The sequence below is a fragment of the Apodemus sylvaticus genome, chromosome 5, assembly GCF_947179515.1.
Source record: "Apodemus sylvaticus chromosome 5, mApoSyl1.1, whole genome shotgun sequence".
NCBI classification, from domain to species: domain Eukaryota; kingdom Metazoa; phylum Chordata; class Mammalia; order Rodentia; family Muridae; genus Apodemus; species Apodemus sylvaticus.
Genome location: NC_067476.1, coordinates 109,152,757 through 109,441,114, shown reverse-complemented (window position 1 = coordinate 109,441,114; position 288,358 = coordinate 109,152,757). Strand labels below are relative to the sequence as shown.

Genomic DNA, 288,358 nt, shown 5'->3' with positions numbered 1-288,358 from the left:
TGCCTCCATGAGATCTAGCTGTAAGACATTTTCTCAAATAGTGATCAATAGGGGAGGGCTCATCCCATTGTGGGTGGTGGCACCTCAGGAAGGTGATCCTGGGTTCTATAAGAAAGCAGGCTAAGGGGCTGGAGAGATGGCTCAACAGTTGAGAGCACTGACTGCTCTTCCAGAGGTTCTGCGTTCAATTCCCAGCAACCACAAGGTAGCTCACAACCATCTGTAATGGGCATCTGATGCCACCTTCTGGTGTCTGAAGACAGCGACAGTCATACATGAGATAAATAAAAATTTAATATCATATATATATATATATATATATATATATATATATATATATATATATATATGTAAAAGAAAGCAGGCTGAGCAAGCCATGAGGGCCAAGCGAGTACACAGCATCCTTCCATGGCCTCCGCATCAGCTTCTGCCTTCAGGATCCTACCCTGTTTGAATTTCTGTCCTGACTACTTTAGATGATGAACAACATTATGGAAGTGTAAGCCGAATAAACCCTTTCCCGCTCAGCTTGCTTGGTCATGGTGTTTTGTCACAGCAGTAGAAATGCTCAGACAGGAGGATGATGAAATTAAGGATGACTGGGCTACACAGGGAGACCCGGCCTCAAACTCAGCCTGTATTTTGTTTTCTGAATAACTTAAAAGAGCTCATCAGAATCTGATCGGAATTTCTGTATGACAGAGCAGTGGCTGTCCCCATTGATGTCCCTTTCATTGTGAAGTTTCTTTTTCTGTGGCTTCTGTAGTAGGTTGGCCTAATACAACTTGTATTAAGCCCGAAGGCTGGTTGCCCCAGAGGTGAGAGTCCGCTAAGACTCTACACGACTCAGCTTGGGCTCAGAGAGGAAGCAGGAGGGGAGAGTGTGAGAAGAGGAAGGAGAAGCCACAGTGGGTTAGGATTCAAGCGAACGTGACCCTGAGGGATGCGTAGCTGGAGTTAAGAGCAGCCCAGGTCAAACGTAGTAAGTAATAACTCGGGGCTATTGATTGGAAAGTAGATTCTAACAGTATAGAGAGTAGTATCTGCCCAACTCTGGGGTTGTTTAAGGTTTATTGCAAATATAAAGGCTGTGTGTGTCTTTCATCTGGGAACTTAAATAGGCGGGGTAGAAAACTGGGGCCAGGATTTGATACACTCTACAATAGCTTCTCTATAAATCCCGAGGGCAAATGTTCTTGTAACCCTTGACGTAGCTAAAAAAGAAACACTGAGCATCGTTTCAGTGTAGAGTTAGGATACCAGACTTAACTATCTGTGGTGGTTTGAATAAGAATGACAGCCACCCGTTCCCATGGGCTCATACTTTTGTATACCTGGTCCCAGCTGGTCCAACTGCTTGGGAAGGATTAAGAGGTGTGGCCTTGTTGCAGGAGGCTTGTCACTGCCGCTCCTGGTTAGCTCTCTGCCTCGTGCTTATAGATGGGACGTGAGCTCTCAGCTGCTGCTCCAGCACCATGCCTACATGGCCTGCTGCCGTGTTCTCACCACAGTGGTCATGGGCTTTAACCCTCTGGAACTGTGAGCCCCCAAATTAAATGTTTTCTAAGTTGTCTTGGTCATGGTGTTTTGTTACAGCCACAGGAAAGTAACTAAGGCGGTACATTTAAGGACTATGCTGACATTCCTAGCTATGGTTAATGTCTGTCTGCACCATGGCTAGGATGATCACAGGAAGGGAAGGTGGACCCTTGCTCTCACTGTGTTGTCTGTTGCTGCCCCACCCTCCCTCTTCTTTGTGGCTGCTGATGCTCTCTATCTTGGACTTACTTAGAATAGAGAGAAAACATGAGAGACACAACACCTCATATGTCAGTGTTAATATAGTTTATTATGTCTTTAAAAAAATAAGGCCCTCTCTCCAAGAAGCTTAGTTTGCAAGGAAAACTGGCAGGTGCACATTGAAAAATAATTGTCTCTAACTCTTTTTACTTGTAAAGGTTCAGGTGTAATTAAAAAACAAAACAAAACTGTCTTTTTAATGAATAATTTCCTAAAAAAAAAATCCGCACCTTATGGTCTTCAATCAAGTTAAAGTTGGATTATACATGTGAAGTGGCTATGTTAGGTCTACTGGGTTTCTTTCCGGAAATGTTATGAGCTAGCCACTGGGGAATATTCAGAGCTTCAGAGTTTTATCAACTATGGCATTATAAATGTCCTCAGTCATGGGCACATATGTTTTTTCTGCGTCATCCATGAAATACAACGTATCTTTGATGACTGCGGGATTAAAGCCCTCTTCCATCAGGGTCACTTTGCGGTGTTTAAAAGTCCCAGTGATCTCAATGGTATCCTGAAAAAGACCACACAATCTCCGTGTTAGTTGTGCTTTCAGGAAGTTAGGGTGCAGGGTGAGGGTGGAGATGGGGGGGAGGGGCTGGCAGCATGCCAGATTCCTTTCTTCCTGTGAGAGCTGGTGAGTACGTATCCACACTGCCCATTTGTGGAGGCGCCACACTGTGTGAGGGATTTGTTTCATTTCCTTAGAGCAGCAGTTTCTCAAAGGGGTTGAGACCCCTTTGGGGGTTAAATGACCCTTTCACAGGGGTCACATATCAGATAGCCTGCTTGTCAGATATTTACATTATGATTCATAGTAGTAGCAAAATTACAGCTATGAAGTAGCAATGGAACAATTTTATGGTTGGGGGTCACCACAGCATGAGGAACGTACAGGGTCCCAGCCTTAGGAAGGTCAAGATCTGCTTTAGCCTTAGACCCCTGTGCAGAGAGCACAGCTGCCAACAGTGTGCGGACTCTGAGCAAAGAGGCCCAGTAAGGCTTCAGATGGGACACCCTGGCTGTGGTGGAAGGAGGCAAAGGGGTCACTTATACACAAGGAATTCTGCTTTCCCGGCCTGTCATCTGTTAGGCTAGAGACACCCTTCAATGCTATCAGAAATGTCTGAAAATATGTCATGTTTCTGCCTTTACTGCCTGTGTGCAAAGTCAAAGCCAGCCCTTTATGAGCATCAACAGAAATAGCCTAACACACTCAGTACTTCTTGGGACCCTAAGACTTTGTCACATCTTTGGTTACATAATCACAAGATTCAAAGTCCTCAAAGGGCTGAACTGACCCCAGTGACAGTTTGACAGTTCTGAGTTACTGATGTTGCTCAACTAAAATTTCCCTTATTTGAGACTCCCCTTGGGCTGGAGAGATGGCTCAGCGTTAAGAGCACTGGCTGTTCTTCCAGAGCTCCTGAGTTCAATCCCCAGCAACCACATGGTGGCTTACAACCATCTGTAGTGGGATCTGACGCCCTCTTCTGGCATGCAAGTGTACATGCAGACAGAGAACTCATACACATAAAATAAAGCTTAAGCAAGGTCCTAGGTGTTATCCCTAGCACAGAAAACAAGAAAAGTTAACCAAAAACAGGAGGGGCAGGTAATTTCTCTTTGAAGTGTCGTTGACAGCTCATCAAACACTGACTTTGTTATTTTCTAAGGCTACATGTGAATAAATTGTTCTGTCATTTTAGGGAGGGAAAGATTGCAATGGGATTTCTGTTTGCTCTATCTCTGGTATTTTCCTGTCTTTACTGAGCTACAGCACTTCTTCCTGAACTGTCCTGGGAATATGGTAACAATTGGGCATATGTGGTCACCACGGATGACGGGGGAAGTTCCCTAAGAAAGCGCCTGGGAAAGACTGAAACTTGGAAAGTCTCCTCACCTGTATCCGAAGGAACCGAGGCCTTGCGTAACCGGGCAGATACTCCGCAATGTGCTTAAAGAGTTTCTTTCCATTGAACTCATAGTTTTCTTTCATCTTGATCGAGGCCATCCCAATTCGACCCTCATGACCTGGAAACACAGTGAGAAACCGTTAGCTGGTGATTCCATTTCTGCCAGGTCAAAGAACTAGGGACCTTGACAACAACAAACATTAGGTTTCTTTTGAATAGTTCCAATTTTTATTTCTAGTATATGTCCACATTATTCTACAGTGAATACTCTATTACTGGGAATATTAACTAATAACTAATAAAGCCAATAATAGATCTACATTGACTCTTTAATCTTTGCCATGGCTTAGAATATTCTCATTTAACTACACTAACAACCTTATAAAGAGGTGCAGGCATTCATTTTAAGGATAAAGAAACTTGAGATTTAAAAGCATTCAACAGTGTGTCCAAGGTCATGCAGCAAGGACCGGGCAGCATCGGAGACTGATGCTGGCAGGCTTCGATTTCTTTGCTTGCAGCTGCCTTTATTCTTGGTGACCTAAACAAAGCTATCTGTGTAGGATGCTGACTGACTGGTGGCTAACGGGGAATTTTTGTTTGCAAAACGTCCTCGCTCCACTGCCGTGAATAACTGAGCTGGGTTTGTCAATTAGATCACAGCGTTGGGTCTGCTGTGCTGTGGGCACAAACACCGCCTTTGAAAATTAAACATTCAGTCAAAGTTCCTACACTTGATCTTAGCTAAAAGGGATCAGTCAAAGTTCCTAAGGGTCTTCTTGCTCTGTGCTCCACAGGGGCTGCAGGGCAGGGGAGGAAGACCAGTGCACCTTTGAGTGAGCTGTGTGAGTCCTGTACCTTTGAGTGACTGTGTGAGTCCTTCCGTTCACGCCCAGTACTCTCAAGGGAGTGTACAGTGCAGAGAAAACTGATCTGCAGCAGGGCTGTTAGTGAAGGTGATTAGAACAATTACCATTGTTTTCTTGTGAGGACAGTGGTAATTAGGTATTAATATATTTTCTGCCTGATCCAGCAGACCCAGTGGGAGTCCGGGTCCACTTCCCTGAACTACTTAGCTGTAATCAGATAGGAAGAAGGAGCTGTCCTTGGTCACCTGGGCCCCAGCGTTTGAAATCTCTCCCATGGTGATTGTATGTTTACCCATTGCTCTAAAGAAGGCAAAAAACAAAAGGACATTAACAAAAAAGTGCCTCCTCATTCATTTTCCCTCTGACCTGCAGGAGGAATGCAGTGTGCCTGACTTTTTCTTAAGGGGTCCCTTGCATCTATCTCAGGAACCCCAAACATCTCCAGTGAGCTGCTCTGGGAATAACAGTGGGAGCTGGCACAACAGAATGATCTGCCCTGGTTGGCTCTTACTCCATGCTCTGGTGGTGACAGTGCCTGGCCCGGTGGGAGGTGGGCCTGTTAGGATCCAGGCACTGACTCTTACAGGTTGTCTTTTACTAATTCAGCTCCAGGAAGAAGAGTCAGGTTAGGGCTAAAGAGTTCCATCCCTGGGAGCTGTGTTGTCTAACACGACAGCCACGGCCAACATACAGTTTCTAAAACTAAAATCAATTACAATTAAGTGAAAGAAAAAATTCAAATGTTCAGTTGTTCTACCTGTATTTTAAGTACTCAGTGGACACACTGTGACTATTGGCTACTGCCCTGGATATTTTCATCACCACCAAAAGTTTTATTGAGGACCAGAAGTTCTAGAGCGTATTTAGACGCTTCTTGTCTGTCGCCTCCATGCTAGATCCCAAACTAGAAGTTCTTCCCTGGTGTAAAAGTGAGAACTGAGGTTCACGGTCACTGCCGGAGCATGGGCACCTGGATCCAGAGGGCATGCAACATTTCCAGGGTTAGGTTAGCTGTTTGCTGTGGCTAGAATCCCGGATGGCAGTCATGAGGACAGACACAGAGAATCTGAGCTGGGCAGGACTTCAGAGTTCACGTCTAACCTGTCTTTCAGGCTTCTTAGACAGCAGGGGTCCAGCATCTCTTTACGTACTCAGCTGGTGGCCACGGACTCTGGAAAGGAGCCCATTTGACTGTTGGCCCCTCTGGCTTGGGGGAGGGGGTGTGCGGTCCAGGCTTCTAGAGCATTTCAAACTGTTTCAGTTATGTTACAGAGGAACACTGAGCACAGCTGCCCCTTGCTCTAGAAGACTGTGCAGAACTCCAGCACCCCTTTCCCCGTTCTACAAAGTGACTGTCAACCCTAGCTCACAGGCTCACTTGGAAGAATCTGGAGCCCAAGTTCTAGAAGTTCTGATGCATTAGCTCTGGGCTTTACAGGTTTTCCCAGGTGACTGCAAGATTGGCTACATTTTGATTTTGAGAAAGGCTTCAGTGTCCAGGCTAGCCTGGAACTCATACGTGGCTTGGGCTGACCTTGAAGTGATTTACACTTTAGTCCTACTGAGTGCTGAGATCACTACTGTGTACCATCATGCCTGCCTGCATTTTAAAAATTGTGTAAAATATGAAGTTTATCATTTTCACACTTCGGTGGTGTTTGGTATAATCACAATGCTGTCCAATGACCATATATTGTAGGGCATTTTCATTGGGTCTAAATAAGATTTTCATGCTATGTGTATGTTGTATGTAGGGAACTGGGAATCAAACCCAGAGCATGTGAATACACACTGGGCAAGGACTCTGCCACTGAGCCACACCCCTAGACTAGTGTTTTTAAGAATCATTACAGCACTTCTTAAGTTGTGGGTGGTGACCCCTTGGGATGTGTGTGTAAGGAATAAATGTAAGCAATATAAAAGAAATCATAAATATAACCCAGCCTAGAGTGTGTGAGTGTGAAATGTGATAATGCCCTGACTCAGTGAACCCCTCAATTTTAATTGACTAAAAAGATACCACGAAGACTAAGTCTGGAGAGAGAGAGAGAGAGAGAGAGAGAGAGAGAGAGAGAGAGAGAGAGAGAGAGGAGCGAGTAGATGATAAAGCCTAGTGTCAGATAAAGTGGTGCTAAAGGCCTGAGCTGAAAAGTGACTTAAAAACCCTGGTCTGACAGCTAAGGCTTGGCTCATTCCTGGGAGCTCCAGTGGAGATTCTTCACTGAGACTGAGCCAGCCCACTGATTCCAGACACCCCAACTCTGGACCGAGACTCCAGTGGGGATCCAAAGCACAGTGAGGAAACGCTATACTTCTATCGGAACCAGGCTACCAACCACACTTACCAGACCAGAGGTGTGTATGTGTGTGTGTGTGTGTGTGTGTGTGAGCGAATTGATCCCTTTTCATTTTATATTTGTTCATTGTTGTTTATGAATAAATACTAGTGTACCTGATCCTCTGAGTCACAGGTACTTTCTTTCTCTCACTCTTGGCTCCATCCCTAAACCTGACTTGAGGCAGGGAGGGTGGGGGGTTGGGTGGTGGGGTAGTGGTGGGTGGTGGTGGTGGTGGTAGTGGGGTGGTGGGGGGTTGAAAAAAACCTTTCATGGAGGGGGTCTCATATCAGGAAGATATCCTACATATCAGATATTCACATCATGATTCATAACAGTAGCAAAATTAGTTATGAAGTAGCAATGAAATCATTTTATGGCTGGGGTCACTACAACATGAAGAACTGCATTAAAAGCTTGCAACATTAGGAAGGTTGAGAATAGAGGTGTGTGGTGTGTGTGTGGGGGGGACTTAGAAGCACTGTTTCCTGGGCCCAGCAGGTCTGGGTGGGTTGTAGCAAGTTCTCAGGTATGGCGATGTTCCTGACTGAGACACCGCTTTGAGGAATACTGGGCTTTCAATACACATTCCTCAGGTACTTAAGAAAAGTTTTAAGACTTAGCACTTAGAATCTTAGCCACTGCTTTAAAAGGGGGCTAGAAGAGCCTAGGGAGTCATGGTGGCCGATGCCATGACTTGGACACTTGTGTTCCCGTAGCTGAGCGTCTGCTGCATTTTTCTCCAGACAGACCGAGGAATATTTTATGCCCTGTCAAGACTCGGTGACCTGAGATGTGGCTCTGCTCTCCATCGCTGTCATCAGATCATAGGGACACAGGTAGGAAAGATACCCACCCTGCAGCTGACGGGAATGTAAATCAGTCCAGCTACTATGGAAATCTAGATGGTGGTTTCTTGAGCCAAACTAAAAGCAGATCTAATGTGGGACTCAGCTATCCACTCCTGGGATTTACCCAAAGGACTCCAACTCATCCCAGAGACATCTGCACATCAGTGAGATTACAGCACAGGTCACAACAGCTAAGTTATGGAAACAGCCCAAGTGAATAAGAAAATGTGGTGTCCAACCACAACAAAGACCGAAGTTAGGTCATTTGCAGAAAGATGAAGAAAACCAGAGATAATTATACCAAGTGAATTAATTCAGTTTCAAAAAGGGAACTATCACGTATTTTCTCTCATTTGTGACCTCTGGGTTTTATTGATATATACTAAACTATACATGCATATATCACATGGAAGTAGAAATCTGGTGGAGAAGGGATGGGAAAAGGGAGAATACGCAACATATTATTGAATGGATATGAAAAAAAACCTTTACAAAAATAAGTATGCAGATGTAGCAAGGTAAACAATTTAAAATAGTTCCAGGAAGTCCCAGAAACTTATCAGATTCGGCAGGCCCTGCCCTGCCAGAGTAAGCAAGAAAGACTTCTGAGAGTCCCTCTCAGACAAGCCAAACTGCAAAGGAGACGCTCAGACCAGACAAGCTGCCCAGAAGGAGCAGAAAGCAGTAGAATCACCTGGATGAGGTGTAGACCAACCAGGGCAGCTGGAAAGGAAACTCCCCAGCCTGTTGAGTTGCCTGAGGCTGTGCAGTGTGCTCCAGGTTCCCAGCTCTGTGAGCTGTCACCCATGCTGGGGTGGCCTTTGGTGATGCAGCTGTCTTTGAGTCATTTCTGCTCCTGTAAGTAATCCCTCACCCATAAGCAACTCCAATAAAACTCATTGGTTCACTGATGGGACGGACTTTGGTGGCATCTCATTTTGGTCTGTCACGGGTTCCCTATGTGGGGTGACTACTTACTTGCACGTGTTGTGTTTCCTCAGCCTTTGTTATACAACCTAGGGCACTGTCAGTGTGCAGGAAAAGGGTCCTTTGATTGCTACTTTGAATAAAGGGTGAGAATCCCCAAAACTCAGTTTTTGAGACAATAATTGCCTGACACCTTATACTTGGGCATTGACTTGAGTAATTTAATCCTCTCTAATATCTACAATTAAAATGGCTAATACGTATGACAACCCTAGTATACTTTGATAAATATACTTGATATTTATGAAACTAAATTAATTCTGACAGTTTCCATGGCAAGGCCAGTGCTATCCCTACTTTGGGTGACTGGTGAAAGCCAACAGTGTCGGAGTCAGGCTTCTTCTCACTCTGCTGGCAGAGTCAGACCTGTGGACACCCCAGGCTCCTTGTCACGGTGATTCTGAAACTCAGAATCTGGTCTGGTCTTAGAAACCTGCTCTCCAAGAAGAGGCTGAACAAAATTTGCCCCTTCCCAGTGTCTTTCCAGAGACGGTGTCTGTTCCTGCTTGCACCTCCTGTTGCACACAACACTTTGCACACAGCCTCTAAGCTTTCTAGGTAAGCCAAACAGAGACCTCAAAACTGGGAGACTTCCCTTGCTGGAGAACCCTAAATTAAGCAACAGCTAACGCATGGAGGCAGGCCAACATCAGACGCATGAGTTTCTCTGACAATGGTGCCCGGAGCAGAGAGAACCCTCTAGCCCCCAGTGGCTGACTGCCTCTTCATTGTCTGGGTGGCAGGAGACAGAGAGACCAACTTTGGCCTGCTGTTACGACTCTGTTCAGTGTCTTCTACATACCTGGCACAGGCACGCCATAAACATTCACTTCTTGAACAAAGTCTACCAATCCTACGATGTCGGCGACTTCTGTGGTAGCTACGTTCTCTCCTTTCCACCTGTGAGAAAAGGCAGGGTTAGCTGAGGCCACGCTTGCATTCTGGCCAGTTCCTTTCAGATCTCAGAGAGGTGGTTGGTCTTCCCATTCTGACTCCCAAACCCCTCTTCTCACTTGTAGCATTCTGTTGGAAGCAGAAAGGTGTAGACCTAGACAGTAAACATTTCATATAGACCTAGACAGTAAACATTCCATATAGACCTAGACAGTAAACATTCCATATAGACCTAGACAGTAAAAGGTGGGATCTCAATCTTGTTACAGAAACCATGTAAAATCTAGGTCTGGCTAAGAAAGCCACTATCAGAAATAAATCTCAACTTCTTTTGGCTTTGTTTAGGCCTCTCATGTTTCTTCTTTAATAGCTAATTTTATTCAGTGAGCGAACTTCTATTTAGCAGAATTTCATAGTTATATTTCAAATTTTCTCAACAATAAAGCTTTTCGTTAAAAAGAAAAAATTACACAGAGATTGTAATGTTAAGGCTTATCCAGGTGCAATTTTTCATTTAATTAAGAATTAGAGGATTTATGAAAATACCTTTTAGACGTGTGTGTGTCTGCGCGCGGGCGCATACGTGTTTGCACATGCACAGTCATGCATGCATTTGTGTATGCTTCATAATGTGTACATGGAGGCCAGAGGAAAACCTTGAGTATTTGTCCTCAGGCATTGTCTACTCTTAAAAAAACAAACAAACAAACAAACAAAAAAAACCCCAAAACAAAAATCTGTCACTAGCATGGAACTCAACAAGTTGATGAGGGTGACTTACAGACCAGCAGACCCAGGGGTCTGTTTCTGTCTCTTCAGGGTTAGATTACAAACATGTGCCATCAACCCCAGCTTTTTAAATGTGGGATCTGGGGACTGAACTTTGGGTATTTGTGCTTGCAAGGCAAAAACTGTATTGGCTATCTCCTCAGCTTCCTGAAGTAATCTCTTAACCAAGGTGGCATAAAATCCCTGGGACAGAGAATTTTAGGGACGGAGTAAGCACTGAAGATCCTGACACCCAGACTCTCAGGAACTGGGTGAAAGAATGATTAACTTGTGGATTTTTTCCCCCAAACAAAATCTGTTGCTTTTACAAAAGCAAATTAAAAAAAAAAGTTGTAATACAGGAGGCCAGGGCCATGGTGAGTCTGGGGGCGTGGTTCTCGTTTAACCTTGATCTGTCTACCGTAGCCGGCCAAGTTCCACGGTTTCTCCACTTAGTTGCTCAAGGGTAGTGAGCCATGCAGTGAGACACTGTAGCAGGCCCTGTCTGGGGCTTTCCTGTCTCAGGGAATTCACACAGGAAGGAGCCTCTGCCTCGAGCTGGAGGACTGAGCGAGATAAGGTTGGAAACTCAGGTCACCATTTACTAAAATGACTTCCAGACTTCCGTCTGCTAGCCTGGGGGTTTGTGGGAAACTATTTGAGTGGAGATGGAGGACAGAAGGGAGGCTCTGAACCTCTCACCTCCTCAACCAGATCAACTTCACAGTAATCTGCACTCATTTTAATCTAAAAGAAAAAAGCTGTCTGATTAGAAATATGTGAAAATTGCTGGCTATTCTAAGAGTGTTCACTAAACATGCAGGAGACAGAAGGGCAGGTGGTGGTGGGGGGCTAGAGATGGCTCAGTGGTTAAGAGCACTGACTGTTTTCCCAGAGGTCCTGAGTTCAATTCCCAGCAACCACGTGGTGGCTCACAACTATTTGTAATGGGATCCAATGTCCTCTTCTGGTGTGTTTGAAAACAGTAACAGTGTACTCATATACATTAAATAAATAAATCTTAAAAAAAAAAGAGCATCTGGGTGGACTTCAGGCTCCAGAAACAAGGAAGAGATGCCCTGCCTTTATTTTGATTTCTGTTGTAGAGAAAGATTTCGTATTCACTTCTTATTCTCTGGGAATATAGGAGACTAAATGTCACATAAGCAACAGGAAAAACTGAAGCATCTTGGGAAAATGGCATCTGATTCTGATTTAGAAATAGAGCAAAGTGTGCATGTATTTGTTTTGGGTTCAATAGTTCAGAGGAACCAACCGGAATGTATCTCCAACTCTGTCATGAAAATATACGAAATTTTCACGATCAATCATTAGGAGATCTCCACTGTTGAAGTAGATGTCTCCTTTCTTAAAAACATCTCTGAGTTTTTTCTTCTCTGTCTGGGTCTTTCCTCCAGCATAGCCAAAAAATGGTGTGAGCTCTGTGATTTTGCAAATCAAGAGTCCAACCTCACCTGAGACAGAAGAGAGCAAATTGTTATTTATTTATTTATTTATTTATTTATTTATTTTTGACGAGATAAGCAAATCTTATCATCATTTTATCTTAAAATTGATGGCCTATTGAGGGCTCACTGGCAATAACTGGCCATAGGTGGGTCACTCCTGATATCTTTATTTATGTATCCGGTGCTGCGGTTGAAATGTGAAGTGTCTCCCATAGGTTTGCGTGTTTGAACTTGTCCCCAGCTGCTGACACTTCTCTGGAAGGCTGTGGCCCCTTTCTGAAGCAGAGCCTCACAGTAGGGTTCCACTTTCATCTGTGCTCTGCTTCCTCACTGCAGTCTCCACCTTTATAGCCCTGTCACTGCAGTCTCCACCTTTATAGCCCTGTCACTGCAGTCTCCACCTTTATAGCCCTGTCACTGCAGTCTCCACCTTTATAGCCCTGTCACTGCAGTCTCCACCTTTATAGCCCTGTCACTGCAGTCTCCACCTTTATAGCCCTGTCACTGCAGTCTCCACCTTTATAGCCCTGTCACTGCAGTCTCCACCTTTATAGCCCTGTCACTGCAGTCTCCACCTTTATAGCCCTGTCACTGCAGTCTCTCTCCACCTTTATAGCCCTGTCACTGCAGTCTCCACCTTTATAGCCCTGTCACTGCAGTCTCCACCTTTATAGCCCTGTCACTGCAGTCTCCACCTTTATAGCCCTGTCACTGCAGTCTCCACCTTTATAGCCCTGTCACTGCAGTCTCCACCTTTATAGCCCTGTCACTGCAGTCTCCACCTTTATAGCCCTGTCACTGCAGTCTCCACCTTTATAGCCCTGTCACTGCAGTCTCTCTCCACCTTTATAGCCCTGTCACTGCAGTCTCCACCTTTATAGCCCTGTCACTGCAGTCTCCACCTTTATAGCCCTGTCACTGCAGTCTCCACCTTTATAGCCCTGTCACTGCAGTCTCCACCTTTATAGCCCTGTCACTGCAGTCTCCACCTTTATAGCCCTGTCACTGCAGTCTCCACCTTTATAGCCCTGTCACTGCAGTCTCCACCTTTATAGCCCTGTCACTGCAGTCTCTCTCCACCTTTATAGCCCTGTCACTGCAGTCTCCACCTTTATAGCCCTGTCACTGCAGTCTCCACCTTTATAGCCCTGTCACTGCAGTCTCCACCTTTATAGCCCTGTCCTTTCACCTGAAAAGGACTGTGTGTCTTTTCAACTGTGAGCGGGGACAAGGCCTCCTTCCCCTATGCTGCTTCCTGTCTGGTGTCTGACCATAGCAGTAAGAAAGCAAACAGATGCACATCATGTCTGTGTGCGTGTGTATCGCAGACACACATATCAAACCTTATTTGGCATGGTCACTTAGTTGTAATCATCTTATTGCTAATCTTTTACTCAATAACCACATATCTAGACAAACGTGTAGTGGGTAAAAGCAGAAACATAGCGTCCATCTCAAGCTTTGTAGCCGTAGCTGCCTAGACTTTTCCCACAAAGTACCTTACAAGCAAGGTGCTCAACTAATTTAAAAGTATAATTATATATTAAGGTAAGCGAGTGCCTTCTGTAATTTATACATTTTTGAGAATGCTTGAATAAATATTGTTTCCCTGCTATTTTTTTATTTTTTCCCCTGCTATTTTTAATAAAATTTACCATCTGGTAATATTCTATGTTAGTCCTTAAGTGCTGCTTAGTCAGGATAATTCCGTGCACAGTTAATTTTGCAGGGTCCATAGTACCTTTGGGGACTTTGATGCAGTATCCATTTGCGTCACGGACCGGCTCGTCCTTCTCCACGTCATACTTGATCAGCTCATACCTTACAACTTTCTACCGAAATTAAAAATATCAATTGAGCATATAAACTGAGTTTTGCAGTTTTTATATGTTTACTGTATCAGCAAAAGCACAGAAAGGACACACATCACACATGTCTTCAGTGCACAGCACGTGTGAGATTTTGCATCTGTAATTACCACCCAGATCCAGATATAAGACACTTTCAATTTACTGAGCAAGTTGCCTTCTGATCCCCTTCAGTGTGGCTAACCACCATTTTGACTTTTATTACCACCAATTAATCAAAAACCTAATAAGGAAGTGTGGACCTGTATGTCTTATTTTAGTCACTGTGTCTGTGGACATTAGCACATGTTGCTGCTCTTCTTGGTGTTGTTGGTGTGGATGGTGCTAGAGACAGAGCCCAGACCTTGCACAAGTCATACAAATGCTCCACCTTCGGGTTTATCTTTAGCCCCCCCCCCATTTTTTATTGACATTCAATTTTCCCTTGTATAAATATACTATACTTATTCTGTTAATGGATATTTTTAAATGAGTAATTGGATTATTTCTAATTTTGTCTATTATAAATAAAACTATCAGGAGCATTCTCTTTTGGTGGACCGATTACAAATAGATTTATAGTCTTGTTTACTCATATATTAATATGTTACCATCAGATGACTGGTCCCCTCATCCCAGGGGGACACACTATTCAATATATAGTTCAATATTCACACTATTCAATTTAAGAATCAAAGCAAAAATTACTTCAGGTTCATGACTATAAAGTTATTGAAAGGCTATCACAATTAGGTGTGGTGGTACATACATATGTATTTAGTGTATGTGTGTGTGTGTGTGTGAATAGGAGTGCTGGAATACGGGAAACTTAGTAAGAGTTTATCCTGAGATAGAACTTTTAAAAACTTTTGGTTGTGGCTTAGGTAAATGCTTGTCTATCATGTTCAAGACCTTGGGATCAATCCCTGTACTAAAAAACTAAAACAAACATTAAAGCACAAACAACTTAATTCTATCTTAACATACATTTTCATGGCATAAGAATGTATACCATCTTAATACTAAACATATTAGTTTTCCGTACTCAAGAAAATCAGCAAGTGTGACAGTATTCATATATAACTTCTAGGCATGTTTACTGTGCAAACTTCAAATTCAACCTCATTAAAACAAAGTGGCACTGGTGGCACACGCCTTTAGTCCTAGGACTTAGGAGGCAGAGGCAGGCGGATCTCTGAGTTTAAGGTCAGCCTAATCTAAAGAGTGAGTTCCAGGATGGCCAGGGATACACAGAGAAACCCTGTTTAGAAAAACAAAACAAACAAAACAAGAATCCAAGCCATTACCACCAAACACCAAGTGGCTTTTACAGACAAAAATGTACGCTGATTTAATTTATAGGAACATCCAAAATCTTGCAGTTTTCATTAATATTTCTTTCCACTTTAACTGCTGGGATACCTGCATACTTTTTAAAAATTCTTTTTCTCCCCTTTTCCTTTTTATTAGTTTTTGTTTTTGTTTTGTTGGTTTTTTCAAGACAGGGTTTCTGGGTGTAGCTCCGGCTGTCCTGGAACTCACTCTGTAGACCAGGCTGGCCTCGAACTCAGAAATCCGCCTGCCTCTGCCTCCCAAGTGCTGGGATTAAAGGCATGCTCCACCACCACCCAGCCCCCTTTCCTTTTTAAAGGAGTTTGTTTCCTGTAAAGAAGCTGACAAGGGCATAAGAACCAATGGATGAGAAAGAAAAGAGCTAGGTGTGCATATGTACATGTGTAAGGAGAAGTTTGGGCGACAACTAATTTCTGTAAAAATCCTCTCTGAGGTCAACGGTAGCAACGCTGCCAGCTTGCTTGTTGGTGGTCAGCCTTGGTCTCCACAGAGAGGCTAGTTAGCACTGGCCTGACACTGGCATCCCAGCCTATAGCAGCATGGGGCCACCGACATGTGCCCACCGGACACTTGCAAGGCAGCTGTTACTGTGAATGACAAACTGAATTCAAAAATTTACTTTATTGACATTTAAATATTTACACACAGCTAGAGGCTACCTTACTGGAGAGCAGAGGCTCTCCAGAGGGGGTCAGGGACTGAGTTGTACTGTGGGTTTGGTGCTGTTCTTGGACAGGGTTCTTGGACTTGGGAATGGCTTGTGTCCCATCAGAGTAAAAGACATGGAAGGCTTTATCCCAAGGTGGTTACACAACAGGGATTTTGGATAAATAACTCAGCGAGTCTTCCCTGTAGTAACTCTGAGCTCCTGCTAGGCCGTGGGCTCCATCTTTTCCTTTTGTCTCTGTTTCATGAAACTGAGGCCTAAGGAACATCAATAACTTTCCATGGTGACTTGGGCAGCAAGTGGTGCACTCAGATCTGCCCTTCAGAGTCACAGTGTTTAGCATATGGACTACTATTCTCATTACTTTATTGGTCAGTCCCTGGGGACTAAGGCTATCTCAGAGTTCTGCTGTGGCTGTTTTCCTAGTCAGAGACGAGGTAATGCTGACTGCACAGGCCGAGGAATGACCATTAACCACGGTTATCCTTGGAATGACTGACTGACTACCAAGAGAACAGACTTCAGGGTCCCCCAGGTCATAAAACAACTGAGAGAGGAAAGAGAAACAAGGCACACCTTTCTGGTAAACCTGTGAGGAGAACAGCATGTTGACCAGAATATCTCAGTTCTCTTGAAGGTCTGGGCTGCTGCTCTTAACCCTACATAGCTTTTAAAAAACATCAGGGCCTTATCTTAGAACAACCGAACCCAAAGGCAGGAGGCTGGGAACCTAAACCCATATGTATAAGGAATTCCCTGTGTGATTTTCATGCACACCTCAGTTAAAGGGGGATACTGCATTTCACAGTGTATAATCAGCTTATGACAAGGGTAACCTTCAAGTGTTTCTCCCACGCACAAGCATGAATGGACAAAAGCTTCACATGGATTCCAAATGCTAAAGTAAGGAGTTGCTGGCCACGAGATGAACCCAAGAAGGCCATCATCATATAGAGCGGGTGCGTTTCTCTTGCTGATTCTGATGGGGCACGGTTCTGATGCAGCATCAGGATACAGCTGTAAGGGAACCGATTCTGAAAGCTAGCTACACATTTGCTCATCTTTCAGGTCACTTAACTCTTTGTAGGTAGTTTGCTCTTCCAACAGCGCCGATTTTTCTTGGATAGTTCATAAACCCAATGTTGCCCTCAGTGGAGGCGTAGAACTCATAAACGTGAATATCCCCAAACCTCCTGATGAACTCTCTCCACACATCTCCTCGTAAGCCATTTCCCAGTGCTATTTTCACTTTGTGGTCCCGGTCATTTGGTTTCTATGGTAACAGAGAGGGGGTAGGCAACATTAACCCTTAGAGAGCTTGTATTTATGTATTCATTGTATTCAGATTCTATATGTTTACTTTATGGCAATAGTTGGCCTTATTTTATTTCATATTTGTGTCAGTTACAAATTTATCTCAGTGTATGGCTTGTCTATCACTCACAGACATAATCTTCTCCTGCAACACGACTGCCATCGACTGACAACACCACTACCATAGACTGACAGCTGGAATGTCGGTTTAATGATAAAACATGCATTTTCCACTTTGATTTGAGGCGAGATGAAACAAGCAGGTGAACCAGATAATGCCAACATTTAACTCGAATCCTGTGTGAAATGCTAACAGTGTTCTGACAGGGCCAGTAAGTGCCCACGCATCCAGAAGGTATGTGCTCATGGGAAATTGTCAGAAATGGACACAGTCTTCTACCAGTGGGACTTTGGGTGTTTCTGTTGGTAAAGCAAGCTTTTATGTGGCATCAAAGAAAACCGGGCACCCAACTGAGATGGGGGCAGAGATGGGGGCAGAGATGGGGGCAGAGATGGGGGCAGAGATGGGGGCAGAGATGGGGGCAGAGATGGGGGAATTTTCTGTAAACCACTGAAGAGCAACAGTTAGAGACAGAGAGGAGCCCAGACCACATCTACCAGCTGGTTCTAGGGTCACCAGGCCTGTTGCAGTTCAGCCAACGTAGCAAACCATCTGGAAAGGATAAGAAGGGAAAGAGAAGGAGTTAGCTGGCATCCAGCTGCTCAGGTGGCCTGAGAGAAAGAGGCTTTGCCAGAAATGAAAATCAGGAAGCAAAAGCTGTTCTGAGTATAAAAACCCAAAGGGGACCTAGTGACGTCAGAGGTCATGAGGGGGCCTAGTGATGTCAGAGGTCATGAGGGGACCTAGTGATGTCAGAGGTCATGAGGGGACCTCCCTGCATCCTTCATTTACCTGCACCCACTTGTTTAGATACCTACAGAGGTGACAGCTTATCTTCTCTAGGAGACCACAGCTTGGTGGAAAAGGCAGATAGATAAAAGTATAACTTATTATTTGTGAATTGTGCCTTTATTTGAACAGGAAATGACCTGGGACAGTGTAGATGTGCCAGATAACAAGACTTCTCCTCTCCTATCAAATGGTAATTAATTTGCTTAAGTCGGCATGGGCGGTGGCTGCGGTGCTGCTGGTGGCCCTGCTGCTGCTGCTCTTCCTCCTGACCCCTCTCCTCCCCTTCCCACCTTCTTTACTTTTCTTTGACACAGAGTCTCACTCTGCAGTCCAGACTGGTCTTCAACTTGTAGCAATCCACCTGCCTCAGCTTCCTCTAATATGTAAGCTACCTTGTCCAGGTCTTTCAATCTTTCATTAATTCCAGAGAAGGGACTTTGGTATATAGTGTATGCTACACACACACACACACACACACACACACACACACACACACACACACACAGAGAGAGAGAGAGAGAGAGAGAGAGAGAGAGAGAGAGAGAGAGAGAGAGAAAGAGAGAGAGATCCTCAAGGGGGGGAAGCCTGTGGCAACTAGAAGGAAACGTTGAATTGGTTCCATGGAGGACCTAGAAGTGGCAAGTATAGATGTGATTTTTAAGTAGCTTGATTGGCCAAATTAGGTGGTGAAGCTCACTGTGGCTTTCTAGCTAGAGAGATGGGCAGAGATTGTTCCCGAAGAAAATGGGTCCCTTGGGCAGTCTTTCTGTGGAGAATGTATAGAGAAGGGCCAGAGTCTCAAGTCACAGTGGTTTGAGGGGTTTTGCTCACCCTGTGTATATCCCGGGTGTTCTGGCTGTTTAGAAATAGAATCTCTTTATCAGCTCTACAGGTCTACAGGTTACTGTGTTCTCTTTCACCAAGTACCTGTCAGGCGGTAGACAAGTTTGTCTGTTTGCTATGGCAGCTCTGGCTTATGCTGGCTGCTATCCTGGAATGCTGATTACCAGTCACTCCCTGATATTACCACTAATTGTAGGGTTCCACTGCCCATAAAAATGTTATTCTCCTCAGAAAGGACTGCCAGATTTTCAGCCCGTTCCCTTCCTGCTCTCTTCCATGAGCACTCTGAGACTAAAACATTCCAATATTTAAAAAGTACTTCTTTTCACATAACAAGAACGGCCTGACCTTGGTGCTCACCCAGGCCTGTGTGCCACAGCGAGGAGCCTTTCTTCCTGTAAGTTCAAGACCTTGCTAGTCCCATGTCCAGCATGTGCTTCTCCCCCCACACATGTAGCTCATTTCCTTGTCTGAGAGCCTGTCCCTGTCTCTCTTTCATTAGACGTATCTTCCTTGAAGACCAAACATATCTCTAAATCCTCTGGGCCTGTGTTTACATACAGCATAATCTCTGTGTTTAAATCAGTAACACCCCCTCCCCTCACCAGGGAATGCTCAGCAGCCCATGGTTGGGGCACCCACACAAGGGCAGAGTTAAGGGTGCAGATGCTTAGGTGTGTGGGCAGCTGGCCAGCATCACAGGTGCAGCAAGGCACCTGTGGGTGGCAGGTAGCTGGGCTTACAATCACAATGCCATGGGCTCAGTTTTCACAGTACAGCCCAGGGATCCTATTACATTAGCAGAACAGATTAAGGTTCCTAGGCTGGAAATGTTCCCAATGCAAATGAGATCTGAGAACTTCTAAAAGTTTTTACTTTTGTCTTTTGTTTGCCAGTAGCTGAGGGTGGCGTGTGACTCATGTATGCTCTTCCTTCCCTTGGGGACGGGGTACATCTTTACCATACATACCACTTCCCTAAGGAGTGGATTTGTGGGTCATTTTCTCTACTTTGTCGTCTACACTGGGGCTGAGACGAGACACACAAACACACCTGGGGCTTAGGTTCCCACTGGGATTTAGTGACTAGTCAAAGGTAAGAGAGGTCAGGGTGTCCTGGGAAGAATGCAGAGAACCAGAAAATTAAAGTAATTAAAACATTTTCAACAAGGGCTTGTCTATATGTCAGCCTTTGGCATGTATTGTCTTACTGAAGTTTCTAAAACACACCAGGCAAGACAGATCATAAAGTATTTATCACATATTTCAAATGAAGAAAACAGAGCCTTGGAAAGCTTACAGTGAAGAGCCCAGGGTCACAAAGATAGCAAAAGAGTTGTTCCAAAAATCAAATATACATAATTTGGCTTTGGACATCACTCTTTTCAGAGGCACAGGGATAAGAAGTTTAAGGTCATCCCTGAACTTGCTGGTTTGAGGCCAGATACATGAGGCTCTGTCTAAAGAAAAGAAAGAGGAAGGAAGGAAGGAAGGAAAAAAAAGAAGAATAAAATAAAAGTGAGAGAGAAAAAGAGTATACAGCATAAAAATCAGCACTGAAATGAATAAGTTGAACGAAGAATACTGTATTCATTCCCTTTCTCTGACCCAACCCTTTGTCCTTAGCTTACAGCTTTGAGAAAGATATTCTAATTCTTAGAGTTTTTCTTATCTCTACCTTTCTAACTTAAATGTTTAGATTTTTATCTCTTGATTCATTAAACTTTACTCCCAAGTAGCTTAGATTTCAGGACTGTGCAACAAGACTCAGTTTGAAAATATTCTTATTGCAAAACAGATTGATAATACAGCTAGGTATAGAATTCTAGATGGGCAATAACTCTGGAGGCATCATAGCATTGACTCCTTGTTTTCAGGGCAGCTGTCAGAATTCAAGCATTCTTAGAGAATGAATGCCCCCCTAAATTTTATCCTGTTACCTGCCTCTTGGGTTTTACCTTCCTTGGATCTACCATGTTCGTTCCCTCTACTTTTCAGATTTCTATTCTATGCAGTTCAAGGTTGCAATATCTTTTAGCTGTAAAGTAATATTTAATTTATTTGATATGTGTGAGTGCTCTGCCTGCATGTAGTATATGCAACACATGTATTCCTGGTACCAGAGGAGGATAGAAAAGGGTGTCAGAACTCCTGGAACTTGAGTTATGGATAGTTGTGCGCCATCCTGTGGATGCTGGGTATCGAACTCAAATGATCTTAACTGCTGAATCATTGGTCTCTCTTAGTTCTTTAGATAATGCAGCTTGTGTTCTTTCCTCCCTTGGCATCCTCATTTCTGTGCAACTTTAAGAGGTAAAAGGTACAGCAGAAGAACATAAACATGCCACACAAACAAGCACATGTGTGCACCGGAAGAGCATAAACATGCCATACAAACAAGCACATGTGTGCACCAGAAGAGCATAAACATGCCACATAAACAAGCACATGTGTGCACCAGAAGAGCATAAACCTGCCACACAAACAAGCACATGTGTGCACCGGAAGAACATAAACATGCCACACAAACAAGCACATGTGTGCACCGGAAGAACATAAACATGCCACACAAACAAGCACATGTGTGCACCGGAAGAACATAAACATGCCACACAAACAAGCACATGTGTGCACCGGAAGAGCATAAACCTGCCACACAAGCACATGTGTGCACCAGAAGAGCATAAACATGCCACACAAACACATGTGTGCACCGGAAGAACATAAACACGCCACACAAACAAGCACATGTGTGCACCAGAAGAGCATAAACCTGCCACACAAGCACATGTGTGCACCAGAAGAGCATAAACATGCCACACAAACAAGCACATGTGCTCACCGGAAGAGCATAAACATGCCACACAAACAAGCACATGTGTGCACCGGAAGAGCATAAACCTGCCATACAAGCACATGTGTGCACCCGAAGAGCATAAACATGCCACACAAACAAGCACATGTGTGCACCGGAAGAACATAAACATGCCACACAAACAAGCACATGTGTGCACCAGAAGAGCATAAACATGCCACACAAACAAGCACATGTGTGCACCGGAAGAACATAAACATGCCACACAAACAAGCACATGTGTGCACCAGAAGAGCATAAACCTGCCACACAAGCACATGTGTGCACCGGAAGAACATAAACATGCCACACAAACAAGCACATGTGTGCACCAGAAGAGCATAAACCTGCCACACAAGCACATGTGTGCACCGGAAGAGCATAAACATGCCACACAAACAAGCACATGTGTGCACCGGAAGAGCATAAACCTGCCACACAAGCACATGTGTGTACCAGAAGAGCATAAACATGCCACACAAACAAGCACATGTGTGCACCGGAAGAACATAAACATGCCACACAAACAAGCACATGTGTGCACCAGAAGAGCATAAACCTGCCACACAAGCACATGTGTGCACCGGAAGAACATAAACATGCCACACAAACAAGCACATGTGTGCACCGGAAGAGCATAAACCTGCCACACAAGCACATGTGTGCACCAGAAGAGCATAAACATGCCACACAAACAAGCACATGTGTGCACCAGAAGAGCATAAACATGCCACACAAACAAGCACATGTGTGCACCGGAAGAGCATAAACTTGCCACACAAGCACATGTGTGCACCCGAAGAGCATAAACATGCCACACAAGCACATGTGTGCACCGGAAGAGCATAAACCTGCCACATAAGCACATGTGTGCACCGGAAGAACATAAACCTGCCACACAAACAAGCACATGTGTGCACCAGAAGAGCATAAACATGCCACACAAGCACATGTGTGCACCAGAAGAGCATAAACATGCCACACAAGCACATGTGTGCACCAGAAGAGCATAAACATGCCACACAAACACATGTGTGCACCAGAAGAGCATAAACATGCCACACAGCATGTTTATTTCCTCCAGACCAAAGTGGACTCCTTTTAAAACCAATAGAAGAACACACATTTCCCCCAGTGACATCTAATTGATAAGGGCGTGTTTTACAGCAGAGAAGAAAGGTCCAGGTGAAGGACCCATGCATATTTCTGGGTTCTAATAGATGGCTTTGTAGTCTGGAGGACCAGGTGAAACACTAATGTGGAAAATGCTCTTACGGAAACGTCCTGCTTTAGTAAGCCATAGATAATTATGACCTTTATACGGCTGTTAAATTAAAAAAAAATTACAGCAAGGATGCTACACCTGAACATTTTGGGAAAAAAAAGGCTTCCCTCAAGTCAAGTAAACGTTTATTTATTTTTTTTCTCCCAGAGCAAAAACAGAATATGTTGGTGCCTGGGCTGCTGGCTTCTAATCTCCACACGGGGAGGAAAGCCTTTGCATGGAATCTCACCAGTGGGAAGGGATGACAGGCAACAATCCTCCAGGGACGAAGGTGTGGTGGGAGCCAAGAGCCGGAGCTAAGGATGAACAAGTCTGAGGGGCAGGCTTGGTTACGGGTAGGCGGGGCTCCCAGTGAGGGGGGCAGGTATCTGGGCAGAGGTGGACTGAGGGAGGAGAGGAAGCTTGGTGGGGGAAGGGGAAGAGGGAAGGAGGGGGAGGGGAGGCCCGTTTCATCTTTTTTTTTTTTCATTGTTTGTTGCCACATTGACTCAAATGGGTATGTAAACTGAATGTAGCAGACATTTACCAATGGTCCTTGATCAATTCCAGGGTCCTTTGAGTTTGATTTTGGTTGACTGAATAGCTTAAGGGAACAAAATCTGGTGGATGTACTACAACCATTTAGTCAAGTGGCTCTCAACAAGGATGGGACATTTGGCAATATCTGCAGATACTGTAATTATCACGGACTAGCACAAGGGGAGGGAATGAAGGTCGGAGATGCCCCTAAACATCCTGCATGGGACAGAATAAGTCCACGAAGCCAAACCGTAGCAGGTCCCCAACAACAGCAGCAGCAGCAGCAGCAATGTTAAGAAATCCTGATTGGGACCCAAGGCAGCTACCGGTGGCAGTGCAGGGGGAGTTCCTGTGAATACCTGACACCCTGTCAAGGTATCCAGATGGCTCCAAGGTGGGTGGACATAAGACCCTTTGAGTTACCTTGAACAGATTTGATTTGTTTGTTTCAAAGCTGGAGGCAGATTTATTCATTAAATAGCATCGAGTTCAGTTTTCTAAATGGCTTTGGTGGGCAGGAGGGTAAGGGATGTTGAGGAGATAAGACTATTAAAAAGTCACAGAGTCCAGAGAGGGTGGGAAAAATACATGCAGCACAAGAGGCAGACACAGACAGGAGAGGAGTGCCTGACTCAAAAGGGGGCTGGCAGTGGCTTTTCACAAGCAGGAAGGAAATAGGACCAGGGAAAGAAAGGTGCAAAACCATGTAACAAGACAGGGAAGAAAAATTGCAATAAAATTAACAGTCGCTGTTCTCCATCAAGGTCCATCTCTAAGCTAAGTGTGTTATCAGGCGTGTTACTATGACAACAACCATCATCTAAACAGAGAACTGAGACAGATGCAGCAGAGGCCTGGTGCGATCCCAGGAGGCTTGAACATCTTACTGACTTTGAAAGGACACTGAAGCAGGGGGTGTGTTACCTCGGGTGTGTTGCAGAGATACCGAAGCAGCTCACCAATGTACTGGATGACAGTGGCGTTGTATTTCCTGCAGTCATCCCAAAACTGGCTGGCTGAAAATTTGCTTCGCAAAGCAAAAGTAGCCCCTGTGGAAAAAGGCACAGAAAATACCTCTCCAATTAGGAAATTAAAAAATGAGCTAACTCAGACACAACATGCTGAGTACCTATTATATTTAATGCAAAGCATAAAGGAGACAGGATCACCTGCGTGAACCTCCAATATATGGAAGAAGAGAAGATGCATGGGGAATCGCTCTAATATCATCTGGTGCTCAATGAGATTTATGAGATGGAGGAGAGGAGGAGGGATCCTGGGAAGGGGGAGGGGGAGGGGAAGGGAGAAGGGAGGAATAGAAGAAAGAGTGAATTGCCACCAGGGCCATGACGATATGACCTTGTGGAGCGAGGCATGTGGTTCTGTGATTAAGCCAAGGGCCAGGAGGTGGTCAGAGTTTCCCAGACTATCATCTTCTTACCCAATTGTAAGGGGCTTTAAAGAGGAGAAAAAGTAAACAGGGGAGTTGGAGGGCATACTCTGAAGATGTGAGAAGGGACCATGAGCCAAGGGATTCAGGCAGCCTCTAAAAGTGGAGAAGACCAGGACGCAGGTCTTCAGCGCCCAGAGGGATGCAGCCTGGCTGGAATTCTCGCAATTTGTTACAGTAGCGGCAAGAAGCCCACACGCATTTTCCATGTCATTCGCTTATTTTTACTCCTAAATATACGAAAAGACTAGTGTTGAGAAGAGACTTTCAAAACTACTTTCTCCCCTGGCCTATGTCTGTGGTGCTGAAGATCCTGTTGGCCTGCGCTGGAGGCCCCCAAACCACTCTCTTCTTGAAGATTCGGTAGTATGCCTCACACACAGCAGCTTAGCTCCCAAAGGGCGGCTGTTGCCAGGCAAAGGACTTAAGAATTGATGAGAGTAGATTCAGGAGAGAAATAGATGCTTGGACCAAGAGTTTTAGTTTAAGCTGCTATTAAAAAAAAATCACAGTCAGGCTAACTTAAAGATAATTTTTCCCAGTTTTGGAAGTTCAAAAGCAAGGCATCAGCAAACCCAGGGTCTAGCAAGGATGCTGCTCTTGGCCTGACACTTCTAAATGCCCTGCCTTTAACACTATCCCACCAGGGCTCAGATGCACGCACACGCACACACACACACACACACACACACACACACACACAATTATGTGTGCTATATATTGCTATATATTTTATTTCAAATAAACCTGTCTATTTCCAAGGCTTATTTAAAATGAAGTGTCACGGGGGAGGAAAGTCAAGCTAATTTACTTCAGTGAAAGAATAAGGATTAGTTTTCTCAAAGAGGGGGATATGGGGCTGAACTTTTCCCATGAGGAAAAGTAATGTAAGTTCTCCTGAAGGGACGGACACTATGCTGCCAACTCCTACTTGGAAGGTGATGTTTGAGAAGGGAAGAGGAGCTGACAGCAGGGCATCTATGCAGCCCACTAGCACCAGGAAGCTATGGAAGTAAGGATGAATAAAGAAAGGACAGTGGTGAGAGAAGCTTCTGTCAGATGCTGACGGAGAGTGACAGGCAAGATTCTGACGGGAGAGTTACTTACAGAATCTACCTGGGTAAAGGCATACATTCTTTTACAGGAAAGGCTTCCTAGATATAGTGAACAATTCAGGCATAGGACGATAGAAATTATTTTAGGTGCTTGCTCATTACATATGACCCGGAAGGCCTTGTAGATAAAGTGGAAATACTGTCTTCGACAGACAGGAAAATAGCTTGCTTTGTCTTTCCCTTTGAGCAGACATGTGTGTGTCAACTGCTGATACTCGTAGAGAAATTGAACTTACCAACCACGATGCATCCATGAAGGCCAATCATGAGCGCTGCACTGTGGTACAGGGGCATTGTGGTGTAGATGGTATCGTGGGCCTTAATTCCACTCCCCACAGCAAGGCCGGTCCCATACCACAGGCGATGGTGATTAATGGTCGCAGCTTTTGGAAGACCTTTGCAAAGACACAAGAGAAGGCACTGGTGAGCCAGGTTGGCCATTTATAGCATGGGAGGGAGATCTGGGGTATAAAATTCCCTCACGCCATGCTGGGAGAATTGCATGAAGGTGGGTGGTGGGGATGAGCAGCCAGACACGGTGTGTATGTTTTTTAATTGCTGAAAAACACCAGAGAGGAAATATTTTAGGTATTGTGGGGTCATATGTTCATTGCTCTGCTGACCCATCTCTGCTAGCATGCTGAAAGCAACTGTGCACAGACACACAGCCTTAATGGTGGCTGAGGACATGTGGAAGCTGTCTATATGCTTGCTTGGTTCTCAAGGCATAGTCTGCTGAGTTCCGAGGCAGCCAGGTGACGGTGACATAGTACTGATCTGAAGAGACTGGATTCTTCCTCTGGGCTCACTACTTTGTGAGGCATTTTCAAAGATTTCAATTTAAGAGATAAAACAAATGACATTGGCCAATCCACAGATGAGAAAGCTAGTTTTCAGGAACTCAACAGTGCGGCCAACTAATCCATTTCATTTGCAATGATATGTGTTTACCAACTCCATTCAAAAGGCAAGTGTGTCACACTTTTGGGGGGGAAGATCTGCTCACATTTACAGACCCCCCTCTCATGGGTCCAGCCATTCTTCTCCCCGCTGCCTCATTTCTGTTATATGAGAATGTTATGATTTGTTTATATAATTTTGCTAATTCAGGTGATGCCATCGTGCATTACCTTGTTCACATGGCAATTCACACCATGTATGATGCCATAGAACACAAAAACCACGTCTTTGTAATCTGAGAACATAAACAGTACATTGCCAGCTTGGGGGGGGTGAAATCCCCACTCACCCTCTGCCTATAAAACACGAGGATGCTTCCTCATAGGCTTGCCAGTGAAAACACAAACACTGGGCTTTTTGCCAATCTGAGAAGTGTAAACGGTGTCCACTGTAGCTTTAGTGAGCTAAACTAAGCACACTTGCATTTTCTTAACAATAATTTGTGCAATTAAAACGAGTTCTTTTAAAAGTATGATTTCAATACTTCTCGTGGACGATTTCCTACTTAGGGGCTGAGCTCCAGCTTAAGGTCCAAGTAGGCGACTCTCTTTTGTGAGGAGGAAGGCAGGTCTCTGAGGCGCATAGCCACACACTGCCTCATAGTGAACACAATTCCATGTTTATCACCTCTATCGGCGCTACAGGGCACTGGGCCAATGGTGACTTCCCACTCTATACTAGCATTAGGAAATAGAAGAAACCATCAATAGATCAATTGTATTCACCGTAGAAAAGACTCATTTGATTAGTAAAATTTTTGTGTTGCTTTGAGTACTTTCAGAACTTTTCTAATTTAAGATTTTAACACTGATCAATCAAGAATATTTTGTGACGATTACATAATTATGCGCTACTGGTTTCCTTTGAGGGATAAGGAAAACATTTTGTCCTTTAGGTGCTTAAATGGATGTGTTTACCTTACATAAGAGTAATATGAAAATATTTCATCCACAAGTAATCAACATTAGCCTCACTGTTTTCCTGCTAATATCAAGGCTAAATTATGGGATTAACCTTTGGAGTGTTAGAAAACACTCCTGAACATGAGCCTTCTACTTCCTTGCTAAAACATGCACCATGGAGAAGTTCCACACTGCCCAGTGTTAGGATCGGCTTTCCCTTTCACCAACCAAAAGCTCATTTCATCTCAGTTATAATGAACTTTTACACATCGTCTAAACATCCTCTTATTCTTATGAAGTGAATGTAGACATCCCATGTATTAAGGCAGTGTCTGTGTGCACTGGACATCCACCTTTCTGTTAGCATGTTGAACTTTTGATAAATAAAAAATTACACACAGCACGTTACTGACAAGGGCTTTACACTCCAAGCTTCTTATCCTTATCTGTTTAAGACAGAGATGCCCACATTCTTGTTAAACCAAGGCTTAGCCACTGCAATCTGTCCAATGGCTACTGAGGACCTGCTGGAACAAAGGACAGAGATTCTGCAGGCTGGGGTTGAGATACGGGTTCAATAGAACCTTCAGTCTTCACCATCACTTAATTAACAAGGAGAATGCATACCTGACTCATAATTTAATTTCCTCAGCAGAATGACAAGGCTCATCCCTATCAGCACATGGGTCCGGCTTCCTGCCTTCTTTCTCACATATCTCGTAGGCTTCAGCTTATTACACTTTAGCGACAGTTTCCCTGACTTTTGATAGGGAGACTCTGAGTATTTATTACACAAATTAGGAAGTGGGGGGTGTTATCACCTTAATCAAATGAGTTTGGAGTTAGCCCAGAAGGTAAGTCTTGTCCTGGGTAATCCTTACTCTCTTTATAAGTCTTTGAACCTATGAAAGGGTCAGATTCAAGGGCAGGAGAGAGCTGAATGAGTGATGTCTTTGAGCCCCTTGAAGAGCCTGGACTATGGTGACACAAACATTGCTTGTTTCAAGTAGCAGACACTACAATGTTTCCCGATAGTCCATACCACGCTAGTGTGCCACTGACAACATACAGTGTTTTAGGCCCTGTGACAGGCTCACTCCACATCAATATTGCATGGGAAAAATCAGCCTAAACATTCACGTATACACCCCATAGTTGTACTCTAGTGTCTCCCATTTATATTGATCACATATTATAGATGGACTTTGGATGTAAAAGGAACAAAATACAATAAGCATTGCATTTTGTAACATTTTTTAATAGCCCATTCAGGACCTTATCTCAACATTTTTCCAGTTATTAGTTAACCGTTTATGTGTTTTAGAGCAACTGACTGGATATGTGTGGAGCTAAGAAAAGGCCAATGGGAAGAAATAAGATCACATGTGATGAAGATTTCACGGGTGAGATCTGAATTCCCTGAAGTATTGGTTATCTGTTAAGTTTTTCAAGAGCAACAATATTTAAAGGGTTAGGCCAGTGGTTAGATCCTTCAGGGCAGGCCTGAACCTTGGAAATCCTCTCTTATTTACCTGTGGTACCCGAAGTATAAATGTATACTGCGGGTGTGGTAAAAGTGACTTCAGACCTCCAGGACTCCGGGATGGGTTCCGCCGACACTCCATCTATTTTGTCCAGTATCGTGTCCACGCCATTTGTATTAGAAGTTCTGCTTACGTAAAAGACAGACACGCCATCCTTTTTCAGGGTTGGAAGAACCTCCTCAACAGCTTCTTGTAGCTCTTAGGTTAGTGAGAAAAATCCAAGTATACTCCATTAGTGGATTAGGCATGTGCAGAGTCCCATAAACTTCATGATGCTTTGTATCAACCTATATTTTTCTAAAAATGTATGATACAAGTGATATTTATAGTTATGAATTTTTTGACAGTGTTCCACTATGTAGTCCTGGCTGTTCTGCAACTCAATATGTAGGCCAGGCTGGCCTCATACTCTCAGAGATCCACCTGTTTCTGTCTCTCCAGTGGTAGGATTAAAGGCATGTGCCACCATGCCTCCTTAGTTCTGCATTTTAGTATGGAACTTGATATGTTTGAAAGCATATACACAGACACACAAACACATACAAATACATACACCCAGATACCGCCCCCACACACAAACACCCTCACAGACACACACATACACAGACACCTCCCCCCCAGATACACCCCCCAGATACACAAACACACTCACAGATATACAAACATTGACATACACACAAACACACACACATACACACAGACACACACACACACAGACACCCACAGACACATAAACACACACAAATACATCCAGACACACAAGCACACACTCAGACACCTACAGACAAACAAACACACACAGACATGCAAATACACCCACAGACATACAAACACAGACACACACCCACAGACACCCCCCCCACAAACACCCACCCACACAACCCCCCCAGACACTCATACCCTGCCCTCTCCACGATTCCAATATCTGAAAGAATTAAAGTTGAGTTCTGATGGCTTCATGAGCTCAGCTGATGGTTTGTAGAAGACATCACAGAAGTGAGCATTAGGCAAAACCCAAACAGTTTCAGTGCATATCACTGAAGCACCAATAGGCATTTCCAGAACATACCACACATTAAAGGTCATATTGTTGTAAATGAAATCTCCTTTGAGCTTACCTGTCTTGAATTGTAATAACTGAAGTAAATATACATATTATTTAAAAAGACTCATTTATCATTATTTTATGTGTGTGGATGTTTTGCTTGCACGCATGCCTGCTGTCTATCGAGGCTGGAAGAGGGTATTGGACTCCCTGGGACAGAGTCAACAAGGAATTGCTTCTTAACCTGTCTCCTCGCTGTCAACCCCTCTCTGATTCCAGTGTATCTGCCTAACTACAGCTCACTGTCCAGTGCCCTCCCCAAGTCACTGTTCTTCAGTGATCTCGCATCCCTTCAGATGGGGCCTGCTCTCCTTGTTGGGAAGAACTTACAGTCTCTTCCCCGCTGGTCTTTCCAATGTCTTCTCTGCCTGGCTGTCCTCTGCCCCTCGCTTCTGCTCATGTGATCCACGGGAGGCCATATTAAACCTGCTTGCATTTATTAACTTTTGCCAGGCCGTTTCACCTGCTTAAAATGGTCTTTCACCCTCGTCATCTAAAAGTCCCTGGTCTTCCTTCTGGGCAGCCTGGGGGGCGGGGCAGGGGTAGGGGAGGAGTCTCTCTCGATGCCTTCACTTCTGTACAGTTGGCTGCTCTCTTCTCTGGCTCCCACACAGATCTGAGCATACTTGTTCCAGGATGTTTAGTACACAGTGTGACAAGATTCAATTCTAGTTAATGTGAAATCCTTGAGATTAAGAGATCATAATTTATTGTACAAAGGAGTGCATCTCTGTGGAAGGCTAGGAAAAAGTTGAAACTGCTCACTTAAAAGGATTTGCAATTTGGGATACTTTGAGTGGGTAAGGCTTTAATAAAACAGAATGCAATGACTTCTGCATAGGAGGATCTCGACAGGTCCTTTCTTTGACAGAAGGCATAGCCATTACCTCTGTTCAATATGACTTAGGTGGGTGTCACCTTGACTTGCTCACTTTGCTAGAAAAGTCTTCCCTTCCTTAAGTTAAAGCTACTGACTTGAAGACTGAAATGTAAAAATCCTGTGTGTGTGTGAATGTTGTTTGTTAGCTATGTAGTTGATATCACAAACCAACTAGGACACAAAAACCTCAAATATTTGTATTTGTTGTAGTCTGGGAAGCTGAAGTCTGCGCAGGACATGTTCTTGGGGGCTGTACCTGTGAGGCGACCAAGGGAAGTAGACTAGATAGAGAAGAGAAGTTGAGCCAATACAGAACATCAGAGGCCTCCCCAGTAGGGCCTCATCTGGGCCTGACATGGGCCCTCAGCATTGCCTCAAATTAAGGGAACTGACCCCTGCCTCTATGCTTTCTCATTAGCCACTCAGACTGGCCCACTTAACGGAGTGCCCTTAGACTTCTGTGTGCATTCGTATGCGTGTGCGTGTGCATGTGTGTTTGTGTTAACTCTCTTTAGCTAAAGCAGGTCCTGGGAAGCATCTCAGCTGAGAGCTCCTGGCACCGGAGGAAGGTGTACTCAAGGCCAGAGGGAGGCAACAGGAGGCACCTCACAATGTCTGTCTGCTATGCCTGTCATCCTCCGATATGCTTTATAGTTTTCATTTGTTTAGAATGTCTCATAAGGCATCCTTACATACACTACATTGATTTCACAGCAACCCTGTGATGCAGGGACACACCAGCAACCCTATTTCTACAAATGGACAGGGACACACAAAATAAAATTATAGCTTTGGCACTGTGGCTTAAGTTCTGACGAAGTGCCTTTGCCTTGTTGAAGGGTGCTCTCTTGACTTGCTCCGTGTGGGTTCAAGTATGTGGATTTCCGATGTGAGTAATAAGGCAATCATTGTGCATCTCGATGGACAGAAAAACTCAAGCTTTACTGAAAGCTTGGGAAGGTAAAGGTGAAGCCCGAAGGCTGTGGAGCGGATCTGTCGGCTCCTCCTTGGTTTATGCAGTGGAGGGGAATACGCTCCCCGAGCTGGGTGGTGGGATACACGTGATGGGTGGGCTGGGGAGATGGGTGCATGGTTAAACGTGCTTGCTGTGTTAGTGTGAAGACACACACAAGGCAGGCGTGGTCCCATTCACTCCATAGCCCTAAAGCTTCAGGGAAGGGCATGGGGGGTGGAGACAGGAGGATGTCTCTGGTCTGCTGGTTGCCAGCCAATGAGTTCCAAGTTTAAACTGCTCCAGAGGAACACGGCAGAGTGAGAGAGGTGACCAGCCAATACTACACACCACATATACACCACATCCTGGGGAGTGGGGGTGGGGTGGGGGAGGTGGAGAGAATATGAGAATGAATGAGATTTTCTGTTCTATCCATAATCTGTGTTTGGATTGTTTTGTGAAAACCATTTGCTGAGAACACTGTCTTCTGTCAGCTTCAACAGTGACAGACGCTATCTTCCTGAAGACAATATTTTCCCATGTGGTTAATAAGGTTTACTCTGCCAAGGGGAAGGCTCCTAGAATATATAACATAGAGGAAAAAACCACATTCTCTGAGCAATAATTCAGCCAAGCATTCATGAGCCTTGATTTTCTTTACATAGAGGATTTCAAAGGAGTAATTGGGAGCTATTTTTTTTTTTTTTTTTTTTGTAGAATTGAGCCTGTTAACCCTCAAGAGTCTAAAAGTTAAGCTGGCCAGGTTAATTCTCAAGTCAAACGCCACTGTACATCTCCTTTTCGTACATATCTTTGCATCAGATCCCCTGGGACTGGGATTGCCACTTGGAGTGCTGGGAATTGAACCCAGGTCCTCTGGAAGAGTAGCCAATGCTCTTAACCACGGATCCACCTCTCCAGCCCATGGATATGCACTTTGTAACAAAGGTTTCAAGAATTCATCAGCTTAAAAGCTGAAATTTAAAATACAGAATTAAGTTTACCTCTCCAGGACCACAAATCAACCACAGTAAATTATTTGCAGAAGGAACACTGCTAGAGGTGTCACACAATGCCTGACTTCAAATTACACTGCAGAGCCATAATGACACAGGCGGCAGTGGACCTGCCTCAGAATGGTCAGACATGCAGACCAACAGGACGAGACAGAGGATTCAAGAATAAACCCACAGCTGTGGCCACCTAACTGTTAACAAAGGTATAAAAATACACTGGAAAAGATGTTGTGTTCAACAGATGGTGCTGAAACAAACTGGATATCCATCTATAGAAGAATAAAATCATACCCATATCTCTAATCTTGCTCAAAAAAAAAAAATCAATTCAAAGTGGATCAAAAGGCCTTAGCTTAAAACCTGAAATACTGAAGCCATTGAAGAAAACTGCTGTGTGAGGAATGAACTTCAAGACACGGGCAAGAGCTTTCTAGGCAGGACGCCGATGGCACAGGGATTAACAAATTAAGTCTAAGGAATTAAGTCTCAGGAATTAACAAATGGCACTGTATGAAAGGAAAGTTTCTGGACAGCAGAGGATTTCATCAGCAGAGAGAACAGACAGCCTACAGGATAGAGAAAATTCTTGCCAGCTACCTCATACAAGAATTAGATACTCCAAAACCCTGTCAATCAACACAGGGACTAACAAAATGATGGGTTGGGGGTGGGTGGAGGGGTTTCAAAAGGAGAAATGCAAGTGGTCAACGAGTATTCAAAAGCATGTGACAGCCTTATCCATCATAAGGGGAAAGTGAACTAAAGCCACTTTGATATTCTGTCTCATCCCAGGCAGAAGTCAACAGCAGAGAGACAGGAGAGAAATATTTCTAGCTACCTCTTTCCTCACATTGTCTCCAAAGTGGCCTTGAGCATTCAAGAAACTTACCAATATTAACACAGATCACCCACCACCCTACCAATACCTTTCTTTTGCAAAATCTGGGAAAGAAACAGGGCTGAAAGAGTACCCCAGTTATGAAGCAGAGACCCCAGAGAACCAGAAATCCCTGGTAAGGGTTTTGGAAGGGCCATGGTCTTACTGAATGGGATGTGGGGAAAGAGGAGCCCTTATTCACTGCTTCTGGGAAGACAAACCAGTGAAGGCATTATGGAAACCAGCATGGAGTTTTCTCCAAAAAATTAAAAATGGAACTCCTCTGTGACCCAGCTCTACCTCTCCTGGGCATCAACTCACAGAGCACATAAATGTCCCCGCTCGCTGGGCATCAACTCACAGAGCACATAAATGTCCCTGCTCGCTGCTAAAGTGTTCACCATAGCAAGGACTGGGGCCAGGCTAGTTCATCACTGCATGAGGGGACAATGAAAACTTACTCATACACAATAGAGTCTTATTCAGCTGTAAAGAAAACTGAAATCTGAAACATGCAAGAGAATGCATAGAACTGGAGAGTATTAAGTGAGACAATCCAGATTCAGGAAGACAAAAATGACACATTCTCTCTCACATTTGGGTTCTAGTGTGTGTGTGTGTGTGTGTGTGTGTGTGTGTGTGTGTGTGTGTGCAGACAAGATCACGAGAGAAGGAAAACGTTGAAGATGGGGGAAGAACACAAGTGTCATGCAGACAGGAAGCCGTGGTGGGGGTGAAAGGGGACAAGGACATCAGACAGACATCAGAGCAGAAGGGGAGAATCAACAACATTGGTTTTTTTCCTGAGAAAGAATCTTATGACATAGTTCTAGCTGTCCTGGAAATTGCTAGGTGGGCCAGGTTAGTCTTGGATTCACAGAGGCCTTTTGAGTGCTGAGATTAAAGGTGTGCACCGTCACACGCAGCATACAAAACCAAGTTTTAAACAGAAATGTCAGAATTAAACTTAATATTATATGTGCTAACTAAAGATTAAGACAAAACTAATCCACCTTTCTGTGCCAAGATCAGATCATTGATCAGATAAACATGTGTCTTGGAAGTGGAAGAAAAAATCTGAGTGTGTCTCTAAGTCCTCGTTACTATCCACAGAGACCTGGGTAAGCAATGCCCTCTTCCAGGCCTTGGTTTGTTTGGCTATCAAACAAATGGAACTCTGAGTCTCAAAGCCTGGTCCTCAGATCATCAGGAACTGAGGAAGGTCTGGGCTGGTCCCACTACCATCCTATTGAGTCAGAAGTTTAGGGATGAGGTTCTGGAACCTGTCTTTTAGATTGATACTTCTTGTGTTCACCAAAGTTTCTTTTTGTGGGTACAAATGTATAAAACTGAAAGGCTTACAGTCTGTCTAAGGTCCTGCCTTACCCAGGCAATCCTGAGAATCAGTCCAATCAATACTTCCCCACTTCAGCACATCGGCATTTACTTTGGACTCTGGTTCTCTTTACAGAGGCTGCTCTGGGTCAGAGGGTATGATGTACAAAGGTATCTCTATCTCTGTTATTTGGAGAAAGAAACTGTTTTTCAAATATGTGGCTGTTCTCAAAGGTTAGTTTGCACATTTCCACATGGCACAGCTACCAAACATGCAACTTTGGACCCTGTTTGCTCTCCCGGCAACTATTTCAGGTTAGAGGGCAACTCTGTGTCACATAGAAAGAAATCTCAGGGATTCAGAAAAAAAAGGGGGTATTTTGGTTTTAATCTGTGTCCCATCTTAATGCTAGTGAGAGCTTTAGGCCCATTGACAAGTTAGGGTCAGGTCTGATTTGAATGTAGGAATTTCAATATATTCCACATGTAAATATGGTGTCCTGTGGCAGGCCACTACTGTCTACATCATGCAGGAGGGTCTAGCATCCCTAATTTGAAAGTTAAAGTGCTCCAGAATTCTTTTCTTTTCTCTTCTCTTCTCTTCTTTTCTTGTGTGTGTGTGTGTGTGTGTGTGTGTGTGGTATGTGACCATGATTCCACAACACCACAGCAAGTAGCTTTGTTTCTCACACAACATTATCAAGTGCACTGGATAAAATTACCTTCATACTCAGGCAATATGGTGCATATGACACACAAGTAATCTGTTTGGATCTGGCTATACACACAAATATTCCAAAATCTGAAAAACTATGAAATCTGGACACTTTTGAGTTTGAGCAGTTCAGATCAGCGATACCTAACCTATAGGTAGTTGTGTTTCTGACTTTCTCACGAAACCAAACTCATTAGTCATTTAAACTTCAGTTTCTTAGTGGGTTAAACTGTAAGCCCTGTGACGTTCCCTCAAGTGGAGCAGGGGAGGCTGAAGTGCTTCCTCCAGTGGAACACCGGTCACTGTATTAATAACTTCGCTCTGAAGAAGCTGGCGACAGAACAGGCTTTTGATAGTCTCCCGGTTCCAAAGGGTGAAGTCTTTAGAGATTGTCGGGAAGAGTCTTCGAAGGCCCAGGTCCTCTGCATTATTTACTGCCTTTAAAACCATCTCTCTACTATTAAACTTTAGTTTTGAAGCCTCTGTTTTTCATATTACGTATCTCATGCCACATGTGACAGGCTTATACATTCTCTGATTTCTTAGAAGTAAATGGGCATTTAGACTTTTGGGTGCACTAGGCAAACTCCTTGGTTTGTCTCGGTTTTCTGAGCTATGACGTGAAGGGCAGAGCAGATAGATTCTTGACTCTCTGAAGCTCTAAAGTGTACATCTGTGTAGAGGATGGCCCTGTATAAGAAACGTGGGCTTTGAAGATGGAGCTAGGCTAGAAAAATTTTGCCTGTTTCCTCAATCATATAGCGGAGGAGTGATTTTTAATTTCTCCAAGTATTAAAATAATGCATTACAATATTTGGCACAGATAGGCATCCCAAAGAGGGATCCCCTCATCTTCTGTATTGTTGCTAATGGCTTTTTACTTTTCCCTGGTCCAGCCTCACCTTACTGACTCTGAGAAGCAGCCGCTGGTGAGGATGTTGTTCAGACACGAACTGCTGGGAGTTGAGGAAAGGACGGGAAAGGATGAAGACAGGAAAGTGACTTTCTCATGATTGCAAGTCTACCAAAGACTAGAGGCTAGATCCACCTCAGTTCTCATCCAAGGCCCTCTGAATTTTTTGTTGTTGTTGTTGTTGTTGTTGTTTTGTTTGTTTTTGTTTTTTTGGAGACGGTTTCTCTGTATAGCCCTGGCTGTTCTGGAACTCACTCTGTAGACCAGGCTGGCCTCGAACTCAGAAATTCGCCTGCCTCTGCCTCCCAGAGTGCTGGGATTACAGGCATGAGCCACCACTGCTCAGCTGGCCCTCTGAATTTTAATGTAAAGGTTTAAAGTTCTGATTGGAGGAATGGATTTAAAAGTGGATCCCTTTGTATAACCCCAAGTCTTCCTTCAACTGTGGACGTGAAGCTTTGGATCTCTGGGCTGCACTCAGAAACCCCATAATATCCTCTATGTGCTGTGAGGATTAAAAACAACATTGTGCATATACAGTGGTCCCCTGGGTTAACATTGAGGGTGGGTGGGAACTGCCTCGCGCAGGACACGGATACACACTTCTTGTCATCAACAACACAGCGTAAGAACGAATACTAAACGTGGTTTAGCATTGTGTTAGGTACTATAAGTGATCTGGACTCCGTACTGGAGGACTGAAGCGCTTAGCACAGTGCTTCGAAAGACAGGCCACCTTACATCTAGTGATTCTAAAGATTGTTAATGAGCGTCATACACCTGGAATTGACCTCTTTTCCTGCTTCCCGCTCCCACTACACTATGAGTCCCCTGCCCCCCCCCCCCCGCCCCCACACCCTCCCATGTCCAGGGTTAGGGCCAGCGGTTTTGCAGCTCACCTGGGGAGGCCAGCAGCACCTTCGCCCCGCAGCATTGAAAGCAGTGCAGCAGAGACTTGGCACGGATGTTGTAGTTGAGGCACGCCATGGGACAGCCCAGTTTGAGCAGTCCCAGCCAGATCCACACGTAGGCCGGCTCATTGCCCATGAAGAGGGCCACGCAATCCCCCTGTCGCAGGCCCAGGTGATCGTGCAGCGCCCGCGCCACTTGGTTGCTGCGTCGGTCCACCTGGGCGTAGGTGAGCGTCTCATCTCGAAACAGCAGGAAGGGCTTGTGCGGGGTCTTGCGCGCTTGCTCCAGGAAGACACGCAGGATGGTACGCACGGGCCGCCGCTGCCGGTAGCTGCGCACCTGCCGGGCCATGCTGGCCAGCCGCAGGAAGTACCGCACGTCCTGGAGGAGGTAGGGGCAGCAGCAGGTGAGCAGCAGAGGCAGCAGCAGCAGCCCCGCCAGGGCGGTGTAGAGCACGGGCAGCATGGCGGCAGCTGCGGGGTCCCCGGTCCCCGCCGGGGACGAGGGAGCGCTCGAGGCGTGCAGCGCGGCGGCAGGCGGGAGAGGAGCAGAGCAGGAGCTGGCGACCGGGCTCGGCCGCCGGACGCGCTGCGACTGCGGGTGGCCGCTCGGCTGCAGGTGCCCAAGGCGCGAGCCGCTGTGCGGGCGGGACGGCCGTGGGTCCCGCCCCCCCGTGGGACGCCTCGTGTGCTCAGGGGGCCGCCCCCGTCACCCTGGGTGGCCTAGGATGCCACAGCACTTGTGTTCAGCGTCTGGAGTCAGGTGAGATCTAGTTCCTCTGCAAACGACGCTCGGCTGCACAAATAGCCCACGTTGAAAAGATCGGAGGCGGCGACTCAGATGTGGGGCTGTTGTTAGTTATTCTTATCACACAGCGCCTTTGTTTAATCAAGTACCTTATAAACGCACCGCGACCCTATTATTAACAGCAGGCACCAGGTGCCAACGCCAACCCAGAGTCCCACCTCCACTCCGTGGTCCCAGAGGCTTTCCGCTAGATCTCTCTTTGTTTCTCACGTTTGCCTCTCTGCTCAGGCAGTCTCCTGCGGGCAGGTTTCAGGGTTTCAGGGTTGAACCTAAGCGCCAGAGTTTCTCGCCTCCAGCAGCACCAACCAGCCCTTCTAGGTGTTGCTAGCTTCTGAGCTTCGCCTGATTTGGGAACTCAAGCAATGGAGTCGTGCTAATTTGTTTTGAGATTTTGTTCTGTTAAGCGATCCTTTCTCCAACATCTCCAACATCGACCGTATTGTGGACTCAGTTCTTTTACCAAGAAAACACACAGCACAAACTAAGTTTGATCTATATGTTAATGCCCCTTGGCAGTGGTACTGCACAAGGCTAGCATGCTTGCTACCGAGTAGGATCAGAACCTAAGTAAAGATCTGCTTCTGCTTCGTTGTCACAGTCTCCTGGCCTGTGCTCATCAGTGTTGCTGTAAGACAATCACAGTTTTGAAACGTCAGAGTTCTTCTCAGATGATCCTTTCAGGTTTGTTCACTGACAAGAAAGGGAAGGTTAGGCGATTCTTGGTCATACCACTGCAGCTGTGGTTTCCTGTGGAAGCCCTGGAAGGGACTGAGGAGCTCTTGACAGGCAATGACTGGTAGGGAGGGAGAGGCAGTTTTCCTTAGCGATGTGTGCTCTAGTGGGTGGCCCTACCACCCAACTGTATGTACACACACACACACACACACACACACACACACACACACACGTGCGTGCGTGCATGGATGCTGTACAAATTGGAATATTGGAAAAAAGAGGAGGGCATCACGGAGAGAGGCGACGGGTAGAAATTGGATCTGGAAGTAGTTAGGGGTGAATATGATTAAAATACATTGTATGTATGTGTGAAGTTCTCAAATAATTAATAAAAATATTATGCTAAAAGAGTCCTAGTGATATGTGAGATTTGAAACAGGAGCCAGTTTGGTCCCAGATCATAAGTCACTCTCTCAGCACCGTGAGTCACGGTGTCATTTTGTCCTTTAATTTCTAGGTGTCTGTCCATATCTTTTTATTTCCACTACTAAAAAAAATATCTCTCATAGCCTTCTGACCTCTTTTAAGTTCTCAGGACCATGTCAAGCAGCCCTTTCCTGTGTCCGGACTTGCTTTCCACTTCTGGTCGAGCTCTTCTCCAGTGAGTGGTTACATCAGTTCCCGGAGGGGTCAGAGGGCTTTCGTCATCCTTGAGGAGAAGGCGATAGTATTAACCACGGAATGGCTAACGAACCATTCTGGCCTGCATGGTTTGTTTTTCTTTGTTTTTTCTCTCTGCAATGCTCAGGGCCAGCTCTTTTTCCCCACCTCATCTCTTTGAAAAAAGTTTTTATTATTTGCGTGTGCGAGTGCACGTGTGACTGAGCTTGTGTGGCATGGCATGCGTGTGGTAGCCACTGGACTACTTTGTAGAGTTGGCTTTTCTCCTTCCACCTTTATGTAGGTTCGGGGGCGGGGGGTGGGGGTGGGGGTGGGGGTGGGGTCCAGCTCGGGCCACCAAGCTTCCAAGTGTCTTTACCTGCTGAGCCATCTTGCCAGCCCTTTCATCCACTCCAGTGTAGCCTTCTGGCCTGGAATCTTTTACTCAAGCTCTCCACCCAGAAAGCTTGGCTATCACAGATGTCCTCCCTCTCCTTCTGCCTGCCCCTCAGGTTAACACTGGCAGGTGAAAGCAGACAAGGCCCAAGGGGCTCAATTAGAAACAGGAATCAGGCAGGAACTGGGAAACCGAGCAATTAGATAGGCTTCAAGTGGCTCAAGTTTCGAATCTGAATTTCTTCTCCCTTTCTCTATTTCTTCTGTTTACATCCTTTCTTCTTGTCCAGGCTGTTCTTCATAAAGCCAAGATGGCTGCCTTAACCCATAGGTGTGTGCTTCCTGATCAGTGTCAGAGAAATACAATAATCCTTTTTTTCTTAGAAGATTTCATTTAAAAATGTTCATGACTGGGTTATATGCTTATCCCAGAACCAGTCGTCTGTGGGTACTGGAGAAGAGAGTTTCTGGTTGGTTTAATCTATCCAAAGCTCACCCACGGAGCTGGGTGTATAGCAAGTCTATCTAGAGCAGTGCATCTCAACCTTCCTAATGCTGCGGCCGTTTAGTACCTTCCCCCATGTTGTGGTGACTCCCACCCATAAAATTATTTTCATTGCTACTTCATAACTGTAATTGTGCTACTGTTATGAATAATAATGTAAATATCTGATATACAGGATATCTGATATTTGATCCCCAAATGGGTCAAGGCCCATGGGTTGAGAACTGCTGGTCTCATCAATTGTTGGAAACTTCAGGGTACTATGCAAAGGGGAGACAGAGCTTGAGATGACCGAGGAGTTAAAAGCATGTACTTTATAAAAAACCTGAGTTTGATTCCCAGCAGTTAGTCAGAAAGCTCACAACTGCCTGAAATTCCATCACCATGGGGGATCTGATGCCTCTGGCTTCTGAGGCTCGCTCCTACATGCAAGGCAATAGACACAGACTCTGGTACACACATAGACACACACATTGAAAATAAATCTTGAAATCTATGTTGGGGAAATCAAAGGAAAAATTTTCAAAAGGAGAATAGAGGAGGAAATGAACAAATCCATGTCTGGGGATCTTCAGCCCAGTGACTTTGACTTTGAGCCTGGAGTCACCTTTGCCCCACTCTTAGTTAACCTTTCTTCCACTTAATCGTGTCATCATAACAAAACATCATGAACTCCTTAGAAATTCATTTCTCATAGTTTTGCAGAATCGCAAAGTCCAAGCTCGGTGTCTGGGGACAGGATGTTTTCCACAGATGTTACTGGAGTCTGTCCTTACGTGGGGAAGGGCCAGTGAGCTGCTTTGCAACCTGTGTTATCAGGACACCAACAGCACGAGGCAAGCTTCTATCCCAGTCATCACCGTGCTGTCCCCTTTAGGATTGAACTCAGTTTGATTTGGGGCGGAGGAAGCCCAAACACTGACAGACTTCCTGGGAAGGGTCTCTCCTCTCACAGCTCCACACTCAGTGATGCCAGTAGCCTCTCCCTGACCTCTGTCGTCTTCTACATGTGTCTTTAACGCTGTTTAGATTTGTCCGGCATTCTAGAATATCCCTGGGCACTGACTCCCGCTTGACTCTCTCAGAGTGTTATCAGTGTCTTAGTACTCTGAAAGTCTGCTCAAGTAACTTTGTTAACACATTTATTGAGATTGCTCTATAAATAAAATATAACCAGCAATGGACATTTAGCAATGAGCTCAGACTTAATTCCAGTGCTTCTTTGAGAAGAATCTCTTTGACAAGTCCAATTTCTGACCCCTCACAACCCCATGTGCATTTTTCTGCAGCCCACTCCTTACCTCTGTTCCTCTGAACTCTATCTCTCTACATCTACTGCCTTAGTCGGTGCTTACATTTCTGGATTTCTCAGCCCAGGAGTGTTTTAAAACAAATCTTGAGCCTTAAAAATCAGATAAGCAGTTTTATTTTATTTTATTGTTTAAGCCCTCCATTCCCTTCCAAACAGCATATTTTAATTATTATTTAGTAAAATACATTTCAGTAGTAAAAGAAAATATACCTGTTCTGTACACTTAAAAATGGTTATTTTATGTTATGTGTATATTACCACAATAAACATTAAAATCGATTATGTGTTACACCAACATCTAAAGATAGAAGCCAAGCACTGTGGTTTGGATGTATAATCTTTCTCTAATTGTTCAGAAGACTGAGCCACAATTGGGAGCTCAAAGCCTGCTGGGTAACAATGAGCTGCTATTTCAAGTATGAATGGGAAAAATTAAAATAATTTTGAAGGTGGAAAAACACACACGCTTTTGTCTTAGCATACATACAGACATTTTTAGAAAGAAATATTTTTCTGTATAATGTCCATTCTGAAGTATAAATTTAATACTAAAATATAATACAGAGCCCAGTTTTGGGCTTTCCTTAACTCAAGACTGCCACGTTACAGAGATTCTCCAGTGTCGCCTCTTCAGTGAGCTTTTAGGAACATGGGAATTAGGTTCCACCTCATCCAATCTTTCATATCTACCAGGGATCCTCACTTTTGTCATCAAGGTTGTAGATGCCCATCAGAATTTTAATTCAATTCTTCACAGAAACTGAGGGGAAAAATTCTTCAACTTGATGTGGAAACACAGAAGAGAGAATAGCCAAAAGACCCATAAACAATAGCAACAACCCCAAAAACCAAATCAGTCAACCAAACAAAAGTCCCCAGCTGTCTGAGCTAACACTCTACTTGAATTTAAGTTTTATTATAGAGCTGTAGTAGTAAAGACAGCATGATACTGGCATAAAAATAGGCACAATGATCAGTGGAAGAAAACTGAGGACCCACATATAAGCCACACCCATTCAGCCAGTTGATTTCTGACAGAGGCCAACAACACACACTGGAGAAAAGACAGCATCTTCAGCACATGGTGATGATCTAACAGGTAACTACATGTAGAAGAATCCAGCTAGGCCATCTCTCCTTCTACATAAAACTCAACTCCACATGGTCCTCAAGACAAGCCGCGAACCCTGAACCAGGCAGCATAAGGAACATGCTTCAACTCAGACACAGAAAAGAACTCTCTGAACAGACTCCCAGTAGTGTGGGCATTAAGATCAGTGATTTATAAGAAAGGTCACACGAAACTCAAATCTTCCGTATAGAAAAAGACACCATCATTCAAATGAAGATGTAGTCAAAAGAATGGGGAAAAAGTGATTATCAGCTAAACATTTAATGGAGGGTTAGTATTTACATATACAAGGATCTAGAAAACTTGAACATCAAGAAGACAAACAACCTAGTTTTAAAAAAAGAATTGAAAACTAAACAGTTCTCAAAAGACGAAATACAGATGGCTGGGAAATAGTTTAAGGAATGTTCAACATCCTTAGCTGTCAGGGACACAAATGCAACTTAGAACTTCTTGAAATCACCCTAATCAGGATGGCTAATATCAAAACAGAAAATAATAAAGCATGCTGAGATGCACGTGGGGAAAGGGGACACTTTCTCACGCTGGTGGGAGTACAAAAGAGTGCAGTTAGGATGGAAACTACTGTGGCTTAAAAAGCTAAAAATAAGCCTGGCTGTGGTGGCACAGACCTTTAATTCTAGCACTTGGGAGGCAGAGGCAGGCTGATCTCGTGAGTTCAAGGCCAGCTCAGACTACAAATCAAGTTCCAGGTCAGCCTTGGCTATACAGAGAAACCCTGTCTCAAAAAACCAACCAGTTAACCAACCAACTAAAACTAACAAAAACAAACAAACAAAAAACCCCAAATTCCCCAAACCAAATCAAACCAAACCAAACCAAACCAAACCAAACAAAAGCAAAAACCTAAAAATAAATCTACCATATAATCTAGCTTTGCCACTCTTTAGGATCATGTATGCATCAATCTATAGAAATACCAGCTCATCCATGTTTATTGGAACCTGTGACTAGATATGTCATAGATTCAAGAGGAGGACTTACTACCATTACTCTACTAAATGATTTAGTGTTATATTGATAAAATGAGTATGTCTCTCAACTTGCATCAGAGAAACATCCATCTTCAGTAAACAGTGATTGACACAGGGACTTAAAAATGGTCAAAGTGGAGCAAACAAGAACCTTTGGGGTTCCCAAGGCTCAGGGATCATTGCTGAAGAGGGAGTGGGAAGATTGTAAGAGGTGGCAGAGGACTGTAAGTAAACAGTGTTTTCTGGACAAAACAGGGCAGTTGTATGCATGAAGTCACAGTAGTTGAGATACCAGGCACAAGAACCTTGCAGGCTATACAAAATCCCAGCACTGAGAAGGAAAGGTGGGCATGAAGCCCCACCTCTAATGAAGCCCCACCCCATTGAAGCCCCACCCCTAGTTAAGTAGCTATTTGTAACTAGTAGACCGAGTTAGGTTTCTTTAAGGGTGTGGTCCTTTGTGGGTCGACCATACTCCAGTGAAAGGCCACACATCCAAGAGTGTATAAACAGCATACACAAATTAGATTTAATGGGTTTAGAAATAAAAAATAGCACAAAGCCTGAGGGGTGAATATAACAAAAATACATTGTATAGAATTCTCAAAGAATTAATAAAAACAAGAAAAAAAGACTATAACGATATAGAAAAGGGAAGATTATCACCAAAGATTTTCCAGAACTAGTCCTCTGTCTGGTACCAAAGCCAGACAAAGGTTCAGGAAAAAAGAAAATTACAGACCAATCTCCCTATAGACCATAAACATAGATGCAAAAGTTCTCAACAAAGTACTTGCCAAATAAATTAAAAAACACATTAAGAAAATTATTTACCATGGTCAAACTGGTTTTATTTTAGAGATGGTTTGATATATGTAAGTCAACAAATGTTATCAATTTTGTAAATGGCCTCAAGAACAGAAATCACATGATCATGTCAATAGATGCAGGAGAAATTTTCTGACAAAGTGTAATGTACTTTCATGTTAAAGGTTCTGAATAAACCTGGACTAAAAGGTACACATCTCAACACAATAAAGGCTGTATATGACAAACCTGCTGCCCATGTTCAGTGAAAACTTCCAAGTATTTCCACTAAAATCAGGAACAAGACAAGGGTGTCCACTTTCTCCACTCTCACTCACTATAGTCTTTGAAGTCTTATCTAGAGCAACAAAAGAAATAAAACAAGCAGGGAAAAAGGAAATCAAAACCTTTATGTGTGGATGAGATGATTCTATACGTAAGAGACCTTTAAAAAATCCTACTAGAAAACCCTTGGAACTAATAAACATTTTCAGCAAAGAGGCAGGACATACAATTATCTTACAAGGATCAGCACACATTTTATATATCAGTGATAAACATACTGAGAAAGAAATTATAAAAATTATTCATAAAGACCTAAAAAGCAAAGTCACAGTAAAGCAAAAACACTAAAAATACCAAAGCAGAGCAAACAGAAGCCCAACCAAGCCACCGGGAAAGAACCCAGCCAAGGGCAGGAGAGGGTTTACAAGAACTTCCAGACAACAAAGAAAGAAATTACAGCAGACAGTGGATGGTGGAACGATCTCCTATGCTCGTGGATTGAAAGAATTAATATTTTAGTTAGCCTACCAAAAGAAGTCTTCAAATTCCATGTAATCCCTATCAAAAGTCCAGTGACATTCTTCACATTATTGAATAAATAATCTTTTTCAAGTAAGTCATCTTAAAGTTGGTGTTATATAAATTTTAGGTAAATATAGTACAATTAGGCTCTTTGAGGCTTTATTAACCTTAGTGATCTTTGCCCTTCTCCTTCTTTGGTGACCTCTGTTCCCATTCCCTAGTTGAAACTCCCTCCCTGTTTTCCATTTGCCCTTCCCATAACCTGTACTCTGTTACTCCCTCTCGCCCTCGCTGCAGCCCCTTTGCACTTTCCTGGTTCCCGTGGTGGTTCTTCAGACTGTGTCGTCACCTCCGAGGGTCTGGAGCCAGTGGCTGCCAGCAAGCAGGAACAGGCATTGTTCGTCTTTGTGGGTCGGGGTCACCTCACTCAGTAGAACACTTTCTAAGTTCACCCATTTACCTGAAAACTGTTTTTCTTTAGAGCTTAACACCATTCCGTTGTGCCACATCTTCATCATCCACTCGTCCATGGAAGGACATTTAGGTTATTGCCATTTCTTAGCTCTTGTGAACAGAGCAGCGGCACACATGGCCGAGTGAGTGTTTGTAGAGTAAGAAGCTGAATTGTGAGCAGATGCTAAGGAGTTACTCAGCTGGAGTAACTCATCAGTATGGAGTCTCCATACTGATCTTCACAATACATACAAGTGTATGTCTATACATGCATGTCTAAGATAGATATAGTACGTATATGTGTGTGTATGTGTGTGTGTCTGTTTGTTTGTCTCTCTCTATTTATCTCTTAAAGGAAGGCATGCTACTTGGGCTGATAATCCTCTCCATGAAACCCAAAGATTAACAAAAATCCCAGGACCAGGCATGAGAAATCTCCCTGAAATAGTTGGTAGAGTAGCTCAAGTGACTCTCCAAACAGTGCAGAACATTGCTGTTGCCCTAGGCTGCCTCTCCGAGGTTGAAGGTAAGCTCCTGTTGCCGAAGACACCTCACACTTAGGACAAGGACTCAGGAGCTGGATTTAACCTGAAAGATTCCTTTCTGCAGTCTAGCTTCGGTGGTAGCAGACATTACCAAGGTACCACAATATTACCAAGGGAGGAAAGCAATTAATTCAGTCACTCAGCATCAGTGACACCTATGAGCCACAACAGTGGCCAGCCCAGCATGACAAGACACCGTAGAGGGGCATAAGTGACACTCACATGTTGGTGGCTGCTGAGTCCTGCATAGCTTGGTCCTGGAAGCTTGACCAAAGAGAGAACAGTCACATGTACAGGAAAGCTGGGGTCAGCTGGGCTGTGATCACTCGCACGGAATGGTACCAACTGTAAAATAGCCAGAACCTGAGTGCATTTACTATGTACAGCTAGCTCAGGGGGAGGGGCAGCTAGTTTCCAGAGGAGGCTTCTATGGGTGAAGGAAGGAGGAGGTGGAAGTTGTAATCCATGCTTTCTGGACAGGATCTCAACATTTGCATATGGAATTGGAGAAGGCTTTGCCAGTTAGTTCCCTTGAGTCTGAGGCATTGGTCCTTTCAATAATACACACTTATGTAGGACTTCATACATTCTGAAACTGCTGTAGGAGACGCCAAGAAAGGTGATTCCAGACCTAGGCATCACCAATGAACGCCTGCCTGTGGCTTTGCCCTCAACAAATGGTTCCCCATGGAAACAGCTTATGGTCAGCAAAGGCAGCACAGGCAACGGCAGGGGCAGCTCGTGGGAGGAGAGAGCATTTACCAATCATCTATATAAGAGGCGGCTATTCTTCAGAAGATATACAAGAAGCTTAAACACCAAGAAAACAAGAAGCCTGATTTAAAAAAAATAGGTTAAAAGAACTAAATGGGAAATTCCTGAAGGAGAAATAACAGGTCCCATAAATATTTGGAAGCTTTCAATATCTTTAACCACCATAGGGATGCAAGCTAAAAGTACTTGAGGTTCTGTCTCACCTGAGTTACGACAGATCACCAAGGAAACACACGGCCATAATGCTGGTGTGGATGTGGGGGACCCAGAGCCCTCATCCTCTCTTGGCAGGAGTATAAATTGGTGCAGCCACTATGGAGACCTGTATGAAGTGTTTTCTTTTTTTTCTTTTTTTTCCCAGAATGCTGAAAATAAAACTCCTATGTGACTCCACTGTCCCGCCTCCATGAACATATCCAAAGAACTCCACATCCTACAGAGCTACGTATTTATTCATGTTTACTGCTGCACTGTTCACAAGCCTCGGAGAAATGGAACCAGGCTAGATTCCCACACACGGATGGATGGTTAGTGGAAATGCAGTCCCTATGCACAATGGAATAAAGGTAAGGCAGTTATGAAGTCAGCGGGCAAGTGGATGGGACTGGATAGTATATTCAGAGAGGAAACAGCTTCAGAGAGACAGAGCCCACCTGTTCTCCCTCATGTATGAACCCTGGCTTCTGGTTTTCACACATGTGCATTGTGTGGGAAAGGAGTATGTGTACAAACAAGAAACTAGAAAAGGGCTGTGTGTGTGTGTGTGTGTGTGTGTATGAGAGAAAGAAGACACTAAAAAAGGACTGTGTGTGTGTGTATGTGTGTGTGTGTGTGTGTGTGTGTGTGTGAGAGAGAGAGAGAGAGAGAGAGAGCGAGAGCATGCTTTAAACAGAGATTGTAGAACATAAGTTATGGATGCACACGTTGGTGAGGAAATACTGGGGGTGGAAATGTCTAATTTGGGAGAGGGGCAAGAAAACAGAAGAAGCCGGGCAGTGGTGGCACACGCCTGTAATCCCAGCACTCTGGGAGGCAGAGGCAGGTGGATTTCTGAGTTCGAGGCCAGCCTGGTCTACAGAGTGAGTTCCAGGACAGCCAGGGCTATACAGAGAAACCCTGTCTCGGGGAAAAAAAAATCCAAATTTTCTCATGGTGCCTTAGAAATTAGCAGGCATAATGAGTTTTCTTAAGAAATTACATTAATGTGTCTCTGTTAATTTAAATAGAGTTTCGAGACAGAAAGTTGGGTGTGACATGGAAAGAATAAAACTGGCATTTAAAAAAAAAAAAAAGAAAACAGAAGAAAGGCAGTGATGGGGACGGTCAGCCACAACAATGTGTGGAGGAGCCACCAGGAAGCCTGATCCTTGACTAGCTGATTGACCACAGTTTCAAGGGTGGTGCCCTGTGCCTAGGGACAAAACTGCTCCCAGAGGCCATCGGCTATGAAATGAAAATTCCAGTGCCAGATGTGGGCTACCTCTCTAAGAGCTGTTGGCCAGGGAGGCTGTCTGAGGCTGTCAAAGCAAGACAGGCGACGAGGGGATGCTGTAAGGTGCCCACCAGAACTAGAGAATGAGAGCCTGTTGTTGAAGACACTATTATGCTGTGGCTATCAGTTACGGAGAAAGCCCATCGCAGCCATCCTGAAAGCTTCTCCGAGTGCCAAAAGATGCCACACACGCTGCGGAGGGAGAACTGTCATCCACAGAGTCTCTCAGCTGTGTATCTGTGTGCAGCAATCCTGACGAGTCAGGGGTGAGGAGCCCACAGGAGCCATAGTCACAAGTCTGTTATGGAGTAACCAACTGCTTTCTGATTGGGTGGAGGCCTTCTTTAGTACTTTAAATCCTGTCAGAGCTGTAGAGGTCTTAGACTCACTCTATGAGGGAAACCACTGCTGCTGTTTTGATAAGTGAACCTGAGATGCCCATCAAATTGTGGTCCGCATGAACGTATTTATGTCCATAGATGGTGCTGTTGTCAGCTTCATTGGAGAAGTTTCTTTTAAAAATATTAAGATTGTTTTCTATTTATTTATTTTACAGAGTATGTGTGTGTGTGCATGTGTGTGTGTGGGGGAGTGTGTGCCACGTTGTGAGTGTGAATGAAGGTCAGAGGACTGTGAGAGTTGGTTCTTGCCTTCCGCCATTTGGAATCCAGGAATGGAACTTAGGTTGTTGGGCTTGGCAGCCTTCACCCTCTGAGCCATCTCGCCTGCCTGAGAAAGTCCTTTTTGGCAGTGGGCAGTGGTGTGGAGATTCATAGCTGCTCAACGCACTAAGAACAAGTAGCTGTTGGAAACTCAGCCGTAAACAGAAAATCTGTGTCACCCCCTTCAAGGCCCATGGAATGTTGCAGACAGGGCAGAAAGAATGTAAGAGTTGGCAGAAATAAGTAAGGGCTAGAGTCCATCATGTGGACTTCCAGGCATGACACAGACGGTGAATTCTTAAACTTCCAGCAGCTGTGATTACCTGCATGAATCCTGGCATGGAGTGGGGGATATCATAGGACCCCACCTCTCTCTGAGGACTTATATGCAGTTAATGGTCGATGTAAGGGTGAGGCAGATTTTCTACGGTGTTGGAATCATTGATAAGGTATCCAAGTTCCTGCAAACAAGCTTCCACCTATGCTCGATAAACATCATTAAGAAACTCACTGGGCCATTGAAAAAAAGACATGGAGAGCTGGAGAGATGGTTCAGTGGTCAAGAGCACTGACTGTTCTTCCAGAGGTCCTGAGTTCAATTCCCAGCAACCACCTGGTAGCTCATAACCATTTATCATGGGATCCGATGCCCTCTTTTTGTGTGTGTGAAGACAGCCACAGTGTACACATATAAATAAAATAAAATCTTAAAAAAAAAGACATGGAAATGGAACAGAGTTATAGTCTGTGTTCTGGTTTCCTACACCCATTTTATTTGGGTGGGGGTGTCATATTCTTAGCGCTTCCTTTCCTTATCTACTATATTAAAACAACAGCAACAACTAGGCTTTGGGAGTCTAACGGCAATGAAAGTAGCTTAGACTAGCTTAGAGACCCATAGAGGCTCCGAGGGAATACGTGGAGTTGGAGGAGGACTCTGCAGAACCTACAGTTTCTCCAACACAACAGAAAATGGCAGTTCTTAGGGGACGATGCGTTTAAAACGTGGTCTCATGAAATTGGAAGGAAAGATATCGGAACAGAGCCACGCATGGAGCAGGATGAAACTAGAGGCATATGAGACAGGTCGGGAGTGAGGCTTCAGCGGGACAAAGAACATTTGGCTGCTGAGTAGGGCCAATCCTTGGCCCACTGGAAGGCTCAAGCCAGTGGACCCTGTCAGCAGCAATGAACCGCTAGCTACTGTAGTTGATGCTGCTAGCCCTGTTGCCGGGGGTGGGTGGGTGAGGTGGGGTTTGGGGCATGACGGGGGGCTGCCTGAAATAAGCACGGTAGTCCATGGTCATACCTGGGGAGCTAGTGTGGAAAGCTGAAGGGGCATCGATTGAAGAGAGAAGTGTGCAGTGTCCTGAGCTGGCTCTGATTCTGCCGCCAGATGCCGGGCCATGCCACAAGATCATCCTCTTTCCAGGCACCAGAATCAGGATATCTGAGATGACTCTGGCATTTATGGTACTTCAGAAACCAGAAACCTTGAACCAGACCAATGACTCACTGCAATAGGTATTTGCATGTAAAGCTGTTTGGGAATACACACAGACACACAGACACATACAGGCACACACTGTGGGACACATCACAGTTTGCCTCTTCGATGAATAAATGTGCAATGGGGAGGTAGGAAAGATGGCAGAAAGGAGCAGTGCATAGATGGTGGCAGTGACTGGTGTGTGAACGAGGCTGTGACGACTCAGCATACTATTACCAGGAAGGGCTCCTTAGGGCAGGCAGCATAGAACGCATCAGCCTCTTACTCACATAGGCTCTGCCCCACAATGGGTGAGATGGAGAATCGTTCATTTTCCTGGACTGGGTCTCCTCTGAAGAGTTCCATGGTCTGTGTGGCCACCGGAGGCCATGTTGATATTTGTGGCCTGTGCTTTGACTGGCTGTTATGGTCAAGGAAGCTTCTTTTACAGTGTTGCCAATGGCTGCAGACGCGAAGTTGAGAATGAGAGACATTGAAGGCTTCTGTTACACCCCCCACCTGTCACAAAAGAAGCAGTATAGCTAGGAAGTCATTGAAGAGAGTCCTTAAAAATTGTGGTAGGGATGCAGAAGTGTAACTTTTCGCGGTTGATGGTGTTGGGGTTTTGTCTAAGCTCCACCCCACACCTACCTGGCAATAGCCAGGTATTCCCCGCCCCAGAGATCTGGCCCACTATAAGAGGGACTACTTGCCCCTCCTCTCGCTCTTTGCTCTCCGTTCTCCCATACTCTCTCACCTCTCTGCCCCTGGGGGGCTCTTCCCCCCCTCCACGTGGTCATGGCCAGCCTCCTCTCTCTCTCTCTCTCTCTCTCTCTCTCTCTCTCTCTCTCTCTCTCCCTCTCTCTCTCTACCTCTAACTCCCATCCCCTATTCTGAATAAACTCTATTCTATACAATGTCTGTGTGTGTGTGGTCCCTCAGGGGCAGAGGTGCCCAGGCAAGGGCCCGCCTGGACACCTTCCCCCACGCCGCCTAGCCACACTCACCTAACCCCCTATACTCCCCCCTTTAAGTCCCTTCATCATCCTGCTGCTGAAAGTCCTCCACCTAACCCCAAAATCCTTCAATGGTACTCAAAGTCCTTCAGATGGTTGATGGCTTCTAGCAGGGGTTGGGGTGGGAATGGAGATGGACTCAGTTATCTCTATGGGGCTGGTCACTGGGGGTTCGACCATGCTCCAGTGTGTATATGAGCAACACAAATTGGACTTTGTGTATTATTTTTTCATTTTCCTTTTTAGTGGTGGAGGGCACAAGGGTCAGAGAGTAGACCTGGGAGCAAAGGAAACTGGGTGTGAGCAGAATGCAGTGTGTGAAATTCCCAGATAATCGATAAAAACATTATGTTGGAAAAAAAAAACCCTAGGATTTCAACTTGATCCATTTTTTCTATTTATTCTACTAAGATTTTTTTTAATCATATATAGATATTTACTTGAACTTTATCTTATTTAGGTATTTTTGTTTTTGTTCCTAGTTACATAGAACCTCAGGCAGGGTCAATTAGAAAAGCAAGAGGCTTATTTTGGTTCAAAGTTCTGGCCAAAGGGTGTATGGTCATTCAGGGTGATACCCTTTTTGCTGGAAGAGTTCTAGGGTAGCCCAGGGCATCATGCCAGGAAACAGGGATTGCACTTCCGCATCTTGTCTCTCATCCATCCTCATAAAACTATCAGGATCCAGTCTGGGACTGTGTTCTGATGACGTTGCCTTAGGCTAAAGGCTCCACTCTACACACGGTAATCTCCACCTCCTTGATGCCTCACACTGGGAAGTAAACTCCCCTTTGTGGTGTCACAAGCACGCAATATAGAGCTTGTCCCATATTCCCCTACCTCTTTCAATGAGAATTTTAATTTCATTTGTTTAGATTTGTGTTGGAATCAATGCATTTTTCTTATCGAATTGTTATTTTAAATGTGTACCACGAATCCTAATATGTAGGGTTTCAGCTATTTTTACAACTATTCTTTTCACTCAGTTTGATTTTATACAAGATCTCTTTTATATTAAAAGTAAGTTTCTAGCCAGATGTGGTGGTGTCCACTTAGTGCTTTGGAGGCCAAGGCAGGTGGATCTCTGTGAGTTCAACGTCAAATTTAGTGTACGGAGCAAGTGCTATACCTGCCATCCGGACTACACACTGAGGCTCCATTTAAACAAAACAAAACAAAAAAAAAAACCAAACCAAACCAAGCAAAACAAAAACATCTCTAGGCAGAATGAGCCTTTTTTTTTTTTTCCAAAACAGAATGTCAGTACAAATGTCTCTGTGCACAGAGGTCAGAGGGTGACTTGAGGGAGTTGGTTCCCTCCATTCATAGTGTTTATCTTGGGGCCCAAATTCAGGTTTTGTGGCAAAGGCCTTTACTCACTGAGCTACCTTCCTGGTCCTATGTTTTATTTTTTAATATGAATTTGTTTTAAAGTTGATAATTATCGGCAGTTTTTTTCAAGTCTCGGTGGGCATTTTCTATGTGTGGGTTTGGTTTCCCCTCTCCAGTTCCATAAACTTTTCTTGAAATACTTTTTGTGTTACATGCATGTGAGCATGTGGTCCACATGTCTGAGTGTACACACACAGAGGCTGGGTCAAGATGTCATGTGTCTTCCTCTACTGCTCTCTACCTCATCTCCTTGAGACAGGGTATATTAGTCAGTGTTAGCTGGAGTGACAAACTTATACGATGAATCTCTCCATATATAATATATCGCATATTATATGATATATAACATATATTATATATGACATGTATAATATACAAAAGGGATTTATTAGAATGACTTCCAGGCCATGGTCCAACTTGTCCAACAATGGTAAGCTACGAATGGAAACTTCAAGAATCCAGAAGTTTCTCAGCCCACCAGGCTGGATGTCTCAGCTGGTCTTCAGTAGCTACTGGATTTCTGAAGAAAGAGCATCCAACGTAGGAGGAGGCGTGGACTTGCTAGCAAGGTGAAAGAAGGCACAGCACAAAGGCTTCCTCTTCCATTTCCTTATTTGGCTTTCAGTAGAAGGTGTGACCCAGTTTCAAGGTGTGTCTCCCTGCCTCAGGATCTGGATTTAAGGTGTGTGTGACTTCTTACCTCAAAGGTTCAGCCTGGAAGTGGATTTACCCACTTCTCACACAGGTGAGGATTGTAGTTCATGCCAGATGGAGTCAAGCTGACAGCCAGGGCGAGCCGCCACAGTCTCTCACTGAAACTGTAGCTCGCTGTCCCAGGCAGACCGGCTGGCCAGGGGACTCGTAGGATCCGCTTGTCGTCTCAGTCCACAGTGCTGGGGTGACAGCATTGCACAGCCAAGTCCATTACATTTCTACGTGACTTCTGGGTTTCAAACTTGGGCCCTCATGATTGCAGGTTAGAACTCCCACCTACTGAACATCTCCAGAGCCTCTTAGATAAATTTTAAAGCATGCATTTCTTTATCATGCAGATTTTGTCCTTCATGGGCATCAGGAATATGAATGCTTAATCAATCTTTCCTGCCTATTGCTTAATTCAAATATATTCTCTGTTCTTTCTTTACCCCATATCCATTTGTTTGAAATTGTGGTTTTAACACTTATATTAGAATTTCATTCTATAAATGAAGTTTTTGTTAAAACAATTTACTTCTCGAATTCATTACTTTTAATTACTATTATTGCTGAAACTAAGAAACTCCTCTGCATAGCTGTTTCCTGCCATGTGAGTGGTCTGAACCCAAGTCAGAGATTCTTTAAGGCTTAGGGGAGCTGGTGTGTACCCTACACTTGACTTTTAATATTAGCATTGTAGTAGGAAAACAGGTCTAGTCCTGGTCTCAGGAGACAGAGAGGTCGGCCATTTAAGATCAGCCTCCAGTAGTGGTGCTAGGATCTTTTCTGTCCTCTGGACCAGAGCTCGTCTTCTCATCTCTCTACCCTGTTTCACTCTGCTGACATGAGCCAGACAATAATAGGAACTAATAATAGATACCAGGGAAGACCTAACCATTCAACATCCTCTCAGGCTGCCTCCTAGCATATGTCAGAATTATGGTTACAGTTCTTTGCATTGCATCAAACCTAACTTCTAATACTGGCTCTGCCTATCAACTACATTGTACTGATCCAAGCTTTGAAAACAACACGCTCTTTGTTATTCATTTGTCTTGGTTGGGCTGTGCTCAAAACTAGGGCCTTCCCCATAGTAGGCAAGACCTCCATTATGGAGCTATATTGGCTCCTATGTTATTTTTTAAATTTATTTTATTTATTTACATTCCAGCCATTGTTGCCCCTCCCTCTTGCCTCTGAGAGGGTGCTCCCTCTCCTGCCTCTGGGTATCCCCCCTCCCTGGAACCTCAGGTCTCTTGAGGATTAGGCACATCTTCTCCCACTGAGGCCAGACCAAGCAGTCCTCTGCTGTATATGTGCCAGGGGCAGGGAGGGGGGGGGGGAGCGGGGGCTCAGATGAGCCCGTGTATGCTGCCTGGTTGGTGGCGGCTCAATCTCTAGAGTCTCCCAGGTGTCTGGGTTAGTTGAGACTGCTGGTCTTCTTATGGGGTCATTCTCCCCTTCAGCTCCTAAGAGGAGAGGTTCTCTTTCTGAGTTCCCTGGTAAAATGTTTATGGATGGAGTGATATTGGTCACTTGAGAGATAATTGTTACTATGATAGTTTTGTCCCATGCAATTTCAGTACATATCATTCACATACAAGAACATTCTTGAATTACAGTTTTAGCAGCTGAGGAATCTGAAATTGATGTATTTTTGATACTAAATTTAGTATACATCATTACTCACATTCCTCTTTAAGTCAGTAATGCTTGTCTTTGTGCCTTTCTGCATAAGTTCTAAACTAAAGCTTATTTTTTTATCAAAACTCCTGAAGCTTGGAGGTCTAAGACAAGGTTCTGACAGTTTGGTAAGGGCTGGGTCCTTTAGGAAGGAATGATGGGTGTGGTGCCTATCATATGTATTATAAATAAATTTTGGAGAGAGGACACAATCCACTTAAAAACTATAATAAAACCAATACACACATGTCTTTTGTCTCCTTAATCAAGAGATCCTTATTTATTTATTTTTTGACTCTCATGACACTGATATTTTTTGGAGCCCAGGTCAGTTATTTTGTGGAATGTTCTTTAATTTTTGTTTAATATTCCATTGTAATTAGACTGAGTTTTGGAGTTTAGGCAGAAACACCAGAGAGGAAGCACTTTCCAGGTCTTATGTTGTGAGGTGCCTGTTCCCACGTTGTCTGGTACTCAGGTTGGCTCAGATTCACTGGGAAGGTCCACTGCTCTCTGTGATTTATACATATTCTCTGCAATGGTACTTCAGACTATATACATATTCATTTAAAGAGGGCTCTCTGTGTGTGTGTGTGTGTGTGTATATGTGTGTGTATGTGTGTGTGTGTGTGTGTGTGTGTGTGAGAGAGAGAGAGAGAGAGAGAGAGAGAGAGAGAGAGAGATCTGTGTGAGTGCAGGTGTGCATGTGTCATGAGACACATGTGGAGATCAGAGGACAACCTCAGGTGTCTCTCTCCACCTTCCACTGTGTGTTGCTGTGGACACATGGCTAGCTGGCCCACGTGTTTTGGAGAGTCTCCTGGCTTCACCTAGGTGTACTGGGATGTGTGCCTTCTGGAGTTTTGAACTCTGGTCCTCACGTGTGTGAGACAAGTATATTTACTCACTGAGTCATGTCCTCAGTCTCACAAATATTCTTTCTAAGTGATTTTAGCTCCTTATGATGATCTTTGCAAGGATCAATTATTAGTAATTCTAAGAAATTACTGTTTGCTTAAATATTTGTGTGTGTGTGTGTGTGTGTGTCTTGTATGTGTGTGGTATATCTGCGGCATGTGGGTGCACAGGCAGGGAGGGGAACCTTTGAGGGATGGAGGGAGGTGATGGGGAGCAGGCCCAGAGTGGGAGTGGGGTCAAGGCATGTCCAAACCCTGAAAATCTCATCCTGAGATTGGCAGGTTAGGATTGCTCCCCGCTGCCCCCTGACTGTATGCCTCAGTGCACATAGCCCTCACCTTTGCTTACTGGAGGAGGCCACGGTAGCCTGGAGGCTAGGTTAAACTTCTCCCCTTAAGAGGTCATGTCCAGAAGCACCTGGAATTCCTTCTTACACAAGTGAGGCATCCCCAGCACCCTGGCCCCTGATAGTGATATACATTCAACCCCCAACGGGTTATTTATCTATTTTTATTAGATATATTCTTTATTTACATTTCAAATGTTGTCCCCTTTCCTGGTTCCCCCCTCCCCCAATCTTCTAACCCATCTCCTCTCCCCCTGCTCACCTATCCACCCACTCCCACTTCCCTGTCCTGGCATTCCCCTGTACTGGGCCATCTAGCCTTCTCAGGACCAAGGACCTCTCCTCCCTTTGATGTCCAACAAGGCCATCCTCTGCTGCATATGCATCTGGAGCCATGGGTCCCTCCATGTGTACTCTTTGGTTGGAGGTTTAGTCCCTGGGAGCTCTGGGGGTACTGGGCGGTTCATATCGTTGTTCCTCCTATGGCACTGCAAACCCCTTCAGTTCCTTAGGTCCTTTCTCTAGCTCTCCCACTGGGAACCCTGTACTCAGTTCAATGGCTGGCTGAGAGTGTCCCCCTCTGTATTTGTCATGCACTGGCAGAGCCTCCCAGGTGCTCCAATCAGCAAGCACTTGTTGGCATCCACAATAGTGTCTGAGTTTTGTAACTGTATATGGGATGGATCCCTAGATGGGGCAGTCTCTGGATAGTCTTTCCCTCAGTCTCTGCTCCATACTTTGTCTCTGTATCTCCTTCTGTGGATATTTTGTTCCCCCTTCTAAGAAGGACCAGAGTATCCATATTTTGTTCTTCATTCTTGAGCTTCATTTGCTCTGTGAATTATATTCTCAACAATAAAAAAACCTTTGGGGGAATCAGTATCCTGGACCTCAAGCAGTACTACAGAGCAATAGTGTTAAAAAACTGAATGGTATTGATACAGTGACAGGCAGGTAGATCAATGGAATAGGTTGAAGACCTAGAAATGAACCCACATACCTGTTGTCACTTGGTCTTTGATAAAGGAGCTAAAACCACCCAGTGGAAAAAAGATAGCCTTTTCAACAAATGGTGCTGGTTTAACTGGAGGTCAGCATTCAGAAGAACGCAAATTGATCCATTCTTATCTCCTTGTACTAAGCTCAACTCCAAGTGGATCAAGGACCTCCACATAAAGCCAGATACACTGAAACTAACAGAAAAGAAACTGGGAAAGAGCCTTGAGCACATGGGCACAGGGGAAAAGTTCCTGAACATAACACCAATAGCTTATGCTCTAAGATCAAGAATTGACAAATGAGACCTCATAAAACTACAAAGTTTCTGTAAGGCAAAGGACACTGTCAATAAGACAAAATGGCAACCAACAAATTGGGAAAAGATCTTTACCAACCTACATCCGACAGAGGTCTAATATCCAATATATATATATATATATATATATATATATATATATATATATATATATATATATATATACACACACACACAGAACTCAAGAGAACCAAATAACCCTATTAAAAATGGGATACAGAGCTGAACAAAGAATTTTCAACTGAGAAATATTGAAGGCTGAGAAGCACCTAAAGAAAAGTTCAACATCCTTAGTCATCAGGGAAATGCAAATCAAAACAACCCTGAGGTTTCACCTCACACCAGTCAAAATGGCTAAGATCAAAAACTCAGAAGACAGCAGGTGCTGGCAAGGATCTGGAGAAAGAGAAACTCCTCCATTTCTGGTGGGACTGCAAGCTGGTACAACCACTCTGGAAATCAGTTTGGTGGGTCCTCAGAAAATTGGCCATAATACTACCTGAGGACCCAGCTATACCACTCCTGGGCATGTACCCAGAAGATGTTCCAACATGTAATAAGAACACATGCTCCACTATGTTCATAGCAGTCTTATTTATAATAGCCAGAAGCTGGAAAGAATGCAGCTGTCCTTCAACAGAGGAATGGATACAGAAAATATGGTACATTTACACAGTGGAATACTACTCAGCTATTACAAACAATGAATTCATGAGATTCTTAGGCAAATGGATGGAACTAGAAAATATCCTGAGTGAGGTAACCCAATCACAAAAGAACACACATGGTATGCACTCACTGATAAGTGGATATTATCTCAGAAACTTGGAATACCCCCAAAGGTTTAAATAGCCTTTGTTCGCCCCATTAAATTGAGCTGTCTCGATGAAGCTGCCTCCCCACTGTGCCAACAGTCTCTCAGCTTCTAACTGGTCCCACCTTGCTTCCCTCCCAGGATCCACCGGTCCTGATCGCCAGGGCTGTAGGTGGGGAAGCAGAGCTTGAATGGCAGACAGGAAGACACTGGTTGTCTTGTTCTATCACTTCCTGCCTTCTTCCCATGAGACAGGGGCTCCTACCAAACCTGGGGCTGGGGTGGACGCCAGCAAGGCCCAGCATCTTCCTGCTCCCACCCTGCTCTCAGCACTGGGGTAACAGGAGTGCGTGGCTATGCTGGGCTTTTATGTAGGATATGAACTCAGGCCCTTAAGCTTGCACAGCCAGTGTTCTTACTCAGTGAGTTGTCTGCCCAGCCCTAACTACTGCATTTCTACCACTCCTCCAGCATGTAGCCATTGAATCCTTTTTTTTAAAATACGTATTTCTTAATTATGAGTCTGTGTACATGAAGTGCTTGGGCCTGTGGAGGCCAGAGAGGGGCAGCAGATGCTCTGGAACTGGAGTTGCAGGTCACTAAGAGCCACCCAATGTGGGCGTCAGCAAACAAACTTAGGTCTGACTACTAGCTTTTAATTGCAGAGCCATTTTGCCGCAGAGCCATCTCTCCAACGTTGCTTTTCCCTTTGCTAAATGACAGGTATTGATTTATGAATTTTTTAAAACTTAGGATGGTAGAATGTTTTTTTTTTTTTTTTTTTGAGGTGCCAGGGATCCAACCAAGGGCCTTACATATGTTAGGCAGATGTTTTACTATGGGACTGAGTCTCTAGCTCTCTCTTATTGATCATGGTTCAATGGCTTCAGTGTTCTTTGGCAAGTTCTCCGTTTGTGGCTACACGCTTATTTCCTGAAATTAAATATGTTCCAGTACACCTTATACTTCCTCTTCTTAGCCCTGCAACCAATTACTTCTCCAAGGGACCCTGCGCATGTCTCTTAGACTCTGGTGCTTAGACATGGAATTAGGCATGCTAGAGTGTGAGACGGCTTTTAGTATGGCAAGGTCACTGTGCTCAGTTCTTTCAATGGACAGAGCTAGGAAATACAGTATTTCCCTCACCTAGCCTAACACCACAGGGGTTGTTTTGTCCTCTATTCTGTTCCTTAAAAACCAAAATAGCCATCCTTTGTGGGAAACCTGGAGTGTGCTTGAGTGCCCAAGGTAGTTTTCAGGGTTTCTTTATCCATCACAACACTATCAGCACACTCACCTTATCAGGTGGAGCTGCAGGTCATTATGAGCCCAAAACCAAATATTTCCTTACAATATTATGCCTAGGATATGTTCCAGAGTGGACAGTTCGAAGTCTCACACTCAAATAGTATGTCCATTAATTGCCTCACTTGTTCTGAGGAACTACCTTACTCATGAGCTGTGTGGGATGCTTTTAGATTGATTCGCTTTTGTGGGTTTTATTTTTGAATGCTATTTTTACTAATTATATGAGAAATCCACACAATGTATTTTGACAACACTCAGCCCTTCCCCGGCTACACTCATGTCTACTCTTGCCTCCCTACCCACCCTACTTTGAGGTTCTCTCTCTCTCTGTGTGTGTGTGTGTATGTGTGTGTGTGTGTGGCCTGCCTTGGAGTGTGGTCCATGTTCCAGGAGTCACACTGTTCTTCCTGTGTGTGTGTGTGTGTGTGTGTGTGTGTGTGTGTGTGGCCTGCCTTGGAGTGTGGTCCATACTGTTCTTCCTCCTCCCAGCAGTTATCAGATGGCAATGGTTCCTCAGCAGGTGGGGGCATTTCACTCCTACCTCTTCTCCACGCTCAGACTTTGTCCAGTTTGGGCTGCTCATTAGCAGTCGTTAGCAGTCATTAGCAGTCGTTAGCATGCCGTCACACTCCTGTGAGTCTATAAGTGCAGTTGCCCAGGCCCTGCGGTGCCCGGAAGACACTGTGCTCTTGAACTTACCCTCCACTTCTGGAGCTTGCCATTCTCCGGGAGGTGTGGTGTGAACATCCTGCTTACAGCTGACCACCCCACCGCCTCATTCTCTGTGCGTTGGCTCCTTGAGGGTTTGTACTATTTTCCGTCTATTGCAAGAAGATGTTCCTCTGATAAGGGCTGAGGGATTTTCTGATCCATGGATATAGCAGTAAGTCATCAGGAATCATTTTAATACTCTGTCTATTTAGCAGAAGAATAGAAGCAGCTTCTCACCTAGGGCCTCTGATCTGTCTAGCCACAGGCTCTTGGCACCATTAACACTGCCAAGCATGGGTTCCGGCTCACAGAGCAGCCTTTAGGAAGTGCTTGGTGACTGTGGTGTAAGCATGGGTTCCGGCTCACAGAGCAGCCTTTAGGAGGTGCTTGGTGACTGTGGTGGTTTTATTACGCATGCTCTCTGCTGCTCTGTTCACAATAGCTAGGAAATGAAAATAACCTAAATGTCCTTCAACAGACGGATAGATAGGGAAAATGTGGCAATATGCACATTATGGAATACTATTCAGCTGCAAAGAAACCTAAAATGATGAACTTTGCAGGCACATGGATGGAACTGGAACAGACCATTCTGCTGAGCTAGTAACCCAGACGAGAAAGACAGATGCCTTATGTTCCTTATCAGAGAACCCTTGGAATCTTTGGGTGTGAGTCCCTGTCCTCCAGTAACTGCAGAAACCAGGAAGTACAAGGGGACCGATGCTGGGTAGGGAGGTGGAACAGCAATAAAGAGGGGAACAGCCACTGTGCACGTGATCTGACCGGGAGAAGCCGGGTGGCTGGGGCCCTAATTAGGGTTGGGAAAGATAAGTTCAGAAGGAAGGAGGAGGGTAAACGAACAGTAAGGATGTTTGAAAATGTCATAAGGAATCATGCTATTGACTACATAAAAGGAAAGATATCCATAATACATGTAAGTTTATGTATGCATAGGCATGTATAGTTTAAATTACTCTCTCTCATCTGGGCTGACGGGGACCCCTCCAAGAGCCAAAGACTACATAAGAAAAACCCCAACATCCGGCAGGAGGAGCCATTCTTTAAGTTGTTGGTCAGGAATGTCCAAGAGACCCCAAAACATTACATGCTGTGCTCTTGCCCCTGGTTGTCTTCCATAGTGGAAGGCAAGTCCCTTTTGTGGAAGACACCATGAACTTCAGACGTAGGGTCCAGAGCCCCCGAGCTTGAACTGGTCTGAATACCTTCTCCTCAAGCACTAGCTTTCATGGACCCAGAAGGCACCATGCAAGCTTCCAAAGAAGACAAACAGCCAACAGTCTTAGTAGAGCTGTGATGCCTGTGACCCGCATCCACTGTGAGCATAGCACAACACCCACAAGGATGCGATCATGGCGTCAATGCCTTGGCAGTAAGCAACAGCTCTCTAGTTGGACTTAAAACCTGCTCAACAAGAGGGAAATCTGCCTGGTACTAGAATCCTAGCCAGCTACCCAGGGCCAGTGAAGTCACGGACCCTGGAGGAGAGCCTGCAACTACACTTTACCAAACCAGCACATTTTCTAACTAGACTTTAAATATGTGTCCTTACATCTACAGGTAAGTGTATAACTCACTTCTCATCAAGGGAACGTCTCTTTCAACCAAGGCCACCACAGAAACCCACAACCAATCAACATGCACCTACGGCTCAGGAAATGAAAGAGCAGAAAGACTGTGAGAGTCAGAAGTTTAGGGAATTTGCTCTGACACTGTTTTCTAGGAATATTAGAAACTACACTCATGACATCTCACCAACATAATGGTCCAAACATGAGCTGAACGGGGGCAACAGCTGTAGACATGCTAACGTGGTTGGGAGGGAAGACCAGAGGCCTGAATACTATGCCAAGGACTGCAGGCTTGCTATAGAATGTTGAGAAAGCGAAAAGCAGTCTCCACCAGGGAAGGGCACACCAACTGTTATTCCATCAAACAAAAACATACATACGAGTAACATTATACAGACTGAGCAGGGTGTAGTTATGCATTTAGGAGTATACATGTATATTACATGCATATACACATATGCATGTAGCAACAATGAATGGAAAAGGAGGCCATGGATTTGAACGAGAGCAAGGAGGGATGTATGGGGGAGAGTTGGAGGGGGGATAGGGAAGGGGGAAATAATGTAGTTATACTATAATCTCTAAAAAGGGAAATAAAATTGTAAGTTGTTATAGGAAAAAATAGGCTAGGGATCTAAACAGAGTTTTCAAAAGAAAATATAAAAATGACTAAGAATTACCTCAAAAAATGTTGATCATCTTTAACACTTAGGGAATTTCACAATGAAACAACCTTGAGACTTTCCTCTCTCCCAGGCAGCACAACTGAGGGCAAACGCTGGTTTTAAATAGCCACTGGTAGCTGTGAATATCACGAAAGGATAGAATAATTGGGATCAGTTGCCTGATCCAGGTGGGCAGCTCCTATCATTATCAATTGGCTCTAAAATTATTGTGTGGGCATCTTGTGAATTGAGAATTTATTGATATATAAATCTGACTAATTATCAGGATCTAGAGTTTTGATTTACTGAGTTAAGGGGATTTGTGACCACTCGCGGCAGGGGGTAGATGGCTGAGAAGGTACAATCAGTTCTGAGGCAGGCAAACAACCAAACCAAACGGGAGCTGGGAAGACCAGACCACTGCATGGGGCTAGCTTAGAGGCAGAGAGACCGCAGGCACAGAGTAGCTGTGGAGCGCAGGATGGGGCCGCTTTTTGACATTTCCCACAACAGATTTGTTTTTCATTTTTTTAAGGTTCTCCATACTGATTTTCCGAGAAGTACACCAGTTTGCGTTTCCACAACAGTGAATGAGATGGTCCTCTTTCATGATATTCACAGCTACCTGCGGCTATTTAAAGCCACGCGGAATCTGGATCATCTTCCTCTTCCTCCATCTTCCTTCCTTCTCCTAACTGCCCCCTGCCTGTCTCTAAAAATCCTCACACACCTTCTTTTTCCACTGCCCAATCACAGGCTTCTTCTTGTATTAATATTTAAATTAATTGGGGGAAATTTCTGCTACACAAATCTACTATATGCCTGGCATATGCCCAAAGGATTCACTGTCCACAGACACTTCCTCAGGCTCATTCGTTGCTGCCACATTCACAGTAGCTGGAGAATGAGAACAGTCCGTATGCCCGTCATCAGATGGATGGGTAGTGAGGATGTGGTAACCTACACAGTGGAATACTATTCCTCTCTACGGAAAAAAGAAATCAGGAAAATGGATGGACTCAGAAAAGACTCTATTGGCCCAGAGAGTCCCACGTTCCCTCTCACCCATGCTCCCAGCCCTCAGACATGGATGCAACACAGAGTAATCACGGAGACGAGGGAAGTATAAAGGGAGTGTGTGGGAGTGTGAGGGATAACAGAATATAGGGGATATGGAAGAGGAAATGGAAAATCAGGATGGGGGTGCCAGTGGGGCCACTATAGAAGGAGGAGGAGGGAAGGGCGGCACTTTACACTGGAGTTGTTTGATAAAGCCCCAAGGATTCATATTTTTTATACGCACCTAAATCATATATGTTTAAATGAAGTTATGCTACTTGACACTGTTCATCACAGGAACCATGGACTAACAAAACCCATGGTACCCTCTTTTAAGAGATGGTCAGGGTAGCCCACGCGACTCCCAAAACAGTAAGATCATCAGTGATGCGTCCAGGGGCTGAGGGTGACCTCTAATGCTGAAGACGTTAGTTACAACAGTAGGACGCAGGACTAGCATGCTTTGAGCTGAATCTAACTGAAAGCCTCCCCGCTGTAGCATGGCTTCCGGAGCACTGGAAGTTCTGTGTGAGCTGCCAAGGGAAGGAAACAATTAGTCCCACCACCCAGCCGTGACAATGCCTACGAGTCACGACACTAACCAGCGTGGCAAGATATGTATAAGGGCGCAATAAGGGCACCCACCCATTGGTGGCAACCAACGGCTGCCCACTCAACCGGAGGGAAATCATGCCAGCCTCCTGTGTTAGTGAGTCACAGACCTTAGCAGAGAATCTAGTACCAGCATAATTCCTAACTATGTTTTAAATGTTATAATTACACCCACAGGAAAGTGTAGCTTCCACTCCTCATCAAAGAAGCTTCTCTTTACACCAAATGGAGCCCAGCACAGAACACTACAGCCGGACACAAGAGAGACACAATGGATCCTGGGAACCTGAGTGCCAGTGAACAGATCAGCATCACAGGTCCTGCAGCTCCGGCTCAGGGAACACAGAGGAAGAGGCGGGGGAAAGATGACCAGGAAGTCCGCCATGAGACTGTCTCTCGTCAAAATGGCCGCACAAACGAGGCCAGAACAACGGGCAATATCAGGTGAAATGCTAATGTGGAAGGGGGTAATCTCATGTGGTTCATTCCCCAGGCAAAGGGCTACAGACAACAACTGCTAAGAGAGGGAGAATTAGCTTCTCCCTGGGACGATCCCCCTAAGGCAGCTGCCCTGAAATCACACCCTCACAAGCTACACACACAGACTCACCAGATTGTTCTTATATGTTTGCATATATCAATAATAAAGAAAAAGAGGCTATCCATTTGAGAGCAAGGGAGGGGACAGTGAAAGGGTTGGAAGCAGGGGACTCAGGAGCTGGAGGGAGGTAAGGCAAAACAGGGAGTGATGCAATTACTTGATTAAAATGGATTAAATTTAATATAGTAAAGTAATCTTGCTTTTTGTCCACTGTGTACCTTTTCCCTGAAAAATCGCCAAACCCATTCATTTCTGCATAAACTTCTTATATTTCCTCTTTGCAAAAATAATCACTTAAGTGCATTTTATTATTTTTTTCTCATTTTTATTTTGTTGTGCAAAAAATATTTTCATCCTGAATTCCTTTTATTTGTGTTTCTAACAGCCAGTTTGGCTGAATAGAAATAATGTTTGTTAGTTTTTTGATGAGAGAACAAAGTTAAAAATTTCAAAGGAGTCTCCAATGACTGATAAAACAGTTTCCATTTTTTTGTTTTGCATATACTACAACAAAAAGGAGAGAAAATATAAGAGAAAAAAGGTAGTCTGAAGCACGTTAGCCTTAAGCTGCTCTTATTCCTGCAGTCCACTAGATGGCAGTAACATTCTGAGAATAGCATTCCTATAGGTCTGAAAAACACGTGACCGACCAATGAATGATCTGCTTGGAAAAATACAGCACACTTGGGACAGTATTCCTCCCGGCAGAAAACTTCTAAAAAACATGTACTCTTCAAGTGGGAAAGATTAATTGTAAATTATTTTCATTCCTCAGTAACCTATTATTACAGTTAAGAAAGATTGCGTGTGAATAAGTTTATTATTGATTTGTGATTGTTAGACTCTTATAAGATGCTACCAACAGCAGAAGTTACAGAATAAGATTCACCAAGACATCTTTTTATACATAAGATCTCAGTTAAAATATCTTATCTTCTCATTTTTACTTCAACAATAATCCTGATACTACAAACTAGTGAAAATTAGAACCCCAAATTAAACAAAGTATTAAGATTCATTCCAACTGAGATTACAGTTGCACAACCTCTTTGCTGCCTCTTGTGGCCCTGATAAACACAGGTTCCAGGGCCTTCTGTCCATAAGTTCACATCAGCAGCAAGCAGGACCCAGAATTCATCTTGCCTCATAAACAGATGGACCCTTTCTGAGGGTCCAGGGAGCCACTTACTGCCTGCGAGATTCCTGACACCCTAGGTCCCTTGTTCTTCCTGCTCTTTTGTGACGTGCCTTGTACCACCTGCTACTAAGGGCCATACCTTGTCACCTGGTCCTAAGGACTGTGCTTTTGTTCCCTGGGATGGGATGGGATATTTGGTACCCCAAACGGAGGGAATGCCAACACGGTTCCAAGAGATGACTTAAGACAAGGCACACTATCTATTAGCTTGTGTGATGTGGAACCTGGTCTCCGTGGGTGTAGAGGGGAAGCAATCTGATACCATGAGGGCAGTCTGAGAAGGCTGCAGGGACCGAGTGAGTTTGAAGGTGGGGAAGAAGAGGTGCTGGTTAGAAAGGTGGACACCACGGATAGGAAGAAAACCGCGAAACGGCTCGTAATGGAGTCACACCATCATTCACAAAAATCCACACCTCCCCATAAACTAAAAACTTATGGCTCAGTTACAAATGCAAAAGCCTATGTCTCTCATCCGAGTTATTTGCGACTGTCTGAGTCAGTCTTCCTCGGTAGGATTTCTATTCTTTGAAATGAGCTCAAGTGTCACATCGTTATTCCCGGCTACTCGTTCCTCCTCTGTCCTGGCCTCCACACCGGTTCTGGGACTGCCTTCCTAACACACAGTGCTGACCACAGATGCTTCCTTCACTGGCTCACCCTGCAAAGGGTCCAGTTCCAGGAGCGCAGAGTCTCCTGAGGGAGCGTTGATCTTGGGAAGGCCTTCCACTGCGAGAGCTTATGACTGTTCCATGTCTATCTGTTGCTGAGAAAGCATGCAGACCCATTTATAGCTAAGCAAATTTTGGGCTCCCTTTTCAGATATGCAAGGTGGTCTAGAATGCACATCTGCATTTTCTGGCTCTTTCCCCTCTACTCATAATCAGTTCACTTAAGCCAAACTGACAGAGACCACTATGGTTAAACTTGCTGCTGGAAAGATCAGGAGGGCACAAAGCCCCTCCTATTTCTGGAACCCCTGTGGTGTGCATAGACTGTCCTTTTATCATTGTGGTAGTTGTCTTCAAGGATGACCTCAGGAATCCATGATGCCTGGAAATCATCACATCCTGCGACATCCCCACACCGAGTCAGGAGTCAGAGTTGACCCCAGCACCAGAACGGGTGTGGTGAAGGTGAAGACGCATGCCACCTGGAGCCAGGTTGTGAAACCCCACAGTTCAGTCTTTGGGTCACATGCACTGGGAGTGACTGGTCTCTAAAGCGGCCTGAAGGAGGGGCTTGGAGGTTCCACTCAACAGCCAAATCACTTTGCCAACCGTGCAGATGATCACTCAGAAAGTGAATCCTCTCATTTAGGGTGGAGTGTTCCCCAATCCTTCCCCCTTTGCACACTGTCCAGTTGTGTGTCTCTGTGTTGATTCACACTGGCTGCAAGAAGAATGTTCTCTGATGGGGCCAGAGAAAGGCTTGGATCTATAGGCACAGCAACATGTCATTAGGAAGTCCGGGACCTAGCTAGGGTCGGGTTCTTAGCGATGTTAGCAGTGTCAGGCTTGGGTCCCACCTCACGGAGTTGGTCTTTGCCGAGTGGAAACTTGGTGGTTGGCATTGCTTCTGCTCTGGTTCCTCAGGTGTGTCTGCTCAGCACCCGCAGGCCTCCGCTGTTAATTTCTGCTGCCCCTTTCTTCACTCTTGTCAGAGCTCGCTGCCCCTTCTTCGCTGGCCCCCTTTCCTCTTACTCTTCTGTCATTCTTCACAAAAGGACCTGCTTGGTCTCTGCTGTGCTTCTTAGATTTAGCACAGCTCTCGGTGGAGAATTCTTTCCAACTGTCCAATTCAAAGACCACATAGGCCCTTCAATTAACACCTTTTTTTAAAAATTGTTTTTGGTTTTTTGCTTTTTTCGAGACAGGGTTTCTCTGTATAGCCCTGGCTGTCCTGGAACTCACTCTGTAGACCAGGCTGGCCTTGAACTCAGAAATCCGCCTGCCTCTGCCTCCCAAGTGCTGGGATTACAGGCCTGCGCCACCACTGCCTGGCTAAAACCTTTTTTTTTTTTTTTTAATTAATCATTCCATTTGTTTACATCTCAAATGATATCCCACTTCCCGGTTACTGTTCTACCCGCTGCGTGGTCAGGGGACCCAGGATTCAGAAGTCTTGAGTTTGACCTCTGGGAGCTCATGATGGGAGGAAACCTATTTCTTCAAATTGACTTCTGGCGCCTCCAGGCACTCTGAAATGGGTGTTTTTAGAGTCACCAAACTCATGCCTTCCGACTTCCCAAGCAATTTCATCTTTCCAAATAGAGACACAAAGTTGACACTTGCTAATGCCACGTTTCTCCTGCGCATTTCACCCACTTTGTGAGAAAATACTTGATCTGCCTTCTTGCCAGGCAATGCGCTGGTATCAGTGCTTAGCCTTTGATCTCAGATGCTGCCTTAAACTACCATACAAGCTCTTTTCCAGGCCTGTCACACCCAGTGAGCTATTTCACCTTGAAGGTTCCCATCTTTAAAAAGAGGATATCACCCCCTTTACAAGGTCAGTGAACAGCCTGAGGATTTGATATGAAGAATCTAGTAGTTTTGATTTTGTACTAATTAAGCCTGGCTCTTCAAAGGTCCTTGTCACTGCTGTGGCTGTATCTGGCTCTGCCATGCCACAGAGGCAAGCAGGTTCTCTGCACAGACCCAGCATAAATAGTGCATGTCTAGAAAAAATATGGCGCAGAGTAGGAGAGGTTTCAGAGCATTCTGACCAGTTGTCGTGTGTCTGTTTCGTCGAACTATCTCCTAAAAAGGAATTTCAGATTTTTACTGGACCCTAGGAACATGCCTGTCTGAGGGAAGCTGCTGGATTCTCCAGCTCATATATCATAAGGTTTTCAGTGTCACATACAGGGGTACATACATTGGCCAAGTAATTTGGCTCTGATTGGTAACATTTCAACTCTCTAATTGCTGAAGTATGTTTAATCAATCTCGAATATTTAATACAGAAATGGCTCCCCCTCATTGGAGATCTTTAATTACAATGCCCCCTGTTGGCCAAGGATCACATTTTGTGTATGTGTCAAATTTTGTCTCCTGGCCTCTGGCATTAGGAAAGCTATTCTCAGGTAGAGATGAAGCTGAGTAGGTAGGAAATCCTCAGTGTTCAGAAGAAAAGAAAGGGTTGGTTCGGTTCCATGAGGAAGAAGTTCCTGGATCATGTAAAATGTATTTGCCTCCATGATTCAGGTCTCAGTTTGTGTTCTGTGCATTTGACATAGCATTTACATGTGACATAATAGAGACGACATATCTGGAGTTAAGATAACCAAGAACACAGTGTGGGAAGTCAGAACGAGGGGAATGGGCATTTTAATCACGTGAAAATGCTACTTGGGCATCAGTGTTATATGATGGTGTGGCCCTCCCCCCACCTCCTGGGGTTGGTGGCCACCTGCCCTCGGGGTTAATTGGAGCAGAAGCGTTGAGCAGGGTTCAACTATGAATAGGATGGAAGAAAATCTGGAGACTGCTACGGTGAGACAAATCTACTTTCCTGTTCCAGGGATTGGGACTGTAAGGGCTTTTAGGGGGTATTTGTGGAAAGGGCTGATTGGTCATAATACAGCATCTCATTATTATTTGGGCAGGAAGCCAGAGCAGGACCTGTGTGCAGAGTTCTGTAATGCTTGCAGAGAGCTCTGTACAAGGTTATTTCTCAGATAAAGTCAGCCACCTGTGTTCAGGGACACTCTCCAGACAGGGTCAGGCTGAGAAAGGGAGTCTTCCATTTTGTGCTGAGCTCAGAAAGCCATCCAGTCATGTGGGACTATGATAGCAGGGGAGCCCTTAGTAGCAGGGCTCTTCTGTGTGAGGGTATTGCATTTTGACTTTAGGACTTTCAGCAATCCTGAGTTATGGTCAACCTAGTCACATTCACACCGTGCCGTCTTCCTGCTCAGCTCGGTAACCCTCTTGCAATGTAACTTTAACATCATAATCTTTAACTTTAACATCATAATCTTTAACTTTAACACTACAATCTTTACCTTTCTAATTCTATCTTCATTTGTGTCTCTATTGTGGAACAAGAGTTTAATCATAGGAGGAACTCTTATTTTACCATATAAAATATTTATTTAAAAGCGTTTTGTTTTCTCTTTAACCCTTTTCATGTATCAAAAATCTATTTTATAACTGTGACTTTATAGCTCTTCCTTATTGTACAGTAGTAAGGTGATTACTTTCAGTCTTACCTGAACATGCCTTTTTTCCTCAATAAAACAGCTCATATGCTAAGTATATAATAAAACAGCACAGCACATGAGTTCTAGACATGAGAGAAGCAGGTGGCTTATTAATGCAATATTTCTGTTCCCCCATATTTGCTCATACATGGCTTTTAAGCCTCGTTACCTGGAAGACATATCTACTTTTTTTTTTTTTAACCACAATATCATCTTGGTAAATGCTGTCAACTCTAATGCTCATTTCAGTATCACACTGACACCTGGCAGTGACATTCTGTTCTAGTTTATAACTCTACAGTCAATAAGCCACAATGGTCTCCCGTATTCAAACAAATACAGAATACTGCCTGGCAGTCCACCAGACACCTCACATGTGTGCATGTGCACCTTGGCACACAATCCTTTCATTCCGGGAATGAACGCCAAATAAGATTCATGATTTGGCCAAGGGCTGGTCTAAATGTCTCTTTGAATTAACTACCTGCACAGCACTGTCATTGGTTAGTTACATTTGGGCACCCTATAGGACAGTATTACCCATCTGAGGGCAAGTGCTAAAATTATAGTTAAGTAGCAAAGATGAATGTGTGTACCATTTCTTAAAAATCAACCCAATTTTGCTGAATGTGAAAAACCCGATTTCAACCGCAAAATTAGAAAATGTTCAATGAAGGGACGGTTGTCTCATTGAGATGTCTAGAGAGCAGAGCTAGGCGGGTGTTTGGTTTGAGTGACTACATTGATTTAACAGTGAGGTGTTTTTATTCATGAGTTCATTATAATAGTTATTATTTTCCTTTTATTGAAAATATACTTTTCTGACATAGTATATTGAGATTATTGTTTCCCGTCTGTTTATTCCTCCCAGTTCCTCCCTGCCTCCTCTCCAATCCTGATTCACTTCCTTTCTGTCTCTCATTAGAAACCAAACAGACTTCTAAGGGATAATAATATAAAATATAATAAATATAATGAGATAAAACAAAAACTAACACCAAACAAACAAAGAGAAGGAAAAGAGCCCAGAAGAAGGCACGAGAACCACAGCCCACTCATCCACACACTCAGGAATCCCTTAAGGACACTGAGCTGGAAGCCATAGTGAATATGCAGAGGACCTGGTGCAGACCCATGGCTGGTGCTTGACCCTCGGTCTCTGTGAGTTCATTTGAGCTTCGGTCATGTTGACCTAGAGAGGGGCCCGTTCCCTTGGTGTCCTCCAGCCCCTCTGACTCTTACACTTTCTGCCTCCACTTCCCTGAGCCCTGCGGGGAGGGATCTGATGGAGACATCCCATTTAGAGCTAAGTGTTCCAAGGCCTCTCACTCTCTGCACAATGTCTGACTGTGGGTCTCTTTATTTGTTCCATCTACTGAAGGAGGAAGCTTCCCCAATGCTAGCTGATGTCACTAGGGGCCATTTTAAAAATACACTGCCTTTCCAGTAAACTTGCACCTCCTGTATTTATAACTATGGAAAAGCACTATTATCCAATCACTTACTTACTTCTTTTTGTTCCTTTATTGCTTTCTTAATGTCATATAACATAAATCACCTATTCCTTCTCCATCTTCCAACCTGTCTGAATTTAATTCCCCTTCCCCCCTTTTAGATACTATATAAATTTATTTTCTTTTGGCTTCCTTTGTATAAATAGGATTCCTTTAATCTAACTCTTGACTCTGGTTTTCATCTATTTATACCAATGACAATGGTGACAGTAATGGGAAATTCTGGAAGATTTTGATGCTTTCCATGTTCAGATGAATGCAAAAAAAAAAAAAAATGAAACTACAGCACAACATAAAATAACCCTCCTATGAGATAAAGCTGTTAGACTAGACATTAAGCTTTCCATTAAACAAAAAGCAGCCTAACTGAAAGCTGTGTGGAGAGGAATTATCGTCCACTCAACTGAGATTAGAATCACGACAGCACTCACCACTCTTCACATGGTCTTCTTGGTTCACTCCTAGGAGTGAAGATATAGAAAGACAGCAGGACACAGAGATGGTATAGACCCATACCTGTAATTTTATTTTCCTATGACCTTAAAACCCATGTCCATATCACTGGCTCTGGAATTGTGTATTTTCACTTCAACATGAAGTGCAAAGGCATGTATCCTGTTAACTACCTAATAGATGTCTCATAGAAATGTCAAAGGCAGTAACATAGTCCTGTCACACTTTCTATCCCATGTCTACCATTCTCTCAGTCTTCCTAGCAAATTAAATGACAGAATGCATGCTAGGTGTGGCAGAGTACAATCTTAACCCCAGCACTCAGAGGGCAGAGACAGGCAGGTCTCTTTAAGTTTGAGGCCAGCCTGGTCTACATAGTGAGTTTCATTCCAGCTAGAGTTTCACAGTGAGACTCTTTCTTCTCTCTCTCTTTCTTTCTCTCTCTCTCTCTCTCTCTCTCTCTCTCTCTCTCTCTCTCTCTCTCTCTCATCCTTTCTCTCATTCTCTCTTTCTCTCCATATATATAAATATATACATATGGATACATATGTATACATATATTTATGAAAAATGTATTTTTTAGCACATACACAATTTATGTGAAGCTAACTTTCACTGAAGCTAAATTTCACTTTGAAAATGCAGACTCATTAGGTCATATCTTTAGACCTTGTCTTTGCCTGAATTTTCACCTCTCTGGTTTGATACGAAATGTCCTTCCAAAGACTCATGTATTAAAGGTGTAGTCATCAATGCAATAGTGTTTAGAGATGCAGTATTGATATGTTACTAGGGCACGAGATTCCAGCTTTATCAGTGAACTCTCTACTGTTGAATTCTTGGTAGGGCAACTCTAACAGGGTATAGTGTGATTCGTCCTCTTCAACCTCCTTCTCCTCTCCATCCTCCTCCCTTTCTAGTTAGATAGTATAACATTTATAAAAAATAATATACATTTATTGAAAGTAGATTCTTCTCTCATACAATATACCCCAACCCAGTTTCCCTTCTCTCCACTCCTCCCAGCTCACCACACCTGCCCTCTTCTCCAATCCACTCCCCCTCCATCTCCCATCAGAACCGAGCAGGCCTCCAATAACCAACTAGGACAAAACAGAACATAATAAGGCAAGGCAAGAGGCCTTGCACTGAAGCTGGACAAGGCAACCGAAGAGGAGGAAGGTTTCAAGAGCAGGTAAAAGAGTCAGAGACACACAGGAGTCCCACAGCACACCTAGCTAACGGCTACAACGTACACACCAGAGGCCTGGTGCAGACCTATGTAGGCTTTTTCAGTCTCTGCAAGCCTGTATGAAGCCTGCTTAGCTGATTCAATGGGCCATGCTCTCCTGGTATCCTCTATCCTCTTTAACCCTTAGAATACTGCCTTCCCATCTTCCACAGGAGTCCCTGAACTCTGAGGGGAGTGAGACCTTCACTTTAGACTCTCTCTGCATAATGCCTGGCTGTGTGTCTCTGTATCTGCTCCTATTTGTTGCTGCTAGAGGAAGCCTCTCTGATGACAACTGGACAGGTATTGATCTATGAATATAACAGAATATCATTGGGAGTTATTTTATTGATTTTTTTGGGACCAGTCATGCTTGGCTCTGCACTAGGTCTCTGGGTGATTCAGTCTCTAGTTTCTGGCCATCCAAGCAGTGTCATTCACTCTTGTGCAGTGGACCTCAAGTTAAATCAGACATTGGTTAGTCACTCCCACAAGCTCTGCACCACCATCGACATATCATATTGTGCAGTCAGTACAGATTGCTGGTCAAAGGTTTTGTGGCTGACTGGTGTCTACGCTTCTCTTTCAGTAGCCTGCATAGTATCTTTCTTCATCAAAGACATTAGAACATCAGGGTGAAGACTCCATGCAGGCACCAGCTCTACCCCTCTGCATTTACTGAGCTGTGCAGATGTTTTCCTTAGCAGTGGGGTCTGGCTTCCAGGTTTTAGAGAGTAATTCTCTGTCCTAGCATCAGCCAGGGTTATTTGGAGATCACCACGGGACCCCCTTGGCCAATAACTCAACTGAATGCAACTCACTCCTACCTTTGGAAGCCTTGTCTGGCTATAAGAGATGGCTATTTGAGACTCTGTATCCTGCATTTCTAGGAGACCTCACTAGGACCACCCTCACAGATTCTGTTGTTCTAGGTTTCCACCTGCCCAAATGCCCCTTCCCCCATTCCAGTTCTCTCTCTTTGCATTTTCTCCTTCCATCTTGTATTTCTCATTACCTGATTCCCTCATCTCTGTCCCTACTTGCCCCTAGCCTGCCCACAAAATCTATTCTATTTCCCTTTTGCTGGGAGATCAATGCATTTCCTTCTAGAACCTTCTTTACCTAACCCCTCTGGGTCTACATATTGTAGCTTGGTTATCATTTACTTAATGACTAGCATCCCAATATCTACTTATATTTGTCTTTCTGGGTCTGGGTTAGCTTACTCAGGATGATTTTTTTTCCTAGTTCTCTCCATTTTCCTGCCTATTTCATGATATTTTTTAAAATAGCTGAGTACTACTTCATTGTGTAAATATACATTTTCTTCACCCATTCTTTTGTTGAGGGACATCCATCTGACCAAAGTATACTTGCTCAACTGTGTTCATTGCAGTTTTATTCATAATAGCCAGAAACTAGAAACAACCTATGTCCTTTAACAGAAGAATAGATCAAAGAAAATGTGGTACTTTTACACAATGAAGTATTACTTACTGTTAAAAAAATGACACCATGAAAATTTCAGGCAAATGGGTGGAACTAGAAACTATAAAACTTCCTGAACAGAACACCAACAGCACAGGCACTAAGATCAACAGTTAATAAATGACGATCTTTTCATGAAACTGAAAAGCTTTTGTAAGGCAAAGGACATTGTCAATAGGACAAATGACAGCCTACATACAGAATGGGGAAAGATCTTCACTAACACCATGTCTGATAGAGGGCTAATAGTCAAAATATTAAAAACAAACTCAAGAAACTAGACATCAACAAACCAAACATCCAGTTAGCTGGCTTTCTTTAAGGGATTTTCATTTTCTCCAATTGTTTGTGTTTTCCTAGATTTCTTTAAAAGATTTCTTTATTTCTTTTTTAAGGACCCCTATCATCTTCATATAATTGGTTTTAAGGTCTTTTCCTTGTCCTTCAGCTATGTCATAATATTCATGGTCTTCTGTGGTAGGTTAGCTGGGCTGCAGTGGAGACATATTGTTCTGGCTGTTATTGTGTTCTAATGATGGCATCTAGGCATGTGGGTTTGGGATGATTATAGGTCTAGGTGCTGCTGATTTCTGGGTTGTTCTTTGTTGGGTGGGTGTTTTGTTCCTTGGTTTCTGTTTCTTCTCTGGATTTTCAGAGAGTATGGTGACTGTGTGTCGCCTGATTCAATGACCTGTTTGGCGAATGTGTTCACAGGGAATGCCTGCTGGTGTTGGAGTCTGGGGCGCAGCAACCAATGGGAGGGAGGCCAGGAAGGGATGGTCGTTGGGATCCATAGGAGACCTGGGCAGGGGGAAAGGAAGGCCTCAGCTGATGATCTGTTCATCACCAGAGAGGATCTTGAGAGACTGCTTCTGGGGGAGTGGAGAGAGCTGAGAAGGTTTGCAGGCAGAGTACCTGATCTGGCAGGTGTGGCCTATGGCTGAGCAGAGGTGGAGCCTGGAACGTAACAATGAGGTAGAGAGGCCAGGAGGGATGGTCTGTGGGATCCACAGGGAATGTGGGGTGGGGAGCTTGCAGCTGGGTTTCTGTGGCACTGCTAGGGAGGAGCCTGAGGAATTGGGTCTGAGAGAATGGAGAGAGGTTAAATCCTTTTTAAGTGACTCAAAAAGGACTCAAATGAAGATGTGAAAGAAGTGTGAATAAACACTGAGACTGGCTGCATCTGCTGCCTACACAATTCAGTACCTCACAGAGTCATTCTGATACACCAGACAGACACAACTACATCACAGATTGTGCATCTGTGGCTCAGAGAACATTGAGGAAGTGGGGGGCAGAAAGCTTGTAAAAGCCTGAATACAAGGAAGTCTGCTGTGAAGTCGTCTTCCCTAGAAATGATTGCACAGAGAAGACCAGAACAATTGTAGTATCAATGGTCAGGCAACCTGGAAAGGGTGAAATTTCGTGGGGCCTTATCCCTAGGTAAGGAACACAGCCAATTATCAACGGTTGGGAAAAGCAGAGTTTGCCTTTCCCAAGGGTGAGCTCCCTTATTTTCCAGTGTAGAGTGGTCAACCTTGAAACCATATGCATAGAAGTAATGAAAATGGAAAATAATGAAAAAATGAAAAAAATATGAAAGTGCTATGCAATTGATTGATGTTAAATCACTACTATAGGCTATAAGATCAACAAATAGGATCTCATGAAATTCAAAACCTGCACAGCAAAAGAGAGTGTCAATTCAGTCAATCTTTGACAGCTGTACATCTGCTAGAGGATCAGTGTCCAGAATATATAAAGAAATAAAAAACAATAACAACAACAAACAAATCACCAGGAAAGAAAACCAATTTAAAAAATGGGCAATGGAACGAAACAGAAACTTCTCAAAAGAAGAATATAAATGGCCAGGAACGAGTGACCTTTTCATCCTTCTCCGTGACGTCTCTCTGTTTTAAAGGCACATAGAAAACATGTGACCAGTGCTCACAACCTGAGGATTCTACACTCCGATCCTCCCTATACTTCTCACTGTGATAGTGAGTTCTCGGAGAGCCACAAAAGCTTTGAAAGCCAGGAGGACTACGTGGCAATCTTGTCTATATGTCTTAATTGCTCTTCTACCAAGAGATAGTATGACCAAAGAAACTCTTCCGTACCCTTTCAGAGGTTACTCTAGTATCCTCAGGGCAGGGAGCATGGTGGCAGGCAGGTAGGCAGGTAGGCAGGCAGGCAGGCGTGGTGCTGGAGAGGTAGCTGAGAGCTCATTTCTGATCAGAAAGTTACAGGTAGAGAGATGTGGGAAAACTTTGCTAATTAAGAGTGAAGTGTACCATTGACCCAATAGTCTTTTGGGGCTCTGCATGTCATGGGGGACTCCCTTTATTAGTAGAGCTTCTCCTCTGACCTTGTCTGGGGAATCCAAAACCCTCACCCATACGCCTCTGCCAGAGGATGCCATGCAGCCTCAATTAGATTACAGGATCAATTTCCTTTCTCCTGATAAGAACCTGTTCAGCCAGCACCTGAGATTCCTGAAATGCTTCCCTATCCTATGCCCTCAACCAATGAATGACCTTTGCTTATCTTGATGTTCCTACCCTTCTTCTCCTGAAAACTTTATAAGCCTTGAATCACCCAAAGTAAAGTTATTCCCAGTGTGGTCATTTACCATATGCACCCACAGGGCTTCTCTGCCCCCTGAACCCTCTCCCCATGGTCTTTGCCCCCCTGCCCTCATGGGCTGTATTGGCCAAAGATCCACAAGAGTAGTGTCTTAGTCAGGGTTTCTATTCCTGCACAAACATCATGACCAAGAAGCAAGTTGGGGAGGAAAGGGTTTATTGAGCTTACACTTCCACACTGCTGTTCATCACCGAAGGAAGTCAGGACTGGAACTCAAGCAGGTCAGGAAGCAGGAGCTGATGCAGAGGTCATGGGGGGATGTTTCTTACTGGCTTGCTTCCCCTGTCTTGCTCAGCTGGTATCTTGTTAATCAGAGCTGATTCTTCAGCCCCAGCTAACCAAAACCACAGAATCTTCACAATCAAAACATGGCCCTGATAAGAGTCTTTAATCTTCCCTCTGAAATTTCATAAGTCAGGCCTCCATATTCTGCACTGTTCTTAACATTATCTTCCAAGCTCCTACAGAACATTCCTCTTAACATCCTAATGGCTCTTCTAGCTCAAAGTTCCAAAGTCCTTCCACAGTCCTCCCCCAAACATGGTCAGGTTGTCACAGGAATACCCCACTATGCTGGTACCAATTTGTTTTGGTCAGGGTTTCTATTCCTGCACAAACATCATGACTAAGAAGCAAGTTGGGGAGGAAAGGGTTTATTCAGCTTACACTTCTGCATTTGCTGTTCATCACTGAAGGAAGTCAGGACTGGAACTCAAGCAGGTCAGGAAGCAGGAGCTGATGCAGAGGCCATGGAGGGATGTCTCTTACTGGCTTGCTTCCCCTGGCTTGCTCAGCCTGCTCTCTTATAGAATCCAAGAACACCAGCCCAAAGGTGGCACCACCCACAAGGGGCCCTCCCCACTTGATCACTAATTGAGAAAATGCCCCACAGTTGGATCTCATGGAGGCACTTCCCCAACAGAAACTCTCTGTGATAACTCTAACCTGTGTCAAGTTGACACACAAAACCAGCCAGTACAAGTAGGGAGACCCACAGAGAGGGAGCCATATTGGGCTTGGCATGGCTTTTGAAACCCCAAAATCCACCTGGTATTCCAGGGACATACCTACTCCAACAAAATCTCCTGATCTTTCCAAACAGTTTCACTAATTGGGGACCAATATGGGATCTATGGGATCTATGGGATCTATGGGAACCATTCTCATTCAAAACCTCACAGTATATAATCACTTTACAGAGCAAGTGAGTGTTACTGAAACACCACAATGGCTACCGTAAATCCTGAGGTTGGTGCACTGAGAGGTAGTCCTTTCCACCTTGACTCGAGGAGCAGGCATTGCCAAAGCAGTCAACAGGGTCAGGGTGTCCAGCAGCTGCTCCTCATGTACTCTGAAACACCACACTTAAAAAACAGCTATAGTTAGGAATCAGGAGCTCTATATTCAGGGCTGGATTAAATAAAATGGCTCTACCTTGCACTGGAAATGAATGTCTGAGGATTAAGGAGTTTAATTTTGGAGTGAAATGGCTTTATTAGTGAGAATTTAGCACTTGCTTAGAGCTCCTTTGAAGTTATATCTGCATTCCTTCAACTGGGCGAAACATTTCCTGATTGGATCGGAGGAGGCCTTTCCTTCTCGGGCTCTGCCCCAAGGACACTGAGATTCATGACAGTTTTATGTTTGTCAGCTTTCAATTATGAAAACCTAAGAAAATATGTCTAAAAGGCTATCGACTCCTTGCTTAGTGGAAAACTTCTGTTCATTTTGTTGCCAAATAAAATCCCTGTGAGAATTCTGGCACTTGAGTTCCAGTTTACCCCCATAGTTTTCTGAACCTTAAAAATGGTCTAGAGCATGCCCAATGAGCCAATGGCAGGTCAGTTAAAGCCGGATGCCCAAATTTTTCCTACTCAGATTCATTCGTCAGAGAAATTTTATACAGCTCTAGGCATGTTGGTATACAAAGTGGTTATACAAACTAAATATTCATTGATAATGAATTATAAAGAAGCTTAATTTAAAACAATTCTTTCATATATCATTTATTAAATATGAAGGCAAACTTGTATATCATATGATATGATTTTCTATTGCCGTGACAAAACACCATGACCAAGGCAACTTACACAAGAGTTTATTTGAGTTTGCGGTTTCAGAGGGTTAGAGTCCATAATGGTGGAATGAAGACATAACAGCAGGAACAGGAACCTGAGAGTTCACTCTTGAACAACAAATAAACGAAAAACAGTGAACCAGAAATGACAAAGTCTTTAAACTGCCTCAACCCACCCCCAGTGACCCGCTTCCAACAAGGCCACACCCCCTAAACATTCCAAACTACACTATCAGTATTGGGGACTGAATATTTACTTGCTTGAGTCTTTGGGAGACATTTCTCACACATACAGATCAATGTTTACTTTTATACAAAAATTAAAGCTTGCCTGGATTCATGGCCGTTCAGGTGCTAAGAACAAGTGACTGTTGACCGCTCAGCACTAAGCGGGGTACTCATGTCATCGCCTTAGGGCTCCTGGAAGAGAGAGCAGACAGAGTGCAAGAGTCAAATGCTTGTAAGGAGAGACCCATGAAATACCGGCTCATGGGCACGATGTGGCTGAGGCACCCGTGAACTCTCAACAGCTAGATGTGCAGGAGAGGGAGGTTGCGGACATTCAGTCACAGATGTTGAAAGAGGTCACAGGGCCCCAGCCAAGGAAATGAATGTCAGTTGAGCACGGTTGGAGGAGAGGAAGCCATTATCGTCAGTTATGTGGTCCTGGTGAGTTACTTAAGCTCTCGTGGTTAGCTTCACACCCAAGCTCACATAAGTAATCCTGGCAGACCCCAGTATTTGATTTTCATCGCAGTGTGAAATCAATGTTAAAACAAGACATGAAAGTGTCATGGGAACTCGGTAGGAGGAAGGATGGGCTGGTGGCTTATGGGAGGATGAGGGAGGATGACTGTGACTAGAATATTATATACATAGATGAAACGGTCCAAGTAAATTAATTAAACATTAAAGCTTAGCTGCATGCTCGATATGTAGAGCATTTTAGACCTTATAACAACCTGACTGGTATTTTAATTTTATAATTATATAGCTTATAATACTGCCTCAAATAAATATGCAATGCAAAATGGAAAAATTATTTGTATGACCATTTTAGAAATTGTTGGACATTTCTGCCCTAATTCTAAGTAAAAACTCATTGATTTTTTTTAAATGATACTCAACAGCATTTTTAAAAGCACTTGCTGTGGAGTGTGCATGTGTGCATGTATGTGTGCATGTGCTCGTGCACGTGTGGAGGTCACTTTTCTCCTTCCACTTTGCAGGTTCTGGGGATTATGCTCAGATTGTCGGGCATGGTTGCAAGCTCTACCTTAGAGGGCCAAGAATCTGTCCGTCATGGCCTCGAGTCATAACATCGTGCAGTAGGCCTAGTGCAAAGGCAGGGAGTCATGAGGCCACCTCTCCAGTTACACAGGAAGCCGGGAGAGGTGTGTGGTATGTAGCAGTGACGGGAGAGGTATGTGGTATGTAGCAGTGACGGGAGAGGTGTGTGGTATGTAGCAGTGACGGGAGAGGTGTGTGGTATGTAGCAGTGACGGGAGAGGTGTGTGGTATGTAGCAGTGACGGGAGAGGTGTGTGGTATGTAGCAGTGACGGGAGAGGTGTGTGGTATGTAGCAGTGACGGGAGAGGTGTGTGGTATGTAGCAGTGGCGAGGAAGTAAGAACTAGCCATGATCATTCCTTTCTTGGAAACTAACAGGATTCCCTTTGTCATAATTTGAGTATAAAGTGTGCCCCAAAGGCTCATCATATGCGGAGGATGTAGTCTGTCTGCAGCTGGTGGATCTAGTCTCTGAGAAGTGATTGGATAATGGGGGCTCTGCCTTTACTAAGGTTTGATGACATTGTGGAACGTGGTAGAAGCTTCCAGAGGCAGGGACGAGTTGGAGAAAGAAGCTCACTGAGCACACCATTGGGGCTGTATCACATTTTAGAGCCTTTCCTCTGCCTCTCTGCTTTGTGGACACCATGAGGCACACGGTCTATTCTGGCCCATGGTCCAGCTAACATGACATTCTGCTTTGCTGATGGCCTGGAAACAGTGCTAACTTATATATTATACCTTCAGCTTAAACATTTCATGAACACTGTCGTCCTCAGATCTCCTTCAGGTCCTGGGTCCAGGTTACACTTTGAACAATGTAAGTAGAGGCAGGAGACTGCAAATATGGCCACTGAGGCAGATGGGAGATTAACACAGAAAAGATCTATTGTGCGTTGTCAGAATTATTTTTACTGTACCAGTTGCTCTTTTTCAAATAGTTACTGACTGGGATTATCTTGCACATCTGGCAGAATTAAGCTTTTCTCAGGAAGAACACTGGGGCTTTATGGCAAGTCAGGACTTGGCATTGGTCGTAAACCTCTGTCTGCCTCCTGGCATGTTAGAGGCAGATTTTTTTTCTTGTTTTTGTTTTCTCCATTTACTCATTCATTCATTCATCCATTCATTCACTTTACGTCACAGTGTCCCACCCTCCTGAACCCCCTTTTGTCTCCTTTGTTGTGGGATTGAAACCTAACGGTCAGTGAATCCTGGTAAGCATTTACCATCCTAGCATGCTAAATTTTGCTTAGCTCTGGCAGGCATGGTCAGCACAGTGCTTACCTGTCAGGTATTTTGAAGGCAGTACCTTTAGCTAAAGTCCACTTTGTGTGACTGCGTGTGTCTTAAGAATTGATTGATAAATCCTTTACAGTTTCAACTCTGTTACTTTGAATTATTGTACATCAGACATAGAACTTGGCTTGGAAAATGGTGAAGAATGCATAGAGTGTCTGGGAGTATGTTCTGATGAGCAGTTTTTTGAAACTGAAGTTAACCTTGCTCTTTCCCAGCGTCATGTGACAGCGTAGGGATTCTTCATACCTAAGACAGAGGGAAGGAGAAGAGCTTTGCTAAAATTATTTGACTCTGGTCCTCTTTCTGGGATCATAGCCTGCTGAAGAGAAACTAGTTCTCTCTCTCTCTCTCTCTCTCTCTGTGTGTGTGTGTGTGTTAATGTGTCTGACTCCTCCTGTCTCAGATGGCAAGGACTCTCAGAGCCTCAAACTGATCCTTCTTGGATCCATTTCTCCCATCTTATTTTCTGGCAAATGCTGCTATGGCTAGAAGGAATTCTTTTCATTTTATATTTTATTTTATTTTATGTTTATAAACCTTTTATTGATCTTTGTAAATTTCACACCATGCAATCAATCCCAACTCATCCCCCATCCCTTTGTCCCTTTGCATCTACTCTCTGCCCTTGTAACCTTCCTTCCAAAATAAGATAAAATAAAATAAAATAAAATGAAATAAGAATAAAACAATCTTGTTGTGGAAGCTGCAGTGTGTTGCAGTGTGTCCCACAGTCTACCCTTCTGTCCACATAGCTTTACTTGCAAATATTCATTGCCATGAGTCATGGGTCTGGTTTGAGGCCTCTGGCTTCTGCTACTCTATCTATACTGGATCTTTACAGGGACATCCTCCAGATAGCTTGTTGTTGCCCTGTGTCATGGAGATCCTGCAGCTTTGGATCTGCAGGAGGACCAACCCTTTCATAAGCTCTGAAAGTTTATAGATGAGGTAGATGTTGAGGTGTTCCAGCTCCAAGCCTTGGGTCTGGCCTGGGAGGTAGCCTCGACTTCACTACCAGGACCTTGGCAATAGCCCAGGCTGGGACCTCACTGTGGTCTCCTCATATTTGCCACTGTAGCGGTGCCAGTGGAAGGTGCTTGGGTGTCTTTCTTCTGGCCACCATGGGTCTGGGTGACTGAGTCAGGTACTTGGGTGTCTGTTTTTCTTTGGGATCAGGGCAGGTGCTTGAGTGTCTTTCTTTGGGCTGCCCCACAGTGTGGTTGGGGTGGGTACTTGGGTGCCTTTCTTCTGACCTCCTGGGAAGGAATTCTTATGATGTCAGTTCATAAAATTATAGGCTCAGATTCTGTTCTGCACACTGTTCAAAGTCACTGCACACACATATGTTCAAAGAAGACACTGTTCACCCTGACTGGCTGATACACCATATTAGGAAGTGCTTCTCTTTCTGGTGCCAACAATCTTATTTTAGTATCCAGTTTTGGCTACAGAATGGATGACTTTACCAGTTGTCTGGCTTTCTCATTTCAAGCCATGGCCTCTGGCTCTGGTACACAGAATGCGCATAAAAGGACAAGTTAAATTCCAGTCTTCTGGCTCTAGTGAGTGGTTTGTGTAATAAGAAGCTGTAGCTTCATCTTCTGTTTGCTGATCATACACACATGAGTATATGAATATAATACATAAAAAGTATTTTAAATCATACCATATCAATCTTTATGTAACGACTGATTTATATTATTTTAGTTTCATTTTAATTCCTGCAATTTTAATAGAATAGGAAACACTTATGTCCCTAAGTCTAGATCCTTACTTAGCAGTGAAAGAGATGTCTCATCCTTACATTCTCTTATTCTTTTTCTTTCTAAATTGAGTAATAAATAAAATTCAGCTGTCCATCCTTTCATAGAAGGTGGAAAATCTCACACAAGAAATCATACAGCTAGTAACTGGTCAGTTTATATTGGCCAATTAAGGAGACCTATTGTGTTTCACAAAAGACTAACCCACCAATAGGAACTGATTGTTAAGGGAACTGGGTGATAATTTGTTACCTTTTATCCTGCTGAGTGTAATGGTTTGAATGAGAATGGTCCCTATAGGCTGATGCGTTTAGATGCATGGTTGCCAGTTGCTGGAACTGCTTGGGGGATGTTTAGGAGGTGTGGTCTTGATGGAGGAGGAAGTCCCTGGGAGCAGTGACCAAGATACAGTCCACAGAACTCACAACGGTCAACAAGCTGAAGGGCCCAAGTGAGGGACGCCTCAGTCCCACTTGGGAAGAAGATCAAAGCAATCACAAATTGGGAGGTAGGGACCTGGCAGGGAAAGTGGATGGGGGGGCAGTAAGGGGACAGGGGAACAAGATCTGGTTTGGGATTTGGGAAAAGGACTGAAGCCCTGAGGGCCAGCAGAAAGAATGGAAACAGGCAACCTTGGGAGATAGGAGGTTGGGGGGGACCCTCCAGAATGCACCAGAGACCTGGGAGGTGAGAGATTCTCAGGATTCAAAATGGGGGGAACTTAGATGAAATGATAACAGTAGGGAGAGGGAACTTATAGAGCCCACCTCCAGCAGTAAGAGAGGGGAAGGGGGACATCCCACAGTCACAACTCTGACCCATAATTGTGCCTCTCTGAAAGAATTACAAGGATGGAAATGGAGAGGATCCTGAGAAAAAGAAGGTCTGGAGACAGACTCAAAGTAGGGTCCAGCTCAGTGGGAAGACCCAAGGCCTGACACTATTACTGAGGCTATGGAGTGCTCACAAAAACATGACGGCACTCCAGAAGACTCAAAAAGCAGCTGAAAGAGTCAGATGCAGACATTTGTGCCCAACCAATGGACAGAAGCAGCTGACTCCTGTTGTTGAATTAAGGAAGGCTGAAAGAAGCTGAGGAGAAGGGCGACCCTGTAGGAGGACCAGCAGTCTCATTTAATTGGGACCCACGAGATCTCTCAAACACTGGATCACCAATCAGGCAGCATAGACCAGCTGATATGAGGTTCCCAACACACATACAGTAGAGGACTGCGGGGTCTGGGTTCATTCAGAGATGATGCACCTAACCCTCAAGAGACTGGAGGCCCCAGGGAGTTTAGAGGTCAGGTGGGGTGGGGGGGGGTGAGGACATCCATGTGAAGATGGGGGTGGGGAGGAGGTACAGGATGTGGAACAATCAGAGGGTAGATGGGGTTGGGGGGGAATAAAATATTGAGTGCAAAAAATTAATTAATTAATTAAATAATTAAAAAGATTTTTAAAAAGCCATGCCAGTGTGCTTTTTCCGCTTTTTCTGCGTCATGCCTGGATCAGGTGTGAGCTCTAGCACCACGCTTGTCTGCCCACTTCCACGCTCCCTAGCATGATGGTCACGGACTCACCCTCTGAGGCTGTACCCCAATAAACTCTTTTTCCTATAAGTTGCTTTCGTAATGGTGTCTCTTCACAGCACCCCCATACCAGATCACACACAAAAATGAAAAAGGTTAGATTTTCCAACTTGTTTTAGATATTAAAATGGTTATGGTTATGTGTGACCTCAAAGATCTGATGTGTCTGTTTCTGAATGGGATGGTGAGCTGGTTCCAATTCAAGAGAGGCTGATGTGGTAGGACAGGAAAACGAGTTGTGTAGGAGAGGAGGTGGGATGGGGTGGGGTGGGAGAGAGGATGGGGTGGGGGGGAACATCAGTTTTCTGGAGTGCAGGAAGAAAATAATAAAACTTGCTTATTCTTATTTTTTTTTCCCTCGAGACAGGGTTTCTCTGTAGTCCAAGCTGTCCTGGAACTCATTCTGTAGACCAAGCTGGCCTTGAACTCAGAAATCTGCCTGCCTCTGACTCCCAAATGCTGGGATTAAAGGCATGCACCACCATTGCCCGGCTTGCTTAATTTTTTTAACCCCACATTTCCTCCTCCCTTCCTCCCTTCCTTTCTTCCCTTTCTCCTTTTGCTCTTCCCCCTTCTCTCTCTCTCTCTCTCTCTCTCTCTCTCTCTCTCTCTCTCTCTCTCTCTCTCTCTCTCCTCTTGTTCCTGCTCTCTTTCACTTTTATTTCTCACTAAGGTCTTTCTATGAAAACCGTGCTGGCCTCAGACCTGCAGTCATTTCATTTCAGTGTCTGTGTGCTGGGACTGCGACATGCTCTCTCTCTGGGCTGACCTCATCCTGTAGCTGGCGCTACTTTATATGGAAAAGAGATGAAAGGAGACCCATGGGGACTTTGGTCTTAGAGTACGGGAGGCATTTAGTTGGATTAAGATGTAGGAGCTGGAGCTGTGGAATAGCTCACAGCACAGAGGCCTCCCTTCTCTCCAGTGTCACAGGTACTGAGAAGGTTCGGGAGACAGTGGAGAAGGACTTGTCTTAGGAACAAGTATGTGACAGGCACTATGTGATTTGTGGCTTATTTTGGTTCAGTTTGACACACATGAAATTTACATACTAAATCATTCCTTATTCACGTATTCATTACTCTTTTGTGGTGCATTTCACATCGGCTTAATGTTGATTAAAATTCTGAAAAGAAAAAAGGTTATTTTGTTCTTTGTCTCATCACTTTGGTGCTGAGACTTAAGACTGTCAAGTGGTGGGCCCGGCCACATAGTTTACACCTCAGTCACTTCTCTTCCTGTTGTGCTAAGGCCTGCTGCTGCTTTCCTCATCTCTTCTGGTAACTGTAATCGCTGAACTTACAATATTGGCCAGTATTGGGTTTAAAAATGGTGCAGAGGCTATGTTCAACCTACTTTTCATTGTGAAGTATTTCTCATTTTAATCCCCTTAAAGAGATTACTTCTTCCCCTAAGTTGTTTCTGGTCTTCTGTGGTATATGAAGGATAACCATGGCTCTTCTTTTCTAGGTGCCTGAGTTGGGGAATGTGTAAGAGAAAAGGATCATGATTTTTGTCCATCTGGTTCGCTGTAAAAGCCAGGGGGCCCAGACGATGCTATTACAGGACAGCGGAGTTGCAGCATTAAGGATCACAAGGGACTAGCTTGCTCTGGTTGTGAAGACATGATTAAGCATGCTTGGTTCCAGTGCTTAACTGGCAACTCTGATGCAACTTCTGGGAAAATCCTCGAATGACTTAAAGCATGTTAGAAAGGAACCGCATCCTTCTTCAAAAATAACCAGAGCAATAGGTTTGAAGGCTTCACGCATTTCACACAATGCAGGCAAACTGGAGCTGACTTGGAAGCCTCCTCCCTGAGGACCAGCTCTCATAGTATCTAAAAATGCTGCGCAAGCTACCAAGGGAAAAAAAGCAATTAATAGTTCTACCTGACTATAAAGCCCAGGGATCACAGCAGTGACCAGCATAGCCAGTGGTGCAATAGCAGCCCTTACATCTTGGGCATAAACAACAACAATCTAATTGGACTTAAGGACCTCAGTAGGAGGGAATTCATGCCTGGTGCTGTAAACCAGTATAAACCTGTGGCTAGGTTCTCCTGTCCCTAGAGGAGAACCTACTGCTACCACTTCCCCAAACCAGCAAGTTCCAAAATGTATTCTAAAACCTTAAACTTATGTCCACAAAGAAGTGTAGCTTCCATCTCTCATCAAAATATGTCTTTTTGCAGTAGATGGACACCATCAGAGAAACCCTCAACTGGTCAAAATGCAGAGAACTGCATGTGGGGTGCCCAACCTCACTTGAGACATCTGTAGTACAACCATCACACCTAAGACTCAGGGAACATGATGGAAGAGAGGATGAAAACATCATTAGAGCCAGAAGACCAGGCATACACTGAGAGACTGTGCCTTTTATACACGACAGGGAAGCTATATCACGAAACCTCGACAGTATGGCTGCCTAAACAAGACCCACACGATGACAATAGCAGCTGACATGCCAGTGTGGAGGGAAAAAGATCTCACCGTACCCCTCCCCTAGTTAAAGAGCTACAGACAATTAATGGCTGATGAGAGATGAAGACTCTATCTGCTCCAGGGACCTGCTCCCTGATAGGTTATCTAATCCCAAGTGGTCACTCCTAAACACAAGCACATATGAGCAACATTAAGTAGACTCAGCAGGTTGTATTTAAACACACACACACACACACACACACACACACCACACACACACACCACACACCCCAATAATAATCGATAATAAGGAGGAAGAGATAATGAACCTAAGAAGGAGTGGGGTCATAGGAGGAGCTGAAGAGGGAGGAAAGGGTGGGGTGAGATGATGTAATACAGTACCCACGTAAGCAATTCACAGAAATATGTGCAAAAAAAAGATAGTCACAAACTACCAGGTATGCTGGCACACATTTTTAATCCCTGAACCCAGGAAGCAGAGGCAGGTGGATCTCTGGAAGCTGGAGGTCAGCCTGGTTTATATAGCAAGTTCCAGGCTAGCTAGGGCTATACGGTATGGGGTGGTAGTGGGGAAGCATCACAAACTGAAATATTTTGTTTTCTTTTAATTCCACTCAATGAACCGGAATCCCTCAAAAGTGATCCCAAACTGAAAAATTAAAAATCTGCTTCCCATGAAATCGACCAAAGGGTTAACCCTGGCGTTCTCTGCTTCGACATTGAGGATGTTGGGAAAGAAGTGTTGCTACACTGTGCCTTCAACGTTGCCTGTGCTCGATTAGCTTTCATTCCTGAGAGAGCCCAGTTCCCTCTGTGATGTCTCTCCATGGCTGATTGCTTAATCTCTGGGAACACAGGTGGCAACTCCAAAGGTGCTTGCTTCTTCTCCTCAGTCAGCTAGGTGGTTGGCAAGCAGATGCTGTAGCTAGCCGGCTTTCCTCTTGTTGACACCTCTGCCTTGATTTCCACAGAAGAAGCCACCCTCCAGGAGCAGTCTCTTGGGAGCCCCCTTTGGTTCAGCCTGGCTGTGGTAGCAGGTAACTGTGGGAGGAGACGCTCCTCAGGAGATGCTCAGACTCTTTCCAAGGAGGGTCCCCCTCCCACTGGGGAAGCTGCTTTCTTGAAATGACAGCATCCTTTCCTGAGGACTGTTGATTCTTGTTGCTACTCAGAAGCTTCCGGTTGTGGTAAGTGGTCAAGGGTGTGTGTGTGTGTGTGTATGTTGCTTTTTTTTTCTGGGAGTTGAACTTTTCTAGGATGGCACCCTAGAGAGTCATTTTGCTTTCTGTAATTACTGGAGCTTCTAGTCCAGTGCTGCTTTTCCGTGAGTGTGCTCACACAGTGGACACTTGTTTGATCTCTCTGCGTTGCTGGGAAGCTGGGAGAAAGTTAGATCCAGGCTGAGGTGAGTTTGTGAGGGACCATCCCCTGGCTAGGGAGACCAAGTGGCGTTGGCTCGGGACTTACTGACATTTTCTTTCTTCCAAATTCCTGTTTTGGTTTGCTGTTTCCATCTGGATGGTTGATCTTTAGTAAATAAGTGTTGTTTAGTAAAAATGTGTTGTTTTATTATCCTAAAAATAATTTGGGGGGAAATTAGTTGAGGTTAAGAGATAGGACGTTTTCATTTCATTGTGTTTGGAATTCAGGTTTTTATTCTGCAAATGTCTGAAGCGCTGGATGGGGGCAGGGTAAAGAGCATCTGGCTTTAGAGTGTTGGGTAGCAGGTTTCCTCTGCACAGCCTGAGGTCCTGTTTTTTCTGTGGTTAATTCATGTCTCAGATGTACGGTTCGCACTGGCCTGTGTTTCTGAGACTTGAGGGATAGATTTTCAGCGCTAAGGTTTGTTTGAAGAGAAAATTTGATCCTTCATCTGCTTTGTTCATAGACATGAGAGAGTTTCAGGTCTCAGGTTAACGACGGCTGCCTGAAGAAGAAACTGGTGAGGGATGTTATTTGGGGACTGAAGTGTTTCGAGAAAAGAATGAGGAAATAGAGGGGCTCATGTGGGGTGCAAAGGCCTGTGCCTACAAACTGCCCTTCTCTCTGGTGAGGCTACATGCCAGCCTCCACTGGGCAGGAAAACCCAGGGGGTTTTGCTCGGACTTATTTACTCATGCATTTTGTATAATCTGATACTGTATAAATGAATCTTTCAAAATAGAGCAGGTGATAGTTTGTGCCCTTGGGAGATTGTGTGTGAGTGTCTGCTTGAGCGCAGGAGTGTTTTGTTCATGTACAGTCACACAGAAAGGCTCATTAGCAGACAATACTTGAAATAAAACATCTTTCCCTCTCCTTTTTCTTTTACTTCTCTCTTTCCTACCCCCTGCCTCCCATTTTGAGACAGAATATTACTGTGTAACCTCAGGTGGCCTGGAAGTTGCTATGTGGTCCAAGCTGGCCTTGAACTCACAGAACTCATAGAAATTCACCTGTCCTGCCCTGTGCCTAGGCCACCTTTCCTCCCTCCCTCCCTCCCTCCCTCCCTCCCTCCCTCCCTCCCTCCCTCCCTCCCTCCCTCCCTCCCTCCTTCTCCTCTAGTCTCAGCTTCTGAAATCAACTGCACATCCCCGCACTCCTGTGTAGCACACTTCTTCTGTTGAAGACTTTCCCCTGGGAGGCTAGCACAGAAAACAGCAGTTTTTTAGTTGTCTTCAGTCTTTTCCATGTCAGTAAAAACACATTTGTAAGTGAGTATTAGACGTTCTCAGTGCTCTGTTTCCCCAGAAGCGTGTTTCTTCCTTACTCTGGCCCCTTCTCTTTCCCTCTTCTTTACTCCCTTGAGTGCGGTTTGCTGAGCGCCTCTCCTGGCTGGGCCCTTCCTGGACCAGTCTTTGAAGGGCGAGTCCTCCCTTCGCGCTATCATTGCTCTTTGATGGGCTCATTCTCCTCAGCTCCTGGCCTGTCCCCTGGTTCTTCCCCAGTGAGGCCATTCACCCCCAGGGCTCCAGCTTTTGCTCACACGCCTACCATTCCACACCTACACATTTGTCTACTCTACTTGGCTTTGGAGATGATCAAGAGGCTAATGCAATCAGATTGGATTTATCACTGTCCTTTTCTATTTCTGATTCTACCATTCCCGTGTCCTCCTCTTCCTTGACCACTGCCATCATAGGCAATGTCATCTCCATCCCCTTAGTGTTCAAACCCTAAGGCCCCATCACCCCGGCCCTCTTGGTTCAGACCCCAGCATAAGGATCACAGAGACAGTGGCGAACTAGCCACAGAGACACTGCTCTGCTTTGCCATTTTCGTCATCCTCAAAACTCTTCCCATGTGGTCTCTGTTGTGACAGCGATCTTTCTAGCATTTGGGCATGGATGACAGGTGAAGAGGACCCAGGTTCAGTTCCCAGCACCCACAGGACAGCTTACAACTATCTGAAATTCCAGTTCCAGGAATCTGATTCCCTCTCCTGGCCTTCATAGACACCAGGCAGGCACGTGGTGCACGTGCATATATCCATGGGAATACTCACACACTGAATTTAAAGAAAATACTAAAAATAAAAAAAAAATCCATACAGCAGACTGGCTCAGGAGACTTAGAGACCAGTAACAGTGGCGAGGTGGGCAGAGTTTACTCATTCCATTCTTACAGATCTTCCCTGTAGTTCTTGACCATTGCAATAATGGGGACAATGGTGGCTCATTCTTTAGCATTCTGGTGAAGACTGAATGAGATAACACAAGCTGAGGGCTCAGCCTTGGACTCAGTGTGTGTGTGTGTGTGTGTGTGTCTGTGTGTGTGATATACATCAGTTCACTATGCATTCTGTTTATATTATATTAAGCATGCAGCCATTACCAAACCATAAGACATTTAATTCTCTCTTCCTCCTGTTGCTTGCCTGTGTTCTTCCCCTGGCCTGCCAGCTTCCTGTTCTCTTTCCTTCCTCTCCTAGCCTGTCCTGCACTGCTTTCCTGCCCCTCCTCTCTCTTCCAGACACGCCTCCCCTGCCTCTGCCATCTTCCTTCTCTGTATCAGTTCCCTATTTGGAGTCTGGCTCCCCACATTTGATCTTGCTGACCCCTAATCCAGTTCTCCTTCCGCCATCTGTGAACTCAACCCGTCAGCTTGGGCTGGTCAGGAAAGAGACAAGGATAAAGTCCTTAGAAGCTCACAGACTGGAGGGGGGGGAAGAACAGGTGGACCCACAGAAGGATCTTGGGAATAGCGAATACAGAGATGATGGAGACAAAAAAATAAAGATAAACATTGTATAAGAGAATAACTTGCTGTTGAGGCTTGGTGATTAGCCATCATTTTACACACACACACACACACACACACACACACACACACACAGAGAGAGAGAGAGAGAAAGAGAGAGAGAGAGAGAGAGAGAGAGAGAGAGAGAGAGAGAGAGGTTCACTTCTATGTACACTGTGTGAAATCTATGTGCACTGTAATTGCAGAAAACTGCCACTGAAACCGAATGTGAAAGATATACCACCTTGGCTTTCCCCTTTCTCTTTTTCTGATTTCATTTCCTGTGGTTAAGATTCATTAGGATCTCCATTGTACAGAGTTGTAGAGGCTCGAAGGGCCTGCCCCTGAGCTGGCAGGTAAGGTTGACTACAGCTTGATGGTTTCCATGTTCATGGGAAACAGGATCTATGAGAGTTTTGCTTCTCAGCTCTGAAAGCCTGGGGCCTGAGGAAGACAAGGGTCAGTGAGTGAGGAAGAACAGGCTGTTCTTTCTCTAGTCTTCCAATGTCAGGCCTTACTGCGTACTGCTTACTGCAAGTGGGGTTTCAAGGTTTACCCAAGCACACATCTGGGAAGCAAACAGACTAAGGAGCAATAGGAAGAAAACCTAGGGAACAATAGTGGAGATTGAGAGATGTGTAAGAAGAGGGGAGGGGCACGAGGGGGGAGGGGCATAAGGGGGGTGGGGAAGTAGTCTGGAGAAGAGGAAGTGGGAGGGGCATGGGAAGGAGTGGGCTCGAGAGGAGGAAGTGGGAGGGGCACTCATCTGTGGAGAGCCCCAGGCGCGTTAACAATGCAATAGCTGGAGGAAGCCACTACTTGTAACCGAATCAGAGACTGAATCTTAGGGAATACAGGCTGCTCAAAACAACATTTCCTTAGCACATCTAGGTTGGTCAGTACCAAAGCTTACAGAGATTCACCTTAGGAACTCTCTCTATAAAGGAGGAAACTTTCCCTCTGTACAGGAGGGAAAGCAGGAGTTCCAGACATCAGAGGGGAAGCTGCTAACTACCCCTGCCTCCTAGTACCGAACAGCTTGGCAGCCTATTGTCTTGTGGAGTTTGGACAGCACTTTAATAAAATACCAGAAACATATATCTTTCTGAGGCAGACAAACACTAGTTCAGGACATGTATGACACACAGCAAGAATGACAGTTTACTAGTTTAAAACATGTTAAACAGCCATTGAGAGGACCAGATGTTCACTTTAGCATGATGGTGTGTTCTTTCCCTGAAGGCTTCTGTGGGAAAGCAATTTATTACCAGCAGGTTGCTTGGTGAGTGTAGAATTGGAGCAGGGGGAATTGTCTGTAATAACCTAATTGCTGGGTGGACTCCAGTCATTAGAGGGAATTTCCAGTTTAATCCTTAGCTTAAGGTGTGGACTCACCTGTACCCAGCTGTGCCCACTTTCACCTTGAGGAGAGACCTCTTGGCCGGGTGGCTATATGGGCAAGGGTCCTTTTCCCACCCAGCTGCGTTCCTAGGTGTCTGGTTTAGTTATTATTTCAGTCGTGAACTCTGCATCAGTTGGCATCCACCTTTGATTTTTTTTTTTTCAGGACAGTTATTTTTGTGAGCAAGATTCAAATCCTTAACTTGAAATGGAAAACAAAACAAAAAAATAGAAAAAAAAGAAAGGACTAGAGCACAGCTTAGTGTAAAACAAATAAACAAACAACCATGTGTGTCAAGGAAAGAAAATCTTTTTGGAAGTACAACTGAGGTTTGCTTTTTTAAAAAAATATACTTTCTTAATTTTAAATGAACATATGCATACATGTGTGTGTGTATGTGCTTGTTGACTTTCTTCTGTATTTTCACACCTCTTTCACACACACACACACATATATGTATATATACATATATTTACCTACTGATATCATCCATCTATGATCTCTCTATCTCCTATTTATCTAAATTATCTGTCAATATTAGTCTTCTATCTACTTATGTATGTCTATTAATCATCTAAATATCTCTATTTATAGATCGTCTGCTTACCTACTGATATCTATTGGGGTATTATATCAATTTCTATCTATCTACCATCTATTTATCTATTTATCAATCATATTTAACTAGAACTTCTATAGGTGGGAGCCACTTTATTGATCCTTTGTGTGAGATGAAGCCAAGGGTAAGATATGATTTATCCTATGGTAAAAGATTATTTTTTACCATTTTATATGATTTGTGGTATTTTTAAGAAGTGGGAGGACATAGTCATGTGACTCTCATCTACTTAGTACATATATGTGGATGGATTTCAGAATCTCAAGTTCTTACTTTTAGGGCTAGAGTTTATTTCTCACAAACTTCTGTCACCCAATTGTGTTTACTGTATTTCCTTAGACCTCTAGTGACCTAGTGTTCAACAAGAGATGATTTTCTCTTTACTTTGACACCTTTCTGGGTGGAGCAGGTGCCATGCAGGGTATTTTGGAGAGTTGTTGAATGTGCAAGACTGAAAACGCCCAGGGATGGCTTGGTGGGTAAAGTACTTTCTGTGTAGGCATGGGGCCATGAGTATGGAGCCTTAGAACTTGTGGAGAGCCTTGGTGTGGCAGCATGTGTTGGTAACCTGGTGTTCCTATAGGAAGACAGGAAGTGATGGCAGAAGACTCTCTGGAAGTGTGCAGGCTAGCTAGCTTGGCTTATGTAGTGGTGGATAAGGGACCTTGTGTTTTTCAAGGTGGAAGACCAGGTCCAACATCAGAGGTTGCCTTCTGATATCCACATGTGCACCGAGGTACAGTCTCACACTCATGTGCATGAACATATGCACACATGCATGTGCACACACACACACACTTAAAAAAAAGAAGGAGGCTATTGCATCTCTCCTTTCTGTACACTGCTATCTCCTATCTCCTAAACACCCTAAACCCAGATGAGGACAAGCATCTAAGGATGGGCACATTTTGGTGAGGAATAGGAGGAGTATTCTAAGAATTGTAATATAGTATTGAAGGAAATTTCATTTTCTTCAAGTTTGACTGATGTCTGCTCCACTGTGATCTCAGTCTTTCACAAACTGTGCCTGCTTGGGCACTGTTCCAAGGGAAGGATTGGATTGGTGGAGACAGAGGCTTAAGAGTGGATTCTTTCTGTTTTTGCTATAATGTTGTTTTAGCGATTAAAGTCCTTGAGTCGGATACTACTGAGGAAAAAGTTTCTAGAAATCATTCAGCAGTTTAATTCACGCAGCAAGGGTGATGTCACACTCTGAGTTATGGAGTAGAGAGTATTTCTATAAAAGTAAAAATGCTTAAAGTTGAAATGGATTTATTCATTATCTTCAAAATAAATGACTTCAAGACACTTGGCAAGGAGACAGTGAGAAGTCGAAAGTGAAGGCATAAGGCTGCTAGGGAATCAGGAAAGTCTGAGAGGGATATGGTGTTCTTTTAAGCCTCATCTTATGGGAATTTTGCAAATGAGAAGAACTTGCAGGGAGATGTAAAATAAGAGAAGAGAAAAGCTGCAGGGCTCTTCTACCATCGCTCCCTTCGATGTTGTTTTAGCTTCTTCCTCAACACTGGTTATCAGTTAGCACCACTCTCTCAGCAGCTAACAAACCAACAAGGGATTTTGGTCCTCTGAAAACAGAACTTGTCGGTTTAGTCTCCAGGGACAATTTTCATGTCCTAACAAGTTGGCTTAGACTCCTTGATTAGTAGTTCTCTTCTGGCCAGATGGGGCACCAGGAGCACCAGATGTCATCCTCACAGGCATTATGTGTTCTCCCTCCCGACGCCATTTAATGTCTGCTCTGGCTCCTTTTGGTGACTATCTTGTGAAACAAAGAAGTGACGAAAAGATGTATGCGGTGGAAATACCTGTAATCCTAGCAACCAGGAAGTTGAGGCAGGAGGATTGCTGTGAGTTTGAGGCTAGTCTGGGATATATATAGCAAGTGCCAGACCTGAGATCCTGCATCAAAACAAACAAACAAACAAACAAACAAACAAAAATAATGAAACCAGGAAAAAGTCCAGTGGGTGAGGATGGCTTTGCCTATGGTATTTTTTCAGAGGAAAGACTTACATAAAAAAAAAATCCTTTGTATTCTATTAGAAACTGATTGCTTCTGGAGTAGAGATAGTCATTTAGTTATGTAATTTTAGCTATGTACCCATCGGTGAGACCACCAGGCTGAAACAGACAGTTCCAAACCCACGGTGACATAAATGCTGCTCCTGGTTAAAATCAGAGAGTCTCAAAACAAAAAGAGTGGCATGACTGTGGGAAAGAGACCTGGGCGGGGGGAAGGGAAAGTTGGGGTGACCAAGTGCAGTACATACATGTTTATAATTGTCAAAGAACAAATTTAACCGACAAGAACACTCCTGAGAATCTTTTTTTTAGCTGGAGTGCCTGAGATCTTCCTCCAAGTTCTGGCCACTCCTCCCTTCTTTCCCATGCTTTTCAACTTGCTATGACACCAAATGCACTCATCCTGTTTGCTCCTAATCTGCATTAAGGGTGTTTAGGATATAGCCATATACAAAAGGATAGAGGCTAGCAAGAGAGATGAAATCCCCCCACCCCCAGGAGCCTCAAATCAGGAGTGATAGGTCAAAGCCACTCTGGTGCTTGAGTCCTAGAAAGAATAATTGCTAAAAGAGGAGGGCCTTTCAGCACATGCAGGTCCACGCCCCATTTCTTAGAGAAAAGAAAGCATCATTTATTCATGCTCAATAAACACATGGAGTAGCACTCTAGGCCAGGCATGTGTCAGATGTCAGGAAGAAAACCATGGGCCAGATGAGGAGGTTCCCATGCCACTGGAGCTTGGGAAGTCATGAGAAGGCCAATGCCACAGACAACTACAGTCCAGAGTGTCATTGGCTCTGAGACGGACAGTACCAGGTTTTGTGGAACACACCGGAAGTGGCTCGTGGAGGAAGTGCCATAAGAGTTAATATGTGAGTTGAAGAGGGTGGGGCCATGGTAACATGACTATAAATATAGAGAAGAGGACTCACGACGGTCCTCAGATGGAAAAAGCTAAGCTGGGCATCTCTGGAGTGCAGACACAAGGAGTGAAAAGAGGATTGTGGGAAGTGAAGGAAGGAGGGAGAAACCAGGTAAGACGCAGGAGCAAAAACAAAATGGTAGAGGTCTTAGCTGATATGTTAAACTTTTCTTCCCTAAGGCTAATGTGAGGTCTTCTGGGTTTCTTAGCAGCGTCTTGACCTGATGCCAGTCCCCTCTAATGAGGCTGTCTGTAGTTTTGATGTGGATATACTGGTCTATAATGTCCCAAGTCTGGACCAAGTCAGGCCTATGAGGATAAGCACATAGGAAAACTGATCTACGGTCAGCTGTAATGTCCTAGATGACACCTTCTGTCTAGGCAGGGATGGGTAGAGAGGAGGCTTTGGAGGGATGGGATGGGCAATCTTGGAACTGATGGCATGGACACTGTACAGGAGGGAACAGGGGAGTTTCTAAAGGGTTATGATTACTCCTGCTTCTAGGAACACATGGCAGCAATAACCATTCGTGCTTAGACTCATCCGTTTTACTAATCTGGGCACTAGGAAAGCCTAGGTTCCTACTGTCAGTGCCTCTTTTAGCCAGGCACCCCCCCAGGGAGGCAACAGGGAGACAGATGGACGGTTTCCGGTGTTTTGGATACCAAGGGATCTGTATTAGAACCATGGGGATTGATCAATTTCCTTTTAAACGTCTTTTCTTGTGACAGCTAAGCCAAATGTACTGTTCTTCCTCTTATTTGGCGTCTGTGCAGCTGACCACACAGCGCTTCTTTCAGTACACTCCATACATTCTGCACGACCTTCTCCGAGTAGGAAGCAGATCCATCGCTCCTCTTTCTAACCCACGGAGCACGGCCAATTCCTTACGCCTGCTGGCTTGGCCACTTGTTTACTAAGCTTCATGTGCATATCTCCATGGGTTGTGAATGTTGCGTGTAATCTGTTTGTGCATTTGCCCATTTTAGACCCTTGATAGGGTCTAGCTCATAAAAAACTAGGCCACACACAGGAAAAAAAAAGATAATAATGGTGTTATTTTAGTGTGTTGGGTAGCAACCAAGAGAAGGACATATATATGGATAAGTGAGTAGAAAATTTGGGGTTGTGGTGAGCTGCAGCCTGGTAACAATTCCCTGTTATATATAATAGCTCCCACATCTAGGAGCAGTTATCAGCTCAGGCTGTGGGGAGGGTCTAGCACATTCCAGCAAAAGACAGATGCTTGTATAATCCTAAGATATTCTAATTTCTAGTGTTTGGGATGAGTTAGAAAAGTTGATTAAAATTGTATGCCAAATCCAGTGCTCATGTATGGGCTAGCCTGGGGTTGCCATAAAGCCTTCACTGGGAAGTTAAATTTTACTATGATGTAACATAGTCTGCTGAGAAAAACTGGCAATAGACGAGTTGACAGGACTGAGAACATGCTGTGAACTTTGGTGACCAGACACTAATAATTCTGGATACCAAGATGAAGACCCAAAGACAGATCCATCGTGAACAATCCACTTTTATGGGCTGTTTTAGTGAAGCAGAGGGTGTCACATGGCCCTTTGATTGGACAGAAAGGGTCTGAGCCAATGAAAGATGATGAAGTAGAGGATACCCACAAGACCTATCTGTCCAGATTCTTCTTGGCATTTTTCCCACTGGGGTACGGAAGTGGACATTTTAAACAATGGGGGAGAGAGGTCTTAGGACCTATAATCAAAAAATATGCCAGAGAACTTCTTCATGAAGAATATGCAGAAATATGGGTGGGGTGTTTCTGGAGAGTGATTTAGCTTTTATGGCTACCTTTGAGGGAAAGGGGCTCTGTGTTCTATGACCTGCCTTAGGGAGGAGGCTTCTGGGACTTCTTTGAGCTGCAGGGAAGAGGAGAGCTCAGAGAGCAGAGGGAGGCCAGAGACAAGTGCTGCTTCAAGGAGTTCACTTTGAAGTGTGGTTTTTCTGAGCCTTAGCCTCAGTATATTTGTGATACAAACATGCATTTTCATGGCACAGAAATATTATTATCTGGTTAGATCTAAGCATTTTAATCTAGACTTATTGATTTTTATTATGCCAGCAATTTGTCATCTAAATGTGTGTAGAAAGACCATTGAAGAGGGTTAATATAAAGATATTGAGCATCTTTCAAAGACTAATGTGTGTCTCTCTTTCTCTTCCTCTCTCTTTAAAATGTAGGCCAACACTCATGACATGGTGAAAACTCAGGGTGATGATGTTCTGCAATAAGAAGAAGCTACTTGGTAAGGCTTCAATTCCTGATGACACAAAGCAATAGGAACTATGATCTTATCTAATGCTAGACATTTGATTCATTCAGAAAACATAAGTTAAGAAAAGTTTCGACAATTGTGTATACCCACGTACCTCCCGAGGGCGTGTGAAACAAAATCCAGAGGTTTCTAGGGTCTTACTAAGTTCCTTTGTGTGCTGCTGTGGCTGCTCTCTGGGAATCCCCAGCTGCCTTCTGATCGCAGTCAATTTGCTTTTGTTTATTTTAAGGTAAATAGAAATGACACAATGTAGCTCATACTCTTTCATCGAGATTCTTCCACTCAGTGAAAAGGTGTTGCTGTCAATCTGTGTGGTTGTGTCAGTTTGTGTTGTTGTGCATCTCTGTGTGGTTGTATCTCTGTGTGGTTGTATCTCTGTGTGGTTGTGACTATGTGGTTTTGTCTCTGTGAGATTGGGTCAATCTGTGGGTTGTTTCTTAATTTTTCACTTCAAAGTGGTGTTTTGTTGCACGAATACGTGAACACTCAGAACTGGTTGAGGTAGCAGAAACACACTTTTGGGGGGTTGGGGATTTAGCTCAGTGGTAGAGCGCTTGCCTAGCGAGTGCAAGGCCCTGGGTTCGGTCCTCAGCTCTGTTAAAAAAAAAAAAAGAAACACTTTTTTGTTTGTTCGTTTTAGTAATCAGTCTCCTGAAAATAGGCTAAATATATTTTATTTGAGGTATTTGGGACCAGAAGTACTTCTGGGTTTAGCTTTTGTATTGTTTTAGTTTTTAAATTTGGGAATCTTTGCATAGACCTTTTCTGATTGAGTACTACTACCCTGGAAATGCAAAATCTGAAATTCTCCAGAGATTTCAAACTTTTAAATATCATGTCAATGTTAAAAAATGTTTGAGACTTTAGACCCTTTTGTGCTTCAGAATTTTAGAGTCGGGGGGGGGGGGGTCCCACTTGCAGTAGAAAGAGTGTTCAGTTTCAGAGAGTGTCCTGGTCAGGGTTCTGCTGCTGTGACGAGATACCATGCCCATGGCAATCTTACAGGGCAAGCATTTAACTGAGGCTTGCCTCAGAGGCTTGGTCCATTATCACCATGGCGGGGAGCACTGTGGCACGGAGGCTGACATGGTGCTGGAGAAGGAGCTGAGAGTTCTATGTCCATATCCGCAGGCAGCAGGAAGAGAGCCACTGGGCCTGCCTTGGACTTTTGAAACTTCAAAGTTCACTTCTTCATACAGGGCCGGCCATACCTTCTGATCCTTCTCTAGCAGTCCAGCTCTCTGGTGACTAAGTATTTAAATATATGAGCTTGTGGGGTCCATTCTTATGCAAATCACCACGTGGAGTATTGATTTTTTTTCATTTTGTCTTAGTCAGCCAGTAACAACTACTACAAAGTTTTTCATTCAGTGGACATTCTACATCTCATCACTGAGATTTCTTCATTTTTTTGACCATAGTGTTTAAAGGTAAAAGGCTGAATTTGCATTCATCTTCTCTTTTCTTCTGGTGATATCTTTGGCAGATGGTTGGCTCCTGTATCCACAATTACCTCATGATGCATAGATTCCCTTGTTGGACACATTGCAACATTCAGACTCATAATGAGCTGAATTCTGTCCCAGTGTAATGTCTATCTGAAGGTTTTATTTATGCCTGGTGTGTGTGTGTGTGTGTGTGTGTGTGTGTATGTGTGTGTGTGTGTAGGACACCTGTTGATATTCCTGATGATAATCTAAGACTCTAGAATTCTTCCATGTGTCTTTTTTCATTGTCATATGAAAGACTTTACACAAATCACTGTTACAATCGTTATAGTGTAAACATGAGGTCAACCAGCTTGAACGTGGCTGCTTCCAACAAGACCTGGTGTTGCAAGTCTTTGTTATGTTAAGACCACGGTCCAAAATCCAGGTCTAATTCTATCAATATTTGAAACAATTTCTGTGTACACATGAATGTAGACATGGAAAAAGTGGGCAAAACTTTATACATTATTAAAATGAGGAGGGGGGAAAAGAAGGTGGGGAGGACTAGTGCTTCGTTGGGAGGGGGGATGATTCAAAGTTTATCTAGAGAAATGCATTTGACGAAGGAGGCCTACACTTGCTCTTTCTGTTCTTGTTCCTTGGTAGATCCATCTGTAGTTTCTCAGTCACCTTTGCAAAGCCGCCGTCTCCACACCCGCAGACTCACTGCCAAGCCTTTGTCATCAGCGAGGCAGGCCTGTGTTTCAAATTTGACCTCAGTGCATTCCCCCCACCCTTGCTTCCTTATTTGTAATGCGAGGCTGGGAATAGCATGTACTTGGTAGCATTGTTTTGAGGATTCCTGAAATAATGCCTGTGAAATACTTTGGTTGTATCGAGATTTTTAGCAAGTGCTCAATAAATATCAGCTCTTGCCATTATTCTTATAGCAAACATTAAGTCTCCAGTCATGACTCATGCATGCATAGAAAACAACATAACAGGGGCTTATCTAAAGATCTTATTTGTAATTTATAGAATTCAGTCCAGGTATACCAGAAGGATGAATTTGCTGTGAATTTGCTATAGCAGCCATTCAGGGAATAAAAATTCCAATAAATTGAATTTTCTGTTTCTTTGAGCTGGATGGACATGTTTACATTGGTTTATCAAAGAGGAAAACAAACCCCGAACCCTTTAGCACCTGTTTGAATCACCTAATGTGTTTCCCAAGCTCTTTTGTGAGGACACACACACACACACACACACACAATTGTGGGAAGATTTCATTCTCTTCACTTTTCTATTTAAATATCAATTAATCCCAGAAGCTGCTGGTCACTGCTGCAGCTCATCAGGAGTCTCCTGCTCAGGGTACATTGCTCAGTTGTATCAGAATGTGTCCCTGGAGTCAAATCAGAAAGTCTGGAGATTAGGCTTATTGCTTTAAAGCTCCCCTGCTCACTCTCCTTCTGTCTTTAGATTAGGTTTCCAATCAATAAGATTTTGATGAAAGAAAGAAAGAAAGAATATTGAGGAAGGGAAAGGCTAATGTAATTGATTTAGTTTGAAGAATATTCTGAAAATGCCCCCCAATCCCCCTAAACTTCTCCAAAGCTAACAGTTTTACCCCTTAAATGATACTTCACGTTTGGAGACATTCTTTGGTGTTTTGATGCATTCCAAACTAACATAAGAATCTCAGCCTGTGTCCTCAGGTTTTACACAGGGTCCTCAAGTTCTCCATGGTGTGTTGTTGTTTAATGACTTTGGCAGCATACAACTAAGGGTCTGAATGATGTCTTCAAAATCACATTGAATACAAAGGAAGAATGCAGTGTAGATAACTGAAGGACTGTCGTGCTTATGCCATCTGTGCTCACTCAAGGGCCTAGGAGGAACTCTCACTTCTTTGTCTGAACAGAGTTCCTGCTCTCCTTAGAGTCCAACACTGACCAACACTCCTTAGAGTCAAGACCCGCTCACAGACAAACCGATTAAAAAGAGAGGTGTGAGTGTCTCACTTTTGCTGGCTGGAGGTGAGAGAGAGCGAGTCTGAAATTTACTGTGTGCTATGACGGAAAAGAGCCCTGATCAGGAAGATAGTAATCATGGCCTTCAAGGACCAGCAGCAGTATCAATGATCATTAACTAGTTTTCACTGGAAATGTTCAGAAGTTACTTCAAGACCCTCTTGGGAGACAGTAAAATTAGCATTTGGATGATTCCCCTTTACCTATTTTGTTTTTAGTTATTTTAAAACAACTTCTTGTATGTATTTTTTATTGTTTGAGAATTTCATACATGCATATAAAGGACTTTTGGGATAATTTTCTGTTTGAAGTTGCATCCCACACTTCCTAGTTCAATGATCACCACACAAAGGTGAGGCCTTACTAAGAAGTCATAGTTAAGGAAAGGCTCTGAGCTAGAGCGGTCCTGCAGGAGCTCAGGCCCAGTCTGTGCCTCAGCGTGCCTCGGCTCACCTGAGGGCTTTTTTGTCTTTTTTTCCCCCCTAACCTGACTCTTGTTTTATGAGTCCTAAAATCTTGTGTACATGAAATAGCATCTTAATTGTGGTTAAAGGCAGAGCCAGCAAATAGTGTTCTAGAGGTCACTCTCCCCTTCTGTGTTTGTGTCTTAAGTGATGGACAGTGCGTTTGGATGCTTTGAATTGTGTCTTTCCACTTCCACTTCCAAACATAGTTAAAGGGACTTTTAAAACTTGGAGTAGATTTAATAAATTATTAGCCCCACCAGATAATTCTTTTTTGGGATTAGGGTGGGATTGGGGACTATAAGCTAACTCTGCTTACTCGAGGTTGAATGTACCATAATTTTCACTGATTTCTGTGGGCCACTTATGATCTTTATTTGGTCACTGTGGAGAACAAAACAAGCACAGGGTACAGAGACAAGGGCTCTTCCAGCACTGCATTGCTAATCCATTTGTTTGAGGAAAAACGTCACATATTATTGGCCTTTGCAACTTTGGGGGAGTGAAGATTATTTTATTTTATTTTACTTTATTTTTTGTTGTAATTTGTTTTAAATATCTATCTAATCTATCCTATCTATCTATCTGTCTATCTATCTATCTATCTATCTATCTATCTATCTATCTATCTATCTATCTATATCTTATGCTACATATGTTCACATGCCATGGTGCATATGAGAAGGCCATAGGACATATATATGCATATGTATGCATATATATCTATATATCTACATGTATATATCTGCATATCTTTATATATGTGTGTGTATGTATGTATGTGTGAATGTATTTTTATGTATGCTTGGTGCCTGTGGAGATCAGAAAAGAGCATTAGATCTGCTGGAATTGGAGTTACACACGGCCATGTGTAGCCATATTACTGCTGAGAATCACGCCTGGGTCCTCTGCTCTTAACTACTGAGCTATCTTTCCTGCACCAGAGTGAAGGATATTTCTGTCATCTACATGGAGTAGGACTCTGAAGGCATTCCCTACTTTTATATTCTGAAGTGGGTTCAGAAGTCTAAGAATTCTTCCTCTTCTGTGGTACCTTCTGGAATCTCTAAGATACTTGAGTATCTGTCCAGTCACATGCCTCTGCTAGTTTTCTCAATGGCCAGGAAACATATCAACTTGACGTGTGCCATGAGGGTCTTACATTCATCCAGCAGTGCGGCAGAGGAGCTCACTCGCTGTTTTCTAGCATGGTCGGTTCCAAACTTGGGCCATGTGGTGTTCAGCACAAGTGAAGTTGAGCAAAACCAACTGGGTGATTGTTTGAAGGGCACTCAGCTCACTTGTTCATCTGAATACCCCACGTTCACTGCTCGGATTAGCTGGGTGAGAAGAAAGCGAGGACAAGTGTCCTCTGGGTTGTTCGGGGTGACAAGTGTCCTCTGGGTTGTTCAGGGTGACAAGCGTCCTCTGGGTTGTTCGGAATGACAAGCGTCCTCTGGGTTGTTCGGGGGTGACAAGCATCCTCTGGGTTGTTGGGGATGACAAGCGTCCTCTGGGTTGTTAGGGATGACAAGTGTCCTCTGGGTTGTTCTGGATGACAAGTGTCCTCTGGGTTGTTCAGGGTGACAAGCATCCTCTGGGTTGTTGGGGATGACAAGCGTCCTCTGGGTTGTTGGGGATGACAAGCGTCCTCTGGGTTGTTAGGGATAACAAGTGTCCGCTGGGTTGTTCGGGATGACACCGTTCGAGCTGTTATGAAGCATCTCTGGAAGCTTTACCCTCCTGTTATTTATGTCCAACAGTGAGTTCTCTATAAGGCTTTCTTAGAAAACTAATGTCTGAGCCATGAACTACTATTTTGCTTTTTACTAGAAGTGTGTTTTTGGTTGTTGTTATTAGCAGACTATAAAATAAAAATCAATAGCAGGGTTGATGAGGTGGCTCAGTGGTAAGCACAGGCCTGGTGACCTGAGTTTTGTCCTTGGTACTCACGTAAACCTTTGAACAAAGAACTGACTCCACAAAGTTGTCCTGTGGCCTTCTTACAAACCCTGTTGGATGTGTACACACACACACAGACACACACACACAGACACACACACACACACACACACACACACACACACACACACACACCACATATGCAATCATAAATAAATCTGAAAAGGCAACAGACAGTTTGTCTGAAGAACTGGGGGCTCACCTTGAGCAGGTGTGTGGGTCATGGCTTTGGTTGGCCACCGTCTTTGCTTCTGTATCTTCTATTCACCATGTTGCTATTGAATTTTAAGCTATTTTTTTTTTGTTACACATTCTTAAGCGATTGGCTTGGAGATGATCTTTTATGGAGAGCAGCAAGCCCATTTTTCTGAGTTCTGATTGGAATCTGGTGGGCCTTTCACTTGGAAGACTGACATCTTACTCTGGGCCAGAAAAGTCCTGCATGTTTGATCATTTCCTTTTGTTTACTTTCTCTATTCCTTTCTTGGTTTTCTTTTTTATAATTTCCTTCACCTTAAACTTTTGGTATACATTTAAATCAAGTTTTTTCAATTTTATCTGTTCTAGTTCATTCACTAAATGCATATTCCAGCTCTCTACTGTTGAGTTACATTCCAGCTCTAAACAAAGACACTTTTGAGAATGAAACAGGACCCTGATAATTTCTGTGCAAACATGTTGCATGCAGATGGCACTGTCACTTTGTTTATAACACACCCCCAACCCTTGCACCTCTGTCTGGATCTGAGTTCGCCCTTAGCCTCCATGGGAGGAATGCTCTTCTAATGTGATTGGCTGAAGTAGCTCCTACCTTTTTTTTTCTAGTCACACTGATACCTTTTACTTTCTAAGTTATTATCTAAACTTTCTTCAAAATTAATGGCCTTCTCTGGACAATATTTTCCTCTTCCTCACATATTTTCTGCAACTTAATCAGGACCCGAGAAGGCATCTGTTTGCCATCTTAAATTCTTTACATCTTTTATGAACATATGCTGATCTACTATCTTTCTCAACAGAAGAACTCTGTTGATTAATTATGGTGGTGTGGGGTGCTTCTGTAAATCCTACACTCTGTGGTGACCAAACTCTTTTCATCACTGAAACCGTACCTGGAAAGATCTCAGGAAATAGAAACCATTCAGGCTTAAATCATTGCATGTCAGAGAAGACACTCCCAGTGGGAATTCTTCAGGGGATTTGTGTCTAGCTTCTTCTTCCAGGATAGGACTGTCCTGTTGTATACCGTCACAACATACAGAAGAAAGCCAATTTTTGAAAAGATAATTGAGGGCTAGTGTCGCCAAGCTAAGGGCAGAGAACTGTAAAGATTTAGAGTCAAAGCCAGGATGTTTTAGAGATTAATGCAAAGATACTAAAATCTTCTGCCAGAATAAATTCATGAAAAGTTAGCTGATAAAGACAATAATCACCAAAAATACAGACATAGTGGTTAAGACCCAATCCCAAGGATTTAGAAGCAAGCAGAGGACTTCCTGGATCTAATCAGGTCTTTTTTTTTTTTTTTTATTAGATACCTTCTTTATTTACAATTCAAATGTTATCGCCTTTCCTAGTTTTTCCTCCGAAAATACCGTATCCCATCCCCGCTTTCCCCTGCTCACCCACTCCGGATTCCCTGTCCTGGCATTCCCCTACTCTGGGGCATCGAGCCTTCATAGGACCAAGGGCCTCTCCTCTCTTTGATGTCCAACAAGGCCATCCTCGTGTAGCTGGAGCCATAGGTCCCTCCATGTGATCTCTGGTTTGTGATTTAGTCCCTAGGAGCTCTGGGGGTACTGCTTGGTTCATATTGTTGTTCCTCCCATGGGGCTGCAAAACCTTTCAACTCCTTGGGTCCTTTCTCTAGCTCCTCCATTGGGGACCTTGTGCTCAGTTCAATGGTTGGCTGAGAGCACCCACCTCTGTATTTGTCAGGTACTGGCAGGGTCTCTCAGGAGACAGTTATATCAGGCTCCTGTCCGCAAGTGCTTGTGGATTGGCATCTACAATAGTGTCTGGGTTTGGTGACAGTATATGCGATGGATCCCCAGGTGGTACATTTACACAATGGAATACTACTTAGCTATTAGACACAATGAATTCTTGAAATCCTTAGGCAAATGGATGGAACTAGAAAATATCATCCTGAGTAAGGTAACCCAATCACAAAAGAACACAGGCGGTAAGCACTCACTTATAAGTGGATATTAGCTGAGAAGCTCGGAATACCCAAAATACAATTCACAGACCAAACAAAGCTCAGGAAGAAGGAAGATCAAAGTATGGGTACTTTGGTTCTTCTTAGAAGGGGGAACAAAATACCCATGGGAGGAGATACAGAGACAAAGTGTGGAGCAGAGACTGAAGGAAAGATAATCAGGTCTTATGGTGTGAGAGCAATATCTGATTTTTTTAGGGAGAACTGGTGGGAATGTTTAGAATACAACTATGGAAGACATATATGGCTTAGCCAGTGAAGGTGCTTGCCACACAGACCTGGTGGCCTGAGTTTGATCCCTGGACCCATGTAAAGGTGGGAGGAGAGAGGGCACAGAACTATCCCCAACCTCCATACTCTTACTCAGCTAATGCAGCTGTCTCTCCATACAATACTTTCACACACAGAATACTAATCAGCTTTAAAACATTTTAGAATGTGACTATAGTTCTAGGCGGATAATTCCTCCTTAGTTTGTAGGGTCAAGGTTGTGGTGCTGCAATAAGTATAGTTTGGTGCAGAACTATAGAACTGCACTTTTGGATGTGAACTACACAAATGTGGAATCTGAAGATGACAGTTCTCTGGTTGTGCATAATCTAAGATGGGGCTAATTACTATTCAAGTGAGTATATCCAGTTTTTGACTTAGAGCTGAAGCCTCTAAGTCTCCTGAAATGTCTTGATGGCCCAGGTCAACTCTTGCCATTTATAAAGAGCCATTTGTATACCCCACAATAATACCCACTACTCTTTTTTGACAGAAGTGTTTTCTTTTTTCCTTCCTTCCTTCCTTCCTTCCTTCCTTCCTTCCTTCCTTCCTTTCTTCCTTCCTTCCTTCCTTCCTTCCTATCTTCCTTCTTCTTCCTATCTTCCTTTCTTCCTTCCTTTCTTCCTTCCTTCCTTCCTTCCTTCCTTCCTTCCTTCCTTCCTTCCTTCCTTTCTTTCTTTCTTTCTTTCTTTCTTTCTTTCTTTCTTTCTTTCTTTCTTTCTTTCTTTCTTTCTTTCTTTCTTTCTTTCTTTCTTTCTTTCTTTCCTTCTTTCTTTCCTTCTCCCCCCCCCCTCTTATTTTGTGTTAAGGTAGTGTTACACAAATGAGTCATCTCAATATTTTAAGCCTCACTCTCCAAGTACTATTTTGGCTTTTGCCTTTTTTTGTTTGTTGTAGGACAATCAAGAAAATGAAATGGTCAGGCCTTTAGAGCCAGGAGTGAAGTTTCTCTCAGGTGACTGGTTGCTTGGAAGGCTGCTTCCCAGTAACAAGAAGGCATACTCAGGGGTTGTGAAGTGATCCCACCAGCCCAGCCTTGATTTTATCAGCAGCTAGATGACTCAGGCTGGACTGCAGTAACAACCACAGAGACTGACTATCCAGAAATGAGGACAGCCATGCAGGGGGATGTTAGATGGACAGCGCACCCCACAAGTTGACACTAGTTAGGAACAATCTTCATGGTGACCTTCAGACTGAGGAGTAGTGTCTTGATGTCTTTAGTTGGTGTTCTAATTCTGTGAAGAGACACCACGACCATGGCAACTCTTATGAAAGAAAGCATTTCACTGGGACTTACTTACAGTTTTAGAGGTTTAATCCATTATCATCATGGTGCGGAGCATGGAAACATGTAGGTTGACATGGTACTGGAGAAATAGCTTACTGTTCTACATCCAGATTTGCAGGCAGAAGGAAGACCTTTAAAACCTCAAAGCCTACCCACATTAACACACTTCCTCCAACAAGGCCACACCTCCTAATCCTTCTCAAGTAGTGCTAGACCATGATAATTAAGGATTCAAATATATGAGTCTATGAGGATCATTCTTATTTAAACCACAAGTGGGTCATAACTTATTTCCCTGACAGTGAAACGAGCCAACTCAAGGCAGATTAGATTATATTAAAGTCAGGTTTCTTGGCAAGCTGCTTTCAAGCAGGTGAGTTCACTGTCCCCAAGGAAGGAGGCCAGGGAAGTCACTGTGAGAAGGAAGAGAGAGATAAAGAGTGCACAGAGAGAAGGAGAGAGAGAGAAAAAAAAAGAGAGGGGAGAGAGGGCGGGGGAGTGCTGTGTCTGCGCATGGTGCATGTGGTGAGTGGACATCGGAAGATCAGAGGATGACTCACAGGGTTTTCTAAAAAGCATAAGGTCAATGAATTAATTGGCCACATTTATATGATTTTATTTGACTGTGTGTGTGTGTGTGTGTGTGTGTGTGAAGAAAATAATTTTCAAGCTATGTTTGGTTTTTAGTGAGTCTCTTTTAGAATGACATGAAGTTAAGAGAAAGGGTTGTAGGCTTTGATTTTTTTTTAAATCTACTTTTAATTAACCAGAAATTTTCACTTCAAAGGGTCGTTGTGGAGCTGAATTGATATACACTAGAGAAATGAAATGCTTTGTTTTATGGATTTCATTAAAGAGATAACACAAAACATTGTAGCTGCTCATTTTGAGATAGTTTTAACTTTAAAAATCTGTGTGTGCATTTTAATGTGTTTATATGTGTGTTAAGTGTGCATTTTTGTATGTTTGTATGTGCAAACACATGCATTCATGTATATGTGCATTCTTAGGTGTTTGTATGTGTGGTATGTTTGCATTCTTGTGTGTGTGCAAGCATATTCACTCGTGTGTGTGTGTGTGTGTGTGTGCATGTGTGTATGATGTGTGTGTCAATTTTTGTGTGTAAATGCAGGCACACAATGCCACAGTACCATGTAGAGGACAATCAGGTGGTCTTCCTTTTCATCTTGTTTGAGGCAGACTCTGTGATTTTCCTCTGCACACACCAGGCTAGCCAGGCTGAGAGTTTCGTGGCTTCCCTTGTCCCCCACCTCCATCTCCCTGCAGGGGTCTTGAGATTGTGTGTCCAGCTTCTACATGGGTTTGGGGATTCAAACTTGGGTCTTTCTGATTTTGAAAGACCTTTTACCCAGTGAAACATTTCCCCAGACCCATTTATAACTTTCCAATTGGTGTTCCAATGTTCAGGTTGGACAGAAACCAAAGCCCTTAAATTTTTTTATAGAATGCTACTGTTTGTATTAAAAATAGATATATAAATATGCATATTTATAAATTCATAAATGCATAGAACTGTTCTGAAAGGATACACAAGAGAGAGAGAACATGGGGAACTCTGGCAAGGGCACTGGAAGCTGCCCTTCAGCGAGAACTTTACTTTTTATTGTATGTTCATTTGTATTGTTGAATGCCTTATGTTGTCGAATGTATATGTATCTATTTTTCCAAATCAAAAAAAAGTGTTTTAAATTATCTGGTGTTGAATGTACAGTGGCATACAGGACAGAAGTTTGTCAGCCTGGGGCAAGGCAAAATGTGGAAATTCTAGGGTGGGCCACAGAACAACCATTAAATTTTTAAAGCCTAGACTGTTTACATAAGAGGCAAATTCTTTACAACAATTAGTCCATGGTAATTCAGCAAATCATTTTACAGAGGCAAAGCAGTTAAAGAGTAAATACTAGTCATTTGTCAAGCCTCAGGGTATCCAGATGGTAGTTTCTAGAGAGTAGCAAATCTTAAATTTAAAAGAGAAGAACTTGACAGAAATCAAAGTGGCTTCAGTGACATCACTTTTACAAGTTATACCTGTCTCTGTGGGTTTAACATAGACGCTCATACCTTATTTTTCTTCCTTTTAGAAGTGGAGCGGGTGGTGAAAGCCAACGACCGTGACTACAATGAGAAGTTCCAGTATGCGGTGAGTGAGCACAGCACAGCATGGCGGGCCTTGGCTCAGGGCCAGCGTGGGGTCGTGCCTTCACGGAACCTCACGACAATGAAACGCTTTCCTTGTCGGCCCAGCTTATGAGCACTGTACTGTGTCCTTTCATATGTATTTCTCCTCTTTTCTAACAGTTCAGTGGGCAGGGGAAGATGATAAAATGCATTCTTTCTCAAGAATTTATGCATAGGTCATTTTGATGTCCACTTAGGTAGTCAAATGTATTGGAAAAGTATGGGAATACACTATTAAAAGTATCAGTTGATGAGAAAGTGGGGGGTCATGGCTGATGATTGATGGGTTGAGTTTGAGGATTTTCTCTAAGCAATTTTGGGGAAATGTGGAAAAACATTACACAGAATGAGGTTCCTAAGTGCTCAATGACATGTTTATAAAGTAAATAGTGAGAACCACTAGTTCAAATGTTCACACAGGCATTGCCTGCGGAGGGAAAGTCTTGGTCAAGGAACACCAGTATTTTGTGTCTATTGGCAGATTATTTAAATGCATCAACACTGCAATTCAGTGCCGTGTCACACTTAGCAGAGATCCCCAAAAGCTCTTCTTTTATCCTGTGTGGTAGTCATATAGACCTGCAATCTAAATTTGACTCCCTGTGCAGGTTTCCACAAGTCTGCAACTTGTTTCTATAACTGGTTTCTTTCTGTGAAAGGATGTATTGAGACTAACTTTATTCATCAATTTCATAAGTGGGATTGGCTGTGCTTCTTAGAAAGGAAGGGCAGAGTTACCTCAGGTGATGAATGTCACTCTGTGTAACGACATATAGTTACCAGCAAACTTAACCTTGTACTGTCACATCCCTGCTTCAGGTGATCCTGTATGTGTAGAGGATGCTCCTTAAAGCCTTGACCATAAGATCCCTGTCTGTCTGTCTGTCTTTCTGTGTAGGTCAGAGGACAGCTTGTGAGAACTTGCTCTCTTCTTCTACCTGGTGGGGCTCTGGGTAGAACTCAGGTTGTTAGGCCTTGTGGCAGATGCTTTTACCTACTGAGCTATCCGGACAGTCCATATGTATATATTTTAAGACTTTGGGAAAATCTGTTATATGTAACTTTTTGTGGGGCAACTATGTATTTAAATACCTATCTATATTTAATTGTTCCAATATATAACAAGTACTTTTACTCTGTGAGTATAAGGAAAGCCATATTTTGCAAGATTATGTGGCCCTTTTTTCTGGTGGGTCTTTTTTTATGTAACCTATGAGGTATTTCAATCATAAATGTATGGAAGATATCATGACCCCCTTGTAAGCATTAACAGTTTGCCATACATGTTTCAGGTCTGTCCTTTTAAAATAATAGGATATCGACGATGTAGAAATGGTACAAACAAAGCCTACAATTGTGTGGCTGTGTTTTCTGTTGGGTTTCCTACTAGCACCAAGGCGTAACCTGGGGCCTAAACAGAGTCTATACGGCTGCCCCGTTTTGGACTGAACATGCATAAAGAAGAAGCAAAAATCTATTAAACGTGCAGAGCAAAGGACAATAGAAGCTTACAGTGAGAAGTTTCAAGTGTGGGTCATAGAGATTCATCTCTAGGGGGCAGTGACACAGCTCAGAAGGGCCTGAGGTGTCTGGCCTTTACTGGGCCTCTTCAGCAGAATGTGAGCTGTAGCTCTTTCAATCTCACTGGGGACAATTAAAGGCATTGGCTTCACAGAGTCACTGAAGACTAAGGCATGAAAGTACACGATGACTATAAGTTAGTCTCTGTACATACAGGATTTGAACCTACGACTGTTTACTAACTGGAATACCCTTTTAAGGTAGGCAGCTCCCTTAGATATTTTCTCACTCTTGCCCAGCTTTAATGGAAGTGGATTTGGAGGGATCTCAGGAAAAATGAACATATTTGTTGGAGAGATGTTCCCAGCAAAACACTGAGAAGAAAACAATAATAAATTCAGTCCTTTTATGGGAAAAAAGAAAGGAGAAAGAGCTCTCAATGTAGCGGAAAGAGTGCTTGGGGCTAGGATGGGAACTACAGTTTGAATCTTTTCTCCCAGGACTAGCTTGTGATCTGATTGGTTTATTCCTCTGAGAATCATGTATTTCTCCTACAAATTGTGAGGAACTTTCTGTTAGGGTTGCTTACTAAAGGATTAAATTAGATAATTTTAACAAAATATTTGATAATAGTAATAATCACATCTACTACAGTGGTTCTCAATCTTCCTAATGCTGTGACCCCTTTAATAGGGTTCCTTGGGTTGTGCTGACACCCAACTATAAAATTATTTTCACTGCTATTTCACAACTGTAATTTTGCTACTGTTATGATATGTAATGTAAATATCTGTGTTTTCTGATGGTTTTAGGTGACCACCATGAAAGAGTCATTTAACCCCAAAGGGTCTTGACCCACAGGTTGAGAACTGCTGATCTATCAGATGCTTCTTGTGTGGCAGCCTTAATTATGGATTCTTCTCTTAAACCTAATGGAGCTGTGGGTGGGTTCCACAATGAGTTTGGGAGCTCCTGTAGGGCAGTGATAGGGTACGCTATCACAGTGGTGGTAAGAAAATACGGAGAAACTCATCAGGCTTGTGAAGCACTTGCAGGAGATATCATGTTCCATGATGTTAAACTGAGAGATGCCTTAACTCACGGCTGAATGACAAACTGTGCAAGTGATGTAGTTGAGAGGGGAGGGTGTCACATGACAAGAGCACAGTGGCTGTAGGAATGGAGCTTCCTCCTTAGATGAGCCAATCTGAAAGAATGCCAACCCAGTGAGGTACTTGCCGGTTTCCTGTTCTGTACAAGGGATCAGCAAAGGCAGGATATCTCTCCCTTCAGTCTCCCTGTGGATCATGATAGATACTCAGTTGATAGAGAAGGTAAGGATGATAAAAATGACTGTTTAACACTCATGGTGCTTCCCAACTCAAGGTTATGGCCCCAAGCATATTACTAAACTACCATATTAACATATGTGGTCTTCCGACACCACATACTTTTTTTTTTTTTAAATATTTTTATTTTCTGTATTCTTTGTTTACATTCCAAATTATTTCTCCTTTCCCGGATCCCCCCTCCCCATATGTCCCATAAACCTTCTTCTCTCCATCCCTTCTCCAATCACCTCCCTTCTTTTTCTCTGTCTTTATATTCCCTTCCCATGCTAGATCAATCCTTTCCAGGATCAGGACCCTCTCCATACTTCTTCATGGGAGTCATTTGTTATGCAATTTGTGCCTTGGGTATTCAGGGCTTCTGGGCTAATTAATATCCACTTATCAGAGATTGCATTCCATGTGTATTCTTTTGTGATTGGGTTACCTCACATGACACCACATACTTTTATTGTTTAGTTTTAATAGGTATCGAGGCATGGAATAGTCCATGTAAGTGACTTTCTTAAATTTACATAGTTAGATCAAATCTGTTGATCCTGCTGTGAGGTGATTGGCATATATTTCAGTCTTCTAGAGCATCCACCCAGATGAAGGAAATGGAGCGGCTTCTAGTAACCCATTGCAATCAAGCAATTTGATGGTGGGAAGACTGAGACTACATATGGCTGGTTCCCACAGTCTGTGATTTCGTGCATGATTAACATGTCTTTCTTTAGAGCAGTCCTAGAAAACAAACAAACAAACAAACAAACAAATAGAAAACAAGTGTAATAAAACAAAACAAAAATCAACCTCTCTCTCCATCCAAACATACCCATTTTTCATCTCTTCCTCTCCTTTCATAGACCCTCTGGTAACTTGTGATTTGTTTTTTTATTTTATTAAAAAGTAGGGTTAACTATTTCATTTTTATTTCAATACAGGCTTTGCTAATGTTAATCTTGGAAAGTTAAAGACTTGTTTTTAGAAGGTGCTGGGAACTGAAGTCGGGACTGTGTTTATGTTAAGCTGTACTCTACTACTGAGCTACGTCCATGACCCAAGTGACCTTATTTTTATACTTTAAAGATGAAGAAAGGCAGAGGGCTATTGATTTTACAAAACAAGAGTTGGCCTCAATTTAGACCTGCACATATGATTAGGGGAGAAAAAAATCATATAAAATTCAGATAAATAGTGCAAAGCCGTGAGCATTAAGTCCGTCCAAGCAGGATATCGAAGGGCAGGATTTCAATACAGCAAGACCTGTTGTTTGTCAACAAACTGTAAACTGCAAAGCATATAGCAAGACGTAACCCAGGCCTAGAAAGCAATTACAAGCACCTTTGAGAGTTACAGGATTTAGAATATAAACAAAATGCCAGTGTTAATGGTTCTAGTTTTTATTGATTGGTAAACATGACACTGTGAGAATGGGAGGTGGGAATTGTAAAATCACTTGGGGAGTTTTAGATCGCCAAGAAATAGGGGACAAAGTAGGATTGGAGAGTGGAGGGGGAGTGCCAAGGGCAAAGGGCATAGTCAGTGCCTTTGATTAATAATCAGACAATCATAGAAGTGGTAATAAACAGTTATATTAAAATTGGTTGTGCTGTTGAGATGGTTCTGCAGGTAAAGGCACTTGCTGCCGAGCTTGAAAGCCTGAGTTTCAGCCCAATGGAAGGGTAGAACTGATTTCTGCAAATTGCATTCTGATTTCCACATGTGTTTAGTGGCATGTGCTCCTCTCCCTACAAATAAATAAATAATAATAGAAATTTAAAATACGTTATTGCTAAAAAAGTTTAATTGTGTAAGTTAGCCAAACAGCTTAGGACTTAAAATGCATGGTAAAAATAATGAAAACACTAGTAGTTATGTTAAAATGTGATGTGGGGGATGGAGAGATGACTGTGTTTGAGAACATTTGCTACCAGAGGATATGAGTTTGGGTCCCAACACCCACACATGGCTCACTAAAGGCTATAACTCTTGCTTTAGGGCATCTGCCACAAGAAGCACTTGCATGCACGCACACGCACACACACACACACAGATACACATAACTGTGAACTTTTTTTTCACCCATGTCTCAGTTCCTGAATAATGTCTCAGAGTCTTATTATTTATGAATAAATGCCTAGTCCAAGCTGGTTCTGTTCTCTGATTAGCTCATAACTTGTGTTAACCTGTTTATACTAGTCTATGTCTGCCACATGGCTAGTTATGTCTCCTCAGTTTCATACAACCAACTCCTTTGAATCCTAGTGGTGAATCCTCCCATCCTTGACTCTCTCCCAGAGTCCCTTTCTCTCTCTGTCAGATATCCCACCTTCTTTTTTTCCCCAAAATTTATTTATTATTATATATAAGTACACTGTATTTGTCTTCAGACACACCAGAAGAGGGCGTCAGATCTCATTACAGATGGTTGTGAGCCACCATGTGGTTGCTGGGATTTGAACTCAGGACCTTTGGAAAAGCAGTCAATACTCTTAACTGCTGAGCCATCTCTCCAGTGATGTTCCACCTTCTAACCCTGCCTTAGCTTATTGGCCATCAAATTTTTAATTGACAGGTGATGCTTCCATACGGTACATGAGAGATTATCTCTACAAACATACACACACAAATAATAAAAAATAAAGTGTTGTGATATTTTATGTACCTTTAAAAACTCCATTTTATTAACATTAGACTTATTAATGGGGTACAATATGATGTTTTCATTATTTAAATACTGTATAATGATCGAATCAGTATAATATTTACCATCTTAGAATTGAATCCTTTTTTAAAATGGGTCTACTGTTATTCTCTTGTGTGTGATTTAGTCAGTGGATCTTTCCAAGTCCATACAGTATGCCTGTGTTTCTCTGAGACCAATTGGCTCGTGAATAAAATGTCTTGTGAATAGATACAAGATTCACTGTACTTTTAAAGTAGAGATAAAAATGAATTTTAAGTTCGGTCTTCCTAGAGTGCCTGCTCTCTACCTAGCAACATGTATGTTTGCTGCTTTACTTTTCAAAGAAGATCTGAGACAGTGTCCAAACTGAACACGGAGCTCAAAGGGGTTGGGATTATGCAAGGAAAGTGATATAGGTGCTGGCTTTTTAAGTGACCTCAAAACACATGCGAAAGGGAGCTGTCTGTCTACACTGGCAGTGTGTTCTAGGCCTGTGGGACTATCCAGCAAGGGAGTACAGAATCTGCTTCCCAACCTCAGGGAGCATATGCAATCTACACAGGAAGAGAAGACCCGCACCCCAGAATAAGCCAATAGTGAGGATGGAAAGGAGACGCTAGATTCTAATTGTGTTATATGGTCTATTACATCAGGGAGAGGAGAACTCAATGTTAGGGAACATTTTGGAGGAAGTTTTGATAGAGTAAATGGGAAATGATCTCAGTCTCATGTGCTTATTTGGATTCGCAGAGTTGGGAAGGACATCACTGAGCAAAGGGTCAAGTGTGCCCTGTGAAGTCATTGCGGTCCAGGCAGGTGATATGATGAAGGTGCTTGAAGAAGAGTGTCCCACCAGGCAAGTGATGCAGGCCTGTCATCCCAGACCTCTAGGGCCGAGGCAGAACTGCTGTAAATGTAAAGTAGGCCCTGTAGTTTCTATATGGGGTGACAAGGGGTAACAGGGGGTGACAGGAGATGACAGGCTCATAGTAGCTGGGAGCCATCAAATAAAATAGGGTCATATTTGGCCTACAGATCAAATAAACTGCAGCTCAGTAGTGAGCAGAACCTGGGTGTGGCAAGAGTTGTAGATTTAGAACTTAGTTGTATGTAACAATGAAAGAGAAGGGGAAGTTGGGATGATGGCTGGTTGTACAGTGAGGGGCAGACACTCGGGCGGGGCAATGAGACAGGAGGACGAGGGGAGTCTGAGGAGGGAGGGAGAGCAAGGGCTGAGGAGAACAGAGGAGAGTAGGTGGAAGTTTGGGGAAGAAAGCAGCTCAGGAAATGGGTGGCTAATTGGTTTTTAAGGTGGGTGCCAAGGGGGAATGAGAACCATGGGAAAACTCTGTTGGTCACAATGAGCTGGAAGAAAGTGGTTTTAATCTCTCTCCCCTTTGTCAACCCATCAGGCTATACATGGCATGCAAAATATTTTCCCCAAATTTTAATACCTTACTTTCAAACTTATCACTGACCTTAGGATATATTCTATCTTACTCAGCCATAGACTGTCGCCCTTTAGGTATAGTAACTTCCTGTACTTCTTAGGAATGTAGGAGACTTTGTATGAATAATTGGTCAGACCTGAACCGCAGAGGTGCAACTTTACAGGATTAGATGCTCAAATTACTACAAACTTGGCATGTAAAACATTAACAAATGTTAACAACATTGTGGTGAGAATAAAATCTTACAAACCTTATATACACAGTAAGTTTCACTGGCTTGATTCATGGCATGGTAAGATCGGAGAGATTCTGATGGTCAACACAACACACCAAGCATGTAGTTGCAGGACTAAACACAAACTTGGTTGCACTGGTAAAGATCTGGAAGGCATACACACAATGGTCACATTCTTCCAACTATTTAGCAAATCTCTCAAAGAACATAGAAAAAAAATCATTCTTCAACCCCCTTAATGCTGTGACCCTTTAATACAACTCCTCATATTATGGTGCCCTCCAAATACAAAATTATTTTTATTGTTTCTTCATAACTGTAATTTTGCTACTGTTACAAATCATAATGTAAATATCTGTGTGTTTAGATGGTCTTAGGTGACCCCTGTTAATGGGTTATTTGACCTCCCAAAGGGGTCACTACCTACAGGTCAAGAATGAGAGTTTTATGGCCTAATTGAACTTTGTGACTTGGATGTAGACTTGCTGACAGAATCTGGCCCATGCAGTCTGATCATACCTATAGTGAATGCAGCTCTTAGGATTAGTAATTCCATTAGGGTTCTACTTGCCCAAGACCATCTCAGCAGCCACTGTATACAGAGCCTGTCTATTCCTCCCATGGATAGCCATTGGGCACTTGTGCCCAGGGGCTGCACTGAATTGTTAAAATGCAGCTGGATCACATCGTGAGGGTTGGCAGACTTGCTCTGCTCGTTGTGACTCACCCCTTTTGTAAAGTAATGTTTTTGACTTTAAGTTACTTCGCTTTGTCCAAGTGTCATTGTAAAAGGGTTCCCATCATTGCTGTGACTGAATAAATACCCCAAAGAAATGGCCTAGGAGAAGAAAGCTTTCTTTTGGCTCATTGTTTTAGAAATCTTAAAATATTTTCTGTGAGATAATATACAATTGAAATTAGAATAATTGAGATAGGTGATCCCTGGTGGTAGAATTTCAGAGCCCTTTTAGAGGTTGGGGGCTTCCGGGTGGATTTCAGCTAAGACTTAGCAACTGAAATGACAAAGAGGAAGAAAGGCAACCGCCCCAGTGAAGAGAACCACAAATTCAGTTTCCTTTATAGTCACTGCCCTTATGAAACTGGTCCATAACCATCATGTGAACCAAGTGGGGCAACTTAGCAACAATTTTAAGGCTAACGGAAAACCACTCTCTCCAACTGTCACCAAGTGGTTTTCATCATGTTTTGAAGTTTTATCAGCTCAAATAATATGGTTCTATGATCAGATTGCTAAAAATCATAGTAACTGTCATATCTTATATTTTGTAGGTTGAGGATTAATCAAAACATTCATGCAAAAATCTAGTATCTAATTCATGTTCACTGTTAGGAAACCAATGCTCAGGTTTTGTTGTATTGTTCACATGACTATGTTTCTTCTTTGTAAATATTTATGATAAATTAGTTTGAAATATGTTTAAGTGGTAGAATGGTTAAGTCAAGTTAATTAACATATACCTTGTTTATTATACATACAGGTTTGTGGGGAGAACCACTAAAAATATACTTTTAAAAAGTTGTCATTGTTGTTTTTGTTTTTTGAGACAAGGTCTTACTCTGTAGCTCAGATTGGCCTGGAACTCGTTATGCAGACTAGGTTGGTCTGAAATTCACAGCAATCCTCTTGCCTTAGCTTTCTAGTACTGAGCAGTCTTCCACCCCCACCCCCAACCCCGAATAATCTATCTATAGACAAAATAAGCTATTTAGGAATTAAAGTTCAGTTTTTCAGTTTTAATACTTCAAAAATGAGCTGGTTTGGAGCTATAGGTGGGTTTATGTGTCTTTGTGCGACATTACTATTTATGACATAGTAGTTGAAAGGCTAAGTGTGGAGCATCCCCAAAATGCTCTGACTTGATGAGTGGGAATTAGTTCTTTGAGGAATTAAGCTCAGTAGAGCAAATGTGTAGATTGGTGATTTGACTCTGTAGCTGCTGGTACCCTAGGTCAGGTGTCCCCAGTGGCTCTGGTTTCACATATCCCTTCCTGGTTGTGTTCCCCAGTAGCTGTTCAGGTGCCATGGAGATTTGTAGGAGAGGTGACATCAATCTGTGTCAATTATCAGAAAGTACAGAGGATTGTTTTTAAGATGTCTTTTTGTTTTTAGTTGTGTGTTTTTGTGTGTGGGCGTGTTCACATGGGTGCGGGTGCCTGTGTGTGGGCATGTTCACATGGGTGTGGGTGCCTGCAGAGGCCAGAAATTGTTATGGGATCTCTCTGGCTGTAGTGAGAGGAATTGTGAGCACATTGCCAGGCCCTGGGAGCAGAGCTCAGGTCCTCTGAGAACAGCACACCATCATAACGGCTGAGCCATCTCCCCAGCTCCAGAAGATTGTTTTATATAAGTCACAGGAAAAGCTTGGCAGGTTTCTCTACTGCTGCCAAGTTAACTCACAGTCACTGAAGCTTAGTGTGGAGTTTTTTTTAACCTTCCCCAGCTAACTATCCTACAGAATTCTAATTCCAGTTGTGTTTATAACCTCCTAGGGGAAGGGAGTCACTAACCCCCTAAGCACTTTGCTGTCTCTGAATAATGCATTTAAGTGATGTGTGTTCACTGGATGAGCTGCCAGGCTTTACAAGGATGTGTTCACACAAGCATGTAACATATGTTGAATGCGTTTCCTGCCAGGATTCCTACCTTTCCCTCTCCTCGTGTTAACCTCCTTCCTTACCCAACAAGGTCATTTCTACTTTCATGACCTATATAAAAATGATTTTGCACATCTATATAAAATTTAGGAGTCACAAATGATAGAAAATATAGTATAGAATATTTGTCTGAGTCTGTCTTGATTCATGTAATGTGATAATCTCCAGTTACATCCATTTTCCTGGAAACAATGTATGTTCTTTTGAGATGAGGTCTCATTAGAGAGTCTTGGTTGGCCTTGAACTCACTATTTATATTTGGCTGGTCTACAACTCAGTATGTAGATCAGGCTACCCCAGAATTCACTTTGTAGACTAGTCTGGACTTGAACGTTCATCAGTTCTTCTGTCTCTGACTACAGGTGTATGCCTTCACACCCAGCAGGGCAGCTTCATTACTCTATTAACTGAGGCAAATTGATATTCCTTTGCTTCATTATCCTCCTTGATGCTCTCAAATATCCATTTTGCCTTTTGTTTGGAGGCCAAAGCAGAACAAATATTTCTCCCAGTTCACATGACAATCCTCTGCTACCTGTGAATGAACACTCAAACCCAAGTCCCAGAATAATCACCTGGAATTCCATTTCTTTTCAAAGAGCTTCTGCTTTTTTTCTGTGACTGCTTATGGCAGAATGTTCCAGAGTCAAGCACAATATTCTATACACCATTTGACTAGTCTGATGTGCAAGAGGAGGTGTTACTGCAGTGGACTTATTAATGAGTGGGAGAGAGGGGCAGCCACCTCCCACTTCTACTAGAGTGACAGGGATTGACACTCTGTCATGAAATCTCTTTTACTGTGTCCTGTGCAGGTTTACTGAGCATGACTTCCGAGTCTTCATCAATATCTACACTATGCCTGGCAACTCTGTGGGTGGAGTCTAGGCATTTTTAAAAGTGCCAGGATTCTAATGGCCGATCAGGGTTAGGGATCACTGGTCTAGGACTGGGGAGATGGATTAGTAGATAAAGTACTTGCTGTATACACAGAGCACTAGAGTTCAGATCCTTAGCATTCACAAAAATGCCAGACACACATAGTGGCTTGCCTGTAATCCCAGGGTTTGGGAATTAGAGATAGAGTATCCACGGAACATGCTGGCTAGCTAGACTAGCCAGACTGGGGATCTCTGGGTTCAACTGAGAGACCTTGCCTCAATATATAAGTTGGGGAGCAATGAAGAAAGGCACCCAATGTTGAACTTCAGCCTCCATATCATAGACACACATGCATGCATGTTTGTTCACACACATGCACCTATACACACATGACAGACATGCACCTATGCATGTATACCTCACACATATGCACAAACAGGAATCTCTGATCTAAGTTAGGATTAACAGTATTTTTAGACATACATGCTTCCCTTTTTAGCACTAGAGAGCTCTTTACAGATCATTCTTGGCCCATGAATAATTTTATCTTGTTTACTTACAAATTTTAATTTCTATAATTTACTGACTTTGTCAACGTCCTGACATTTGTGTAATTAGATTGAATTGTTATTGTATTTTTTTTTTTGATGTATAAGTTTATAATCCCAGCAACTCAGGAGGGTGAGACAGAGTTAAGCTTAGAGGCAGAGTGCTTGCACGGGCCACCACTCCAGAATGAGATAGCCTTTAATAAAAGGTAGAGCTGAGCCCAGAGACCTCTGTGTTTCACCTCCTCACCACCTAAAATGCACTGTCTAGTTTGCAGAAGCCACTGGTGAGCCTTACTGGGAGTGACACAGAGCACAAGTTACTGTGTTCACACAATGGCTCTAGCATCTATTCTGGGTTTATTATCTATTAACTTTACATCTAATGAGTATTTTGTCTGCATTATATAACTGTGCATCATGTGTGCCGGTGCCTGAGGAACCAGAAGGTGTCAGAATTCCTGAGGCTGTAGTTAGAGCAGGTTGTGAGCTGCCATGTGGGTGCTGGGAACCAAACCCAGATCCTCTGCAAGAGCAAGTGCCCTTATCCACTGAGCCATCTCTCTATCCCTCCAGCGTCAGTTCTGAACACAGCAGCATTCTGTGTGGATTCTTTTGTGTGTGTGTGGTGTGTGGTGTGCGTGTGCGTGTGTGTGTGGTGTGTTTCTGTGATGTCAGTGTGTGTGTGTGTGTGTGTGTGGTGTGTGTACATGTGTGCATGTGTGTGTGTGGTGTGGTGTGTGTGTGCGTGTGCATGTGCATGTGTGTGGTGTGTTTCTGTGATGTCAGTGTGTGTGTATGTGTGTGTGTGTGGTGTGTGTGTGGTGTGTGTGTGGTGTGTTTCTGTGATGTCAGTGTGTGTGTATGTGTGTGTGTGTGGGGGGTGTGTGTGGTGTGTTTCTGTGATGTCAGTGCGTTGCGTGTGCATGTGCGTGTGTGTGTGTGTGTGTGTGTGTGTGTGTGGTGTGTTTTTGTGATGTCAGTGCGTGTGCGTGTGCATGTGTGTGTGTTGTGTTTCTGTGATGTCAGTGTGTGTGTATGTGCGTGTGCTGCATGTGTGTGTGTCTGGATGAACTTTGCTTTCTAGCTCTTATCACAGTTACAGTAAGTTGGGCAAAAAGACAGAGGAGACTACACCAGAGGAGATGATATGAAGGAGGTGAGATGAGGTGGGAAAGTTTGGCATCTATAGCCAATATCCCCTGTTCGTTCAGTCATTCAGGAGGCAGTGGGTCGGATCTGGTTGCTTTGTGCACAACAAAGCAGCAGTTTTGTGCACTGGCTGTTATTCTTAGCTAGGCTCCCAATGTTGCTTGGATGGATGGCTAACTTTCTTGTTCTTGTTCTTTTTGTTCTTGTTCTTGTTCTTGTTCTTGTCTCTTCTTGTTCTTCTTGTTCTTGTTCTTCTTGTTCTTCTTGTTGTTCTTGTTCTCTCTTTTTCTTGTTCTCCTTGTTCTTCTTGTTCTTCTTGTTCTTGTTCTTCTTCTTGTTCCTCTTCTTCTTGTTCTTGTTCTTTTGGTTCTGGTCTTCTCCTTCTCCTCCTCCTCTATATCTATATCTATATCTATATCTATATCTATATCTATATCTATATCTATATCTATATCTATATCTATATCTATATCTATATCTATCTATCTATCTCTCTCTATCTATCTATCTATCTATCTATCTATCTATCTATCTATCTAGTTTCTCTGTGTAGACCTGCCTGCATTGGAACTAGCTCTGTAGATCAGGCTGCGTCTTGAACTCACAGAGATCTGCCTGGGATCAAAGGCAGGTGCCACCATGCCTGGCCTGGATAGTCACCTATTAAATAAATAAATCAGTCCCCATGGTTCTTTGCTATGGAGCCTGGCAATGTGGACTTCAGTTCAGTGTCTTACTGTATCTGATCAAACCCAGCCTCCACACAGACTCCAAGAAGACATGGTCTGCTCAGTACTCACACCAGGTTCTTTCCGTGTCTCTTATTGAATCTCTGTTAGCTCCTTTCATGTATGTCATTAGGGAGTCTCATTGTCAGTCCTAAAGCAAGATTAGGGTACTGTCTTATTTAGCCTCAAAATTTGGTGAAAATTCATTAAGCCTGTGCATGCTATGAACACAAAATATTGAAGAATGACATTTTATTTATAAATTATAATTATTTTAATGGTACAAAAAAACTTTAAGGTCCTCTGACTCCCTCCCCTCACCAATCTAGATACTTTTCTGTTCATAATTTCTGACCCAGTCCTCTGTTTATTCCCTCATTCCTAGTACCTCCTTCCTAGGCAAAACACACCCAGCAATTAGGATATTGCCTAATCCTGCCTGTGAAGGGGCTGTGGGCCAGAAAAACTGGGGCTGTTACAGGATCAGGGGGAACTGGAGTGGAGCTGCAGAGTTCTGGGGCTTCCTTCTAATGCCCGGTTGCAATCTTTGAGGGTATCGCTTGGGCCTCTATTATTATGTAGAAGCCCCATGTGAGAAGAGTCCTAGGTAGGATTATTACTTTGTGTGCCCTTCCTTGTAACACTGTGCCGTGTTAATTGTCTTAAACACTGAGATCTCCTGAAGTTTGGTCCAGTTCCCAGACTGCACAGCAGTGTGTGCATGATCTATTTAGTTGTAATAAAAAAAACCCTTCATATGGACTTCCTGCTCCCAAACCTCTCTGTAGTTAGGAAAATGAGTCTGACTGAACTAGCTTTAACATCGACCTAATGCAATGCCTACTTTGCTTCCAGAAGGCTCTGAAGCTGTCAGATGGGCTGTGGCCAAAGCCTAGGGCCTTGTCCCTAGCAGAGGCTGGATGCTTAAGCAGGAGGCACAGACACACCCTGCCTAGCAGAAGCAGAGTCAACAACACATCAGTAGCAGAGCTTCCAGAAAGAGTCCGGGAAGTCTGGTTGTTACACTCTCTTCTCTTTCGAACCCCGCCCCTTCATAATTTAGCAGGAATTTGAAGTCCCTTTTCAAACATCACAAAAGAGGAGTTAACGTTACATTTGGAACTAAAATGTTTCACGTGTCTAAGCCTACTGGACAGACAAACAAACAAAGCAGTAGTGTGATTAAATTAACCTCAGAGGAGAATGTAATCTGTTCCCCTGGTAATTGTCCAAATTAGTCCTTTGTAGATAAATTCTTATTCATAGGGCGTTGCTAGTTCTAGAACAGGCTTTCAGATACTGAAACACTAAACTGATGCCGGAGGGTGGAAAGAGAAGGTGGTTGTCATGGCTGCCTGGCAGCACGGGAAGGGCTCTTCTCCCCCCCCACCCCCCCCCCCCCCCCCCCCCCCCCCGCCCCACATCTCCTGAGCTTAGAAGGGAAATGAGCTCCGGAGCAGCAGCGCGGTGACACTCGGATTCAGGCTGCAAGTGACTGCTCAGGCTGATTGAATTAATGTGAACCTTTCACTGCAGTGCAAGGATCAGAGGATCCTTTCCCAAGAGGCAGTCTGGGAATTCCGTATTTCTGATTCACCTGACACAGTGTTTTAACATAGGGGTCTATGAAGTGTTCTTCTCGCCTCAGCTCTCAAAAACCTCTCTCAGCCTGGTTTCGGTTTCCTCATTTATAAGACACTCATGGCTCCCTGGATGTTCTGAGGACTGTATGTGGTGCTTGGCACACGGAAGGCAGCAACACCTCTCATCTGTGGTGAAGGTGTCTCGCCGAGCCGGCCACACGCTCTTCCACCCTTCCTGTGCCCTTTGTCTTTGACCGGAACAGAGACTGGCCAGTCATCTTCAAAGTGAGCACAATCCCCATTTGTGAAACGAAACTAAAACTCCGGGTACACCCATACACATATAATAGGTATCTTTTTTGCTATAGATAAAATATGTGCGTATGAACACACACACATAAGTATACATGTGTATATATCATACATGATCATACATTTATGTACATTGTATATACACGTAGATACTTGTATGTATATATTATCCTTACCATAGACATAAATCTATAGTAAACATACATCTATAGTAAAGAAAATCTGCATTAAGCATCAGTTATCTCAATTTAAGCTTTTAGTTAAAATACACCTAAAATTTTTCTTTTTTCTATTCTTTTTTCTTTTGGTAACACAAGGGATTCTTTTGGATACCAGGGGCTGGGGGGGCGGTGGGGAATGGGCACCACTAGCATCAGGTGTTTCCACTGTCTCATTAGGGTAGTCTTTCAAAATAATATATTTTTATTGATTCTTTGAGAATTTACCCCAGTGTATTTTGACGATTTTCACCCCCCACCCATAGCTTCTCCCAGATCTAGCCCTCCCCACCCTCCCAGTTCCTGGCCCTCTGATTTCCCCATCAGGGTCATTTTGAGGTCATGTTAGCTATGAGAGTGAGGTGAGAAGGCTTCCAAAGGAAGGGAAGCTTCTGCCCTGTCCATATTTGCCCAGCAGGGCTCACTTTATTAAATAATGTGCCTTCTCCCCCCACAGATCCAGGCTTACTCTGCGTATTGATTTCTATCTGTCCATATTTCTAGTCCTGGCTCGGTGGCGTGGTGCCGCACACACAGGAGGCCCTCTGCAAACATGAGCTGAAGGAGTAGACGGCTATTAGGGAAGGCCTTCCCTCCCTCTGCTCCTTCTCCCTACAAAAATACATTCAGCCTGGACTCTGGCTGAGAATGTTGTGATGTTGCTGGTAGCCATCATCTCTAACTACCTCTCCTCTTCAGCAGCGTGTGTCGGTGCGTTATCATCTCTCTGCCTTCCCATTCTGAGCCCCGAGGAATCGCACTAGGCGACATTTGTCTACCATGGAGGAGCTTGGTATCAGACAGGCAGGTGCCACCAGACACGACTGCACTGCTATGCCCCACCATGCATTCTTTGGCGAAGCCTTGCATAAGTGTGGGCGTTTCACATATTTCCCGAGTGGTACAATTGTCTTCTGACCACTTCCTCCTCCTTTCTGCAAAGCACTCTGTGGGTACGGCTCTTTCATTTTAATTCCACGGTTTAGAGATTTTCTTTCCCTTAGCAGGGTTGTTTATTTCCCTGAAATGTAGAGTGTGTCATAGCAAAATGGTATATGAGTTTTCCTGTAGCAAGAAAAGGTAGACATTTGTGCAGTTGTCACCACATACGTGTGTCTCATCAGACGAGGAAAGAGGTCTGGATAGTGCTGAAATCACGGGACTCTTGCAGAAGCTCCTGGGGGTTGCCTTGTGGCGTTCACAGAGACACACAGTGTTTCCAGACACCCCCTTAGCTCATGAAGTGTTTCGTTCTGTGATGCAGTATGCTGGGCCTGGGCGTTACACGGAACACGAATGCACCTCGAATGTGTTAGTAATGCTTGTGCCTGGTGTTTGGTTGGAGGAAAAACAAAACCCTCAAACTAACCTAGACCATGACAGATGTGAACAAAGCAGTTACAAAGCAGGCAGGAGATGGGAGCCTCGGGGAAGGCCTGCTCTAGTCGCGCGCTCTCTCCTATTTGTATTTGTTTTTGTTTTCTGTCAGGGTTTCAGTACAAGGCTTCGAACTCACTGTGTATCCAGGGCAGACCTGGAACTTTCCACCTTCTTGCCTTCACCACCTGAGGGCTGAGAACGTGGGTGTTTCCCACCTCACATCTGCAGAGAACGTGGGCATGGGCCTTCACACACATGTGCAGTGTTTTTTTTTTTTTTGTTGTTGTTGTTTTGTTTTGTTTTATACACACCCTAGCACTGCATCTTAAATGTTTAGTTTATTCTTAACAGTCTCAGGATTCAAAGAGTGACACCTTGGGCTACTTTCTTCCAGGTTGGGATGCAATAGGCAAGAGAAAGTCTCTTCAGATTTCAGATTTGACTTAGGTCATGTGTCATTTTTTCATCTCAAAAATGGGAAGATGGGTTGTGTGGTTCATTTAAGTGAATCTGAGCCTGACCCTGAAGTTGTAGATGGTAGTTGAACTCATCATGATGGAGCGTATGTTGGAGGTGACTGAGAAAATAGTCAAAAGCACTTGCTGCTTACAGGATTGGATTTGGAGCATAAAAAGCAATACTTGCAATCTGAGGTCTCATCTCCATGATGGTCCTCTAAACATGTGTGAGCTGTTTCCAGGGAAGGTCCCCAAGGCTTCGGTGTCAATCATCAGTGCTTGCTGTTTTCTGTATCGGCTCTGTTATGTTCAGCAATATAGTTATGTGCCACATGAGACTCTCACTGTCATAGCGATGCTTTCCAGGTTACTGGCATTTTCTTTGGTGGCCCGTCTCTGAAGAGCTTTCTAATTTCACTTTATACCTCTGCTGGCGTAGTCAGTAGTGAACATATAAAAGCCCCTGGCCACTGAGCTCCTGTTTGGAAGGCTGAAAGGAGGGTCTTGTTCTTCATTCTATCCACATTGCTACTCGACAGGGGCAGTGGGATTGCTCTCAAAGGGGACCGCAAGGGGCTACGAGGAAGTCGTAATCATGCACCAGGCCAACAGCAATGAGGACTGTAATGGAGGCGCCGTGAGGAAAGAGGGAGATGTTCTGTTTCCTTCGGTAAGAAGGTAGCAGAAGTCTGGGGATGGAGAGTGAAGCAAATGAGAGCTGATTACTCTGTAGAGTAAGGGATGCCTGAATGTGCTTGATGGCAGCAGCATCAGCAGCAGCAGCAGCAGCAGCAGAGGTGAAGGGGCGGGGCTTCACGTGTAGAGTCCCCATCTGGCATTACTGTTCTGAAGCTGTGGAATCTTATGTAAAATACTCTCTCTGAACCTTGGCTTTTCCTGTCATGGAATGGAAAAAAATAGTACCCATTTCACAAGAATGTTCTAAGGATAGAACAAGTTACAAAAGGTCAAGTTCTTAGAACACATGGCAAGTACTTGGTAAATATTAGCTGTCACTACTACCACCGTCATTTACCGTTATTCTCTATTCCACCAACTTGTCCAAACCTCTCATCATAACTTTTTCAAACATCCATAGTATTTGCTGGTAAGTGGATAGAACTTAAAAATGTTATATTGAGTGAGGGCACGTAGATCCAGAGGGATAAGTGTTGAAATTTTTCTTCATCTGTTTCCTAGCTCCAGTCTTTAGAGGTGAGTATAATCCAGAATCATCACAGAAAGCAGCAAAGTAAAAGTGACCATGGGAGGAATGGGGAGGAGCACAGAGAAGGGCAGGTTAGAGAGTCTATGAAGGGGGCAGAAAAATCCCGGGCCTTTGATTGGGACACGGGGAGGTTTGGACTGAAGATTTACCACCACAGGGAGGGGAGTCAATAAAACATTGGGACGTGGGGAGGAAGGCTAATAAAACACCCCTCATCCTTACTGTATCGATTCTGCATTTCATCATGCCTTATTACCTCAATCTTGTTATGTTATCTTTATGAGCAAGATAAGAGTTAAGCCTCATGGGAACGTAGATAAGTGGGTTTATAAGTAAATAAAACATTCATTATATTTTCAAAGATTCATGCAGAGATAAATGAAACATAGTCAATATTTAGTATATAAAGTATGTGTGTACGTACACACATGTATGCTATCTACCTTTATTTACTTAGTTATTTTTGAGGCAGGGACTCTCACAGGCTGTAGCTTGACAAGTAGGCTAGGCTGGCTGTCCAGTGATTACAAACGTAGTGGTAAATAATTAATAATGAGTACCGCTTTGCCAGGCCTCTGCATTGAGTCCTGGGCTTCACCAGGCCTCTGCACCAAGTTCTGGCGGGTCTCTCCCAGCTAGCTCTCACAGCATCCCAGCTGTGTTTCCTCTCCACTATAGACTCTGTAAACGGTGGGAGTCCCAGGCTTCTGCCCAGCACTCACTCCTTCCTAGTATCCGGTAAAGCATGACTCTTAAACTTAAATAGTTAACCAAATATATTTATGTATATAAAACTACCTTCTTCCCACCCCCATTTCTGTACATGGCCTCTGTGGGTGGAAGTCAAACCTTGGGTTGCAGGGCAAACACTTTACTAACTGAACTGTTCCTCAGCCCCTTGCAATCCATATAGCAACAGAATAGAGAGCTTACATCAATCTGAGGAAAGGTCTTTGGTTGTGCACCAGGCTCTATTATTTCAGCAATATTTTCTTTTCCCATGGTCTTGTCATTTTTAATGTATTTGTCTTTAGCCTTATAAGAATACATAAATTGCATGTATTTGAAGTTTTCTGATGGTACAAAGAAGGAATGAATCATAAGTTAAAATGATAGTTTAAGGACATATGAAAGACTTTTTTTCATATTAGTATTAAAAGTAAATGCTTAGGGAAGGAAACCAATATAATGATAACTTCTATACAAATGACCTAATGGTCATTTTCGGTACCAATATAATGATAACTTCTATACAAATGACCTAATGGTCATTTCAGGTGATTGAAACTCAACATGGAAACCCAGTAAGATGAATTTTCCAAAGAGCTAATAAAACACTAGGGCGAATTAATAGAAGAGTTCAGAACACGTGACAGCTCCTTCACCGGGAAAGGTCTTAGACTTGCTCTAAGAGACCTGAGGGACACACCTTAGCACGGAGCAAGAGATTACAGTGAGGCAAAAATTACTTTTTTTTTTTTTTGGTAGTAAAGACTTTTTCCTGAAATTTCCTTCCAAAATAAGGGCAGGCTACCTTGTAAGCAGTAGGTTTTCCATCCTTGAAGATCTCTAGACATAGAAATCCTTTGTCAGTTTCCCAAATGGGTCATATTTTGGGGAGACAGACCAGACTGATCATCATCCAAATGCAAATCTGTGTGCTCCAGCATGTGCTCAGAGATCCTCAAGCAACACAGTGGGCACTTCTGCAATACCCACCCTCCACCTGCCCAGGAGGAGGAACATCTCAGAAGCCAACCTATGTGCGATAAGCCATGACTGTGGGTGAGATGACAGGGTCCTTTTCCCTAGAATTATGACCCTGTTATCTTGGGAAATGGAGAGGCCTCGGGCCATGGAGCTCCGGGCTTCCTAGGCAATTGCTCTGCTATGTTCTTGCGTAAGCCGTGCTCAGCTTTGTGTGTGTGACAGTTGTAATGGGCAACGCCTCCGTGCAAACTGACATGGTGCTGCTTCTTTTTCAGGACAATCGTATCCATACGTCCAAGTACAACATTCTCACATTCTTGCCAATTAATTTATTTGAGCAGTTCCAAAGAGTGGCAAATGCCTATTTCCTTTTCCTCTTGATACTACAGGTAATCTTTAAGTTGTATTTCTTCATTATCTATTGAAAGTATTTCTATAATTTTAGAGCATATGCTAATTTACTTAGCTAAATTGTTCATGATTATATAAATCTTTTCTTATTAAATTGTTAGTGTTATTACTAATTTTTTTGTCTTAAAAACAAGGCAGGGCTAAGACTAGGTTAAACAAAAACTTAAAAAAAAACTTTTAAAAAAGTGCATTTATTGATTTAGACACCTAAGTCATTTTAATATGCAACTTTATCTGAACTATATAAGAGCCTCAATTTTGTTTGAATCATATAGAAGTCTGATAACTGCTACTCACGGTCTTCTTCCTTTCCCTATGATTCTCCTACATTGACAGGGTGGGGCTTTACTCCTAAGACTATAAAGTTGTGGAACTGACTTTCTCAAATTTTCCTTTAATCTAACAACAATCATACATTGTGTGCATTTATAAAAGAAATGATGTTTGATATATCATTTCACTGTAGTATAACTATTTTTTAATAATTTTAAAGGAGTTATTAGTAGTCTAACTAAAATTGGACTTAAATGAAATTTCAATTTTCATCAGTGATTTGGGAAGAAAAGGGCATCTATCAAGAAAGATTCAGACCCACCTCAATAGTTCATATCAGTCAGTGATTTATTTTGTTTTTGTTTTGTATGATGTAATTAGATCCATTACATCATTAGATTGGTTAGGTTGTGTTCTGTGTGTAAGAGCTATGAAAATCTAATGTGTGAGATCTAGATGAAGTGCTATGTATGAGTTTGAGTTTAATACTATATGTATTAATATTTTGATTGTAAGTATCAGAGATCTATGTTAGCTTCAGCAGAAGATGAATATATTCCAAGATGTGACTGAATTCGCAGACAGTAACCACTGCAGTAAGATAGGGCTTTTCTGTCTCTGTTCTCTTCCACATTGTCAGGTCCTGTCCTATCTCTTAGTCCAGTCAGCTTCATAAATTCTCCAACTCCTATGAAGAAAGAAAGTGTGTGTGTGGGAAAGAGAGAGAGAGAGAGAGAGAGAGAGAGAGAGAGAGAGAGAGAGAGGAGAGGAGAGGAGAGGAGAGGAGAGGAGAGGAGAGGAGAGGAGAGGAGAGGAGAGGAGAGGAGAGGAGAGGAGAGGAGAGAAAAATATAGTTAAGAATAACTGGATATTTCTTTCGCAAAAAATCAAAACAGATCAGACCAGACCAGGCCAAACTAGATGAAACCAACCACCCCAAAGAACCTAATGAATGAACAAATTGCTATTCATGAAACGAAATGTAGCCCAGGGTCTTTCCTCCCAGTGTCATAAAATGCTTTTGGATTCTTGATGAGGCCTTTCATGGCATTCCAGAATTTGGAATTTATTTTTCTAATGGAATTTTTAAATACGGTCTCAGAGTTTTGTTCATACCAATTTTGTATTTGGAAAGGACAGTTGAGATGACTCTGTTTATTATCATTTATTGACGAATGTCTGGGAGCTGTGAAGGGAGATGATGTATAGAGCGATGGATCAGCAGTATGTGAGCAATAGTGGAGTTCTGCTGTGTCTCCAGGAACCTTTTGCTTTGTTTACTTATTGTGTTTCTTTAAGTTATTTTTATTTGAATTAACATGTAATAATATACATATTTATGAGATATAGTGTAAGAATTCAGATTATGTTCACAGTACGTAATGGTCAAGTCAGGTAATTAGCTTTCTACATCCTTAGGCATTGATCAGTCCTTTGTGTTTGGAAGCCTTGACTGCATATCTTCTGGTTGCTTATTTGACCTGTTGTCAACAAGTATGTTGCAGGATGCTGAAACTTATGTCTATTAATTAACACTCAGGTTTTTTTTAAGGTTTAAGAAAATGCACAGAATCTATTATATAAAATCGATTTAGGTTTGAATTATTTGTCAGGCTTAATCTCCATCCCCTCAGCCCCCATGACAGTCTCTACCAGACTGCTCTGTGCCTGGCAGTCCTGAAGCAGATTCCCCATGTATCTGACTTGATTAAAAAAAAAAACAAAACACATTTGTCTAGTGGGGTCATGTGCTCGTTACTGTGTCTGTCTTAGGTAGCACTAGAGGTAGAGGCATGCAGGGATAGTGTGGGCATCAAAGAAACCCAGGTACATATTTTAGCAGTGTTTGTGCTTGCTAGGATTTTCACTGCCTTAGATGCTTCAGTTGTAAAACTGGGATAGGAAAATAAGGACGTGCTATCAGCTCTGCAGGTTGTTCTAACTCATTCACAATGTACTCCGAGCACAGCAGGGAAAGCATTATTAATGCGAATACATAGCCCATGAGTTCGTTCAAATCATTCTAGCATAGAAACTGACTCAGAGCATCCAATGATTTAAGATGCAAATACCTGGTGTCTTAGTCAGGGTTTCTATTCCTGCACAAACATCATGACCAAGAAGCAACTTGGGGAGGAGAGGGTTTATTCAGCTTACATTTCCACATTGCTGTTCATTACCAAAGGAGGTCAGGACTGGAATTCAAGCAGGTCAGGAAGCAGGAGCTGATGCAGAGGCCATGGAGGGATGTTTCTTACTGGCTTGCTTCCCCTGGCTTGCTCAGCCTGCTCTCTTATAGAACCCAAGAGCACCAGCCCAGGGATGGTACCACCCACAAGGGGACCTGCCCCCTTGATTACCAACTGAGAAAATGCCTTATAGCTGGATCTCATGGAGGCACTTCCTCAACTGAAGCTCCTTTCTCTGTGATAATTCCAGCCTGTGTCAAGTTGACACACAGAACCAGGCAGTGCACCTGGCTAGCCCCTTTCTAAGGTAGATGATCAAAGGCTCTCTGGCAAGTGTTGTGAGGAGTAGTTGGTAACTTCCTAAAGACTAAGATGAGAAGCTGAGGGAACAGGGACAGTGGGACCACCAGCTGAAAGATGTGTGTCAGAGAAAGAGCTCAGGGAGTCCGCTTTTAAGTTTGTCTTTTTTTAAAATCAGTCTGAAAGTTGGCATAAAGGTATTTCTCAGTATGTTTTGCAATTGAACGCCTACAATTAGATCCTCTTAGTTAGTTTACTTTTGTACAAAATAGCCGAACATAATCCATTTATTTCCGCAAGTCTTATATAATTAATTGACAAAGTTTGGAAGATGGTGTATTTCTAATTTACAATGTCTTAAACAACTGAAAATGTTGCTTCAGCTCATTCCAGAAATCTCTTCCCTGACATGGTTCACTACCATCGTGCCACTGGTCCTGGTAATCTCGATGACTGCTGTCAAGGATGCTACTGATGACTATGTGAGTATTTACGCCTAAGAACGCTTGGTGTTCCCATTTTAATTGTATTTCTACCTTTTCAGAAACAGAGACCTAGCCAGTGGAGCTAAAGAGTGGTCAAGTGGGAGACAGAGAAGAAGGCTTGTAATTAATTTATATGATGCTCCCTCATAGTTGTTGTATGTATAATTTTTAATAAATCCATAATTTGATACAAGCCTTCTAAAATTGGCCACACATAAGTGTATAATGCACTTGCTTAATGTGGTATGCGTCCGTCCCCTAATGAAGTGCTTAACTAATTCCAAGGTACACGTTGATACTATGACATCCGAAGAGAGAGCCTGACACAAGTATGATGTGTGTATGTGTGTTTTTGTATGTGTATGCAGGCATCTGTGTATGTGTCTATTTTAAAATACAAAATGTAAATCATTTTATTCTCACGATTATGTCTATGAACTAAAGCTTCATGCCTCCAAATCCCAGCAGTTCATCTGAGGGTGTGCACTAACATGCCGGGATACTGTTGTCCTGGGTTAGCTTATTGTCTCTGTGATACATGCGTCTCTATTTTGACTCTTGCTATTGGACCTTGACAGTTCATACAGAACCTCTTATCTGAATGGCTTCTAGTTTCGGAACCTGAGGGAAAGCTCCTAATATTTGGATTTTCCTTACTTTGCTGGAGCATACAGTTGAAGTATGGTTACTTGGTTGTAACTCATGTCAAATGTGATTAGCATTTCATTCTGAATTGTTTTAAGTGGGTCATGCTACATAATATCACTGTTAACAATTAGGATTTCTGAAGAATAAAATATATGTTGTTAAAAGTGATTTCTCGCTTTTAAGAAAACCTCAGAGCAGACTGATCCGAAAGTGTGGAGTGCACCTGTGAGGGACAGACCCTCCAATTCCTGGTGGGAGTTCTCAAAGCTGGTGTAGGTTTTCTCTGGACTATGGGGTAAATGGCATGCTGCCTTCTTAGAAGCACCTAGAACTGTGTAAGGGTTGGAGTTGTGGGTACAGTGTGCGGCATATGTGTGCATATGAGGGCATACACAGAGAGAAGATTCCGGTGGTGATGTGTGTGCCAGGATGAGATGTAGGAAGGTGAGCGTTGATTGCCCGTGCACAGAACTCTGCTCAAGGTAAGTGCAAGCTGTGCTCATATTTGGACAGCAACACTGTCCAAATAGATGAATTCAAAATATTCCCAGTGTTGTTGTTCGGATTGACAAAGTGTGACTTAAGACAGTCTCTCTTAAACTTTTTTTTTCAGTTCCGTCACAAGAGTGATAATCAAGTGAATAACCGGCAGTCTGAGGTGCTCATTAATAGCAAGTAAGAAATCTGTTCTTTGGGCTTCCTTCCTTCCTCCCTCCCTCCCTCCCTCCCTCCCTCCCTTCCTTTCTAAGATTTGTTTATTATATGTAAAGTGTTCTGCCTGCATATGTGCCTCCAGGCCAGAAGAGGGCACCAGATCCTATGATAGATGGTCATGAACCACCATGTGGGTGCTGGGAATTGAACTCAGGGCCTCAGGAAGAGCAGTCAGTGCTTTTAATCTCTGAGCCATCTTGCTAGCCCTCTATAGACTTTTTAAATGATTGGCTTTCTATTTTAATTGAGTATTTTTGTCCTTTAACTTATTGGAAGTCGAAGTATAGTTTGATGGTTGTTTCATGAATCTTTTTCACACCTAGCAAATTCTTTGGGAGTTTCTTTTGTGGAACACAGACATGTTCTTTGATCTTATAGTACCAAGTAAGTAGACTTTTATATGGCTCCCATAGTTGACTTTATCCACAGTAACATGAATTTCCCTTGTATTTAATTTCATGCATTGATGAATACCATCCATGGAAGCAGAACTGACATCAGCAGTGATTTCAGACATGAGTAAACATACCCAAACAACAGGGAAAACAAGAGAGAACTGGGAAGGGAAACCTCAAGCTCTCTTCTAATGTTTCTTTTTATCTTACTTATTTTTGGTATGGACCACTTTCCATATCTTTTGAATTTTTAATCACTTTCCTGATGTAGCTTATGCAGTAATAGGCTTCTGTATTTTCCAGACATGTTTCATTTGCACGATTCTCCATCTTCCCTGCCCCCTTCCCATTGTACTCTCTCAGCTCCAGGGTCCTCCTGTTCCAAATGTTCTTCTGCCTTCCCCAACGTCACCTTTTAAAGCTTCTCTTTTTGCCCAGCCTCATGGGTCCCTTTCTCATTTTGTGTGTTCTACTGAATTTCCTCTCATCTGGACACACATATTTAACAGTCAGAGGCTGGGATCCACATATGAAGGAGGGTATACAGATTTGTTCTAGCCCTTGAGCCTGGGTAACTAGAATGTCCTGGGGAGAGGAGGCTCAGTGGTTAAGAGCATTTGATCTTGCTAATAAGTTCCCAGAACTCTCTACTGGCAACTCACAACTGCCTGTAACTTTAGTTCTAAGGGGATCAAATGCCTCTGACCTCTGAGGACACACACATTCATATGCACACACACATAATTAAGAATAATAAAATAATTATTAAAAAGTATAATTTCAGGGCTGGGGCAATGGCTCAGTGGTTAAGAGCATTTGTTATTGCAGAAAACATAAGGTTCAATTCCCAGCTAATTTCAAGGGATCCAGTGCCTTCTGCATGTACCAGGTGCACACATATGTGTACGGATATACATGTAAGCAAACACTCTGACACACAGAATAAAATGAATATTGAAAAAAACCCGCAAAAGAAAATGGTTCCATTTTCAACCATTTGGCTGCAAATTACATAATTCTATTTTTCTTCTAGACTAAATGAAATTCCATGTGTATATGTACCTGTCTTAGTTAGGGTGTCCATTGCTGTGAAGAGACACCATGACCAAGGCAACTCTTATAAAGGGTGACATTTAATTGGGGCTGGCTTACAGGTTTAGATGTTCAGTCCATTATCATCAAGCATGGCACTGTGCAGGCAGACATGGTGCTGGAGGAGCTGAGAGTTCCTCATCTTGATCTGAAGGCAGCCAGGAGGAGGCTGCAGCCAGGAGGAGGCTGCAGCAGGCAGCCAGGAGGAGGCTGCAGCAGGCAGCCAGGAGGAGGCTGCAGCAGGCAGCCAGGAGGAGGCTCTCTCCTGACCTGGACAGAGCTTGAGCTCTCCTTTAAAGTGCACCTACACAGTGGCACACTTCCTCCACAAGACCACGCCTGTTCCAACAAGGCCACACCTATTCTAACAAGGCCACATTCCATAGTGCCACTTCTCAAGGGTTGAGCATATTCAAAGCCCCACGGTACCCCACTGTCACGGTTCATTGATCTGTGGATGGATATATACAGTGGTTTCATTTCTTAGCTATTGTGAATTTAGCAGTATTAAACATGCCTGTGTAGATATCTCTGTGGTAGCACACAGAGACCTCGGGTATATGCCTGAGTGTGACAGCAGGGTCCTATGGAAGCTCTATTTTCAATCGTTTGCAAAGCCACAATATGTTTTCCACAGTGATTACACTAGTTCACACTCCCATCTACAGTGAGTGAGAGTTCTCGAATCCTATGTCCTCATTAGCATCTGTTGTCCTTTATTTTCTCCATGATGGCTGTTCTGACTGGGGTGAGATGGAGTCTCAAGGTAGTTTAATTTTGCTTTATTCTGATGTCTAGGGATATGACACACTTTTAAAAGTGTCTTTTGGCCATTTGCATTGTTCTTTTAAAAAGATTTTTTTCGTATTGGTGCCCCATTTAATTGGCACTTAATTTAGTTGGCAGGATTTGGGGGCATTTAATTTACATATTCCTGATATTTACCCCTTTTCTGAGGCACAGATCACAGGGATTTCCACCATTCTGTAGGCTTCCTGCTTGCTCTGTTGGCAGTCACTTCTGATTTACAGGAGCTTTTAATTTCATTTATTCTGATCGGTCAGTTCTTGGGGCTGTCTCCAGTGCTTTCAGCGTTCTATTCAGAAATTTGTTGCTTATATATGTGTTTCCAAATGTTTCTTCCGTGCTTTGCTTTAGTGATTTCAGTGTTCTTGGCTTCAAGTTATTTAAGAATAAAATAAATATTGGGGAAAAAAAGACAAAGAAAATGCTTTTCATTTCCAACCGTTTTTTTTTTTCCTGTAAATGTAATTTTTCTTATGGGCTAAATGAAATTCCATTGTGCATATGGACCCCACTGTCATGGTTCATTAATCCAATTTGAAATGATCATTTTTGTGTATGGTGAAACATATGGTTCTCTTTTCTTTCTTCTTCAGGTGGATATCCAGTTCTGACAACATTATTAAAAAGTTGTCTTTTTCACCCCCACCCCCAGTGAATGTTTTTGATTCCTTTGTCAAAAATGAAGTGAACGCAGCTTTGTGGGCTATCTATGGGTCTTTTATTATGTCCCATTAGTTTACACAGGTGTATTTATGCTGCTAACACCACACTGTCTTTATCTCCATGCATCTATAGTATAGTTAGAGGTCAAGTAATGGATGCCTCTGGGTGTATTTTTTTTCTGTATAGAAATGCTTTGACTAAATATGTTTCCATATGAAATTTAGATTTTTTTCTAGATCTCTGAAGAATGTCACTGTGACATTGGTGGATTAGTAGATTCTTTTTGGTAGGATAGTTATTTTCCATACCTGAATCTTGAAAATCCAGGAACATAGAAGTCTTTCCATTGTCTAGTGTCTTCTACAATTTTATCTGCCAGTGTCTTAGCGTTTATCTTTAGCTCTATCCCTGTATACTTTTTTTTGAGTTATCGTGAATGGATATTTTCCTGACATCTTTTTCAGGAAGTCTGTGGTTAGTGCATATAAAAACTATTGATTATTGCATACTGCCCTTGTATGCCTGTGCTGAATAAGACTGGAAAGAATACCTTTGTCCTGGGCCGGGGTTTAAAGGAGTTGGTGTGAGGCTGGTCAGAGGCTTGCTGTGTGTAGCCTTTAGTACGTTGAGCTGTCTTCTGCCTCCTTGTGGTTTCCTCAGAGCTTGTTTTCCCCTCCTCCAGGCATGGTTTCTCTGTGTAACCCTGACTGTTCTGAAACTTGCTTTGTAGACCATGCTGACCTTGAACTCAGAGATTCACCTGCCTCTGCCTCCCGAAAGCTGGGATTAAAGGTGTGCACCAGCACTATCCTGAGGTCATCAGAGATTTTTATCAGGAAAGTTGTTGAACTTTGTCAAATGCCTTTACTACATCTATTAAGATGACAGAATTTCTGTCTTGAATCTGTTAACGTGGTGTATTAAATTTTTTTATTTGTTATGCTGAACTCATCTTGTATTCTTGGGATGACATCATCTTGCTTATATCAAATACTCTTCTTAATGCAATCTTGTATTCAGAGCATTTTGCCTAGGGTCCTGTCCATTAGAGGAATTGGTCAGCAGTTTTCTTTCTTTGTCTGGTTTTGGCATCGGAGTTATAATTGCTTCATAGGATGCATTTGGTTGTGTTCCTTCTCTATAGGAAAGTTTGAAAGTGTTAGGGTTAAATCTTTCTTGAAAATTTTGTAGAATTCAGCAGTAAATCTATCCACCCCTATGTATGATGACATCTTGAGGGCCCAGTCTTACGCAGGTCTTGTGCAGATAAAGACGGCTACAGGGAATTCATGAGTGCAATGGTTGTGTCCCTTACAGCTGATGTCTTTGTGCTGTTCATTTTGCCTACCCCTATCCCCTGGCTCTGACATTCTTTCTGTTTTCCCCATCTGTAATGTTTCCTGATAGGCGCTTACACTTTCTAGTTGAAACTCTGCAAAAACAAACCCAAACACCGCTGGGCTTATCGTGTTGGCTGCTGGTACATGTTGAGTATGTCTCTCTGTCTTCTAAATGGAAGTCTTCTAAATGGATTCTTGGTCCATGGGAGAACTGATGCTCCCTACACTGTGGTTACCATCTTACTTTGACTAGAATGGAGACTTGGTTTACACAAGGCAGAAGACACTCCGCATACTTTCATCTCTGGCCTCTTAAATTGCTTGTTTGTTATGGTCACACCATTGAAATCATGTATGACTACATATGGTCACATCATTGTGATCACAGAATGTAAGATGATCTTGCATATTTGAAAGGAGAACTTGAGCAGAAGAATCTGGTTTTCAAAAGCAATGTCAATGAGACATTCTTTCATGGACTTAATGAATTCAGAAGTAAAGTAATGGGAATAGTTTGAAGTGCTATTTGGATTCAGTGAGCGTTCAAAAATAAAATTCATCTTCATCTCATGTTTCTAATTCACAATAAAAATATTTCAAAAAGTTTCACTTTCAAAAAATTAATTCCGCTTTTGAAAAAGTCTTGGCGTGACCATTTCTTGGGCAGTTTCTGTTTGCCAGCTTCGCAGACAGGAGGATTTGCTTGCCAAAGGGCTGACTTCTGTATACAAGCTGCAAAGTCATTATTGTTATTATAACAATTTTCCATCATAACCAATGAGTATGCTGCATAGATAGAATTTTTAAGGGTTGAGTTTCTAAAGGGCAACTATTTCCCCAAATGAGGTGCATCTTGATATAACTGGGTGTTGTAACACTTTCAAAAGACTGCACATGGAGTTTTTAGTAGCAGTCTCATTTTCTTTTAAGGTTTATATAACACAGAGAACTGTTATACTTCAAAGAGCCTCTTATACAATATTAACCCCAGGTTTTATAGAGGAGGTGGGAAACAAGGTGGGAACCCAGCTCTTTGTCCCCTCGAATTGTCTTCTGGCTTTTTCCTCTTCTTTGTCCTCCAGTGTCTGGTGCCCAGTGAGGAGGCTGGCCCCATCGTCTTTCCTCAGCATCTGGGGCTCATCATGTGAGCCTCCCCTTTGCCACTCGGTAAGGCTCCAATTGGATCCCATTCCTGTTGTAACTGGTTCTCTCATTATAGATGAAAATGGGACTTGCACCTGCAGCAGGCCCTATTGTAATTCTCCTTTATAAAATGTAATCCATTGAAGGTTCAGGACCCCCTTTGAAAGTCCAAGCCTAAACCCCAGAGACCTTGCGGATGTGAGAGTGTTAACTTTAGAGATGCAGGTTGGTTTCACTCCAAGCTCAGAAGCTGCCTGCACTGGAGTGATGTTTTCATATGTTTGGTTCATTACTCACTTGCATCAAGGTTCCTTCACTAAACGTTTCTACTATTGGATCATTCTGTCTTCAGTTCCCTGGAATGCTTAATGGGTTAATTTTCTCCATGAATCTCAAGATAGCATATGACTGGACTCTTGTGGATAGAAACGTTAGGAAATTAAGATTATGAATAAAATGCAGACGTTATTCTTGACCTTGCTTCTCAGATTCGTGTTAATGTACATCTGACACATTCTGTTGTTCTTTCTGTCTCCCTTGCCTTTGCTTTTCCTGTTGGTTTCCTCTGTGCAACGTTCCTTTCAGATACAATTGTGATTGTACCATGTTCTACCGTGCTGGTAGCCTATCTACTCCCAACCCACAGAACTTACAGCAGTGACCTTATTTAGAATAAAATTGTTTATTTTTGCAGGTATAATTTAGATGTTGAGATAAGATGATCCTGGATCAGGGTATGTACTAGACTTAACCACAAGTGTCTTGAGATAAAGAGGGCAATATGGAGGAGGAGCAGGGAAGGAGGGGATGAGGAGAAGGAGGAGGGGGAGGAGGAGGAGGCAGGCAGGCATTCGACCTAACACCACAAGAAGAAACTCAAGGGTCATTGGAAGCTAGCAGAGAAAGCAGACAGACCTTCCCCAGTTCTCCCAAGGAATTCCATTCTTGTGCATACCCTGCTAATAGAATAGCATTCCTCTCCTTTAAGCCATGCATGTGTAGTCTAGAGAATGCCTAAAGCAGGCTAGTGACTTCTAAATTAGATCTAAAGACAAAAGAAGCTCCTAATGGCTGAGTCGCAGGTGCAATTGACCAGTTACTAAAATAAGGAAGTGCAGGGAGATCCTGCTGGATCTGGAGAAAGGAACTGATTGCTGGGGGGGGGGGGGGAATGAAATGGACTCCAAAGAATGGAGGAAGAATTGTGCTCCACGCCAGATGGGCGAACTACCAGGTCTGCCTGGCTCTAGACGCTGCCACGGAGGGCAGAGATGGCCCCCGCAGGGCCTGCACAGACCTTGCCTTCCTAGCAAGGCTTTCAGAATTGGCTGGTGACAGTTTGTGTTCACCCCTGGCTCCATCTGGTGTCCTTGTCCCTCCCAGGCATGTGTGTTCAGATTGGCCTCCACTTCCCACAGCTAAATTTAAGGCTTTATTTCAAATCAAATGGTCTCCTGGCTGGCTGCTTGAGGAGTCACATGTGGAGCGCTGAGACACTCAGGCAGCGGGATGAGGCCTTGCTTTGGGAGAGGGGGTCTGGAAACCATATGAACTGTAAATAGTTTTAGAATATAAAAAAATATTACGTTTTCTGCCAGAAGGAAAGAATTGTCCCCCACTCCCCCTTTCTAGACTTAGTTATTAAGTGTCTGTTGGAAATTACTGGCCCCGATCTCACAGTCTGTTTACTGTCTCTATCAGCCGTCGAGGGGCGTCAGCTCTCTAAACACATGCACAGTAGAATTATGGTCTGGATCATAGAGCCCAGACTTAAACTGCTACGTGCCTGATTTCGGAAGGACATTTGCTTTCTTCCAAATAATTTTTCCCACTGAAAGTTTAATAAAACAAATAGTATAAACATTTAAAGATATAAGAAAAAGACAAATGAAAAATAGAAAACGGGACGTGCACCCTTCTTTCCTGTGCCCCAGGATACCCGGGGTTCTAAGCTGCCTCTGACCCCAGGGACAGCTCAGCGAGCATCCTGTTTTCTTGGTTGTCTTTTTGCTTCTACATCCAACCTTTCCTTACAGAAGGGAATTTCAAAAGGCTTTTATTCTTCCTTGTGCGTTTCCCTTGGCTGAGGGGCTGCCCCTCTTTCTGCTCTCAGCCTGGCAGGGACACTTTCTTTCTGCTTTGGAGACTAACTGCTGATTCTGCGACCTTCTCCTTCGTCTTCCTTTCTCTCCAGAGTGCAGTGTGTTTCTTCTTGCATCTCCTTTTAAGGATGAAGACCAAAGGACCTTGGAGTGCAATGAAGGACAGGAAAATAGTACTCAACAATCATGGCAAAGAACAATTGAGAACATTGGATATCTAAAACTGCAGATTCAAGGGCTTTTGTTTTTCTTTTAAACTTTATTTATTGTGTTAATTTTTATTTTTAGAAATTAAAATTAATTGCATCATTGCATAATCTCCCCCATCCTGTTCCTTCCCCCAATCCCTCCCAGATACCCACCTACTCTCTCTCAAAGTTATGACCTCTTTTTTTTTTTTTTTTTTTGGTTTTTCGAGACAGGGTTTCTCTGTGTAGCCCTGGCTGTCCTGGAACTCACTCTGTAGACCAGGCTGGCCTCGAACTCAGAAATCCGCCTGCCTCTGCCTCCCAAGTGCTGGGATTAAAGGTGTCTACCACCACTGCCCGGTAACCTCTTTTTCTTTAATTGACTTTGATTTTTTATTAAATTTTATTTTATTTATAAATTTTATTTATTTTATGAAATGTTTTTAATTTTCTTTAATTTAAATGTAATATATATCACACATATATGTATTACACACACACACACACACACACATTCCCCAAATATATAAATATATATCATTTTGGGGCTACCTAGTATTGGATAACCAATAAGGAAATTCTTCCCTGGGAAAGATGTTCTCTTTCTCTCAGCATTTCTTAGTTGCCTATAATCTTGTGTCTAGGGTTGGGGCCCATGGGATTTCCCTTTTCATGTTAGCATGTTGGCATTGTCCCTGTTTAGGCAGAGTGTTGTTGAGACTTCACAGTATAGCTTCCATGACATTTGTTAGAATCTTTCTGGCCCATCTCCAGCCTCATTCCCTGAGCCCTAGGTGGGGACATTGTATTGGAGACTTATCTCTTGGGACTGGGCTCTACAACTCTGCATTTTGATTGGTTGTGGTTTTCATATTGGTCTTCAACTGTTACAAAGAGTTGTTTCCTTGATGGGGAATGAGAGCAACACTGTGGGCATAAGGACAAATATTTAGAATATAGTTGAGGATAATGCTGGCTTAGTAAGGTGGTGGTTATAAGTTGGGGCTGTCAGCACACAGTCATTTGCTTCCACCATTTTGATCAACTGTCTTGGTTTTTTTTTTTTACTTTAATGGTCTCTGTTGCAAAGAGAAGCCTTTTCAAGGAAGGGCTGAAGCATTATTAAAATATATTATTGAATTAATTTCTGGGAAGTTTATGTGAACTCACTCTCATGTCTGAACTGATGAATGTAGTTTTCCAACAACATCAGTGTGACTTTGAGTATTAGCTTCTTAAAAATCTGGCTGTTAAGTGTGAAGACCCGCCTTGCACACCTGATTTCTAGTGATCGTGTTTTCGAACATATTTATTAGCTGATTCTATTTTTTTGTGTGACTTGCCCATTTTTACTCATCATTTGATACTGGCCTGTATTTTTTTCTATTCTGTTAGGAAATGCATTTCAAATATTGTCTTCTAAAAGAATTCCTCTGGTGAGAAATGATGCTATGCCCTAAGATATCACCTCGGGAACGGACCTTTGCTCCCCGGCATGCTCCTCCCGATTTCTTTCTCACAAAATAGTGCAGATCAAATATAGGAGCACCTCTGGGCACACCAGAACACTGGCCTTCACACACTGCAGCGTGTCCTTTCTTCCTGGCTCTCCTGTCCACAGGGACTCCCTCATGTACCGCCCTATCTAGACATCTCCCCAGTGCTGAGCCAGGCAGGCAGAGTGGTCACTCTCGGAGTCTTTTTGTGCTGCTGTGGCAATAGCCAATGCTGCCACAGCTCATGTGCACATCGTGAAGTCAGTCTTCTTCAGCCTTCCCTCTTGTCAGCCTCTGCAGAACTGACCGATACCATGTTGGGTTTCTCCCTTGCTGGGGTCAAGCTTGGCCAATAGTGACTGCTGTATATTTGTGGAATTCAGTAAGATGCACTTGCTTTTTTTCAGCTAGCAGGGTGCATTCCAAGACAGATTATCCCAGAGACTCTAGAGACTGAGAAGAATCAAGGGTGTGAGCTATCTTGTAGGAGATGCAACTTGACTCCCTGAAGTGCATTCTTTATTTTAAAAAACAAACAAGCAACGCTTTTATTCTCCAACCTGCTATGGTTTGTGTTTTAGCCATCTATCTTGGCCCGCCCTTCTTGCTGTTCTATGTATTATCTCTGTTATAATGACTCAGGGTCTTGCCAGCAAGAATGGTCATATGGATCTATTTCTCAGCTTTACTCCAGAGCTAAATAAGTCCAAGGTATGGGCGGCTTCACACATAGCTACTTCACTTAAATCTCTATTCCGAAAATATCTCCCAAACTTACAGGATGTTAGGTGTGGTTCTACATGTTAAGAATACAGAAAAGAGCAGATAGACACAGCCCTAGCCCACTTTCCAGCAGGAAGAATAGTTATTTAAATAAACAATGTGATTTCAGGTGTGCTATGGCCCAGTGGATGGCTCCATACCCATGCACGTGTGGTCAGCACTAATTGGACGTAAGGCGTTAGTTATTGGGGTTGAATGCCCTGGGTGGGGGTTGGAGGAAGATTACTAGTGCAGGTGAATATAATGGCCTCTTGGTAGAAATAGGATTTGCCTCAGATTGGAAATGAGCTGGGTGATAATGAGGAATCCATCAAGGCTGGGGTACTGGGATAAAATGGAATTCTGAGGGACAAACAAGACAGCTATTGTTTTTATATTTTAGACAGGGTCTTGATCTATAGCCCAGGCTGATCTTGAATTCTCTATGTAACCTAGGCTGGACTCAAACTTGTGGTTATCCTCCTGCTTCAGTATACCAAATGGTGGTGGCATTACAGGCATGGGCCATTTGCTCAGTCAAGAGCCAATTCTGATAGGTGAGAGTGAAGAATGCCAATTTCAGTTTTATGCTATATGTCAGGAGAGGCCATGGAGGCTTTTCACAGGAAAATTGTAGAGATAAGACAGAAATTTCTCTGGTTGCAGCATAGATACTGGACACAGGAAGTTATGTCCAGGTGAGATGGCAACGTCATGGACTTTGGTTGCATCAGTGAAGGCTGTAAGCATAAGTAGGTTTGTCTATCTGTCTTTATCTATCTATCTAATTATCTATCAACTATTATTAATATATAATCTATCATCTATTTACCTATCATCTATCTTTCTATATATCTATTAGTCACATATATGTTTCAAAAACCAATCAATAAATCTATCAATTATCTATTTATTTATGTATATTCAATTTACCTATCAATAAACTATACCTATCAATTATCTCTATCATCATCACCATCATCTAGTTTTCTTTGTTGGGTTTTCAAACACACAGCCACATAAATACAACAGTACCATGAATCTTTACCTATATATTACCTCCTGACAGCTGTCATCAATTTCATGATGTTTTTGTGTTTCTTCTCACATTTTGTGTTTTTAATAATTTAATTATGTATGTATGTGCATATCTGAATGAGTATATACATATGTGTGTGTTTATGTGTATATGGGATTCAGAGAAGGGCATTGGATCCCTCAGTAATGTAGTTAGAGACCTGTAAAAAATGTATTTATTTTTATTTAAACATTTTAAATTAAAATATTTATTTAAATTTATTTAAATATTTTAATTTATTTAAAATATTTTATTTATTTATTTTATATTTTATTTAAAATATTTTAAAAATATATTTACCCATGATTCTATGTACTTACCAAACTAGCAGTTCTTCCCTATTTCATTTAATACCCATACTTTTAGATATGCTTTGAAGATAACAATGAAAGAATACAGCACTTTACTGGATGTGTGTGAGCATCCAGTGTGTGAATAGGAGTTCATAGCTCTTTGCTGAAGTCCTGAGATGAGAAATGAGGGGAAGAAACATGCTGTGCTGATTCATTACTTTTTTCTCAAGACTGGGAAATCAGAAGTCTTTTGAAAAAGTCATTCATTCTGTAGAGGTGGAGAATGTTGGAAGTTACTAATGGGTCAAAGCCGAAAATAAAATCGAAAGCATCTGAGCACCTAGGGTAACTGTGAGGGAGTCCAAAATTGAAGATAGGAAGAGAGTGGGTCGACTAAGAATCTGCGTGTGTTAGCTATCTTCTAATGTTGTGACAGAATACATGAGAAAATGAGGTTAAAAGGCAGAAAGGGTTATCTCAGTGAACGGTCAGTTGACACCATTGCTTTGGGACCTGGAGTGAGCCTCAGACAGTCTTGAGCGGGGCACGTGCAGGACTGATCACTTCATCAATGAGAGGCGAAAGTAGGGCAAGGGTTATGGTCTGGATCTTAATTGTCTCAAGATACTGCCTCGGGCGTCTAACTTACTTTTAGAAGCTCCCATAAATTAAGCTTCCTCACCTTTCAGTGGTGCCACAGTCTGTGACCAATCCTTTAACAGTGGGTCTTTGGTGACTGCTTCTAAACCACAGCAGTATAACTAGTAAGTAGAATAAAGCTACATGGATCTATTGTTCTGGATTTAAAGCAGCTATAGTGAGGAAGGAAGGGCAGTCATCTGTGATGAATAAGATAGAACATGGGGACTGTCCATGCAGTGTCACTACAGAGTCTGTGATTTGACTGGAGACACGTTCCCCATGGGAGGAAACCCAGGTGGCCAGCACACACACCCAGGGAGCAGAATGTCCCCTTCAAAGACTTAAGATAGAAATCAGCTTGTTGTCCTTAGGATGAAGTACCTCTTGATAATAAAAACAGTCACAGCTATTAGTTAATGGTTGTTTAGTGGCAAAGTTCAAGTGTATGTTTTGTGATCTTGCAACATGCACTCTTTTGAGTATTTTACATCATTTCTGTCATAAGTAGGAAGCCAGTATTTTTTATCCCTGAAAAGTTGAAGAATTACAAAACGATTCTAGCTTCTAATCCATGCTAAACAGAATTTTCTATTTTCGAGTATCAAGATGGCCCCTGTGATGTTACCCCCTCAGACAGAGTCCTTTAGTGAAGTTTTCTAGTTTTTGTTTAAGTGATCTGCTGTGACTTGTCACCCATACATTGGAAACAGGAGTTTGAACTCTGTTTCTCCTCATAGCAGAGGTGCTGAGGATACAAAGCGGATGGTCCAACAGGAGGGAGCATCGTCTAGGGGTGTGATTTATCTTGGCGCTGAGAGAAATGCAGATGACGTAATGGTTGAGCCTCAGGGAGAGAGATATTTTACTTATGACCATAAGTAAATCCTGATTGAAGTCATGGTTCTGAGAAGACGAGTCTGGAGGGATCAGAGTAATAAAGTCCAGGCATATACTTTTCCGATGAGCTCACTGTACATGGGGGGAAGTTTGAACTATCTTGAGGACTGGAAATTAATATATCCTTTATTAGACAATCCCTTGGCTCTATCAATTTTTCTCTCTGGACTATTGATGACAAATATGTGGCAAACACTTTACTAGTGAAGTCATTTTTTTGAAAGTGCAGGTACCTTTGTTGCAGGCTGGAAGAATACTTTCCAGGTATTAGAGAACAAAGATGATTTACTTGTGTCTATTTTCAAACCAGATTTATATTTTCCACTATTTTCTAGGTTATTTGGTGAATATAGTTTGTACTAATAGCCCTTGTAGCCCTGATATTCAGCATGGTGTCTAGCTGACAGTGATTATTCTGGCCATAGAAGGGTGGTCTTGAATTCATTAACGGAGGATGACATCACATGTCATCCTGGAGGGCACTACTCAAAAATTTCACCCATATGCTATCCTGTTTCTGAGGAATTGACAGAATAGGCATCACAGTTTATTTTAAAGTGAATTAATTTTTTTCTTAGAAACTAAACTAAATTTAGAACTAAATCTGACTATAGATCTAATAAGTGGCAGGACTCATAATCTCTTGGGGTTACTTTTACTTAGGCTTTGTTTGAGGAAATTAGGGGTGTTGTTTCCAGAAACATCAAGTTTCAAGAGCAGAGCAAACCATATCAAAGCACTGAAAGGTGCTTGGCATCATCATGGCTGGGATTTCACATTTCCACCTAACGCTTTTAATATATTAAATTTATAATATATAATATATAAACTGCTTGTCTGATAGCTTTCAAAAATTTAGTTAAGACTGAGAGGCAATTAGAAAATGCAACAGGGGTTCTTTATCCTGGAATTACAACATTCAGAGCTCTTCCCTGAGAGCTGTTGTCAATCAGCTTCTTGTATGCTGATGCCTGTGGCTGTGCTGTCAAAGGATTCTGACTCAATGGCTCTGCTTTCTCTGGTCAGTCTAGGGCATGCCCCTCAGTGTTAGTGCATGCAAGCAAAGACACTAATATTCCTCTGAAAGGATTTTGAATTCCTTATGGCCTCATTATGGGTTAACTGAATTTATGGAAGGTAGAGGGGCTCTGGAAGGATCCATTCAGAGAAGTTTCTTTTGTATAACATTCAGTAGCTTTATTATTCAGGCAGAACTAGTAAGTGAGGGATCAGCTAGCTTCCAAAAGATAAGGTTTGATATTGTCTGTATGATTCTGCCTCTGCGTAATACACAGTAGGACGCATGAGCCAGGCAGGGCATCTGCATGGCTGGCTGCTCTTCTCAGCAACTTGTTAAACCACCTGCACTGTAGCACTACAACTTTGATTTTCTCTGCTTTTCCTTCTCTCTGTCCTTGGTAAACCCAGTGGGAAAACCCTTCAGCTGCTGACCACCACAATGCCACTGTGTGGCATTTTGCTAACAAAAAGGAGGGATATATCTGCATTCTTCAAAAGACGTAGATTACAAAGATATGGGGATCATGTCCATTCTCAGAGTAATGAGATCCGCTCATCAGAATGATTATTAGCGGCTCAAGGCCAAGCTATCCATTTTATTCTAGTTCTTCTCTAACAGTGCTGAGGTTGAGAAGAACCAGAGCCTTCTGCTCTCTAGCGAGCATCTGTGTCAGGAGACCATGACCGCATGCTATCTTTGGACCATCTGGTGTTCAATACTGGGGCTGTGCACCGTCACCTTGCTTGAATTGCTCTGGATCCTCAGGGCCCACTCTCCTTTTAAGCAGGTAGGATATGCTTAACACAGAGAGGAAAGTTAGAACAATGGATGTAGGTTTATTGATGGTATGGATTTTATAGCCAAAGTTGGGTTCTAATTGAAGCCTTGCCACTTACGTGTAACCCAAAGAAAGCTTTCCTAGTACTAGAGAGATGGCTCAGGGGTTAAGAGCATTGGCTGCTCTTCTAGAGGACCTGGGTTTAATTTCCAGAACCTACGTGATGACTCACAATCACCTGTAACTTCAGTTCCAGTGGATCCAGTGCCCTTCTCTGGCCTCCTTGGGTATTGTATAAATGTAGTACACAGATATACATGCAGCCCGAACACCTATACTCATTAAATAAATCAAAAGAATTCATTCATTATTTGTTTTGCAACAAACTGACCTATAAATGTCAGCTCATGCAATAATGAAAAACCAAGCTGTTTGACCGAGTACAGGATGGCTATGAAGCATTGCCTGCCTTCTGGTTCCCCGAGTTTCCACTCACCAGTGGCAACTACTCAAGCATCTCTGGAATGCCTTCCTGGAGGTTTTCAAGGCTTGAGTAATGGCTAGTTTTTATTAAATTAATATAAACTAGTATCCCCTGGAAGGGGGGGAATCATAGTTGAAGAACTGCTTTCATCCGACTTGGCCTGTGAATCCGTGCAACATTTTACTTATGAATGATTGATGTGGGAGGGTCCATCCTACTGTGGGCAGTGCCATCTCTAGACAGGTAGTCCTAGGTTATATAAGAAAGCAGGCTGGGCAAGCCATGGGGGTCCAGCAAGTACCAGCATTCTCCCAATGGCGTTTGCTTTACTTCATGCCTTTAATGAAGTACTGGTCATGGTGTTGATCATAGCAACAGAATTAAAACAGAAGTATGTTAAAATATGTGTGTAAGCAGTGACCAGCATGGCAGATAACCTTAAGGGTACAGAAGTGACATATATACCTTGGCAGTAACCAACAACTCTCTAGTTCCTGCTCAAGAAAAGGAAATCATGCCTGGCACTAGAAACCTAGCCAACTACCCAGGGCTAGTAAAGTCATAGATCTTGGAGGAGACCTATAACTACCACTTTATTAAACCACCACAAGCCTTAACTATACTCTAAATATTTGTCCTACAGCTAAGTGTAGTCTTTACCCCTCATCAAGGAAACTTCTCTTTGTAACAAATGGAGACCATTACAGAAAACCACAATTAATCAAAATGTCCAGTTGAGAACCAAATGCAGTGGAATTAACTACAATACAACTCTCATGGCTAAAGCTCAGGGAACACGAAGAAGAGGGGAGGAAAGATTGTAAGAGCCAGAAGATTAGGTAGTTTGCTGTGAGACTGGTCTCCTAAGAATGTCAGAAGCGATACCCATAAAGTCTCACCAACATGGCTGCCTAAACAGGAGCTAAACAAGTATAAAAACACCAATAGACATGCTAACACAGACAGGGAAAGCTCACACAGCCTCTTCTGTACATGAAGAACTGTAGGTTACAAGGACTACTGAGGAGTGGGGGAAGTAATCTTCCCCAGGGAAGAGCACAGCAACTGATCATCCAAACCAAGTGTTCAGTCCTGAATATATACATATGAGTAATGTTACACAGACTGAGCAGGTTTTATTTAGGAAAATGTACAATGTACATATATACATACATAGACATATACTACATATACATCACATACATATACATATGTGCATGCAACAACAATTGTGGAAAAGAGAGACTGAAAGAACAAGGAAGAGGGGGGTCTATGAGAATATTTGGAGGAAAGAAAAGGGAATAATGATATAATATCTCAAAAAATAAAAGAAAAATAAAAAAAAGCTTGTGTAGTAATATCCTTGTCTCACCCCATGGATCCTACCGAGCTGGTGCAGGTCTGGACACTCCTCTTTTAACCTAGCAATGGAACTTAGGTCCTGTTTCATGTTTGTGCACATAGACCCATTGTCATATTCTTTTGCTGCATTGTTTTTCTGACCATGCAGGTAGTAACAGTTAATTCTTCTGAATATGTATAATCTGTGATTAAGTAAACATTCAATGGTAGTATGAGATTCTAACTGATTTCTGTAAGTAATGCTGCACTGAACACCCTTGTATACTCTAAGCTCCCATATAATCGACTCTTTAAAGAGTGATGCCTATATCAAAGTGTGTGGGTATCTGAATTTGAAATAAATATTTCAAATAAAGTAAATATTCTAATTTCTCTGAACCCCAGGGTCCTGTATGATCTGAGTAGAATAAGGGTCTAGCTCATGCATGCTCATGAAGATTAAGGGAGATAAGATAAATGTTAATAGTCTTACTACATGAGACAAATCTAAATGTAAAATTATTTACATTCAATTCCAGACTAATAGCAATGAATAACATTTAGTATTCAGCATCCCAAGTATCACAAAGGGTGTGCTATACATAAAATTGTTGTATCTGAAGCTCAAATGTAATGAAGTGTCATTTTTCTTTTATCTGTGACTCCCCATGTGAAGGAATCTGTGCGCAAGGGTGCAGTAAGTAGGCACTAAAAATGTAGGTTGCTGAAATTCATGTAATGGTATTATTTAATAAATGTTTTTTGGAAATATTGGTTTTTATATTCCTCAATTTAGTTAGTAGTCATTCAAGAAATCTGAATTGAAAGGTGTCAGAACTAGGCAGTCACTTAAGTTCCAATGATACAGTGTTGAATAAAAGTGTCTCTGATCAGGGTATACTTCTGTATTTCCTAGTGCTGGCATGTGCTGGTCAGTAAGGGAATGAATGGACCGAGCTTAGTGGGAGAGGGATGATTGGCTAATTAGGGGAGAACAATTACATTCTCCTTCTCTAGTACCTTAGGACTTCTGTGGGAAATCTCCTCTCCCTGACCTGGAATTAGTATCACTAATGGGAAGAGAAGTATTCTTTCGGAAAGGATGACATCATCACTGAAGGTCCCTTTTACAGTCTAACCTTCTGCCCTTTAGCTTCAGTCATGGGTCAGGGTCTTGCTTATGGGAAACTCTGGAGTCAAGAGTGCAGGGTAGTACTGCTGGATGCTGTTTCAGCCTAAGCCTCCAGCCCTTAGCATACCATGTCTTTGCTGAAGAAAGTAGGTACAGACCAAGTCATAACAGTTTTGGAGAAGTTGCTGTTACTCCCTTTTCTTAAACTCTACTCCCCATCCTCTGAAGAGTGGGGTGTCCTGAATGGTTCCCTAAAGCACGTCTACCTGTTGTCCCATGGTCCTTAAATGCCACCTGTTTCATGGGATCTTCTGGATCTAAAGATTGTGACTTTTTTAAAAAAAATTTTGGATTATTTACTAAAGTAAGTGATACGTTATTATCCCATTTATTTTAGGAACATCTGGTTCAAGGAAGAGCTAGCTAGATTGTATCTAAGTGTGTGGTGATGGGGAAAATCGAGCCAAATCTTGAATTCTGAGAATCCCAGAGCAACTAAATGAGCTTGTTTTGGAAAACTCATAGGTTACAACTCCTAAGCATTTGGAAGAATCTCTGCGGATGGAGGAAGGCGTTGAAAAATGTCAACTCCATGGAGTTATGCTATTTTCACAGTATACAGGCTATCCAGTGTCCCCTCAGCAGAGCTTGGGTGCAGAATCCCTTGAGACAAGAGCCTGGTCACCTTTGCAGCATGTGAGCACAGTCACAGCTAGGAGCACCCTCACCCACTGCTGGGAGCACCTGCACCCTCTGCTTCAGCCCACACACAAGCTAAAATATCACAAACGCATCAATACTTTGAGGATGATCTTTTAAGCTAATCTCTTCCCTAAGCTGAGGGGACATTGCATTACTCTCGGTAGTGGTGGCAGCAGAAATGACAAAGAAAAGAGCTGGGTTCAGGACACAGTGATTTAAAGAATTTGTGAGTGCCCATTGATTTTTGCTTATTCAGCAAATTTGGCTACTTCTGGAGCAATGACCCTTAGTATATATTGGACACATGTCCACGTTTCTGCTGGAGCAACACTGTATGTATTTTATAAGATAGAATACAAAAGCAATGTGTAAAGCCCAACACTTCTGATGGCGCTTTACACGTTGATTCTCGCATGGCAGCTGAAATAAAGCATTGATGACGACATCTCCCAAAGCCCACGGCTTTCCAGTGACTCCAGGCACCATTTCTTCAAAACTCAAGAGCAGGAGTGGAGTTACTTCTCACATCTAAAGAGGTTAGCTTTGTGGTTCTTCATAAGACTCCAACCCTGTCCCCGTCTTATTTTGTAAGGGGTCTGCTCTCTTCTTGTTAGGGTTCTGCCGCTTGTCTGGCAGAAGTGTCTGCTAGTTCACAGTGTAGGTTATTTCAGAGGCTGTGTCCTCAGAGGGAGGAAGCACTCACCATTTCCTGCGGATCCTTCCAGAGGGTAGAGCACAGGAGTAGGACGTGTAGAATTTCAAAACAAAACTTAAGGTAGTCTTAGCTTCCCAAAACAGACTTTTGAAAGGGACCCCAGAACCTTTCAGTAGCAATTTAATTACCACATACGACAGAAGAAGTTCTTCTCCACTCCATCCTATCTCCAGCAGACAGCCCCGAGAGATGTTGTTGATGCTATGAGGGAGGAGTCCCCAGGAGAAATAGCAATACCCTGTACCTTAAGGAGAAAGACACGTGAGGGTCACCACGTTTTCTCAGCACGTGGGGCAAGAAATGACACTGCAACGCATGACACTGAAAAAAAAAAGATCAAATTTTGGCTAGAGATAAAAATGCTGCAGCTGAGAAACTTCCAGTACAACATGGACTTGGATCTGCATTAAAGAACAATTCTTTGAGCTTTTTTAGCCAAATGACCCAGCAGGGTTGATAGTGTGAGGCACATTTCACAGTTGTATAAATATTTAAATCTATTTTCCAGCCGATAAAGCAAGTAGATGGGCTAGTTTTGAGAAGCCGCACATCAGAATCCACCTTCCTGGGAAGCCTACCTCTCTTGTTCTAGAGTCCTTTTCTTCACAGGAGGGATTTCTAAGAAGCAGGATGAGAACTATCAGTGTTGAAAGCAAAGCTGGAGTTTATGAAGGCAGGGTTCTTTGTCACGGTATCCAGCAGCAGGTGGTCTGTTTCTGCAAGGCCTGTCTGGCTCTGGGCAACCCTGACTCACTTGTAACCCGGGGCTAGATCCAATGAGCGCAATGGCCTTTCATCCCAATCCTTTCTGAACTTGGTGAAGAGTGGGCATGGGACACCATTACAAGCACAACCTTCAAAGAAAGCTTGTTGGTCTCTGTCCTGCGCTGCTGCTTTGGCCTGTTAGGGGCCACCCCAGTCACACGACTTCTGAGACACACACGGCAGTGCTGTTCCAGTGCGCACTAGCTGAGAGCTTGAGGTGAATGTTGCTAGCTGGGTTTTTTGAGAGACCACAGACACTGTATAAAAGTGGCATTGAGCTGGGATCATGCCATTTCACGGACCCTCAGCCAAGAGTTTAGCATCCTGACCTTTGTCCACGTGTGTCACTGCTCACTGGAACTCTACAGACAAATCATTTGACATCTCTGACACCCACAGTGTTCCTTGGTCATGAATCTGTCCTTTAATTTCCTGTCTTCCCAAAGTCTCACCTGATTCTTCTAGTCTATCATGTGCTTATGGGTATTTCTCCTGACTCTACTTTTTATTCTACTCCGTTAGTGAACAAAACATTTCTGTTCTCTTCTCAGGCTGCAGAATGAAAAATGGATGAATGTTAAAGTTGGAGACATCATTAAATTAGAAAACAATCAATTTGTCGCTGTGAGTATTCACTATTATATGACTTGATCTCAGATTCGAATAACACATATTGTAGCACTGGCAAATTTAGCAAATCCACAAGATTCTAGAGTCACCAAGGAGGGATCACCATTATACATGAGTACAAATTCTTAATTATAAATATTTTAAAAGAGTGACTTTTGGTGACACAGTGACTTGGATAAAGTAAGAGGGGTTCTTTCTGCTCTCTTAAAAACACATAGAAATACAGAACAATCTAAGACAATGTGTGAATTATTTATGTAAATAAGAGTTTTAAAAATGTTGAGTAACCTAAAAAGGATTTTCATACATTTAGAATGTTATTTCTTAATATTGCAATTAATGTTTTTCTAACTGCGCCACATTTGAGGAAAGCACACTAAAAGTAAATTTATGTTATGATTCTAAATTGATAAAATATGAATTAGTGAGGTTTTTGAACATTAAATGCATCATAATTTATATTTGTAAACAACTAATGTTATAATTTCTCAAGTAGAAATCAATTCAGCCATTAAAGTATAAACAGGGAGCCACAGTTCAAGTTCAATTTAAGGTGATAAAAATGGTACAGATCAGAAACTAAAAATTCAAATTATAGTGATTTATATGTTAGGTCACTTGTGAAAATGTTTGTGTTGTATGCAATTGTCTGAATCAAATTGTATCCTTTATTAAATCTGAGATATTTTATAATGAAAAAATATGGCCTTTAAAAGAACAACAACCCATTTGGGAGTGCTCGACACTCAGTGTCAGAATCACCCTTCTACTGCTGCACCACCTGTGCGCTCAGAGTCCAGAGGAGCATGCGCGAAGAGCCCTAGTGAAGGAGCTTCACGCATACGCGAAGAGCATGCGTGAAGGAGCTTCCGGGTAGACAAACCATTTGCAGATGAGTTCACACTTCAAGTGGCTAATTCTCTGGCAACCCTAAGGTTTTGGAAAATAGCCGGGAACCCAAACAAAACTAAGCAAGATGTTGTTAGGACAGCCAAAACAGGTCTCAAAGTGCCCTGTGGTTTGGGCCCCTCGAAGACTCGGCATAGTCTGCCAGGTTCTCATTTACAATCAATTTGCTTTTATTTCATGTGACTTAAATGACACGTCTGGTTTATTTTCCACTCATTAAAGATTGGGAGCATGACAGTAGGACGTAGCACCTGTCAAAAGAACGCCCTCTGTAGGTGAGGTGGATCTGGCTGGGAATCAAATGTCTGTTTACTGTTTGCAATGCCTTCTGGGAAATGAGTCCCTGGAGGCAAGTATAAGAATGCGTTTTGAATTTTAATTGCTCTAAATTCAAATGCCCGATAAGTGGTTCCCACATTGCACACAGCAGATGCCAGGGTGCCAAGGCTTATGTTGCTCTCGTTTTCCTGATGGCTCCAAACCCACACTCTCCTCGCACTCCCTTCCTCCTCTGGCGAAGTACAAGCAAGACTCTTTGGTTCACAGGCCCAAGGCTCAGACTCTGACTCTGTTATCAGCAAAGAGATAACACTTTACAACCTTTCTATTGTTCTCTTCCTTCTCTTTCTACTGTTCTCTCCTGCTTTTTGGTTAAAGAGAAGAAAAGGACCTGCAAATCCTCAGAGGCACCACATCGCCTCTTAATCAAGTCACTTCATGCAAGGTTTTCTCTGTGTAGCTCACCCACACTACTAATAGTTTCAGAGGCAAGCAAAGCTTTTACAGATGAAGCGCTGTAATTGCCAGAGAGGACTGGTGTGTCTCCCTGCTGCCAGGAGGCAGGACCTGCCAGTGGGGCTTACATCTGTATAGTGACAGTCACAGATCTCTAGAAAAGAAAGACCCACTTAGGGATTTTTATTCTGGAGTAGACCTCAGGAAGCCTGCTCATGAAGATAGTGATCACAGTGGCCAAGACGATTCCACATACCAATGTCACGATCAATTTATGTGAATTAACTAGCTTACTGCTCATCTTGGCCCAGGGAAGGCAGCTCTTGTACTGTTTCATTATTTCCACCTCATAGACAGTGAGACAAAGGCCTGCTCTCCTCAGTTGCTAACAGAAAGGAGAGCCAAGGGTGGGACCAGCAGCTCTCACGCTGCCTTCCCCCCACCCCACCCCAAGCGCTACAGTCTGTTTTTCTCAGAACAGCTGCTTTTAGTCTGGGTTTCCTGAATTGGGGGCTCCAGACCTGGCTACTGGGAATCAAATGATCTGGGGACTGCTCGGTTCTAGCGCATGTCTATCTGGTCAAAGTTAGAACTTTCAACCCAGTGGATACCTGTTTATTAGTAAATCCCGGACAAGAAAAGGGGTTCATACGAAATTTGTAGACACACTGGGAATTAGGTACCTCTGTCTTGTGTTTCTCCTCTGACTTTCTCTCTGTGCTGTGATAAAGACCACGACCAAAAGCAACCAGGGAAGGAAGGATTTACTTCACTTTACAGCTTAAAGTCTCTCCTGAAAGCAGACAAGGCAGGAACTCAAGCTGGGCAGAGACCTGGAGGCAGGAGCTGACACAGAGGCCTTGGAGGAGTACTGCTTACTGGCTTGCTCTTCATGGCTTGCTTGGCTTGCATTCTTACACAGCCCAGAACCTCAGGCATAGGGACAGCACCTCCCATAGTGGGCTGTGGCCTCCCAATATTTTTTCATGTGTGTGAATGCATGTGTGTGGATGCATGTGTGCACACATATGAAAGCAGATGTGCTTAGCTGTGCTGGTGGATGTGTTGGAGACACAGAGGAGACACCAAGAGTCCTCTTCTAGTCTTCTTTTTATTCCCTTAAGACCCTGCTGAGATCGCCATCTTTCAGTCTCAGTGGTCTGTGACACTGGGACTACAGAAGTACTTGGTCAGACCTGGGTTCATGGCTGCTAGAGATCCAATCTCAGGTTCTCATGTTTGCAAAGCAAGTGTGCGTAGGTACTGGACCATCTCCTCAGACTCCTGTCTTATTTTCAATCACTTTTTAATTGAAAATTTTGGTCACGAAAGCAAAGCAAAACAAAATGATATAACCAGTACATAGTGAATGATTTTCAACATATGCTAACTGGGTCTGAAATTTTAAAGTTTGAATTATTATGTTACATGTAATCACACACACTTTTACTTTATGATTTAATTGTGAGCTTTGACTCATGATACAGGAGTTTTTAGAATTGGTATTTTGTACTGAAAGTAAAGATATTGTTCACAACAGCAAAGATGAAAAGAGCTCTGTAGTCTAGAAAATTCTGGGAGCTCCAAAAATGATGCCCATAATTGTTCCACAAATGCATATTTCCCTCTGCCACGCCTCTGGTATCCCAGCACTCATGCACTAGGATGTTCTGAACAGCTAAAACAGATAAAACAGACGTATCGAGCAAAGTGAGACATTTCTGTTTCTCACAGATGTCATCCTAGCACCAAGCAGCCATCAGAGCAGAGCGTTTGTGATGAGGGCTGTGACCTGTTTCTAGTCCCATAACTTAATCCTGGAGCAGTTTTGAGGATGATGCCAACACTCTAGTCTCAGTTTCTTCAAGTGGGTTGGTGACACTCACCATGACCTCTGATGGCCACTGACTGCACAGGAGTTAATTTAGTTACCACTGGATGTAGGGAGTCCCCTCCCCCTTCCATTCTGGGCAAGGCATGACTTACACAGGCCCCTTGTCCAGAGATGGAGAACAGTATTTATCCCCTCACAGATTTGCAGAGGCAATGAAGTGGTTAAGTTATGAGAGTGTTTTTACAAGTTCCTAAAAGTTTCATGGCTGTGGATTGATACCATTCCTTGATATTTTCTTTTATTCTTTAGCTTAACAAACATTTACACCAAATGAGCCCTGGAGACAATGTGTTTGGCTCTGAGGACTCAAAGATATCCGGTAGATTATTCTCAAGTTTCTTCTGATGGTAATACTGCTTTTAAGCTTCCACTGGATATCTGCTTGGGTTTTTCCCTTGCCCAGGAAAGCTGGGGGAAAGGCGTTTGTGTTAGAGCGTGCTGCATTGCTGCGTGCTGCTTCCCTTGTGGGAGTCATTGCTGAGTCCTCCCATCAGTGACTGATAAGAGAAAAGACTAGTGGTTGATGGAAGGTGGCTTTACCTGGTCCAGATAGGCATTGAAACAATCACATTTTCCCTGTTCTGTGTCTCTGCTATGGTCTCTTTTTTTTCTTTTTGCTCACACTACTAGCCCACCACCTCTGACAAAAGCTTGACCCAGGACTAGCAAGACTATTGCTATAATTCTTTGCCTGTTCCTTTTCAGGATTATTGCAAAGAGCTTTAGAAAGTCTAACTGTGTGCTGATGACTTCCACAGTTTACTCTGCTGCATGGACACTGTCAATCCCATTCCTACACACACTCTCTTTAACTAAAAAAGCCTCCGAGGAAGATGTTAGCAGTAGGGAAGAGAAGAGGGAGTAAGCGAGGAGAGGAATGGTCAGTGATATCAAAGGCACAGGCAACAGGAAATGGTTTAGGAAGAGGCAGGAAAGAAGACAGAGTAGGGACAGTTAGGAAGGAGGGCTAAGGTACTCAGTGTGTTTCAGTTGGGTGAGTGCTGCTTAAGACACCTTAGCCACTAGGTGGCAGTGGAACCTTAGTCGCTTGGCTGAGGCTGCAGTGGATCCGTTCCTGATTTACTGCTAAGGAAGCATCAACACAGCCAGATACAATGTTGAACAGTGACATTGCATTATCATCTACGCAGAGTTCTGAAGAAAAGCAACACCAGATAGCAACAGGCCATTTGTCCATGCATCATAAAGAGTTCTAATTATGCATGATTACAATAGAAATTTTAGTTTTTGTTTAAAGTTATCTTTCTGTCTTTAAGATGATAGCCATAGCTCCAAAGGGCTATTACCTTTACCGCTATCATGCTGTCTGCCGGGGACATGGTGAAACTTAAGTGCATGACTCGAGATCAAGGTGAATCTGCCCATAGTACAGATATTTTATTTTTTGGGTCAGGATTAGGGAAGCTTTTGTGTAAGAGTGGGCTACAGTTGGACATGCTCTCTGAGAAGATTGCATGGAACACGCTGAGTGGCTTATAAAGCAATTTTTGCCTTGACTGGCTTCTGTGGTGATTCCTTCATAGCTGAGAAAGAGTCACCAGGGTGCAAATGCATTTGTTCCTCTGGGAGCTGTCACGGAGCCTTTATTTCGACAAAACTCATTATCCCTCCCACTCTGTTTTTGAGTTGGTAATTTAAACAATCCAGACAATTAACTGAGTGGATTGATTTTGAACTTAACATCTAAGATTTGAAGATAAAACAATTGTAATGTTTTTCTAAATAAAAGATTTTAGAGACTCGGACTGTTAATCATTCAAATACAGGTAGAGATTTGTTAAGCTAAAGCTTCATAATAAGTTCATCTTTTTAGATGAATCCTTCAGAATTACATTTATTTTAAATAAGAATTTTAATTTGAGAAAAACAAAACAAAACAGTTTCTAAACAAGCCAGAATTCTAAAAGTGAACTGTGATGTCTTTTCTTTTCCTTGTATTGCCATCTTTAGATGTTTTATTCAGTAAAATGTAGCAGAATTTTGGGTCTTATTTTAGTATTTTTTGGAGTCTAACTGGGACATATTACCTTTAAAGCTTGGTTTTGTAGCACTAGTCACCACTGCTTTTTGTTTTTTTTTCCAATATAACATTTTTTATTGACTCCCTGGAAATTTCACATCATGCACATTGATCAAACTCATTTCTGAGTCCTTCCATATCTGCCCTCTGCCCTTATGATCTCCCTCCAGGGAGGTAAAATAAAAAAGTAAAAATAAAAATAAGTAGACCCCCCAAGTCCAATTTGTGTTATCTGTGTACTCACTGGAGCATGGTCAGACTGTGACCTGCCCCTTAAACAGGACCGAGCCCTTCCTCCGCCGCACTCAGACCAGCCGTCAGTCGTGGAGAGCTATGCTTCAATGTCTCCATCACACTTGCAAGACTTCTTTTTGGTGGCTTCCTGTCTAGGAGATAGCTCAGTCATTAACGCTCACAACCACGACTGGGGTGAAGTTTTTCCTAAAGCGCAGTTTCCAGAGCACCCTCTGTGCTCTTCGCGTGCCCCTCCCTCGCCTCTCTGTTTTCCTCTTCCATCGTTCCTGCTCTCTTTGCCTCGCGCCCACGCTGCCTCTCTTGTTCACTTCTATTCCTTCTTTTCTTTTCTCTGGTTTTCCTTCTGTTTTTTTCTGAGCATTCTCACCCTCTTGACTCCTTCCCTGCTTTGAGCTGCTTAGACACCACCAGCACGCAAGGAGGGTCAATTCGCTCATTTATTGGAAAGAAGATCTCTGTTTTTCATAAGAAATTGTTAAATCCAGAAAGATAGAATTCATATATGACTTTCGAAACCGGCAACACAAATCACTAGTAGTTTGCACGTTGCCAGGAGACCTGCTCAGACCCGGATGGTCCAGAAGTCTGGCCGCACAGGAGTGCGAGGATCTACCTCCCTCCTCAGTGTTGCCGGGGCTACAGAGGGGCGATGCCAAGGGAGAGGTTCCAGTGACCCTGATTCTTACCTGTCTCTCTGTATTGGTTTCTCAACCAGGCTGACCTGCTGCTCCTGTCGAGCAGTGAGCCACACGGTCTCTGTTATGTTGAAACAGCTGAGCTCGACGGGTAAGTACTAAATTAGAGCGGCTGCTTAGGCTGTGGTGTAACCTAAACGTCCTCAGATGCCAGACTTACATCTTCTGTATTTCCTTGTAAAACATAGAAATCTAAATTGTAAAGTCCTTTGTTGTTTACTTGGCAGTAATTTGAATTTTCCTCCTGAATTTCTTTGGAAAACCCTGACTTGTCTCTTCAGCTTATTTGCTTTCAGAAATGCTCGGCTCAGTATGTGGACATGAATAATTTTACACCAGTACACTTCAGTGAGGTTCCTTTTGGGAGTTTTGTTTGTTTAAATTTCATTTTCTAAGGAAAATAAGAAGGTTGGCGTAAAGGCTCCAGAGAAGCAAGATGGAGACAATTTTAAAAGGCAAATAAAGACATACACACACACAGACAAGAGCAATGAATATGATGCCATTTTGACACCGACTTTGAGAGTCCAGCCACCGGCTACTTAGCTGTTCTGTTTCAGAGGATCCCTTTATCTGGATGACACCATTACTGCTCACACTGTATAGACACCATCTATCTCTATGTGCACAGCTCACACTGTATAGACACCATCTATCTCTATGTGCACAGCTCACACTGTATAGACATCATCTATCTGTATGTGCACAGCTCACACTGTATAGACACCATCTATCTGTATGTGCACAGCTCACACTGTATAGACACCATCTATCTGTATGTGCACAGCTCACACTGTATAGACGCCATCTATCTGTATGTGCACAGCTCACACTGTATAGACGCCATCTATCTGTATGTGCACAGCTCACACTGTATAGACACCATCTATCTGTATGTGCACAGCTCACATTGTATAGACACCATCTATCTCTATGTGCACAGCTCACACTGTATAGACACTATCTATCTGTATGTGCACAGCTCACACTGTATAGACACCATCTATCTCTATGTGCACAGCTCCCACTGTATAGACACCATCTATCTGTATGTGCACAGCTCACACCGTATAGACACCATCTATCTGTATGTGCACAGCTCACACTGTATAGACGCCATCTATCTGTATGTGCACAGCTCACACTGTATAGGCACCATCTATGTCTACAGTTCGCACCATATAGGCACTGTCTATCTGTATGTGAACAGCTCACACTGTAAAGATACTATCTATCCGTATATGTGCACCTCAGGCAATTTGTTATGCAGTCCTGATGTAGGTACTGTATGAGACCTACATACAGAACATGAAGTCAAGGCTCAGACAGATAGGTAACTTCCCCAAGGTGATAAATAATAGAGGCAGGAGTCAACTGGACAACACAAAGCACAGCTGTAGCCAGTATTTCTCAAGTTGTTGCCATGTTGAGATATTGGAGTAGTTCATCCTGTATAATCCAGGTTTGGGCAGGACAGGTTTAGACACAGCTAAAGCAATTTTAAGAGAAAAATTAGCGCTGAAACTATTCATACACTTGAAAAGAGAATTAACTTCAAATCAATTGTCTACTCTGTTCTGAGAATCTAGAAAATATCAAAATAAACTAAATGCAAGAAAGAACCAAATTCTACAAACTTGATACAAACAGGGCAAAGTCTAACAGGGGGACATGGTGGGTCCTTTGAAAACATCAATTAATCCACAAACCTAAAGCAAGGCAGACAGAAAGAAGGGAAGAGACAGATGAGTGATATCATTAACAAATGGGGGAGTCAACAATGCACCCTGAAAATGCCAGCTGGGTCACGAGGAATTGCTATAATCAGCTGAACACACATACATTTAACAACTTAGATGAAATGGACCATTCCTCAAAAAGTACAGATTATGCACTCATTATGAAACAGATTACTAAAATAGCTCTATAGCTAATAAGGAAATTAAATTCATATGTAAGAAGTGAAACTAAACATTTTAGGCAAAAAAGGGAGAAAGATTTTGAGGTTTGGGTTAGTCAAAAAATTGTTAGATTTGATGTACAAAAGTTGTGTAAAAGTAGAGTTATTACAGAAAGTGGAGACTTAGCTCAGTGTAGAGTGCTCACCTAACCAGTAAGCGCAAGGTTGGTTTCTCTAGAGAGAAGGGAATATGGAGAAAGGGGAGAGAGATGGAGGGGGAGGGGGAGGGGGGAAAGGAAAGGGAAGGGAGAGGGGGAGGGGGAGGGGAGGGGGAGGAGGAGAGAGGGAGGGGAAGAAGAAGGAGGGGGAGGGGAGGAGGAAGAAGGAGGTGGAGGGGAGGGGAAAGGGGAGAAAGGAAGGGGAGGGGGGAAGGGGAGAAAGGAAGGGGGAGTGGAGGGGGAAAGGGAGAGAGGGAGGGGGAGGGAGAGAGAGAGAGGGGGGGGGACTGGATTTCATCAAGTTTATTTTTGATCCATGAAAGCCCTACTAACAGGGAGTAGTAATGAGTTACTAACATGTAGAAACTATTTGCCAAGTATCTACCTGAATTACCTTGACTATATACAGATGCTTTACAAATTAAAAAAAAACCCTAGTTAGGAAATAGGCATTTTGTAACACTTCAATAAACATTTGACCAAGAGGACACACAGTGGGCAAACAAGCACATGAAAAGTTACCCAACATCATTAGTGACATGAAAACGAATGCCACAGTGCTCTGTTACCACAGATCTGTCAGAACCACGAGCACCAGCAGCAGTCACATTTCCGAAGCTGGCAAAGGTTTGGACAGGCGGGGTCGCTCTCATGTTTCCGGAGGGAACATAAAGTGCGTGCTCATTCTGGAAAAATCATTTGTTGGTTTCTTAAAAAAAAAAAAAAACAAAAAAAAAACCAAACATAAAAGTATCACACAACTCAGCAATTTCAAATGGGCAAACTGGACTTCTCTTCAGAGAAATGAAAACTTAGGTTTCCATAAGCAAATAGTGAATACTTAGGGCACGTGCTTTTCTTCTTACATCACAAAAGCAACAATTCAGATATCTTTTAAGTGAGTGGTCTAACAAATTGGAGCCAGTAACAAAAAGAAACGACTTATTAAAGATACAACGACTAGGTTGATTGATTCTTCAAGAGGATCGTGCCAAGTAAAACCAGCTAGTCCTAAAGCTCACATGGAAACAAACTAGCATTTGTTGAAGAAGGGGTGAGGGAAGAATTCTGAGGAAGCTGGCATGACGCTCTCCTTAACACAATATAGGAGAGACAGCCATACTGTCACTGATGGCCAATGGCCATTAGCAGCAGCGTCTGCTATCTAACGGGTGTGCAGTCCTGTTCATAAGAAGAGCAGCTCTGGGTGATCTGCCCAGGTTATTGGTTGTGCCATGCAGTAGCCAAGGGTTCCTTGAATTGATATTCTGAGAAGAAAGAAATTTCAGCTACTTTAAAAGTAGCCGTGGCTGTCTTTTGCAAACGAAACTCCATAGATAGCAGAGCCCAGAATGATACTGGCCTCTGTTTGGCCATGGTGTTCCTAGTACCAGTGTGTTTTGAAGCTCACATACATGGCATGTCTGAGGAGGTCCGAGTGAGACTGTGCTTCTTCTGTTCTGTGTTTGTTTGAACACAAATGTGAAGCAGATCTCTGTGTTGTTGCACAGATGCACCATGGGTAGAAAGTCAGCTCCAGACACACCCTGAGGTGCCCGCTTGCTTTGCTGAGATAGCTTGGTGTGTGTGTGTGTGTGTGTGTGTGTGTGACATTCAAAGCCAGGTGCTGTGGGTCTCCTCATTTAGGTTTTTTTGTATACTGCCCCCTACACAGTTGCTTTAGTAGGTGACTGTTGATTGTTTCATATAAAAATTTATGTCATGTCTTTCATGTAACAGGGAAACAAACCTGAAAGTTCGTCAAGCACTACCCGTCACCTCAGAACTTGGAGCAGATATTAGTAGCCTTGCGAAGTTTGATGGTAAGTGCTTTGAATAGCCGAAAGAAAACCATCTAAAAACCAGAAGGCAGTGTAATAGCTAATAATCTGAGATCTTGTGGTGGTTTGAATATGCTTGGCCCAGGGAGGGGCACTATTAGGAGGCGTGACCTTGTTGAAGGAAGTGTGCCCCTTTGGACATGGGCTTTGAGACCCTTCTCTTAACTCCCTGGAAGCCAGTCTTCTCCTATTAGCCTTCTCCTTCTCAGCTCCTCCTACACCATGCCTGCCTGCATACTGCCATGCTCCTGGCTTTGATGATAATGGACTGAATCTGCACCTGTAAGCCAGCTTCAATTAAATGTTCAGCTTTATGAGTGTTGCCTTGGCCATGGTGCCTGTTCACAGTAATGAAACCCAAACTAAACCACCACCACCACCACCACCACCACCACCTCCACCACCACCACCACCACCACTATCACCACCACCACCACCACCACTATCACCACCACCACCACCACCACGTGCTAACATTTGTTTCTCTTCTCTTCTCTTCTCTTCTCTTCTCTTCTCTTCTCTCCTCTCCTCTCCTCTCCTCTCCTCTCCTCTCCTCTCCTCTCCTCTCCTCTCCTCTCCTCTCCTCTCCCCTCCCCTCCCCTCCCCTCCCCTCCCCTCCCCTCCCCTCCCCTCCTCCCGTCCCCTCCCCCTCCCCCTCCCCTCTTCTCTCTTCTCATCTCATTTCTTCTTCCTTCCTTCCTTCCTTCCTTCCGTCCTCCCTCCCTTTCACTTAGTAGAAGAACATAAAACTCTTCAGGCACTGATGTCTGTCATTTATGCTCATGTTAAAGGCAAGTCACTACATCCTCATGCCTTCTTTTGAGGGTCCTAGTCCCCCCCTGCCCACAGTGCTCTTCATTTGGTAGCATTTTGCCTCCTGGAGCTTGGCACAGACTTGCTGAGGGTAAATAAATTAGTATTTTAGTTCCAGTCCTAGGTCTGGCCTTTCACCCAATGGCTCTGTAACAAAATCCAGAACGTAGACAATGACTCTTGAAGACAGAACTCCTGTATTTTGCATAGTGACATAATGTCTTGAAACCAAAAGGCAGTCAGTGAGAATCACTATTAGTCAACCATTAGTTGCCATATATTTTAGACCATGGTTTTATCACCATTACCATCACCACCACCACCACCACCACCACCATGTGCTAACATTATTTTAAGATTAATTGAAGGTCTTTAGGTACTACCCCCTCTAGATAGCTGCATTTCTTTGTGGTCATGGTACCATTAAAAGTAAAAGAAAGAGACACCAATTGTAGAGTTTTGTACATCACGCAAAACTGAGGGAGACTGAGGCTTTTTTGCAATCCCTCAAAAGGTTTTTGCATTATCAAGTTGCAAATTTGGTTTTAGTTATCATTTTTTTCCCATATAGGTTGGCTTGACTTTTTGGAGTCTTATGAACTTAACACTATCCTTCTGAGGTGTTTTCTTTGGAGTTTACTGAGAAATAATGAAGATAAAGGGTTTTGGCAATGCCCCTTGAGTTAAAGGTCAGGAAGTTTATATGAATCTTCTCCACACACATTTCAGAAAGTATATGGTCTGTGCTTGGCATTTGCTTGTAAATTCTGCCTGAATTATGTTAATATTTTAATCTCTCTTAATGACTGTTGTTATAATAAATGTTTATAGAAAAATATTCTTCCAAATTAAGATTTAATTTAGAGGAGTAGCCAGGAAACTTTGAATAGCCCAAGAAATATTTTGATTATAATAAAACAAATTACAAATTTTCTAATGAAGTAATTTTTTCAATGAAATGTTACCATTATGTAAATCCATGAAAAGTAAATTGTATTCACAAATCAAAATTCTTCTTAACATACTGTGTTGACTATTTATTGAGCCCTAAAAAGGCAATCTAAATATAACTTGCCATTATTCATTTCTTCCCTGGCAGAACTGTACCTTTATATCTCCAATAGCCTATAATGATGCACACATCTAAAAGTTGTGTTTTCTTAACCATTAGGAAGCATAAAGTGGTTGTTTTTTTTATTGAATGTTAAGTCATTTTTTATTCGATATATTTTTATTTACATGTCAAATGATTTCCCCTTTTCTAGACCCCCACTCCCCGAAAGTCCCATCAGCCTTCTTCCCTCCCCCTGTTTTCCCACCCAACCCTTCCCACTTCCCTGTTCTGGTTTTGCCCTATACTGCTTCACTGAGTCTTTCCAGAACAAGGGGCCACTCCTCCGTTCTTCTTGTACCTCATTTGATGTGTGGATTATGTTTTGGGTATTCCAGTTTTCTAGGTTAATATCCACTTATTAGTGAGTGCATACCATGATTCATCTTTTGAGTCTGGGTTACCTCACTTAGTATGATGTTCTCCAGCTCCATCCATTTGCCTAAGAATTTCATGAATTCATTGTTTCTAATGGCTAAATAGTACTCCATTGTGTATATATACCACATTTTTTGCAACCACTCTTCTGTTGAGGGATACCTGGATTCTTTCCAGCTTCTGGCAATTATAAATAGGGCTGCTATGAACATAGTGGAACATGTATCCTTATTACATGCTGGGGAATCTTCTGGGTGTATGCCCAGGAGTGGTATAGCAGGATCTTCTGGAAGTGAGGTGCCCAGTTTTCAGAGGAACCGCCAGACTGATTTCCAGAGTGGTTGCACCAATTTGCAACCCCACCAGCAGTGGAGGAGTGTTCCTCTTTCTCCACATCTTTGCCAACACTGCTGTCTCCTGAATTTTTAATCTTAGCCATTCTAAAGTGGTTGTTTTAACTATTTCCTTCCTTTACATAGATTTTGGTGCTGGTAGCCTAGACTACAATGCTTTTATAAGCAACCCTACATTCTCAGTGGTGTGAATACAGTAAAATTAATGTCCAGATCATGTCAATGCGGATGTGAGTGGGGTTGATGGCCTCATTTTGTAGCTGTGGAACTCGGACCAAGGGTGAATGCGAGATGAAGGAGACACAGTACCTTTTACCCATTTTCCCTTTGGTCGGGACATCTAACCTGCCATGCTATGCCTGTGACATCTAACCCTGGCATCTTAGGATTTTCACAGATAAAATGACAAGTCCTTTGGAAAGCCAACCTCCAGTGTCAAAGAACTCACCTGGAGCTCCTGTCTCCTCAGGGCAGAGGCCACATCTCCATTTTTCTTTGGCATCCTAACCCTGCTTCCCAGGATCTGAGAAGTGAACCTGACAACTACTCAGGCCAGAGACCATGCTTCTGTTGCCTCCTGTACTTTATACCTACTACTTTAGACCCACACCTGCCACCCAGGCATATCCTCTCTGCCAACTCAAATAAGTACCTGCAGATAAGGTCAGAAGTCACAGCATGACTTAGCCTAGCTGGGATCACCTCAGCTGCCTCACATTCTAATTAGGACTGAGTAACCTCCACTAAACTTTAAACCTCACACAGCTTATCCAGAACCACCAGCCAAACTCCAGTCATAGCAAGTAGAGACTTAAACATCCACTCAATACAGTGCCATCAGAGACCCACACCAAAGGCTGCAGCTGATGAAAGATGTGCAAACCAACACAAAAACCAAGAGAAGGCTGAGAAGTGACTCAGGGGGTAAAGTGCTTGCTGCATGGACATGACTGGGTGTTAGATCCCCAGAACCCACAAAGAATTCAGATGGGAGTGGTTGGTGGCCCACTTCCATCCCAGCATGTAGGAAGCAGAGACAAGGAATTCTGTAAGCAAGCTGGCCGACCAGATGGCCTGACATGGCAAGCTCTGGTTTCAGCAAGGGACTCTGCCTCAGTGTCCAAGTTTAGATTCATGAACACAAACATGTACCTGCACATGTGGGAGCATACATACACTTACCCATATATGGTCTCAAATGAAGGACATCTGGACAAAACTCCAGAAAAATAATTGTAAAAAAAATTCAAAGAATGTCACAGAAGGTATGGGCAAATTTCTGTAGGGATTTAAAGAAGACAGTGATAAAGTGCTGAATGAATTCCAGAAGCATACACACAAATAGATGCTAAAATCGGGAAGCCAATTCAGGATATGAGGATAAAATTCAGTGAAGAGATAGAATTGCTGAAGAAGCTGGAAATGAAAAATTCCACAAGTAAAAGAGGGTGCAGTGGAAACCTCATGAAGGCATCATATGGAGATGGAACATCACACCCCAACCTATCACTAGAATTGGATTATCCAAACAGAGAAAGTGAATGCCTTCTTTCTTACCCAGAAATCAGCAGAACAATATAGCCTATCACCATCACTCTTGGCAGACTATTGCCATCACTGTTGGTTGACTGTGGCCATTACTCTTGAGTGCTCACCAGAACCAGCCAGTAAAACTCTAGTGTTTATAGAACACAGAACAGTAAAGCTGGAATTGAGCAGCAAGTTTCCTCTCTCTGGTTCCTGTTCAAAGCACTAGAAGGTACCGGAAGGTGTTAGAAGATGCTGTGCAGCGTTTTGGGGAAGACAAATCACCAGTGATCTTACCCAGCTGTAGATTATGTATACAACAATACTTACCTGTGCATGAGAGTATTCTGGGGGGGGAGGGGTTGCCAGCCACTTTGGGATGAATTTGAGATCTGCTTCATTGCAAAGAATACATGCTTGGTGGTATAAATTTGGCTAAACCTAGGGAGGTCATTGGCTGTAGAGTGAGTCTGCTACTGAAGCTTTGATAAAGTGGACGTGTAGTTAAACCACATTTTGCAGTGGGCGACTGTCAAAGCTGGGACTTGCAACAACAGGTCAAGCTGCTGAGGACAAGTGACCACTGAGCACTCAGCCCTAAACAGGACATCTTTACTGCCACCTTTAAATCCCAGGAGCAGTGCAGAAGAGAGGGTGGAGAAACTCTAAGAGTCAGACACTGGGAGGAGTTCTGAGAAATGCTGTCTTGTGGAAAGAAGCTGGCTGTTTCAAACATGAACAGACTACCTGCACAGAACCTGTAGGCACACAGAAAAGGAAAACAGGAAGGGGATAATCAGGAAGAAAGGGGTGATAGAGTATTAGAGGAATAAGAGAGGGTTTGGGGTTGTGAGTATAATCATGATTCCTTGCATACAGGTACAAAATGGCCCCAAATAATACATTAACGTAAAAGAGAAATCAATAAACTTCAACGTTTCTTCTGGTGACTAAAGAGGCTTCCATATGCCATGGAATCAAAACCCATTATTTCATCCTTCACCTTACATTAAGAGTATGATGTTAGCATTATATAGTTTTGGAAATATCCTGCTCAGCTTTGGAAAGTTGAAACAGATATTACCTATGTGTGAGGAAGGTCCTTGCTTATGCTGTGCTGCATATCTAAGTACATACCACACACACACACACACACACACACACACACACAGCTTGTAACTTCTGAGTATATCTGGATATCACACTATTTTTTATTTCTAGTTACTCTGTTTATTTTTCTTCTAATATTTTCCAAACTATGTTAGCACCAAGCTACTGTCTTCTGCCCCTATTGTGTAAATGCTCATCTATCCTTCAAAGTATCAGAAAATCTGAATCCCCATTCCAGTTCTTAGAGAAGTTCCCACTGGGGCAGCAAGTTTAGGACTTCTAGTCAACTTGCCATCAAAGCTGAGGTACGTTGGGCTTCAGAATGCCTCTGACAATCCTTATCTACATGCTAATTTCTGTACCCAAGGATATTTATGAGTTCATGTCCATTCATTCTCTTTTTCATTTATTTGTTTGGCAAATTTATATTTCGTACAATGCTAAAGAGTCTGTATGGAGACAGTGGTTAGCTTGACACAGGTCTTTCATTCACAGAGCTTAAAGCCAGTAGAGAAGATAGACTTGCACTAGGGCTCTTCCCAAAGAAGCCTTTAATTTGGTGATTGTTAACGTCCTCAGGCCTTGAACATGATGTTGATACAGGAACAAGCAGTATATTGTAAGTTACAATATACAGTAACAAACTGTATATTGTAAGTTATCTTTTCAAATACATACAGCCTTTTGTGCATTTGTGAGACTGGCATATGTGTATGTGGGCAGATGTGTATGTATGTATGTGTGTGTATGTGTATGTGTGTGTGTGTGTGTGTGTATAGTTGTATATGCAGGTGAGTGTGCTTTTGTGTTTGTGTGTGCATTGGGTGTCTTTCTATACTGTTCTCATTTTTTTTTTTTGAGGAGAGTCTCCTACTGAGCTTACCCAATGAACCACAAGAGTCAGTCTCTGCTTCCCAATACTGCAATTACATAGTCACATACTTCCATGCCTGGTTTTTTCACTTGGGTGTCAGACATTCTAACTAAGATCCACATTCTTGTGCAGCAAATGCTTTAACCTTTGAGACATCTCCCCAACTTCATCTTTCCATCCCCTGAAGGAAAAATTATTGCTAACTTCAACTTGTACACAGGGAACTTGAGACTCAGGTAGATAGACCATTCCCTATGTCATGTGACTGTTAAGTAGAGGAGTCAGAATACAAACCACAGGCTGTTCTATGAAAGAACACAAAACCACAGGATCTAAATCGCAAGCTGGAACAGCATTAGAGACAGAGGGTGGTATATCACAGCTAAGCTTATGAGAGGATAGGTACGTTTAAAAGTAAGATAAGCTGATTTTGAGAAATCAAGGCTATTCCTATATTTATCTCAAAAGTATCAAAGTTCTCAGTGCCTTAGAATCAAAGGTCTTTCATCAGGATCAAAAATTTAGAGGACTAGGAGCGTGTTTTGGTAGGTTTTCTGTTTATTTGAAGAGTTCCCATACAAATAAATCTCTTATCCATTTCAAATATCTGAAAAAATAATATGTAGTCTATTGAACTTTATAAGAAAAATATGTAATTTGATCTAATAATATTGCAACATGTAAAAAAATTACTTTGACTAGGATTTTCATGATATCTTATGGGAATCAAACAACATTATAAACAAATACATGGAAATATTTGTTAATTACATATTTGTAAACCAGATGTTTTTACACCTTGGGGAAATCCCCTAATATATATGTGCTTGAATGTGCTCAAGAATCTTTTGTATATTGTTACTGACTGAACTGTGGTCGGTGTTTTGTAACTAGTGACATGTTTACATATTTTGTGTGACTGTTAGTACCAGTTCTGAACCAGAGAAGAGTTGACTCTTCAGTTAGGAATCTTTGGGTATTTTGTGGTCTTTTCTGTAAAGAACAGCATATTTGTAATTCAAACAAAGAAAAAAAATGACATCTCTTCTTGGTTAAAATACATAAATAACTAACTAAGTAAATAAATAAATGGGCTTGGTTAGCACTTTGTGACTTTAAAAAACTTACCTGAAAACTCTTCCAGTCAAATGGGCAGAAGTCCAGTCCTACATAACGCAGCTGATACATGGGACCATAGATCTCATTAAAAGACATGAAGAACAATTTCCTTTTGCCTGGTGGTACTAATATGGCTGTTGTAGTGTTAATGTTGGATGGCTCATGACTCAGTATTGAGAAGGTTGTACAGAGGCTTGGCATCTAAGAACTCAAATAGAATCCTTTGGCTTTGGAGACTATCTTTTTAAGGGAAAAGGTTATTTCAGTCATCAGCCCAGCAGTAGTTGGGTAATCGCCTAAACACTGAGAAGTTCTTGGCTAGGGAAACTTTTGACCAGCAATAATGGTCCCCTATCCAGTGTGCAGCCTGTCCTGTGGAAGAGTTGCAGTGGATAATCAAGAAACATCACTAATAATATGCAGTAAAAGTAAAGCTAATTAGTTTTGGAAAATCTTGGGATATTGTATACTAACAATTTTTATTGGTAAAATCCATATTTCCTCTTTGAGTAAATAGTTTGAGAGACTTATCAAGTTGGTAGTTAAGCAATAACCCAGCAGGTTGAATCTGGGATTTAAAATGCCAAGGAAAGTTCAAAATATGAACTTGTAGATTTTGCTCAGTATAGGTCTTCCTGTGTCGTCGTCGTGATGGATGAATGAGGAAGGGTTTTCACGTTTGCTCTCTTTAGAGGGGAAATGAGATGAACTGCCTTGATTATGTTTACATTTTATGATTGGGGCGTCCCCCAACCCCATTTTATCATTCCCACTAAGATGACTATGTGAGAAATGATCCTGTTTCCTCTGAATGGCTTTCTCACACTCTGCAGCCATTTCCCTTCTCGTTCTCGGGTGGAATTAGAAAGAAGAAAGCAGGGTCCCAGGACAGCCTCTCTCGGTTCTTGTGCTTTGCTGGTGGAAAATATTTTTGCTTGTTTCTGATGAGCTTTAAGGTTACCGCCTGTTTTCATCATCCTACCTGGCTTCTGTTATAGTTTGGCAATACTAAGATATTTGGCATTCAAATCCCATTTTCATGATTCCTGTCAAAATATACCTACCTTTTAATTTACCATAGATTTACTGTAATACCTGTGTCATCTCTCAACCTCTTTCCTTTTGAAAGAAAATTATGTGTTTGAGTATTTTCCTTGTATGTATATAATGTATATACCATGCATGCATCTGGCACTCGTAAATGCAGAAGAAGGCATCAGATACCCTGACACTGGAGTTAAGACTGCCGTGAGGGTGTAAGAAACTGAATATGTGTTCTCTGTAAGAGCAGCATGTGACTTAACTGTCCAGTCCCCATAACTCCTTTCTAGAAACCAATTTTTTTTAACTATGTCTCCAATAAATATTTTTAGGTTTTATTACATAGACAGTACGGAGAGTTGTGAGAATGCACAAAGATGAGTGTAGTGTCCCCCACAAAGGAAACTGGTCATCCCTTTGGAAAGAGAGGAAGAGAAATGGAAACTTTTATATTTAATGCCAATAGAACTAAGAAATGGGGAACAGCATTATCTTTTATTTTCTTGGTCAGGTAAAAATTAGTTTGGCTTTGTTCCCAATGTTTTGTTGTGATGGGATCCTGGGCTTAGAACTTGGAGCAGTGGGGCCACACTCTTAGAAGGCTGTGCTGGGCCTTGGCCTCAGAGGCTCATAATAAACTTGGCCCTAGAGTCCCTGTACAGAACGGCACCCTCAGTGCGAAGCCAGATGTGAGAGAGTCTTCTTGCTGGACATGGTGAGCCAAAATGTTCAAGGTTGAATTTACCTTCTTGTCAGCCTTTGCTTACGACAATGAAAATGATCAAACAGACCTACTCTTTATATGGTTATTGGCAAGGACGTGTATCATGCTGTTTTTTTGTACAAAGTACATTTTTTTTGAACAGTGGCCAAATTTAAAGTTTGGGAAATTGAGTCTTGGGCGAAGAAACTGGAATAAACTTCAAGGGCTTCTGTCAGCCTGTTATTTGTGCAGGTTCTGCTGGTGAGACCTCCTCGATTCAAGGTTATGTGAAACTCGGAAATAAAAATTATTGGTCAAGGAAAAGATGATCACAAAATCCGAGAATTTAGAAAAAGCCTCTGGGGCCACTACATAGTTTTCCAAATGACTTGAGCCAGTTCAAATCAGTTTTAATTTACTTTTAAATAAACAAATAAGCTATAACAAGAGCTAACCACAATTCAGCTACTTGGTCTAAGAAGCAACCTTGTGTAGGTTGTTTGTCTTTTGGAAATCCAGGCTTGCAGGATTTCATTTGGTACTGGCTGTCTGAGAAGGCCCAGAGAATGACCAAATAGAGGCACTTTAGGCCAACTTTTTGCTAATTAGGAAATGGAAGGGGGGTTAGAGAGGGTTTCTTTTTTTGTGTTTTTGAAATAGGAACAGCCTGGCTTGTCAGGAGTGGTCAGGCTGCTTGAATTATAGCTGCATCTGCGTCCATGAGCTCCACAAGGAGGGCAGTATTCTAGGAAGGACAGGGATTACAGGAAGTCTCTTCAGTATCAGAAGGTGGCTTGGAGAGAGGGAAGGGCCCCCGCCCCCATCTGCTATGTCCTAGTTCTTACATCTCAGGTTGAAGACACAGTGCTCAGATCAGTGTTACTGTGTGGGGTGGAACTTTAAGATGTGTGGCCGAGTGTGAGGTCATTAGCCGTGTGTGTCCTTGAAGGATGCTGTAGGAGAAACAAATTGCTTTCCACACAGTCCTTCCATAATGAACAGACATCTCCAGAGCTGTGAGCCCAAACCACTTTTGACTTATTTCTTTATTTGATATTGTCAGGGTTTTCAGGACAGCAATAAAAAGCTGACCTAGATGGTGGCATCTTGGCTTCGCTGGTCTCCTGAACCAATGCTGAAGATTGACCCCTTCCCCCTTTTTATTTTCCAACCCCCCCATTTTGGCTTCTGGTTTTAAAATGCACTTTTGTGGCTTGTGAGACAGCAGACTCACAGATGCTAGCTAATCTTACCTCTGATTCTGACCTGAGCCAGACGTTTCCAACTCGTCCTTTCCTTTTCTTTTTTCCCTGTCTCTTTTCCTCCTTCCTCTGTTCTTTTCCAGCATTCCATTATTCTGTATCTTTGTGGTTATCACTTTTAAAAATGTAGCCCCTTTGTCAGCAAATGTGTATAGTGTAATAGTTACATCTTGTGAAGGGTCTATTAAAATCATTTTTGTTTCCCCTTTCTACCCAGATATCCCAACCCTTAATGTGCATGTTCTGTTTGAAATAATGGAATGAACCAATTCATTGATTTGGAATGAGCGTTCCCTTTCTTGGAATTATAAAAACAAGCAAACAAACACAACAACAACAAAGAAACCCCCAAAAAGGAACCTTTTCTGGCTAGGTTGAGCAAGCTGTGTGGTGCCTTTGAGAGTCCACAGAATTCGGAATCAAATCAACCTAAGAGGCATGAGGCCTTGAAAGGAGTCTCAACTTAGGGAGCAAATGAAAGCCAGGTTTCTTTGGGCTGTGGTATTCTTGGACCCCAAGTCCTTACTGTGAACATAGAAAACTGTTTTAACTTTTGTTGTGAAACCAAAACTGTGGCATCTTACTTAACCCTTTTGGCAGTTCACAGAACAGTGAAAAAAAAAAAAAAACATGGACATATATCATTTTATACTTGTAAAAGGTCATTTTGATATATCCCTTTTTTTGTTTTTTGTTTTTTGTTTTTTGTTTTTTGTTTTTTGTTTTTTGTTTTTCGAGACAGGGTTTCTCTGTGTAGCCCTGGCTGTACTGGAACTCACTCTGTAGACCAGGCTGGCCTCGAACTCAGAAATCCGCCTGCCTCTGTCTCCCAAGTGCTGGGATTAAAGGCATGCACCACTACCGCCCGGCCATTTTGGTATATCCTAAGAGTAAAGATAAACACTTCAAAAGATTTTTAAGGGAAAAAAGTCTCATGGATCTTGTAGGCTCTGTTCTTATTTGGTCAGTATAGACAATCTTGCTTCAAAATGTGATGGATTTTGTTTTTGGTTTGCATGTTGCAGCCTATCTTTTTCCCAGCATAGTCTTGTATGTATAACAGCATGCTTTCTGAAAGAGAAGGACAATGCCCTGGGTGTCCACAGCAGGGTGGTAATAGCACGGTGGGCTTCTGAAGCGAGCTTGCAGTGGTTCTGATGAGGTGTCTTATTTTGCAGGGATTGTCATCTGTGAGGCGCCTAACAACAAGTTAGACAGGTTCTCCGGGGTCCTCTCCTGGAAGGACAGCAAGCACACCCTCAGTAACCAGAAGATAATCCTGAGAGGCTGCGTCCTGAGGAACACAAGCTGGTGCTTTGGAATGGTTCTTTTTGCAGGTATAGTGGACAGACCCAGGCCATCCTGTGCCATCCCTGCCCACAAAGTTCCTGGTTCTCTGTGGATATGAAGACGCACAGAGTTTTTACTGAGTGCTGAATATTGGCTCCCGAGTTGATCCCAGAGTGTGATACCCCCAGAGGAGACAGTAGTACTCTGAGTCTAATCCATGTGGTCCCAGTGTGTGGGAACCACTGAGAGGTTGAACTTGTTCTTAAGGACGGTGACATCTTCAGTATCTGATGGTGTCTACACATCTACTGTTCGGTTTCTTTCTCTTTTGCTCCATCATATAAGCCTCATCTGCCAGTCTATAGAATCAATGTGCCCTTAAAATTGAACATTAATGTGAAAGAAAGCCCCTCCCTTCATTGCAGGCCAGGTTGCTTGTCACTTGAAAAGGTCGAGTGGTTCAATAGAGAAAGTCTTCTTGGAGAGCAATCAAGTTTCTGTTTGTTACCAGGACAGATGGGTCTGAAGGCTCTATTTAATGGGACTAGGAGGGATGGAGGGAGGGAGAAAGGGAGAGAGAGGAGGAAGGAGGGTGGGAGAGAGGCGGGTAAGAGGGGGAGATTCTCCGCTCTTTCTTCCACTCTATTTTTCTTTTTTTTTTAAATTTATTCTTTTCTCATACATCTGGACCACAGCCTCCCCTCCCTCTACTCCTCCCAGTTCCCCTCCACCTTCCTTCCCCCCCAGATCCATTATCCTCAGTTTCCCTTTAGAAAAGAGCAGGCCTTCCAGGGATATCACCTGAACACAGCTTAACAAGATACAATAAGACTAGACACAAATCCTCACATCAAGGCTGGGCAAGGCAACTCTGTAGGAGAAAAAGGGTTCCAAAACAGACAAAAGAGTCAGAAATATTCCTGCTCCTACCATTAGCAGTCCCACAAAACTTCAAGCTAAACAACCATAGCATATATCCTGAGGACCTAGTGCTGGCCCAAGCAGGCTTTGTGATTACTGCTCCAGTCTCTGTGAGTCCTCTAATTGAGGACGTCTCTATGTCCATTGAGTTAGACACTAATCTATAAATACAGCAGAGTATTATTAGGAATCATTTCATTGTCTTTTTAAAAAACTTTTGCCAGCTTCCTGACCATCCTGGAAGTGTCTGGAATGGGCTTTCTTTTGTGGCATGGACCTCAAGTTAGACCATTCATTGGTTGGCCACTCCCACAAGCTCTGGGCCACCATTGTCCCAGCACATCTTGCTAGCTGGACAGGTTGTAAATCAAAGGTTTTGTGGCTGGGTTGGTGTCTTAATTCTACCACTGGAAGTCTTGCCCAGTTACAGAAAATGATGGGTCAGGCTCCTATTCTGCATTACTAAGAGTCCTCACTAGGGCCATCCTCATAGGTTCTAGGAAGTTCCCACTGTACTAGGCTTCTGCATCACACCCCTAATGTCCCCTCCCCCTCCCAATTTCAGTCATCTTTCCCCATCTGGTTCCTTTTGCTCCCATCTCTACCTGCTCACAGTTCACTTGCGAAATCTATTCCATTTCCTCATCCCAAGAAGATCCACTCGTCTCCCCTAGAGCCCTCCTTGGTATTTATCCTGGGTCTGTGGACTGTAGTGTGATTTTACTTAACATCTAATATCCACTTATAAGGGAGTACATATCTGTTTGTTTCTCTGGGTCTGGGTTACCTCACTCAGGATGACGTTTTTTTCTAATTCCTTCCATTTGTCTGAAAATATCATGATGACATTTTTTTTTAAAAAACCATCTGAGTAATACTTCATTGTGTAAATGAGCCATATTTTCTTTGTCTATTCCTTGGTTGAGGGACACCTAGGTTGTTTCCAATTTTTTTGCAATTATGAATAAAGCTGCTGTGAACATAGTTGAGTAGTGTCCTTGTGGTAGGTTGGGGTGTTTTTTGTCACCTGCCATTCATTTTCTAGACCTTGATTAAAAACAAATTCTGTTTATTGTGATGCCAAATTAGGATGTGTTTTGTGTCTGCTGATCATATGTGTAATTGGAATTAAATTGTTTTTCTTAACTGACTCTCCATAACAACAACAACAAGAACAACAGCAATGCTCGTTAAAGACTAAGTGTGTTCTAAAACTAAAAAAAGCCCTCCTTGTTGCTGCTAACTACCCTCAGCTGTGGGCCTGAGCATTACTTTTGCTCTTAGGGCATTGTTTCCAGCAAATCTCTAGAAATGAAGCAGAGTCAGGCTTTTGCCTTAGGTCGAACTTAGTAAACCACAAGTCTTTTATCAGATGCTTTTTTCTTTTTATAATTTTTATTTATTCATTTATTTATTTTTACTTAATTCACTTTACATCTTGCTTGCTTCTTCCTTCCTAGTAACCCCTTCCCGCAATCCTCACCCCATCCCTTCCTCCCTTCTCCTCGGAGCAGGTGGGGCCCTCCTGGGTATCGCCCCACCCTGGCACATCAAGTCTCTTTGAGGCTAGGCACATTTTTTTTCTCACTGCATCCAGACAAGGTAGTTCAGCAGAAGAGCATAACCCACTTACAGGCAACAGCTTTTAGGATAATCCCTGCTCCTGTTATTCAGGACCCACATGAAGACCAAGCTGCACATCTCCTACATATGTGCAGAGAGGCCTGGCAAAGGACATTGTCAATAGGACAAAATGGCAGCCTACAGGTTGGGAAAAAACTTTACCAAACCTACATCTGACAGAAGGCTAATATCCAAAATCTACAAAGTTCTCAAGAAGCTAGACACCAACAATCCAAACAATCCAATTAAAAAATAGGGCACAGGACCAAACAGAAAATTCTCAAAAGGGAATCTTGAATGGCCCAGATGCACTTAAAGAAATGTTTATCTATCTTGTCGATTTTCTCAAAGAACCAGCTCCTGGATTCATTGATTCTTTGTATGATTCTCTTTGTTTCCACTTGATTTTGACCCCGAGTTTGATGATTTCCTGTCTTCTTCTCCTCCTGGGTGAAGTAGCTTCTTTTTGTTCCAGAGTTTTGAAGGGATCAAGGTCTCTTTCATAAGACTGTCTCTGGAGAAATCCTCTTATATAAATGGAAGGAGGTATGTTGAACAGAAGTTTCCAGAATAGAGATAGGGCAGATGTGGGTTCAGGTAGTTTAGGAGCTCCAGGTTCTAATCCTAGCTAGAAGACTTTCTTTCTCTTCCCTCTGTGGTAACACAGGATAATCATAAGCATACTAGAATACATTGCTCAGGTGCAGTGATGATGGGTGTGGAAGAGGATGCTTGATGGTATTTTTCCCATGTCCACCTCTTGATTCTTTTACCAACAGTTCAGAGCACACTGACTGCTCTTTGGGCTGAGCTTGAAAACTGGACTGTTCCCCACACTTTGAGGAGGAGAAAGGGAGTTCTCTGTTCTTTTGTGACATGTCCTGGGTGTTTACTTTTAGGGGACATTGGTCAGGTGGGCACTTGTAAAGCAGACAATACCTGCATTGGCTTTAGTTAATAGAGAGCTTAACTAGAATACTGGCAAGCAGAGGAATTCATTGTTTTTGTCCACGTCGATGCTGAATAAATAGGTGGGTACCAAGAGTACCCAAGTCTTGAGACATTTGAACAAGAAACAAGTTCTAGTTGGTTCTTAGATCTTGTGAAGACTGAATCCAAGATTAATTATTAACCCTTCTTCTTATTTTTAAATGCTACTTATACACATTGATCAGGAGGTATGGGGATAGAGTTCAGAGGCATAGTTTACTTTACAAACCTATCATTTGTAAGTTGAACCTGTATGGACACCTGGCCGTGCCTCCCTGGTGGCTTTCCTTTGTGCTCAAGATGGGATCAAAGCTTGTTTCTGAGGGAAGGGGCCATACTCACTCTAGGAGTCTGTAGGGCCCATAGCCATCTTGGTGCAAATGAAGTCTCAGTGCTCACTCATTTGTTTGCCCCATAGGCCTTATGGTCTCATCCCCTGCCCCCCCAGCCTTCTCTTTCCTTTGTCGGCTGGTACCTGTTTCCTTAATTTTTGTCTTGATGAGTCATGAAAGAAATCAAAAGGACACAAATTTTAAATCCTAAGTATTTTTTCACAAACGATACATCTCTATGTAGTTGTTTCAGATTGGTTGGGTCCTTCAACATAAGATCACTCTTGGTGTAAAGGCTGTAAACCTGTCATTCCTGCCTTTAGGATCCAATAATAAGTCATCCTTTCTTGTATCATGTTGGCTTAGGTGGAGAAACAGTTTGATAGCTATTGAGCCTACCTTGCTATATTAGTCTTCTGCTTCCAATATGCTCCTCCTCATATATTGTAAAATTTCTACATAAATTTTTCTATAATTGTCTTTTTAAATTTGACTTATATTTTTATTTTTTAATTTTATTGGATATTTTCTTTCTTTTTTTAATTTTATATTCCAAATGTTTTCCCCTTTCTAGGTCTCCCCTTCAGAAACCATCTATCCCACCCCCCCCTTCCACCTGCCTCTATGAGGGTGCTCTCCATCCAGTCGCCCACTCCCATCTTCCCACCCTGACATTCCCCTACACTGGGGCATTGCACAACCTCAGGCTCAAAGGCCTCTCCTTCCACTGATGTCCAACAAGGCCATCCTCTGCCACATGTGTGGCCAGTGCTATGGGTCCCACTCTTTGGTGGTCCAGTCTCAGGGAGCTCTGGGGTTCTGGCCTGCTGACACTGTTGTTCCCTCCATGGGGCTGCAAACCCCCTTAGTTCCTTCAGTCCCTTTTCCAATTCCTCCATTGGGGTCCCCATGCTCAGTCCAATGTTTGTCTGTGAGCATCCGCCTCTGTATTTGTCAGGCTCTGGCAGAACCTCTCAGGAGACAGTCATATCAGGCTTTCATCAGCAAACACTTCCCGGCATCCCAAATAGCGTCCAGGTTTGGTGGCTGTATATGGGATGGATGCCCAGGTGGGGCAGACTCTGGATGGCCTTTACTTCATTCTCTGCTCCACACTTTGTCTCCACATTTTCTACTGTGAGTATTTTCTTTACTTTTCTAAGAAACACTGAAGCATCCACATTTTGTTCTTCCTTCTTCTTGGGCTTCATATGGTCTATGAATTGAATCTTGAATATTCTGAACTTTCGGGCTAATATCCACTAATCAGTGAATACATACTGTGTGTGTTCTTTTGTGACTGAGTTACCTCACTCAGGTGATATTTTCAAGTTCCACCCATTTGCCTGCAAATTTCATGAAGTCATTGTTTTTAATAGCTGAGTAGTATTCCATTGTGTAAATGTACCACATTTTTTGTATCCATTCCTCTGTTGAGGGACATCTGGGTTATTTGCAGCTTCTGGCTATTATAAATAAGGCTACCATGAGCATAGTGGAGCATGTATCCTTATTACATGTTGAAGCATCTTCTGTATATATGCCCTCAGGTAGTACTGTGTCCAATTTTCTGAGGAACCTCCAGACTTATTTCCAGAGTGGTTGTACCAGCTTGCAATCCCACCAGCAATGGAGGAGTGTTCTTTTTCCTCTGCATCCTTGCCAGCATCTGCTGTCATCTGAGTTTCTGATTGTAGCCATTCTGACTGGTGTGAGGTGGAATTTCAGGGTTGTTTTGATTCACATTTCCCTAATGACTAAGGATGTTGAACATTTCTTTAGGTGCTTTTTGGCCACTTGATATTCCTCAGTTGAGAATTATTTGTTTAGCTCTGTTCCCTATTTTTTAATAGGGTTATTTGATTCTCTGGAGTCTAACTTCTTGAGTTCTTTGTATATATTAGATATTAGTCCTCCTTCCAATGTGAGATTAGTAAAGATCTTCCAATCTGTTTGCTGTTTTGTCCTATTGACAGTGTCCTTTGCCTTACAGAAGCTTTGCAATTTTATGAGGTCCCATTTGTTGATTCTTGATCTTAGAACATAAGCCATTGGTGTTCTATTCAGGAAAATTTCCCCTCTGTTTGAGACTTTTCCCCACTTTCTCTTCTATTAGAATCAGTGCATCTGGTTTTATGTGGAGGTCCTTGATCCTCTTGAACTTGATCTTTGTACAAAGAGATAAGAATGGATCAATTTGCATTCTTCTACATGCTAACTACCAGTTGAACCAGCACCATTTGTTGAAAATGCTACCTTTTTGTCCACTGGATGGTTTTAGCTCCTTTGTCAAAAGGTCAAGTGACCATAGGTGTGTGGGTTCATTTCTGGGTCTTCAATTCTATTCCACTGATCTATCTGCCTGTCATTGTATCAATGCAGTTTTTTTTTTTTATCACTATTGCTCTGTAGTATGACTTCAGGTCAGGGAGGGTGATTCATCCAGAAGTTCTTTTTTTTTTTTATTTGATTTTACATTTCAAATGACTTCCCCTTTTCTGGCTTCTCATTCCCCAAAAGTCCCATAAGCCCTCTTCCCTCCTCCTGTTCCCCCATCTACCCCTTCCCACTTCCCTGTTCTTGTATTCTCCTATACTGCTGCATTGAGTCTTTCAAGAACCAGAGGCCACTCCTCCATTCTTCTTGGACATCATTTAATATGTGGATTAAGTCATGGGTATTCAAAGATTCTAGGCTAATATCCACTTATCAGTGAGTGCATACCATGATTGATCTTTTGAGATTGGGTTACCTCACTTAGTATGATGTTCTCCAGCTCCATCCATTTGTCTAAGAATTTCATGAATTCATTGTTTCTAATGGCTGAATAGTACTCCATTGTGTAAATATACTACCTTTTTTTGTATCTATTCTCCATTGAGGGACACCTGGGTTCTTTCCAGCTTCTGGCTACTACAAATAGGGCTGCTATGAACATAATGGAGCATGTGTCCTTATTGCATGCTGGGGAATCCTCTGGGTATATGCCCAGGAGCGGTATAGCAGAGTCCTCTGGAAGTGTCATGCCCAGATTTCTAAGAAACCACCAGACTGACTTCCAAAGTGGTTGCACCACCTTGCAATCCCACCAGCAGTGGAAGAGTGTTTCTCTTTCTCCACATCCTTGCCAACACCTGCTGTCTCCTGATTTTTTGACCTTAGCCATTCTGACTGGTCTGAGGTGAAATCTCAGGGTTGTTTTGATTTGCATTTCCCTAATGATTAATGATGTTGAACATTTCTTAAGTTGCTTCTCAGCCATCCGAAGTTCTTCATGTGAAAATTCTTTGTTTAGCTCCATACCCCACTTTTCAATAGGGTTATTTGTTTCTCTGGGTTCTACCTTCTTGAGTTCTTTGTATATATTAGATATTAGCCCTCTGTCAGATTTAGGGTTGGTGAAGATCCTTTCCCAATATGTTGGTTGACGTTTTGTACTTTTGACAGTGTCCTTTGCCTTTGCCAGAAACTTTGTAGTTTTATGAGGTCCCATTTGTCAATTCTTGATCTTAGAGCATAAGCTATTGGTGTTCTGTTCAGGAACTTTCCCCTGTGCCCATGTCCTCAAGGGTCTTCCCCAGTTTCTTTTCTATTAGTTTTAGTGTGTCAGGTTTTATGTGGAGGTCCTTGATCCACTTGGAGTTGAGCTCAGTACAAGGAGATGAGAATGGATCGATTCCCATTCTTCTGCTTGCTGACCTCCAGTTGAACCAACACCATTTGTTGAAAAGACTATCTTTTTTTCCACTGGATGCTTTCAGCTCCTTTGTTGAAGATCAGTGACAATAGGTGTGTGGGTTCATTTCTGGGTCTTTAATCCTATTCCATTGATCCGCTTGCCTGACATTGTACCAATACCATGCAGTTTTTATCACTATTGCTCTGTAGTAATGTTTGAGGTCTGGGATACTGATTCCCCCAGAAGTTCTTTTACTGTTGAGAATAGTTTTAGCTATCCTGGGGTTTTTGTTATTCCAGATGAATTTGAGAATTGCTCTTTCTAGCTCTATGAAGAACTGAGTTGGGATTTTGATGGGTATTGCATTGAATCTGTAGATTGCTTTTGGCAAGATGACCATTTAACTATATTAATCCTGACAATCCACGAGCATGGAAGATTTTTCCATTTTCTGAGGTCTTCTTCAATTTCCTTCTTCAGAGATCTGAAGTTATTGTCATATAGGTCTTTCACTTGTTTGGTTAGAGTCACCCCAAGATACTTTATGCTGCTTGTGGCTATTGTGAAGGGTGTCATTTCCCTAATTTCTTTCTCAGTCTGCTTATCCTTTGAGTATAGAAATGCTACTGATTTGCTTGAATTGATTTTGTAACCAGCCACTTTGCTGAAGTTGTTTATCAGCTGTAGGAGTTCTCTGGTAGAGTTTTTTTGGGTCACTTAATTATACTATTATATCATTTGCAAATAGTGATAGTTTGACTTCTTCCTTTCCAACTTGTATTCCTTTGACCTCCTTATGTTGTCTAATTGCTCTAGCTAGGACTTCAATATTGAAAAGATATGGAGAGAGGAGGGCAGTCTTGTCTCATCCCTGATTTTAGTGGGATTGCTTCAAGTTTCTCTCCATTTAGTTTGATGTTGGCTATCGGTTTGCTGTATATTGCTTTTACTATGTTTAGATATGGGCCTTGAATTCCTGTCCTTTCTAAGACTTTTAGCATGAAAGGATGCTGAGTTTTGTCAAATGCTTTTTTAGCAGCTAATGAAATGACCATGTGGTTTTTTTTCTTTGAGGTTCTTTATATAGTGGATAGCATTGATGGATTTCTGTATATTGAACCATCCCTGCATCCCTGGGATGAAGCTTACTTGATCATGGTGGATGATCATTTTGATGTGTTCTTGGATTCAGTGGGCAAGAATTTTATTGAGCATTTTTGCATTGATATTCATAAGGGAAATTGGCCTGAAATTCTCTTTCTTAGTTGGATCTTTGTGTGGTTTTGGTATCAGCGTAATTGTGGCTTCATAGAAGGAGTTGGGTAGTGTTCCTTCTGTTTCTATTTGGTGGAATAGTTTGAAGAGTATTGGGGTTAAGTCTTCTTTGAAGGTCTGATAGAATTCTGCACTAAAACCATCTGGTCCTGTGCTTTTTTGGTCGGAAGGCTTTCTATGACCCCTTCTATTTCTTTAGGGGTTATGGGTCTGTATAGATGATCTATTTGATCCTGATTTAATTTTGGTATTTGGCATATGTCTAAGAAATTGTCCATTTCCTCCAGATTCTCCAGTTGTGTTGAGTACAGGGTTTTGTAGTAGAATCTGATGATTTTTTGAATTTCCTCAGTTTCTGTTGTTATATCTCCCTTTTCATTTCTGATTTTGTTAATTTGGATACTGTCTTTGTGCCCTTTGGTTAGTCTGGCTAAGGGTTTAATCTATCTTGTTGATTTTTTTCAAAGAACCAGCTCCTGGTTTTGTTGATTCTTTGTATGGTTCTCTTAGTTTCTACTTGATTGATTTCAGCCCTGAGTTTGATGATTTCCTGTCTTCTTCTCCTCCTGGGTGAATTAGCTTCTTTTTATTCCAGGGCTTTCAGCTGTGCTGTTAAACTTCTAGTGTATACTCTCCCCAATTTCTTTTTGGAGGCACTCAAAGCTATGAGTTTTCCTCTTAGCACTGCTTTCATTGTGTCCCAAAGATTTGGGTATGTTGTGCCTTCATTTTCATTAAATTCTAAAAAAATCTTTGATTTCTTTCTTTATTTCTTCCTTGACCAAGGTATCATTGAGTAGAGTATTGTTCAGTTTCCATGTGTATGTGGGCTTTCTGTTGTTTTTACTGTTATTAAAGACCACTTTTACTATATGATCGATTTTGGAAAAGGTACCATGAGGTGCTGAGAAAAAGGTATATTCTTTTGCTTTGTGATGAAAAGTTCTCTATATCTCTGTTAAATCCAATTGGTCCAAACCTTCAATTAGTTTTACTGTGTCCGGTTTAGTTTCCGTTTTCCTGATCTGTCCATTGAGGAGAGTGGAGTGTTGAAGTCACCCACGATTATTATGTGAGGTGCAATGTGTGCTTTGAGCTTTAGCAAAGTTTCTTTTATGAATGAGGGTGCCCTTGAATTTGGAGCATAGATGTTCAGGATTGAGAGTTCTTCTTGTTGGATTTTTCCTTTGACCAGCAAGAAGTGTCCTTCCATGTCTCTTTTGATGACATTAGGTTGAAAGTCAATTTTATCTGATATTAGAATGGCAACTCTGGCTTGTTTCCTGAGACCATTTGCTTGTAGAATTGTCTTCTAGCCTTTTACTCTAAGGTAGTTTTTGTCTATGACACTGAGGTGTGTTTCCTGTATGCAGCAAAATGTAGGGTCCTGTTTACGTAGGTCCAGTCTGTTAGTCTATGTTTTTTATTGGGGAATGAGTCCATTGATGTTAAGAGATATTAAGGAGTAGTGGTTATTGCTTCCTATCATTTTTGATGTTGATTTTATACTTGTGTGGTTATCTTCTTTTGGGTTTGATGAAAGAAGTTTAATATCCTACTTTTTTCAGGGTATAGCTTCCCTCATTGTAATGGTGTTTTTCCCCTATTATCCTTTGTAGGGCTGGGTTTGTGCGAAGATATTGTGTAAATTTGGTTTTGTCATGGAGTATCTTGGTTTCTCCATCTATAGTGACTGAGAGTTTCACTGGGTATAGTAGTCTCGGCTGACATTTGTGTTCTCTTAGAGTCTGCATGAGCTCCGCCCAGGATCTTCTAGCTTTCATTGTCTCTGGTGAGAAGTCTGGTGTAATTCTGATAGGTCTTCCTTTATATGTTACTTGCCCCTTTTCTCTTACTGCCCTAAGTATTCTTTCCTTGTTTAGTACATTTGGGGTTTTGATTATTATGTGACGGGAAGTATTTCTGTTCTGGTCCAGTCTGTTTGGAGTTCTGTAGGCTTCTTGTATATTCATGGGCATCTCTCTCTTTAGGTTAGGGAAGTTTTCTTCCATAATTTTGTTGAAGATATTTGATGGTCCTTTAAGTTGTAAATCTTCACTTTCATCAATGCCTATAATCCTTAGGTTTGGCTTTCTCATTGTGTCCTGGATTTTCTGGATGTTTTGGGTTACAAGCTTTTTGCATTTTCCATTTTCTTTGACTGTTGAGTCCATGGTTTCTATGGTATTTTCCTCGGCATCTGAGATTCTTTCTTCTATCTTTTGTATTCTGTTGTTGATATTTGCATCTATGTCCCCTGATTTCTTCCCAAGGTTTTCTATCTCCAAAGATGTCTCCCTTTGTGATTTCTTAGTTTTTTCTACTTCTGTTTTTAGATCCTGGATGTTTTTGCTCAGTTCCTTCACTTGCTTGTTTGTGTTTTCCTCTAATTCTTTGAGAGAATTTTGTGTTTCCTGTTTCATGAGTTCTGCCTGTTGATCAAAGTTTTCCTGTATTTCTTTAAGTGATTTTGCATTTCCTCCTTATTGGCTACTAACTTATGACCCATATTCTCCTAAATTTCTTTAAGTGATTTTTGTGTTTCCCTTGTAAGGGCTTCTAGCTTTTGATCATTTTTCTCCTGAATTTCTTTAAGAGATTTATTTATATCCTTCATGTGTTCCTCTAACAGCATCCTGACCAGTGATTTTAAATCCAACTCTTATTTTTCTGGTGTGTGGGGGTATCCAGGACTCGCTGTTGTTGGAGAATTGGGTTCCAATGCTGCCATAATGCCTTGGTTTCTGTTAGTAAAGTTCCTACATTTGCCTTTAGCCATCTGGTTCTCACTGGTGTTAGATGGTCTTATTGTCACTGGCTGGTGCTTCAACCTCCTGTGGACCTTTAAGGTTATATCAGTGACCCTGGAAGGCTGGGTTTCCTCTGGCACAGATTGCTGATATTCTGCCTTCCTCTTTTGTGCCTTTGGAACCCTGCTGAGTCTTGCCTCAATCAATGTTATACTTGGGTTGTCTCAGTGAACCAGGTGTTCCCTGACTGCTCTGTCATGGAGCGAAGATGGCTGCGGAGAGTCACTCCCTCTGTTGATCCTCACTTAGGACACAGGCCCCATGACAGGCTGGCTGGCAAATGAACCACCTATGTGCTCAGGTCCTGGGCGCAGGCAGACCCCTGTCGGTTTGCACCCCCAGAGATCCTAAGCTCAGGATAATTCAGTACCTAGTGATGCTTTTCTGCCCTGGCAGGCAGCGAAGATGGCCACGGGGATTCACTCCCAGAAGTTCTTTTATTGTTGAGAATAGTTTTCACTATCCCGAGTTTTTTGTTATTCTACATAAATTTGAGAATTCTTCTTTCTAACTCTATGAAGAATTGAGTTGGAATTTTGATGGGGATTGCATTGAATCTGTATATTGCTTTTGGCAAGACGGCCATTTTTACTATATTAATCCTGCCAATCCACAAGCATGGGAGACTGTTCCATCTTCTGAGGTCTTCTTCAATTTCTTTCCTCAGAGACTTGAATTTCTTGTCATACATATCTTTCACTTGTTTGGTTAGAGTCACACTAAGATACTTTATATTTGTGATTTTTGTGAAGGATGTCGTTTCCCTAATTTCTTTCTCAGCCTGTTTATTCTTTGAGTATAGGAAGGCTACTGGTTTGTTTGAGTTAATTTTATAGCCAACCACTTTGCTGAAGTTGTTTATCAGCTATAGGAGTTCTTTGGTGAAGTTTTTGTGGTCACATAATTAGACTATCATATCATCTGCAAATAGTGATATTTTGACTTCCCCCGTTCCAATTTGTGTCCCTTTGACCTCCTTTTATTGTCTAATTCCTCTAGCTAGAACTTCAAGTACTACATTGAATATCTAGGAAGAGAGTGGACAGCCTTGTCTAGTCCCTGATTTCAGTGGGATTGCTTCAAGTTTCTCTCCATTTAGTTTGATGTTGGTTACTGGTTTGCTGTATATTTCTTTTACTATGTTTAGATGTGGGCCTTGAATTCCTGATCGTTCCAAGACTTAACATGAAGTGATGTTGAATTTTGTCAAATGCTTTTTCAGCATCTAATGAAATGATCATGTAGTTTTCTTTTTCTTTTGAGGTTGTTTATGTAGTGGATTACATTGATAGATTTCCTTATATTGATTGCCTACTTGATCTTGGTGAATGATCATTTTGATGTGCTTGGATTTGGTTTTTGAGAATTTTATTGAATCTTTTTGCATCGATATTCATATGGGAAATTGGTCTGAAGTTCTCTTTTTATGTTGGGTCTTTGTGTGTGTGTGTGTGTGTGTGTGTGTGTGTGTGTGTGTATCAGCAGAAATGTGGCTTCCTAGAATAAATTAGTGTTCCTTCTGTTTCTATTTTGTGGAATAGTTTGAAGAGTATTGGTGTCTTCTTTGAATGTCTGACAGAATTCTGCGCTAAAACCATTTGTTCCTTCCCTATTTTTGGTTGGGAAACTTTCAGTGACTGCTTCTATTTCTTTAGGGGTTATGGGACTGTTTAGATAGTTTATCTGATCCTGATTTAACTTAGCATTGGCATTTTTCTAGAAAATTTTCCGTTTCATCCAGATTTTCCAGTTTTGTTGAGTGTAGGCTTTTATAGTAGGATCTGATGATTTTTTTTCTTTTTTTTATTCGATATCATTTTTTATTTATATTTCAAATGATTTCCCCTTTTCTAGCCCCCCACTCCCCGAAAGTCCCATAAGTCCCTTTCTCTTCCCCTGTCCTCCCACGCACCCCTTCCCACTTCCCCGTTCTGGTTTTGCCGAATACTGCTTCACTGAGTCTTTCCAGAACTAGGGGCCACTCCTCCTTTCTTCTTGTACCTCATTTGATGTGTGGATTATGTTTTGGGTATTCCAGTTTTCTAGGTTAATATCCACTTATTAGTGAGTGCATAGGATGATTCACCTTTTGAGTCTGGGTTACCTCACTTAGTATGATGTTCTCTAGCTCCATCCATTTGCCTAAGAATTTCATGAATTCATTGTTTCTAATGGCTGAATAGTACTCCATTGTGTAGATATACCACATTTTTTGCATCCACTCTTCTGTTGAGGGATACCTGGGTTCTTTCCAGCATCTGGCAATTATAAATAGGGCTGCTATGAACATAGTAGAGCATGTATCCTTATTACATGGTGGGGAATCCTCTGGGTATATGCCCAGGAGTGGTATAGCAGGATCTTCTGGAAGTCAGGTGCCCAGTTTTCGGAGGAACCACCAGACTGATTTCCAGAGTGGTTGTACCAATTTGCAACCCCACCAGCAGTGGAGGAGTGTTCCTCTTTCTCCACACCCTCTCCAACACCTGCTGTCTCCTGAATTTTTAATCTTAGCCATTCTGACTGGTATAAGATGAAATCTCAGGGTTGTTTTGATTTGCATTTCCCTAATGACTAATGAAGTTGAGCATTTTTTAAGATGCTTCTCCGCCATCCGAAGTTCTTCAGGTGAGAATTCTTTGTTTAACTCTGTACCCCATTTTTTAATAGGGCTGTTTGGTTTTCTGGAGTCAAACTTCTTGAGTTCTTTATATATATTGGATATTAGCCCTCTATCTGATGTAGGATTGGTGAAGATCTTTTCCCAATTTGTTGGTTGCCGATTTGTCTTGTTGATGCTGTCCTTTGCCTTACAGAAACTTTGTAATTTTATGAGGTCCCATTTGTCAATTCTTGATCTTAGAGCATATGCTATTGGTGTTCTGTTCATAAACTTTCTCCCTGTACTGATGTCCTCAAGGGTCTTCCCCAGTTTCTTTTCTATTAGCTTCAGAGTGTCTGGCTTTATGTGGAGGTCCTTGATCCATTTGGATTTGAGCTTAGTACAAGGAGATAAGGATGGATCAATTCGCATTCTTCTGCATGCTGACCTCCAGTTGAACCAGCACCATTTGTTGAAAAGGTTATCTTTTTTCCATTGGATGTTTTCAGCCTCTTTGTCGAGGATCAAGTGGCCATAGGTGAGTGGGTTCATTTCTGGATCTTCAATCCTGTTCCATTGATCCTCCTGCCTGTCACTGTACCAATACCATGCAGTTTTTAACACTATTGCTCTGTAGTATTGCTTGAGGTCAGGGATACTGATTCCCCCAGACTTTCTCTTGTTGCTGAGAATAGTTTTAGCTATCCTGGGTTTTTTGTTGTTCCAGATGAATTTGATAATTGCTCTTTCTAACTCTGTGAAGAATTGAGTTGGGATTTTGATGGGTATTGCATTGAATCTGTATATTGCTTTTGGCAAAATGGCCATTTTAACTATATTGATTCTACTGATCCATGAGCATGGGAGGTTTTCCCAATTTTTGAGGTCTTCTTCCATTTCCTTCTTCAGTGTCTTGAAGTTCTTGTCATACAGATCTTTCACATGTTTGGTAAGAGTCACCCCAAGATACTTTATACTGTTTGTGGCTATTGTGAAGGGGGTCATTTCCCTAATTTCTTTCTTAGCCTGCTTATCCTTTGAGTATAGGAAGGCCACTGATTTGCTTGTGTTGATTTTATAACCTGCCACTTTGCTGAAGTTGTTTATCAGCTGTAGGAGCTCTCTAGTGGAGTTTTTTTTTTTATTATTATTTTTTTATTTTTTTTTCTTTTTTTATTATTATTCGATATAATTTATTTACATTTCAAATGATTTCCCCTTTTCTAGCCCCCCCACTCCCCGAAAGTCCCGCAAACCCCCTTCTCTTCCCCTGTCCTCCCACCCACCCCTTCCCCCTTCCCCGTTCTGGTTTTGCTGAATACTGTTTCACTGAGTCTTTCCAGAACCAGGGGCCACTCCTCCTTTCTTCTTGTACCTCATTTGATGTGTAGATTATGTTTTGGGTATTCCAGTTTTCTAGGTTAATATCCACTTATTAGTGAGTGCATACCATGATTCACCTTTTGAGTCTGGGTTACCTCACTTAGTATGATATTCTCTAGCTCCATCCATTTGCCTAAGAATTTCATGAATTCATTGTTTCTAATGGCTGAATAGTACTCCATTGTGTAGATATACCACATTTTTTGCATCCACTCTTCTGTTGAGGGATACCTGGGTTCTTTCCAGCATCTGGCAATTACAAATAGGGCTGCTATGAACATAGTAGAACATGTATCCTTATTACATGGTGGGGAGTCTTCTGGGTATATGCCCAGGAGTGGTATAGCAGGATCTTCTGGAAGTAAGGTGCCCAGTTTTCGGAGGAACCGCCAGACTGATTTCCAGAGTGGTTGTACCAATTTGCAACCCCACCAGCAGTGGAGGAGTGTTCCTCTTTCTCCACACCCTCTCCAACACCTGCTGTCTCCTGAATTTTTAATCTTAGCCATTCTGACTGGTGTAAGATGAAATCTTAGGGTTGTTTTGATTTGCATTTCCCTAATGACTAATGAAGTTGAGCATTTTTTAAGATGCTTCTCCGCCATCCGAAGTTCTTCAGGTGAGAATTCTTTGTTTAACTCTGTACCCCATTTTTTAATAGGGTTGTTTGGTTTTCTGGAGTCTAACTTCTTGAGTTCTTTATATATATTGGATATTAGCCCTCTATCTGATGTAGGATTGGTGAAGATCTTTTCCCAATTTGTTGGTTGCCGATTTGTCCTCTTGATGGTGTCCTTTGCCTTACAGAAACTTTGTAATTTTATGAGGTCCCATTTGTCAATTCTTGCTCTTAGAGCATACACTATTGGTGTTCTGTTCAGAAACTTTCTCCCTGTACCGATGTCCTCAAGGGTCTTCCCCAGTTTCTTTTCTATTAGCTTCAGAGTGTCTGGCTTTATGTGGAGGTCCTTGATCCATTTGGATTTGAGCTTAGTACAAGGAGACAAGGATGGATCAATTCGCATTCTTCTGCATGCTGACCTCCAGTTGAACCAGCACCATTTGTTGAAAAGGCTATCTTTTTTCCATTGGATGTTTTCAGCCTCTTTGTCGAGGATCAAGTGGCCATAGGTGAGTGGGTTCATTTCTGGATCTTCAATCCTGTTCCATTGATCCTCCTGCCTGTCACTGTACCAATACCATGCAGTTTTTAACACTATTGCTCTGTAGTATTGCTTGAGGTCAGGGATACTGATTCCCCCAGATTTTCTTTTGTTGCTGAGAATAGTTTTAGCTATCCTGGGTTTTTTGTTGTTCCAGATGAATTTGATAATTGCTCTTTCTAACTCTGTGAAGAATTGAGTTGGGATTTTGATGGGTATTGCATTGAATCTGTATAGTGCTTTAGGCAAAATGGCCATTTTAACTATATTGATTCTACCGATCCATGAGCATGGGAGGTTTTCCCATTTTTTGAGGTCTTCTTCCATTTCCTTCTTCAGAGTCTTGAAGTTCTTGTCATAGAGATCTTTCACATGTTTGGTAAGAGTCACCCCAAGATACTTTATACTGTTTGTGGCTATTGTGAAGGGGGTCATTTCCCTAATTTCTTTCTCAGCCTGCTTATCCTTTGAGTATAGGAAGGCCACTGATTTGCTTGAGTTGATTTTATAACCTGCCACTTTGCTGAAGTTGTTTATCAGCTGTAGGAGCTCTCTAGTGGAGTTCTTTGGGTCACTTAGGTAGACGATCATGTCGTCTGCAAATAATGATAGTTTGACTTCTTCCTTTCCAATTTGTATCCCTTTGACCTCTTTATGTTGTCTAATTGCCCGAGCTAGTACCTCAGGTACAATATTGAAAAGATAAGGAGAAAGGGGGCAGCCTTGTCTGGTCCCTGATTTCAGTGGGATTGCTTCAAGTTTCTCTCCATTTAGTTTGATGCTGGCTACCGGTTTGCTGTATATTGCTTTTACTATGTTTAGGTATGGGCCTTGAATTCCTGTTCTCTCCAAGACTTTAAGCATGAAGGGATGCTGAATTTTGTCAAATGCTTTTTCAGCATCCAATGAAATGACCATGTGGTTTTGTTCTTTGAGTTTGTTTATGTAGTGGATTGTATTGATGGATTTCCGAATATTGAACCAACCCTGCATTCCCGGGATAAAGCCTACTTGATCATGGTGGATGATCGTTTTGATGTGTTCTTGGATTCTGTTGGCAAGAATTTTATTGAGTATTTTTGCATCGATGTTCATAAGGGAATTGGTCTGAAGTTCTCTTTCTTTGTTGGATCTTTGTGTGGCTTTGGTATCAGCGTAATTGTGGCTTCGTAGAAGGAATTGGGTAGTGTTCCTTCTGTTTCTATTTTGTGGAATAGTTTGAAGAGTATTGGTGTTAACTCTTCTTTGAAGGTCTGGTAGAATTCTGCACTGAAGCCATCTGGTCCTGTGCTTTTTTTGGTTGGAAGACTTTCTATGACTCCTTCTATTTCTTTAGGCATTATGGGACTGTTTAGATGGTCTAGTTGGTCCTGATTTAATTTTGGTATTTGGTATCTGTCAAGGAAATTGTCCATTTCCTCCAGATTCTCCAGTTGTGTTGAGTATAGGCTCTTGTAGTAGGATCTGATGATTTTTTGGATTTCCTCAGTTTCCGTTGTTATATCTCCCTTTTCATTTCTAAGTTTGTTAATTTGGATACTTTCTCTGTGCCCTTTGGTCATTCTGGCTAAGGGTTTATCTATCTTGTTGATTTTCTCAAAGAACCAGCTCCTGCTATTGTTGATTTTTTGTATGGTTCTCTTTGTTTCTACTTGATTGATTTCGGCCCTGAGTTTGATGATTTCCTGCCTTCTACTCCTCCTGGGCGAAATAGCTTCTTTTTGTTCTAGGGCTTTCAGGTGTGTCATTAAGCTGGTAATGTATGCTCTCTACATTTTCTTTTTGGAGGCACTCAGGGCTATGAGTTTTCCTCTTAGCACTGCTTTCATTGTGTCCCATAGATTTGGGTATGTTGTGTTTTCATTTTCATTGTGTTCTAAAAAGTCTTTAATTTCTTTCTTTATTTCTTCCTTGACCAAGGTATCATTGAGTAGAGTATTGTTCAGTTTCCACGTGTATGTGGGCTTTCTGTTGTTTCTGTTGCTATTGAAGACCACTTTTACTCCATAGTGATCAGATAGGAGGCATGGGATTAGTTCGATCTTCTTATATTTGTTGAGGTCTGTCTTGTGACCAATTATATGGTCGATTTTGGAGAAGGTACCATGAGGTGCTGAGAAAAAGGTATATTCTTTTGTTTTAGGATAGAATGTTCTATATATATCTGTTAAATCTAATTGGTCCAAAGCTTCAATTAGTTTCATTGTGTCCCTGTTTAGTTTCTGTTTTCCTGATCGGTCCATTGAGGAAAGTGCAGTGTTGAAGTCACCCACAATTATTGTGTTAGGTGCAATGTGTGCTTTTAGTTTTAATAAAGTTTCTTTTACGAAAGAGGGTGCCCTTGCATTTGGGGCATAGATGTTCAGGATTGACAGTTCTTCTTTTTGTATTTTTCCTTTGACCAGCAAGAAGTGTCCCTCAGGGTCTCTTTTGATGACTTTGGGTTGAAAGTCAATTTTATCTGATATTAAAATGGCTACTCCAGCTTGTTTCCTGAGACCATTTGCTTGTAAAATTGTCTTCCAGCCTTTTACTCTAAGGTAGTGTTTGTCTTTGACCCTGAGGTGTGTTTCCTGTAAGCAGCAAAATGTAGGGTCCTGTTTACGTATCCAGTCAGTTAGTCTGTGTCTTTTTATTGGGGCATTAAGTCCATTGATGTTAAGAGATATTAAGGAATAGTGATTGTTACTTCCTATCATTTTTGACGTTATTTTTTAAATTTGAATGCTTAACTTCTTTTGGGTTTGATGAAAGGTTACTATCTTGCTTTTTCCAGGGTGAAGTTTCCCTCCTTGTATTGGTGTTGTCCTCCTATTATCCTTTTTAGGGCCGGGTTTGTGGATAGATATTGGGTAAAGTTGGTTTTGTCATGAAATATCTTAGTTTCTCCATCTATGGTGATTGAGAGTTTTGCTGGATATAGTAGTTTTGGTTGGCATTTGTGTTCTCTTAGAGTCTGCATGAGATCTGCCCAGGACCTTCTAGCCTTCATAGTCTCAGGTGAAAAGTCTGCTGTGATTCTGATAGGTCTTCCTTTATATGTTACTTGGCCTTTTTCTCTTACTGCCTTTAGTATTCTTTCTTTGTTTAGAACATTTGGTGTTTTGATTATTATGTGACGGGAAGTATTTCTGTTCTGGTCCAGTCTGTTTGGAGTTCTGTAGGCTTCTTGTATATTCATGGGCATCTCTCTCTTTAGGTTAGGGAAGTTTTCTTCCATAATTTTATTGAAGATGTTTGCTGGCCCTTTAAGTTGTAAATCTTCACTCTCATCTATGCCTATAATCCTTAGGTTTGGGCTTCTCATTGTGTCCTGGATTTCCTGGATATTTTGGGTTACAAGCTTTTTGCATTTTGCATTTTCTTTAACTGTTGAGTCCATGGTTTCTATGGAATCTTCAGCATCTGAGATTCTTTCTTCTATCTCTTGTATTCTGTTGTTGATATTTGCATCTCTGTCCCCTGATTTCTTCCCAAGGCTTTCTATCTCCAAAGTTGTCTCCCTTTGAGTTTTCTTAGTTGTTTCCAATTCTGATTTTAGATCCTGGATGGTTTTGCTTAGCTCCTTCACTTGCATGTTTGTGTTTTCCTGTAATTCTTTAAGAGATTTTTGTGTTTCATCTTTCATGACCTCAGCCTGTTGACCAAAGTTCTCCTGTATTTCTTTAAGAGCTTTTTGTGTTTCATCTTTCATGACCTCAGCCTGTTGACCAAAGTTCTCCTGTATTTCTTTAAATGTTTTTTGCATTTCCTCCTTGTTGGCTTTTGTATTCTCCTGGAATTCTTTCAATGATTTTTGTGTTTCCCTTGCAAGGGCTTCTAACTTTTGATCCATTTTCTCCTGAATTTCTTTATGTATGTCCTTCATGTGTTCCTGTACCAGCATCATGACCAGTGATTTTAAATCCAAATCTTGTTTTACTGGTGTGATGGGGTATCCAGGACATGTTGGTAGAGGAGAATTGGGTTCAGATGTTGCCATATTGCCTTGATTTCTGTTAGTGACGTTCCTGCGTTTGCCTTTTGCCATCTAGTTCTCACTGGTGTTAGTTTATCTTGTCAGTGCTGGACTCACCAGTGCAAGCTGCCCCTTCCCAGTTGGCCTCTGGTGCACAGCTTACCTCCTGCACTGCTTGTAGACAGTGTGCTGCTGCCCAGGCTGTTCCGATCCCAAAGCAGGCACCCGAAGGCTCCCGCTGGGGCCCGCTGGATTCACTGGAGCACACTGACTTCTCCCAGCTGGCCGCCCGGAAGCCCAGCTAGCCACTTGCAGGACTTGGAGATGTAATGCTGCCGCCCAGACTGATCTGGATCCGGAAGTGGAGAGAGTAGAGCTAAGGGCTTCTGCCTGAGGCCTTGCCCCAGATTGTGTCTGTGGACCAGATGGAGCCTGTGTGCACCCCCAGGGAGTGCCGACGGTGTATGCTACTGTGACCTCCCCTGTGTTCCGCTCACTCCGCTGGGCAGCTGATCCGCCTACCGGGCTGTCGCACACAAGGTTAGCCTGGCCGCCCAGTCCCTGAGTCCAGGCAAAAGCCTGGGAGGCCAAGGTCCGAGCAAAGTTCCCCTAGGGCTATGACTGTTAATTGGGTCTGCCAGGTGACTAGGATGGCGGGCGTGCGTGCCCGTGCTCCCTGAAAGCACCGGGAGAGTCTGCTTGCTAACAATCACCTGGGCGGGTTGACTCACAGATGGCCCACCAAGCCGCCCAGTTCTTGGGGTCAGTCCTGTGCCTTTTGGGGCCTGGACCCCCGCTTTGTTAGCCTTAGGCTATGCCTGTTACAGGTCTGCCCGCCTGAGCTCTCTGTCGTCCTGCAGGCAAAATGGCGGCGGAGTGCTCGCAGGCCTGGGCAAAAAACCTCCTGGCTGGGTTGGCACCCCGATGGCCCCCCGACCCACCCAGGGCCTGGGTGCAGGCCAACGCCCGTCGGGCTCAGACCACCGCGGTGTTGGCCTCGGATTATGTTTGTGTACCTTAGTCTGTCCGATCCCCGGAGTCCGGAACCTAGATGGATGCACCTCTCCTGACTGGTGGGAGGCCGAGTTCTGAAGTGGCCTCAGTGCAGGAAAGGCGCCGCACAACTGCAGCTGCTTGCTGCCCGGCTGGCCAGCGAAGGTCAGTGGTCATGGGCGCAGGGCCTAATTGGTCCCTGTGACGCCTTGGTTCCACTGCTGATGGCCCTTCAGCTGGAGCAGCCACTGCTGCCGCTGCCACCGCCGCCGCCGCCCAATGCACTCTTCTCTAGTGGAGTTTTTTGGGTCACTTAGGTAGACTATCATGTCGTCTGCAAATAATGATAGTTTGACTTCTTCCTTTCCAATTTGTATCCCTTTGACCTCCTTATGTTGTCGAATTGCCTGAGCTAGTACCTCAAGTACAATATTGAAAAGATAAGGAGAAAGGGGGCAGCCTTGTCTGGTCCCTGATTTCAGTGGGATTGCTTCAAGTTTCTCTCCATTTAGTTTGATGCTGGCTACCGGTTTGCTGTATATTGCTTTTACTATGTTTAGGTATGGGCCTTGAATTCCTGTTCTCTCCAAGACTTTAAGCATGAAAGGATGCTGAATTTTGTCAAATGCTTTTTCAGCATCCAATGAAATGACCATGTGGTTTTGTTCTTTGAGTTTGTTTATGTAGTGGATTGTATTGATGGATTTCCGAATATTGAACCAACCCTGCATTCCCGGGATAAAGCCTACTTGATCATGGTGGATGATCGTTTTGATGTGTTCTTGGATTCGGTTGGCAAGAATTTTATTGAGTATTTTTGCATCGATGTTCATAAGGGAAATTGGTCTGAAGTTCTCTTTCTTTGTTGGATCCTTGTGTGGCTTTGGTATCAGCGTAATTGTGGCTTCGTAGAAGGAATTGGGTAGTGTTCCTTCTGTTTCTATTTTGTGGAATAATTTGAAGAGTATTGGTGTTAACTCTTCTTTGAAGGTCTGATAGAATTCTGCACTGAAACAATCTGGTCCTGTGCTTTTTTTGGTTGGAAGACTTTCTATGACTCCTTCTATTTCTTTAGGCATTATGGGACTGTTTAGATGGTCTAGTTGGTCCTGATTTAATTTTGGTATTTGGTATCTGTCAAGGAAATTGTCCATTTCCTCCAGATTCTCCAGTTGTGTTGAGTACAGGCTCTTGTAGTAGGATCTGATGATTTTTTGGATTTCCTCAGTTTCCGTTGTTAAATCTCCCTTTTCATTTCTAAGTTTGTTAATTTGGATACTTTCTCTGTGCCCTTTGGTCAGTCTGGCTAAGGGTTTAACTATCTTGTTGATTTTCTCAAAGAACCAGCTCCTGGTTTTGTTGATTCTTTGTATGGTTCTCTCTGATGATTTTTTTTGAATTTCCTCAGTTTCTGTTGTTATGTCTCCCTTTTCATTTCCGATTTTGTTAATTTGGATATTGTCTCTGTGCCCTCTGGTTAGTCTGGCTAAGGATTTATTTATCTTGCTGATTTTCTCAAAGAATCAGCTTCTGTTTTTTTTTTTTTTAATTCTTTGTATAGTATTTTTTTGTTTTTACTTGGTTGGTTTCAGCCCTGAGTTTGAATATTTTTTGCTCTCTACTCCTCTTGGGTGTATTTGCTTCCTTTGGTTCTAGAGCTTTCAGATGTGCTGTTAATGTGCTAATGTATGCTTTCTCCAGTTTCTTTGTGGTGGCACTCAGAACTATGAGTTTTCCTCTTAGCACTGCTTCCATTGTGTCCCATAAGTTTGGGTATGTTGTATCTTCATTTTCATTAAATTCTAAAACATCTTTAGTTTCTTTATTTCTTCCTTGACCAAGTTATCAATGAGTAGAGTGTTGTTCAGCTTCGATGTATATGTGGGCTTTCTGTTGGGTTTTTTTGTTTTTTTTTTTTTTTGTTTTTTTTTTTTTTTTTTTTGCTATTGAAGACCAGTCTTAATCCATAGTGATCTGATAGGATGCGTGGGATTATGTCAATCTTATATCCGTTGAGGTCTGTTTTGTGACCACTTATATAGCATATTTTGGATAAGGTACCATGACGTGCTGAGAAGAAGGTATATTCTTTTGATTTAGGATGAAATGTCCTATAGATATCTGTTAAATCCATTTGGTCCATAACTTCTCTTAGTTTCAGTATGTCTCTGTTTAGTTTCTGTTTCCATGATCTGTCCATTGGTTAGAGTGTGGTGTTGAAGTCTCCTATTATTGTGTGAATTGCAATGTGTGCTTTGAACTTTAGTAAAGTTTCTTTCATAAATGTGGGTGCCCTTGCATTTGGAGCATAGATGTTCAGAATTGAGAGTTCTTGGTAGATTTTTTCTTTGATGAATATGAAGTGTCATTTCTTATCCTTTTTGATAACTTTTGGTTGAAAGTTGATTTTATCTGCTATTTGAATGGCTACCCCAGATTGTTTCTTGGAACCATTTGCTTGAAAAATTGTTTTCCAGCCCTTTACTCTGAGGTAGTGTTTGTCTTTAACACTGAGGTATGTATCCTGTATGCAGCAAAATGTTGAATTCTGTTTACATACCCACCTGTTAGCCTTTGTCTTTTTATTTGGGAATCGATTCCATTGATGTTAAGAGATATTAAGGAGTAGTTATTGTTGCTTCTTGTTATTTTTATGTTCATGTGGCTATCTTCTTTTGGGTTTGTTGAAAGAAGATTACTTTCTTGCTTTTTCAAGGGTGTAGTTTCCCTCCTTTTGTTGGTGTTTTCCATCTATCCTTTGTAGGGCTGGATTTGTGGAATGATATTGTGTAAATTTGGTTTTGTCATGGAATATCTTGGTTTCTCCATCTATGGTAATTGAGAGTTTTGCTGGGTATAGTAGTCTGGGCTTGTATTTGTGATCTCTTAGGTTCTGTATGAGACCTGCCCAGGATCTTCTAGCTTTTATAGTTTCTGGTGAGTAGGCTGGTATAATTCTGATAGGTCTTCCTTTATATGTTATTTACGTTTTCCCCTTATTGCTTTTAATATTCTTTCTTTGTTTTGTGCATTTGGCGTTTTGACTATTATGTGATGGGAGGAATTTCTTTTCTGGTCCATTCTGTTTTGAGTTTTGTAGGCTTCTTTTGTGTTTATGGGCATCTATTTCTTTAGGTTAGGGAAGTTTTCTTCTATAATTTTGTTGAAGATATATATTGGTCCTTTAAGTTGGGAATATTTACTCTCTTCTATACCTATTATCTAGGTTTGGTTTTCTCACTGTGTCCCCGATTTTCTGTCACTTTTGGGTTAGAAGCTTTTAGCATTTTGCATTTTCTTTGACTGTTGTGTCAATGGTTTCTAAGATATCTTTTGCACCTGAGATTCTCTCTTCTATCTGTTGTATTCTGTTGGTGATGCTTACATCCTTGACTCCTGATCTCTTTCCTAGCTTTTCTATCCCTGTTCTTGTCTCCCTTTGTGATTTCTTTATTGTTTCTATTTCCATTTTTAGGTCCTGGATGGTTTTGTTCAATTCTTTCACCTGTTTGTGTTTTCTTGTAATTCTTTAAGGGACTTTTGTGTTTCTTTTTTTAAGGGCTTCTAGCTGTTTACCTGTGTTTTCCTGTATTCCTTTAAGGGAGTTATTTATGTCTTTCTTAAAGTCCTCTATCATCATCAAGAGATGTGTTTTTTAAATTAATTTATTTTTTATTAGATATATATTCTTTATTTACATTTCCAATGTTGTCCCCTTTCCTGCCCCCCCCCCCACACACACACATTGAGATGTGTTTTTAATCTTGCTTTTCTGGTGTGTTGGGATATCCAGGGCTCCCTGTGGTGGGAGAACTGGGTTCTGATGATGTGAAGTAGTCATGGTTTCTGTTGCTTATAGTCTTGCCTCTCACCATCTGGTTATCTTTGGTGTTAGCTGGTCTTGTGGTCTCTAACTGTGACTTGTCCCTCCTGAAAGCCTTGTCCCTCCTGTCTGTATCCTTGGAAGATCAGTTCTCTCCAGGAGAGTTCTGGTAGAAGGTCAGCTCTGAGATACAGACAGAGACCAGAAGGGTCCTGTCCCCTGCTGTTCCTTGGTTCCTGTGTTCTGATGGCATCGAGGGGGTTCCTCTTGGGTCAGAAATTTGATCAGAAGTGGTAGTCTTCCCTGTGCTCACAGGTTTGTCTGCATCCGTGGGAAGCCAGCTCTCTTCCGATGGTATTTGGGTATGGAGCACTGTGGCACAGGAGCAGCTCTGTGTACAGATGTTTTCTGGAAGGTTCTATAATTGTATTTATTCAGTGATTCCTATTGGGATCCTGAATGAGGTACAGTATTGAATATGCATTGGTTTATTGTCTCATGTGGTTTATAAGTAATAATTTAGAACAAGAGCTTTAGAGTTAGTTATATTGAAATTCAAATTCTCTCTCTGGGCATAGAATAAGAATTTGCAAGAAAGTTAAATTCTTTAGGCCTGTTTCATTATTTGTGAGCTGAAGATAATTGTATCTAATTTATTGCCTAATAAACATTAGCTGATTCTGTCTTCTCCAGGGATGAGTTCCCTGACAGGTATTTGTTATATAGGTTCCTTTTGACTGGAATACATTTTCCATGTTTTAACCCTAAAGTATTTCTGCCTTTTGTGGTGAGGTGTGTTCTTGGAAGGTAGCAAATAGATTTTTCTTGCCTTTTGAGCAAGTATACTAGTCTGTGCCTTTTGATTTGGGGAATTTATAACATTAAGAGTCATTACTGGGATGTACCTATTGATTCCTGCCATTAGATTGATTTTGTTTCAGAAATGTTACTCTTTTACAGGTCCAGACACTAAACTAATGCAGAACAGTGGTAAGACAAAGTTTAAAAGGACAAGCATTGACAGATTGATGAATACCCTAGTCCTGTGGGTAAGTTTCTGACAAGGTGATGAGAACTGTTGTGCTATGGATGAGTCATTAAGAGGTTGACATGTACTCTAGTACTATGGGTTGAGTCCCTGATAGGCTGATACATATTCTAGTGCTATGGCTAAGTCACTAACAGGTTGATGAGTACTCTAGAACTGTGAACGGATCACTGACAGCTTGAGTAGGACTCTGGTTCTCTTAGTAAGAATAGTACATTTGTTTATCTGCCTGTCTAATTTGTCTATCTGTCTGTGTATGTATGTAAGTATGTATGTATGTATGTATGTATGTATGTATGTATGTATGTATCTATCTATCTATCTATCTATCTATCTATCTACCTATCATCTGTCTGTCACCTAACATCTATCATCTGCCAATCACAGTATAAATTCACTGGCAGCACCCTTGCCTTTTGTGGTAGGAAATAAGATGATCATTTGAGGAGTTTTAAATAGGGCATTTAATGCCAAACATCATTAATTTTAGTTGTTTAAAGTAATTCCAATTAATTAATTTGTATCACCAACTATTAAAAGAAGAAGTCATTATGATATAGATACAAACTGGTAGTGTATGGGGGATACACGGTTCAATTTTTCTCTTACACCTGATTTTTCTAATAAACTTTCAGTAAGTCTTTTCACCTTTGTCTTCATATGCTTCTGTTTCATTTATGATAATGAAGAAGGAAATAGTTCTAGTAACTATATCAGTAACAGTCTTGCTTGGAGAAAAAAATGGCCACTTTGTTACTTTGTAGAGCCTTTTCTGCCTCAAGAGTGGCTAGTGTGAACTCCTGATACAGAAGCAGAACAAGTCACCACAAATTCCTTCTCAAGGCACTGTCTTTGTTTCCTTCATCTGTGAGGCTGTGGCTTTGGACTCAGCACTGATGACTTCATTGTCTCTCTCATGTAATTCCAAAATGTTTGCTTTTCTAATTCTGGTAGTGACGGTGCCGTCAAAATCTGGTATACATTTTCACCTTGCCTCCCACTTATTTCAAGTATTTCAAAAAACAAAGTGTCTACATTGTGAGGTGTTTTGGCTTGCCTCCCTTCCCCTCTGTCCTTATGTAAGGATTTGTAGACAGATTTAGAGCTAAGAGTTCTGACTGGCGTGAGAAGGTGACAGGAAACATTAGTCAGTGTGTTAGTTGCTTATCTTGTTACTGTTATCACATACCCAACAAAAACAACTAAAAGCAAGAAGAAATTGGTTTGTCATACAGTTCTGGGGATGTAGTCAGTCCTGGCAGTGAAGGGGCGGCTGCAGGAGGGGGGGGGCAGCTGATCACATTGCACCCACAGTAAGGAACCTGAGAGGCATGGGTGCTTCTCAGGAGGTCTTCTCTTTCAAATACTCTGGGAACACCTGCTGGAGGTTTGCTGGCCCCTGAAGGTGGGTCTTCCCTCTTCAGTTAATCCAGTCTAGATAATCCCTTACTGACTTACCCAGAGCATGTTTCCATGGTGATTCTAAAGTCCACCAAACTGTCACCAGGGGCGAACCATTACAGTCCATTGTAGCTGGACTACAGATATAAAATGGGCTTTCCAGGGCACTGAGGTCTCACTCACAGTCTTCTGACTTCAAGCATTGAAGATATGTGATTTGTCACAGAGTAAGGGCGTGACGATAACTGGGCGATGGGGTCAGCCTACAGCATGGTCCTTTTTGTGCTTATCCTTTAATTTTGATTTTAATCTGTGGAAAATGATTGCATCTGTTTCAGAGAGAGTTAGTGAGAGAATTAAGTGAGAAGTGTGTATAAGATATCTAGCCACACCTCAGCTATAAAATGCTAACTTTTATTCATATGCCTGGTTTGTATAACTTGATTTTCAAATGACAATTTCTTATGGGAAATTGATTTGTAGGTAGATTGTATTGATTTGACTAATTGGGGATTCATGTTAACTTTAACCAAATTTCTATACTTCTATTGTTATTTCAGATTTTTGGGTTTCTGGTATGCTTGGGAATTATTCTTGCAATAGGAAATTCAATCTGGGAGAGTGAAGTTGGGGACCAGTTCAGAGCTCCCCTCTTCTGGAGAGAAAGCGAGAAGAGCTCCCTGTTCTCTGGATTCTTAACATTCTGGTCATATGTCATCATTCTCAACACGCTTGTGCCCATTTCATTATATGTGAGGTGAGGTTTACACTGTGATGAAGTCATTGTCGCTCACCCTGCATATGATCTGTGATATCCATTAGCAGTGAAGTGATTTAGCTCTTTAATCCTGTTTAACTTGTACATTTTCGTATAATGAAAAAATGCATTTTGTTTTCTTCTTGGTTAGTATGGGTTCTTAGGGATGTGCTTCTTTGGAACATATAAACTGCACTATAAACTCGTAGAATTTGGGATATTTTGAGATATGGCCTTCTACCCATTGGTCTGCTTCAGGTACCTGGATGCAGGTGCTGTCCTGTCATCCACTGCCCCTTAACATTGGGAAAAATCACCTCATCATCCACTGCTTAAGCTTCTTCACTTTAAAAAGTGGGTGAAATATAAGTCCTGCCTCATAAGATTATCCGAAGACTCGACGAATATCTGGCATACTCTAAAGCTTAATGAGCAGTAGGTTCCTTATTATTGGCAGCATCATAAAGAAATACAGAGAGGACCCCAAGTAAGGTAGGTGATGGCACCTGGCTATTGTTACGTAACTGTGGTTCATAATTCCCACCTTCCTGATTTACAGCTTCTAGATTTAGTTTCACAGAGTGATATTAAAATGGTTGGTCATAGTCTGTATCTACCTTCACCTTGTGTGTGTGTGTGTGTTCTCTTTCCCTCTCTGTGAGTAAATGTTTACTCTTTCTATGTGTTCTCTTTCTACAAACATATGCATGTTTTCTTCTCTCTCTACCCCTTCCTCTTTCTTCATACAAGTATGTGTGCGAAAGAGTGTGCACTGTAAGATTTAAATAAGTCTACCTGAGACATTCTCTATCCCACTTCTATCAAGACTGAGTCAGTCCCTGAGATCCCGGAGTGAAGACAGACTTGGATTCCCCCCCACCCCCACCCCCGCTTGCCATCAGTACTAACAGTATACAAAGCCACCAGCTCTGACTCTCCTCTAATTATGAGTAACTTCTTTTTTCTCCTTCCAAAAGCTAAGCCACAGTGAAACAAAGAAAGTTAATGAACAAAATTCATTCTTGTTTTGGATAGTGGTAAGGAAACTGAAATGTCAAGTTGTGGGAAATTGACTTGAAGTAGGGGCATGTGGCCACAACACCACAAATTGCTGCGGGCAGTCTGGAGTTGTGGGCAGCCTGGACTCCGTGTAGTCTGTATTCTACTGGCTCATCAGACTTCAATACTGAGAGTCTGTCATGCTTGAATCCCATTATAAAGCCTGTAGTAAATGCTGTTCTTTGCCAGAAAAGCTATGATCAACTTTGTTGCTTTCTGTTAATGTCCTAATAATTAATCCTACATAAATGTACCATCTGCCCATGTGCACAGTGGCTTGTCATTTGCATATGTGCACACAGAGTTTATGTTCTTGTGGAGAACATGTACTCTTTGTATTTTCTTTGTACTCTGGCTTTTCTTATTTAATGATTTGAAAGATTTTTAAAAATTTTTTTTAAAAAAATCATGGCTAGGTCCTCATGTTAGCATTTCTTTTACTTTTAGTGTGTACTTGTTAACAAAACCCACATTTATAATATTAGAAGCTCAGGTTTTGGTCTTGCTTTGGTAATAATATCCCTGACCTTCGAGAAAGTCTTTGGCTTCTCTTTGGCTTGTGTTTGTCAGATATGTGCTGCTCTATAAAATAAGATGAGGACATTAAAAATGATTGATTTTTAGATTAATTTTTATTAAAATAGCACCCAACTTTGATCTATGTGTTCATAATCATTTATATCTGATATTGGTGCAGTGCTTCATTGCTTGAAACTAGTTCCTTCTGTATGCTTTTTATGATTTCAAAACTGCTCTCAGCTGTTCTATAATCTGACGTAAATCTGAGGCCGTGCCGCATCCATGGATGGCTCTGCTTCCTTTCTTTTTTAATTTTTTGCATAAAGCACTAAACATACTTTATCTTACTTATGTATCCCCCAAATCTTCTGAAGCAGCTCTTGCTGAAATGAGTTGATTCGCTCAGGATTACTAGTTAATTAGGTCAGAATGAAGATCTAAATCTGCCTTGTCTGACATTTGCACCTTGTTTTCCCCTCGCTGAATAACTGATTCTGACCTCAACTTGAGAGGAAAAGCATTTCAAGAAATTTCAAGCTGTTTGGTCCTGAGTGCTCAAACACTGTGATATAGGAACAGGAACAGGTGTGTCTATGACAGGGCTGAAGGCCTCCCACAAAAGCCCCATTAGGCTTTTGGATAAGGTACAATACATAAACTAATGCCATATGCTGAAAGTCCATGATTCGCTTTCAACAGTTAACAATTCCAGGTGAGCAGAGACAGTTATTTTTATATTTCCATGCTGGCAGTGTGTTTATGCATTAAGAAAGATCCAGCCACAGGTTATGTGTATGTGTGTGTATGTGTAAGTGCCCACGTGTGTATGTCTCCCTCTATGTATGTGTATGCATGTGCATGTATATCTCTCCTTGCATGTATGTGTGTGTACACACGCATGTGTATGTGTACATGTGTGCATGCATGTGTGAATGTGTGAGTGTATGTGTATGTCTCTATGTATGTAATGTATGTGCATGTGTGTGTGTGCATGTGTATGTGTATGTGTGTGTGTGTCTGTGTGTGAAAGACAGGACTACATGTAGTATGACCACTCCCCTAAACCCTCTCTTCCCAAGCAAAAAGGAGATCTATCTTCTTTATAGATTATTTTAAGGCTCAGGAATTTAAATGCATTTTGCAGATTTCCATTGGCTTGTACTGCATCAAGGGAGAATCAAAACACAACTATAAAACTGCTTTGAATTTACAAGGAGCTACCAGGTTTGCATACAATTCAAAGCTTTGAGTGATTTTTTTTGCAGAGTGACCCTCCTTTTGGGGCAATATGTCATCCAGGTTTTTCAGGGAATGCTCATGAGTACTGGTCGTACTGAACATTACATGTCCATTTCTCCTGTTTTATGCATAAGTATCTATAAAAAGTTTAACTTAAATATCAGGCACAGTTATAGATTAACAATAAACTGAACAAGTGTAAAAATTATATTCACGTATTATAGTAAAAGTTATATTAGCATGGCTTTCCTATTTCAAAGTGTTACATTGTTCTCTGTGTACCCCTGCTTCGATATATAATGATGTCATGTCAGAAGGAAAGGACAAAGTGTGGTGGATGACTTAGGCATTGTGATGATGTTACCTGGACACGGACACTGCAATGCCATGCTAATAGATCTGGTAGCTAAGATGGCTGTTGTGTGATGAGTGGATGTGTATGCTGAGGGATGGACCAACCAAGGATCCATCACAGTTCAGTTGTGGTAGATCCAGACAGAGCAGGATGGAATGGGGTAACATTTCATCCTTTAGGAGCACTACACAACTTGCAGCAAAAATTGTTTAATTTTGGAATTTTCCATTAAATATGTTTTGGATATAGTTTATTGTAGGTAACTTAAACTATAGGAAGTGAACCTCCAGTAAGGAGATATTATTATGTAATACCATCATGAAGGACAGATTTGCACTGTCTGTAATAGATGCTGGGATTCTGGTTATAACTCATGGCTAGTGTGTGTGTGTGTGTGTGTGTGAGAGAGAGAGAGAGAGAGAGAGAGAGAGAGAGAGAGAGAGAGAGAGAGAGACTTGGGTTAGTTACTTAATCTTGCAAGCCATAGTTTCTTAATTGGTGAAGTTAAAGTCTAGAGGGCCAGGACCTACTCATTTAACCCCCTCTGCCCGTTTAGGGCAGGTTAGGGGATTGGCCTGGACTGTTATGAGTCCTAACACTTTCCCAGTTAAAGGAATAGGGAAATGGTAAGCTACTCTGCAAAAACTCGAGTCAGAGTGGCTAGTTAGGAATGCAGGGAGAGGGCAGAAAAGTAAAACGCACACTAAAATATATAAGCACATGCAGAATTAAGATCTGTTTATCTTTCTATCATATTATTTTATGTAGTCATTGTGTGATTTTAGTTTGGGAGAAACTCAGAGATGACCTGCCCTCATGTTGCTCCGAGAGGGAAGTATTGGGCCCAGCTCTCAGAACTAGATGCACAGCATTCAGAATTCTCATGCACCATCTAGCCTTCTTCCCGTAAAGATAAGAAATCCCACTCAGATCAGAAATAAACTGTAGGTTGCTGCTATTATTGGTGAAATTTTATGTTCTTTCAAATGCTCTTGTTAACATACAAAGACATGAATTGAAATTCAATGAGCAAAGACAGAACTAATTCAAACTAAAACAAACCTATTCAGAAAAAAATTATGCATACAAGTGATTAAAAACTAGGCATTCAAAATAATAATACACCCCTGATAGAGTTCAGCTAAGAATCTGATAATGTGAGTCTCACACACACACACACACATACACACACTCACACACACTCACACACACACACACATGACTTTAAAGCTTTCTTTTAGATCAGCAATAATTAAAAAACTTAGCTTATCAATAAAAATACATAATGTCCAGGAACAAATCTGTGCAGATGTGGTATGGAATTATATAAAAATAAAGCTAAGCTGAATGCATTACAATTTAAATACTTTCAAAAATGGGATTCCTGGGGGGAAAACATATCCTTATCATTGAAGCTATACTTAATTTTATGAAATATATGTATTTTTGCAAGCAGTTAACAACATAATACAAGCCTAAGAAAACCCCTTAATAAAATGTCTATGAAAACTGATACCTCACACTGTAATAATCTTTTGGGAACCCCACTTGGCATTACAGATGACAGACATTTGGACTAAGACCCTTGGCCACAGTCTTCCCCTTTCTGGAGTTTGAATGTGTAAGCCATTACTGCCCGAAGACTGTACTCTTTTCCTAGTAGATGGACAGTGAGAATCTGTTTTTAACCAGGATTGATCACAGTTTGCCTACTGCTTAGTAGAGACTTATTGCTGATTTCTTTCGAAAGTAAAACCACATCAATGTCTTAGGACACATTTCTTCCAACTAGATGTATTCCAAATATCTTCAGTAAGGAATCATTTACTCTGTGATGCGGATGGAGTTTCAAATGACCATGCCACACAAAACACTCCGTTGCAATTGTTTAATATAGAGAACCACAGGCCCTTGCCCGAGGCTTCGTGGTGAGCAGCCATATCACTTTATGATGCTGAAAGGAAATAGCTCGGGCACCAAGGCTGGTGAGCAGATTTGCAGTGGAGGCATTTCTGAAGATCACTAGGACCTAGGGACAAAGCACTTATATATATTTGTTTTTGAAAGTCTTGAGGATTTTGGCAAAGCTTTGTGTGTTCATATATTGATAGATTCTCTCTCTCTCTCCTTTCTTCCTCCCTTTCTCATGTTAATGGACCTCAGTGTGGAAGTAATCCGTCTGGGACACAGTTATTTTATAAATTGGGACCGGAAGATGTACTATGCTGCAAAAGCAATGCCTGCAGAAGCCCGAACGACCACACTCAATGAGGAGCTGGGACAGATTGAATATATTTTCTCTGACAAAACGGGGACTCTCACTCAAAACATCATGACATTTAAAAAATGTTCCATTAATGGAAGAGTCTATGGTAAGGGAATAGTTTCTCTTAATGATACTGAATAAGTAAAAACTCAACATCATTAAAAACTAATATCCCCTTACCAAACCATCGCGGTTTTCTTGTCAAGCATTAACATGCTGCTTGACAGATAATGGACACCCATAAACTAGTTACTGCACACATTTGAAGCAATCTGATGACACTTAGGATCTGTTGCCATCCGTGGGCACAGACTGTTCCCTTTGATACTCTGGTCTGTAGATTTGCTCTGTAACTGTTCCAGAGGCCAAGTTCCCTGGTGGTGTCCTAGGCAGTGTGGTTTATCTTGTTAAGCCAATGTTTGGTGCTCCCTCCTCTGTTCCCTGTGGGATCAATGTCGGTATATGTGTTTCTGAGGATTTAGTATTTCCTGAAATGCACGTTTCCTCAGGTACCTTCACTGCCAAGTTCCCCTTTGGATTCTTCTATATGGATAAATAATTGTATTTGGGGATCCAAGCATCCTTTTTGTTCCTGACCCATTTCAAGCTGGCATTGGCTAGGCTGGCTAGCAGACAATTTCTTCTGTAGAGAACAGGGAGGCCCTATGGTACCTTCGGCATGTTCCTCTGGATCTCTTACCTTAATTCACGGAGGTCATTCATTTTGTTAAGGTGTTCCAAGAGAAGGTAACTTTTCTTTGTCTCCTAATGGGAAGGAAACTTCATACTTTGCCAAATAATTTAAAGCAAGATTTGACTCTGAAGGAAAACAAGGGATCACTGTGCTATGCTCCGTCTCATTGAATTCAATCACTATCACCCACCCATGCAGTGATGGTGCCCTCCGCTCTCCTGTATCCCTAGTTCCCTAGCCCACCTTCTTTGGTAGTAGACACGAGGACTTCTGGCCTGAGCTTTCTTTCATGTCCTACAATGCCTGCTAAATAGCTAGAACCATTACTTAAAATTTATGGACATTATTTTTGAATCTAAAAATACTCCCTTGATCTGAATAGTGGTGTGTAAGTAAGAATATTTTGAATATTGGGGGATATTTTGAAATTTAGAGACCCTTTTAATTCATTTTAATCCAGTGACATGATTTCTAAGAAGCAATCTGAAATTATTAGACATGCGGACAAATAACCATTTGCTTAAATGTTTATTGTGGACTACTTTTGGAGATAACTTCTTGGTATTTTCAGGTAGAGATTTCAAGATCTTTGTAAATTTGCATACTTTAAAACTGTATGAAAGCAAGTAATTTTCCTCATAGAATACAGGAAAGGAACAGAAAGGGTTAAGCATCCTATTTTGGTCACAATTTATATATGTATTATAATTTATAATGTATTTATAACCATAAAACATACTTCTTGCACACACCAATACTTTTCAGAATTGCTTTTTTGGGTATAGCTTAATTTGATTTGAGTCATAGATATGGATTTTGGGGATTTTTAACTTTTCACTCTGACCTATTATCTTAGTTTACCATTGCTGTGATGAAACACTGTCACCAAGGCAACTGTGGGAAGAAAGTATTTATTTGGCTTACATTTCAAGATCACTGCTTATCGTCAAAGGGAGTCAGAACTTGGAGGCGGGGGCTGATGCAGAGGTCATGAAGGGGTGCTGCTTATTGGCTTGCCCTTCATGGTTGCTCAGTATGCTTTTACTAAAACTCGGAGCCACCAGCCCAGGGATGGTACCACCCAAAATTTGATGAGCCTTCCCACATTAATCACTGATTTTAAAAAAATGTCTCATAGCCTTGCTTAGAGACCAATCTTGTGGAGGCATCTTCTCAGTTGATGTTCCCTCCTCTTAGATGATTCCAGTGTATGTCAAGTTGACATAAAACTCTTCAGCACACCTATATACATCTTGTACTCAGAATTATTACATTCTTAGATTTTTTTTAATGTTTCTTCTGTTTTATCTCTAGTCCTGCAATGGGCTCTCTTTGAGGAACTTTTTAATACAAAGACACAGTTCTTCCTCTTCTTTCCATCCTTTAATTAGAATGAATGCATATGTGGTTATGATAGTGCTATGTGACTCTGAGATTTATATTTTAGGAGGTTGGCTAGGTTCATTACAATCTCAAGGACTCCTCCTGCACAACACATGAAAAGCCTTCATAAGTTAGACCTGCACTCCAGAAAAACCACAAACATTGAATATTGTAACAGGGTTACATGTGAAAGAAAAGACATGGGTGTAAATTCCCATCAAGTTGACTTCTTATAATATAGTCATCCACATTTGACTCTGATTTTCAGCTTTCTTATCCATAAAATTTGAATCAAAGTCTTACTGGTGCAAGCTTGTAAGTGATCATGCTGGTGTAAGTGTCTGATTCAGGAGGATGCAAATACCTTGCTGCTGTAAAAAGGGAATCCTAGTCAATAGTATCAACCCTTCAAGAACTAAGGGAAGTTTAGAAAAATACCCAAATTTCCAAATCCTTCCTAGACTGTGCCAGCAGCTGGGAAGCAGCTGTTCAAACATGGGAGCCTGTGAGTGACATACCACACTCAAACCATGTCATTCAGCCCTTGCTTCCTAAGTTCATGGTCATCTCATCATCCACAATGTATTTCATCAAACTTCAAAACTTCCTATAGTCTTTAACACTTGTAGTGTGCTTCAAAAGTTCAAAGTCTCTTCAAAGACTCAAAGTAATCTTGTAACTGTGACTTCCTGCAAAATAAAATATAATTATATACTTCCAACATACAACAACAGAGAACAAACATTTCCCCCTTTGGCAGCATGCATAGCATCTTCCTATATTATTAAAGCTAGTTCTCAAGGAGGAGGTTTCCAAATCAGTTCCAGATTGATTTCTCCAAGTCCTATTTCCGAAATATCTTCAGCAAAGGGCTGTGCCTTCATCTTCTAGGAGGTAACCAAGGGCAATGACAGTCTATTGTCTCACTAGCCTCTTAGACTCCCCTTGACCACCAGACCGCAAGGAGGCTTCCCATGGTAGGCACTATTTTTATTTTTTTAAGAATTATTTATCTTATGTATATGAGTACGCTGTAGCTGTCTTCAGACACACAAGAAGAGGGCATCAAATCCCATTACAGATGTTGTGAGCCACCATGTGGTTGCTGGGAATTGAACTCAGGACCTCTGGAAGAGCAGTCGGTGCTCTTAACTGCTGAGCCATCTCTCCAGCCCAAGCACTGGGTTTTTGTTAGTCTTTGTTAGCACTTTCATTTAGTGCTCCCCATTTAATTTTTTTTTTTTTTTGCTTGCTTGTTATTAGTTCTTTGGGAATTTTATGCAATGCATTTTGGTAATGAACACCCTCTCCCCTGACTCCTCCCAGATTCATTACAGCCTCCCCACCCACCCACTTGGTGTCCTACCCGCATCTTTGCTTGTCAAACGTAGCTTCTGCTGCCCACACGCTTTTGGATGTATGGCCTTTACTAGAGGATAGTATACTTACAAGAGGCTGCACCCATAATGAAAATGGACTCTCCCTCTCTCTGCCAATAGCTTCTTAGCTGGGAGTGTTACTTTGTGCCCATCTCTCCCCTCCCCCCACCACACTGGCATTTTGTATGGCCTGAGATTGTGCAGGTCTTATGTATGGTGTTTCAACTGCTGTGAGTTCCTATGTGCTTTTCTGTATCCAGAAAACAGTTTCTCTGTAGTCACCCACTTCTTATGACTCTTACAGTCTTTCTGTCCCCTTATCTGACATGATCCCTGAGCCTTGGAGGGATGGGCTGTGATATAGATGCTCTGTTTAGCATTCCACAGCCTTTTATTCTCTGTTCCTTAATCAGTTGTGGATCTGTGTTAATCACATCTACTGCAGAACAAAGTTTCTCTGATGGGGGTTGATTGATGCGCTAAGCTGGGGCCACATGTCTCACCATTTTTAATCTTTAATGTCTACATATTTAGCATATTTAACTTTATCTTAAGCATAAGCACCTCTCGATATTAATTACTATTTAGAGGGCTATACATATTGTGCCGATATTTGAATTTATATTCTATCTAGTAATAGTGCTTCAGGAAAGAGTACACTAACTGGCACCGAATATATATATATATATATATATATATATATGTATATATATATATATATATATATATATACTGAATATATATACTAACGGAGCAAGTTTTACTTATAAATATATGTATATTCACATGTATGTGCATTCAATGACAATTAATGGAAAAGAGGCCATTAATTGAAGTAGAGAAAGATGGAACATGCGGGAAGGATTGAAGGCAGGAAGGGAAGAGGGAAATGATGTAATTATATTAATCTCTCCATAGTATAAAAAAAAACCCAAACCCAAGCAAAACAAAACACTGAATTTATCCTCTAAAATTACATGTTTAGAACTAGTTTCAGTTTTACTTACTATTTATTTTCAATGTTTATTTTAGCAGGTGAAGTGCTAGATGACCCAAGCCAGAAGAAAGAAATAACTAAGGTATAGAAGAGTTGCATTTAAATTTTTTGTTTCAGTTTTGAATGGTATATGCTTTTAAAGTATGAAACTTTCTTAAAGGTTTGATTTATTCTATCCACCGTGAGGCATGTAAAAAAAAAACCAAGAAATAGATTTACATGGTTCAAAATTTCTTCTAATCAAGGTCTCTTGGCCACAGTTTCCAAATCTTTAGAGCTGTGCATGGATTCATCTTCCTGTTCAAATGGCTAGAAGAATTCAGGTCTCATATCAGTGAATTATGTGTATCATAATCATATCAAGAATTCCGTGTAGTAGGTCTCCACACTGGTGGGAAATATGACTGAAGATGACATGTGAATGCTGTGATCTTTGCTACCCACTGATTCTCAACTCTGGGGGTTGGGGAGCACAGTCTGAGGTCTTGGGGACTGCTAGGTCTTGGGGATCCCTGGGTCTTCAAGGAGACCCAGACCATCTGGTTCTCAGACTCTTGGACACCCAGATACTGGTGGATGACATGGAAGAGCTGAGAATGGAGTACCCCCTCCCCCAACCTCCTCCCCCCCCCCATCCCTGCCCTCACTCCCCAGGCTGTATCTAGCCTGGGGCCAAAGGGGAAAAGAAAGGAGAACTCTAGCTGGGTCCTGCAGAGGTGAGAGTCCTTGGCTTGTTTGGTGGGTGGCTTGACTTGGTGGAGATCATGGCTGGGAGCCCTGAAAGATCTTCGGGAGACTAGATGCGGCCCTTTAGACAAAGGACTGTACCATTGCTGCTCATGGTGGATACCAAGAAAAAGAGACAGTTTATGGTTTTAAAGCATTTATTGTCATGGAGGAGAGTTGTGATGAGTGAAACCGTACCCCACTTTCTCAGGGTGGGCCTGAGGTTAGATACCTTTTGCACAGAGGGGTGTCTGGAAAGGGGAGTTTATTAGCTAAGCCCTTCAGACCTTTAGGTACTTCAGTAAAATGGAGATTTGTCTTCAGGCTATGTGACCTATTGTCACATTTCCTACCTTTGGAGGGGCTTGGGGTGTTGCCCTTACGTGACTGATGACCACAGACTTATGGAGAGCTGCTGTCTCGTGTCAGGGGCCTGGTGTCCAGGAGAGTGGCAAAACTCCTACTGTCCCTTGCAGGGTCACTTGTAGGGTCACTGGGGTTTCAAACCTAGCTCAACCAGAGACCAGGCTGTCTTCCACACTCCCAGAGCTGCTACAAGACTCCACAGAGCTCCAGGGCTCTTTGCTATCAATGTTGGATCAAGACAACTAGTTAGGGCTCCTGTGTGCTAAGGGGTCGTGAGTGAAGTCAATACTGCTTCATGCTCCAGCCCCAAACATATATATTTGTTTTTACCTTCTGTTAGATGGTTTTGTAGGTAATTCGAACTATATAGTGATGGTTTTGCAGCTGCCTATAAATACCAGATCAGTGAATAAATAAGAGCATGCTAAGGTAGAAAGGAACATGCTGCCCAAAGCATCACTTCTTCATCCCACAAAAGCACACATCAAAACTTTTGGTCAAATCAAGAGTACATGAAAATAATCACCCCTACCCCCACCCCCTCCACACACAAAATAAGGATGGAATGGATGCAAAGGGATTCTGGACACGGCAGGGGTGTGTCCAGGTAATTGTACTTTAGTGTCTCCGTGTGATGCACATGGATTCAGACCTTGGAGCTAAAGAAAAGGAAGTCTTGCCACAATATGAGGCTAGACTGTTAACTGGATAAATACTGCTCATATGATTTCCTCTTTGGAGGGGATAATTAATTTTGGTTACAAAGTAGAAGGTCCATGTTTTCAGCCCTGGATATGCAAATAGAGAGAAAAAGCAGAGGCCAAAGCAATTGAATGGTTGTCGTGTCCTTATAAACTGAGAAGTTGAGGTACAGTCTGCTGTGAAGGGAAAGGGACATTGCGTTACTTATAAAACTGTCATAAGGTTTCTAAACTTAAGGGTTTAAATGTCTGAAAAATGGGGCATGACCACATGAAATCAACAAAAGGCCAAAAGGTAGAGTGATCAGGTTGGAGTTCTTAAATGAAAGAAGTACATAGAGAATGTGTTATGTGACACTATTTCTAAGGATATGACAGCAGACACCTACTTAGTCCAGATAGAGAACAAATGACAGACTAAAGTAGTGATAACAAGTTCCATCTTGATGAGCCAATGAGTTTTATTGGGGTTCCTTAAAGGAAAATGGATGAGGGGTTATTTACAGGAGCAAAGTAGCTCAGAGAGCTGTATCACCAGAGCCCACACTAATGTGGCAACCACCCATGACAGCTGGAAATGTGCATCTCCTACACACAGCTCAGCAGGTTGGGGCCTGTCCTTTCTAGGTAGTTCTGTTGGTCTGAGCCTTCCCAGGCAGACTGGTTGATCTCTGCCTCTTCCAGGAGGTGTTTCTGGTCTGAGAGTGCCCTTCAGGGATTCCTTACTGCTTATATACCTGTGGAGGAAAGGGTCTGTTGAATCTGGATGGCTTCAGAGACTGCTGAAGCTGTTCTGAGTTGTTTACTCACTGAGTTTTAGGATCTTCCCTGCAGGATAAAACATTTCACCCCACCCCACCTTTAACATCCTTAATAAACCTCCCTCAAAGATGGAAGGCCTTACTCTACAAGAACATGTGAATATCTACTAGAAAAACTTTTAGTTTCGAAACAATCCAGGATGAATTAGTGATTGCAGATTTTTTAAAATTAAGACAGATAATGGCAACCCATGAAATGTGTAAAAGGTTAGAAAATGGAAAAGACAACTGAATATTTTTTGAAAAAAGTTTGTTTTGGTGGTGTGGTTCTCTTACAGAAAAAGGAGGCTGTGGATTTCTCAGGCAAATCGAAATCAGAAAGAACACTCCATTTCTTTGACCACAGTCTGATGGAATCCATTGAGCTGGGGGACCCCAAGGTCCACGAATTTCTTCGCTTACTGGCGCTCTGCCATACTGTAATGTCAGAGGAGAATAGTGCAGGTAAGTGCTTGAATAGTGAGCCTTTGAAAAAGTGTAACAAAGATAAGCATTGGTATGCAAATTGAGGGATTTCTGAATTAAAGGTAGATTAGAATATTCCTTTTTACATTCAATTTTTATTTTTATTATATTCAACACAATATATGTCTTTACACCAATCATAAAAATGATGGACATGTTATTAAATGAACATAAAAAGATAAAGTCTTTTTGTTTGTTTGTTTGTTTGTTTTGTTTTTAATGGAGCTTAAAATCTTGGCTCTAGATTAGAATATTCCAAGCAAGGTTTTCTTGTCTCCAGGTTTTTGTTTGTTTTTATTCTGCATGCTTCTCAGAAGCAAGGCAGTTTTTAAAATTTTTTATTTGTTTCATTTATGTGTATGAATATCTTAGCTGCATGTATGTTTGTACACCATTTGTGTGTAGTGACCATGGGTGAGGGTCTCTGATCACCTGAAACTGGAGTTACAGACATTTGTGAGCTGCTACGTGGGTGCTAAGCATTGAACCTGGGTCCTCGGAAAGAGCAGCCCGCATTCTTAACAGCCATCACTCCAGGCCCCATAAATACATGAAAGAAAAAGAAACAGTACCAATGGAAAGCTAAAGATCCAAATATGTCCTTCAGCTGGGACGAGATGCTCCTTATGATTGAGCACCACACTTGGCTGTGAAATTCTAGTACCCGGAACATATAGGGAGATACAACACGTGTCCACAGATGGAGCTGACCAGACAGTGGGGATAAATCTCCATAGAACACCATGGTCATCACGCCAATCAAGGCCTCTTACATGCTGCGTGGTTATTTGGAGCTCGGAGTCTATATCATACAGCAAACCAGCTGGCTCACTTTACCTTTGACCCTGGGAGGCCGCTGATGTTGCCAGAAGATCGGCTTCTTCCTTCAAAGTCTAACGGTTTTCACCTGTGTGGTTTCACTTTGCTACCAAATATTAAGTTAAAATTACTACCCAAGGAAGTAATGAGGGCTGGATTAACCCATTCTTTAGATTTTAATTGCTTTCAAGATTCACATAATTATATTTATGGCTTTAATTGATCTTTATAATATTAACACCACAAGGAATCGTTGTATTCCCTTCTGGGAATTGCCTTAAGGAAGTTTCTTTCATTTCTGCCTTTTGAGTTTATTTCATTTCCCAAACCCTATTTCATTTTAATAGCACTCTCTGTTTTCCATTAATGTTATGATATTTTTTAGATCTCTTTGAGGATATTAATTATACTTAATTTGAAATTTGCTTTTGTTTCATCCAGTAAGCTGTATTTTATTGAGAGTGTTCTTTTTCTCTCTCCTCTGTGTCTCTGTGTCTCTGTTTCTCTCTGTCTCTGTCTCTCTCCCTCTTCCCCCACTCTCTTTCTCTCCCTCTCTCTTTGTGGGCCTTTCCCTCCTTCCAGCTTTCCCTCCCTCTCTCCTTTCCCCATTTTCCCTCCTCCTTTTGCATCTAACTTTAATGTTGTTCTTAAACGTTTGGTGATTTATGGTTGTCGGTTCCTCTTTGCGTGAGAGGCTTTCTGCCTGGTGAATGCCGTTTATTACAGTCGCCTGTTGCTCAAGGTCATATGGATGAGGCAGATCATGTAACTGATCTTGGGGCTGTGGGGTTTTCTGTTCTGGGAGTCATGTCACCAAGGTTACCATTTTGCTTTCCCTGAGTGGACACTAGGAGTCTGCCAGGGCTCTTATTAGCGGCAGAATTGCATACAAATTCCCTGTCTTGTTCCCCTCCTACTCTGTGGAAGTCTCACACTACTACACTCATTGAACTGTGGTCTCTGGACCCTGACTCAGATCTTAACCCTTTCCTCTTGTGGCCTGAACACAAGTATTGCTTCAGCCTATCATTCAGAGCAAGCTGGCTGAGGACGGAGCATAGTAGTCCAAGAGTGCCCAGTGGCATCTTTCTGTTAGGTTACTAATGAGGCCTCCCAAGATTCTGTTCTCATTAGTTCACTAAGTTTGTAGACTCTTTGGTGCTTTTCCTTGCCTCTGCTCTCATGTTCTTCTACAGATGTTTTGAACCATGTTTTTTTTTTTCTCTATCTTTTCTTTATTGAACAGACTCTCATTTTATCTTTCAGATAGTTCTCAAATTTGTAGATTCATTCTTCAGTTCTAGCATGTTCAAGATTACGCTATGCTGTAATTCAATGCATCAAAGCATGAATTACACACATGAATTACAAAGCACGCAGATCAGATACGCACATATACACACTGTAGCTTGGTGAGATTTGTCAGTTACAAATATCCCTAGAAACACTGCTTAGAACAAGGCATAAATCTCTTCTGTCAGTGCAGAGGTTACTCCTGCCCTTTTTATTCAGTTTCTGTAAACTCTAGCCCACCCAACCGCTGCTAAGGTTTCCATCACTAAAGATGAGTTTGTCTTCTTGTCCTCCATCTAAGCAGAATTGTCCAGTATACATTCTGTGTCATGTTCTGGTATCATGTCGTATCTCCATTGCTAGTTTCTTTCTCCTTTTTATTACGTAGCATTACTCTGTATTAACACACCACAGCCATTTCCAGTTCTCTGTTAATAACATTAGGTTGTTCTAGCTTTTGGTTGTCACAAAGACTTTTTAATGTCTTTTCAAAATTATTTGTTTAAAAACATTGGGAGGAGGATGACTAAACACTTAAGAGTGGAAATTGCCAGCTCATCATAGAAGGAAGGATACGTTTAAACTTCTGAGAAACTGTTCACCTGCTTTTGAAAACATTCTGGTATCATTTTGTATCCCTGCTGTGTGTGAATGAGAGAGCTCAGTCGCCCGTTCTCCCATCCAACATTCCCTGTGACTGCTCTTACATGCTAGCCATTCTTATGGCTGGCTACTGCCCCTGGCCACCAAAAGGGATTTCTGGAGAGAAAGGAGTCAGATATGTGAATGATTTCAACTGTTTCTAACCATTGTCTCAAGACATTAAATTCCACTTTCAGGTTCTGTTTTGAGGACATGTGAACTTGCCTTCATTTCAAAGCTTCCCTTGTGGGGTGTGCTGCCCAGGCTCAAGTGAATCCCTACATGCTAAAGAACACCCCAAGCTAAACCCTTCTATAGAAATGTCACTTATGGAGAAGATGAGAATAGAAATCCAACTTAAAATTCAGCTCATGGTGGAGGACAGTGCTGCAAGCTTGGGGCACTTGGCTCATGGGGAAGTTGCTTGGAGACACTGTGGCTTTGGTCTGTGCTAGAGTAACGTTTCAGAACAAGAGAGGGAAATCCAAGCACTTGCAGAAGTTTTTTTTCTTTACTTTTTTAGTAAAAGACAATCCAATATGTTTTAAAATTTTAAAACTCCTTTATTGCCTTGTTGTACCAATTTTAACATTTGTTGAAGCTTGATAATAGCTTGGCATATGTTTAATTTTCATAAACATTTAATAAATGCTAGAAATGAGTGTATATTCTATAATTTGGGGGTACTGTATTCTAAACCTATACATTCAACAATTACACTCGACAATTTTTAAATTATATTACTCAAATTTCTGTTCTTTTGTTTGTTTGTTTGTTGTTTATTTAGTGAGAGACTGCTATTCTGTAGCCCAGGTGATCTTTGGGCCTCAGTCTTCTAAGTGTTTTCTTAAATGTATTATTTAGATAATTTGTTTTCTCAGCTAATTAAAATATGCCATGAGCCTCTAATAGAACAGCACACTTGCATGTTGATATTTATAGCTCCACCAAAGCTTGCTTCATTAGGTTATATTTGATAATAGTTCAAACATCTGTCTTCATTAGACCACAGCCTCTATCAGTTTACCTTGACCTCACTTTTCTCCAGTCGTCATTTTTGTCTCAGAGTTCACTGTGAGTGTTTGCTCCTACTGCCTAGGTGTTTACACACTTAGCTTTTGTTAGATTTCATTTATCTCTTTGCTTATATTTTGGACACATCTCTTGTAAATGATATGTTTTAACATTTAAAAAATCAGTGTAGGCCAGGCAGTGGTGGTCCACGCCTTTAATCCCAGCACTTGGGAGGCAGAGGCAGGTGGATTTCTGAGTTCAAGGCCAGGCTGGTCTACTGAGTGAGTTCCAGGACACCCAGGGCTATACAGAGAAACCCTATCTCAAAAAACCAACTAACCAAACAAAAAATCAGTGTAGACAAAACTAAGACCAAAGGGAGCATTTGATCTGTTGTTCTTTGTCATCATTTCACTTAGTTTTAAATACTTAAAGCTCAGCTGTTGATAACATCTGGAGTCCTTTTCAACTATCCTGTTTTGTGTTTTCTTTGTCCTACCTTTCCTTTCTTAGACTCTTTTATTTTATTTTATTTTATTTTATTTTATTTTATTTTATTTTATTTTATTTTATTTTATTTTATTTTATTTTTGTCCTTTCATAGGTTGAGCCCCTTTGATTCCTGTTACTTTGAAAACAATGAACCTTTATTATTTTAGCACTTAACATTGGGCCTAAGGCTTCTTTTGAGTAAAACAAAGATCCTTTAATAGTTAACAATGCTGCCCTGGCTTATGCATCATTCTAACCATGCTTTTCATTCTTTTAAAACCTCACAGGTGCTATGTTTGTAACTGTGGTCGGTGCTTGTGTGATTCACTCCTGTGTATCTGCTTTGTGTTCCTTAACATTTGTTCCTTCTTTTATGTGTAAATGATATCTATCTATCTATCCATCCATCCATCCATCTATCCATCCATCCATCCATCCATCCTCCATCCATCCATCCATCCACCCATCCATCCATTGATCTGTAAATTTCTGCCTCCTAGTGGTAAGTTTGTAGCTTCCCTATTGCTGGTAGAACCATGAGAGACTCTGAGGTAACTATGTTATCATTGCTCCTTTTCCTTTTTAATTTTTTGAAACAGAGTCTTGCTATATTCCCCTGATTGGTGGGTGTTCACTAAGTAACTCAGGCTGAACTCAAACTCACAGAAGTCTTCCTGCTTTTGTCTTCTACCTGATTAACCTCTTCCTCGTGTTTATAAATGTATACTCAAGAGCATATGCAGAGCATGCTCTATAAAGCAACAGGAGCTTATTAATCTTAATAGTCTATACCTCTAGAACTACCATCTGTAGGAGAGAAGGCGGACAGGCCCTGGCTGGGATCCACTCTTGAGCTACAGGCTATGGCCCTGAATGTGAACATTACCCATGACCCTAGTCTTTCCTAATCTGGTGACAATCAGCCCTGTTCCTAACTGTTGGTACTCTGGACAACCAAATGCACTGAACATCCAACATTTACACTCGAACTTTTAGGGAAAAAAATCATATCTCTGTTCATGGCCTCTGACACAATTAAATCAATGAAAACAGTTATAATTCAAACATAAAGTGTCCCCTGGTGATGCGTATGTTGAGGTTTTCTCCTCAGCAGTGGCTCAACTGAGAGGTGGCTGGACATGAGGGCATTGATCTAATCCACGGATCACTTCATTCATGGATTCATGCCTGGAATGCATTACTGGATGGTGGTGGACACTAGGTTCTGAGTCTGATGTATAAGAGAGTCTCATTTCACTAAAGCACACAGAGCAGGCCAATTCCACAGATGGTAGATATAATTACAACAAATGTTTCAAGATGTCGTTTTCTCCAACTCCACTGCAAATACTGGTGTTTGGAAATAGCCATCCTGGCCACTGTTGACCTCTTTACTTCTTCCCTGTCTTGACACAGCGCCAGTCCAGCTTTCTTATACTCAACTGGTTCCTACCCCTTGCTACCCAGTGTTCCTTCCAGTTTGTCACTGCTTACTGTTCTGTTGTATATGCAAACACTTTGCTACTTGATTCTGATGTGTTTGCAGTGGTTTGAGATCCAAGATATTTTTCTATTGCTGTTGTCTTTTTTAAATAAATTCTCTCCTTATTCAGAAAAAAATAATATATGCAGGGAAGTAAGGTTTTCTTTTTCACAAGGAATCCATAGCATACCCACAGTCTACCCACTAATAGAAAAATCAATTACATAACAATTTATCTTTGAACATTATAAATAGTAAAATTTGATCTATCAATGCCTACATCTTCTGATTTATTTTTCAAACACTATAATTTTATGTAAGTGGAATTATATTTATTTTTAAGGCATTTTTTAGTCTGTCTTCTTGTCTCATTCTTTCATTCTCCTCTTAGCTCCACTCCAGCACACACACTATTAAGCAACAAGTCCTTAACATCTTGTTTGATCCTTTATATTTTGGTGTAAGTTTATATATTCAGTCTCATAAAAAGATCATTAGTGACTTAGCAGAGGAAAGGTCAGACTATGTGCTTCCCCAATCTTTGTTGTTTGATCTTTCAAATGATCATATCACCACTTTTAGCCATAGGTCCCATCAGTATAAAAATGAAAATAAGAATTTAAGTAATCATTTCTTCTAAAGGCTTACATTGAGCACCATCTGGGAATCATATGAGGGTCCTATTACAATGTTTCAGTTAGAACCTCTAGTCACTGAAAGTGAAGATCTATGATCTATCAGTCAAGAAACTTTTATCACAGTGGAGAGACAGACTCACAGTTGGACAGTTAGTCCAATAGGAAAGTTTTTAGAGTTGATGTTGGAGTTAGTTATGAAAGAATGCATTGAGATTAGCATTGGAAGTATGAACGTGAATTATTACCCTCAGCACAGAATGTGTTTGTCTCTTTTCCCTTTTAGGACAACTGGTTTACCAAGTTCAATCACCTGATGAAGGAGCTCTAGTTACTGCTGCTAGAAATTTTGGGTTCATTTTTAAGTCTCGAACCCCAGAGACAATTACAATAGAAGAATTGGGAACACCAGTTACTTATCAGTTACTTGCCTTTTTGGATTTCAACAACATCCGGAAAAGGATGTCTGTCATAGGTATGTTGGCTAGCTGCAATTATTATTGATCTTTTGATGCTTCTGTAGTTGTGTTGATGCCTTTCAAGGATAATTTGACTCTTGGCTATGTGCTACATTTTTGTATCTTTATGAACCCTTATGATCCTCAACTTGTATAGTGATCTGTGAATAAAATTCAACAAGAGTTTATTACATACCCAAAATTATTCTGAATTCTCTATCTGAAGTAACTCCAGTATACACTATTATTTTTATGCCCATTTTATAGATAATAAAACCAAGATACAGAAAAGTGCAGTGACTTACCTGAGTCCAAAAGCTGGTGACACTGTGGGGAGTAAAACCTAGAAGTCTGACTGGAGAGCTACTTAATTCTGGTTCAGGAGAGTTTTTGAACCGTGTAGCTTTTGCTGGTTGTGGTGGGCATTGCTAGCAGTTCTCATACCATTCATTATTTCTGTTCAGTATCAGTGGTCCTCCTTGTATCATTCATTATTTCTGTTCAGTATCACTTGGCATTCTCACATCATTATTTCTTCCCAGCATCACTGGCCGTTCTCATGTCATTCATTATTTCTGTTTATCCCCATCACTGGACATGATAGCTTATTAAGTACCACGTTACATCCATGCTTTTATACCTCAGTGTTAACCCTCAGCACTGTTTCTGTGTCCTCAGATGAGTCACATGCCCCCTTTTCCAATTTTCTTAATATCTCTAAGCAGGCAATTTCTTCTTTTTTATCTTTAAAAATTATATTTTTCTTCGTTCTTTGATAATTTTATAAAATGTGTTTTGGTCATATTTGCTTTCTCCCCAGTCTCCTCTCAGATCAACCTTCTCCTTCCCTATTCACCCAACTCTGCATCCTGTTTCTTTCTTTAACCTATCAAATCTGTACTGATCATATATTTTGATCATATAATCAATTTGTACTGATCATATATTCTTGGGTGTATGGCCTTCCACTGGAGTATGGTCCACTTTCCAGGGGCTACTTAAAGAAAAACGTATTCTTCCTCTCCCAGAAACTATCAATTTCAAACAGTTCCTTGGCTAGGAGACTCCATGTCCACCTCTCCACTCCATGCTGAGATTTGGTCTGCCTTGAGCGTGCACAGGGCTTCTGCATACTGTCTCAGCTGCTATGACTTCATATGTTACAGCTGCCCTGCTGTGTTTAGAAGATAGTTTCCTTGCAGTCATCCACTGTCTTTGTCTCTTAGACTCTTTCTGCTCCTTCTTCCTTAGTTATCCCTGGGCTTTGGAATGAGGGGTATGATATAGGTGTCCCATTTAGGGTTGAACATCCCACAATCTCTCATTCTCTGCATCTTGACCAGTTGTGGGTTTCCATGCTAATTACCATCTACTGAAAATAGAAGCATCTCTGGTGAGGGTAATGGCAACAGTATACCACCCTCATTTAGGACACAAGAAACTAAACTAAAAGATAAGTCATTTGTCAGAGAGTATCACAAAGCACACAAGTTTTACACAGCTAGTCAGATGCAAAGAAAATAACTAAATCTGGGGTTGTCTTCTTTAAAGTTTATCCATGGCCAAAGACATACCTCAGTGGTAAAGTACTTTCCTAGGATGCACAAGGCTCTGGGTTCAACCTCCAGCAGTGAAAAATCAAAACAACTACTCCTTAAATAAAGCTAGCCTAACTTCTTGGTAGTTCGCTTGATTTTGACACTTCCATATCTTTTATGCACTAAGAAAATGGTTCCCAGCATTAGAATAAGCTGAAAAAACTATATACAGATCACTTGGCTTTGGGAACTGGTTTGTGAATTAGTTCATTGGAGGTAGAGTCCCTAGCTTTGCATTTCTGGTAAGTTCTAAGTGATGCTGATGGTAGACCATAGGGGACCACAGACGGAGAAGCAACGCTCTAGGATAACATTTTCTCATTGTTAGTCATTTTTCATCAGAATATTTGAGATGTTTCTCAAACCCGTGTTATTCTTTGTTATTCTCCAAATTCAGTTTCTCTAGAATCTTGTCATTGTTTTCCTAAATTTTCCTTTCCAAATGCATCCTAGAATTATCTGCAAACCTAGTGTCTACTAAACCACATTTTTTTTCTCTATGCAATTCTATTGTCCTTTCCTCTTAGTTACCAGTATCATTGCCTCAGTTAGAGGTCTTGTCACTCCTTACTTGAACTGTTGCAGTGTCTTCAAAATTGCCTCCATTAAAGTAATACTCTATGCTGGCAATATGCTACTCTTCCTAAGGCCTAGACCGATCATATCACTACTTAAAAAAAGTTGGCTTCCCAGAATTCCCAGGGCAATGCTCCTTATGTGATTCTCAAGGTCACATGTAAAGTGACACCAACCTGTTTTTCTCTGCTTTCTAAACTTTGTGCTCAAGCATCATCGCAGCTCATGATTCTTGGGATGCATTATATTCTGTTATCCTCTGTGTATTTGTTGTTGTTGTTACATGTATACCTACAACAGTTCTTTTCACTAATTCCCCTTTGCTGAGAATTCCTCTTCATCTGGTAATGTACAATTTATATGCCATTTGTTTTTCTTTATCTTATGGTATTCCCCAGAAGACTTTGTTTACCACAGCACTGGGATTCTGTCTCCTGGGACTCAGGATTATCTCAGCTCATAGGTTGGGTGCTACTTGAGGTCAGGAAGCCTTATCTTTAGACTCTCCGGGGCCAAGCACTCCACAGGCATGTGATCTTTACAGAAATTCATTAAATGAAATTCTACCTAGCACTCTGTAACTTACAAACACCTTGGTCAATGCATTAAATGAATTGCAACTACGGAAAATGTATATCTCAACAATGGTAGTGTTTGGAGTCTTTACTGGAACTTAGTGTGGAGAGATTGTTCTGAGGCTACTCATTTTAATTGTTTTTATGATAACAGCTGCAGACAGCTTCCAATAGCCGAGAAGCACATAGGCAGCTCCAGGTGTTGGCTCATGGTTGCATCAGCAGGAGCTGTTCTCTCTTTACGACCCCAGGGGAGGTGAGAATGGTCCTCATCTGGCTCAGAGTGGATTTTATTTTGCTCTAAGAGTGTTGACAGAAACCTAAGTTTGTTCTGTGGGGAGAAGTTTGGCTTTTGCTCAGCATCGGTCACCATTACGGGCTGTGGGGAACTTTCAGCTTAACCGCAGACATCAGATGTCTGCCTTAATGGATCCCACATGAGGAAGGGCAGTGTTTAGCAGAGTGGGGCTCACAGGCTTTATTTTGGCTGCTTGGGTTTTAAGCATTTTAATCAGGGGTGGCAGGGGGGGGGTGGTACTCAAGAGGGACTCTGCTGGAGCTGAAACGTCTGTTTGAGTCTAGGCAGGAAACAATCCCAGCCTCCTGATTGTCATGTGGCTTATTCTATGGGGATTATACCTCTGTTAGGGTCTGACACTGCTGCTGTCTCTTCCTCAGTCTCTGTCTTATTCAGGGTTTCTATTCCTGCACAAAACATCATGACCAAGAAGCAAGTTGGGTAGGAAAGGGCTTATTCACCTTACACCTTACCACATTGCTGTTCATCACCAAAGGAAGTCAGGGCTGGAACTCACACAGGGCAGGAACCTGGAGGCAGGAGCTGATGCAGAGGCTACGGAGGGGGTGCTGCTTACCGGATTGCTTCAGCTTGCCTTCTTATAGAACCCAGGACCACCAGCCCAGAGATGGTACCACATACAATGGGCTAGCCCCACCTTGATTAGTAATTAAGAAAATGGCTTACAGCTGGATCTCATGGAGGCATTTTCTCAATGGAGGCTCCTTTCTCTGTGATAACTCCAGCTTAGTGTCAAGTTGACACACAAAACCAGACAGTACAGTCTTCCCTCTTCCTCCTCCTCCTCCTCTTTCTTCTTCTTCTTCTTCTTCTTCTTCTTCTTCTTCTTCTTCTTCTTCTTCTTCTTCTTCTTCTTCTTCTTCTTCTTCTTCTTCTTCTTCTTCTTCTTCTTCTTTCTTCTCCTTCTCCTTCTCCTTCTCCTTCTCCTTCTCCTTCTCCTTCTCCTTCCCCATCTCCTTCTTTCTCCTTCCCCTTCCCCTTCTTTCTCCTTCCCCTTCCCCTTCCCCTTCCCCTTCCCCTTCCCCTTCCCCTTCCCCTTCCCCTCCTCTTCTCCTCCTCCTCCTCCTCCTCCTCCTCCTCCTCCTTTTCCTTCTCCTTCTCCTCCTCCTCTTCCTCCTCCTCCTTCTCCTCCTCCTCCTTCTCCTCCTCCTCTTCTTCCTTCTCCTCTTCTTCCTTCTCCTCTTCTTTCTCCTCCTCCTCCTCTTCTTCCTTCTTTTTCTTCATTTTCTATCTTAGTGTTTGTTTTTGATGAGTCATTTGTTAACTTATTAATGTATGATTTCAAATCTTGCATGCTTAGATTTCATTTGTGGACCAGAGCCCCTGTTTGCTTAAATAAAAGTTGATTTCTAGAGTAGTTTGTCAAAGGTTATAGAATCTACTAATTAGCAAAATCATTATGGAAAAGTCCATTGTGCTAATTTGCATATAAATGTCAGTAATTCAGTACATAAACAATGACAACAAAGTATTGAATAGAGGCAGATGGCAGATAACCACTAAAGCATACAATGCAGCAGCCCTCTAAATCTGATGTGAGATAAAGAATGTTTAATTGTAAAATCTAGGTGTGGTGCTTATCACAATTCCAGCACATGGGAGGTCTAAGGGTAGCCTGAGCTATACAGTGAGACTCTATCATCTCCCCACCAAATTTTAATGAAAAGACTGTAACTACTAAAGAAAAGTGCTTAATTAGCCACAGTCAGCACATTGTATTCTAGACCCCTTCCTGTCTGGAATCCCTCTGCTCCTGGTGCAATTCTTCTCACACTTTGGCTTAAATTGCTAACGAGGGGAAAAGAGCTTATGGACACACATCCCTTTCTAGCTTGTTTCCTTCCTAGTCATTTAATGAATAATAAAGTATATATTTATGTTCTTCTGTTCTAAAGTATTCTGTTTATAGAGAACACTTTAAGTGGAAAGTGTGAAATGATCTTTGATTCAGTTGATAAAGCCTATGAAGGCGTATGTTCAGATTATGAAGGGAAGTTGTGGCTCAGGCCGTTGGATTTCCTAGGCAATAACATAAATTTTACCATTCATTCATTCATTCATTCATTCAGATTATTAGGTGCCTACTGTGAGTCAAATGTAAAACCAAAGCCTACAAAGTTGGACTAACTCTTAAGTAACTTGAAAGTAAGATTTGATAGAATTTGCAGGTGAAATGAATAATGCAGGTAGTCTGGTTTGGACTGCCATTCCCAAACCCGAAGAACAAGGGAAAATCATCCCTACTAATAGCAGACTTCAGTGGGAGAAAGGTAGAAGAGTCTTTCTGTCAATTGTGAGATTGGTTTGTATCTATCACTGACTCAAGAACAAATCACTAAAATGAATGAGTTTTCCCAAGTGATAAAGGGCGTAAGAGAACTCCAGAGCAACAATCTGAGGAACTAGAAGTCAGGCAAATCCTGATAGACAGACAGACAGGGAGATGGGCCACGACTAAGTTCTAAAGATGGCAGATTCTCTCTCACCCTTCTTTCCTGAGACAAAAGTATGGTAGTTTAAAACAAAGGCCTCACTCTGTCTCCACCAATAGGACTCTCTTCTGTTGAACCACAATGCATGAATTAGGACAGGTTCACCAAGTCATGGGCCTTGTCTTTGTTCAGACTGACTCATCCGAAGTTTGGGGAGGAAGAACTCGCAAAGATGTTTAAAACCTCCAGCCTTAGAGTCTTCACCACTTGATTCTGTTTGCTCTGTGATTTTTGCTGCCTTTTAATTCCTCAATGGCAGAGAAAATGATCTCCATCCAGACCTCTGGATGGTCCGAACTTGAGTGACTAGAATCCCAAGAGGGGATGGGTTGGTATAACTGTGATATATATATATATTTGAACAGAAGGTCTTGAATTCCATACCAAGAACTTTCCAAAAAAAGTCTTAATTCTCTTTAATACATATGGCTTAATTTAAACCGTTCAGCTATTTTGCAATAGTAGGCAAGGGAAGTTTGCTAGGCCATGTACCTCAGACTGAAAATACTTGTTTCTGAGTTTGAGAAATCAAAAACTTCCAGTAGAAGGAATATTTTTTAATTAATTGAACAAGAATAAAGCCAACTGACTTAGGTAGTGATTGTCTAGCCAAAGACCCTGAATGTTTTGGTCTTGGCAAAACCTGTATGTTCATTTCCAGATGGGCTAGTTTTCACAGATTTCAGTGATATAATCTACTTTTCCAAACTCTGCTACTTTTCAGTTCGAAATCCAGAAGGACAGATAAAACTTTATTCCAAAGGAGCAGATACTATTTTGTTCGAAAAACTCCATCCTTCCAATGAAGACCTGCTGTCTGTAACATCAGACCATCTCAGTGTAAGTGCCTCGCATCTGAGTTCAGCCCAGGAGCCCCTCTCACATCGATGGTTAGGACTTGCTAACAAACATCAGCAAAGGACCTGACCTCTGAGATGGAAAGGAGCTAACTTCAGAAATGGAAACCCTCTGGGAAGCCATTCCACAGACAGCAGTCTGTGATGGTCTGGGAACAGGCTAGCAATCAGAGTTTCAGCACAGGCAGATTATCACAGTGGAGAGAGCCACATAGTGGGGTGAGCTCAGGGTCCTTAAGAGGCTGTGTTTCAGAGGTGAAGGAAGGAAATATGGTCTCTGTAGCCAACTTTCCCTTTAAGACTTCTTTGATTCTGGCTACAAGTTGTGAGTCCCTTATGTGCTCTGGGTGCTCAATCCACACGTTCTAAGACTTGTCTAATTTTTCAGTAACTTTCTGAAGGGAGTTCCTTTGTTCTTCTCTCAAGGGTAAGGGACTATGAACTAATAGGGACACATTGGGTTTAAACCTGGTATCTCAGTGTCACATTAATAATTTATTTGAGGTTCTGGGTGACCCCTGTGAATGTTGCAGGGAATGGTTCAAAATTCTTTGTTGGATGTTGTCTTCATAAAAAAAAAAAAGCCCCCTTAAGTCCTCTAAAATCATAAAATGTAAATGCTCTGCTGACTTTAAGTTTAAAAGTGATGGTTTAGTAGTAATTGTTATAAACATAGCTATTTTCATGTTTAATAGAGCATTCTTGATTCTTAATGTTTTCCAGAGATTGAAATGGTCTTTTAGATTTTTTTGTTATTAAAACAATATTGGGGTAATAACTATATGATTTTTTGTCATTTCTCAAATGCCAAGGTACTAGATAGTTTCCTTTAATTTATATTAAAGTTTAATTTGGCACTTTCTTTGGGGGGGGAGTGGTGGGAGAAGAATTGTTTTAGGACGGATCAATGGGACCTGCTCTTCTCCTCCTGTATAGTCCTTTGGCCTCTGCATTCTACACTCTTAAATTTATATTTAATTATTGATTTTGAATAGTTTTATGATAGGAAAAATCCTTGTTCAAATGACCCTTTTGGATTAAATTTTTGTTTCATGACCCATAGCATGACTTAACTCTTCTGTCGCCTTTTCTGGTGACCTCTCAGAGCTGTTTCACCATTGAACAGAACAGAGAGGAAGTCAGTGGCCATGCCCAGTGGGGTTCCATGCTAAAGGCAAAGACGTGTCTGTGTGACTTGAGAAGAAAAAATGGTTTAAAGGCAGTAACTAGATTTCCAGACCAGAAGGGGATGCAGTGATGGTCTTAGAAGAGAGGCCTTGTAAATGTGAATGCAATGTTCCAACAGCTGCCCGGTGATAAATTCAGATAATGTTCTTTGTGGTCTTGGTGGGCTAAAGCACATCTTTTCATCATGCACTGCCTTTTCTTTTTACTAATTAGGGTGCTTTATGATTAGCCCATGTCTGATCACAAACCTGTGTCTGTACCTTACATCATTATAGAGAAACCATGCTTAATGACCAGCAGTGCCTGAAGGAGCAGAAATGGCTATTAAAATGCTTCAACTTGTAGTTTGGAGGTAGAAAGGACATGTGAGGTTTTCAACATTACTCCTAAACTACTTGTGTTTTCAGCTAATGTGGCTGTGTGAGACACATAGCAGCCACTAATATCCTACCCACTACTCCTCTTAGAGGTATAAAAGCACCAGAAGTGCCGTATGAGATTGCCCGCTTACCGAGTGCTCTAGTTTATTTGGCTTATATTTCTGGGTCACAGTCCATCACTGGAGATGACAGAGCAGATTCAAGGCAAGAATCTCAACCACTGCTTTTTGGATCCATCTCTGGCTCACTCACTCACAGGCTCATGCTTTCTTACATAGCTCAGAACTACCTGCCTAGGGAGGGTCCTGCCCACAGTGGGCAGAACCCTCCTGCCTCAGTTATAATCAAGACAACCTCCTATAGATACATCTAAAGGCCAATTTTGTAACCTGTCCAGCGGGTCAGTTATTCCAGGGTTCCGAAGGGGTGCTACCTGAGGGTCAAAAGGGGGGAGAGAAGGAGGGAGGCCAAGCACCAAGAACGACAAGCCAATCTGGGTTGTGTCAAAGGCTCGTTTAATGTTCTGGGGTACACAGGTTTTAAGGCTTTCAGGAGGGGCGTACCCCAAGGCAAGGACAAAGGAAGGAAGGGCAATCCTAGCAGTTTCAGCAGGAAGAGATAAGGGTCCTCCGGTGGAGACAACAGGTGTTTGCACAGGCTGGAGCCTGCCGCAGTTATCTCAGGACTTCCTTCCACCGCAATTACCGGAGTCGGCGGGTGATGATGCAGGCAGGATCATTCTGCAGTTATCTTCGAGACAATGGCTAAACCAATGCCCTCGGGAGAGGCTCCAGTTAATTGTTCTCATATTTTAGCAGCCACCACCTTAGGGCCATGAGTAAGCAATAGTCCGAATAGCTCAGGATGGCTTCCCACACAATTTGATCCAGGCAATTCTTCAGCTGAATATTTCCTCTTAGATGAGCCTAGGCTGTGCAAGCTGACAATTTATGCTAAGTTAGGAAAAGTATGGCCTCCTAATATTTGACTACTTATTAAAAACGAGTTTCATAAAATAAATAAATAATATTTGAGCTGGTCCGATTTGATGATGGTGTCGTCAAGATTTCAAACAACTTTTTACTATTAAAGATGAAACTTTAATTAAAAAAGAAAAAAACATTTTACAGCAGAGTCTAGAGATAAAGACCAAAGTCAGTCCTGTAAGCTCACACTTGTGGTCCTTTTATTCCTTTCTCTTCCCTTTCCTTCAAAGGTGATTACCATAACCACAAGGAGCAGACCAGACTTCTCTTACTCAACTATTTAGCTTCTACTTATTCATTGGTTATTGGTTTTTAGCTTCCTTTGTGGAAGTTCTCAAATATATGCAAAAGTCGGACTCATTGAATTTTCAGCAACGATGCATAACTATGGGGGCTAGGGGGTGAGAGGGCCTGGTGAGAGGGCCTGCTCTAGTTAACAAAAGAGCTTCCTTTTTGCCTGTGAGCTGTGACTCCTCCAAGGACCTGTCTTCCTCACTGGGACAGGAATGCTTCCTACAGGCAGAGAACACTGTACAGATACAGTTGCTTTCAAGACCATCTCTCTCTTCCCAATTAGAATACTTCAGCAGGCATTTTCAGCTGCTTTTAGGGGGAAAGCTAGTGTCCTGCCGGTCAAACCACATAGACTTGATATAAACCACGACTATTCTTTCCCATGTCTGAGGAAGTATGGAGTTAGAGCCAGGACAGCTATGTATTCCTCTTGGGACAAAAATGTGTGAATGAAACAGTCGCCATGTTGTGGGGACTTTCAGGGTGCTTATTGTTGTCTACCTGTCCCTAAAATCATATCTTCTCTCACAGGAATTTGCCGGCGAAGGCCTCCGAACCTTGGCAATTGCTTATCGAGAGCTTGATGACAAGTACTTTAAAATGTGGCAGAAGATGCTTGAAGATGCAAATTCTGCCATCGCTGAGAGGGATGAGCGGATATCTGGGCTGTATGAAGAAATCGAAAGGGATTTGATGGTATAGGTTTGGAAGTGTGATGCTCTGTGCTTACTTAAGTCATTTGCTAAATCACCTTGCACATAGCACGCGGTTCTCTTTTCATGGTGGACATGCTTTATACTCTGGATTTCAGCTTACTATGCATGGCCACAGGGAATAGAGTGGACCAGTTTTATTAGTAATTACTTAAGCAATGGAAGTCCTCCTAAAAGTAAAGGAGTGTAGACTCTTTATTTACCAGTCCCCAATTTATCTTTGATACACTGCTTTCTGATTCACATTTTTAGAGCAGAAACAATTGATAAAGAGAACAGAGCTATGGCTCTGAATTCCAGATCAGGAGACTCTGATGACGACTCAGAATGTGGTCTGTTTTAGAAATCATTCTTCTCAGTGACCAAGGATGTTGGAGGTTGGGAGTAGTAGGAAGCAGGTCTTATCATTAAGGTGAAAACTGAACAGTCTTCACTTGGAAGGAGATCACCTGCTGACTTATGTTTGTTTGTTTGTTGAGACAAAGTTTCTCTGTATAACAGCCTTGGTTGTCCTGGAACTTACTCTGTAGACCAGGCTGGTCTTCAACTCAGAGATTTGCCTGCCTCTGCCTACCAAGTGCTGGGATTAAAGGCATGTACACCACTGCCTGGCTACCTGCTGGCCTCTTCATGCATGCAATGGTGCCACCACCTTTTGTCCCTCCGCTTTTTGATTACAAGTTGAGCTATTCTTCCTGGGCCTCTGTTATTAAGTTGGTTTGATTTAGGAACTTCCTTTCGGGTGTACTTACTACATCAACATTTTATAAGATGACTTCATCTCCTGTTCCTTGACCTTTAGTTCCTTGACGGAAACTACAGATGTTACATGTGTTCCTTGTGTGTATTAATGCAAGTTATTCTTTATTCTCCAATGAAGCTATTAGGTGCCACTGCTGTAGAAGATAAATTACAAGAAGGTGTTATTGAAACAGTTACAAGTCTATCACTAGCCAATATTAAGATCTGGATTCTAACAGGAGATAAACAAGGTAATTTGGAACTAGATGACAGTTATGTTTGAGGTGGGGGAATTCTTTGAAAAAAATGTTAGTCAAAAACTTAAAGCAATTCATCATTTTTCTAGTCCTCTATTTAGGAAAAGTCAAAATGTAGAAAGAAAGCTTTTTAAAAATATGAACTTAGTTAAGAACTAACAAAAATTTTAAAACTAACAAAAATAATAAATAAAATAACTTAATAAAAATCCAAAAAAAGAGATCTAACAAAAATACCTTGTTGTAGGAGTTATAAAAAATCGAACCCACCAACTCTCCTGCCCCGCCAGGCCTCAGCACCATGTCCCAGCAGGGTCCCACTTGGTCAGCAAGGTCCCACTTGGTTGTCATTCTCACCACAGCTGAGCTATTCTCTCCCAGCTAGCTCCCACAGCATCTCAGCTGTGTTCCCTCTCGGCCATTGGTGGACCCACACTCCAGTAACCAAGTAAAGCAAAACTCTTAAAGCTTAATTAAGCAATCAGATTTATGTATCAGTAATATCACAATTTACAAGATGCCAATACAATAATTTAATAGCCAACTGATAATGATAAAACCTTTATCCCAGTATTTCTAACCTTATAAAAACTTAGCTATTTTGGCTGGTAGATGTCACACAGGTCCACATCCGAAGCCATCTCCGTTCCTATTTTTTCTCCACCTGCGACCTCTGTGTCTTCCCCAACTCCTAGCTCCGCCTCCACTTTCCTGTCCAATCACAGGTCTTCCACTGCCCTAATATGATTGGACATGTAAAATCTTGCAACAATACCTTGCATAATATGTTCTCTAGTCAGCAGAATTTCTGTCCGGTTGTCACCCCTAGAGAGAAAACTACTCTATGTAGTTTCCATGTGAGCATTGTCCTGTCAGGGCTGAAGCCGGGATCTGGAGGGCTTGTCCTTACCTTCAGTTCCTCCCGGGCAGGGAGCTATGGGAGCGCTGGCGGATCTCAGGGTGTAGAGTAAACTTCCGACAGGCCAAGGGTGCCAGCTGCTTCCGCAGCAGCTTATGGACATGGTCCTCAGTGAACAACTACCGCAGCTTAATGCCCCCGGCTTAATCCCAGGGCTGCCTGTGAGAACTGGACCTCTTTTAGGAATGACCAGACACTAAATAATTACTTTTCTTCTTAAGAAAGAAAAATTAGTTTAATCAGTTCTTTTTAATCTGTTGTTAATGAAAGCTTAAAATTTTATGCTGAGTCATTAGGAAACAGAAAATATTCAGCTAACCAGAATGTTCTTAAAGACTATATTCATTTTGTTAGGTGCCCTATACAGCATTTGGAGGTTTGCAGATAAGATAAATCAATTTTCTATATAACTATATATACCTGTGTATATTCCTCTATTGTCTGTCTGCCTGTCTCACACATGCTAAGCAAGCCGTCTTCCACTTGGCTGCATATCCCATCCTTCCTTACCTTTTGTTTTGAGACAGGGTCTCACTAAATAGCCCAGGCTGGCCCTCTATAGAGGCAGGCCTTGAACTTTGGGCCCTCCCTGCCTGGGCCATCAGGTCTACCTTCCACTTCTGTTTTTCTACCTAAATTATTAATTACAAAATTGAACAGCAGAAAGTTGAAGCCTGTGGTACTCAATGGATACTTGCTACATGAGACTTGCTGAACTTAACCATTATTGAGCTGGTTTCTTTGCTTTATGCAAAAGATATACTGAGATTCCATTATTTGTCTGTTTTGATTTAGGACAAGATCAACAGTTCTATAGAGATAACTAGTGTTTCACGATTTCATATTGTTAGAATCAAAAGACTGTAAAATTAAAGCAGAAATTGCTGAGTCACTGGCAGAATGGTTCTGGGTGGTTATTGAACTGATTATTAAATTCCAATTTTTTTCATTAAGTTGGAAAACTATAAAAGGTTTCACACATTTGCCTTCAATTATTAGTCTATCATGTTAGATTTGAATATTAGCCAAGTTTAGTATTTTGGCATTCTTTTTGTTGTTGTTTTGTTTTCCTTTTTTTTATTCGATATATTTTTTATTTACATTTCAAATGATTTCCCCTTTTCTGGACCCCCACTCCCGGAAAGTCCCATAAGCCCCCTTCCCTCCCCCTTTTCTCTGATCCACCCCTTCCCACTTCCCTGTTCTGGTTTTGCCCTATACTGCTTCAATTATTAGTCTATCATATTAGATTTGAATATTAGCTAAATTTAGTATTTTGGCATTTTGATGAAATTAATTGAGTTTTCAGGTAAACAGTTAGCTGAAACTGTTGTACCACAGGACCTTAAGGGGTCTAAATGAGTATTGGTTTGGGAATCTAAAGATGGTTTTGAAAATCAAATGAGATACCAGGGATCCATAAATATGCCCGCTTCCTCAGTGAAAGGCGAATTTGGTTATGGGTCTCAGGTCTTGGGCTTCTATCCTGGTCAACTGTATTATATGATGCTTTGCGTGTTCCCTAACATCCATGGAGCTGATGGGCTCAGGGGAAACACAGCCACAGCTCCAAAGCTTTGTGGAGAAGGTAGCACATTAACAGAGGTAATCTTTTTGTACCAGAAACTGCCATCAATATCGGTTATGCCTGCAATGTACTGACAGATGCCATGGATGCGCTGTTTGTGATAACGGGGAACACGGCTGTGGAAGTACGAGAAGAACTCAGGTGCGTGTTGAAGGAAAGGGAGAGTCTGGGAGAGGGCGGGGCCATGTGGTATTTCCGCCATTCCTGTCAGCGTAGGTGTATCTGTACACCTCCTTAGGTCTCATTCACGATCATCAGAGAAGCTAGAATAAGGTTCATATTGGCAACGAGGCATTGCTTTCGGGCCTCCAACATTTACCAGGTGTTTTCAGGGAAGAATTTCAAGTCATGTATGTTCTTTAAAACGTTCCTTGGCTAAAACCTGGAAGATATTAAGTGATGATGAATGGTGTCGTCACAGAATGTACGCTTTTAAAAATACCCGTTTCCTGGCTTCCTGGCTTCCTTCCGAGTCAGGTCTCTGGGGTACGGAGTACTGGAATTAGTATTTAATAGCACCTATGGTTTGTGATAACTTTTGAAAACTCAGCTTGTAGGTGATAGCGTAGGAGGTCAGAAGAGTAAGTGGTTATGAGAAGTGGTATGCTTGGCTGTTTGTACAGCTGCTGTCTACGGCCAAAAACCTCAAGAGTGCTGGCTCCCACTGGACATTACGTTTGGAGAACTAATAGTCTTACTATCTATTCATTTATTATATTTATTTTCTGTTACTGAATTTGAAAAAAATCTACATAATTATTTTCCTCTAAAATTGAAAAAGCTGGCTTGTGACAGCTTTGCTTGCTGCTTCTACAGCTTCTCTGACCAAAGTTTGGTGGACAGGGAAGGAAGTCTTAGTCGGCGTTTAACCAATTGATATCCGTAGATCAATTCTGCCATTGTTTCTACCTTACCCTGAGCAGAAAAGGTTTCTCACGTGCTGGTGAGATGCCCTGGCAGGAGAACACGTATGTCTTTGTCAAATAAAAAATGGGAAACTTCATTCTTTATTACTGATATATATATATCTATCTCTCTATCTATATGTAAATTATTTGTATAGTTTTAAGAAATGTATTATTTATTTATTAACAGTACACTGACCATGCTTTTATTGGAATTAATGATTTTCAGATAAATTTTGTGTCATTTTTATGATAGAATTCATGGGACCTTGGAGGAAATAGTAATATTTTGATACTTAAATATTATTTTTAAAGGGAAATTGTTATCTATGTTCATACATATACATGTGTATTATATCTAATTCTGCAATTTATATACAACCAATAAAACCAATAAATCAAAAGATTTTTCCTCTATTTCCTGGTATAGTTAGTTAATTTCTATTTTAATTATTAAAATTTAAACAACTTTTCCCCCCACAACTAACCTACACAAATAAACCTGAAATTCACAAAGTAAAATTCTCAGACTTTATTGCTAGGCACACAGTTTTTAAATGTATATATTTATTTTAGAAAAAATAAATCATGAGATCCCTTTTTAAAACAACATCAAAACTTATGGCAAATGCATTGAATTTGTTCAGAGGCTAAGAGAAAACAAAAACAAAAACAAACAAAAAATAAAACCCAGAGCAGTGGTTAATGGTGGTGTTCCCAGTACTTTTGGAAGTCTAAAGATTACAAACAGGCAACAAAAACATCCCAAAGAAAACATTAGCATCAGTGTGAGTGCCCAGGGATGCAGGCAGCATCGGTGTGAGTGCCCAGGGATGCAGGCAGCATCGGTGTGAGTGCCCAGGGATGCAGGCAGCATCAGTGTGAGTGCCCAGGGATGCAGGCAGCATCAGTGTGAGTGCCCAGGGATGCAGGCAGCATCAGTGTGAGTGCCCAGGGATGCATCAGTGTGAATGTTCAGGGATGGAGGCAGCGGGCAGTGTTGGCTGTGGCTTAGCACAGGACCCTGTTCATTTTGTGTTAGGCCATGTTTAAAGCAGAGAATAATGCCTTCAAAGAAGGTGGATCTCTCTAAAATCAACTTGAGGAGGAAAGGGTTTACTTCATAATACACTTCCAGAAAACACTCCATCAGACGGGGATGCCAGGGCAGGAACCCCAGGGAGAAATCTGAAGGCAAGGACCTGTGCAGAAACTGGGCAGGAAAGCTGTTTCCTGGCTCGCTCCCTGGCTCACCCTCATCGTGCTTTCATACACAGGCCAGACCCGCAGTGTACGGGGCCTTCCCACATTAATCATCAATAGAGACACTCTCCCACAGATGCGGCCAAGGCAATTTAGACACTCATCTTCAGAGGAGCTTTCTTCCCTAAGATAGCTTTTGAGATCGAAGAAACTTTATTTTTTCCTCTTAAAATACTCATTAGTAAAATTCCCAGTTGCTAGGGTTTAGAGTGATATGCTATGCTTTTCAAGAGTCTAATTTGGAGTTCCAAACCAATTATTTAAATTCTTCGTCTGTGTCTGGTTCCCTTTCTAGGCAAGGCGTATCTCTGAGAAAAGAGATGGCCCCTGAGTTCATAGAAACAGCTGGGGAAGGAATAGTAGAGCTAATACTTGAAGATTTCATCTAGCTACAACTGGTTGGCTAAACAGTTGTCATAGCTGTCATTTTATAGAAGAAATGTAGGAAAATGTGTACCATTTATGTACTGTTGTTGGGACCTTCAAATGTTAGAATTCTCCAAACTAGCAGCGTATTTCAAAAATATAAATGTGCATGCTTTTACCCAGACACCTGTTCTAGGAATTTCTTCTAAGTAAATAAATGAACAAATGCATGAATATGTAGCTGAGGAAATACTTATTCCTGCACTGGGTATGATAATAGATAATTCGAAATAACCCATATAGCCAGTCAGGAAGAATTTTGTTAAATACTATGATATTGGCAAGCAATGAAATACAAAATAGTCAATAGAAGTGATTTTGCTTTTATTAACTTTAGAAGATGGGTGACATACTTAGCTAAAAATGAGATTACAAACTATTCATGGAATAATATGTTTTGCGAACATACACACAGCATACGTACATGCACACACAGACACACAGACACACACACACACACACACACACACACACACACACACATGTATCCTCCTAACTATCTTTCAAGCCCTGGAAAAATATATGCCATGGTTCTTTCTAAGTAATAGAATTCAGCAAGCAGCTTCTTTTCTTCTTTTTGGTTACATTAATACTGAGTAGTAGTGTCCATGAAAAATTTTACAACCGATAAGAGCTAAAAACATGTTTTATTTTAATGAGAAAACTGCTCAAAGGAAAATATTTACATCTTGTAGCAGGCTACCTTGCTCAGGTGGCTGGCTGGCAATGCTTATTTTAACCCAGACTTGGAGGGACCATCATACTTTGCATCTACCACAGAAACCATGTGTGGTAGAAAATTCTGCTGGCAGAATGAATACCTTACCAGAATGAATATGCTTTCTATGAAAGCTGAGGAGAAAGAGTTCCTAAGGAGAGCTATTGTTTGGAGGTTCCCACTACATTCTCAGTCTTGGTGATTTATATCTAAGTCCATAGCCTTGGGGATTAAAATCATAAATTTGTGCCCTTCCATGTTCTTGTGCTATATTTTTGAGTTCATGCAAAAGAAGTATCTTCAAAGAGCAGGATCTGAGGGAGTAATCATGGGATGGACAGTGCTTACATTCGTGTAGTTAAACCTGTCAAATGTGTTTAGATGGATGAGTATTTTCCATACCATGCAGCACACACAGAGCTTGCTTAGGGTAGTTCGCCAGTTTTGGACTCCTGATTGAGTTGGTTCCCACTGATGCTTTAGTGTTAGCAGCATGCCCACAGGTCTATAGTTCATCCCTGTGTTAGCCACATGCCCACAGGTCTACAGTTCAGTCCTGTATTAGCCACACACCCACAGTCTACAGTTAAGTCCTGCCAGTTTCTGAGGTTATTTCATGGATTGCGTCATTTTAACAGATTATGTATCTTCTGCTCCAAGGAAAATAGACAATGAGATTTTGTTCGGTCAGACAAGAAAACCCATCCAGTGTTTCATTTCTTAGGCACTGGTTACATGATTTGTTCTCAGAAAAAATTCATTGAACTGTGACCCTGCTGCCTCCAAGTACCGACCCTGAGACACTAGGACTCTCTACCCCCTCTCTAATCAGTAAAATTTTTAATCATTAGTAACTTTTACAAATGCAAATGGATCCTGGGGCAGGAGCTGTGTGCTGTAGGCTGTTTATAAGATATTGGCCAGTCAGGAGTCCTTTCATAGAGCAGAACGTAACACTGACTCGGACATCATAGAGTATTTAATGACAGGACCAACCAAACAGGTTTGAATGACCAAGTTCTGTTCTCCTGGGTAAACTGTTTTAGGAGGTCAAGTCTCTTCTCATAAATTGTAACACGCTGGGGCACTACATTTTGGCTTCTGATGAGCATACTGGTGCATGCAGTTGCCTGTTTTCAGGGGGTCGATCCCCGTCTAGGCTTGCCCCCAATTTCTGGTAATGATCGATGTCTTTACCAGTGTTTGGGGCAGTGAGGGATGGTGAACTGGAAGCTTGAACTAGACACTTCACTCACGTTCCTCCTTCTTCACTCGGAACGGTGGTGCTGTCTCCTTCATTGCCCTCTGTCATCGAATCTTACTCCAATCTGGAGATAGCTTGTGGCTGGCTGTATATGTGAAGCCATTTGTTTTGGTAGCTAAGAACTAGGAATTTGAAGTCCTGGATCTTCTCTGGATTAATCAAGTGGCCAAAAGTCAGATAGCTAATCTGTCAGAGTCAGACCCAAGTTTCCAAGGAACAAGCAAGCTCAAAGCACTGGCCTTTTACCAAAGTCCAAATTATTCTCCTTTACACATAATGTCATAATTTAAATCTATTTCCTAACAGATCTTTTTACTTCCTGGATCTAGAGTGCCAGGAAAGGACTGAGGGAAATGACTTGTCCCTCCCATCTCCTTTCTCCTTTGTAAGTTGAGTGTGTGGCTGAGCACAGGCCTCTCTCTGCTTTAGTGTGCTTCAGCTGGTATGGCCCATGGAGGCTCCAGTCGACTCAACCCATTATGTAGTTCTGCATTACAACATTGTACTAGACTGCCCCTCATTACAAAGCCCAGGAGGCATAGCCATTCTTTTAGCATCTGCTTGTATTCTGATGTCCAGTAATATATGTGATACCTACACTGCTTTTATTCTGAGGTCCAGTAGTATGTCTGATGCCTGCAAACTGTGCAGTCCATCTTCATTGAAGGGTACTGTGTATAGCTTTCTCCCCTCCTAATGAATTACATCTATAAGAACCAGCTTGAGTTTGGAGAGCTGAGTTTCAGGAAGTAAGAGAAAGGACAGCTATGAACACCCACCAGGTCTTACAGTGCGAGCATTCCAGTCTGGCATGGACTGAAGGTCTGGGAGAAGCGAGCATTAGCAATTTTAGTAGAGCATAAAAATTGTCCATTTTCTGCCTGGAAAGGGGCTTGTGTCACATGTTAGGAAGATGTTGTTGGGGAAAAGTCCTAAATAAATAGCATTTCAGCCAGTGTGTTCATGAACTTCACCCTCCTTTGGAATGTTTTCGTTTTCCAAGAGGGAATAGAGGTTGAGTCATTTACACGGCAAATGGGAGCCTCACCAAACAGGAAACCCTGGGAGATGTTTTTGGGTATTTTTTTTTTTTTTTTGCCTCAGTTCTTCTCAAAACCCAGTTTATGAGATCTGCAGCACCGTCAGAGATACACTCATGTCTGGTATCATTTCTCCCATTCATCAGATGGTGCTGCCAGTTTTCATGACCATGGTGAGTGTTCCTTGGGTTGCTTATCTACTGAGGACATCGGAGCCTTCTGCATGCAACAGGAATGCTTTGAGCCTGCTCTAGCTCCTTCCCCACAGTGCATTTCACACAGCCTTCTAACCTTACACATCCTTTTGTTTGTTTCTGCAAACTGCCTGCTAACTGTCTGATATCATCCTTGGAACCAAGGGCAAGTGACAAGGCTCTTAAAAAGTGCATGCGTGACTTTGGTCCTGGGCAGCAGAAGGCAGTGTTGAGCCAGGAAACAAGGCAGCCAGCCTCTGCTTCTAGGTCTGCCTTGGTAGTTTGTACATAAGCTCTTGGTGATGCATTTTTAGATGAATCACTGAATTTTAAATAATTCAAAAGCTGTAGGGAAAAATGTTTGTTTTAATACGATCGTTCTCTCCCATCAGAGGAGCTTCAGCATAAACTCATTGTAATAAAAGCTTTCCACCCTGGGCGGGACAGCAGGGAGACAGTTCATTTTGCCATTAAGTCAAAACATCTGCTAACCTATTCTTCACTTTCTGTTTTCTTTTGGAGTTCATCTATACATGTAGTGGTATACTCATGTGCAGCAGCTGGCTTGGACGTCCTTCTGCAGGGGGACATGTGCTGGCATTCCTGTGATGGAAGCTACTGTGGTCATGCCAACAGACCTGTTATTTATAACCTGGCCACCCACAGGTCTTTTGGGTGGGAATTCACCTTCCTTTTAAAGACATTATCGCTTTTTAATTTTTTTCTTTATTTTGAGAACAGTAGATTGCCACTTCTAGTGGGGCTATGTCATCATATAACCTACTGATTAGGTCTCGAGCATTTCGAGGAATTTCTATTTGTAAAAAAGCCCCCATATTTAGAGTTTGTAGTTTCTTACAAGATCATTGTTATCATTTAAACTGTTGGAGTTTTTTTTTTTTTACTTAAGATATTGTATTATTGTATAATAATAAATGGCATCATGTGTCTCTTTTAAAGCTAAAAAATATGTTTATAAGTGAACTATCGTGTTCAGCCAGGTTATATAATGATGAGCGCGCACATGTGCGCGCGCGCACACACATGTACATATGTCAGGAAGAAAGGGAGAGGGGGAAGTGGAGAAAAGGAGAGAGAGAGGGAGAGAGAGGGAAGGAGGAGAGCACTCTGTAATGAGACAGATTCATTCATCACCTTTAGTTTTTGTTTAGCCTATTGAAGAACACCATTTGTGTTGTTGTTTTCCCAGAGAGTGGCTCTTCAGCCTTTATACACCAAAGCTATCAAGATTCCTTAGTTAAAACCAGTTTTTAGGCAGTTTAAAACGTTTGAGATGATTCAGTTTTCACGATGTTTATCTGCCTATTTCCTTCACGACCCCCTTCCCCCCCACTCCCCCATGCAGCATTTACATGCACTGCTGTCTGCATCAGTTTGCTTGATGGACCTAATACCTGGGCCTTCCTCTGAACAGTGGTGGCATGAGTTCACTTTCAGGCCGGTCTCTTGGTTCGGTTGTAGATAAGCTCTGCGTACTTTGTTATGCCTTTTAAATTCTCTTATTCTTTAAGGAAAGCAAAGGAAAATTTGCTTGGACAAAACACGAGTTTTTCCAATGGACACGCAGTTTATGAAAACAAGCAGCGGCTGGGGTTGGACGAGGGTGCAGGAGGGGCTGTGACAGGAGAATACGCCTTGGTCATAAACGGCCACAGCTTGGTGAGTTCGCCCGAGGCTTGTCCTTTTCTTTACTCCAGTAATCTTCTCTTTTGTGCTGCCATAATGAGAGTCCCCTTTGTGTTTTTCAAACAAATGTCACTACAAGAGGTAGGGCGTGCACAGGATTTCCTGTTTACAAAAGGAAAGACTTCCAGTGTGCCTTTCAGACATCATTGTTTGAAGGATCACACTGGATGTGAGGCTCTGGAGAAACAATTCATTCGCAGGGAGTCTATGAATTTTGCCCAGTCACTTTGCAGGATGGTTTAAATGCTTTTTGGAAGGGGGGGATGGCACAGTTTTTCAGTTACTGCTCTTGCTAATGTTTGTGATTTGCGAGTCATAACCTGACCTTCACAGAATTACCACGCCAAATTATTGCCATTAAGATACCTCTGGTGGTTTTTCTAAATAGCAACATTCTGCAGCAAAGCCAAACAATTTGATTTGATTAGGAAATCTGGTTCTTGTCATAATAGAATAAACTTGCGTTGTACTTCTAACGCAGTTCAGGTTCCAAGCCCAGAACAAAACTCAAACCGCTCCTCCTGAGTCTCTAATTAGAATACAAAAGCCCCAACTGCAGTCTCGTGAAATTATCATTTACATGTACAAAGAACTTAATCTCACATCTTTCTTTGGCTTTGATGCTCATTTTTCACTTTGGAGTTTGGAAAATGAACGTTTGTTCTTGAAGACAGTTTCTTAGTGGACAAAAGAAGTTGGATCTGAGTCTATTAGATTCCCCCTTGTGACCGCCCTCCTGTTAGCTGGATCCCAGCTGGATCCCAGACACAGCAAAGTGCTGCTTCCACACGGTGGTGGAAAGTTACAGAGCTCAGCTGCAGGCCAAGCTCAGTCGAAAGCTGGTCCAGATGACATGAACTTTCCCCTTGTACAGATGAACACAAACTGAAAGTTATGTCTGTCTGCTGAGATCTGGAGTTGAGTGGCCCAGGCAGCTCAGTAGGACAGGATCCCTAATGTGTTATGCGTTGACAGTCCCTTGGGCTTGAGGAAGCCAGTATTTGTAGGGCATGAGCTTTCTGGGTGATAATCACCTACCCTGTCTTTTTCTCTGTTGAAAGAAAGCTCTAAGCTGGATGCTCTCCAGGAGCCCTGTTTGCTTCAAAGACCCGTGCTCATGAAACCATGAGATGCCCTTTTTCAGTTATGGAGAATTGACTGTATTTTTGCTAGCACAGTAAGGTTTTGTTTGTTTTCTTTTAAAATCATAGCTCCAGATTTCTTAAATTCTGAAGCTTTTCCGAAATGTAACCAGGTCTGTCTTCATCTAAACCCAAGTCTACATTTTACTTGCTGATAATAAAGAAAAATGAGCAGAGAGAAAAGGAACCATTCTGAGCAAAAGAGCCAGTCATATGCCTTGTCCTTCAGAGTATGTGATGTATTTGAGAAGGATGGGCCACAGGTTTTCTGAGGCACATAGGCTTCGATATAAAATGTTCTGCACCAGAGTCAACGTTTCAGACTCATTTCCCCATTCATTGGCTCAGACTGTTTTCACTGCTTAGACAGACTGGACGGGTCGCAATGCTAGAGTGTGGCAGAGAACTCAGACATGAATGGAGCATAGTCTTGTTTGAGAGATCACAGTATAGTTCTGATATTAGTATGACAGACACTACAAAAGAGGAATTAATACAATGCTTTTATAGCACAGAAATAGACACATTTAATTATTTGTTTAAAAAATAAACAGAGGTGACTTTCTGGTAGAATGGATGTCACTGAGTAAAAATGATTACAACTACAAAGGTATAAGGCAGTCTTGGAAACAATAATGTAGCCTGATGGGAATTACAAGAGGACTTAAAGGTGCTACTGAACATAGCCCCTGAAGATCTGTGGGCCAAACTGGAATGGCTTGCTAAGGATTCACTCTAAGATATCTGTTAGAAAACAGTAGATTCATGTTTCCTTGAATGTATCTAATATAGAGTACAACATGAGATGCTTCTAGAAAGGTAATTGTCCAGTTAATTGGGGAGAATTATGCTCTCTTTTCAGTAATTGCTTAGGGTATAGAAAGGCTCTTGGTATTTGTTGGAACAAGGGTAGAAATTGGTTGGGGAACCCCGACTGAGGCATATGTTGCCTGTCCCCTCTTGTTCAGGCTCCTGATTTCAACCACAGTGCTTTGCTAGGGACAGCCTCTGTTCATGTCTTTTTCATCTTGCCTATGCATTGGCATTCACAAACACTAATTCTACAAAACAGTGCAAAGGACACTAGCAGTGCGTCATGTAGAAATTACTGTGGTTGACAGTTCATGTGAAACTGTTGAGATATCAGCAGGTTCTCTAGCTGTTGCTTCCATTGATTTTAGTAGTTCCTAGTAGAACTTTCCCAATATCTACCGTAGCTATATCTTGCCAAGATGGCATGGTACCATGTCAAGGAGGCACACTGGGTGTATGTCTCTTATTTTTGTGTTAAATTCCCCTGAAACTTACCAACAGCTCAATAGTCATGTCTTCATTCTTGTTACTGCTTCTGTAACCCTGAATTGACCAAGTAATGAAATGGTTCTGAAATGAAGTCAGTCAAGAACCATGATATTTGCTTTGCAATTTACAATCGTGTGTTCTATTTGTTTTGATGACACAGGCCCATGCCCTGGAAAGTGATGTCGAGAATGATCTTTTGGAGCTCGCCTGCGCGTGTAAGACTGTGGTTTGCTGTAGAGTCACACCACTCCAGAAAGCCCAAGTAGTAGAGTTGGTAAAAAAGCACAGAAATGCTGTGACTTTGGCCATTGGTGATGGGGCCAACGATGTCAGCATGATTAAAAGTAAGAGCGTATTGTTATCAATGATGCACACTGCACTTATGAAGACCTGTTACAGCATGTGATATTATATAATAGAAATGTGCATTCATTTATTTTACCATGGTTCTTGTATAAATTATTCTTTCTGGGCCCAGCACTTATACAACTATTACTACCTCTAAGACATTTCTCTTCAGTTAAACCACCTGCTTATTTCTTAGTTTAGAAAATGACATTGCTTGCCTTCTACAGTTTGAGAGGGAGAAATTCAGGGCAGGTGAAAGCAGCCAGGCCTATGTTCCTAGCAGCTGGGTTGATCCCATCTTTGTTATTTACAAGTGTAAAGTGCAAATTTCCAACCTTTACCCAGCCCAATCTTCTCTTAGGTAAAACTAGGGTCAATACTTAACTGTGTGGCTAGTTCATGGTATATGTGAAAAACTAATAATAATTACAGCTATATAGTTACCAATAAATGGCTGATACAAAAGGGCAATAAGTTTCTTAAAGATGCTACAATTCTCTTTGGGGATGAAATATTTTCCGTCTTCTTTTCCCTCCTAGGCGCCCACATTGGCATAGGCATCAGTGGCCAGGAAGGACTGCAAGCAGTCTTAGCCAGTGACTATGCATTGGCTCAGTTTAGATATCTCCAACGGCTGCTTCTTGTTCATGGAAGGTGGTCTTATTACAGAATGTGCAAGTTCTTATGCTATTTCTTCTACAAGAACTTTGCGTTCACCCTTGTGCATTTCTGGTTTGCCTTCTTCTGTGGTTTCTCGGCACAGGTGAGTAAAAAGCACCCTTGTTATTCCTCCCATGAATGGCTCCCACTCTCCGACTGTCTTACTGATAAAGAAAAGATACTTCTATGCCTGAGCCAGGACAATATAGCCATTTGGTGATTGAGTGTTGATGAGCTTTGAATCCAACCCACATAAAAATAAATGGATAGCTAGAATTTTTTTTTATGTATAGAGTAACTAATTATTGCATCTTGCATATCTTTTAGCTTTTTATGAAATATGTTGGTATGGCAGCAGGTAGGCCTTATGAAGAGTTTTTAAAATATATTTTTTATTCTTTAAAAATCTCCCAAGGTCATAGTATACCCACCTCATCCCAACTCCTTCTAAATCTGTTTCCTCTCCACCTCTCAAATTTATGTTTTAAAAATATATAACTTAAAAATAAACTTACCACTTGCCAAATCCAACTTGTGCTGCCCATAAATTCATGGATGTAAGGCCATTCACTGCTACATGGTCAACCTACTGGGGCCCACAGACTTAAAGAAAACTGAGTTTCCCTCCACTATCAGCCATCAACTACCAACAGCTCCAGAGCCAAGTCTGTGGTAGGTCATGAACACCTCTCCTATCCAGGCTGGAATGGTGACAGGCCTGATCTTTGCAGGTCTCAAGTAGGCAAACACAGTCACTATAAGTTCATGAGTGCAGGGCCTCGTGTTCTGAGGAGACTGGTTTCTTGCTGGCATCTTCCTCCCCTGTCCTGACCTCTAGCTCCTGTGTCTTTCTGTCCCTTTTTCTTCTGTGGTTCCTTAGGGAGACAGGGTGTGTTATAGATGCCCTATTTATGGCCGAGCACTCCACAGACACTCTATATTTCAATCAGTTGTGAGTTTCTGTATTAAGCGTCACCCACTGCACAGAGAAACTTCTTTGATGTGTTCTAAAATCTACACTACCTGATGGGTAGAGAGATAGGGATTTAGAGGGCAGTATGATATTTCACACCAAGGAGAAGTGGTTGATGCTCAGACATTAGAGCCTTTTTGATATCATTCTGCCATCTAAAATTTACCTATGGAGAGTGCTGATATCATTTAAGCAGCATTTTGCATCCTTTGATCTTGCCTTGCTGGCTATCATTGTGGCTCCTTGACGCCACTGTTGGATAGGACTATTGAGTGCTCTTCTCCCTTAACAGCTCATGTAAAACCTTCAGATATTATGGGAGTTAGCACTCAGAGAGAAGGCTTCAAGATCAGTTTCAGCTTGATTCTTTCAAGCCCTGTTTCTGAAGTGTGTGTTGTTTCTAGCTATAGGGTCTTCACATTCTGGGAGGTGACCAAGGGTAACAGCAACTGCTTATATTATTTTGGGAGTCTCCTTGACTTACTTGATACACAACTTTGGTGGAGGTTTCCTATGTACTAGGGTTTTTGATAGATTCCATTTCATACAAACTCATGAAGAAATATTTTTTAAAATTGGCAGAACACAGAAAAGGATCCCTCCCCCCAATCAGGCTGAGTAGAGTAAGAAACGCCTTCTAGAGCTTGCATTTAACCACACTAAAGATGGAAGTTTAAGTCCTTGTGTGTGGTCTCTGTTTCAGGGGTACTGAGAACTGGCTGTGAGGGCCACTGGGAGGTGGGGCTGGACTTGGCCAGGCTTTCTGTCTCTTCTCACTGTTTTTCCCTTGATTAGCACCAAGTGTAACGTGTTTTGGCTTCCCCTCCGAGCCCTGTTCTTCTAAGGACAATGTGTTATAATGAAGCAAATACAAGGAAAACAACATGTTTGGAAGAGATACCAACCAGTCTATGCAGGTTGAGAATTTATGTTGGGGGGACATTCTTGCCTCCATTGAAACTATCTTGGTGGCTTTGGTCTCCATTGCCATGTGCTGGATGTGGAGATTTCCTCAGCTCCTAAGCCTCACCTCTTTTGAAGAGAGCTGACAGAGATACTTTTATTTACTACTGATCTTCTCCCGAGTGGCCTACCCTTCAAGGTTCCTTCTCTGTTCAGTCCTGGCAGAGGAAAGACTTATATACATTCTTCCATGTCTTTGCATGTTTGCTTGCTTAGCAGCAATTAGCTTCATTCCAGTTTAGGGCAGGTGCTCTGTTGGCCTTCTGGGCCACTGCATGAAATGGAGGGAGGTAATTCCCACTGACAGAGAACTCACAGTCTGGGAATGATTTTATTTGTAGAAATGTGAAACGGATGTTAAATCACTCCACCATCACATTTCTCTTATTTGTTGAGCCAACTTTTTTTTTTATTAATTTTTTTCATAAATTTTATTTTGCTATTTTCTCCTCCCCCAATTCCTCTCAGATCTCTATTCCCTACCCATTCAACTTCATGTTCTTTTTTCCTCAAAAACAAACAAAAACCCAGACAACTCCTCCCAGAAAAGATCCAAAACAAAAAATAAATTAAAAAAAAAAACCCAAAAAATAGTAAGACAAAATGCCTACCCCCCCCCCAAACCCAGAATAAAATAAAAATTCCACAACAAACAGACTTGGAAGGTTGGCCAACTGCTCCTGGGCATGGAGCCTGCCCTGGAGTGTGGTTGATATGCCCAGTGACTCTCCTATTGAAGAAAACTGAGTTCCTCTCCCAGTAGGTATCAATTGCAAGTATCTTCTTGCTTAGGGGTGGGACATTATGTCCACTCCCTTTTCTCTCTGTTAGTATTGTTGTCTGGCTTGAATATGTGCAAGACTTGTGCTCACTGCCACAGTCTCTGGAAGTTCATATGTGTATCATTCTTGTTCTGTCTGGATGACACTCCCTTTCTTTCCAACCACTCACCAGTTTTACTTCTCACAATCCTTTACCTCCTCTTCTGCATCGAGCCCTGAGCCTTGATGAGAAAAGCTTGATGTGAGAGCCTCTCGTTTAGGACATCGTGCTGCATAGTCTCTAACTTTCTGCTCATTGTCTGGAGTGTGTCTGTGTTGATCCCCATGTATCTTGAGCAGCTTCTCTGATGAGGGCTGAGTGATGCACTGACCTTTAGATATAGAAACATGACACTAGGAGTCATTTTATTGCTCCATTCCCTTGGCAAAATAATAATAGTAGGTTTTCCTGTAGGTCCATGACCTATCCAGTCTAAAATTCTTGGCCACTTGTACTGTGTCAGGTATAGGTTCCGTCTTAAATCCAATTTTAAACTTAGTTGGTTTTCCCTCTAATATTTCTATTGCTCTCACACTAGTCTATCTCATACATAGGTTGTTTTTGTGGGTCTCAGGTTTTGTAGTTGTGTGATAGGGATGATTCCCTTCCTTCTCCAGAGGCATGCAGAGAACATTCTGGCACTGTGAATGCAAGTAGGATGAGGCTTCTAGCTGGGTACAAGCTTCACTTTTTGTCTGATTATATGTAAGTGGTGCTTTCAGCAATAGGACCTTACTTACCATCGTGTTGTGGAGAGCGAGAATAGCCTTGGCAATAGTTTATAATGTTTGGGAGTGGGGGCGCTCTTTGGCACCCCTTTGGCCAATGACTCACCAGGATATAACCCCTTCTTGGCACTAGGGGTTTTACTTGGTTGCACAAGATGTTTTTTCCATTATATGGTAATGACATTTAAATTCCTTTCATACATGTATGTTTTTGGAAACTTGTCTTAGTCAGCATTCTATTGCTGTGAAGAGACACCATGACCAAGGCAACTCTTAAAAAGGAAATCATTTCACTGGGGCTTGCTTACAGTTTGGAGGTTTAGTTCATTATCAGCATGGTGGGCAGCATGGCAGCATGCAGGCAGACATGGTGTTGGAGAAGGAGCTGAGAGTTCTATATCCATCTCTGTAGGCAGTTAAAAAAAGAGAGCCACTGGGCTTGGTTAGAGACCTCAAACCTTAATTCTCATCCCCAGGATACACTTTCTCCAACAAGGCCACACCTCCTAATCCCTCTCAAGTAATGCCACTCCTTGCTGCCCAAGCATTCAAATCTGTGAGCCTAGGGGCCAGTCCTATTCAAATCACTGCAAAGCTCTACTGTAATAGGTTTCCATGTGGTTTTTCATAAGGTTTAATGTTAGCTGTCCCTTCCCATATTCCCTCCTTGACCCATTTATTCTGGTTTTCCCTTTATGTCTCCATAACACTAAATTTTATTTCTTCTTTCTTGGAAGAACCCCCACCCTTCCACCCCTTGTCCTTTACTAGGTACTAATCTCTCTGTTTATTCAGATGGTAGCAAACTTATCAAAAGTTTAAATACTGTCTTCCACATATAAGAGAAAACATGCAATATAGTTAAAGAATTTATCTTGTGTGTGTGTGTGAGGAGGAGCCCAAGGACCATGGAGCACATGAACAGGTAAGAGAACAACTTTCAGGAGTCTGTTCTTTCCTTCCTCCATGTTGGTCCTGGAATCAAACTCATGTCATCAGGTTTATGGGCAAGATACCCACTGAGATGTCTTGATGGCCCTCAGACTGTATGTTGAGGTAGATCCTTTGCTCTGTTGGAGAGTTTAGAGGTAGGGAATGTAAACCTTTATTTTATAAAAGATGACCTCAAGTTCCTCAAGAACTGGGAGTCAGTGGTGGCATGATCAGGCATATAGCTCTTGCCCTTTTAGCTCTTGGTCTACTGGGCTTGAACATGCTTCCCCAGGTGTCTTGCCTTCTAGAATCATCTGGAAGCTTGAGTCTATCTTCTGTCAACAAATGTTCCAACTCAGCTGCCACCAAGGGACAAATAAACATAAGCTGGCTTGGTGAGATTTCCAGCTGGATTTAACAGAGTTTAGATAAAGGTTGGATCATGGCTCATTCTGCAGGGCATGCCTTACTCTGACTAACTATTGCAGCTTACATTATTTTCCTTGAGTTTAGTGTGTGCGTGCATGTGTGTCTGTGTGTATGTGTGTGTGTGTGTGTGTGTGTGTGTTATTGTTAATAACCATAACTTATTTTAAAAGCACCCAGTCCTTCGTGGGTTTTAATAAAGATGAGTTGTCCTTCCAAAAATTGCTGAGGCCCAGTTTAGGAAATTCACATTTGAAACTGTGTAAGTGTTGGCACTGAGTGCTTGAGATGATATTATCTGATGACAATTTATCATTGTCAGGGAGATACAGAGATATGTAGCTTAAAAAAACCCGTGTAATATGGAAGCAATTATCTTTTCAAGGCTGGAAGAGGTTTGTCAAGTAATATAAGAAAATATACAGTGAAACTTTGGAAAGCGATGGGAAAGACTGAGGCTAATCTTGAGACTTGATGGCGTCACAGGTTTTAATACCTGAGGCCTATTTCCACAAGGCAGGAGAGTTCCTCTGCCTTTGCCTTCCAGATGTGCCCTGTGAAACACAGAGACAGGCATATGTTTAGCCTTGGCCCTTCTATCTGATCCTAGTAGTAAATCTCTGCTAATTATGAAGACCAACAACCGAAGAGCTAAAGTAATATACCTATTTATTTTCCAATGCCTTTTCTTTAGTAGAAAAATGTTGAGAGATAAAAGAAGTTATACAGCTTTTTTCTCTATAACAGCAAACATGAGGATATACATTTCTAAAGAGGCATCTTGTGTGTTTGTCTTCTTCATTTTATCATCTGTTTGTCTATATCTATCTATCTGTCTATCTGTCTGTCTGTCTGTCTGTCTGTCTATCAGCAGTTCTGGTGGCTGGTTCATGCTAGGCAAACACCATGTCTCCAAACCAACCCCCTCTATGACATTATTTGTAACTTATCACATACTAGACTCTAAGTTAGTTTCTTGGGCTCCTGGATGAGAGTGACTGCAGGAGCTGACAGCTTGATTGGATGGGGCTGGGAACCAGGATGTAAGTAATTACAGGTCAATGTTAGGAAGCACTGAGATGTAGTGAGTCATGGTACTAACAAGGGCCTGGAATCCAGCCCTGGAATGAGCCCAGTGTGGGAGAAAGGCTGTTGTGGTGTTTTAGCCTGTGGATGCTCTTGGCTTCCACACTGCTTCAAGCTGTTGCTCATCACCTAGGGAATGGGCCCTGAGGAAAATGGTGGCATTCACAACAAGGGATGGGAATAGGGTAGCTCAGACAGGCATCCTAAACAATCTTCCACCTACCCCAAGCTGATTCTTCAGGATCAATCAAGCTGAGCAGGCTGCATTCAGAGGACAGGCACCCTAGCTGAGGGGCTGCAGGAAGTGGGAGGAGTGAGTACTGGCTGCGTAGGGGGACAGTCATTGAACAGGATGACTTCATGAATTTGAAGAATGATTTGGTGACTGAAGGCTGTTGCAAAAAGGGAGAAATCTCCAAGTTCCTCTTCTCAAATGACTCTAGCCTGTGTCAGGTTGACGTAAAACTAACGAGCATAGATACACTGAAAAAGAATTTTCCTCCTTCTTGTGTGAGAACTTTCCTGGGGAGATACCGCATATGTGTTCACTTATACAAGAAATGGACCCCACAGTTGACCAAAGTAACAATCGCAGTAATGTCTGTCCTGGTGAACCAATTAATTTTCCTTGGGGGCCACTAACAGGAGTGTGGGTAAGGGATTGCTTACAGGGTCAAAGATGACATACAGGGTGGCTGTGTGTGTCAGCACAAAGCCACATGGTGACACTCATGAAGGCTGTGACCCTAGAGCACTCTGCACAGCTTGCAGGTACCAGGAATGGGCTCAGTGTCTCTCTTCTGCTCAGCTGGTCAGGCTCCTCCTGCCGCTGGGGCTCTTTATCCATTTTATAAAGCTGGGGATTGTGAGCTTCTAGAACCTTCCAAGTTTAAGCTTTTCCACATATGTAACGCTATGTTTATCTTTTGTATTTCACATGCCCCTCCCTGCCTCACTGCTGGGGTGCCCAGAGTGCGGCCAGTATACCTGCCGCTTAGGGGAGGCAGAGCAGAGTCCGTAACAGGTGGTCCTCAGCCCGTGATTTCCTGGCGTGGGAAACACCAGAGTCTGGGACTATTGCTGTGGTTCCTGGCATTGCTGCTGTGCCACTGGAAGTCCAGACCGGGGGTCCTCGTTCAAGCTTCCCCTCAAGGGGCCCACAAGTCAGGCAGAAAGCGGAAGGTAAAGCCTGGGACAGCAGTAGGACCTGGTTTAATTCCTGAATGCGTGCTGAGAGTATAGAGGGGGCTCTTTGCGATGAAGCAACCCTACCCCCTATGATCCCTGATGAGGAAACTGCTTTGTGTGATGCTTAATGGCACCTTCCTCAGGGTGAAACAGGAATGACCAGGAAGGGAAGCTCATGGCTGGAATGTTTGGGGCTTATCTAGATGCCTCGTTAGCATGGAGAACTCCAGGGTTTTATGCTAAGTGAAAGATTGTCATGGTCCTATAGGTGGAGAGTTGGTAGTTTCTTGTTCCAGAGCAGGTAGAGGTAGGCAGGTAATGGCTCCACTCCGACCATCCTCAGTTCTGAGATTCACGGGGTCTGAGCTCGCTCCTTTACCAGTTCTTCTATCTGGTGGCATGGTCCACTTGCCCACAGGTTTCCATTGGTAGAAAACTGAATCACACGTCTCCTCCCACATTTCCTCCCACATCTCTTCACACATTTACTAGCCTTTCCCCATCCCATTCACCCCTGAGATCTAGTTGACAGTGGTGCTAATGCTCAGGTACCTTTTTCCTCACAGGATCCAATCACTGAAATCTCTGAGTCTGATGACCGGCAGCACTGTTGTCTGAGTTATTTAAGCTCAGTAACGCTCCATGGAGCACTGTTGGTTGGGGTTTGGTATCTGAAGAGTAGCTTCCACTTCTTTTTCTTTAACAAATCTACCCTCATTTCAAAAATAAACGATGCTGCTAAGAATAGGAAACTTTAAATTCAGATTTTAGCCTTTAAAGATTCTAGAATATTTTCTCATTAACATAATTTACATCTGTAGGATGTAATTTAAAAGGTCATTTTATTTATGTCACTCAGCAGAACCCACATTAACATCTCTAACTCATTCAGTTTTAAAGATCTACAGTTGCTTTAGCACTTACAAGGCAGTGTGCTTCAGAATACATTCAAAATCTGATAGGTTGATCCAGAGTCTTTTCCTTTTTCCCAATAATTTTTTTCATTCACTTTATATCCCGATCACAGTACCCCTCCCTTCTCTCCTCTCAGTCCCTACCTTACAAACCCTTTCCCCCATTACCCATTGCCCCTCTGTCCTCAGCTCAGAACTACAACAGTGATTCCAATAAAAGACAAGGCTGCCTACCCTGGGATCCCCTTCCTCTACCTGGGCTGCCTGGTCGGGGCTCAGTGGGATAGAAGGTCTTGCTGGGACTAAATACCTAAGGCGGGGAGGCTTCCCCTGCACTGAGGTGAAGAAGAAGGGATAATGGGGAGGATTTGTACTTATTGATAAATTTCTATGTGAGTGATCATGTTGAATAATTACTACCTATAATCTAGTATTTGATGCAAAGCTATGTCTCAATACACATTGAAATATAACTGAATGAATGCTATCAGGGTGGTCATTGGTTAGGAGCCAGAGGTCCAGATTTTAATGTTTGCATCTCCCAATAATAAGAGACTCTGAAAGATTCTCTCTCCATCTTTCTATGACATCAACAAAATGCACACATAATTTCTGTTCTACTAGTGGGACTCATACAAATATTTTGTTTGATTTTTGAAAACAGTCTTTTGTAAACCAGGCTGACCTCAAACTGACTATGTAGTTGAGGGTAACCAGGACCTTCCTGGGTGGAGTGATTGCTGGCCTGTAGCTCTACCTCTGGCTTATATAGTACTACAGATCGAATCCAAGATTCCACACACATTGTGCAAGTGTTCAATCACTGAGTTGCATTGCCAACCCCTGTGCAAGGCTGCACATGGGAGGGGATGCTTTCATTGTCTTGCTTACTGCATCCAGTGCAGTGAGCACTGATATCTGTGCTCCTTTTGCTGTAAGTCCCTCATAAGAAAAGATCTGAATATAATATAGGGGTAACAGGCTCATTTGTGTGTGTGTGTGTGTGTGTTTTTTCTGGGAATGCTTTAGTACATTCTCTGTATATCACTAAGATCATGGGTTTGAACTTGTAATAAGCCACTAAAAACTTGGAAAATGCAATGGTAACCCACTGCAAGAGTCCGGTGTCTCCCGTGTGTCTGTATTGTGTGTTGCTCAAGTATGCGGCGTGCATTAGCTCATCTCACCCCAACTGACACACAGCGAGGAGGCTATGATGAGCCCGCAGAGATGAGATGGAGCTGAGCATGGTGATGCATGCTTTAATCCCAGCACGTGGGAGCCAGAGTCAAGAGAATAGCTTTCTAGTTTGAGGCCAGCCTGGGCTACTTGTCTTAAAAACAGCAAGAAACAAATCAAGCAAAAACCAAATACCTAGAGATAAGGAGATAGAAGTTAGAGAGGCCACAGTCCCAGATCAGAGGCAGGATGTGGGGAGAGCTCATGTCCCTGCCCTTGCCCTCTGAGTTACTTCTCCCTGACAATGATGGTCACTCTGTGGACAGTGTTTCTCATGGACATTTCTTTTCCCTTCTTTTCAGACTGTCTATGACCAGTGGTTCATCACTCTTTTTAACATCGTTTACACATCGCTACCTGTTTTAGCCATGGGGATTTTTGACCAGGTATGTGGTTTTTGCTCTATTTGTTGCCTTCTTTCTCTGTTGACTCCTTCAGCTGTTGCTAGCTAGCTTTGAAGTAGAAGGTTGATTCGTGGGAAGATCCCTAGGAATGCAAGCTTTGAAAGAAGTGTTACATGGGCCACAAGGCCTTCTGGGTCCCTTCCCCTGCCCGCCGCTTCTCCAGAAAGGTTCTCTGTCCAAGTTTGCTCTTCTGTTCTGAGGAACTTACATCTTGCTGTGTTGATTTAAGTTCCTGCGAAGTCATGCATGAAGTCTCCCCTTTCATTTGAGTCCAGCATTTCTCAAATTTCTGTGATTGTATCTTTTTAAAAATATAATAGTTTAAATTAATTTTTAAGAATTTCATAAACACATACAATGTATTATGTTCACATTTACTGCTCCAACTCCTACTCCTAAGTCTTCCCAGATCTATCCCAACACCCCCACTGTCCCTCTTAACTCCAGATCCCCCTCTCTCATTTTTTTAAATGACCCATAGAATCCAAATTGTCCCACATTGTACATGTGGATGTGAGGTCACCCATGGGAGCAGGGTTGACATATTAGGGGCAACATTATCAAACAGTGACCCTCCCTATCCTAGTAGTCATTAGCTGCCATCATGAGCCCCTCTCTTATCCAATCTGGAAAGGTGTCTGGCTTGATCTTGTACAGAAAACCACAACCTCTTTGAGTCCACTAGGGCAGTGACCATGTCATGTTCAGAAGTTGTTTTCTCTACCCCTCCCCACACCCTGGTCTCTGGCTCTCTTTTGGAGAGAGAATATCCCACCCACTCTTTTGGAATATTCCCTGAGCCTTAGAGTCCAGTGCATTGTCCTATAGTTCTTTCCTCTGAGATCCTATTTATGGCTAAGCCTACTATAGACATTATCTTTTGTGCTTTGACCAGATGTGAGTTTCTGAATTAAACATCATCTACTTCACAAAGAAGCCTCTCTCATGAGGACCGAGAACTGTATTAATCCACGGGTGTAGAAGTACATATTTAGAGACCAGGTTGATACTGTCTGTGTCCATTTATCAAAATAAAATTAGTAGGTTCACTTCTAGGACTGATTGTACCAGCTGTGGGTTATTAGACAGAGGTATTGTTCCAATGATGAGTTGCCTTCTGTGGAACAGATCTTATCCAATCAGGAAGTATTTTGTTACTTTTAGAGTATATATGCCCCTGTTGTACCCATGGGTATATCTTGCCAGGCTGTTGTTGCAGCTTGAGGGTTTCACAACCTGATAAGACTGTTGATGACTTTTCTCCTTTGGTGGCCTGCAGAGAATCTTCTGGAAATGTGAGTGTTAGCCTTCAGGGAGAAATTGTCCCGATCAGAACCAGCTTGATTTTTCCATGTTCAATGACCAAAATGTGTGGTGTCTTCAGCATTAGAATCTCACTAACAAGGGTGGGGTGGGGCGGGGGCCAACCAAGAGCAGTGGCAGTAGTTTACTATTCCCGGCTTCTCTGGGATAGTCCTGACCAACAGCTCAATGGGAGGAATCCCACGCCTACTACTTGGATTTTTATTTGCCAACTTATGGCTTTTGGGAGAAGCATTATTCCCTAAGAAGGGTAATTCTAAGTGTGCATGTTTCTCTCTCTTCCCGCCCCTTCTTTGTGGTGAAAGCTTGTAAAACAGTAGGTTTCTATGTGGCTTTAAAACTGTCCTAGCATTAGGCATCCCTCTGCCCACCCTCTCTTCTGCCCACCCTTGCATCCCCTCCCCGCTTAGACCTTCCTCTCCATCATTCCTCTTTATCCCTTCATATTACTTGTTCTTCCCCCACCAAGGGCCCCTCTCGAATGTCCTGGCTTCTACAGTTACTACAGGATAAACACACAGATCTAAAGAGTCAGTGCTAGGATCCACGGCTCTTTTGTTCCTTATGTAACTCTATCTTTACTGTTTCCTCCCCTTTCCCCCCATTAAATGTTAGAGCACAGCATCTCTAGCTTTCCCCAGCTCTGATCAGGTCACAGTGACCCTGCAGTCTGTCAAGAGTTGACAGGCCGCTTCTGTGATTCTTAGAGCTCACACACTTGGCAGGGGATGTTGGGGAGCTTTCCTCTTCTGCTGCCCAGGACAAAGATAACTTTGAACTATGTCGCTTTCCAAATAATGCAATACGGAAATTCCTGCCATACCCTTGAGAGTCTATAGCAGTGAAACAAAACAAACAAACAAACAAACAAACAAACAAACAAACAAACCCTTTGTTCAGGAGCCTTTAAGGTCTCTCTTTTAGCTTTGCATCATGCTAGCTGTGGAGGCTAAATGAAAATGAGAGCATGGTGGCTCCACGGTGTGGTGGAGGGGAAGGTTTTCATTGTAGATATGTGGGAGAGGACAGTCAGAGGCATCTGGAAGACCCCAGACTGAACTGGTCCATGGAGGGGCATTGAGGGACAGCGAGAGGGGCGGGGCGCAAATGGACCAAGAGAGCACATGGCTGAAATGCCAGGTTTGAGTAGGAATGAGAAGCTGTGGGGAAGGGCGCGAAGCCCTTGGGCTGGAGGAGTTGAAGGCAGGGCGAGTGAGAAGTTCCACCAGGAGCCACAGGTACTGCGTGAGCCTTGTCCTGGGTTTCTTGGAGACCTGACAGCGGTGGGTGCTCTCCCAGAGTTGTCCGTTCCTGCATAGTTAACAATATTCTTTCTTCGAATGAAGCCTCTTCTGAAGGGTGCTCTCTGTCCGGTCCTTTCCTGAAGCTGTTGCTCTAGCTTCAAACATCAAAATGCCTTTGAGTTCGTGCACTGAATGGGGAAGTGCCGTGTTAGCCTCTGGCAGGTGGAGAGGACCGTGCAGGGTTAAGGAAAAATGGGCAGCACTTAAAAGAGCAGCACAGACAGTGGAGCCTCCTTGGCCAGCACAGAGCAGAAGAGAAACCCAGGCTGCTGCATGGCCCATCTAAGGGAGGCGAGCACACACAAGCCCTCAGTCCTGGAGAGAAAGAACATGGCCTTTTATCTAGTGTTTATGTGTGTGAGACACAGGGGGAAAGATCAGTTACAAGAGTGGTGCTTCATAGCCCACTCTGGTCTGGAATGTACTTCCTGGCAAACGGGGAAGTCTGGTTGCCTCTGGGGAAGTGGAGACCCAGCCAGCAAGAGTTTCCACGGCACAACTGAAGTGTAGTACTTTTTGAAAGGTTTTTTTTCTTTCAAAGTATTTTTGAGACCAGCCTTTCTCCGATCTGTTATTAGAGCTGTTTACTAGGCTTCGTCTTCTGGCCCAAAGCTATCTGTTGCATAATACACATCCTCACACTGCGAGGCCACTCCCTTCTCCATTCTCTCGACTTTGTAGTTGGTTCTGAGTCTCCTGTCCATATGTAAGAGGGGCATCTGCACAAAGCACTGAACTTCAAAAGACCTTAGATGTAAAGGATTAAGCACACGCTATTCCAAGTGCTGATGTTTATAAGCGTTTCTTTTCTCGGTGCTTTGTAGCTGCCCACAATGTGGAATCATAGTAAAAATAAAGCAGTTCTGGGGGGAAAAAAAGCCCAAACAGTTATTGTGCAATTTGCAAAAAGCAAAGCAAAACAAAACACAAGAAGCCTTGTTATTGCCATCAAGTTGAATGGCTGTTCCGCTCTTTTCTTGGGCTGCCTTGGGTTTAGGCTTAGGGCAGAGTCATGGGTGCTGGGCTACAGGGCCCCAGGGACTATCTGTGGTGTCATTTATTTTGTCTGTGGGTGAGCAAGACCTGGGAGGTTCTATCTAGTCCCAGACAGGCTAGCCAGGCAGCCAGCCAATCTGTGGCAGAACCAAGACCACCACAAACTCACTTGAGTCTGGACTGCTACATTTATTACCATTATCATTATTTTATTAATATTATGTTAGCTTAGATAATAATTGGCTGTTTAACATGAGGAAAGAATGTTGCAGAAACTTCTCTCGACCATCTGTCACAGACAGTGGTCTCTGTGAGGGAGACATTACTGCTCGCATTTCAGGAGATGAAGAAAACAAGACTCAGGTTTGATAACAGCACGGCACTGTCAAATCAATCTGTTGCCAGACCTTCAGCTCAGCACTGTGTGCTTTTAAAGCCTGTGCAGATGAAGACACCAGCCACCGGGACAGGGAGAAGCCACACTTGTATCCAACCATGTCTCTAGGAAGGACTTCTTAAAGAGAATGTATCAGGATTCATTGAACCTCACTCTATACAGTCTGGGCCATCCTACAAGGATGAGGAAGAAATGGACCTCCTCCAGAATTCCCCATCTATGGTGGCCACTTCTCCCCCTATGGTCTTCTGTTGTTTGTTTGTTTTGTATTGTTTCATTTTAGTGTTTTGAGATAGTTTCTTTGTGTAGCCTAGGCTGTCCTGGAACTAGCTCTGTAAACTAGGCTGGCCTCGAACTCAAAAGAGATCCAACGCCTCTGCCTCTGAGTGTTGGGATTAAAGGCGTGGGCCACCACTGCCTGGCTGGTCTTCTGGTTTTGTCTAGTCTTCTATGCCAGCCATCCGTTTGGTATCGGCCCTTGGTTTTGATGCTCATAGGATGGTCATTGACATCACTTTGCAGCTAGGCAGAAATGCAGATTCTGCTCCATTGATTCATATGTTCATTAAACTTTAGAAAATTCAGGTAAGTTTTTTTCTAGAACTTTGTGGCTGCTAAACATGGAGCCTCTTATTCTGTCCGGTTCTGTTCTCCTGAGCTTTGTTGACATTTACTACTGAATTCTCACTTAGGTAAATCACTGAGATACTGAGCGTTTAGTCTCAGCCCCTTCCCACTTTGAACACCACATGGTGTCCCTTCCTTCCCTCATTGTTTCTGCTCACCTCATCCCCAAATCGCCAAGTCTTACTCCTCAGCTCTCTGAAACCATCTCCGGGTCACTACCACACACTGAATTAGCATTTTCCTTCTGGTCCACGGCTATCCACAAATGTGCTGGAATCTTTCTGAGGCGGCATCAGCCACAGCATCCTGCGGAGGATGTAGAGAACAGATTTTGATTTGAGTTTCAATAGGTGCATTCAAGTTCAGTGGAGTCCCGGCTCTGCTACAGAAGATCTGTGTGACCTCTCCTCTGTCTCTCTCAGGGACGGAAGCCTCACATAGCAAATTGGGGATCATTTATAATCAGGTGGGCTCTTCTGGGAATAAAAACCAACAGAACGTCTTGTTCCTGCCCAGGGACTAGAAGGTAGAAGAGAGTGCTTGCAATGAGCTTGTCTGTTTCTAGGGATAGGGAATACAGGGCTTCTCTGACTCTTCCCCAGTGCCCCTTCTCTGAAGTTACACTGTTTCCAGGACGTAAGTGAACAGAACAGCGTGGACTGTCCTCAGCTCTATGAACCTGGACAACTGAATCTCCTTTTTAACAAGCGAAGATTTTTCATCTGTGTGGCACATGGAATCTACACCTCGTTAGCTCTTTTCTTCATTCCCTATGGAGCCTTTTATAACATGGCTGGAGAAGACGGGCAACACATTGCTGACTACCAGTCCTTCGCAGTTACTGTGGCCACATCTTTGGTCATTGTGGTCAGTGTACAGGTAACTCTGTTCCTTAAAGCATGTCTGCTTTGGTGTGTCAAGTTTATATAAGTTGAAGTTCACTGTCAGCTGATTTGGCTTCTTGAGGTAGGGGACACGGAGAGGTTGCCGTGTGTGTGTGTGTGTGTGTGTGTGTGTGTGTGTATGTGTGTGTGTGTGTGTGTATACATTTGTGTGCAGGTGCACTTGCCTTTGACAATGCAGGAGGAGGCCAGAAGCTGTGTTCTGCAATCGTTTCTCTACCTTAATTTTGGGGATAGGGTAACTCATCAAACCTGGAGCCCCCCATTTCAACTAGATTGGCTATCTGCTGAGCCCCTGTGATCTGCCATCTCTGCTCACCCAGCACTGGGGATACAGGTGTGTGATACCATGTCTGTACTTTTACACAAGTTGCAGGGATCTTCACTCAGATCCTCTTGCACACACAGCAAGTACTTTATCCACCAGGCCATTGTTCCAGCTTAGGGATTTTCTTTTTAACTGCACATTCTGAAATGAAGTCAGCAATCTTTAATAAATAACAAGATGTGATGAATTAGTATTAAGAATTTATAACATCTATGTTTATAGAAACACAGCAACACTTATTTAAGTTGGGTATTGTGTATAAAGAAAAAATGATTAGGGGTGGGAGGTGTGGCTCAGTGGTGGAGTGATTGTCCACTGTGCTCAAGACCATGGGTTCAAGGCTAAGTACTGAAAAAAAGTAGCCCACTGGAGTGACACATACCTGTTTTCTCAGCACTAAGAGACTGGAACAAGAGGATTGCTAAAAGCTGGACTACTGTGTAAGACCCTGTCCCATACTGTATATAAAAGAAAAAAAGCCACACTTTTATTCCCTGCTTGTGTTTGGAGAAGAAGCATTTCCAAGAATAACAAAAGTTTCCTATAATTTCAGACTTAATAAGTCCCAGGTTTTGAAGTGACAACTAGTACTTATTTGGCAATACACTTACTAAAAATCATTCAAGAGGCTCAAATGACACTTCTGAGTGGGGAGTCCTCGGTGCTCTGGGCTGGGCTTTGAATTGTTTTCAAGTACAGTTCTGTTAGATGCTGGTGAGCTAGGGTTCACGCAAACATCTGGTCCATTAACACCTGCAGCACCCAACTGATGTGGTGGGTGATCCAACCTCTGTGTTTTGTTTTTTATTATTGAGCAAATTGTTAAGAAGTAGAGGGCATCTTTGTGGTAAGTTACAGTAATACATGGCCATTTCTTGAGTATTGAATAAATGAGGGAGATGATAAAAGGGAATTTTCTCTCTACTGATCCTATCATAAAAGAGTTTGTCAGGGTGTGTCCAACCATTAGAAAAAGAATAATTGAAACTGACTTGCTTTTTTAGATTATATCTGCAGTCTTTAGACATATCCATGACTAGTTTTCAAACAGTCTGTGCTGAGCCTGGGACAACTGATTTAGCTGTGGGCTGTGTTTCTCATGAGGTTCAGAAGTCTTCAAAAGCAAAGTCCTGTAGGGGAGTCTCTTGAAGAACTGCAGACATAAGTTGACATATAGGAAACTTGGAAAGAGCAGAAAAGTACAAAGAAAAAATGAATATTCACCTACAGTTTCCATAGTGATGTTAACCTGGTAAAAATAATAGAAGTCAATTTTGTGTAACTTTATAACGTAGTTTCTCACTGAACTTTGTCTCGTGAGTATGCATCTTGTTTTTGGATTATTCTCTGAAATGTCCCATTTCACAGCTGTAACGCTTTAACATAGACCATGCCATGATTCACCAACCAGTACACACCATTACATTGTTTCTCTTTTCACCTTGAGCAGTAGCAAACTTTCATAAGTTCTAATTCTCAATTCTTCTTTATGACCTTAAAGTGTGTTCTTTATTGGTATTTCATTTGGTTTGTTTGTTTGAGACAGGGTCTCACTGTCTGACTCGGAACTCACTGTACAGACCAGACTGTCCCTACCTAACTCACAGAGATCCACCTGCCTCTGACTCTCAGATGCTTGGATTAAAGGTGTGTGCTGTGCCATCATGCCTAGCCAGGCTGTATCCTCAAAAGGAGAGTGCCGAGTCTTAGGGTATATGGAAGTTTGATGTTCTTTTGAACTCATTGCAAAACATCTTCCCAAATGGATTCTTTTCAGCTGCTGAGTATAAAATACCCTTCTTAGCCAGGCCTTTGTGGATAACAGATCATTACTCTGAATTAGTTCACAATAAATCCACAGCCTTTGGTTTCCAGGGAAATAATTGATGTGCACTAAAAAATATCAAGCTCATGATTTAAACAGGATTAATTTAAAAAGAATGTCATCTCTTGAAACAATTGTAGATTTCCAGAAGCATTGACATTGCGGAGACAGTGCCTGTGTCTGCTCAACCTGACTTGTTATATGTGGGATCACATATAACCATGATGCCCCTGTGATGTTACAAGGAATTGTCATGGATACAGAATTATTCCCTAAGCTATAGGTGTGGCTCAGACTTCTATAGTTTATCTTTCTTTAATAACTTTCTTTATTCTGATGTTCAACATAGGATTCCACAGGGTACTGCGCTGTTCTGTCGCCGTAGTCTCTGACCTCTGATGGCTCTGTGGTCATTCTTCATCTGTAATAACTTTGAAGACTAGTGGTCAGATCATTTGTAAATGCTCTGCAGTTTGCATTGTCTGATGTTTCCTTGAGAAGAGTTAGGCTGTGGACTTACCGGGAGAATCAGAATGAGGTGTTATGTCCTTCATGTTTCTTCCCCTATCTCCGAGCACAGTCACTCTACCTGGGAGTGCCGCGTGTACACATCACATTCTCCTTTTCTATCTGACAACTGATGGACATACAGGCTGATTTCATTTTCAGTTTGGAAAGTTGTATTGTAGCATGCAGGGTCCAAACACTGGGCAAGAGAAGTCTACAGAGTGTCACTGTATAAGCTAGCTAGCAGGGAGGAAGGTCCCCAGGCAGTTAGAAATCAATTTCCATACATCCTGCCATCGACAATTGTTTTCAACAAAAGGATTTTACTATCTAGTGTTGGTGGTCAGCCAAGATCAGTAGTGATAGTCTGGTTGTTTGGGGGAACCTCTGAAGACACCTTAGCCAACACCTCATAGGGGTGTGCTCCATGTGTGACACTGAGATTTTTGTTTAATAATTCATGTCTTTTGGGAACAACACTGTCCACCCACACAGGGTACCCCCATCCAAACTCCTCTTTAAGCTCTTACCCCATCTCCTTTCACACCACATGCATTCCCTCCCCTCTTTCAGGAAAATTTCTGGCTTTTTGATGTCTATAGACACCCTATATAAAGCATACAAATTTTAAAAATGCAAAGCTAGGATTCACATTTGAAAGAGCAAGCAGCCATTGTCTTTCTGGGCCCAGATCCTCACCTAGTCAAATATTTCCAGTTATGTCTGTTTTCGTACATATATCGTTTTAAAATCTTGCTTTTCTTTGCAGCTTAGTTTAGTTTCATTGTTTATATGTACCATGTTCTCATTAACTGTTCACCTGTTGATGGACATCCAGGCTGTCTCCATGTCCTGCTGTTGTGAATAGAGCAGCAACGCTCACAGTCGGACAGGTGTCCCTGCAATGGAATGTGGAGTCTTTGGGTGTATGCCCAGGAGCAGTACATACAGATCAAATAGCCTCACTTTTAGTTTTCTTGCACAACTGATTTCCATAGTAGCTACACCAGTTCACACTCCTACTAACACTAAATAAGGTGTGCCCTTTCCTGAGAACCTCATTAGCATTTGTTGACATCTGCTTTATTGATCCTAGCTGTTCTCAATGGGGTGAGGTGGAATCTGGAAATATTTTTAATTATAACCAAACGTTTTACAGTCTTGTTCTAGATCTTTCTTCATCGATCTCGAATGAAACAAATTTGGAGCTTTTTTTTTCTTTCAGCTTTTTAACTTTTTTTTGTATTGAAATAGATTTTTTTTCCCATCATATAATATGCCTGGATTACAGTTTCCTGTTCCTTAACTCCTCCCAATTCCTCCCCATCTCTCCTCCCATCTGGATCCATCCCGTTCGTGCCTCTCATTAGAAAACAGACTTTTGGGAGAATATCATATCATATATCATATATCATATATCATTTCATCTCATCTCAAATCATGACATATGATAAGACAAAATCAGATCAGAATTGCATTTATGTGTCCATCCATCATGTTGATTTAGAAGGCCTTGTGTCCTTGGGGTCCTCCAGCCCCTCTAGGCCGTATACTCTTTCTGCCTCCCTTTCCAAAGGGCTCCCTGAACACTGAGGGGGGGAAGGATTTGATGAAGTCATTCCATTTAGGTGACAGTGTTCCAAGGTCTTCCACACTCATGTCTGTCTGTGGGTCTCTGTCTTTGCTCTCTTTTGCTGCAGGGGGGATGCCCCTCTGATGCTGGCAGAGCAAGCCGCTGCTCTCTGTGGACATCAGAATGTCCTGTTATTGCTACTTTTTAGGTCTTCTATAGCAGCGGTATTTGGTTTTACCCTAGGTCCCAGAACTATCTAGTCTTAGATTCTTGGCCACTCAAGCAGTGTCAGGTGTGGGTTTCATCTTGTGGAGTGAGCCTTAAATCAAAGCAGATCTTGGTTGGTTGTTACCACAAGCTGTGTGCCACCATTTTGCTGGCACATCTTGGAGCAGGACACCACTGTAGGGTCTGTGGCTGCATCGTGGTTTGAGACAGTTTTGATTTTTCTTTTCTCCCTCTGTCTTTACTCTTATCCTCAATGCTGGTTTATAAATGATGGTTTGTTTTGCTTCAGAATGCTTCTGAATACTCCTTTAACATAGGTTCTGAAGTTAGTTCAGAAAGAGTATTTGGATATTAAAATGTGAGTTTAAACATCATTTATCTTTGTATTTAAACACTATATTGTGTGAGAATACGACTCATCAGCTAGGGCTCCTCCTGCCCTGTCGCTGCCCCTTGTCAGCTTTATTGCTACATTTTTATCTTCCAGTTTCACTGTAGTAGATTGATGTCAGTTGACTCTTTTTCTATTCTGATAGCACCTCTTACCTCTTTGGTCTAAAACCTGTTCAATTGCTTTCACTAACACCACCAGAATGTAATTTGTTTTTGAACTCATTTGCTAGGGATTTGAACAGTCCTCTCAGTCTGAAAATCTAGGCTACTGCTGGCTGAGGACAGTTTTCTTTTATCATACCTTTGATCAGCACTTCTTTATTTACCCGTTATTTTGTTTAAAGATCCTAGTAACTGTATTGGGTTCATGACTCCGCTATCCACAGAGTCACAAGTGGTTTGCGTGTCTTGGCGTGTACTCCCTGTCGTTTACATTTGTTTGTTCCAGGGTGTGCAGCCAGCGCTCACCAGTGGGGACTCCCCTTTGGTTTTTCTGTTTCATGCTTTAACATAAGTGGAATTTTATCCTCAGGTTTGGTTTGTGTTCCCTTAGGAAGTCTGCTTAGCTACTGCCCTAAAGCTTCTCACTCACATTGGTTGGTTCTATTTCAAGGGGGAGACATCCCCTCTTTTAGCAGGGCCTTTAGAAAAACATGGATTATGATTTCTTTTCCTTCTTATAATATGGACCAGGATATTTTCTTTTGCTGGTGATGACATAGCAGGTGGTGGAAGAAAGAATTGCAGGTTTGGGTTTACTGTCCTAGTAGTCCAAGACATTAGATAATTAGCAGGTCTTGGCCAAGATGGACTGCAGGGCTGTCTTCAGGTGTAATGATCCTGTAGTTCATTATCTTCTGCTTCTAGTGTCTTTAGTGTTGCGACACTTCAGAGGGCAGCAAACTGCCGTGGGAATGGAACATACCCTTGTGTCTTGAGAGGGATATATTTATGCTGCAGATAGGACACCTTCAGACAGAGTAGGAGTCTACAGTCCTTTATCTGCATGTTTCCTGAGGCCTCTGCTGTGTAAATAGTATTGCAGCTGCCACACAAGATACAGGAAGGGAAAAAGGGATGGGGGCCACATTGCCACACAAATTTTATGACAAATATCAGAGATTTTTCTTTTCTTTGATTTAAGGAATATAAGAAAGGGGTCGTCAGAATGAGTTGGAATGGTCATATAAAAATATCACACCATCTTATAAAAATATTTAAAATAAAACCCTTGACATCTCACCTCCTGAGTATGTTTTAACCTTGGCAGATATAGTTGCCTATATACCTAAGCTCTAGACTCTTGTCTAGCACTTGCCACTGTACACTGTGTGTACAGAAATGGAGATAGATGTGTGGTTGGTTCAGTTGTCTTCATGTTCTAGAGTCATCCTGGAGTCAAACTTCTGTGTACATGATTTTTTTTTATGTCTAAAAGGCCTCTCTTTTTGCATTTGACTTTATTTGCAGATAGCTTTGGACACAAGTTACTGGACTATGGTTAATCATGTCTTCATCTGGGGCAGTGTTGCTACCTATTTCTCCATTTTACTGGCCATGCACAGCGATGGTGTCTTTGCAATCTTCCCACACCAGTTCCCCTTTGTTGGTAAGTGATCCTACCTGTTGTAAAGCCTTGTGTCATACTTAAAGTCCTTCATCTTTATGACTTGTTTTTGTGTTAGGTGGAGCTAGAAGTGGCCAGCACTCTTTTTTTCTAGAAATTGATTCGTGCACCCAAAACCTTCCAGACATGAAAGAGGTTCCAAGAGACTGCTTTCTTCCTTGCCAGATAGAATTTATAGGCTCCCATGGCTAAGGTGCAGTAGTAGGCTGTGCCCTAGAAGAAAAAGGGGCATAACATGTATATTTACAGTCTGTGAAAAGTTTCTTTATTATAAAACAGGAAAGAGAAGGAAATAGCCAGCTCTCCTTATACCAGGTTACCACGAGCTTATCTACCAGAGTTCTCTCACAGACATCATATGCAATTAGATGAATGAGAAGTGATTCATAAGTTAGAGTCCTCTACAGATTTTTGAACACCCTTCCAAAAGTGGCCAGAAGAGAAGGCTGGATAGATGTAAGGGGATTAAAGGCCAGCTCCACTACTTAACAAATTGTGTGGTGTTGAACAAATTTTCTTTCCTTTCCATGATTTAATATTTATCTATAAACTTGGTTATTAATTGTTCCTATTTTCAATAGAAAAAGTGAAGAACAAATGAGTTTCTACATATAAAACATTTAATATGGATCCCGGTTAAGTAAATACTGACTCTGATGAGAGTTGAGTGCTTGTCTTGGTTAGGGTTCCTATTGTGACAAAACACCATGTCAAAAAGCAACTTGGGGAGGAAAGGGTTTATTTCATCTTACATATCCTGACCACAGTCCATCATGAAGGGAGGTCAGGGGGCAGAGGCTCAAGTCAGGAACCTAGAAGCAGGAACTGATGCAGAGGCCATGAATGTAACTTATTGACTTGTTCTCCTGCGCAATCTGCTTTCTTATAGCACCCCAGATGACTAGCCCAGCAGTGGCACTACTCACAATGAGCTGGGTCCTCTGATATCAATCATGAATTAAGAAACTAGACTCTAGACTTGCCCACAGGCCAATTTTATAGAGAGTCCTTCTTCCCAAATAACTCTAGCTTGTGTCAAGTTTACATAAAACTAACCAACCACAATATTATTATGCAAGAAATGATGACGACTATATTTGAGGGCAACATGGGGGAATTTGGATGTCTGATGGGGTATCAAGGAACCCCTGAAATTCCTTAAAGCCATGAAGTTACATTTAACAAAGAGAATACATCCGGTGTTCCTATGTTAAGGTCCACACTTCAAAGTGATTCTGCCAAGATCACACTGACTTTTACATAAGAACCATGAATGCACTTTCCAAGAAGTTTGGAAATCTCTACTGCTGGTGATTAAGTAAGGAACAGATTTTCTGAGTTCACCTCAACAAATTAGTAAGGAATGATGTTCAAAGACAGTCCTTTGAGCTCAAGCAGGAAGCATAGCACTTGAGTCCATTCTCTGATCACCTCAGCCTAGAAAACAATTTCTTATGAGGCCTGTGTTGGAAGGCTTACAGGATTGATTTTGAGGTGGTGGTCTTCACCGAGGCCTGGATTCTGTTTCCTTGCAGCTGTGTGCGTAAGTGTGGGGACACTGTTCTTCAACTTTGTCCATTCCTTCACATACAGTAACCGCTTCAAATCCTAACAATCTTGCTCCAGTACACCACATTAATGCTTTGTTTACCAAAAGATTCCAACCATGTAGAGACATGTTAGTTAGTCATTGGAACATGCCAGTCAGGAAGGGAAGGCCAGTGAACTGTTTTTAAGTTTCAGTTTATTTATTTAGTTTTGTGTTACCAAATCTTGAATGTTTGGTGCATTTCCAATCTATGTTAGACCATTCTAACATGCAAAATGGGATTGCTTCCCCTGGAGAATGTAGTTTGTGTGGGGACTAATCCTTTTTACTTAAGCACATGCCATTCCATGAATTAATTACTGAGATCCAATGAAAGTTTACAAAAGTTAGATCAACATTGGGGTTAAAAAAAAGAAAGTATGAAAGAAAGAAAGAAATGAAAAGAAAAGAAAAAAGAAAGGTTTTTTCCTTAGTAACCAGCAGCAGGGAGGGTGTGGCTTTAAAGTGAGGCTTGTTTTTCTCAACGTTGTCTGTGGGTAATGAGCTTCAAGGAGCTTAAAAAGACATTTATTTGATTGAATCAAGTTTGTTTCTGCCCTTGGCTTACAACAACTGGAGTTGGCTGCTCTTTGGTAGACAGATTTACTTTCCAAAGCCAGAAAAAGCAGACATACCAATCAGTTGCCAAAACTCTCATACCCAAAGCCCATTTGAATGGTGTTAATACTGGCTCACTGGGATGAGGACCTGGATGGTTGAAGGTATTATGATGAATCCCTAGAAAATTAGCAGGGACAGGGATGGTGTAGTCCCACGAAATCTGCCTGGCCCTCTTTGCTGCCTTGATTAGACAAACAATAAATATGCGAGAAATGAGGGTAAAGTCTGGAAGCTGACTCCAGGCTTGGCAGTGAGTTTCTCTGGCCTGCCATTTCTCAGGTTGGGTAGCAGACTCGGTGGTCGCGGGGAAACTCTTTTCATCAAACCTGGAGCCTCCGGGATCTTCTCCCATCTTTAGCTCAGAACCAAGGGAGTGCCAACGTAATAGCAAGTTCCTTTTGAGGTAGCTTTTCTGGGCTGTTGCCTAGAATTTCAAAGGTTACCCTTGTGCCAGATGTGGCATTTCCCTATGACACAGTCAGTGAGGCCATTGTTTTCGAATTGGCCTGCATCAAATCATTAATCAGAAATTCTAAACTGGTCATGGATCGTGAGGTTGAAAGGAAGGAACGGAGCAAAGCTGAAAGGAGCCTGGGTGAGGGGACTCTGTGTCAGGCTAGCTGTCCCCAGGTGCTCGTCATCATGTCGAAGATGTGTCTTTAAATGCATATGGTTATCAGTTTAAGTCAGAACCACTAACTGTAACTGTAAATTAATTTATGTAATTCTAGAGATTTTATAGCAATTCGGTGTTTTATAGCCAGGGTGTCTGTGTCTCTCTAATGTAGGAAATGCAAGGCGTTCCCTGAGCCAGAAGTTTGTCTGGCTCGTGGTTCTTTTGACAGCAGTGACGTCAGTCATGCCAGTGGTGGTGTTCAGATTTCTGAAGATGTATTTATACCCAAGCCTGAGTGATCAGGTATGTTTGAGACACCGTGAATACTTGAACGATGGTTGGTGACTTTCATGAATGATGTCCTTCTCTGTCCAAACGAGGCACAGGGATGGTTAAGGAAATTTTTATAGGTCCATGGCATCGTAACAGAGTAGATGAAACCGCTTCCCCAACAGGTATCTTGAACATACTAGTCCTGAATGTCAGTGAAGAGAGGTGCATTGCACTATAGGTGGGTATGGACTGATGGATTAGATGTGTTTTTACCCCTGACTCACTGGAATCATTTTGGAGTATTACTTTAAGAGAAGGGCAAGCTACAGGGAAATCTATGGGTAGCATACAAGGATTCCAGAGAAGTCACGTGAAGGGGTCTCATCATTTTGGTAGAAATAGAATATTGCCTCAGGAAATACGTGAGACAGACCTGTTACCTGGAGAGCAGAGTTTGAAAGGGAATGGCAGCATGCCGAGCAGACTGGGAATACAGAGGCAGAACACAACCGAAAGCATGGTGTAGAAAGAAACCTGGACTAGAGATTAGAAGAGATCTCAATGGATCATAGGAAACAGTAGAAATAAAGCAGTGCTGGGCCAGGCTGAGACTCAGGGCGGAGAGAAGGAGAGGGAGACATGCTGCATCATCATAGCGCAAAGAAAGATAACATGTTTTTAGAGGGAGTGAGGCTAGATCAGTGAGGCCCAGGGATCCAAGCTTTTCTTACCGTCATGCTTCTTACATTCTGGGGGCAGGGTATGAAAGGAGTCACAGAATCTCTGTGTCTGTTCTTTTGTTTGGATCTGAGCTGAATCCAAGCCATAAAGTAACAGGCAATCTGAAGATGCCCATTTTTCTTGTGTTAAGGATGATTGTCATGTTTTGCTTAGTAAGTATCCTCAGACCTGAAAATTAGAATTGGTCACTTATGCAAAACCTCTGGTCCTCTTCTCCATTCACTTTCCTATGGAGATAGAAGACACATTGAAACCCACCCAAAGGATGCTTAGGTCTTTTTTTTTTTTTTTGAGCTAATGCTGAGGGTTAATGGGACATTACCTAGCAGCAGGAGTTTGTTCCTCTGGGTATTTCTACCCCCTTTTTCCTGAGCTTCTGTGGGTCCTCTTAGGGGCTGTGTTGCACATGTTCTTTAAAAGGCAACTCCTTCATACTTGTGAATCACAAACACACACACACAGGCATACACAGAAATATACATACAGACATAAACACGTAGACACGGAAACACACACACACACATACGCACACACACACACACACACACACACACACACACACACATGTGCCCCCCAAACCAGAATAAATGAAAACCCCTAAAGTCTCATGACAAGTTGACCTTCCATAAGAGAGAGAACATTGTGACTCTAATTTCTGAAATTTTTCTTCTAAACCAGTTACTAGTGACTGTAGGATCCAGATAGCTCCTTAAAGGGAAAGAGAGGTGAAAGACTGGGTATTTGGACTATAGATATAATATTTCTATACAAAAGTATGCACAAGATCCTGGGCTCTGTTTCCAATACTGTTACTAAAACAAAGCAACACGCCCACCCCCAATTCACCATATGGCCCATGAAATTGAGTCAGTAATGAATTTTATCGAAATATTTCTTGTTTATATGAGGATTTTTTGGTAGGGCAAAATTGATTAGTGCCTAGTGTCATTTTTGGGGTGGAGAATGTTATGGCTTTGGGCTTAAAGCTTCCTTTTGGAGCAAAGCAAAGGTTTTTTTTTGTTGTTGTTGTAGACATTTAATTAAGTAACAAAAATGGCTTTCGTTTTACTCAGTGGCTGAGTGTCTGGAGTCTAATGCTTGGGTTCATGGTTGCACTGTGGCACTCTTTCTCCCCAGATCCGCCGGTGGCAGAAGGCTCAGAGAAAGGAAAGGCCCCTACGAAGCAGAAGGCCTCAGACCCGCAGGTCAAGCTCCAGAAGATCCGGATACGCATTTGCTCACCAAGAGGGCTACGGAGAGCTCATCACATCTGGAAAAAATATGCGAGCTAAAAGTCCAGCCCCAGCATCAGGGCTGGAAAAGACGCTTTATAATAACACGAGCTGGATTGAAAATTTATGTAAGAAAACCACAGATGCGTTGAGCGGCTTTAGTCCTGATAAGACAGTGAAATTTTGAGTCAAGATGGACTTGACCACAAAGCCATCTTTTCACCTCATCTGGGGCTGGGCTTAGGCTGCTCAGGGGCTAAGCACAGGGCCGATCACATTGCTTAACTTAAATCCGTGGCCTCCAGCTGCCAACACCTGTCAGGTAGTGATGGCTTCTGCAAGATTCCAGGCCAGATGGGCACTGTCCAATCTGTGATTCTGTGGACCAAGGCCTCATGGGACAAGTACAGATTTTTATTAACTTAAACACCAATCCATCCAAACTTTGAATCTTATTTATGTAAAAAAGGCTTGTAAATTAGCATCTATGTTGGATGGGTCTTAGGTATGTAAAAGGGTCCATTCCAATGATGTGTTTCAACCAAAACACATGTTGCCAGATTCGCCATGTATGTGAAGAGTGCCTTTTCCAGATGCAATTGCAGAATTTAGAGTATGTTGTGTGGTGCTCTCAGATTGAGAGTCAGTCTTCCTCTAGACTTGAGCTTCCCTTGCCAGGACAACAAAGCCTTACATGCCCAAAGAAAGCATTAAAAAGTCTGTGGAGTTGTCTGTTTTACAAACAGGGTCAAAAGCAGCTGACTGTCTCTGCAGAGGGGCCGCTAACATGGTCAGACTTATAGAAAGACTGTTGAGACTATTCCATGCAGGGACAGAATACCAGAGTGGCTCCTCTAAGGCCATGAATGTTTCAGTGACTTGTGTGACAATGTCAGTAGCAATCTGCTGCACGGTACACGGATGCAGGCGGAACTATCAAAGCGGTGGAACGCCGCCCTTTATTGACAGTGTTCCATGCAAGCCATGGGCAAATGCCTCTGACAGATCCCATTTTAAAAGCTTGAGGATTGAAAGGAAGCGAGACAGTTCACTCAGGCTTGGGCCACTGGGGATCGGTTCCTCTTAGTGTATAGCTGTCCTGTTCATGACACAAACATCTAAATGTACAGACATATAGATGAAGCTGATTTTAAAAATAGACATTGCAGCGCAATTTGGGGATCTATAGGTGAGTCGCTAGTTTATTTCCTTTATAAGGTTCTGTATTCGAATTGCTGCTCACACCCACTTACTCCTGTGACAGGGGTGGGGGGGTAATGTGTCTTTCCTGAGACTCGGTTTCCTCCTCTACGAAATGAGGATGTACTTACTACCTACCTCACATGGTTGATGACTATCAAGCACAAATTCTCAAACCATTAAAAACACAATTCACATATGAATGTATGAGTTGAGCTTTAGCTAACTCGTCATCAGAGCAGCGGAGCCACCAGAGAGACATCAGGACCTGGGACGCCAGTCGTGAGTTGGGCTGTCAAAGAAATGAGGTTGCAAAGTATGATAGAAAGCAAATAAAACTGTAGCCTGGGGAATAGGTTTATTCATAAGGAAGTAAGCAAACCAAAACCAAAACCAACCAACCAAACAGTCATGCTTCCCCAAAATCAGCCATTAGCTCTGCAGCCTTCCTTCTCTGGCCCTCAGTCAATTGCTGACCAACCAAAACTGCTTTCCACAAAGAGCTTGTTAATCTTATGCGGCCTTGATAGATGGTCGGTTGTGATGGTGCTAATGGCTCAGTGTCCCCTGCCCAACTGGTCTTAATTTCTAAGCCTAATGTTTCCTAAATGGTACTCAGTGAGATAATCTGTGTGCAATAGCCTACTACCTAGAGCCTTTACCCATAGCAAATGCCTGTAGTGATTCCTTTTTGTATTCATATCTACCTAGAGAAAAGGTAAGATTTTTATGTCTAGTGATTAGCTTCAGTGTGCTTGTTTATGTTTTATAACAATTTTAAAAATTTTGGGAATTTCTAGTAAATGTTTTGCCATTGTTGGTGTTTGATGTTTTCTTTCTTATTGGGAGCTCACTGGGGAAACTTTTTGCTGTGTTGTGGTAGTTCTCTCCATCCATCCCTCCATCCATCCATCCCTCCCTCCCTCCATCCATCCATCCATCCATCCATCCATCCATCCCGCTTCCATCTGCTCCTCTACTTACCTCCATCCCTCCTTTATATGCCTGGGGAAAATAGATGTCCTTTTTAGCACTGTAGTCAAGAATTAGATGAACCAATTGGATTCATGTGCAATACTAGAAATGGTCAATTTGGCAAGTTCAGCTCAAATTTTAAAAGACCATTTATAAACAGATAGTTCAAGAGAATTGTGGGAGAAACATTTTTATTAGTTTTATTTCGGCCTTATGAAAACCAGATAAAGACACACAGCCTGCTTTAAGATACTGAACCACAGGGGAACACTTTAAACCTGAAGGTAAAATTCAGTGTAGTGGGTGGAGATGTAAATAAAATAAACACATTATGTAAATTTATCAGATTGTTTGGGGAGTCTCCCTTTTTAAAAAATATATTTAGAACTTAAGTTGGTAACCTTTGGAAACCTCAGAAGGCTGAGTTTGATCTATTTTTGAACTATTACAGGCGAGAGGAAATTGTATTTCCCTGGGGGTGAGTTTTTCAATCTTTGCTGCTCTCAGGGATTTATACCCAGGAAGGAAAGGGGAGAGAGAGAGGTGGGGGGGAGGTAGAAGGAGCAGGCATTGTTAGTTTTATGTCTCTTGCGATGGCATGATTCTAAGAAGCAAATATGATCAATGTCTTAAGGGGAAAAAAGCTATAGGAATAGAGACTTATATAACAAAACATCTTCACATCCTGTGTGTGCTCAGGAAAAATTTTCTGTAACAGAGCCAGGAACTCTGGCTTCTCATACCAGCATCTTGCTGCTGACATTTTGTAACCTCATTCATCATTTGGGAAGCTGGACAGATTTGTCTCCAAGGTCCTCCTTTCTTATTTGACAATTCTACAACCTATCCTGGTCCTCTACACTGCTCTGTGCAATTGGTTTTGATGGTTGGGAGTGTGAGGAGTAAAGGAGAAAGGGGGTAAGCAAGTGGAATCAAACCAGATGCTCTCCTGAGGGCGGGGCCTATCTCCCGTTCTGTTGGCGTTCATCTAGGACATCCCTTTATTGGCTCTTGGCAGAGGTGCTGTTTCTATGGTGATGCTTCTCCCAGATCTTGCTGGATACATACCTCTCTTTCCTTTCACTGCTACCATTTCAATATCAAACATATACAGACAAGAAGGTCAAATTTTATCGGTAAGTGAGAGGAAGGCCATTTGAAAGCATCTCTGCCTTGTCTGGAGTCAGGTTGAAAACAGCATCAGGGACATTCTTCAGGATCACAGAGCACTGGACAGTGTGTGCATGCCTTCAGACTGTGTTTTCTGGTCTGCGTAGCCAGCAGTGTTCAGCACACCCATTCTCGGACTGTTTTTAGCAAACTGGGGCATGGCCAGTTGAAGAGCTGAACTCTCTTTGATTTTTCACAGAAAGGCCTGCTCTACCATCAGATACAAGATTACACATACAAGAGAAGCAAACATGTCTCAAAGGAAAAAAGTATAGAAAAGAGATATAGGAATAAAAAGTATAGGAATAGAGACTTATATAACAAAACATCTTCACATCCTGTGTGTGCTCAGGAAAAATTTTCTGTAACAGAGCCAGGAACTCTGGCTTCTCATACCAGCATCTTGCCATCTTCAAAAGCCTTACCTACTGTTTTACCACAATAAATTGCAGCACTTTGTATGTCTCTAACCGAAGTCCCTAAGATTGATTAAACTGGTTATAATTGTTGATTGTGTCTTGAAATGATTTTGTCTGGGTGACTAGAGATTTAAGGTAGAATCCAGAAGCTTCGGCTTGTGGAATCTGGTGGGTTTTGTGGGTGGTGGGTTAGATGACCATGAGGAGCTGTGATTTCCAGTTTTGTACTAACATCTGGCTAAAGGTCCGCAGTTCATTCTACTGCGTCACATACAATTCCTCCCCAGGAAATCACAGACTTTCGCAATTCTTGAAGCCAAGCCTTCTGCAGAACTGTCTGGAGGCCAGAGATACACGGCCCTTGTATTTCAAAGTGCTCATTTGGACAGACTGGGAGGCTCGCCGGGTGAAACTCTAGGGTTACAGTTAAGACTTCACCAAGAAGGAGAGTTATCTGCCTTGACGTTTCAAAACTCCCTGGGAGATCTATTCTGAAATTGATGCAGAATGTAAACTAGCTCTGAATTGCATGCATAAATGCCCGGAGTACAAATACTGATGAGTTGGCCAGAAGTCTCTGGATATCTCAATTTGACCTCCATAAAGCTCAAAGACAAGTTTAAATTTTTAATGAATTACAGCCACAGAAATATACATAAAAATCTTATTGGATCAGCATACTGGTGGTTACCTTAATTTGGAAATAAAATAACGATCCATTTGGTTGTTTTCACTTTGTCACATGTATGTCTATACTCTCAGTGTTTTAGGCAAGCACTAATGGTGACATTTGGTGGCTGACAGTTTTATTCTGGCTCCTGTTGTGGTCATCTGTGTGTAGAAGGCAGCATTGTATAGGCATTTAAACATAAGACAGAACACAAAACATGGATAGAAATTATACTGACTACATATGGAGCAGCTCTGGAAAGAATTGTTTTTAACCAATTTTTTATTAGGAAATTTAAATGTACAGGATGCAAACTGATGAAAGATGAAAGATCAAGATCAAAATAAAAGTTAAACCCAATTGGAACAGTTAAATGTACAAACGTGCAAAAAAACCAAACCAAACCAAAACCAAACAGACTTCTACAGCATTTTCATAAGGATTACTAATTAGAAGAGGAAATAGTGTCACAGGGAGCCCACCAAACATGACTACTCAAACACAGTTTAGAGCCAATTGAAAGTCTTTAGTCCAGGCAGCTGGGGCTACACTCAATGTTTGGGTCGTGTGTACCCAAGTGTCCAGAGCATGGGGTTTTGAAGGCAAAAACCACATCCTGGCATCTCTTTTGGTAGCTACAGGGAACTTCACAGAAGGAAGTAGCCTAACAAAAACTAAGATAAACAGTTAACTGGAGGGGTTTCTTTGCAAGCAAGCAGTTTAACAAAAGTTAAGATAAGCTGTTGGTTAGAGGGGTTGGTTCCACACAGATTAACAGAAACTAAGATAAATTAGCTAGGACATCTTGACCTCTTGGGTCCTAAAACAGAGTTTGGCAATTTTCCATGGGATTCAATGTAATACAAATTCTAATTCCACTCTTTACAGGTACAGGGGGAAAAAAACCTTAATATTCATATGGAAGCACTTCAGACCCTAGATAGTCAAAGGAATCCTGAGCAAAAAGAACATTTCTGAAGGCATCATTACGCCTGACTTTAAGTTATACTACAAATTCATTCTAATAAAAACAGTATGGTACTGGCTCAAATTTGAATTCCCCTAATGACTAATGATGCTGAATATTTCTTAAGGTGCTTCTCAGCCATTTGAAGTTCTTCAGGTGACAATTCTTTGTTTAGCTCTGTACCCCATTTTTTTAATAGGGTTATTTGGTTCTCTGGAGTCTAACTTCTTGAGTTCTTTGTATATATTGGATGTTAGCCCTCTGTCAGATGTAGGGTTGGTGAAGATCTTTCCCCAGTTTGTTGGTTGCCATTTTGTCCTTTTGACAGTGTCCTTTGCCTTACAGAAACTTTGTAATTTTATGAGGTCTCATTTGTCAATTCTTGTTCTTAGAGTATAAGCTATTGGTGTTCTGTTCAGGAACATTTCCCCCTGTGCCCATGTCCTCAAGGGTCTTCCCTAGTTTCTTTTCTATTAGTTTCAATGTGTCTGGTTTTATGTGGAGGTCTTTGATCCACTTGGAGTTGAGCTTAGTACAAGGAGATAAGAATGGATCAATTTGCATTCTTCTGCCTGCTGACCTTCAATTGAGCCAGCACCATTTGTTGAAAAGGCTATCTTTTTTCCACTGGATGGTTTCAGCTCCTTTGTGAAAGATCAAGTGGCCATAGGTGTGTGGGTTCATTTCTGGGTCTTCAATCCTATTCCATTGATCTACGTGCCTGTCACTGTACCAATATCATGCAGTTTTTAACACTATTGCTCTGTAGTACTGCTTGAGGTCCGGGATACTGATTCCCCTGGAAGTTCTTTTACTGTTAAGAATAGTTTTAGCTATCCTGGGTTTTTTGTTATTTTAGATGAATTTGAGAATTGCTTTTTCTAACTCTATGAAGAACTGAGTTGGGATTTTGATGGGGATTGCATTGAATCTGTAGATTGCTTTTGGCAAGATGGCCATTTTTACTATATTAACCCTGCCAATCCATGAGCATGGAAGATTTTTCAGTTTTCTGAGGTCTTTGATTTCCTTCTTCAGAGACCTGAAGTTCTTGTCATACAGATCTTTCACTTGTTTGGTTAAAGTCACCCGAAGATACTTTATATTGTTTGTGGCTATTGTGAAGGGTGTTGTTTCCCTAATTTCTTTCTCAGCATGTTCATCCTTTGGGTATAGGAAAGCTACTGATTTGCTTGAGTTGATTTTATAACCTGCCCCTTTGCTGAAGTTGTTTATCAGCTGTAGGAGTTTCAGGTGTAGTTTTTTTGGGTCACTTAAGTATACTATCATATCATCTGCAAATAGTGATAGTTTAACTTCTTGCTTTACAATTTGTATCCCTTTGACCTCCTAATTGCTCTAGCTAGAACTTCAAGTACTATATTGAAGAGATATGGAGAGTGGGGCAGCCTTGTCTAATCCCTGATTTTAGTGGGATTGCTTCAAGTTTCTCTCCATTTAGTTTGATGTTGGCTATTGGTTTGCTGTATATTGCTTTTACTATGTTTAGGTATGGGCCTTGAATTCCTGTTCTTTCTAAGACTTATAGCATGAAAAGAAGTTGAATTTTGTCAAATGCTTTTTCAGCATCTAATGAAATGACCATGTGGTTTTTTTCTTTTAGTTGGTCTATGTAATGAGTTGCATTGATGGATTTCTGTATATTGAACAATCCCTGCATCCCTGGGATGAAGCCTACTTGATCATGGTGAATGATCGTTTTGATGTATTCTTGGATTCGATTGACAAGAATTTTATTGAGACATGAAGAAGTTCGGAGGGCTGAGAAACACCTTAAGAAATGTACATCATTAATCATTAGGGAAATGCAAATAAAAACAACCCTGAGATTTCACCTCATACCAGTCAGAATGGCTAAGGTCAAAAACTCAGGAGACAGCAGGTGCTGGTGAGGATGTGGAGAAAGAGGAACACTCCTCCACTGCTGGTGGGATTGTAAGATGGTGCAACCACTTTGGAAATCAGTCTGGAGGTTCCTCAGAAAACTGGGCATGGCACTTACGAGGACCCTGCTATACCACCCCTGGGCATATACCCAGAGGATTCCCCAGCATATAATAAGGACACATGGTCCACTATGTTTATAGCAGCCCTATTTGTAGTAGCCAGAAGCTGGAAAGAACCCAGGTGTCCCTCAACCGAGGAATGGATACAAAAAATGTAGTATATTTACACAATGGAGTACTATTCAGCCATTAGAAACAATGAATTCATGAAATTCGTAGACAAATGGATGGAGCTGGAGAACATCATACTAAGTGAGGTAACCCAGTCTCAAAAGATCAATCATGGTGTGCACTCACTGATAAGTAGATATTAACCTAGAAACATGGAATACCCAATAAATAATCCACATATTAAATGATGTCTAAAAAGAATGGAGAAGTGGCCCCTGCTTCTGGAAAGACTCAATGCAACAGTATAGGGGAATTCCAGAACAGGGAAGTGGGAAGGAGTAGATGGAGGAACAGGGGGAGGGAAGAGATCTATGGGACTTGC

General features: G+C 42.3%; 2 protein-coding genes across 6 annotated transcripts; one reads left to right on the top strand and one right to left on the bottom strand.

Moving 5' to 3' along the window:
• Nucleotides 1–1,844: 1,844 nt before the first annotated feature.
• Slc27a2 (solute carrier family 27 member 2) lies at nucleotides 1,845–38,728 on the bottom strand. Its single transcript, XM_052181475.1, has 10 exons — nucleotides 38,151–38,728; nucleotides 29,444–29,653; nucleotides 26,286–26,444; nucleotides 24,409–24,533; nucleotides 16,836–17,030; nucleotides 13,632–13,722; nucleotides 11,698–11,896; nucleotides 9,562–9,659; nucleotides 3,704–3,834; nucleotides 1,845–2,314 (listed from the first exon to the last, which is right to left on the bottom strand). The coding sequence occupies exons 1-10, from the start codon at nucleotides 38,626–38,628 to the stop codon at nucleotides 2,138–2,140; spliced, it is 1,863 nt and encodes a 620-aa protein (XP_052037435.1). The 5' UTR covers nucleotides 38,629–38,728; the 3' UTR covers nucleotides 1,845–2,137.
• A 51,655-nt stretch (nucleotides 38,729–90,383) lies between these two features.
• Nucleotides 90,384–282,555, top strand: Atp8b4 (ATPase phospholipid transporting 8B4 (putative)). Of its 5 annotated transcripts, XM_052183500.1 has the most exons (29): nucleotides 90,384–90,478; nucleotides 90,578–90,793; nucleotides 101,023–101,087; nucleotides 112,891–112,949; nucleotides 133,365–133,478; nucleotides 136,646–136,744; nucleotides 138,009–138,070; nucleotides 158,497–158,569; nucleotides 165,125–165,195; nucleotides 168,963–169,045; nucleotides 180,533–180,691; nucleotides 207,157–207,245; nucleotides 209,206–209,402; nucleotides 214,738–214,946; nucleotides 219,329–219,375; nucleotides 222,186–222,351; nucleotides 229,037–229,225; nucleotides 235,493–235,608; nucleotides 239,005–239,169; nucleotides 240,067–240,178; nucleotides 242,727–242,832; nucleotides 250,034–250,181; nucleotides 252,813–252,996; nucleotides 253,540–253,763; nucleotides 263,235–263,318; nucleotides 268,617–268,862; nucleotides 275,210–275,348; nucleotides 278,364–278,494; nucleotides 280,343–282,555. In XM_052183500.1, exons 3-29 carry the CDS (start codon nucleotides 101,057–101,059, stop codon nucleotides 280,622–280,624), a joined length of 3,585 nt encoding a protein of 1,194 aa, XP_052039460.1. In that variant the 5' UTR covers nucleotides 90,384–90,478; nucleotides 90,578–90,793; nucleotides 101,023–101,056; the 3' UTR covers nucleotides 280,625–282,555. The 5 variants fall into 5 exon arrangements, with proteins under 5 accessions (XP_052039460.1, XP_052039465.1, XP_052039462.1 ...); XM_052183505.1 differs by lacking the exon at nucleotides 229,037–229,225; XM_052183502.1 differs by lacking the exons at nucleotides 90,384–90,478; nucleotides 90,578–90,793 and adding an exon at nucleotides 90,845–91,011.
• The last annotated feature ends 5,803 nt before the right edge of the window (nucleotides 282,556–288,358 follow it).

Excerpts from the sequence above, each read along its gene's own strand:
- Slc27a2 (XM_052181475.1), bottom strand. The coding sequence starts at position 38,628 with ATGCTGCCCGTGCTCTACACCGCCCTGGCGGGGCTGCTGCTGCTGCCT. Across the intron at positions 17,031-24,408 it reads ATCTCTGCAACACACCCGAG|AAACCAAATGACCGGGACCA; the intron begins GTAACACACCCC and ends CTGTTACCATAG. Across the intron at positions 13,723-16,835 it reads GAGCAAACTACCTACAAAGA|AAAGTTGTAAGGTATGAGCT; the intron begins GTTAAGTGACCT and ends TAATTTCGGTAG.
- Atp8b4 (XM_052183500.1), top strand. The coding sequence starts at position 101,057 with ATGATGTTCTGCAATAAGAAGAAGCTACTTG. Across the intron at positions 138,071-158,496 it reads GAGGTGCTCATTAATAGCAA|GCTGCAGAATGAAAAATGGA; the intron begins GTAAGAAATCTG and ends TTCTCTTCTCAG. Across the intron at positions 219,376-222,185 it reads AGAAGAAAGAAATAACTAAG|AAAAAGGAGGCTGTGGATTT; the intron begins GTATAGAAGAGT and ends GTTCTCTTACAG.